General features: G+C 45.1%; 5 protein-coding genes and 1 long non-coding RNA gene across 16 annotated transcripts in view; 2 read left to right on the plus strand and 4 right to left on the minus strand.

Annotated features, from left to right (window-relative positions):
• Positions 1-10887, minus strand: part of NCMAP (non-compact myelin associated protein) — a 37331-nt gene extending 26444 nt beyond the window's left edge. The window contains exon 1 of the mRNA XM_031464368.2: positions 10843-10887. The gene's annotated coding sequence lies outside the window, so the exon portion shown is untranslated. The remainder of the gene's footprint in view (positions 1-10842) is intronic.
• A 22082-nt stretch (positions 10888-32969) lies between these two features.
• Positions 32970-65804, minus strand: RCAN3 (RCAN family member 3). 7 transcript variants are annotated; one of them, XM_064493914.1, is made up of 6 exons: positions 65586-65804; positions 58381-58635; positions 41805-41978; positions 40461-40632; positions 39317-39497; positions 32970-33666 (listed from the first exon to the last, which is right to left on the minus strand). In XM_064493914.1, exons 2-6 carry the CDS (start codon positions 58573-58575, stop codon positions 33528-33530), a joined length of 861 nt encoding a protein of 286 aa, XP_064349984.1. In that variant the 5' UTR covers positions 58576-58635; positions 65586-65804; the 3' UTR covers positions 32970-33527. The 7 variants fall into 7 exon arrangements, with proteins under 7 accessions (XP_064349984.1, XP_064349989.1, XP_064349986.1 ...); XM_064493919.1 differs by having other exon boundaries at positions 58381-58632; positions 65586-65800; XM_064493916.1 differs by lacking the exon at positions 65586-65804 and adding an exon at positions 63190-63342.
• A 214-nt stretch (positions 65805-66018) lies between these two features.
• LOC116156791 (uncharacterized) lies at positions 66019-87359 on the plus strand. 2 transcript variants are annotated; one of them, XR_010383929.1, is made up of 6 exons: positions 66019-66137; positions 68033-68315; positions 70038-70183; positions 75364-75477; positions 76500-76544; positions 80617-87359. It is a non-coding gene; the product is annotated as an uncharacterized LOC116156791 (long non-coding RNA). The 2 variants fall into 2 exon arrangements; XR_010383930.1 differs by lacking the exons at positions 75364-75477; positions 76500-76544.
• NIPAL3 (NIPA like domain containing 3) lies at positions 82169-126178 on the minus strand. Of its 4 annotated transcripts, XM_064493921.1 has the most exons (13): positions 126046-126178; positions 122169-122499; positions 105051-105119; positions 103354-103525; positions 101097-101156; positions 98713-98858; positions 95016-95112; positions 92095-92230; positions 90021-90109; positions 88495-88558; positions 86480-86574; positions 85258-85289; positions 82409-82488 (listed from the first exon to the last, which is right to left on the minus strand). In XM_064493921.1, the coding sequence occupies exons 2-12, from the start codon at positions 122259-122261 to the stop codon at positions 85273-85275; spliced, it is 1038 nt and encodes a 345-aa protein (XP_064349991.1). In that variant the 5' UTR covers positions 122262-122499; positions 126046-126178; the 3' UTR covers positions 82409-82488; positions 85258-85272. The 4 variants fall into 4 exon arrangements, with proteins under 4 accessions (XP_031320219.1, XP_010988099.2, XP_031320220.1 ...); XM_031464359.2 differs by lacking the exon at positions 85258-85289 and having other exon boundaries at positions 82169-82488; positions 126071-126178; XM_010989797.3 differs by lacking the exon at positions 85258-85289 and having other exon boundaries at positions 82169-82488.
• Positions 126179-126327: 149 nt separating this feature from the next.
• On the plus strand, positions 126328-170669 carry STPG1 (sperm tail PG-rich repeat containing 1). The gene is made up of 11 exons (XM_031464356.2): positions 126328-126451; positions 127052-127279; positions 130264-130382; positions 133043-133183; positions 141855-141973; positions 149108-149209; positions 153425-153595; positions 156419-156527; positions 159820-159985; positions 167449-167639; positions 168392-170669. Exons 4-11 carry the CDS (start codon positions 133111-133113, stop codon positions 168466-168468), a joined length of 1008 nt encoding a protein of 335 aa, XP_031320216.1. The 5' UTR covers positions 126328-126451; positions 127052-127279; positions 130264-130382; positions 133043-133110; the 3' UTR covers positions 168469-170669.
• A 2426-nt stretch (positions 170670-173095) lies between these two features.
• On the minus strand, positions 173096-207213 carry GRHL3 (grainyhead like transcription factor 3). Its single transcript, XM_010989800.3, has 16 exons — positions 206806-207213; positions 195036-195222; positions 192205-192266; positions 190502-190847; positions 190182-190255; positions 189563-189716; positions 189230-189341; positions 187753-187847; positions 185384-185542; positions 184829-184907; positions 184568-184701; positions 182836-182870; positions 181534-181622; positions 180606-180691; positions 178097-178161; positions 173096-173968 (listed from the first exon to the last, which is right to left on the minus strand). Exons 1-16 carry the CDS (start codon positions 206820-206822, stop codon positions 173854-173856), a joined length of 1809 nt encoding a protein of 602 aa, XP_010988102.2. The 5' UTR covers positions 206823-207213; the 3' UTR covers positions 173096-173853.
• Between the last annotated feature and the right edge of the window lie 81145 nt (positions 207214-288358).

Below are 288358 nucleotides of genomic sequence, written 5' to 3' on the forward strand. Positions count from 1 at the left end.
GGAGATTAGATGTGAGAGATGTTTGGGGATTCAGCTATGGAGAAACTTCTTCTCCAGGGAGATGCTAGCACGCCTTGCTCTCTCCAGAATTCCTATGTCATGAATTTCACATGAGATGTCTGAAAACTAGGAGCGTCAGAGCTCCTGACCTGGCTCTGCTGTGTGCACTTTGGGAAGTTACTTAACCTCTCTGTGCCTTCACTCTTTGTAGAATGGAGGTAATAAAAGGGACCTCCTTCATAGGGTTGCTGTTTGGGTAAAATGAGGTTGTGAATATAAAGCCTCTGGGAGGGTGTTTGGCATAAAGCAGCTCTTTGAGATTATTCTTTTCTCCCCATTCCCTGGCCTCTAGGAAGAACTCCCCAAACCCTCAGCCTCACCAGACTCAAGGCTAAAATCAACGACTGACCTATAACCACCAAGATCCCTGGAGACCCCAGGTCGATAAAATGAGGAAGAAGAGAGGCAAATGTCAAGCTACACAGTTTCAAAGTGTGTCCAAGACTGAGGAAAAAAGAATAATTATCAGGGGGAGGGTATAGCTCAGTGGTAGAGTGTGTGCTTAGCATGCATGAGGTCCTTAGTTCAATCCCCAGTACCTCCATTAAAAATAAATTTAAAAATAAACCTAATTACCCCCCCAAACAATACAAACAAAAACAAAACAAAACAAAACATTTCTCCTTCTGGCCCTGTCAGCTTGGGGTTATATAACTGAACTTCTTGGTGAGGTATCCCTGGGGGGCCTTCAGCAGTCAGGGTTGGCAGTGACATAAATAAATATTCCTGTGCTCTCTGCCCAGGCTCAGGTTCTGAGTCAACAGTACCGCCCGAAAGGAGGAAGCTGGGTGAGGAGTGAGCTCCAGGCTGGGAGTCAGGAGACCCGTGTCTCAGGCCCAGCCCTGACTTGAAGGATATGGACAGCAAGTGACAAGTTTTCACCACAGTGACCTGGGAGGTGAGATTACAGTGTGAGCTGGGGCATCGGGGAACCCTGGGTCAGTTCTCCCAGCGGATAGAACAAAGCGTGCTCCCTGTATCCTGGCCTGGCATTCAAAGCCCTTCACACCTCTCTCCTCCCTCCTCTCCAGCCCATCTTGGCATCCACACACTCTGAACCTTGGCTCTATGGGCCTACTGAGTCCACCCCCTTTCTTGACAGGGTTTGTCCCTCTCCTGGAATGTCCCTGCCTTCCCATGGAATGGCAGTGTGGTAGAGCAGAGAGGGGTGTGCGTTTTAGAGTTAGACATGGACTTGAATTCTGGCTTGAGTGTCCTTGGACTTGTGACTTAACCTCTCTGAGCCTGTTTCCTCATCTGTAAACTGGGCTTTGGGATTCCTGTCTCTCTCTTTCCTGGCTGCAACAATCAAATGGGATACTAACTGTTAATAAGAAGCGGTAATTACTTAGCCTTACTGTATAAACCAGGCACTTGTAGGGGTTTTGCATGCATAAGTCACTTGGCAATGCAGGTCAGATCCCTAGTGGAGTGAGTGCCTGATGCATACTGGGCACTATTTAATAAGTGCTGGTTTCCTTCTCCGAGACCTGCCCAAAGCTCCCCCACCCACCCATCTCAAGTAGGCCAGTCTCTTCTGAGACTTCACAGCATTTCCTAGGTACTCTGGTTACAGCACTCATCACATGAGAGTGTTGTAATTAGTAGACAGCTCTGTCTTCCCTTCTATTCTCGGAGCTCCTTGGGGAATGAACCCATGCTCACATACAGGCTGCATGGAACAGATGGGCTTCAGCAGATGCCCTGGGATGGGCTGGCTTTGAACATGCACTTCAGTCCCTGGGCTCTGGCTCCCTGAACTCTGCTGATGGCCATCAGAGCCCCTTGCTCAGCTCCACGCAGACTCCAGGGGCAAGCCACCCCTCCTCTGGGCTCTTCTGTTGCTTGCACTTGGACCTGCACCATAATTTTTTGGTCAAAAACCAGGACACTTGTCCTAGCAAAGAATTTTGGATCCATGAGGAGATCTAGACGCTATAGAATGAATGCAGAAATACTGGAATTTCCAGGATAGTCCAGTGGCTTATAAATCGTAGACTTCCTTTCACAGTGCCTGGCCTGGCCATGCACCAGCCATACAATAATTGTCTAACAAATGCTTGTGGATTTGGGTCAGTGTTTTTCTGTTTTGTTTTGTTTTCTCACTCTATCATGGTGCTGGGATATACTACTGAAAAGGAATAGAAGCTACCAGTCTTCTTCCTGGGGGACCCTCTTGTTGAAGCAGGAATTAGAATTACAGAGTTGCTGAGACCTTTCTGCACGGTGTCTCTCCATGATTCCAATACCATCAATCGCTTCTGGCTGGCTACAGAAGAAAGCTCTGTTCTCTGTCTCATCAACCAAGGTCTGCCATGAACCTTTTCCAGTTTTGTCTACCAGCACTTCTCTCCTCCCTTTCTCCCTCACCCTAGGCGGGGAATGAGTGACTTCCTGTCTCCTAAACCCCGCACAATATCTCCCATTCCACGAGCTCTTCTGCAAAGCGATCTGGATGCTCCCCTCTCAAGAGGTAGAGTCTGTTTCTCTAGTCGCTTGAATGGAGGCGGACCCTGTGACTACTGGGGCCACTAGAACACGGTGGAAGTGACACTGGCAGGTCTGGATATAGCCCTTAAGTGGCAGCTTCTGCTTCTTGCCTCTCAGAATGCTTGCTCCTGGGAACCTCCCTCTTGGAACCCAGCTGACACACAGTGAGAAGCCCAAGGCACGTGCAGAGGCCACAATTAGATGTGCTGGTTGACAGCCCCAGGCAGCCACATGAGGGAGTCACTGTGGACACCCAGGCCAATGGAGCCTTCAGATGTGAATATCCGACAGAAACCACATGAGAGGCCCCAAGTGAGGACCTCCCCACTGAGTCCAGTCAAACTATAGAGCCACAAGAGAAAACAGTAAATTGTTGCAGCCACTAAGCCTTGGAGCCACTGGTTACACAGGGACCAATAATCAGCAGATTGGGTCCAGTGCTCTCTTCTCAACTCTACACCAATCTAAACCTTCCTCTGTCATGAGATGCAACTGCACCTCTTCCCCAGGTCACCTCTACCACCTTGGACTACTTATCATAATTGTTGGCACCAATCACAATGGCTTTGCAGGACCTAATTTTCCTTTAAGACATTTAAAAGTGTATTCTAAACAGAAATGTTCTATCATGTCTGAAAAGAGGAAGCCAATGTCACTTGCCATCAATAGAAGGTAACAAAATGAATTCAACAAAACAGATCAAAGTCATTACAGTCTAGCTAGACAGCGTTACCTCCCAAAGTGTCTGGGCCCAAGGCTGGTCTTCTGTTAGAAAGATGAGCAAGTGTTGTAGCCAGATTTGTAGCCAGACTGAGTTCCAGAATCTGGGTAGTTACAGCGTACTAGCTTCTGGATCCCTGGATCACATGGCCATGGTCATGTGCCCTTAAATTCAACAGTTCTGGGCAGCTCTGTGGTTTCTTCCCTTTCCTGATTATGGCAGGTGCCATAGCCCTCCAGTCTGGCCAGTTGTGCAGTGTCTTATGAGTCTCCAGCCTTTCCAATGTTTTAAAGGAATTAGGTGCATAAAATCCCTTCCTGCCTAAAATGCCGAGTTCCGCTTCTGTTTCTTGCACTGACCCCTGACTTAAACACCCTGACTTCCCATAGCTCTTGCAGCATCTCCTGCATTTGTTTCTTTTATTATTTAAGTATTTCCTCCACAAGTATTTTCAATGTGGATCTTTGTGTATTCCATCTTCTGAGGCTTTATTTGCCCAAGAATATTTTCAGTATGACCTCACATTTGAATGACAGTTTGGCTGGCTTTAAAATTCTGGATGGAAAGGATTCTTTCCTTTCAATTCTTAATAACATTACTCTTTGACTTCCTTTATGAAGGATTGTTGTGGGGAGGGCATAGCTCAAGTGGTAGAGCGCATGCTTAGCATGCATGAGGTCCTGGGTTCAATCCCCAGTACCTCCTCTAAGAATAAATAAATAAATAAACAAACCTAATTACCTCCCCCCACCAGAAAAAAGGAGGGGTTGTTATCAAGATGTATAATGTCAGTTTGATTCTTGCCCCTTTGTAAGGGACGTTATTTCTCTCTGCTCTTCCTCTTTGTCTTCCATATTCTCAATTTTACCACAATATCTGTGTATGGATTTTTCTTCAGTTCTACTGTTGGCTACTCCATGAGTCCTTTCGATCTGAATTCATTCATTTTCCTTTAACCTGGAACATTTAATCTCCATTACTTCTTCACTGTTTCCCAATTCTCTTTCCTTTTTCTCTCCTTTCGGCACACTGACTTCGACTCTCCATCTCTCTTAGCCTTCATTGTCGTTTGTTATCTCTTTATCTTTTCCTGCTTCCTCTCGGGACAGTTCTCAGTTTGATTTTCCTCTTCACTGCTTAGTTGTTCATTCAACTGTATCCATCCTGATATTTATGCCATCTACCACGTGTCCTCCTTTATTTTAAATATTTTATCTTTCATAGCTAATCTTCTGACTTGGTTCTCTCCTATGACTTCCTGTTCTTGAATTATTTTATGAATTTCTTCCCTTATCTTTTTCAGTATAATTATCATGCTTTACTTTAGAATCTTGGTCCACCTGCTTCAATCGTAAATAAGGTGTATGCAGTTTGATTTATTGTCTTTCTTTTAGAGTAATTGTGCTTCTCAGGTGTCTAATTATTTTGGTGGGTGAATTCAAGTTCCCCTGGAAGTACTTACTCTCAGTCCCGTAAAATGCCCTGGGAAAGGCCGCAAGGCATTAGGAGAGGAAAAGATGAGCCCTGGGGCTGAGAGCCACACAGACTCCCTTGGCCACCCCTTTCTGGCCGGCACTCTGCCTGCGTGTCTGTCATGCTTCCCCTTTGAGTTCTGGGGAGGGGCAGCCTGGGCAGGAGGTAGACTCCTCCAGGGGGATGCCACAGGCCAGGTTGGGGGACTGGGGTTGGAGGGGCATTGATGGGCGAGTGAATGCCAGTTTTGATTGATTCCTCACTCTCGAGGGGCTTTGAGCTGCCCCAGGCTCCCTGGGCGGCAGCTGCCAATTTCTGCACTACAGAAGCAGGAGTCAGTAACACTCCCCAGACAAGGAGCAGGGACCCAAAGCAAGTTAGTGTCTCTAGAGAGCAGACAGTGAAGAAGTCAGTCCAGCATTCATTCATTCCACACCCAAAGTGTGTCTGTACCAAGGCCTTGTGCTGGGCACCAGGGAGTCAGTGGGAAACAGTCCTTGGCCTCACGGAGGTCATGCTCTGACAACACACTAACAGACTCAGGTTAGTTCCCTACTGAGGTCCCTATCCTGGCACCGCCTCTCAGGCAGCTCAGTCTTTCTAAGCCTCAGTTTCTCCATCTGCAAAATGGGGATGATAAAAGTATCTATCCATAGGGTTACTGAGGCTTTCAGGAGACAGTGCATGTCAAGTGATTAGCAAATGCCCAGCACACTAAGAGCTCTCAGAAATACTAATTACTGTTGTTATTATTACTATGACCAACGACATTGTCACTGGGGATGAGATAGGGACTTGGAGCTGCTTCTAGAAGATGAATGAATCCCCCTTAGTTCTCAGGGCAAACCAGTTACCCTTAAGACCTGAGACTGGAGAGAAGGCCAAGGTGGGACATCTAGAATTTTCACAAAAGGGAATAGAGTGGGCTTGGCTCTTAGAAAAAATCTGGTCAAAAAGTAGCAAGGCACGGAGTGGGAGTTGTCGGGGAGGTGGATAAACAAACCAAGTTACATTTTCCACACAGAACTATTAATACCACCACAGGCGTCAAGTTTTCAGGTAACTAGTCCCTTTCCTGCAGTTTCTTGCTTGCTTTTTGTTTGTTTGTTTGTTTGTTTATGACTGAACAGCAGCACAGGAAGGAGGCTAGGACTTCCATGTGGGCTGGAATCTCAGCCTGTTTCTCCTCAGCTGCAGGGCCTCTGTCTCCTCCGGGCCCAGGAGACAGGGTGCTCATGGCCCACAGTACTTCCAGGGGCTCACAAAACTGTCCTCATTTCTTTCAAAATCAGAAGAAAACAGGAACTTTTAGGTTGAGGAACATGTTCTAATATGCCAATGTCATCATTAACATAACCATTAACATTTTTGTGGAGGAAGGGGCCTGGGAAGGCAAAATTGCCCAGGGCCAGGAAGTCCGAACCTCTGTGACAGCCAGGAAGTGGTCTCTGAACCTTAGCAGGGAACAAGGGAACATCACTACTCACTTCCTGGGCTGCCGTGGGTGTTCAGGGACTGAGGCATGTGGAGCATTTAGCGCTGTGTGGGCACTAGCAAGCTCTCAGCAAACAGGAGTTAACCGTTTGGTTTCCTCTGAGAGCTGCAGGCTAAATAAACCTTTAGCAGACCTGGAGGAGGGTTATGGGATTAGGGACAGCAGTGGGGGAACAAGTTACACAATTGCTTTTTATTGCACAACAGACTGAAAGAGATAACCCCAGGTGGAGGAACAGATGGAAGCTTCAAGCCAGGCCACGTGTGCAGGGGGTTTGCAAGAAACCACACCAACAGCAGTAGAAAGAGCTGTCTCTGAATCTCCACTGCAGGCCGGTGTCAGCCTTGAAAGTGTGGAATGAGTGAGTGAATGAATGAATGATGAGTGAATTTTAAAATCCTGAAGCTTCTTTTTCACAAAAGTTAGCTCAGCAGGTCCCAAGAGACAAGTTTCTCCGTCGAGGAAGGGAAACTAATATTTATGAAGTGAGTGCTGTGGATAGTGTCCTCTTAAATAAATGAGGAAACTGAGGCTCAGAGAGGTGAGGTGGCTTGAACTAGATCTCACAGCTCAAAAGCAGAGGACTGGGTCCCCGCCCTTGGCCCCATGCTCACTGCTGGCACTCCTGCCCAAGGCTGCCCTGGGCTGAGCAAGGCGTGCTGGCTGTCCAGGGTCTGCACGGAACCCTGAGATGCCAGGTGCTTCCCACACCACCCCCTCCACCTCCTCAAGCCACCCAGCAGATCCCAGAGGATCTGGCAGCCCCACTGAGGGCCCCAACAGCTCAGGAGTGCCGGCCAGGGCAGGAGGCCCCTCTCAACAGGCCCCTCTGTCTTAGAGATTGGCACACCCTCCTTTCCTTCCTTAGGCCAAACTGCAGCCACCACCCCTGGGAGTTTCAAACCACATGAGAGGTTCCAGTCCCGCTCCACACTCTGGCCCTACCCGCTCAGCTTTACCTACACTCAGCCCAGCTCAGGAATCCGCAGAGACTCGCTGGCAGGCTCTTGCCTTGGCTCAGACCCCTTCCTCTCTTCCTGCCTCCTCCTGCCCACCTAGGATCTATGGTTCTGATAAGGAATTCGTTTGAGAGAAGACCAAGAGGGATCCACCCCACCAGATCCCAAAGCAAAGAGTGGGATGCCAGCCGCCCAGATGCCAACGACTGCATCAGGAGGCAGGACGGATGGAGATGGGGAAGCTGATAGGGGCAGCATGCTTGGCACCTGGAAGCTGTCCAGGAGAAACGAATGCGCCGCTGCTTCTGAGCTGCTTTCTGAGCCCTCGTCCAGCAGTGCGCAGGGTGCATCTTAGCACAGGCACTGCTGGCCAGGTTAGAGAGATCCCAGTTTCAGATTCTTTTTTCTCCAATATCAAACATATATCTTTTAAAAAGTAAATTGAATACTTATATAATTTGGGATCTTTATTTTCTTTTTAAAAAAAAATCTTGGAGGGTAATTAGGTTTGTTTGTTTGTTTGTTTTAACGGAAGTACTGGGAATTGAACCCAGAACCTCGTGCATGCTAGGCATGCCCTCCACCACTGAGCTGTACTCCCCCTCCCCAACCGGTTCTTTATTTTCATCCCGCATGAAGGATTTTTTTTTTTAATTAAAAAGGTTTATTGGGCAACTTAAAATCCACTTTCCCTTTCTTTTTTTTTAACCTTCCATTCCATTTAATCAGAAGATTGGAAGTAAAGGAAAGTGTTGCAGCATTTACAATTCCCAGAGAATTTCACAGCCCTCTGCAGTGACAAAGCACTTGGATTAGGAGACTTTAGGTCCCCCCTAACTCTCCACTGACTGAGTGTATTGCATCCTCTCTGGACCCCAGTCTCCTCACCTTTAAATGGAGGGAGCCCTCTATTACCTTTAAGGGTCCCTGTAGCTCCTACACTCTGTGACCCTGCATCCCAGGAGCAACTGGATGGGGATCAGCTTGGACATTGCTTTCTTCTTCTCGGAGCCCCAGGGATCCCCTGGGGTCTGATTATCAAGGGCAGCACAGCAAATGTCTACTAGAAGTGGATTTTTTTTCCCAAGAAAAGACATTGATGGTGGTGGGAGAGAGGGCAGAGGCACATACATGTGATGGGGGAGAAGGGTCACACCCTTCAAGTTGTGGGGTGGGGACAGGACAGGGGAAAAGAACCCATGGTGCTTACATCAGTTCTGTCAGGAGATGCTCTCCAAGGGGCACCAAAGCTCTCCTCTCTCAAAGCCAAGAGCCCCAGTCCTCAGCCTGGGTTCGTGCATTCCACAGACATTCACTGAACACCCACTACATGCCAGACACTGTCATGGGTGGGGATACAGCTAGGAAGGAGGCAGGCTTGCTCCCTTTTCTCATAAAGTTTACAGTCCATGGAAAACACAGATATTAAATAATTATGAGCAATTATGGAAAGTGTTACCAGGGGAAGCTTTGAACTTGGCTCTTTTGAGGGGTACAGTGCCTCCCATCTCCTCTTGATGTGTTCCTCTAAATCTCTCACCTCCCCTTCTGTTCTTTGCTTCTCACATAGTCCTTGTCACCTCAGGGAGATGGGAATCCCATGAAACTGCCTGCCAGGAGGTGAGACAAGCTGGAGGCCCCTAACTTTGCTAAGAGCGACTCCACCTCAAGGAGCAGCTCCCTCCCCACCTGAGGCAGGAGGGGCCACAGTGCACTGGGCTATAAGAGGTGCGGGAACCCACCATGAAAGTAAGCTGTTGATTTGAAATGATGACAGCAGATTCCCCCAGAGACCCAGCACATGCACTATGTGCCTGGCTCACCACACTCCCAGGAGCTGGTCCACCTGGCACTGCCCTGCCTCCTTCAGCTACCTCACCAGCAGCCAGGGGACAGCAGGACAAGGTGAAGAATGTCCTTCCCAGACAAAGGGACCATGGGAACCCCTTTCCCTTTTCATCTTCCATTCCCATCAGGCACCCACAGTCCTTTGCTGTCTCTTGGCCCCCCAGCCCTCCCCTCCCCTCACCCCTGTAACTTGGGGTGGACACTTGGGAAAGCTACTTGACCTACCTAGAGTTCCAGCTCCTTCATCTACTCCCACGTGGCTGCTGAGACTATGGACTCTAGAATTTTGTGTGCCCTCCCCCACCTCTGTGCTCTGCCTGAGTTTATCACATTACTCCCCTCCCTCCATAAGAGGGGGTACCCTGAATCTGCTACTCTGGGCTTATGGGTTTTTTTTTTTCTTTTAGCGGAGGTACTAGGGATTGAACCCAAGACCTCATGCACGCTAAGCATTAGCTAAGTACTGTTGAGCTATACCCTCCCCACTGGGCTCATGTTTATACCGCTCCAGCCACTCAGACCACTGTCTTCTATGTGCATATCCATCTGTTAGCATCTGGCCATCTCTAAATTCACTATTTGTTGACTACTTACCACATGCCAAGTGTTATACTACATACTCATTCAACATTCATTCATTCAATAAATACATAGTGAGACCTGCTATTTGCCAGGCATCCTATGGTGGTGAACCATATAGACATGGCCCCTGTCTCCAAGAAGCTTCAGTCTGGTGGAAATTACCAGCTTATATTTATCGAGTGCCTATTATATACAGACCTTGTACTAAGCACTTTACATGGACTATCTGACACACTGTCAAAAGAAATGGCTTCGTTTAAGGAGCACATCAAATGGAACAGTAGAGAAATGCAGGATCCTGCCCAAGATCAAGTTATCAGCTGCCTAAGGAGCAAGGCAGGGATTCCAATGACCAGGTTAATTCCAAAGCACCAGCTCTTAAGCACTATGCTTTCTTTCCCAGCCCCACTCAGTCCCATCTCCTCTAAGGAACATTCTGGCTCCTTCTCCCAAACTACAGGGCTTCCTTGGTCCCTCTAAGGCAGCGCTAGTATTTGACACACCCTTGTCCTTCCCCTGCCAGGGTACCCAGACCACAGAACTGGAGAGTCCCTGCTTCTTTCCTCTGGAGCAGCTAGTCCAGTGAGTCACCTGGGAGCAGCTGAGTTTGCTGATCTGAGCTAGAAACCTGGGTTCCTCCTCCTGCTGTGGGTTTCCATCTCTTTAAAGGGCAGATCTTCCTCCAGAAGGGGCCTCCGAACTAGCCGACCCAACAAGACACCCATTTCACAGATGAAGACAACAGAAGTTCTGAACGATTCACAATCCTTTCTACCACCTAGCTGGCTTTCGGGAAGTCTTGGCCCCCCTGCCGAAGGCTTGATGACGGTGGGAGGAGGAAGCGACCTGCCAGCTGGATGCCTGTAATATCAACCCCGAAATGCAGGCTGGCGCTCAGGGCGCTTCTGCGCACTGGGTCGAGCTTGCTTTGCCCTCCGGCCACCAGTACGCATGCCCCCATCCCCATCTCCTGAGTCCGCGGGAGATGGTCGATCTCCCTCCCACTACCCTCGACCGCTGCCCACCGCCCTCGCGCTCAGACCCCAGGCACTTCCTCCAGCGGAGGTGAGGACGTGACTGGCACCCCCTACCCCCGCTCCCTGGGCTCGCCTCTTCCGAGCGCGGCCGGCAGGTGGACAGCGAGCCGCCGCGCCTGAGCCGGGCCTCCCGTGGTCCCCGCAGACCCGGCATCCCCGGTGTCCCGAGCCTCCTACCTGCTCTGAGAAGCCCCGCGCGCCGGCCGCCCCCTGCTCGGCCTCCCGCCGGCGCCACCGCGGACGCCCAGGCTCAACCCGCCGGGGATCCCGCCCTCGACCTCGCCCCGCCCCGCGCAGGTGATCCCGGGGAGGGGCCGAGTTGCCCCCTCGGTCCCCGGGCTCTGGGGCCGCCTTGGGGGCGCCAGGCTCGGGACACTGGCGTGGCGGCGCCTCACTGTGGTGGCTTCGCGCCTCTCCCGGGCCTGGGTCCTTCTTGGGATTCCAGTTTTGGCCGCCGACCCCGGGTGCTCGGTCCACCAGGCCACGTCTCCCAGAGCAGAAGGGGAGAAGGGGCCTTACAAATACACCAGGCTAGGTGTGAGCTGCAGCGGGTGTGTGTGTGTGTGTCTTTAAAGAGTGACTGGAGGGAGGAGGTTGGGGTCTAGACAATCACAGAAACGTTAACCCAGGCGGTTTGAGGGCTGGCAAGTGTCAGAAACTCCGCCCAGTAAAATCCGACCATCTCTTGCACCAGACTGGTTTAAGGCCAGATGCCTGCAGCCCAGCACTCTCTCCCTGATACACAGTGGGCCCTCAGTCAATAGTTAGAGAAAGAGGGAAGAGATCTTATGGGAATCCCAACCCATCTCTGTTCACAAACAGGGAAACCGAGGCCCCAGAAGAAGAGATGAGTTGCCCAAAGTCACACAGCAGGTGAGTGACAGACCGGGTTTCCTCATTCTGTTTCAAATTACTTCTAGAAAGTGTTTGGTGTGGGGCTGTTGCTTTGCCCAAACTGGGTGCCTATGAGATGCTGTCAAAGCCTTGATAACTTCCTCCCAAGTTGGCTGAGGATGAGTCCGCAGTGTTTTCCAAGGAAACTCAGGTGGTGTTTATTGGCAAGAATTGTTTAAGAAGTGAAATTCTGTGAAACACTATATTGTACACCTGTAACATAATATTATACATCAGTTATACTCCAACAGTAATAATAATACAAACAAGTGTAATTCTGTAATTCTATTTCTTTACCAAAAACTTGAGACACAATCCTTGACTTCTGGTGGGAGAGGCAAATATGTCCACCAAACAGGGGCTGTGAAGGAAGGCAGCAGGCAGAGGGAGCCAGGGGAGAGATTGCTCTGGTCCTGAGACCTGAGATCTACGAGACCACTTCGAGACGCTTCCAGAAGCTCTTGCTGGGTTGTGTGTGGGGTCAAGGGCTCTGCAGTCAGATGGTCTCGAGTTCCAATCCTGACTCCGTTGCTTACTGATTGCAAGATAGGGACATTTTTTTTAACTTCTCTGAGACTCAGTTTCTTTCGATTGGATGAAGATAATATACTTATCTCAATAGAGTTGTGGTGAGAATTAAAAATGAGATAATGCTTATAAAATGCTAGATAAGTGGAAGAATTATTATTTATAATAATAAATACTATGTATTTATTAAATATGCTTAATATTGAAATATATTAAAATATATACTTTATATATATTAAAATATATGGGGGCTGGGGATGGTGGTGGACATGCTGACACAAAGGGGACCTTGGCATCCCTGGGTAGGTCCCCCTCTGAGGGATTCAGCGGTCTTCAGCCTTCTGTCAACCTTCTGCTTTCTCCCAGACCAATCAAGCCAAGCCACAGGACTCTAGCCATGTCAGAATGACTTTGCATACACCTACCATGATGGATTTGGGAATGAAACTCTGAAACCCAGCAGGACCCTGCAGGGCCTTCCTAGGCACAAGCCCCTCCATGTACCATCCCCCGCTTCTTGTTGGGCCTCTCCTGAGTTCTAAAGAACAGACTCAAGTAGTTAATGATTAGAAAATAGGGTCACAGGACTCCTAGTTCTTCCTGAAAGGATATAGATAACAAGCAGACACTTGTCCTTGAGTTGTTCTGCAGAAACTAGACCACCCCCCAACCTGGAGGAGCATGGTGATTACATGCCGACCACAAGCATGTAGAGCCCACACTGGTTGGAAAAGGAGGCTGATGACTGAGATTTGAAAAACAACTCTCAGTCACCTCACCACCAGACAATCAGAAGAATGTCCCTGAGCTGATCAGTACCCTGCGACCCTATTGCTAATGTTACTTTAAAAAGTAACTCCTTGCCCGAAGGCCAAGGAAGTTCAGGCCTTTTGAGTCCTAGCTGCCATTCTCCTTGCCTGATGCCCTGCAATAAACAGTGTACTTTCTGGTGTCAGTAGATTGGCTTTGCTAGTGTCAGGTAAGCAAGCCTGCCTTCATTTTGGTAACAATTCTTCCTCTCACCAGCCTCCCCCAAAGGAGTTGACCAGGGTCAGACACACAAGCCAAGCCCAGCAAGGCAGAAGCATAAAAAGGCTCTAGGTAACCTTCATGTGTCAGTTTATTTATTCATTAAGTCCTCCTGAACGTTCACCATAGGCCAGGCACTCTGCAGGGTAGGGCAGAGTCAGTGGGGGCCCTGCCCCACCCTGTAGAACTCACCTTCCCATGGGCCCATGGGGACAGCTGATACATAAGCACAAAAAATGCTAACAGAGAGAAAGACAGTCTGTGAAAAGTTTTCTGAAGGAAATAACATCTGTCTTTGATCATTATCAGTGGGAGGACTGGGGCTTCTTCAGAAAGGGAGGGGAGAGTAAGGACCGTCTGCTGGGAGAAGGCAAGTGACCTGATATCTGAAGGACAAACAGGCAGGTGCAGGAGGGACTGGGGCTGGGGAGCATTCCAGATGGAGGGAAAGCCCATAAAGCCAGTGTGGTTGACTGGAGTTGGGGTGGATGGCAGAGCGGACAGGATGAGGTCAGAGGCAGGCAGAGGTCAGATCCTATGAGACCTTACATGTCAAAGTGAGGAGATTTCATTCCAGGAACTCTGGAAAGCCACAGGAGAGTTTAAGGAAGAAAGTGGCCTGACCTATGTTTTCAGTAGACCATCTGGCTGGCTGAGAAGAAGGGATCAAGGGAGCCCAAGTAGAAGGGTGGTGTGAGCTGGCCTTGCAATGAGTTAAGGCCGTGGGACCCAAGGCCACAATCAGAGCATGTTTGTAGTATGCAGTAAATAATTGCCGTACACATGTGTCAATTATATAAGATTTAGAACAAAGAAAATAGAAGTACGCATGTGCTAGAGATATTCTGTAAGCCTAATGAACAAAGAAATTCACATTGCACATGTGCTGGCAGAGAAAAGATAAAAAGCAGGACAGGCGCATCATAGGCGCACGCTCCTCCCTGTGGCAATAGAATAAAGTGTTGTTAACCTCATGATGTCTCCTGCTGAAGTCTGTCTGGCAGTATGGCAACTCCTCGTACATTTTTTCTTTTGGGCTGCTCACCTTCTGGAACCCCATGTCAGCCCCCCTCGGCTGACAGGTGGTGTGGAACTGGGGGTGGCTGTGGAAGTGGGCAGATTTGGCATATATTCTGGAGGACAGGCAGAGAGGAATTACTGATGGAGAGGAAAGTTCAATGAAAGCCATGTGGTGGTTTGGTTACTGATGAGTCAATTCATGTCCTGAACAGCAGAAGCTTCCATGACCAGAATCACTGACCCTCCTTCTACTGAGCTGGATACAACTCAGAAACCTTCAGGTCTCCCCTGGATCTTACACCTGCAGTGAGCCCAGGGAAGCGGGGAAACGTGTCCAGGTAAAGGCAGAGGTCCCCTAGCTCCCAGTCCAGAACCTCCCTGACCCACTGGCCTTGAGTTATTCCTTGGGCAAACCAGGGACAGGTCATCTAAGGTGCCACTCCAGGCAAAAGGATTATCAAGTGATGTTCTGCATGTAAAAATGAGAAATGATCACAATTCCAAGTGATAGAGGTTGGCCAAGCCAATCGTGCTTTATAACAGAGGCAGCAGACCTAGGCGTTTCCAACTAGGAGACGTGTGTACATGACATTGTGCTTTATAGTAAGAAATATATATTTTAGTCTTCATCCAAGCTTTCTGGCTCACAGCTCCCTAAACCCTATAATTCCTAAGTGATCAGAGCAATAGGGGCATCTTTCCTTATAATATTTGGTTTTTATTCTCAGTTCCTAAAATAGCTTCAGAGTCATAAAGGTGAAATGAGTATCTGCTGTGATTCACAAGTCCTTTCAACTACACTTGTATGTACATTAATGAGGTGATTTTTGGACAGCCTCTGGATAACCTAAGAATGGGAGACAGTTGCCAGAACAGCCAAGTGATCAGAGGGTTGGAACTTTCATTTCTACTTTCCCCGCCACACATCCAGGGAGGGGACGGGGCTGGAGGTTGAATTAATCACCAATGACCAAGATTTAATCTGTTGTGCCTATATAATGAAGCTTCCATAAAAAAACCGAAAGGACAGACTTCAGAAAGTTTCCCAGTTGGTTAATAAGAATTTGTCCATGCAGCTGGGAGGGTGGCAGATCCCAAAGTCCACAGAGGCAGAAGCTTTTGTGGTCAGGACCCTTCTGGACCTTATCCTATGTATCTCTTCATCTGGCTGTTGATTCATTTCCTTTAATAGCCTTTGTAATAAGCCAGTAATCTAGTAAGTAAACTGTTTTCCCAAGTTCTGTGAGTGGCTTGAGCAGATGCGGGTCATGGGAACCTCTGATTTGTACCAGGTCATTAGAAGCACAGGTGATCACCTGGACCTTTGATTGGCATCTGGAGTGAGGGCCAGTCTTGTAGGACTGAGCCCTTAACCTGCGGGATCTGATGCCAACTCCAGGTAGATAGTGTCAGAATTGAGTCAAATTGTAGGACACCCAGCTGGTGTCTCAGAATTACTTGGTGTGAGAACCTCTTCCCCCAAACACACACATTTGGTGACCAGAAGTGTCAGGAGTAAGCAGGGTATTGAGAGTAGAGGAGACACAAGAGTATGTTGTCGCAAAAGAGTGTATTAATATAAAATGAAACGGCACATGCAGACTCTGACAGTTATATAAAATGTGTGTCCGTATACTGATTAAGATTTGATGCAAATTTGGCGGAATGTAAATAAAGTGTGGTGATTTTCTGTAGAGATAATATTTATGTAAAACAGTTTTATAAGTCAATGAAAATGGCTTATAAAATTACCCAACAAACCACCCCTGTTTCAGATGTACCATATGGATCCGTAGGCACTTGGAGATTTAAAAATAGCCCCCAAACCTGCTCTTTCCACATGGAAAATAACCAAATGCTCTGAGCTAGCTTTCCCTTTCTTGTTAGCAGAGGGTGTTGCTGCGAACCAGCCTTGGAGCCCCTGGATTTTTATCTTCTGCCTGAGACTCTGCAGTCTCTTACTTCTGCCCTCGAAGCCTTAATCTGCTGTTTATGGCTTTTGAGATGGTTGCTGGGGAAACCAGACAAATGTCAGGTAGGACTAGAATGCAATTTCAGGGGGAGACGAAGCACAGGAAATTATGAATCCAGAGACATCCAAGTCAGCACTGATTCATCCAGCACACACAAAAACGAGGAAGCAAACATACCTAGGCCAATTGATTTTGAAATCAATTTCTTGCCTCTCAGCCAAGGGGTGGAGGGAACAGCAAAAGCCAAAAGACATAGAAGCCATGGTTCTTCTTTTTTTTTTTTTTAATTGAAGTGTAGTTAATTTACAATATTAGTTTCAGGTGTATAGCAGAGCAATTCAGTTATACATGTACATACATACATATTTTTTCAGATTCTTTTTCATTATATGTTATTACAAGAAATGGAATATAGTTCCCTGTGCTATAGAGTAGGGCCTTGCTGTTTATCTGTTTTACATATAGCAACGTGTATCTGTGAATCCCAAACACAATTCATCCCTTCCCTGCCCTTTACACTTTGGCAACCATAGTTTGCTTTCTATGTCCGTGAGTCTATTTTTGGTTTGTAAATAAAATTTGTATCATTTTTTTTAAGATTCCACATATAAGTGATATATTTGTCTTTTTTTGTCTGACTTATTTCACTTAATATGATAATCTCTAGGTCCATCCATGTTGCTGTAAATGGCATTATTTCATTCCAGAAGCCATGGTTCTCAATTATCTGCAGAGCACACGGTGCAATTTCTCGTGTGAGTTCCCCAGATAAACGAAGTACCCAGATGTGATCCAGAGGAGGCAGGCACCCCTTCCTCTGAGCTGCTGTCCTGCATTCAGGTTAATTCCCGTTTCAGCTTTGGGCATCTGGGTGATGGAAGGTGAAGAAAGAAGAGAGCAACCAAAGCTGAGTCAGCTTTTGTAACCCCCAGCAAGTCACCTGGTCTCTCTGGACCTCTGTTTTGTCATCTGTAAAATGGCAGATTGAACTGTTTGGTTTCTGAGGCCTTTTCCAGCTCCGTGGTAAGTTTGATTTTCATGACTGACCCTTTAAAAAGCCAGCCCAGGTCATTACCAGGTAGCTTTCTCATTTTTATGCTACATTTTGAGGAACCCCAGGATTCAGTTTCACTGGATAACAAGGGAAAAACGACTGAGAGGCTGTAAATCAAGTTAAGCCCTTTGGCCACCAGCAGAAGCTGCCCTTCCTCACCTTGGCAAGGAGATTGTGCTTTTATCTAGAATTCTGGGACCATTTGCTGGCAACAGGCAGCGCATTTGCAGCTAACTCCGCCACTGGATTCTGTCTGCCCTGATACCTCCTGGGTCCACCCTAGTGTTACAGTCACCCTAGGAAACCCAGAGCAGAGCAGAAAGAACACACATGCACAGAAGCTCCTCTGTTTACTTGCTGTATGACCTCAGATAGATCTCCTAACCTCTCTGGGCTTTACTCTTCCATGATTCATTCATTCAAACAATATTTACTGAGTGCTTGCTGTGTGCTAGCAATGGACAAAAGAGACAACCCCTGTCCTGATGATGCTTACTTTCTGACGTGAGGGGGAATCAATAAAAATAAATATGCCCATGACATGGCATGTCAGAAAGTGATAGGTGCTCTGCAGAAAAATAAAAGGGAGGTGGAACAGTGGTATTTGCCCACTGCCCACCCCAAAGGGTTATGATGAGGATTGAATGAGCTGATGCTCGTAGAATTACTTCCTCAAACAGTAATGGGCTGTCAAAACATAAAGAGTAACTATGATATTGTAAATGAACATTTTGTTAAATGAAAGCATTTACAGAGATCCTAAAGGCTCAGTGAATGTGGTGATCCAGGGATGGAGAACCCAAGTCAGCTTGAATCATGGCCTGGGGCTGGAAGGGAGCTCGGACATCCTCTAGCCCAGGGATCTGGCTGTGCCCCGAAATCGCTCGGGTGCTCTGAAAAACTGCAGAAGTCAAGGTCACACTGGAGAGTCCCTAGAACCAGAGTCTCTGGGGGTGGGGCCAGATATTTACATTGTGTTTTTATAAGCACTCAGGTGATGCTAATGTGTGACCAGGGTAGAAAGCCACATCTGACCATAGAGAGGGGGTGACTTGCCCAGGGGCTGTACCTGGGCCTGAGATCTCTCCTCTCCCAGGCACAGTGTCACCACGTGTGGCTCAGTGCCTCTTTCCCTCCCGGGGGTGACTTGCCCAGGGGCTGTACCTGGGCCTGAGATCTCTCCTCTCCCAGGCACAGTGTCACCACGTGTGGCTCAGTGCCTCTTTCCCTCCCAGGGCTGACATGGCATCTTTAAAGGCCCTATCTCCAAATACAATCATATTCTGATTTACTAGAGGTTAGGACTTACAACATATAAATTTGAGGGACGGGGGAAGATACACAATTCAGTCCATAACAGAAATTGAATTTGGAACGATCAACAGCCTGGCCATCACTGAGAAATCACACAGGTTCTTAGCCCTCACATAAGGGAGATAGTCCAGCCTGCAGGAAGGTGGAAGGAGGGGCCACAAAACGATGTGGCCAAGATGTCATGAAGGCAAGACTTGAAGCACAGCAATTTAACTCTGAATCCCAATGTTTTTCAAAATTTTAAGCACACAAATCCTCCAGCATGCTTCTCCTCCATCCCTTACCTGAACTCCCATTAAATACCCTCAGGCTGAGTTTAAGGGGAGCCAGTCATTCTTCTAGGTGTCTCCTTAGACTGTGTCGTCTAGTCCAGCTCTCCCCACTTCACAGATGAGAAAGGGACATGCTTATGGTCACCTGGGGAGCCAGGAGGAGTCCAGATTAGAACCTGGGCTTTCAACTGCCTCTTTCCTACACAGGTCTCAGGTGTAAAAACCTATGACCAGTGAAACTAGAGCCTGTTCCAGAGAAAAATAATTTCACAAATTGGGGCAGGTAGTGAATGATCATCCAACAGGACAGCTGCTGGGATCCCAGGGAAGCAGCCAGCTTTGAGAAACCGGTGGCAGCACCCCAAATATAACATTGGTCAAACAGGAAGTGTACAAAAATTTGTTTTTAAGACAGTGCCCTTTGCTGTCAGATGTAAAACACAGAAGAGCTTATGATAGTCGAATTCAGAGGCCATGGCACAAGATCAAAGTAATTCCAAAAGCATTTAGCACACTGCTAAAGGAACAACCTTCCAACATCCAGTTCACCACTGCTTTCAGGATCAAGAACAAAGTCATTAGGTCAGCATTCAGGCCTGCCTTAGTTTGGCCTTAGCTCTTCTCTCCAGCATTGTCTCCTGCTATTTACCTATTAATACCCAACCCTTCAAACAACTACTCTTCTTCCCTCAAATGTTGAACACTTTTCCATCTTCAGGCTTTTGTTTCCTCTGTCTTGATAGCCATTCCTTCCAACTCCACTTTGTCAAAATCCTGCTTCTCCGGTAAGCTCTGGTTCATTTTGTTGTTCTTTTTTCCCCCAGCTTCTTGGGTTGAATGTGTTAGTTACACTTAGATCTTTTTGTTTTCTAGTAAATGGACTTAAAGCTACTATGCATTTTCCTCTGAATACTAACATGGCCACATCCCACAGGTCTTACTAGGGAAACTGTTCATTTCCAAAAACAGTTTTGTTTCCCTCTTTAACAAAAGAACTGGGATTAGAAGGGTAGTTTTATATTCCCAAGTAGTTACATGTGTTTTTCTATGTCCTTGTGGCTAATTTCAAATTTTATTACATTATGGTTAATGTGGCATATGGGTGCTACAGACTGAATATTTGTGTCCCCCTCACCCCCACAAATTCATATGTTGAAATCTAATCCCTAAAGTGATAGCATTTGGAGGTGGAGGCTTTGGGAGGTGATTAAGTCATGAGGGTGGAGCCCTCATGAATGGAATTAGTGCCTGTATGAATAAGAGCCCAGAGAGATCCCCTGCCCCTCCCATCATATGAGGACACAGTGAAAAGATAGAAGTCTATGAATCATGAAGTGGCCTCTCACCATACACTGAATCTGCTGGTGACTTGATCTTGGACTTCTCAGCCTCCAGAACTGTGAGAAAAAAATTTCTGTTGTTTACAAGCCATCCAGTCTATCTATTTTGTTACAGCAACCTGAACAAATGAAGATAATGAGTTTTCTGCTTTTTGTAATCTATTGAAAATTTCCTTGTGGCCTCATACTTGATAATTTTTAGTGATGTTCAATACATGCATGAAAAGAATGTGCTTTGGAGGGCACAAAATTATATATAAAGATACACCCATAATCTATTATAGATAATAAATCACATAATTAAGCATCATAATACTATATTCTATGATTATACAATGTATATTTTATATAATGCAATATATGTTATATAATATGTAATTTAAATGCTTTATTTTTATTTAAATTATTATTTTCTGTACTTATTTTTTGTATACCACATCTCTTAAGATACGTATTAAAATCTTCCCTTTCTGCTTATATACCATCTCCTCTGTGAACTTTCTCCAAATGCCCTAGGCAGGCTCTGTTTCAAAGCTGACTGCTGTCTCTGAGATGAGCCCATTAGAAGGGTTGATGTTGCCCCACACATGACTTTGTCTTCCTATGTCCCATTTCCTCCAAGCCTGGAGCCATTCCCTCCTCCTCTTTATCCTGTGTGCTCACCTCTTCTCAAGATCCACATCATTTCCTGCTTTTCCTTCTTGCCTTCCTCAGGCACTTACCTTGAGTTTCTTTTTCTCTCAACAACTGTGTTTTTGTCTATTAAATAGTAATCATACATGCCTAGCTAACCTTCCGGGTTACTGCGAAGCCCAAAGGAGATAATGAATGTGAAAATGCTTTAAAAACTCACAGGTACAAATGTCAAATTAATTATAATCATTAATAATTAAACCCATAATGATTGGAACACAAAATGTTGTGATTATACTATAGCCTAGCATGGGAGCTGTTGTGGGGCAATATTATCAGGAATGAATAACAGCAATTGAGGGATGCCTGTAAATCAAGGATGCAGATTGTTCAGGAAACAAAGCATCCTTTGAGCTCTTTTTACACAACTGATCATGGAATGGCATTTTGAGGTCACTGCTGTTAGAAGTGCCCTTGGGAAGAACATAGTTCTTCAAAGTTTTGCTTCTCTTCTGTAAAACTTGGTGGCTCTTTGGTTAGATTTTGACCAAAGACAATATTTTCCCAGTGGTTATCTTTAGTGCTTTTGTACTGTAAGGAAATATAAAACCTTCAAGGAAAGGTTTTTTTCTTCAGACTTAAGAGGTAGAGAGAGTAATCCTCTGTGTGTAAAGAAGTTGGTCTGAGACAAATTATGGAATGGGAGAAAATATTTGCAAACGATGTGACTAACAGGGCTTAATTTCTAAAATATGCAAACAATGTATACAGCTCAATATCAAAAAAAGGCAAACAACCAATCAAAAAATTGGCAGAAGACTTAAACAGACATTTCTCCAAATAAGACACACAGATGGCCAATAGGCACATGAAAATATGCTCAACATCGCTAATTGTTAGAGAAATGCAAATCAAAACTACAATGAGGTATCACCTCACACTGGTCAGAATGGCCATCATCAAAAAGTCTACAAATGATAAATGCTGGAGAGGGTGTGAAGAAAAGAGAACCTTCCTGCACTGTTGGTGGGAATGTAATTTGGTGCAGCCACTGTGGAGGACAGTAATGGTGGTTCCTTTATATTTTTGTTTTTTGTTTTTGTTTTTTTTTTTGTTTTTTTGGAGGTTCCTTTAGAAACTAAAAACAGAGCTACCATATGATCCAGCAATCCCACTCCTGGGTATATATCTGGAGAAAACTCTAATTTGAAAAGATACATGCACACCAATGTTCACAGCAGCACTATTTACAATAGCCAAGACATGGAAACAACCTAAATGTCCATCAATAGATGCATGGATAAAGAAGATGTGGTATATACATATATATACACAATGGAATATTACTCAGCTATAAAAAAGAATGAAATAATACCATTTGCAGTAATATGGATGAACCTAGAGATTATCACAGTAAGTGAAGTAAGTCAGACAGAGAAAGACAAATATCATATGATGTCACTTATATGTGGCATCTAAAAAAATGATAAAAATGAACTTTTTTACAGAACAAATAAACAGACTCACAGACATAGAAAACAAACTTATGGAAAGGGGAAAGTACGGGAGGGATAAATTGGGAACTTGGGAATAAAAAAAGAAATTGGTCTGATTTTCTTCTCCCACCAGGTCAGCCACCAAATATTCATAATGTTATTATTTATTTATTTATAGCATATTAGATACCAGAACACTGCTAGGTGATTTACAAGTGTCATCACTAACCCTTACTGTATTATTTTTATTATTCCCATTTTATAGATGAAGAAACTGAGGATTATACAGTTTGGGATTAGGAGTTTGCCCTAAATTGCACAGTGGTGAATCAGCATCTGAACCAAGGTCTGTCTGACTCCAAAACCTGGGTCCTGGCATCTCTTGCAGAGATCCTCACTACCTGGACTCCGTCAGAAGTCTCCTTCCTGGGCTTGACTGCTCCTGGCTACAGGTATCCCACCCACTGCTGCCAGACCAACTGTCCTCCCGCCCCACATTACACAATTTTCCTTTACTTCCTCCCTTCCTGAAAACCATATCAACCCTCAGGGAAAAGTTCAAATCCTCCACAAATCCAACTTTGACCCCAGCCTTGTTTCTTTATTGTGCAAAGTCCAGGCCAGACCAATTCAGGGACTCTGCTCTTTACGGCTCCTTTGCTTAGGTCTTCTTCTTTTCTACAGAATCTTTCCTCTTTATCTCTACTTACCTGAGGCTTAATCTTTCCTCACAGCCCAATTCATCCCTTCTCTCTCATGAGGATTTTTTGCTAAGTTCACATCTCAGAAATTGGGCCACCGCCCACTTTTTGACCTTTTATGGTCAGCCTTGGAACTGTCATGGTGCCTATGGGAGTGCCACTTACATATTAATATATTACAATGAGCGTATAATGAAGCTCAGTGTCTGCTGGAAGTCAAATCTCCAGCCATCTTGGGCCTCAAAGTCTACTGGGAATTGAATCTTCCACCATCTTGGTGCTCACTGTTGTGTCATTTGTTGAAGGGCTGTGCCCTGCCCTCTTCTTTCCTGTTGCACATCCATCCATCCATCATTCAGAGCTGACCGATATGAAGCACAGTATAGGCACTGAGTATAGAGACATAGTCCTGACTACAGAATTTTGAGCAGGTAAGTAAAACCCAATTCAACAGCACTTGCTGATTTCAAGTGATGCTGGAGTACCAAGCACCATGGAAATGTGGTGATGAATGAGAGGAACATGATTCCTGTCCCAGTGGAGCTCACAGCCTGGTGGGAGAGGCCTCCAGCACCGTTAAATGGGAGGAGACCTAACCTAGACTTCCAGGGAGAGTCAAGGGAGGCTTTGAGAACCAGACAGCATATCATCTAGCTCTGCCTGGATGGGTCCAGAAAATTTCTCAGAGTCTACAATGTTTAAGCTAGGAACTAAATGTACCCAGAGGGAAAGAAAAACATAGGTGGATGGTTGTGTCAGTCCTTCGATATCATTTAGGTTGCCACCCAATTCTTTGTTTTACAAATCTAGTCTTTTCCGGACCAGAAGTATGACTCCAGTAACAATTCAAAGCCCATCATTTTTTTTTTCCACTCCCCAAATCTTCCCCATTTATCTTAAGAGGCTTGTAGGAGATATTGATGTTGGTGGAAGCAGAGACTCCACCCGTGGAATAGAATGGAGACCCAAACAGATGTGCCCAAAGCCCAGCTGAAATTTGGCAAATGTGCAAAAGCCTCTTCTTCCAGCAGGAGTAGGGCTGAGACAGGATGGAAGGGGGCAGGGCACAGACACTCAAGGAATGACAGCAATTTAGCACCAAAATGGTGGAAGATTCACCTGCTGGTTGGCCTTGAGGATTAAGAGGTTTGACTTCTAGTAGACCTTGAGCTTCATTATATGTTCATTGTAACATCGTGATAAATAACATGCCCTCAGGCACCATGACAGTCCCAGGGCTAACCGCAAAAGGCCAAAGAATGGGCAGTGGCCCAGATCCTGGTAATTTGAGCCCCTTCCCCAGGGCAGTTGGAATGGTCCCACCTGTAGGCCTGTGAAGCTACTGAGACCATAAAAACTGACACCACCATGCCTTGTGGCCTTTTTCACTCCTTCCTCTTTGGAAATGGCCCACACTCTGTCTATGGAGTGTGTACCTACTTTTACTTTTACCTGAGCACCCATTTCCCACACCTCTTTCGTTGCCTTTCTCTTGCCTTACACTCTATGCAGTATGTATCTCTCTAAATAAATCTACCTTTACTCAATTGTGGCTTGCACCTGAATTCCTTCCTGCATGAAGCCAAGGACCCACTCCTGGTGGGGCATGTCCCAGGGGCTCAGCTGAGACCTGGGACATGGCCCTCCTCACGCCCCACATCCGTTTTCCTGCATCAGGGCCACTGGACATCCACAGGCAAAACACCCAAGCAAGCAAGCCAGCCAGCCTGCAAACAACAAACCAAAAAACCCTTAACCTAAACACCTAAACCTGACACCTCTGACAAACAGGAGCCCTCAATGGATCATGCACTTCCATGTCCTCATTCATCACACCATCTAAAAAATAAACTCACCATGGATCAAAGCCTAGGACCTTGCAATTCTCTCCCGGTGCCTTTGAGATGTAAATATTCTACCTGGTCTTCCCCAGGAACTCTTTTCTAGGCCATCTCTTTAAAAATGCAAAATTCAAGAAGGTAACTTATCAAAAGAAAAAAAATCAAAAGGGGGTAAAAGTCATTTGGAACTTGACTTCTCAGGGACGAATGCTAATCTTAACTGTCTTCTCCACAAATATTAGTAGAAAAAGTTTCAGCCGTCTGAACAAATGACCTTGATTTGTTCCGTCTGCCAGAAACCCAATTTGAATCCAACCTCTTTTGTAACTTGTGGGGTTTCTATTATTGTACCTGATTCATGGCTGAAATTTTGGAACAGGAGCTATGGGTTCTCTGTTTGCTCTGTTGATGTGTGTCTTGTAGATGTGATATTTTCAACCTTTGTTGCCAAAATTAATTTGTAAAAAACTTTATTTAATTGGCTTAAAGAAAATTAAGTGCTTATGTAAATTCTCAGAAATATAGTAGAAACTAAGCCGAATGAATTTCAGGTTCATGTGATCTGGGAAAATATTCAGTATTAAAGCTAGTTTAAGTTTGTTTGTTTAATTAATACAGACACGTCTTTACAGTTATATATGACTACAGTGCTAAAAATAAGACCCAGTTTCTGTAGAGTTACCATATGATCCAGCAATCTCACTCCTCGGCATATACCTGGAAAAGATGAAAACTCTCAATTCAAAAACATGCATGCACCCCAATGTTCAGAGCAGCACTACTTACAATAGCCAAGACAATTGTAACCTAAATGTCCCTTGGCAGATGAATGGATAAAGATGTGATATATACATACATACACACACACAAATGTAATACTACTCAGCATACCAGCATGAAAAAGAGTAAAATAATGCCATTTGCAGCAACATGGATGGACCTAGAGATTATCATATTAAGTGAAATAAGTCAGAGGAGGACAAATATCATGTGGTATCACTTATATGTGGAATCTAAAAAAAAAATGATACAAAGGAACTTATTTACAAAACAACAAAACAGAAATAGACTCACAGACATAGAAAAAAAAATTATGATTACCAAAGGGGAAAGGAGAGGGAAGGGATAAATTAGGGATCTGAGATTAACAGATACACACTACTATATATGAAATAGATAAACAAGAAGGACCTATTGTATAGTGCAGGGAACTATGTTCAATGTCTTGTAATGACCTATAATGGGAAAGAATCTGAAAAAGAATATATTTCTATATATGTGTATTTCAGTATATACTTCAAATATATATATATAATTGAATCAATTTGCTGTACCTGAAACATTGTAAATCAACCATATATTAAAAAATAAATAAAATTTTAAAAACACATTTTCTGTAGATAGCTGTCATCTGGGAAACTAGCGTACTGCTTCTAGAAAGTTCCTCCTGATGTACAGAGTTGCCTTTGCTAAACTTTTTTTATGAGTGGAAGTCACTTTTTCTGGGACACACGTTAACTCAGCCATGTGTGAATTCGTTTACGTAAGCACATACTGAGATTGCACAAGGGACAAGGAACTGAATTAGGCACTGTGAGAGACACAAGATTGCTATGTCCTATGTCTTGGAGGAGTTAGTGTCTGGATGTAATATAATAATTCCCTATATATGTGCAGCACTTTGCAATTTATAAAATTTCTGCACATGCACCTCATCACCTCACTTGAGTCTAACAACAGGGCAGATGCTGCCTCTCCATTTTACACATCAGGAAACTGAGACAGGCAAAGGCACATGATCAAGGTCACATGAAAGTTGTTGATACTATGTTTTAAAAATATTAGTATGCTTTTCTTTTATGCTTCTTTATCCAAACTCTCCCTGTTCTGCCAGGTCACATGTGTTTTCTGAATGTTTATCACCCACTGTGATATTTGCACTATATGTGAGGACAGTTTTCCTCTCCTAAACCAGTTACATGAAAGCCACATTTTAAGAGTTCCCTCCAGTGAAAATTCTTTTAGTATGATTGGTTTTTATTTTTACTTCTCAACTACATGTTTTGTTTTATGACCCAAATGTATATAATGGTTAAATAACCTGCTTTCCCTGAAGCAAGACTCAAATTGGCAAGACTTTTAACCTGTGCAGACTCCATAAATCTTTGGTGTTTGGTGAAAACCAGCTTTGTAGTTCATAGACAAGCCATCTTTTTGCTGTACCCTCATATGGTGGAAGAGATTGGGAAGCTCTCTGGGGTCTCTTCTATAAGGGCACTAATCCCATTCATGAGGGGTCCACCCTCATGACCAAATTCCCTCCCAAAGGCCCCACCTCCTAATACTGTAGAGTTGGTGGGTAGAATTTTAACATATGAATCTTGAAGGGACACAAGTGTTCAGTCTACAGCAGTAACTAACTCTGTGAATAACGGTGAAATATCTGTTTATATGTCTGGTTTCCCCCACTGGAATACACACTCAAGGGCAAAAATCGATGCTTTTGTCATCTATTGAGGAGACATAAAATAGATTCTTGTTGTATAAATGAATGAATGGATGAATGAATGAATGGGAGCCAAGAACAGAGGAAGGCATTTACTCAAAGGAGCTCAGCCACATTCAGACTTTCTCTCTTCTCACTCATGTTTCCTTACAAATTGTGTAACTTTTCCCCACAAATAAAAGAACACATGCGTAAAGTCATTGTTAGGATAGAAGGACAAGTGGGAAAAAGATAAACATAAAGAAATACGTACAAATGTAGTCTTTTAAAACCAAAATACAAAAATTTGCTTTTAAAGCTAGTGATATAAATCAGACTCTTGTTAAAAAATATAACTGCAGGGAAAGAATTAAGTCCTATGCAGCATGTTCTGGTTATAAGATGAAGTTGTGAATAAAAAGACAAACAACCCAATTTAAAAATGGGCAAAGGAGCTTGTATTAGTTTCCTAGGGTGGCTGTAACAAATTACCACGAACTGGGTGGCTTAAAACAACAGAACTGCATTCTTTCACATTTCTAGAGGCTTTAGAAGTCTTAAATCAATGTGTCTCCTAGCTTCTGGTGATTGCTGGCAATCCTTGGCATTGCTTGGCTTACAGAACATCATTCCAATCTCTTTTCCTGTCTCCACATGGCATTCTCTTTGTGTGTGTCCAAGTCTAAATTTCCCTCTTGTAAGAACACCAGTCAGATTGGACTCAGGGCCACTCTAATCCAGTATGACCTTACTTTAACTTAATTATGTCTGCAAAGACCCTATTTTCAAATTAGGTTACATACACAAGTTCCAGGTAGACATGAATTTTAGGGGGAAACTATTCAACCAACCCATTACAGAGCTGAATAGACGTTTCTCTAATTAGCTCAGGGTAAGTACAGGAGAAGGTGCTTGACATCATTATTCATGAGGGAAAGGCCAATCAAAACCACAGTGAGGTGGGGAAAGGTATAGCTCAGTGGTAGAGTGCTTGCTTAGCAGGCACGAGGTCCTGGGTTCAATCCCCAGCACCTCCATTAAATTAAATAAGTAAATAAACCTAATTACCTCCCCCAAACACAAAAACAAACCACAATGAGACACCACTAACACTGATAAAATCAAAAAGCTAACAATGCAAATTGGTGAGGATGCAGAGAAACTGGAACGCTCATACACTCCTGGTATGAATGTAGAGTGGTGCAACTGCCTTGGAGAACAGTCTGGCAGTTGCTCACATGTGGTAAACAGAGTTACCACATGACCCAGCAATCCCCTCCGAGATATATGCCCAAGAGAACTAAGAACATATGTCCCCACAGAAACTTGTACGCGATGTTCATGAGAGCGTTAGAGATAACAGCCCAAAAGTGGGAACATCTTAAATCCATCAGTTGGCAAGTGGATACACCAAATGTGCTCTATACTTTCAGTGGAATATTTTCAGCTACAAACAAGAATGAAGAATTCATGCTGTGACACGGATAAACCTTAAAAATATGCTAAATGAAACAAGCCAGATACAAAAGGCCACATATTGTAAGATTCCATTTATAAGAAATGTCCAGACTAGGCAAACCTGTAAGACAGAAAGTAAATTAGAGGTTGCCAAGGGCTCGGGGGAGGAAAGAATGGGTGTGACTCCGGGTAGTGACTATACAGATGCAGGGTTTCTTTAAAGGTGATGAAAATGTTCTGGAAATAGATACTGGTAATAGTTTTGCAAACTTGTGAATAAAAATTTACAGTAAGAAAAAAAGACTGGAAGGATACAGTGTAACACTTTACACAGTCAGAAAATCTAAATAAAAACAAGCTGTGATGTTTCCTTCTCTGGATCTTTAAATATGTCCATAGGGGCAATACATGAAATCGTAATATAAAGTGACTCACTCTCTCAAAAGGTTAGAGCAGGGATAAAATGACGTTCTTTATGGGTTCTGATTGTACGGTACATGTCTCAGTGGAACATGGAAGATTGTGACATTGGTGCTGTCACTTGACGTCAAAATCCCAAGAGATTCTGTGGTAACTTATCATGGAAGGTCTGTGTCAGAAACCTCCATAGCACACGTTATTTTGGGTATGTTTATAAGACTCACTTAAAATTTACTCCTCGTATCTCACCTGGAATCAAAGTTGGATGGTGAAAAATGAAGACCAGATAAAAAACAAACAATGCTTATCTGTTCAATTGCTAAAATCTGACGGATTCACCATTCAGTAAAATGCTCTCACTTTCTAGGCTTTATGAAATTCATCAGTATATTGAAGTGCTTCCATGGTGTTTTCGTCTGCCCCTCTTCTGTTTCCCTTTCTGGGGTAAAGGACTTGGCCACAGGGATGGGCTGATCAGAATCCTCCCCTAGGTTGGAATTCTAGAAAGTTTGTCTTCTGCTTGAGTGGTTGGCTGCTGTGGTCTCTATTCTGAGGGAAAAGTCCTTTTTGCAGTAAGAGGGGATGAAGTGACCAAAGAGACGCAGAGGTACGGAGAGCTGAGAGCTGAAGGGAGAGTTCTAACCCTGTACCTTTTCGACTCCTCCTCTTGGCGTGCAGAGCTATACGTTCCCCTCTCAGGACTGCACGAGCACCTCTCTCTCCTCCCACACCTTACCAGTGTTGGTCTGCGTGACCAGCAGCATATGGCAGAAGTGATGGCATGTCACTTCTGAGATTAGGTTATAAAAAGTCTCCACCTTGGGCTCTCTCTCTGAGCATTCACTCTGGGAAAAGCCAGCCCTAAGCCCTGTGAGCAGACTTATGGGGAGACCCTGTGGTGAGGAACTGAAGCCTCCTGCCAACAGCCATGTGAGTGAGCTCAGAGGCGGGTCCCCTAGTCCCTTCAGGTGACTGCAGCCATGCTGACTCCTTGATGTAACCTTCTGAGAGACCCTGAGCCGTCACCTTAAGATACCCCCAGACTCCTGACTCTCAGAAACTGTGAGATAGTAAATGTTTTGTTGTTTTAAGCTGTTAAATTTTATGCTGATTTATTATGCAGTAATAGATAACTAATATACTCTGTAATGGAGCTTTATTAAACCTGCAGTTTAATTTTCTCCAGCATGAACAATTAGTAAACCTCTCTTCAGGGAAACACATTTTTAAGGTACTCCATTCCTGTGTGGATAGTTAAGGGAAGTTGGAGACTGGAACTGAGTTGGAGGACAGCTGTGTCTTTCACAATGGAACTCACTAATTCATCTAGAATTTGCAGGGGCGCTGGTAAATCAGTGCCCAAGGGCTGCTTCTCATTTGCAAAAGAGATAACTCTCTATTCTAGACTTTCCAACAGCTGTTAGAAATTTCTAATAAATAGTCTCAGAGATGATTAAAGTTATAAAGGAAATAAGTAATAGAAGACTTGTAAATTTGGCCCATAAAAGACCTTTTATTCACAGGACTCATGCAGGCAACCTCTGAGAAATCAGTTTTGGTCTAATAACTCTCCTGGGGCCAAGAGGCCTGGTAAGATCTCTCAGGACAGAAGATTGTATAATTCTCCATTCAAAATCTCAATTATTCAAAACACACTGAAGAAAGACAGCACCAGGCCAAGAAATAATTTGATTACTTCTTTGAAGCAAGAGGAAATGGTAAGTCTAGAGTCAAACCACGTGCCATTGCTTATTTGTAGCTCAGAGAACCATGAATGGTGGGTATATTTTTTCTATCCATATGAGAGTATGGGTTAGTAAAGAATCTATGTCACTTACTTGGGGGAAGCATTTATATACACACATCCAACGAGAGAACAGGCAGTACCTGATACTTTTTTGAAATATTTATCCTACAAGGCACAAGTATCTCCAATAAAATCTCTATTTCACCTAAACAAAATCACAGCAAACTATTTTCTTCTAGAGCAATAATAAAGAAAAATACCATAACTAAACTTAATGTAGAATCAAGGGAGGAAAGAGACTGAGGTGTGTATTAGTAGCTTCTTAAAGTCTATATAAAGGTTATGTAAAGTCTACTAGTAAATCAGACTTCTCAGTTCACGGCACATCATCATCATTAACCCATTCAAGGTGCCTCTTACATATGTACCTATGTGTTTAATGTGTATCTTTTATTTGTATATATTCTTGCGCAGTGATCACCATCTTTGCATTTTAATTCACGTCATGCAACTATTCTATACACCTTACTGATTCTCACTTTTTGTCTTTCAGCTCTGTTTTTAAGACCCATCCCTGCTGTTGTGTATATGGTTACCCTCTTGCGCTATAGTTCTCCACAGTGCCAACTTCCCAGCTGGGGACACCAGCTTGCCTCCACAAATAATGGCACAATGAACATTCTCAAGATGCCTCCTTATGGACCTGTATGAGAATGTCTTTGGGATGCTCTTGGGAAATAGTTCTTCAGAATAACTCAACCAGTCTACATTCCCACCAGTGTTCTATCAGATTTCTTACATCCCCACCCTCTGGCTAGACTTAGCTTTATTTGCTTGTTACATTTTTGAGACTCCAACAGTGTAAAGTGGCATCTTGTTTTAATCTACGCTTACCTGATTACCGGACTAGAGTGTCTCTTCACAGGCTCACTTTTTCCTTTTCTGTCAATTGCTGCTTGTATCCTTTAGCCCGTTCTCCTATTGGGCTGCTTTTCTTTTTGATTTCCAAAATTTCCTTGCGTATTATAGTTATCCCATGTTAGGACTGCAAATCTGTTCCCTACGGTCAACACTGTCGATGGCAGTCTTCATGGAACCCAAATCATTCATTTCAATGTGATCAAATTATACTTACACGACAGCTATGCTTTTAAAGTTTCATGAAGTCTTGCCCCGTCTCTGGGTCGCAATGACATTCTCCTACGATTTGTTCTGTTACATTTATAGTTTTACATTCTATAGTTAGGTCTTAAATTCCTCTGGAGTCCACCTGTGTATGTGGTGTTGGATGGGGAACCAATCTTTATTTGCCTACACATGCTAAGCCAGCTTCCCCAACTATCTACTAGACAATCTAAGCCTTTCTCCATTTATTTATGAGGGCACTTTATTGTATATTAAATTCTTACATAGACATGGGTTGTCTCTATTATTTTTCTTTAGTTTATTTGCCTTTTCTTGCTCTGATGTCATTTGACTTTGTAGGTTGTCTTCATACTTGGTAGGGCATGTCTTCAACTTTTTTCTTTTTAAGGTCATCTTAACTATTTGTTTCTTTATTCTCCCAAAAAAGTTTTAGAATAAGTTTAATGAGTTTATCATAAAAAATATGGCTGGCATTTTGACAGAGATTTCATTAAATTTATAGATTAATGGGCAGAAAATCTGACATTCTTAAAATATTGTTACCCCATTTAAGAGCATATACTTATGATAATTACCCATATTCTTATTAGAGTTTGAAGGTTTGCTTCCACAGATGTTTTGTTGCAATTATGAATGGTACCTTATTGCTTACAGTTTGGCCATTGATAGTGGAAGGAAACACTACCTATTTTTCTAAGTAATTACTATATTTGGCAACTTTGCTGTACCTTCTTAGAGATTCCAATAGTTTCATTAACTTGGTTTTCCCATTCATTAAACCAGGCAGGCTCTTTCTGATGCCCCAATCTAAAAATACTCTTGCTTAGAAAAATTAATAAAGACATTTTAATTTGCAAACCTATCCTTTAACTGATTACGGCTAAAGTCAGGATTTTAGTAGAATGTTTCTCTAAATATTCTTCGAGTACCAGTGCAATGAAACATTTCTGGGTAAAAAGGGTTCCATAGTTTATTAAACTTGATAAATACAGCATATCCTCTTGGAGATTCAGAATGTGCAAATTTAAAAGTTCCTAGAAGCATTGCAACATAGAAACTGTTTAACTTTTCCAAATATTTCAGACTACAAACATTTCCCAAATAACAAATTTTGAGACACTCGATTTAAATGCCTAATCTACAAATTACTCATATTTATACCTTCTGTGCCTCAAGACAAGGGGAAGTTTGGCAAGATTTGTGATCTTTCCTATAAGCTTAAGAATTTAAATCTTTTTTCCTTCTAGATTAGAAGTATATTTTGATGCGTTCAATGAAGGCAGAGTGGGTTACTTCTCACTCCTCAGATCTATTCTAGCATGTTTCTTGGTGATGATACATTTATTGTTGAATTTAACTTTTAAGTCAGTCTATTTTTATGAGGTAAATTACTTAAACCTTTATTATTGTACTTTCTCTTCTGTATTAAAACAATGCTTTATCTTTAGGTTATTTGCAGCAGTTTTTCAACTTGCCGTTTTAGCCAAGGACTCCTTAGCACCAGTGAAATCCTATTCTAAGACCGTTGTGCACAACAGATAGAAGCAGAGTGAAGGCAACTGGAGGCTCAGCTCCACCTGGAGGCCGCCCCCCAGAACACAGCTTGAAGCACATCTGTGAAAACTGCAATGTCCACAGCGACTCTGAGTTCTATTAAAACAAAGAAATAAACAAAAACACAATTTTAAGAATCTTTGAATCCTAACATGTTTTTTCCTGAAAAATCAATGATTTTAGTTTAACAGAGTAGGAGGGTGTGGCAAAAAGGACCTGGGAACAGAGGCAAGAAACTTAAGATTTTAGTCCCAGGTGGGCTACCAGCCAGATGTGGGAATCTGGCAAGGCCTCTTGGGCCGTTTACTTGTAGGGATGTGAGTAGGGGCTGTGAGGGCGGGGCGTGGAGGCCACTGAACTAGATCTGTGTGTTCTGGACTGTTTTGGGAGCTCTCACAGGGGCCGGAGGGGCCTTTGGGTCTCTCCCCACCCTCTGTCTCCTTCAAAAGGAGCAGCTCTGTTTGTCTTTTTTTTTGAGGGGGGGTAATCTGTTTTACACTGGGCTTTACATATGATTTTATTTGAACAAAGAGCAGAGTTCAGTGGGTGTATGTATATATATATATATATATATATATATATATATAAAGTCAGTGCAGCACTAGATAACTTCCACAGTCATTTCTAGCTTCAAAACTTTGATTGGGTTTTTTTTTTAAACCAAGACAGAAAATAAACCTTTAATAAGAATAATTCATTTTTAACTGAGGAGCAAACGGCGGCAAACAGTTTTCTTGGTGAGGAACACAAACCAGAGTGGTTATTTCCACAGCTGGCAATGAGTCACCACCTTTAACTCTGGTACAAACAGCACTGATGTTCAACTGGGAACAAACAGTATTTCACTTGTCTGCCTTTTTTGTGTTATTACCTACACATAAGTGATACTTATTGAAAATACTACACACAAAGAACTCAATTCAAAGGACTGATTAAAAAAAAAACCAAAACACTAAACTTTATTAGCTTTAAAAACAAAACTTGTTACAATTAATCACAGATTCCCCCCAAAATGACATTCTGCTTTTGTCACCACGATAGGACAAGGATTGTTTAAATGTCCCCAAAATATGGAAGAGCCAAAGCTGACAAATAACCAAGGGCTACAAACTATGAATCACCACTTGAAGCACAGTGAAACGTGGAATTCACAGACGGGAAGCACTGACGAGCTTTCTGAAGTACAATAATACCCACTACAGTTTATAGTACCAGGAAAGTAATGTGCCCCCAGAATGCAGCATAAGATCACAAACATGTTCAGATAAAACAGTAAGTTCAACCCCTGGGTTCAATAAGACAGAAGTGAAATGATGGAGAAACTTTCCTTAAACTTGGAGAATACGCACAGTGCAGCAGACACGAAAGCACTGGGGCCCCCTGGGCGGAGAAGCAGTGGGACGAACAGCACACCGACGAGATCAGCCACCTTTGCCCCTCCCTCCTCAGTCCCCAACGTGAAGGAGAGGGATTGGGGACTAAATAGACAACAATACAGAAAAACACACATTCGCTGCATAGATATAAGTCTTCCCTCACAACAAGGATGGACTTTCAGCCTCTCTCCAAGGGAGTTCCAAGAGCCTGAAGAACATGGTTTTGTTTCAAGAGGAAATGTAGGTTTACAAGATAGACCGCATGGCTAGTCAAGTGAAAAGTCTTTAAACTTTCATTTAAATGGACAGAGACACTGACTCAACCTAAGGTTAGTTAGTTCTTCTTAGCCATGGCCAGAAACTACTATTTTATACTTGACCATTTTCATAATTTTTTTAGTTAGTGAACCTAGGATTTGTTGCAAATTTCAGTTGCTCTGTTGACTGTATATTTGGTAATAACAACACTCTCCAAATTATTACCATTCTCCCAATTCATGATTTAAAAAATAACAGCATTTAAATGAAGAGGTTCTGTGTGACTCCACTCCAACAAAAGTTTAAAAAACATGTATTTATCAAATTGTTGGACAAGGTTCATAAATCTTATTCTTTAAATTTATTTAACTTTTTAAAAGGTGAGGTTCTACAATGTGGACTTACCTCCTCAGCTAGGAGGCAACAATTTTGCCAAGTCTTTCGTTTCTTTTTATTGTCACACTTATTGTAAGTAATTTATTTCCTTTCACACTGGAATATATAACTGCAAATGTGCAAAGAAGGGAAAGACTGAGCACGCTCACCTGCAGGACAGGGATGAAGTACACAACTGTGTAGAAAAGAAAGGGTGCCAGCAGACAGTGAACCTGACGCACCAAAGAATTTTGGACATTTTCCATTGCTTAATTATGCTTGAAATTTTCCCTTTAAAAAATAAAGCCACGGTCTGTAAAAGAGTCTATGCAAAAATATGAAGCACGGTCAGGCTTCAATATTTAACAGGACTCCAGTTTACAAGCAGTGAGTGAGAGTGTCACTCCACTCCAAACTCACATTGGATTAAATGTCAGCGCAGCTGCTGCCTATCAACATAACATTATTTAAAAGGATTCCAAACCCAATGGTACAGTGACAACAAAAACACAAAACATGGAACATCAAATTCATTCATTAAAACTGCTAAGTCACTGACTTCATCAGATAAGATTTATCTTATTCATTGTATCCCAACAGGAGAAAAATAACTTTCTCCTTTTTTGTTTTTGTCTTCTTGTGGCTGGGGTTCACTGTCTCTGAGTGTCTTTAAGAGGCTAATGCAAGAAAAAGTAGAGAAAGCCCTAGCCTGCGAGTTGGGAATGAATGCCAATTCTAGAACCGGGGCTGCCTTTCCATGGACTTTGCAGCAAGTCTCATCTCCTGTTTTCTAGTCCGAGTAACACAACTATACGGTTTCCAAAGTCACCTGCAGCTTTGTAGCTGAGATTCTGAGAAATCAAGTCTTCCCACTTTAGATCACAACATTCTTAAAAGATGGAATTTTAATGTGAATGGGAAACACAAACAACTGTAAGAACGAAGGTGCTGAGCCCGACTCTAACTCCTGCAGCTCTTTAATTCAAACACCCCATCAACCACAAAGCATATTTAAACCTTTGCGTTGAACTTGAAAGTTCCCAGGAGCTTTTACTTGGTTCTTCGTTACTGACAGGTTTTAGTGTACACCATTTTGAAGGAGCAGAATGTGAAACGACTCGTTTGCTTTCCACCTGATTTTCAGCGCTCTCAGGTAAGAGAACTGCTCTTACCGTTTCTGCCTCTTAGCATCTTAAACTAGCAGATGCTCCCACAAGTACTAAATGGATTAACTTCTGGTTTCGTCAGGTGAGTGAGTTGAAAGAAGCAAGAACATGAGAGCCAATGCGCCACAGGTTCCATCAACTATCCTTATTAAGTGCTTTGGTTTTCTTACCCTTCACAAATGTTTTTTCCTAACCAAAAACATCATCTTCTTTCCTCATAACTGTCTCAATAAATTGATTCCTGAGAGGATGTTATGATTTCTATAGAAAACATGGCTACTGTAGTATCAGTTAAATCTAAGCAATGACTTGATTTCAAAGAAGAAAAAAATGCAGATAAAATTATTAAAAGGAACTTGAAAAAAAAGATGGATGAGACTCACCTCTCACAAGATGGATATGTGAACTGGATACAAAATAACCAAAAAAGGACAGAGACCATAACATGTGGTTGATTTCACAATGTTAAAAAGTTAATGGGCATTTAGTTGTTTTTTACAGAGTTTACCTTATGGAAGTACTATACTAGAAAAAATGAAAATATTAATGTTCTCCACTCAGAAAAGTTTAATATATATTAAATAATTACATATTACATAAAATATATATTATTTAATATATATTTAATTTTGGTTTAAATCTTTCTTCAATTTACTCAACACTCAAAAAAAAAAAAAAGAAAAATTCAGGTAATTGGCATTACTTGACTTTAGAAGAAAGTTTTAGTTAGGGATAGAGTATTCTTTAACTGGAAGGTAGAGCATGAAAGCCAAGCCAAATAATAAAATATCATGACTTTTGATCACTTAGAAAATGACAATGAATAAATTACTTCAAAGGTAAAATATGACCTAAAAGGCGATTCAAACCCTTCCAAATGTTGAAAATACACACATTTCCTGACTTACAGGGTCCATTCTGCAGTGATAAGGTAGTGCACCCAGATAAGATTAAAAATTGGCAAAAGGCTGAATTTAGAACTGCAAAGTAAATTTAGTAAGTGACTGCCAGTTAAACTGTCAAATGATGAATTTAATAAACTGCTTTTGGAATCACAAATTTCAACTGAATTTACATTGAGGCTTAGCAGTGGTGGGTATCTACAAATAGAAGAGTTGATCATCTCAGAGTACTTGAGGGGAAGGAAAATATAGATTTTTTTTTTTGCAATAAAGTTAAGACATCAGAAATAAATTCTACCACAATAAGAACATCTAAATCACAGAAACATGTTACCAAAAACATACAGACAGCACATGGCCTGAATTTCTGCATTTTCCTTCCTTTGTAGTGGCAGCCACATTGGTGTGTTAGTCCAAACTCACATGTCCCTTCACGAATACCCCAGGGAGCTCCAGACTCTTGCCACACAAAGAAAACCTCAGAGTGTGCAGAGAATCAACAGAGCCACCTAACCCAAAGCAAAGCATTCTTAGTTACAACACTTTTCTACGAAAGGGACTTTGAAGTCTGAATGGATCACAAAGAGTTAATAAGATGCCTGCTTCTACTTCAGCAGGTTCAAGGATACACCAAACACCAGCAGGAAACAATTCTGTTTTAACGGAAAATGACAATGGGAGGCCAGGGTAAAAAAGTTACACCAGAAAGAAAAGTCTGACTAACGAAACCATCTTCTTCTGCCCCATCTCTCCCTAATTCATAGAAAAAAAAGGTGTGTGGCTTTTCTTTCAAAGCCAACTGAAAAAGATTTAAGTGGACAATTTAAAAATGGTCTTCAGAAAATCTTACTATTACCTTGTCTAATGTATAGTCTGTGAATGACAACACACAAATAGGTATAACAGAAAAAACCTCAACTGGTGGTTGGAGACAGTCGAACGCTACCGGCCAGGACATGGTCACAAATGGCAGGGCGTGGTGGCCGCCAGAGGTCATAGTCAGTCAAGCTTCCAAAGCTGCAGCTCGAGGAGGGACGGCGCATCCCTTTCCTCTGCCAGTGACAGTACAGGGACGAGAGGAGTGTGCACACGTTGGGGCCACTCGGTTCTGACAGTCAAAGTGAATCTGGCATTTCTTTCCCAAAGCTAAAGAAAAAAAACCACTTGAGAAAAATGATCTTCTGTAAATTATTCTACACTTCAGGTTTCTTTTCGTGCAAAACCCTCCATGTGTACTGAACAGCAATTAACCTTTGGCCAGTAGGTTAAGTGGAAGCCAATATACTATAACAAAAACACCCACGCTAGATCACTCAAATGAAAATGGTACTGCACTCCAGGAATATGGTTTTCATTTTGGGTACGATGCTATACCGAGTCAGGGAAACGAACTGCGGGTAGCCATTTCCCTAATTTGCTACTGTTTAAAAATGATCAACATGTTGCCAGTGTTGGGGGCTAATCCCTTAATTTAAAGTGCTGTTCAGAACAGTCAGTTATAATTTTGAACAGGCAAAATCGGCTGCTTCTCTGTACTACCCCGTCCACAGTGTGGACATCCTGCTCCCTCCTCGCCTTGCCGAGATGGTGAGCGGTTGGCAGGGGTCCCCCATCCAAGCCCACCCCGTGCTGGCACTGGCAGCTCCTCGCCCCACAATCAAGGCCTCACAGTGCACAGTCGAAGGTCTGGGGCTCGCTCAGCGTGGTGGCTGGAGGTTCGGGGCGCCGTGTCTGCGTGATTTTCTGTTTGGGGTTTTTTGTTTCTTCTTCCTCTTCAGTTTCACTTTCACAGACATGAACCACCACGCTCGGTGTGGACTCAGTGCCTGCGTGAAGTTCGTATTTCTCTCCTGTGGAGATAAACAGAGAAGGAAGAGTTTTGTCCCTTGAAACTTCTGGTTCTACACACATTTTAATAGCTGATCATTGGTTTTTCAATCCTTAAATCCTATGTCAGGGTACTTTATCTTGTTTTGGCATTAGAGATTTGACGCTTTAAGGTTCCTATAAAGTTTTGGCATTTCAAGAAATTATCTAGTGAAGTGTTGAGGTCTTGGAAGTTAAAGTATAAATGCTAATTGCTGTTCTATGAACAACACAAGCGTATCTGCTTAACTTCATAATGGGTTCCAGTTTTCCCGTGGGAGACACCTGTAAAGTTCCAAGGACCTCAGAGATCCAAGATACAGCTCTGATATCTAAAAAACCACTGGCCACTTCCCTTCAAAATGCCTTTCGTACCCCCTATAAAAAACATAACATTATTTTAGGTGGACAACTAGTGTGAACGAACAATGCACTGATTTCTTGTATTAGTTTAAAGGGATGAGGGAGTTAGAGAAATTAAAGGGAAGGAACAGAAGAAATAAAAAATAAATACAAGAGAAGAATCTGGAAGGGATGATGTGGTATCACTACCAATTCCTTGCAATACTATTCAACGTACAAGTTGTCTGTCTACAATTTTGACGGCAACTAATATTCACTAATGATCTGTTATGTACTAGAATTTGTAGCAGTAAAAACTGCACTCTGATTATTACATATATCATTTCATCCTTATAACCATGTGGAAAAGTAGCTATTATGGTCCCTATTTCAGATGAGAAAACAGAGGCTCAGAAAACTGAAGCTAAGTAACTTGCTCAAGATCACAAAGTTAGCAAATGCTAGAATTTGAACTCAGGTTTGCCTGACTTTGTCCTCCAAGCCACTCATGTTATCACCTGTTGGCTAGAACACAAACTGCTGAATGAGGTCTTTACTACAAAAGTTTCTTGGAAAAAAAAACAGGAAGGACAGAAGTTTGTTACCTGGTCCCAATTTGGAAACAGCACAGAGTAAATCGTAATTTATAACAGGCATCGCGTCTTCCCCCTGCTTCCATCCCACGGGAGGAGATGCTGGGGGGGAGATGAGGAACTGTTTGACAGGCTGGGGTGGCAGTAGATATGACTTGTCCCGTGTTTCACTGGACATCTGTACCTGCAGGGAAGGAGGCACTTCAAATTTATGACTGGGCTATTTTTTCATTTTTATCTTTACATTAACTATAACATCTCTTTGGAGAAAATTAAAAATTTAAAAATTTCTCTTTAATAGTCTACATCTCCCCTGAAAAAGAACAGATATAAATGTATACCTCATCACTATGCTATATATCAGAAACTCACACAACACTGTAAACCAACTATATTTCAATTTAAAAAAAGTCTGTATCTCCCAGTGACTGGGTCTGGTTCTGTCTGATTCATCTTTGAACACTCAGTGGCCAGCACAGAGCATTAGGTGCTAAATAAATATTAGCTGAATAGAAAAACAACCTGATGACTAGATGAATGACCAAAAGTGGTAATAAGCACTGAATCCCAATTTTGGAAGAGATTAGGTTATACTGTCTCCATCATCTCCATCAAGAAATGTCCAAACATAGGTTTTCATTTGGAGTGAGACAACAAACCCCTTAAAATTGTTTTTTTTTTTTTTTCCACTTTGAAAGCTAAGACCAAGGGAAAAAGTGCTTTGTTGAAAATAAAACAGTGCACTTAACACATGGTCTATTTATTTCACTAATTCTTCCAAGAAGAAATTGGTTTCTCAGAGTCCTATCAGTGTAGGATTAGAACAGTTAAGTATGGCCAATTCTTGGTAACCTGCAGGATGCTCTGCAATTCCAAAGTCTAAGATGCACAGGGCTATGCCGAATCCCTGCTCACCCCTTGGGCTGGGAGCCATTTTCAGTGGGTGCCTCGTGTGAGTCACAGAGCATGGAAATGACTGCAGAGACTACTTTTTCACTTCTCCCAAGGATGTCATGTCACAAGTGTCATTCTAGATGTGCAGAAAAGTTAACTCACTGACCCTAAAGTGTTAGGGCTTAACCCTCTCAACCCCAGTTGAGAAAAGCTGCCAGAAAAGAGAATTCCTTCAACTGTTAGTCTAAGCAAAACAAGTTAAGAGAGTAAATATGCTTAATAAACAAATAAATAAAAGTATATATCTGTAAAATAAAGAAAAAAATATTGTTACATGACCTGCTGATTTGGATTGCTCATTTCAAAAACCTCGGATATAATAACAGAGAAAATGGTGAACTGACAGTATTTCTGGATGGAGAAAAACAAGTCTGGAGAACACTGTCCTTTGCAATGAAGTACCTGTGCAAAATACAGCTTAAGCTTCCTCCCGTTGAAGTCTGTTTCATGGAGTTCTATTCGAGCACGTGCTGCTGCCTCAGGTTTGCTGAAATTTATTCTGACTCTTCTGAAGCTTTTAAACAACTGAAATGTAACTTGGTCATCATAGATGGTGAAAAGTGCTTCAAATCTCTCCTATAAATTGAGGGGCAGCAGGGCAGAGAAAATGGGGTGGGAGGGTGGAGAAAAACTTTAACCAAGAGGAAATTTAAATCATCAAACCTAAGTGATGGGGTAGAACTCATTATGATTTGATTCCCACCTCCTCCCCAAAAATCACTCTTTTCTTGCAGGTATATGAGAGCAGGTATGCTATTAGTCATATGCTAACTTCTACAATTTACACTTATTTTAACTTTAGTAACTATTGTATAGACTCCAGTTGTAAAATCAATAAATATAAAATATAAAAACGATACAAACACGCCCAATTATACAACAAGAACAAGACTATGGTTTTGAAGTCCTCAGTGAGCCAGAGTTTTTATCTCCATCCTACTTCTTCACTGCTTCAAAGTAACCATTTTCTGGAATTATCTTTCCCCTGCTTTTCTTTATAGTTTTACAACATTTTATATGTATACTTAAAGAGTTAACCATGTTGTATGTATTCTTCTATAACTTGCATTTTGTTCCTAATATTTTCCCTTACATTTTGTCCTTAAGAGTCTTCCTTGCTGCTGTAACTTGAGTCATCTTTTGCACGACTGTATAGCATTCCCTTGGAGAGCCATACCACAATTCCTCTACTGCTGCTGGAATCTGGACTGCCTCCAGGTTTTTGCTACTACAGTGCTGCTATGAACATTCTTGGTACCCACATGCATGAGTTTCTCTGGTGTACAAACTACAAGTGGAATTCCTGGGACTCAGCACGGGCACATCTTTAACATTAGTAGATGACGACAAACAGATTCCCAAATGTTTGTACCAATTTACTTTCTAAGAGTGAATATGTGTTCTGGTTGCTTCATATCTATGCCAACATTTGATAGAGACCTTTAAATTTTTATCAGTATGAAGTAGGGAATGTGAAGTGGGCTCTAATATTGATTATAATTCACATTTGTCTCAATTAGGAGGTTAAACCTCTTTTCATGTTTATTGGCCATTTGGGACTCCTCTTGATATGATACACCTGCTCGGATCTTTTGCCCATTTATCTATTGGGTTACCTTTTTTCAGTCATGGGAGTTCTACAGAGATACTAATGCTTTGTCAATTATTGTGCCATAAGTATTTATCTCCCCCGTTCTTTTCACAGTGGTGGGTTTTTTTTTTTTTTTTGGAGAAATTTAAGTTATAAATTTGAACATTACTAAATGTATCCACTTTTTCCTCTTGTTTTCTGTCTTAAATCCTTCTCCACTCTGAGATCACGATGTTCTCCCAGACTACCTTCTCAAAGTTTTATGGGGTTTTTTCATGTTCAAGTCTTTCCTTTTTTTTTTTTGTTTTTTTTTTTTAAAACACCAAGTCTTTATTCAACATAGAACAGATGTGTATGAGGTGCCCCACACCCTTGTCAGTAACCGCTATCTTTTTTTCTATCACTCTAGATTAGACTGTATTTTTTTAGCATTTTATATAAATTTACTTTTGGTGGGGGGTGGGGAGGGGTCCAGGCTCTTTCACTGAGCACAATCACTTTGAGGTCCATATCATTGTTTTCTTTCTTGGTCCAGTAGAATTCTACTGTAAGGATGTTTGCCCATTTACCTGTTGACGGACATCTGGGTTGTTTCTAGTTTTGAACCATTACAAATAAGGCTGCCAGGAACATTCAAGTACAGGTTTTGGGTGGATACATGATTTTGGGGAAATACCTAAGAGTGGAACGGCTGAACTGTATGACAGGTATATGATCAACTTTTCAGCAACTACTAAGCTGTTTTTCAAAGTGGTTGTACCATTTTACATTTATGCCAACAGTGTACGAGAGTTCCAGAGCTCTGCCCCTCTGCCCTCTCACTAACACTTGGTATGGCCAGTCTTTTTAACTTCAGCCATTCTAGTGGGTGTACAGTATTATCTCACTGAAGTTTTAATTTACATTTCCCTAGCGACTACTGATACTGAGCATCTTTTCATAAGTTTATTTGCTATGTCTATAACTTCTTGGGTAGAGTGTCTATTCAAGTCTTTTCCCACTTTTAACTTGGGTTATCTTCTTAAGTTGTGTAAGAGTTCTTTTATGTATTCTAGATATGTCCTTTGCCAAACCTGTGTCTTTCAAATGTTGCCTTTGCTTTTTTATTTTGGAAGTGTCTTTTAAAAAGCAAGTTTAAAAAAATATGATGAAATCCAATTTGTTGACTTAAAAAAACACTTTGTTCTTTCTGTATCACATCTAGGAAATCTCTGCCATCACCAAGGTCACTAAGATTTTCTCCTATGTTTCTTGTAGATGTTTTATAGCTTAGTTATTAAACTGAGGTCTATGATCCACTTCAAGTTAACTTTTGTATGTGAGACAAGTGTCGGAGTTCATTTTCCCCCGACATGGCTATCCCTTTGTTCCAGCACCCATTGTTGAAATGACTGTCCTTTCCCCCGTGTGCTGAAAACTATAAAACATAGTTGAAAGAAATTAAAGATCCAAATAAGTGGAGAGAACCCTTTACCCTCAGGAAATCACCTTTCTGACACCGTTGGCTCGCTCTCTCTGTATTTACTCCCTATTTCATTAATTTCGGCTCTTTCTTCTTGAGTTTTTCTTTTTCTTTCACCTTAAGATGGATGCTTAGTCTATTCATTTTTCAACTTTTCTCCTTTTTATTATAAGCATATAAAGAATATACATTTCTAAGTATTATTTTAGCCATCTCCACAAATTTTAATAGACATTATTTTCATTGCCATTCGATTCTAGATACTTTAGTCTAAATTCCATTATGATTTCTTGTCTCATGAATTGTTTAGATGTTTCCTAAATTCCAAATAGATGGGAGTTTTTGTTATCTTTTTAACATCTAATTTATTTTCAGTATGATCAGAGGAGGTCATCCATTGTGATAATATTCCTTCAATATTTCTGAGACCCGCTTTTGATTTAATATGTCATCAATTTTCAGAAATCTTCTATGTGTGCTAGAAATGTATTTCTGGAGCTGTTGGGTACAGTATTGTAAAGATGTCCAGTATATTAACTCGTGTTATTTAGAAATCCTATATACTGATTTTTTTGGTAGGGGGTCTGTTTGAACTACTGATTACCAAGAGAGGTCTGTAAAAATTTCCCACTATTAGGTGGATTTATTTTTCCTTCTAATTTGCTCATTTTTGCTTCATCAGTTTTAAGGTTATGTCATGCTATTGTCTGCATACAAGTTTAGAATTATTTTCCCTTCCTTGTGAACTGAATTTTTAATCATTAGGTAGCAAGTAGCCCTCTTTATCTCTCTGGGGATGTCTTTTGCCTTAAAGTGTTTTGTCTGATATTAGTACAGCTGGTCTAGCTTTCTTTTGGCTATACAGTTAAACAACATGGGAGACGGGGGCACCAACCCTTACCAGCCCAAAATCCACACATAACCTTACAGGGGCCCTTCCTATCCACGGTTCCACACGCAGAGTCAACCAACCACGGGGATCGGGTAGCACCTTAGTAAGTGTGTCCTGGAGAAGATCCATGCCTAAGTGGACCTGTGCAGTTCAAACCTGTGTTGTTCAAGGGTCAACTACCTATTACACAGAACTCAATTCTCATCATTTACTTCAGCCTTTATGTCCTTATGTTTTAAACATACCTCCTTAAAGGATGTGCATGTAAATAAATCCAGTTTGACAATCATTGTCTTTTAAGTGGAGGAATTGGTTCAGTTATTATTACTGATATTTTTGGACATTTAACATCGTAATTTATCTACTATCTCTGGTTTTCTATGTTCATTTTATCTCATTTTTTTGCCATCTTTTCATTGATTTTTTTTTTCTTTTTCTGAGTGGAATTTCTACAAAAGACACTAATATGCATTTAGCACCTTCTTCCAAGAAGCATAGTATCTTACAGCCACAGTTTCTCTCTTATGAAGACAAAACAGTAACATCTTTTTCTCAAGGTTTATTTGAAAGTGTGTGATTCCACAAAAATAGCATTTTTTGGCAAAAAGCAAAATTAGATATACACATTCCCTAAGTATTTGAGATGGAATAGAGCAGGAAAGAGGCAGAACAATATTTGAGTGATTCTAAGTGGCTGAGAAAAAAAAATGGTTCTTTTCTCATTTGCTAATAAATTGGGATAGTGAAAAAACTTCAATTATCAGGAGAATAGCAACATTAAATATTCTTTACCAGTCACTTTATGCAGTAGTTTCATAAGTGAAGTCTAACAAAACATACCTAAGAAAATTCTCAGTACCCTTAGAAATACTCCCTAGGCTTGCCAATGGTGATGCAGTAAAAGGAACCTATACATCAGCTTTTTGGTCTATGTGAAGATCTTTCAATTACCTGTTGAAAGTGAAGTGAAAATCATACATTCTTTCATTTATTATCTTCTCTTGACATTACCTACCACTTTGCAATATTTCTCCAATTTGATAAAATATAAAATGACATGTGCATTAATATTTATTCTCCTAGTGTTCAAATATCTCTTATTATTCAGGAGGTGTAAATCCTAAAAATTATATTAGTATTTTTGTTCATTCATTTAAAAAATATATTAAACAATCAACGGCATACCAGACCACGTCCTAAGTGCTGGATTTCAAATGTTAAAAAGAGAGGTGAACTTTAAGCTCAGTCCTATTATTTTCTATATTATTTCCACATATTAAAGAAATATGGACAAATAAAATATCATATATAAAGATTTTTAAATAGCACATCAGTTCCTAAAAAGAAATATGAACATCTAAGTATATTAAATACTAATAATTATTAATACTCCTGGGAGCATTTCATAGTTTTCTCAGCATCTATTTCAAAGAATGGCTAGCTTTGTCACTTTTTAAAAAGTCAGAATTGAGATTCTGTCAAATCACATTTCATTTAATTCTTAGTAGACGCTTACTTTAAACACATTTTGTATACTAAGTAAATATTAAAATTCCCACATGAGCTAGTTAAAAACATCAACACTGAATACAATGGAAATGGAAACTAAGGAAAAACTAGTTAAGTATGGTTTATGAAATATTAGTATTTTGTAATTCTGTACATTAAACAGTTTCCTGTCCAAGGTAAAAGGACCGTGTATTTATTCCTAATTCCTCACAACAATGAATTTTTCATAGTAACAGTAACACAAGCTATCTTGCAAACTACATAGCTACTTGATAATCACATCCTTCTTCCTATTTTGTTTCAAAACATTTTTTAAATCACTCTAGAATAGTGTAAATGAATATAACACGCAGATGATCGCCTTGAGTTATATGGGTCTCTCTCTCTAAATCCCAACATCTGTGAAATGATTAAGAATTATTTAAGAAATGAAGCCATGCAAGAGTTGATGAGACTTTTTCTAAGTTTTGTTAGCTCCTTCCCATGCAGTCTCCCCTTGATGTGGCATAAACATGGTTTATGAAATATGTGACTTCGAGCCATGAGGTAGGTAGAAAACATGAAAAATTAATGTGGGGGCAAAATCACAGCTGTTTCCTATTTGAAGAAAACGATAGAAGCCTTAGCTAGCAGCTCTGCCCTTCATACATCCACAGATACCAACACATGGATTCCTGAGGCTGCTCCTGCCAACCTTGCATTAGCACAAAAGGGATTTAGAAGACTGCACACAGGAGGAAAGGACTTAATCCATGAACATGGGCTGAAAATGACTTGCGACAAATGACTTGTGACAAATATTAACTCATTCAGAAACCAAATCATCATTTTTTCTCCTTAAATTGTTCTACAAATAATTCACGTTGGTAAGTTTCTGAATTCTCTGATGATATAAAAGTGACATCACCCTGTTAAAAGGGTGACAGCTGCACATGTGGACCTCATAAAACCAAAGTCATCAATGACCACTCTACTTTTCCGGTGGTCACCTGGTAGTCCCCTCTGGCAGTATAATATCTACAGGAATAACATAACTAATTTGGCCTAAAAGCCAAGGCTTTTCCTGTTATGTAAGTGTTCCACACGATGTAGACCTGAGCTGCCTTCGCAAGCTGAAATCACCCATGCAAATAACTTAGCAGTAAAAATGACTACGAATGCCTGGCACCTAGAGTATGAAAGGATAACAGTTCACAACTGCCTTGAGAACTCAAGAAGAGTAATTTGTAGCTGGGCAACAGGCATACGAAAATCACTGAGGGATAAAAGTGGAGGTCTGATGGGAAGGTAGGGTTCCAGGATGAGGATGGCAACCAAGTGCATATTTCCTGACCTTTCCAGAACTACGGCTGCTCCACTCTCTGATCCGCAGCCCGAAGCAGAGAAGGGGAGGTTTACCAATTTCACCCAGGAACAAACTACGAAAATGATTTTGCTGCATCCTTTGCCTGGGACCCCAGAGTCCTGAGGCACCCATCATTTCTGTACATTAAGCTGGAGAAGGAACAATTTCACTGATGAGAGAAGTGATGTTTCTGTCCGTTCAGCAGTCAAATTATCTTTGGAGCCCTAAGGCAAGAGATCTTCACCTTCTATGTTTCTTAAATCTGAGATAGAACATCCCATCTCTCCAGAGTCCAGTGGCTACAATTTCACCGATATCAGAGGCAAGGCCGTTGGTTCTCCCTTTTCCCCCATGGCTACACTGGAAAAGACTCTGATTGTGTTCGCATAGAAGCTGTGCACACAATGCAGACATCATTTTTCAAGCAGTTTAGTGCCTAATTGCTCACCTCAAAAGCCCTAGAAAACACAGCCTGGCCCTTCAGGAGGGGAATGAGCGCCATAACCACAGCTCCCACCAATCACATTAACAGTTAAGCTGATTAGGCAGGACTCAGGGTCTCTACGGGAAGTCTTTACACACACCTCCCCGCCACACTCACATACACTATTTTCAAGTGACAAAGGTACTTACTGCACTCAATCAATGATACTCAAGCCCCACAGCCCATCAATGAACAAAGCACTTTTCAGGGGACTTTTCTGGGTGACATCTACTAAAGAGGCACAATCTTCAAAACCATAACTATGAGAACTTCTAATGAGGTCCCAGCTGTTGGCCATCCCTCTGCAGCAGCAATGGCTTGTGTCTTTTTTCTTTTTAGCCTAAAGGTTGTTTAGTTGTTTACTAAAAAAGCAGAGAAGACAGAGCAGCAGATTACAAGGCCCCCTGGAGGAAAGAGCAGATGGAACAGAAGCAGGGAGACAGGACAAATGGTGAAGCAGAGAATTCCGTCTCCTGCCCAGCGTGTCCTCTCGCCACCCCACTGAGCTACTTTCTTGTTGATGGGCATCTTGAAAAGGCAGTCAGATTACAGGGCAATTATCTCATCAAAGGCTCAAAACAGCCCATGAAACACTTCAAACCCATCCAAGCACCTGGGCGCAAACATACAGTTTTGATCTAAAACATCACTGGTAAGGAAAAACACAAGTCAATTCTTTCCCTAAAAAACCATGTGAATTTCTCCAGGAACAAGGAAAACAGGTTCAGCTGCCAGACTGTTATTCCAAGTACTCAGGCTTCAGTTGTCAAAGTGGGTCAGATACCTACACCAGCTGCGTGAGGACTCCTCTCTCCAGGACATCCACCTGAATCTTCACTTCCTCTTTCTTGTTCTCCCTGCCCATGAAAGAGCAGGAAAGAGCAGGGAAGTCCAGGTTCAGGTTGAATTTCACATCTAGCCTCAGGCTTCTGTTGGAGTGGGGAGAACAGCATGTGTCAGCCTGCAGATGCTCCGATGGCCCAGACTCAACATCATCAACATGGTGGTATCTCTCCTGGGACTTCGGTGACCGAGCACTGGCTTTGATGACCAAGTACCAAACCCACCTCTGTATCTGAGAGGGGGACATAAGTACACGCTATCCATTCCTGAGGACCAGAAGCTCTCTGCTTATTGGCCTTAGGATGGATAAAATGCGCCTTTCTGCCTCCAGTAACAGACGGCTCACTTCTTCAAACGTGGACCACAAAAGGAAGGCCTGAGGAGGAATCCACAACCTGCATGGATAACTTCAGCCAGGTCTTATGGTTTTTACCAGCCACTTATCAAGTGCAGAACTCTGGAGCTCGACTGCCTGGGTTTGACTCCTGGCAATCTATTATACAGCTGTGTGACCTTGGGCAAGTTACTCACTACCATTGTGCCTATAGTTTCCTTATCCATCAAATGAGGATAATGATAGAACTCACCTTATTGGGTTATTGCTGATAGAAAGAAGGAACACTTAAAGCTCTTAAGACTAGATGTTGGGAGTATTACTATTGTTATCAGAAATAGGTAGAGCTTTTGCAACAGTCCACTTGCCATTCTGTGGTCACAAAAGCAGCTGCTCTGCTGCATGATGTGGACTCCCCTGGAAGGAGGTAAATGTGCCGTGATGATGCAGCGTGAAGCAGACAGCAGGGACTATGGAGGTCACCAGGGGAAAATCAGAACCTGCCTTTCCCAACAGTCCTTTAGTTTAATTCAGATGCATCAAGCCCATGGAGGAGTCACCTAGGAGACATGCCCTCCCAGGAGATGCAGGAGCAATGGGTGATACCGGGCACCACTAATTCACAGAATCAGTGTCCACCTTCCCAGGATTCTTCAGAACTTGATCTTTGACCCTGAGCCTTTGAAGCAGAGGACAGACACTGCTCTGTTATGACACAGTATTGTGTTACTCTGCTACAACCTTGGACTTGAATTGAGGGAGAGGATAGCAGGCATTTTTTTTTTTTTAATTGTAGCCATAGTGGAATTGTACATACTTAAAAAATACACTGTTTTCATGTCAGTGGCTTTTATTCTTGCCTATTAACTTTATCGTTTTGTTTTCCATTTCTTAAAAATCAACTGTTTGGTGATGGCTCTGAAGTTGCTTACTATGCACGTATTCATGCAAGAATGAAAAGCCACTTAAAACAAATGGTAACAGCTGATGTGAAGTTATCACAACCCGTGTGAAAACAGAGGAGCAAGACATGATCCTTCTTCACTATGGTCAGTTACACACAAAGACCAAAAAGATGTGTCGTTCTCGGCTTGTCCATGTGCTCAGAGACTAGCAGTTGGAGTTGTGTTTCATTTCTTTGGTTTCCATCTAGATCTTAATGTGAACGTGTTGGGGTAAATTCTTTCTCACTGTTCACCTACTCACTCACTCATTCAGTAAGGCCAGGTGCTATCTTAGATGCTGAGGCTAAAACAAGGAACAAATGCTCATTGTGTGATTTATTCCAGGGTGAATGTTCATTTCTTTCCGTGGTGTTTTCTTCACGGAGATTAGAGGATGAAGGTGATTTTTCAAGTTAGGGATCCATCTTGTTAATGCCATGTAAACTTGAAACAAGTCTGGGAAGGAAGTGTATGATTTGTTCCTTTAAAAGAAGAAGGCATCGTTCCTCTTCCTGAACATTCAGTCCAGAAGCCTCTAGGTGAGGCCAAGTAAGGCAGGTGTGTCCTCACTGATGGGCGGCAGGGAGCTGCAGTGGCCTGGAGTAGGGTGTCAGAGCCCAGGTGGGTTAAAAGAGGCAGACACCAGGAAGGGAGGCTGGCCCGGCATGGGATGCAAGAGCCTGACATGGATGAGGACACTGTGCCCACGCAGAGACAGCCCAGCACAGGGTGCTGAAGCTCAGTGGGGCAAGCAGGGTGGCAGTGTGGGAAGACTGCCCAGAGCAGGGCAGGATGGGGGTACCCCAGCAGACGGGCAGGCTGATGGTATGAGAAGGCTGAGGAGGGGATCTATGCAGGAAGGCAGTCCAGCCTGGGGTACTAGAGCCCCAGGGATGCATCCGTAGGAGGGCGGCCCAGCACAGGACACTGGGTCCTGAAGCAGGTAAGAAAGGCGCCCGTGTGGGTATCAGAACCCAGGTGGGGTGAAGAGGACTTTAGTCGGGGGGGGGGATCTGAGTGCAGGGTGGGACCGGACACAGGATGCTGGAGCACACAGGAGGGTAAGGAGGGTGTCCACAGGGGAAAGGGGGTGCGTCGTGATTCAATTTAAGTTGATACAGAGGGAGGGATTGAACAAGTACATATGGAAGCTAGTTTTCTCACTGTGAGAGAAGTTACAAATTTGACAAGGGAGAAAACTAGAAACAATTCTTTAGTGTTGGACTGGAGTTGGAAGTGTAAGTCTAAACACAGGTATGTATGCAAACATATGTACATATCTACATAGTTCCTGGCTCCATGCGAGAAGCCTGGGCACCGTGAGACTCCAAGAGCACTGGGCACAGACAGCAAACTCCTCTCCCGGTTCCTAAATATTACTGTTCCCCACTGAAAGGCATCGGGGCTCCCTGGAGGAATGGCTGATTCCAGAGCTGGGGCAGGGAGAGTACAAGATAATTCTGGAATATTCTACTGTGCTAGAAAGTTTAAAGAGATACTCAAAGTGTGATGGGCACCCGTCAAAAAGACACAGAGGCCACCTTGAAGGGGCAACCAATGGCCAAACCTGGGATAGAAGTGAGCACAGAATCATGACCGCAATAGATTATAACCACTGGGTAACATAGGAAACCACATATCTTACTGATAGGAGTAAATGTTTAAAACTTGATGGGGAAACAGGATATTTAGAGCTCCAAAGTACCTCCCACAAAGCACATACTCATTATAAGGAGAAAACACCTTGACAGTGGAGAAACCTGGGGGACACCACCTTAAGAGCTCAAGGTGAGTTTCCTCAGTAATGGGACAAATTAAAAATGGATGTGAGAAGAGAACGGCATCACATCTGTGATGTTCCTGCCAGAGATGCACAAACTGAACCTGATCCTGAGGAAACACCAGACAAACCCAAACCCAGAGACATGCTTCAAAATAACCAGCCTGCAGTCCTCAAGAGTGTGAGCACTCTGAAAGGCGGGGAGGACTGTGAACTGTTTCTGACTGAAAGAGACTAAAGAGACCTGACATCTGAAGGCACCATGTGATAAGGGGATGGACTTTCTCTCTCCCTCTCTCTCTCTTTTTTTTTTCCGCTATAAAGGACATTATTGGAACCACTGGCAAACTTGAATGGGGCCGGAGGATTAGAAGGATGTAATGTGTCAGTGTTAGTTTCCTGAATTTTGCCTTTTCTCCTGGAAGATGCCCTGTTTGTAGAAAATATATATTAAAATATTGGAGGGGGGTTAACCACCATTGCTGGCAACTTAGTCTTTTTAAAAAATATTTTTTTATTTCTCTTTAAATATTTTATTTTATTTTATTTTTTTATGGAGGTACTGGGGATTGAACTCAGGACCTCCTGCATGCTAAGCACACACTCTACCACTGAGCTATACCCACTCCGTGGCAACTTACTCTTCAAATGGTTTAGGAAAAAAAGTTCTTTGTACACCCAAACCAGTAAAAGTATTTCGATATGCATTGCCAATATATTTTATTTATTCACTTACTTTTAAATTTATACACACACACATACGCACACACACACATATGTTATGTTGTGCTATCCCAATATAATATGATCTATAAAACTTACAAGAACTGAAATGTAATCAGATTAGGAAAAAAGAAATAGGAAAGACATGGTTATTAAAATTAATTTATGAGGGTTCAACATAAACGTTGGGTAGCATTGGTACCCTGACCCTGCAAATAATCTTCCCAGTTTTTTATTCATCACATATTTAATGAACAGCAAGGCTCATAAGCATTTCATGGTGCTACTGTAAATGGTTCTGTTTTTAAATTTCAATTTCCAAATGTTTACTGCTAGTGTATAGACATACAGCTGACACTGTATACTGACACTATACCCTACAGCCTTCCTAACTCACTTGTTAGTTCTAACAGTTTTTATGTAGATTCCTCTTTAAAATAGACAATCATGTTAACTGCAAATAGAGAGAAATTCTGAAATAGTACATATAAAAACACAAAGTATTAGGTTGAAACAGAAGAAATGCCAATACAGGCATCTCCCACTTTTTGAAAGTTTGCTTTATGCCACTTTGTACTTTATGCCACTTTCTTTTAAAAAAAGACCTGCATTACTACCTGTTTTCGCTATTTGTTGTTGTTGTTGAGTTTTAAGGCTTCATTATATATTCTGGATATTAATTCCTTACCAGATATATGATTTGAAAATATTTTCCCCCATTCTGTAGGTTGCCTTTGCACTTCTATGGATACATTCCGATGACATACGTTTCTAACTTGTGAAGTCCAATTTATCTATTTTTTTCTATTGTTGCCTGTGCTTTTAGTGTCATATCCAAGAAATTAAGCTCTTACATTTAGGACTTTGTTCCATTTTGAATAATTTTTGTATATGGCATTAAGTAAGGGTCCAAATTCATGCTTTTTAATGTGGATATCCAGTTTTCCCAACATTATTTGTTGAAAAGACTGTCCTTTCCCCATTGAATGGTCTTGGAACTCTTGTTGAATATCATTTGACCACACATATGCAAGAATTCATTTCTGGACTCTGCTCTGTTCTACTGGCAAACAGGTCTATCTTTATGCCAGTACCACCCTGTTTTTTTAAATTGTGATACAATAGACATATAAGTACCACACTGCTTTGATTACTATAGCTTTGTACTAAGTTTTGAAATCAAAGTATGAGTCCTCTAACTTTGTTCTTTTTCAAGACTATTTTGGCTATTTGGGGTCTCCTGAGATTCCATGAATTTTAGGATGGCTTTTCTATTTCTGCAGGAAACATCACAGGATTGTGATAGGGACCGCACTGAATCTGTAGATCACTTTTGGCAGTATTGGTATCTTAACATTAAGTCTTCCAGTCCATGGATATGAATGTCTTTCCATTTATTTGTGCCTTCTGTAGTTTCTTTCAGCAATGTTTTGTAGTTTTCAACGTAGAAGTGAAAAACGGGTTCTAGAGCAAGCTCACTTGCTCTGAGCCTACTGTACAAAAGAGACTTGACTAGGATTTTTCTAGCTCTAAATTTCTGTGATTCTCCAGTATTTAATCTAGCCTTGAAGGTAACCAAATATTTACTAATTCTTGTCCAGAATGGCATTACAGAGTCAATCAAACAAATATTTACTGAAACCTTACTATGTTCCAGGCATTATTAAAAATGCAGTTCACTATAACAGAAATTTCTTCCTTTGAATTCCTCTTTCACTTCCCAAATTTAAAAAAAAATTACTTTCCTTAAAGGATTTATTTCTGGACTGAAGACTGTATCAGAACACCTGACAATTGATTTAAGTCTGAAGACCAGATAATCAGTTTATTTCAGTTAACCTCCAACTATCATTTACTTTTCTTAAGCAACATTTTCTGTTCTTTAAATGGAGGGCATAGAAACCAAATGCCTGATAGAAAGATGTACATCATGCATATAATTTTACAGACCACTGAAGAATCTGGGCCAGTGCATCTAAAATCGTAATTTCAGATTAAATCTCCTATGTACTACTTAACCTCACTCAGTTCTTAAGTTTGTTTCTTCACCACAGCTCTGTATCACTAATTCTCTATAACTACTTTATAGAATCCATTCATTCAACAAACATTTAACAGATGTTATACTGCTCTGGGAACTGTATCAGATGCCAAGTGTCACTGATCAAAGAGCAGGACCAGGAGAGCAAGTAGAGATGTCTTAATATACCTCAAACATTGTCATTAGAAAAACAAATCAAATGTCACATGGTGAGTAAGTCAGCAGAAATAGCTTTACATACAAAGGGTAGTAGTGCTTTGTGAAGAGACTATGACCCCAAAGCCGTATTCTTTATAAAGTCAGTCCTGTCTGGAACACTGCTTTCAATCATTGAGTCTCCTTAGGCACACAGACCTAAAGCACAAAGAAGAAAACAGCCCAATTTCTCCCATCATAAAAACCTAAACTGTATTTTGAAAACCTCTCCTGTTCAAATCAGAAGCCCTGTCTAATTTTTCCTTATTTTACGAAAGGGAAAACTTGGTTAAAAATGACAGGTCAATAAAAATCACACTGGGACAAATCCCAATCTGTTACAGAAAAATCAGGCAGTGCACCTGCAGCGCTCTGGATGGAGCCTCTGATTAGCTGAGCACAGGCACAAAACCAACAGCCACGCTGCTGCAGAAACAGAAACTACAAGATAAGCCTTTTCTTCAGTTTATTTTTCTTACAGTTTATCATATTCTTTATTTTCCTCCCCCACCTCGCACAATTTTCAGGAAACACTGATGGAAATGTAGAGCCAAAATCCAGCAATCAGAAATGAAGATTCACCTTTACCTTAAAGTGGCACCTGTGTGATCCAATCTCCCTTTCAGGAGAGGGAAAAGGCTCATGCCAGCAATCAGAAAGTTATGAAGGCAAAAACCTTATCAAGTCAGGAAAAAAACTGAAATTCTTCTGAAAATAAAGCATTTAACTGCAGTCAGGATTATTTTGTCCATAATCCATCAGAAAAGTTTATGTGTTGCTTTGTTTTTTGCATATATGTAGATGACCTGCACTAAGAGGTTACTCCAGGAGAAATTAAAGCAAAATAAGACACGGATAGTGAGAAGAAAAATGTAAAGAAAACATTTGATTCTCCTTACACTTTATACCCAATTAATGATCCACATACAATCTTATTACATAAACATTTCATACGCTGCAGCTTCAGATATTACCAAGGCCTTCATACGGTGTAATTTACTATGACTAAGAACTGTATGGGATGTGAAGTCCACTGAGCTCCTACCAGAATTTCTGCTGATAATGACTTCCAATATAAATCCCAGTTAGATATAAACTCAAATAGTTTTAAAAATGAAAACCGACAAGAATTCCCCACTTTGGGAAGTTAAAAAAAAAAAACCCAAGGCTATAGTTAAAAAAGAAAAAGTTGGAGTAGCTAAGATTGTGAGGTTTCTTAGGAATTTTAAGATAACCTAGGGATACATGTGGTTTCTCCCAACAACAAACAACAAAGTTAACGTAATTAAATTATGTGAAAATACGGAGCTCATAAAACATGAGAAAACTAGGAAGAAAGCTTTCAACATTTCTGCATTGTGACTGAACTTGGGAAAGAAAATAGCCATTTGAAAATGAAAACAAACCCTAAAGGTACAAAACTGGCAGCCACCATCCCTCTCCGTGCTCCCCTTCCAGGTCTCCTGTGACTCTAGGCTGGTTTCCTGCGAGAGCCCCAACGGGCCCTCCTTCTGGCTCTCCTGTCACCCCTCTGCCCTCAGATGTCGGCTGATCTTCCTAATATGTAATTCTGACTGTCACTCCTTCACTGAGACTACTGGCCACAGAAGGACAAGCTCCTTGAGGTCGCAGGATGCCCCGTACTCATCTATCCAGACTGACTTCTCTTGAGTGGCTACACCTTACCTCTGTGCCAGCCACATAGAACCACCTGCTACTCCCTGATTCAGCTCTTTTGCTCATACTGTTCCCTCTGGCGGGAGTTCCTTTCCCTTCCCTGCTAAACTCCTACCCAACTCACACAGCTCTTCCGCAATGCCATCTCCCCGTGAGGTCTTTTTTCCTAGCTGGCTGTGATCCTCTCTCCTCTGCTACCTTGGTACTTTTGAACGTTTCTAATGGCACTAGTATTCCATCTTACATCAAATTATGTATCATCTCCACTGCAGGACTGTATATTCTCGGAGGCAGAAGCTGTTTAAATTTCTGCTTTATCCCCTGAAGAAACTGCTACAGTGCCTTACACACTAGAGGCGCTCAAACCTGTACTGAGTCAAACTATAGTGAATTCTGCCCCAAGAGACTCATGGATGGAAAATACTTTGAGGGCACCGGTAGCAAATTCAAAGGGATGGTGATAGGATTTTGAGAAAAGTCTTAGAACATGGAAAACTCATGCTGATGGCAGAAATATTTTACTTTTGTAGGACTGAGACCCATAGGCTTTTGTGAGGTCACGATGGGAGTTAAAAAAAGAAACCCGCTGGACTCTCTTTCTCCAGGTAAATAATGAATGAACTAAAGAGTAATCTTTAAAAAAATAAACTCAATCATTTTGCCCCAGTCAGGTTGTAGAAAATAAAACAAGAAATACTAACAATTCTGTCAAAATGAAATCATAGATAGTTCTAGTTATGTGATTAGCCCCAGAAAAAGGCTTAAAATAATTCCTTGTTTTGTGAATTTACTTCCAAGTAATAGGAAGCCGGGCTAAAAATCACTTAGCTTTTCTTTAACCACAGGCTCCAAAAATGAATGACTGAGTGAATAAATGGATGAATTAATAAGACTTGATCCAGAGGTCACTATAAACCAGTGCCTTGCAAAATATTTGTGGGAAGGACTGGATTTTAATTATTTCCTATCTGTTCCAGACTGGCAGTCTCATAAAATACAATAAAAATGATGCAGCAATGCCTAAAGTGTGAGGCACACTTCTTCACTTCTCAGGGACCAGTAACACACTTCACACATGGGCAGCCATCTGCTGTTTCCCCAAATCCACACACATTCAACACACTACCAAAGGCAGGGAAAGCTAGGATGCGTGCCTACCTTCTGCTCTTGCACCTCAAACACTGCTTCATGGACACTGCAAGCAAATAGTGAGGTAGGCAGATCACTTAAATCCATCATCTCTTCCAAATCATCTTCATTTTCACCAAAAATCATCTCTTCTTCCTCTTCTTGGTCACTGTTACAGAGATCTGACTGGCTATTATTCCAAGATTTCATAGTGTCCCTTAGCATTATCCCCTAAAAGCAGGTCTTTTCCGTTTTTAAAGTTCTAAGGTGTCTACCAGGCATCTACTGTTAAAAAAAGAAAACAACAGAGATTAGACTTTGAAGGCCCAATAATGTTCCAATCAATTCATCAAATGAAGCAATTTTATTCAGGACAATAAATCAACGTTTAATTTAACTCTTAACAGTCCTTATAAATGAATTCTATATATTCTAATTTGATTTGCTTAGCATATTTTACATAATATATTTCACTGGCAAAGACATATTATGAAAAAAAGGCCAAAAGTTTCCTAGTGAAATGGGGTGTATAACACAAACTGAGATACTATCAATATGTACACCAGTTTACAAGCAGCAGGAAGGAAAATGTGAACCAGCACTGCCTTCACATATTTGTTTGGGTTTTAGGTCTACAACACTGAAACTGGCACAGCAGAATAAAACCCACACTGATTGACTCACCATCTGCATCCTGAAATATGGTCTGCAATGAGCTGACTTTATCTTTTTAAAACCAATGTGTTCTTTTTGAATATACTCTCAAAGAACTAAGTTATGCAGAACCGAAAATTCTGCATAAAGTTGGTCCCTGCTAATATCAGAAATATTTACAATAAGCAAAATCTGACAGAAGACAATGAAAAAGACGTCCTTTTTCTGAACATTTAAAAAATCACTCATTTTAACCCCAAGGCATGGAGCTGATGGTGTTCAATAATGGAACAGAGTCTGTCTACAGGACTATTTGTGTGCACTTTTGTCTCTTCGGATGAACTGCACTCCACACCTCCTAACAGAGTGCCTTGAACAAAACACATTTCAAGACACTGAAATGGAACTTCAGTAATACCATCAGGCACAGAAAAACCAGGTGAGCATGACTGCTACTACCTCAGTATTACCTAATTTGTGATTTTCTCTTTTATTTCAAAGAACTTAAAGCCACAAACACATCGCTCATGCAGAGTACAGTACAGAGTCGTAACTACAGGATAAAAACGGTGATCCTCCCTCCCACCCTGTTATTTCACTGTATTGATCAGGACAGACTAATCATAAAAAGTAAAATCTTTACCTGTTTTTATAAACATTTCCCGAATGTCTATTGTGTGCCAGGTATGGGGAGTTGGGAGACCAACAAGACACAGCTTCTATCCTCAAGGAGCTCCCACGAAGCAAGAATTGCTTCTCAACAGCACTAACCACTCCAAAAGGACCCTGTTCCAGTAACTGGCTCCTGTACTTGGCATCTGTCCACAAGTTTCTTTTCCTCAGCAAACATACCTATTTGAGATTCCCGGCCCCAACCCCACCCCCAAGCTTGAAAAAAGAAAACCTTCCATTTGGATTCTGTCTTCCCCTCATCTACCTCCCTGTCTTGGCCTCACCTGTCCTGCTAGCTTCCTGGAAAAAGGAACCTGTATTTGCTGTGTTCGCGTCCTCAACTCCAGTCACTCCTGAGTTCAGTGCAGCTGGACTTGGGCCACCACCTTCTGGCGGAAACTGGCCTCGTGGTTTAGCAGCACCTTCTCCAGGGTGGCACCCGCCTCCGCGCCTCAGCCCACCCCTGCAGCTCAGGTCCCACCACCCATTGTTCACCCTGGGACCTCTCTGTGTCGGGCCTCCCTCCCTCTCGGGCTCTATCCTTCCCCGCTGTCTCTTTCACTGGCTCCTCTTTCTCCACTCACCCTTTACAACTTGGTCTCTTTGAGGTTTCAACCCCAGCCTCTTCCTCATCTTCCTCTTCCTGGGTGGTTTGATCCACACCCAAGCCTTTAACTACTTCACCACCAGTGTTTCTCAGCTTGGTTTCCTGCCTCCCTGTGGTTCACACACACAAGACGTGTCTATCAATACTGTCTCTCATTTCATACAATTATTCTTACGCCAGGAAGGATGCCACCAGAGCTGAGGGGGAAGCAAGAGCAGTCTTGGACACTGAAGGGGATGGTGGTTTAAAGAACTACGTGATCCCAAGAGATTCCGAACTCGCCCAGGTCTTTCCTGCCCATGCATGCTGAAAATCACTAATCTATATGATTAATGCACCCAGACTCCAACTCTCTCCTCGGTTCTAGAATTGTATTTTTAGCTTTCCATTGAATATATTGGGAAGCTCACAGGTACTACAACTGTTTTCAACATATTCCTTTAAGTAGATTATTGTGCTGGAAATCTCTAATCTGGAAAGGTGCCCAGTGAGGGAAAAATGGTATCTCACTGTAAATTTCAATGTAATCTTTTCTTCAAGACTGAGTGGTCAGGTAGAGACCCTGGCTCTCACAGCACTTGGTTCATTTCTCTGTTACATACTTATGATTATTTGTTTACAAATCACTCCTAGCTACCAGAGCGTGAGTGCCTCTGAATCCCAGGTCCCTGGCACAGTTTCCAGCTACAGTATGTGCTTCATAAGGGCTGCTGAGTGAAAGCAGATAGCATTGTGTTTACCCATCGATATGGCAGCACAGACAAAAGAAAATCTAATTCTGCATGAGATTAGAGACAGCTTCCCAAAGGCGGCCATGGTTAGCCTTAAAGGATGAACAGAATTTCAGCAGAAGAATGGGGTGTGTTACAGTTTCTGGACAAGGACAGGGAGACAAAAGATCAGCATGCACAAGAGCATGAGATCTGGCGTGGCCAGAGTGCACCCTGTTTGGTGGGGGAGGCCTGAGTCAAGGTGAGAAATGTACATATGGGCCAGGTTGCCTTGCAAGTAGGGTTCCAAACATAACAATCAGTCAATATCAGCATGGCATTGAAGGTTTTAGGCAGGGAAATGATATAACCATCCCAGTTTAACTTTCGGTATCACTAAAAGTGGGCTGGCTTTACCTCTTATTTCTTCGAGGCACTAATGTTTTTATCCTCCCCTTTCCCCATTACAAAGAGGTGAGGAAAATACTGGGCTTGGTTGGAGAGCTGGGGACCGCTGAACCGCTAGATTTTGAAATTTGAGAAAGTCAAGCTATTTTTGGTAAGATTTTCTGTTTGTTTCAAGTTCCTTCCTCCAACCCCTAAAAAGGGGGAAAAATTCAGAGCACAGGAAACAATCCTTCAGCTGACTTTAAAAAAAATTCTTAGAATGTTACACCTTCATTTCCTGTTTTGTACCTTCATTTTTGGGTAACTCTGTCTTTTGATAGAATATCAAACAGAAAAGTTGTAAGAACAGCACAAGAATTTCTGTACACACTTTTCCTAGAGTTATCAATTCCTTACATTTTTGTGCATTAAAAAAAATCATTCTCTCACTTTTATACATATAAATTTTTTGGAACCATTGAGACTAAGATAGGGTATGCTCCCTTTACTCTCAAATAACTCAGTGCATAAGAACAAGATCACTTTCTTATATAACCCACAGTTCAATTATCAAAATTAAATAATTTAATATTGATATAACACTATTATCTAAATCAGAGCCTACTTTCAAATTGTCAGTTATCCCCTATAATGTCTTTAGAGGTATTTTCCCTTCAACTTTTTTAGATTATTGTTAAATTATTTGCCTTTTGTCCCAAGATATCTCAATAATCTTTACAGTATTGTCACATTTTCTTCACTTATACATTACTGTATATTTGATATGTTTTAAAAGGATGGATTGATGAAACATCACAGTAACTGCAAACAACTTTGAACAGTCTTTAAGTATATCTCAGGAAGATTCAGGCTCCATAGCCAGACTTTTCTAGATTTAAACTCTGTCCCCTGCCCCTGACTACTCCATGCTAGGTAAATTACTCTACCTTCCTTTCTATTTCCTGAACTATAAAGTGGCGGTGATGATAATCCTTATCTAAGAAGGATGTTAGAAGTATTAAATAGCAGAATACGTGCTAAGTGCTGAGGATAATGCTTTGCATACAGTTGGTGCTCAGTAACTGTTTTTTATAGGCACAATGCATCGTTGGGCTGAAAGGATCCCAATAATATCAGAACCTTCAGTGGAACTGATATTTAAATAATAAAATGAGAAAAATACATACACAAATGATCTAATCTCAAGCAACAAAAAGGATCCAAAAATAAAACTAACACTTTGTATCATTTCAAGAAAATTGTTCCACTGCAGACCTATCAATAAAACCAGCTCCAAAGCAGCCCCTGGCAGTAGAGTCAGGGCTCCAGCACAAAACCATGTAAAGATTTAAAACCAAAGCTAGCTGAAAAAACGCTATGGTGTACTTTTTAAGGGCTTCACAGAATTTTAACGTCGTAATTCAGCACACACAGTATTAGAGACGTTATCTTTCGGATGATGGTTCTCTTGCTAGAGGCTTGCCATGAAATTTGGAGGGGGGAGGCAAGGTATAGCTTAAGTCAACATCGTCGACCGTTTCCTAATTTTCTGACATCACAAATACAGCTAGATTTGAATAGAGAAATATGATCAGATCCGCCAGTGGAAAGGACAATCCCAGCACATCTGTAAAGAAATCATCTTATAAGGTAACTCAGCTGGTACTTAAAAAGTAGTATGGTTTTATTAATGCAAAGAACAGAATGGCAAAGTACAGTGCTTCTATGCTGGCATTACTGGAGCTGTTGCTAACTCTGCCCCACTCCAGCTCCTACAAGACGAAGCTCTCCCTCAGTTTACTTACTAACCCAGGGAAATATCGATTGGTTCAACAGAAAGGATTGAACCAATATCCACCAGCTTCTGTAAGCAACGGTCTGTGCTAACCAGGGTTTAGCATCCTCTCCAGCACAACTGTAGCCGTGGCTGGCTTCTGGCAAATTGTTTCTTCATGGAAACATCAAATGAGTGGAAAACTCCAAGTAGCATGACCATCTGCTCTGCTACAACAAGCCCTGTGACAAAAGTAACCAATCAAGGCAAAATGTCAAGCACATGGATTTAACCTTGCATTTTAAATTCTCATCAAGAAAAGGTAAATTTCTCCTCCTGGAGGATTTTTTTTAAAACTAATTTTTCAAATAGTATGCCTCTCAACTTGGTGAATATTTAAAATACCTTAGTTAGATACACTTTATTATTTCTGATGTGCTCAGAATGTTACTGATCAATACTGGAAGCAAACAAGTACCCCATCTCCAGCTCTACAAGTGCCCTGCTGCGTAAACTTGGAAAAGCCACTTGGCTTTTTGTAGTACATTTGTTCTCTCATATATAAAATGAGGAAAATACGGATGCTGCTGAACTACTAAATTATTTTTTAAAACTTCTAAATTATAAATTTGGACTAAATTTCTTAAAAAAAAAAAAACCCTCAGGATTGTCAATATGGGGGTTCCAAAAAGCTGTCATGCAAGCCTCTATCTTCTACTTCCTCCTCATTCACCACTTATAGGAAGAATCTTACTATTTCAGTAGCTGTGGTAAAAGAAAAAATGGGGCAACAGTCAAGTAAAATACGTGAAATTTAGATTTTTGAATTTTGTATGTTTCAATGACTAGTTTCTTTTCCCAGGTAATCTAGAATTGGTCCTGTTGTAATTATTGAGGCTCAGTGAAGTACTTGTTAGCGTGAGAGAAATAACAACAACAAAATCCAACTGTCAGAACATATGAAAATAACAGATTTTAAAGAATAACTGAAGTAGGGATACAAAGACTGAGGCTACTTGTTTCACTGTATATAATTCATTTCCCCTCCTGTATCCTCTACATTCTAGGAGAAAAGTGGAGATTCACTGTCTGACCTCCACTTTCTGCGGCCCTTTGGGTCTAAATAACAAATGATACTGAACTTTTTTAGAGCTTCCATTATTTCACAGGCTTCAGACTGTTGGATTTCCAAACCACGCTATTTTTCATGATTTTTTGCTTAAGTCTTTCAACTAATATACCCTCTAGCACCATACAAAATCTGTACTCCTTTGTAACCCTTAACATGCACATGTTTAAAAGCTTTACAAATGTTAAAATTCAACAGTGGGAAAAACCGTGTTTTCCCGAAAAGCACTGAAATCTCTTCCCACGCTAAAAAAGAAAAGGTTTGCCAACCCCGTAAAACATAAAGCTGACAGCGTGGCTAAAGGAAGGGCTCTCCGTTTTCAGGCCTTTCACTGTCTTCCTGCATCAGAAATCCATTTCTACAAAACCAATATAAATCCCCACCAAAACCCACGAACTTGTGTGATACACGAACATCTACATTCTGAGTCTCAATATTGTGTTTTTATAATTTAATATTTTGAAACTGAGCTACTGAAAGTCTTAAAACTAATCCTTTTAAATCATATGTAATCACAACGACAAATAAGTCAATTGCTTCTCTTATTAAACTGTACATCAAAGACTTCTAATGAATGCAGAGACTTCTATGAAAAGTTCAGATAAATGTGGTGTGCTAGGTAACTTTCAATAAGAGGGAGCCAATACTTTTGGCTTTGAGCACTACACTAAAACGTCACTTTAAATAATCCTAGTTTGTATCTGCAACACGGATCTGAAAAGCTCTCTGCACTGGACTCCTAATCCCTGAAGGAGATGATCAGATTTTGCACGGAAGCTAGAACGAAGCAATCAGAAAACAGACCACTATTGGTCTACCGGTCCAGGTAGCAGATGGAAGCAGATAGACAAGTTTCAAGAAGTTACGGAATAAATAATGAGATGGTTACCCGCGCATCACGGAGGAGGGAGAACAAATGAAAAGGAGGGACTTCCAATTTGTGGTCGTCCCTGTTTTACCCACAGCACCCTTCTGCCTTCAGGAGCCGGTTGGGCCTGTCAGCTTTTCGGAGTCAAGCAATCGTTGGGAGAGGAGAGGACAATTTTCTTGGTTTTGTTTTGCAAGACACCACCCGAGAGCTCCCAAAAAAGACCCTGGACTCGAGAGGGGCTGGACCCGGGAGGCAAAGGCGCAGCATCTCCAGGGTCTTGTGCACCTGCAGATTGTTTCCTTTCTTTTCTTTCTTTAAAAAAATTTTTTAATTTACCTTTCCGCACCCTGTGCCCCCCCACCCTGCCCAGTGCCGGGTGCCGAGCCAGTTCGGAGAAGCTGGGCTCCGGCCCACCCTTCGGAGAGACTCACCTGCGCGCGTAGCCGCCGCAGGCAGGCAGGGAGCGGCCGGGGCGGCAGCACGGGCTACGTGGGAAACCCGGCGCCGCGAGGGACCAGGCCTGGGGAGACGCGGCGGCCGGCGGGCGGCGGCCGGGGCAAAGTCAGTGAGGCGCCGGCCGCCCGCAGCCTCGCCGCCACGCCCTCGACGCCGGCGGGAGCGGCCGCCTCGGCTGCGGCGCCAGCGGCGTCTGGGCGAACGAGGCTGCCGGCGTCGCGCGCGCGAGCCCGGCCCCGCGCGGCCCCCTACTCCGGCGAGCGCGCGCGGCGCAGGCGCCCCAGGTTGGCCGCCGGGCCGGGACGCGCCGGGCCCCGACGCCGGCAGGAAGCGGCCCCGCCCCTCGCGTACAGCCATGGGGCGGGGGCGGGGTGGGTCCGGGCCGCGCGCGCGCGCACTTGGCCTGCACGCTGGGGTTTTCTGGTACCCCACAGGTGGGGGGCTTGGGCGGTCGCCTTGGGGCGGGGCCTTTAGGTATCCCGGACGACAGGACCTTTGGCGATCTTCTCGTCTTGCACTGTGACCAGGTATATCTTATCTCCTTTTCCTTCTGGCCCCATCATGTCGGTCGCAAGGATAGTTTGTAGGAATATTATGAACATTTACTGAGGGCCAGTTACTATGTACACTGCACCGCGCGCGTGCTTTGCAAGATTTACCTCATTTAACCTCCCAGTAACCAACGAACCGAACGTTATTATCCTTTTATAGATGAGGAGGACTTCCATGTGCTTAATTGCCCGAGTAGAGGCCCCTAGTTAGGTAGCTAAGCTACAGGTTGCATCCGGATGCTACTCCGTATCCTGGGCTCTGAACCACGGTGGGATTCTTCTGCCTCCTCCCCCCTCCTCTTTCTTCTCTCCCTCCCTCCTCTCCCCATCCTCCGCTTCCCCTCCCTCCTCTTTACTCTCTCCCTCCTCTTCTTCATCACACGTACATTAATAATATTTATATTTCTAATGCTTTAGTTTACGTTTGCAAAACACTTTTCACGGCACAGTCCTGCATGATTCTCTCAGAACCCTAGAGAGACAGTGGGCCATAATTATGCCTATTTTACAAATAGAAAAAGCAAGGGCATAAACCTTTCAATGAGTTGTCCACAGTTATAGTGGTAGGACTGGGGCTTCCTTTGGCAGATGATGATGATGATGATGATGATGATGGTGAAGAAGAAGATTTTACAAGGCATCTGAGCCAAACTTGGAAGGGAGCCTGTGTCTCTTCCCTTAGTTCACAGAGAGGAAAACAGAAGCACAGAACAGGAAAGGACTCTGTCTTAACGGTGTGCAGTTAGAAGAAAATCAGCTCTGATCTCTCACACATAGCCCCCTCAGAGGCAAAGTGAAGCAAAATGAAGGTCAAAATCAAGGCAGTCATGCTGTCAGGCACCCAGCCCCTGGATCATGCGGCAGGAAGAAGGATTAAAGTGTGTAGAATACATCTAGTCTTTGTTAGATTTAAACTAAGGAAATGGGGTTGCATTATGGTCCCAGTCATTCTTTAATACTTGACCTCACACCATCACAGAGATATGTCCAATGGCTCATCCTTCTGTCTTCCTGTTCATTGCTCCTGCTGCCCCCTACTTCCCACCAAATTCTCCCCTTCATTTGCTTCATGAATATGTATTGAGAGCCACTTCTTGCATTAAGGTCATCCTAAGAACCACAGTAATTTTTCTTCTCTAAATTTCTTGAACACAGCAACTTCAGCAAAAATTGAGTTTTTGGGTCAAACAGGTTTGGAAACTGCTGCATTCTGTACCCCTGCTTGAGGATCCATTAATGCACTTTAACACAGAAATGGCTCTGAGAGGTCCTCAAGTTAAGATTGTAGCCTTGTTTAACTCGCAGTTTCCCTGAAGTATTAGGCTTTGTGCTGGATGCTGGGCTTGCAAGGATAAGAGCTACACAAATCTACCCCTTCAGGGGCTCACAGATAGTGGAGACAGACAAGTAAACTAATTGTGATACAATTTTATCTATGCACTAGTAGAGACATTTGCAAAGTGCTGACAAAGCAGAGGAAGAAGAGGAATTCTACCTGGAAAACTGAGGGAAGGCTTTGCATTAATAGGATATTTGAGTAGGAGTCTTCTAGGTGGAGAATATGGGAAAAGGCATTCTATAGACACAAAAGCATATTTAGAGATTTATAGGTATGCTCTTGTGTTGGCCTCTGGAATAAGTATTATTAAACAAGAGTTTATTTTTGTTTTTATTTTTGTTTTTTGTTTTGCATGTAATACTCTATTCATACCAGGTTAAGCAACAAATGGAATTCATTGACTCATGTAACTCAGAAAAGTTGTGGGCTTCAGGCATGGCTGGATCTAGGGGCTTAAAATTATGACATTAGGATTCAGTCTTTGTTCTCCATTCCTTAACTCTATTTTTCTTTGTGCCGAATTCCTTCTCAGGCTGCCTTTCCACATGAGATGGCAGAATGACTGCTTACAAGTTCAAATCATATCCTTACCAGCAGAGAGTTTCTTTTCCACAACGCTACCAACAAAAGTCTCAGGACTGCATCTTGTTGGTCTAACTTGGGTTATTTGTGTATCATTAAGCCACTCTCTTCAGAAGGGGCATGGAATATTCTGACAGCGCAGACCTGGGTCACATGCTAACTTCTGGAGCTAAGGTGTGGTCAGCAGCTCTTAAATCTCATGGACTGAGAATTGGAGAAAGATGCCTTCCTTGGTGAGGTTTTTTTCTTTTGCTCCCTTTAGATTTACTCTCTAACCTTTTCCTTCCCGATTTGTGCCTCAGGAGGCTAACCTGTATGGACTACTTCAATGGGTCTCTTATTCTTTGGCTTATAGTTTTTTTTGGGGGGGTGCTTTGGGGGGGTCTTTATTAAGTGATACTTTAGTCTCAGTCTCTGCCAGGGACTGGAAGTGGGAGCGACCTCACTTCCCTCAGGTTGTCCCAGATTTGCTGTCTTAGAGGAAGGAGGCAGGAAGCCTGCTTTCCTGAGAACAGCCTGGGAAGCTAGGCTAGTGCCAGGGTAGGGGACAGCAGAGCTGAGGTCCCCCACCCACAACCCCCAGCCTGAGCTATACGTGCAGCCTCTGGGTTACAGTTGAATTTATCCAATAGAAGACATCAGAAGGAGTTCAGAGGATTGGAGGAGGATGAAGTTAGGGTATGATCGCATTGGCCCTTTCTCTTCTAGGTCACTGCAGTTTGGCTACACACATATACTGAGTCTTCTATCTGGTGCCCCTCTTCATACAGTTCCCTCTCCTAGTTCTAGTAAAGTCTCTCTTCTCTTGGCCTAGAGATGGTAATAGCTCCCTTCTGTTGGCAGCCTCAGGGTATCATACCATCATTCCCTCTTGTTTCTCTCAACTCTGTCCACACATTTATATATAACCCTTACCAAACTCACCTCAAACTAACCTTCTGCTGGAACCCTGATGGTTACATTCACCAGAGGTAATTTAAGTTTCTATTACAGAGTGGAAGGGAAATGAATAAAGAGCAGGCAACAGTGATAAGATAGAGATTCTGGTTTCGTAGAGCTATTGCAATGATGCAGACCAGAGATGACAGTAGTTTGGACAAGGGTCATAGGGAGGGAGGTGGTGAAAAATAGTATGTTCCTGGTGATATTTTAAGGTAACGTTAACAAAATTTACTGATGAATTATATGTAAGTTATGAACATTAGAAAGGACTTGGGATGGAAGCAGTTGGAAAACATAGGTTTGGAGCCTGGGAGTAAGCTCAGACCAAGCGTGGGGATTTGGGACAGAGGTGTGGTGGGTAGTTGAAATCATTGGCTCAGGTGAGATGACCCAGGAGGAGCATGTAGGGGAAAAAAAAAAAACACAAAAAGGGCAAAGGGCAGAATTCAGAGCAACATCAGTCTTTACATGGTGGGCAGAGGAAGAGTTGCCATCTTGTATCCATCAACTAGGTTGTGAGCAACTCAAGAACAAGCATGAAATCTTCCACGTCTTCCCTCTTACCATTGTATCCACAGTGTGTAATAAGGGCTTGCATGAATGAACTTTATGTAGTCTCACGTTTCTAACACTCCCTGCCTCTCCTCCTCATCATTGTGAGGTTCGAGTTACAGGCAGAGAAGAAAGGAGAGAAATTGATCCCTTGTGACTCAATCCATTGGAACCTGTGCCAAGGTAGATAGGCATTTTGCTGTCCTGAAAAACTCATGTAGAACCTGTCAGATTATGCTGTAGATCCTGAGTAGCTCATTTCTTGCCTTGCAGGAGAATTTCCAGGCAGGCTATTTCATTTCAGATTTTGTTTTTCTTATTTGAATAGATTTAAAAGTCAATACTTTGGGGGTCTGTGTATAGCTCAGTGGTAGAATGCATGCTTAGCACACATTAGGTCCTGGGTTCAACCCCAATACCTCCATTAAAAAATAAATTTAAAAATTTTTTTTGTTTTTTAGAAGTCAGTACTTTAAAAAGTCCTTATTATGTTTGTGCCATGGAATTAATTGAAGTGGTAAAAGAGCTCCGTGTCACACTCAAGTGTTGCTGGTGGAATGTAAAAGGAGACAGCTGACTGTGGGAAACTATTTGCCAGTTTTTCAAGGTAAATATACACCTACCCTGTGATTCGGAAATTCCACTCCTAGATAGATATTCCAGAGAAATGTGAGCACATGTTCAAAAAGCGGGGGTAGTTGTACAAGAATGCTCTTAACATCTTTATTTGTAATACCCCCAAACTGGATATATTCTAAATGTTCATCAAAAAAGGAATGGATACACAAACTATAGTATATTCAAACAATGGAATACTACACAGCCATAAAAAGGATGAACTGCTGATACACATCACATAAATAAATCTCAAAAAAAAAAAAACAAAAAACAAACTCGTTGAGCAAAAGAAGGCAGACACCAAAGGTTATAGATGTATGATTCCATTTATATAAAGTTCAAGAAAAGGCCAAATTAATCTATGGTGATCAGCATCAGAATAGTGGTTGCATCTGAAGGATGTGTATTATTAATTGGAAAGGGGCACAGAAGAGCATTCAGGGAGCATTCACTTTGTTAGATTTCTGCTATTTGCCAGGCTCTGTTCTAGGCATTGAGAAGGTAACAGTGAACAAAGCAGACCAGGTCTTTGTTTTCATGCAAATCCACCTCAGCTCTTTTCTTTGGCTACATAGCATTAATGCATTTTAAATAGAAAAAAAGTAGCCTTTTAAAAAAATTGTCTCTAGATAATTTTTAATTTCTTCTTTGATATCTTCAGTGACCTGTTGGTTGTTTAGCCTCCAGGTGTTGTGTGTTTTTTGCAATTTTTTTTTCTTGTAGTTGATTTTAGATTCATAGCATTGTGATCGGAAAGGATGCTTGATATTATTTCAGTTTTCTTAAATGATGGATACAGAAGATTTGAGTCCTTTTGTCTTTTAACCTCTCTACTAGCTTTGTGTGTGGATGATTGCTTACCCTTACTGTATGTTTGCCTTTACTAGTGAGCTTTTCCATTTCTTAATTTTCTTTTTTTTTTTTTAACATTTTTTATTGATTTATGATCATTTTACAATGTTGTGTCAAATTCCAGTGTTCAGCACAATTTTTCAGTCATTCATGGACATATACACACTCATTGTCACATTTTTTTCTCTGTGAGTTATATTTCTTAATTTTCTTGTTACTAGTTGTAGCCTTTTCTTTTCCACTTAGAGAATTTCCTTTAGGATTTGTGATAAAGCTGGTTTGGTGGTGCTGAATTCTTTTAGCTTTTGTTTGTCTGTAAAGCTTTTGTTTTTTTATTTATATATTTTTATTGAAGTATAGTCAGTTTACAGCGTTGTGTCAATTTCTGGTGTACATCATATGTTTCAGTCATACATATATATACATATATTCCTTTTCATACTCTTTTTCATTATAGGTTACTATAAGATATGTAAAGCTTTTGATTTCTCAGTCAAATCTGAGCAAGAGCCTTGCTGGGTAGAGTATTCTTGGTTGTAGTTTTTTTCTTTCATCACTTTTTTTTTTAATGGAGGTACTGGGGACTGAACCTAGGACCTCATGTACGCTAAGCACACGCTCTACCATTGACCCACTGACTCATGCCTCTCTCATTACTTTAAATATATTGTGCTTCTTACCAGCACCACATTCAACATTGATTGGAAGATGAGCGATGCTGATTTTTGATATTTAAAATTTTCCCATTGTAAAAACTAGACTTGGTTTTTATGGATAGTTTGAAAACAAAAGGATAAATAAGAAAATTAAAATCACTCACACCCTCATGTTCTGGAGATAGCCACTATTCTATATTTTGGTGTATTTCCTGTCAGTCTTTTTTGTAAGATTAAGTATATCATTGGAATTATTCCATTTTGGGGGAAAAAAAAAAGAGTTTCTTTTAGCATTTACATGTTTGAATCTGGCAGTTCCAAAGCAGAAGTGGTTAGGGGCCTCCCTGGAATCATTTAATATGGATGTCCTATTTATTTTGCTTGACATTGTATTGCAAGCATTTCAGTATGTTTAAAATCTATTTTAAAATGTATTTTCTAACAGCTGCATAATATTGCATTGTATTTCATTATTTATCTTATCATTCATTGTTGGAAACAATATTTGTTTAGAATTTTTTCTTATATAGTTAACTGTGCAATGAATATCTTTATATATAAATATATTGATGCATTTATGATTATTTCCTTAGACTAGATTCCCAGAAGAGGTTACTAGGCAAAGAGGCATGAACATTTTAAAAACTCTTTGGAAATTTACAAAATGCATTTCAGAAAGGTTGTACCAACTCTCATATTGTCAATATATGCCTTGTCACATCCTAAATAATATTGAGTATTGTACTTAATTTTAAAAGTCCTTCCTATTTGATAAGCAGACAAAACCAAAAAACAAAAACCCAAAACCAACCAAACAAGAGAATGAACATTTTTTATGTGCACTTCATTTGAAAACCGCCGAAGTTCTTTGTCCATTCTTCTGTTGAGCTATTAACATTGTTTGATTGACTGTAATGATATCTTGTATATTATAGATAGTGAAAATTTTCTCAGTTTCTAGTTTCCTTTTTGGATTTTTTCTTTTTTTGGTACACAAATGTGTTAAAATTTTTGTTTGTATGTAAAAGTATCAATCTTTTACATTGTCATTTCTTCACTTGCTTTCCCCCCGCTGACATTTAATTTACAGTAACCTTCATTTTTGATGATTTCTGTTTTTTCATTTACCACTTTAGTTCAGTTGAAACTTATGTTAGTATAAAAATATGAAGTAAGACTAACTTAAATTCTTCTTCCAATGAATCTACTATTAATTATTAAAGAATCTATTTAACCCACTATTTTGTATATATACAATTTAGTATATATAAAAGCAGTACATATACACTTCTGGGTTATTTAGCTGTTAATAGAAACTGTTAGGGTACATGAATTCTACTATCTGTAAGGGAATGGGTACACATATTTCCAAATATTTTTCAGGAAAGATTTACTAGTTTATACTGCCTCCTTCCTGCACCCCTTTCTCACAACCTTCAAACTTCAGCAGCGTGTGAGAGAGCTAGTCTCAGGGCTGCAGGCACTTTATTTAAAAGTCTTTAAAAAATGTAGGATCACAACCTGGTTATGCTGCTGACTAGTTGTTTAATCTTGAGCTAATCTCACATGCTTTATGCCAGGTTCCCCTTCAGCCAAATGGAAATATCAGTGGTACCTCCCTCATAAGATGGTATTGAGGCGCAAATGAACTGTTTTTTTTTTTTTTTAATTGAAGTATAGTCAGTTACAATTTGTCAATTTCTGGTATACAGAATAATCAAATGCACTGTTTTGGGGTTTTTTTTTTTGAGGGGGAGAAGGTAATTAGATTTATTTATTTATTTTAATGGAGGTACTGGGGATTGAACCTAGGACCTTGTTCGTGCTAGGCATACACTCTACCACTGAGCCATACCCTCCCCCTCTTCAAATGAACTGTTGTTTTAAAGTCTCCTGACAAATTATAAAATCCTAATAGTGCAATTAATAATTATTACGTGTTTATAAAGAGAAATATGTCTTTAAAAACCCACTCCTGCATAATTTTGAGGGTTGAGTATGGAAGTACGTCTTTTCAGTGGCTTCTGAAGCCTGGATGCTGTTTGAGATTTCATCCCGCTATGTTCCTCTGAATTACAAAGAATCAGTTCTATTTGCCTGCAGAATTTGAGGCTGCAGAATTAACTGCAGGTGGGTTGGAGAACAACAGTGTTACTGCACGCTGGAAGGAGCAGCTCTTTAAATGTTGCAGTCCTTGAATTTGTTCTGAGGAAATATTATTTCCTGATTAATTTGAGCTACAGTTGGATGGAGGATAGTAAAAGTTGGATAAGCATAATCAGGAAAGGGTAGGGTGTGGCACAGACAGCCAAGGAGGAAGTGGAACATTAAAAATAGGCAGCTGCATAAATAGCCCAGGAATTCAAATTCTTTTGAATTTTTTTTTGACTATCAGTGAGGGTTTGATCAGGAGACAGAAATCACACCAGTGATTTAAATAGAAAAAATTGAATATAAAGAGTTGATACCTAGATACAAAGTTACTAACTAGTAACTAAACAGGTAAAAAGAATGCTAAAGGATCATGGAGGTAGTGACTGCAGGAAGCAGCTTCCATTCTGAAGATGAAAGGAACCAAAGGAAGAGGTTTAATTATTAAAACTTAGAGGATAAGGGGATATTCAGCCATAAAAAGGAACAAAGTACAGATACATGCTACGACTTCAATGAACTGTGAAAACATTATGCTAAGTGAAAGTCTGTCGCACTAGTCTACATATTGTATAATTCTATTTGTATGAAAGTCCAGAACAGGGAAATCTACAGAGACAGAAGACAGATCAGTGGTTGCCAGTGGCGGAGGGTGGGGATGGGGGTATACGAAGGATGAGGAGGTGATACCTAAGGGTACAGGGTGGTTTCTTTTTAAATTGTGATAAAATATACATAACATAAAATTTATCATTTTTATCTTTTTGTGTGTGTGTGGGGGGAGGGAGATAATTAGGTTTTGTTGTGCTTTTTAATGGCGATATGGGAATAGAAGCCAGGACCTTCTGCATGCTAAGCACACACTCTACCCCTGAGCTTTACCCCTCCCCCTTTACCATTTTAACAATTTTTAAGTATACAGTTTAGTAACATTAAGTACATATACTCAGATGTACAACCATCACCAGCATCCATCTCCAGAACATTTTTAGTCTCCCCAAATTGAAACTCTGTACCCAGTAAACAATAACTCCTCATTACCACCATTCTTTCTGTTTCTATGAATGTGACCACTTTTCAGTACCTTATATAAGGGGAATCATACAGTATTTGTCCTCTTGTGTCTGCCTTATTTCACTTGGCATAATGTTCTCAAGTTTCACCCATGTTGTGGCATATCTCAGAATTTACTTCTTTTTAGGACTGAATGATATTCCGTTGTATGTATGTACACACCACATTTTGTTTATCCATCTGTTGATGGACACTTGAGTTGATTCCACCTTTTGGCTATTATGAATAATGCTGCTGTGAACATGGATATTCAAATATCTGTTTGCTTTCAATTCTTTTTTGTATATACCCAGAAGTGGCATTTCTGGATCATATGCTAACTGTATTTTTAAAGTTTTGTTTTCCATAGGGGCTGCATCATTTTACATTCCCAATAGTGATGCACAGGGTTCCAGTCTCTCCACATCCTCACCAACACCTGTTATTTTCTTTTCAGGGTTTCTTTTTGAGGTGGTGAAAATATTCTAAAATTGGTGGTGGTGATGGTTGCAATATCCATGGATATACTAAAAACCACTGAATCGCACAATCTAGATGAGCAACCTGTGCGGTATGTGAATTATGTCAATGAAGCTGTTTAAAAAGTATATGTAGGAGGAGGGCACGGTAGACCTGGGCCCCACACCTCTGAGAAGAGGGTACTGATGTTGCTGAGGGGTTGCCATGAGGCTGGTTGTGCAAGAGTTGGAAAGAACTACAAAACCTGATGCAACTCATGCTGTCTTAGAGTGAAGCAGTGTTGCTGGGCGGTGTGCACAGGATCCGGAAGTAGACAGGAAGGTGCAAGCCCCATCTTCCCCCTGCAGCTACATAGGGCCCTCACAGGGAGCAGCTGGCAAAGCAGAAAGGTGGTTTCAGTCCCAGCATCCCAAAGCCATCCCCTAGAAGGGCTGGCTTAGAGCTCAGAGAAAAGAGCTTAATGACATGCTGTCTTTTTTTTTAAGCTTTTATTTATTTATTAACTGAAGTATAGTCTGTTTACAATATTGTGTGGTTTCTGGTGTACAGCATAGTGATTCAGTTATACATACATATATATATTCCTTTTCATATTCTTTTTCATTATTGGCTACTACAAGGTATTGAATATAGTTTCTTGTGCTGTACAGTAGGGCCTTGCTGTTTATCTGTTTTATATATAGTAGTTAATATCTTCAAACCCTGAACTCCCAATTTATTCCTCCACCCCGCTTTCTCCCCTGGTAACCATGGTTTGTTTTCTATGTCTGTGAGTCTGTTTCTGTTTTGTAAATAAGTTCCTTTGTGTCATTTTTTTAAGATTCTACATGTAAATGATATCATATGGTATTTTTTTCTCTTTCTGGCTTACTTCACCTAGTATGACCATCTCCAGGTCCATCCATGTTGCTGCAAATGGCATTCTTTCTTTCTATTTTATGGCAGAGTAGTATTCCATTGCGTGCACGCACAGCGCACACACACACACACGCACCCCCGACATCTTCTTTATCCAATCATCTGTTGATGGACATTTAGGTTGTTTCCACGTCCTGGCTATTGTAAATAGTGCTGTTATGAACATTGGGCTGCATGTGTCTTTTCAAATTACAGTTTCCTCTGGATATATGCCCAGGAGTGGAATTGCTGGATCACAGGGTAAGTTTATTTTTAGTTTTTTAAGGAATCTCCATATTGTTTTCCATAATGGCTGCACCAAATGACATTCCCACCAACAGTGTAGGAGGGTTCCCTTTTCTCCGCACCCTCTCCAGCATTTATTGTTTGTGGACTTTTTAATGATAGCCATTCTGACTGGTGTGAGGTGATACTTCATTGTAGTTCTGATTTGCATTTCTCTGACAATTAGTGATACTGAGAATTTTTTCATGTGCCTATTGGCCATTTGTATGTCTTCACTGGATAAATGTTTGTTTAGGTCTTCTGCCCATTTTTTTGGTTGGGTTGTTTTGTTTTTTTGGTACTGAGTTGTATGAGCTGTTTGTATATTAAGCCCTTGTCAGTCACATCATTTGCAAATATTTTCTCCTATTCTGTAGGTTGTTTTTGTTTGTTTTTAGTTTCCTTTGGTGTGCAAAAGCTTATAAGTTTAATTATGTCCAATTTTTAAATTTTTGCTTTTATTTCTATTGCCTGGGTAGACTGCCCTAGGAGAATATTGCTAAGATTTGTCAGAGAATATTTTGCCTTATATTTTCTTCTAGGAGGTTTATAGTGTCTTGTCTTATGTTTAAGTCTTTAAGCCATTTTGAGTTTATTTTTGTGTATGGTATGAGGGAGTGTTCTAACTCCATTGATTTACATGCAGCTGTCCAACTTTCCCAACACCATTTGTCCAGCTTTCCCAATACCACTTACCGAAGAGGCTGTCTCTTCTCTACTGTATATTCTTGCCTCCTTTATAGAAGATTAATTGACCGTTAAGTGTGTGGGTTTAATGACATACTGTCTTAATCAGCTTGGGCTGCTACAACAAAACACCATAAACTGGGTATCTTATCAGCAACAGACATTTCTTTTGTTCCAGAGGCTGGAAGTCTGAGATCAGGGTGCCAGATCATAATCAGGTTCTGGGGAGTGCCCTCCACCTGGTGTAACAGATGTCTTCTTGTGTATCCTCACGAGATGGAGAGAGAGCAAGCCAGCTCTCTGGTCTCTTCTTATAAGGGCACTAATCCCATTCATGAAGGCTCCACCCTCGTGATCTAATTACCTCTCAAAGACCCCACCTCCAGATACCATCACATTGGGATTAGGAGTACAACACAGGAATTTGGGGGCCACATGAACGTTCAGTCTATAGCACTTGCACACTTTGGTTTTGGAGTTAGGCAGTTCTGAGCTTAAATCCTGGTTTTGCTACTTACCAGCTATAGGACCTGAGACTTGGGTTCTTCATCTGTAAAATGGGGGTAATATTAAAACTTACCTCATGGGATTGTTATTAAGGAGACTTGAGATGTTCATGAGGTCTTTGTATAGTGTGTGGCATATAATAAGTGCTTATTAAACATGTGAGTATATAGACATTATCCTGTGTGTAGGTATAAATAAATATTTAGGCACTATTCCACACTTGCCTTTGTAGATTGGAACTTATAATGAAGAGAGACATGTGTGCTTAGAATTACTTAAGAAAAATCATTAAACATTCATTATATATAATTTAATGTCCTTATGGGATGCTGGACATAGTTCTAAGATTTTATTAACTCATCTGACCCTCATAATAACCCTTAGGTAGATACTGTTACTATTCTGGTTTTATAGATGAGGCACAGAGAGTTTAAGCAACTTGTCCAATGCCACACAGCTACTAAGTAGTGGAGCTAGGAGTCAAACCTAAGCGGAGTGGCCATAGAGTCTGTGCTCTTCACTACTGCAGGGGGAAAAAAAGTGCTTTATTCAGCCTTAACTGTAATCAAAGGGCATCTCGAGATCTGCACTGTTACTACAGCAGCCACTAGATATATGTGGATATTTAAGTTTAAGATAACTGAATTTAAATAAAACTAAAAATCCAGTTCCTAGGTCACATTTACCACATTTAAAGTGCTCAATAGCCACACGTGGATAGTGGCTGCCGTGTGGGCAGCATAGACATAGAACATTTCCATCATTGCAGAAAGTTCTATTGGACAGCACTGTTCTAGATAACTCTAGAAAGTATTAACCAAACATAAGACTCAAACTCAACAGGTGTCACATGGATTTTTTTTAATTAAATACCACTTCAGAATGTTATTTGCACCTAGCACACACATTTTTTTTGAAAAATAAGACATGCCATATATTAGTCACTAAATTAACAAAATGTAAGCATCCACATAGAATATATTCTAAGGTGACTTCACTTACACAGCTTCTCAGAGAAACACACATTAAGATGTTTTGCTTATGAGCCAGCCTTGGACCAGATTTGGAATTCACCAGGCTGCAGGTTGGAGGTTCCCCAACACTACCCTGATGGACATCTTGGACCCACACTGTACCATCAAGCTGCCTGGTTTCCACCAGAAAAGCAAGGGAGATGTCAGTCCTGCCTTCCTACCCAATGTTCAGTTCCATCCTGCAAAAACCTCCCATGACCTTAAGCTTAATGTGATGACATCATCAGACCTGCAGCTTCCTAGGAGGGTGGGGAGGCGGGTGGAGCCGGGCTAAGCTCTCTTTAAAACCTTCAGGCATCAGTCTGTGAAGAACTGGTCCTAATGTCTGATTAGGGAACCCAGAATCCCAGCCTTTAGAAGAGAGGGACAGAATTGAGTAGGGAAAGGAAGCCAGAGAACAAATGGAACATTTAAACCCAAGTTTGGTAACCTGGCCTTAGATACTGGCTGCGAGGAAGGAGATAGAAGCGTGATGTGTCATGTTGCTTGTAGCAATCAAGAGGGCTTGAGGGGGTGGGGGGGGCAGTGAGAACCATAAAAAAAAATAAAATGAAATGGGCAGTGAATGGAAAGTTGATGTCCTCCCTATCCTGTCCTAACAGCAAGTGCTGCTTATCTGTCACTAGCAAACAGTGCATTTACACTCCGGGACAAAGACGGGGAAATGCTCGCTGGAGACAGAGAGTCAGAATTCTGGAGACCATGGCTCCACTTCAGCTGTTCTTGCCTGACGACATGACCTAACTTGGCTTCCACTCGGGAAACCACCACAACACTGCGCAGCCTTCCAGTACTCAGCTTCCGGTACTCAGCTTCCAGTACTCGGAGGATGCTGCTAGTGCCCTAAAGCTGAAGGCAGGGAAGCTGCCCAGGCCCCCGCAGCAGCTCCCAGGCAGCACTGAACCCACGATCGTCAGCCGACCTGAGATTATGATGCACTTTTATCCACTCATCTTTCTTGCCTGGCTGGAGGTTAAGAGACCTGTAATGGAACAATGGGAAGGGGGCAGAGGAAGGCTGGGAGGATGTAGTATGCCGAGTGATCACCTGGGTTTGACCCATGTGAACGGCCTCCCTGCTCACCTTCCCTTTATCCACTTGGCCTTCACACCCCCTCTTTGCCCACTTTAGAACCATTGCCTGGAAAATCTGAATAGCAGCAAAATTGGATTTTAATTCCCCTTAAGTGTTTTGTTCTTGCAGCGTACAGCCTGATCTTGAAAAGTGGCTTTTATCACCCCTTTAGACTTTTCCTCCACACTGCACAAGGCCTACTTTCCAATCAGTGCTCATCCTGCCATTCTCTTCCTCATGAACCATCAATGGCTCCCATGCCCTGTAGGCATTCAGGTCTCTCCAAGATTCCACCTCCACTGCTTATTTTTCCAGGCTCCTCTCCCGCCACCTATCCTGGCTCACTCTTTGATACCTCCCAACCCATCTCTGTGCCTTTACAAATGCTGGCCCTTCTGCCCAGGGGTGATCACTTTACTTTCTCTGCTTTGCTCAAATCTTAGCTAGATTTTAGTTGCCACCCACCAATGAGTGGAGCCAAAATCATCTCCAATTTTGAATACCCAGTTCTGGGCTCGGGGCCTGTGACCTTTAGCAGGGCCTCCATAACTCTCACTTTCTGTGGTCTGCTGCTGCACTGGGGTGTTTGTGTCTCCCACTGCTGGCCTGGAGGCAGAAACCATGTCTTTTTCTTGTAACCCTTACCATCCAAATGTTTAACACAGAGTAAGTGTCTCATGAATATTGTTTAATTAAGTTGACACCTATCCTAAAGGAAAAAAAGTCACTGTCTGTTACCTTCTTAGGCATGTAAGACACAATACAGAAGTGGTTAAGACGCAATAGAGAAGTGGTTATCACAGGAAACAGACGTCGGTTTTGAAGTCAAGGTACTAAATCAGTATTAAGCACAATCCATAAAGGTTAATGATCTATCAACACTGGTCTATTAACACTGTTATCTTGCCTCTTGGTTCCAGGTTGCCTAAGAAAGCTGTTAAGTGTAGTTCTAGTGAGTAATCACTGGATGGAGAAATGCCATAAACCCTATGGGGATTATTCGGCCTGCCAAATGAACCCCCAAGAGGAACCAGGAACGGTAATTTCGACTTCCCAGCAGGGGTGTGTCGGGCTTTTAGCAAACCATTCCTCTCAGTTATCAGGCTTTCAAGGTGTGTGATATTTGGATTACCTGCCCCAGAATCACATGTGCTGTCAGTTAAGAATGCAGACTCTTGGGCCTGGTCCCAGTCCCACTTAATCAGTGTGTCTGTGGTTGGGGTGTAGGAATCTGCATTTTAAATAAACTCTCTAAGGGAGCTTTATTTTCATGAGAGTTTGCAAAGCTTTATCTGCCATTCTCAATAGTACACAGTCAGTCTAGGGGAAGACGTTTGTGTATGCAGCCGGCCAGACACAGCAGCCCCATTTCTGAGAAGGCTTACTTCTCCCAGATATATGTGCTCAGGAATGAGGACCCAAAGAGTCTACCGACACCAAGGAAGTTAATCAATGACTCAGGTTTGGTTTGTCGATGTAGAAAGGAGAGGACGGAGGAGAGTGAGCGAGGCTGTCTCTGAAATGAGCACCCCTGGTTCTCCCAGAGGGAACCAGATGTGCAGGAAAATACACAGGAAACAGCCAGGTTGCCTGTCTGTCCTTTTATAAGTGATGCAATCACCTTTTGCAAAATGAAAAGGGATTTTTCTTCCTTTATGGGCGGAAGTCTCATCACCCCTGCTCCTGTCTTTCTTCTTCTTCCGCTTCTCTTAGGTCTCAGTTTCTTTGGTTGGGGGATTGGGGAGGAAAGCAATCATGTAGTTCACAGAACCAAAACCAAATTAGTTTTCAGGGTAGATCCAGTACAAAGACATCAAGCACATGTTCGCTGGAAATGCACAATCAGAAAGCGGATGTGCACGTCTAACAGGCGAGTGACAGAATGTTACACCCAGGGCTGGCTCACCATGCCATGTGAAGGTGACACAAGTGTTATCACAGGTACAGAATCAGTGAGCCGGGTAGAGATCAGGTCTGCACAGGAGGTGGGGGAAGACTGGACTTAGAGGTCTCCAGCCTTTCAGTGGATTTGGAAAGTAAGAGCAGAATCTCGGCCTTGTTTCAGTTCTGAAGAATGTGGCCACCTTTGGTCACTGACTGGGGGAAGCTTCAGTCACCATCCTCAAAGATGACAAAGACTTTGCAAAACTGGTTGGGCTGAACTCCATACCCCTCACCTAGAATACTGCTTTCAACCCCCACCCCCATCCTCATCATTTGAAATTTCCAGGACCAGGATAATCTACCCTTTGCCAGAGTCAAAGGCTTTTCAAGATCCTTGTCCATAGAGTTCTTGGATTAAAAAAAAAAAAAAAAAAAAGGCTTGAAAGCCAAGTTTCAGAATTAAGGGTTGAACCACTGTCAGCACGGCTTGAGCAGCTATAAATGGAGGGCAGGTGAGTCTCCTTCGAGGCAGGCTCATTCCTTCTTGGTGTGTTCCAGGACTCGGTAGGGAACCCCGGAGGCGCTTCTGGAGCCGTGTTCTTCCTGCATGACGGGCAGTGTGGCAGGAGCGTAGATCTCAGAAATGTTGTCATTGTTTTCCAGGGCCCCGTAGGAGAAAGAAGCTTTGAGGTCGGGCTGCACTGTCATCCCCTTGTCATGCATGGTTTGCATACCTGAAATGAAATCCATTCCCCTCCTCAGTCATGATGTGGTCAGGGGGCCAAAGGAGACCGTAGCTTCCTCTATCCCGCCACAGACTAATTACCGTGCTCAGGAGCTAATCATGGTCATTGTCAATTTCCTGAATGCTTTAGATTGAAAAAAGAGCCCCATAAATATACATTAGAAATATAATGGTTGCTAAGCAACAAAGGATGAACCTTCAGGAAATATGCACACAGACCAGCCACTGTCAAGAGAAAACACCCGTTGGCTCAGAACAAGGTGGGAATGTCTGGGCCATAGGGGGAGCGGAACCAGCACTGTGGCTGAACGTGGTAGATGCCAGTGCTTTTCTGCTGAATGAAATCAGGATCCAGAAAACTTCATTATACTGTTGAGAAGAGAGAGTAACTATTGTGTCACGAATATGTGATGGTGACACCGTGTATTTGTAAAATGCTCAGAGGGAGAGTTCTGACCTTTAACCCTAACATCCCTGATCCACATACGGCGTAGGGTGCGGTTTTGCTTATTCTGTGCATACTCATGTTGGATTTCTACCTACATTTGAGGGCAAAGACTTTAGTCAGTTATTTCTGTAAACGTATTCTACAATTCCCCTAACCAGGTGGGATGTGGTCTCCTCTGAGGCCAATTCTTTTCCTGGTAGGGAATTAAGATCCTTCAAATTCTCTTAGCCCTTGGCTGAGTCATAAGAAATTGAATGCAAAGTATCTTCCATGAAACTATGGTGATAGTAACAGCTGACATCTGACTGCTTCATATGCCCTAGGCACTGGGCTGAGTGCTTTAAACAGTAATAGTAACAACAGTAGCAGTAATGATGATGGCTGATGAGCACTGAATGTTTAGTTGGTGGCAGACACTAGTCTAAATCGTTATAAAGTTTTATCTCATGTGATTCTCACAACTACTAATTAGGAAAATGAGGCAGCTGGTGGTTAAGGAACTTGCTTGAGGTCACCAAGCTAAGTGGCAGTGCCAGGGTTCAAACTCAGGTGGTTTAAATTCTGAAGCCCACACTCTTAACCAGAATGCTGTGTGTACTCTCTATACACCTGCACTTAATCCTCAAAAATCCTATGACAGAAGTATGCTACTATCCTCCTTTTCTGGATAAGAACACAGAGATTCAGAGAGGTAAAGTAAACTTGTCACACAGCTAATGAGAGACAGAGCTGGGATTTGATAGCAAAGCCTGTGCTCTCATTCCACTCTGCAAGCGGCTTGGGGAGACCCAGTCTGTGGAAGGCCCTTTGCTTCCACTTTGCACAGGTGGGAATTTGAAGGGTACAGTTTAAGAGTTTGTCGTTTGGATTGTGGGGGAGGCAGATTGGGAGAAGATGAGGGGTTGCCTATATCTCAGGGAAGAGAGTTGGCTTACCAGGCACAGTTTAATTTTATCAGTGGTCTCTAGCCAAAACTCACCAGGAATACACCCACAGTCTAACAAATTTGGGTTTCTTGACGCATTGCGATGAAGGAGATGTTCACCATAAGCACTGTGGAGTGTTTCAGTACGCGGGTATCAGAAAGGACTTACTGCAAGATTTGGCTTGTGTTAGGTGATTCAGGGAGGGTTGAAGGAAGCAGGGCTTTGCTTTGGATGGCTGCTGTCAGGAAGTGGGGATAGTCCTATAACGGGATCCTAATGATTCTTACCTAGAAGGAAAGAAGACTAGCTGGACACTAACGCTGCGATTGGTCAGGAAGCAGCAGTCACTCATGTTAGGGGGATGGCTGCTCTTTTTTTGTGGTTTGGACAATGTTCATGTTCTGCCTGTGTTTGGACATGATAACGGAGTGGTCCTGTTTGCGTCTTGATCCATCACAGTCACACGGTGACTTTGTCTGATGATGTTTTGTGAAGTGCTCTGTGGTCAGCCACGAACACCAAGGCCCAGCTGTGGGAGCCAGGCCAGCTCCCAGCCTTCAGGGACTGCTTTTCTCCTTCTCATTTTCTAGAAGTCTTTTGGATGCTAAAAGGCTTATTTAAAGCTTCTCCCAATTGTGACACAGAGTGGATTTTTGGAATTTGTTGCTTCTTGAACCATGGCTACTGGTCAGTTGTGAAGATACTATTCTAGGTAGACCAAGAGCAAGGTCCTGATGCCAAACAGGGAAACCAGCTGAAAAGCAACTCTGTGTAAGCAGTTTTCTTCATATGTTCTACCTGCCATCAGGTCAAACAAGTGCTTGAAATCGTCAAAGTTTTTTTTTTAAAGCAAAAGGCAAATGAAACCAAATGCAACCAGGCATCTACCAGGTCCCAGACACTGTGCGAGGGGGTCTTTAACCTATCATCCCACAACCCTGGGAAAAGGAACCCCAATTTACAAGTGAGGGCAGAGGCCTTGGGGGGTCCAGGTGCCCAAGGTCGCTCAGCAGGTAGGTGGTGGAGCCGGGATTTGAATCCAGGTCATCTGAACTCCAAGCCCATGCTCCTCTTCATAGTACGAACCCATGTCTACTCAGAAATCCTGATACGCCACAGCAAGAGGGCAGGGTCTCCTTTCTCCAAAGTCCGACTTCCCACCAATCACAAGGCACAAAGAAGAAGCGAGAGCCACATCCACAAACAGACCACGGAACACTGATGTGTAAGATTACCTTAGGTTACCTTCTACCTTCTACCAGAAAATACATCTCTATATATGCATATGCAAATATTCATATAGACGTATGCACATACACAGTTGATAAACACACAAACACACGTGTACATACACATACTTGCCCACACAGAGTTGACACCTCACCTATCTGGAATTCAGCTATCCAGCGCCCTCATCTATCCGGAACACAGCCGAGAAACAAGGAAGTAAGCAAAAAAGGCATCTGAGCAGCCAGATTAGATGTTTACAAAGTCCATGCACTAAATAAAGCTCATGCACTTAACTCCTGGGAGAAACCTTAAGGCCCCAATTCGGAGCTTATTTATATTAATTTTCTACACGATTCGAACAACTTGGGTCAAATGAGAAGATTGACACGGAGCCGCTATACGCAGGTCACAGCACGAATGACAGACAACAAACAGCTTAATAGCAAGAGATGAGGAAATAATATAAAAAGTGGACACACAAACCCTGGGGCCACTTAGAGCAGGGGCACCTCAGTCAGCCCTGAGAACACGCCTGCCTCCCAGAGTACTTTATTAAGCAGTGTTAAGTATTAAGCAGTACTTTGCACCAGCACTGTGACTGCTGTCTTAGTGAAGGCTGGGAGATGATGTTTTGGAGAGAGTTCCATCTTGTGTAGCTAAAATAAAAATTAATTTTGAGTTGAAGAATGAAAGCTAGTGGTCGCTAGCACCCTATAATAGAATTTAGGTCGGCAACCCTAGATGGGGCTGGCCCAGGGTCTTAACTTTTCTAATCTGAATCCCTTGAGGCTGGGCAGGGAGCCTCCAGTTCTCCACAAGCCCCACCACTCCCTCTGGTGCAGTCCTCGGCTGATTGGCACATTTATGTTCCTGCCGTTTGAACCTGTGCTTCTCAGGGTGAACCCTTAGCTCCCTGGGGAATTATTTCCAGAACAATCCACTCCCTTGTGGAATCTAAGGGGTGAGGTTACAGTATTTGAACTTCACTCATCCTGCCTTCCTTCCCCTCTCTGATCATTCCATTCCGCTTAGATGAATGGGTTTTTTTCCCTTTGCAGGCAGGAAGCCTGGTGCTGCAGATCATAATTATATGCAGTGTGATTTCGGACTGTCTTTAAAAGATCCCCAAACAGACATGAGAACTGGCAAGATGTGCTCAAAACCAACTGAGGTGCCTCAGCCATTGCCTCCTCTTCTCCAAACTGAGATTAAACAAAAAACCAAAAAAAATTAGAGAGAGAGAGAGAGTCACACCATAACGGCACAGCATGCCATCCCTGTACCAAACCCAGAGGCTGCTTGCCTCCTGAAGCAGGAAGCAGCAGTCATTCTATAGGGATGGGCTGGCCAGTTGGAGACGTGGGGTTTGACGTTACCTGGCATGGCATCCATGGAGATATAGGGCTCGAAGGGAATGGCCCGCTTCCTGTTACGTGTGATTAAGAAGACGCCCAAGAATGCGATGAGGCACCTGAGGGGCACAAGCAAGGGAGGAAGAGAGGGAAGGCCAGAGTGAGGTTGGGAGGGATACTTTCAAACCTGGGTAATGGGGAAAAAAGGGAAAAGAGGGTTGCAGGCTGTAGAGGAGGCTTGCTGCTGGGCGGCCCTGAGATCAGCAGGGAGCAGACACCAGATGAATGTCAGCCAATGCGGCCCACACGAGCCTCAGTCAGGACAAATTAGGCTCTCTTGGGCAAAACCCTCACTGTTCTTCTTCCCCACTTACCCTGTATCTCAACCTTACCTTTCAAAAAAAAATGTTTTTAATTTAAAAAGTTTTTTATGGCCTAAATTCAATCAATACAGGAGCAGAGAAAGCAAAAATTGGAAAGCCCCTGTACTCCCCTAGTCCCTTCCGCCACCCCCAATAGATGTGTATTCTTCCAGAGTCTGTTTTGTTTTTTTCTTTTCCCTAGAGCTTGGATAAACAAGCGCACTTTCTAAACATTGGGGTATAATTTACATGCAAGAAAATGCGCAGTCCCTAGACATGGAGCTCAATGAATTTCACTTGTGTACACACTCGTGTGATCACCACCCAGGCCAAGAGGGAAGACATTTCCATCCCCTCCACCCCAGAAAGTTTCCTTGTGCCCCCTCCCAATTGATGCTAACCCTTCCCCAGAGGAAACCAGTGTTCCAACTTCCACAGATTGGATTTGCCTGTTCTTGAACTGCTTGTAAGTTCAGTCTTACAGTGTGTACTCTTTTATGTCTGGTTTCTTTCACCCAATAAATGTTTTCAAGATTCATCTACTTCATTGTGTGTACTAGTTGTTCGTTTTTTTTTAAAAAATATTTTTCTTTTTTCTTGGAACAGACCTGAGAGTCCGACTAATTGATTGATTGATTGATTGTTAGGGAGGAAGGTAAGTAGGTTTACTTATTTATTTACTTTTAATGGAGGTACTGGGGATTGAACCCAGGACCTTGTGCGTGCTAAGCATGCGCTCTGCCACTTGAGCTATGCCCTTCCTCCTCAGTATCTTTAACTGTTGTGTTGAACCCACTGTCTGAACACACTGTAATTTGTTTCCTACTCTCCTATTGAGGACATTTAGGTTGTATCTAACTCGGGCATATTATGAATAAAGCTACTGTAAGTATTCATGTACAAATCACTTTGTCAATATATGTACTCATTTCTTTTGGGTCTATATCTAGAAGTGGATTTGCTGGATCATAGGGTACACTGTACATTAAAAAAATGTAACTTTAATGCATCTTAGACATTGTTCTATGTCAGGACCTACAGACTGGCCTCAATTTTTCAAAGTGGCAGTAATTACATGGACATAATATAATGTATTTAACCCATATTTTACTGATGGGCACTGAGGTTGCTTCCAATTATTTGCTTACACAATTGATTTTAAAATTAATAAACACCCTCATATATGGATCTTTATGTCCCATTTCCATTACTTTTCCAAGATAAATGATTAGAAATGGATCCTCATTTAAAAATTTTACTGGTATTGCCACATTGTCCTCCCACATTAGAGAACTTCTCACACTGGCAGACAGCCGGTCTCCTCACCCTTTTGCCAACATGGGACGTCACCCATCCTATTGGCTTTTGCAAAATGATGACGTTTAGTGTAGCTTCAATATGCGTTTCTTTGATCTGAGGTGAGATTGTGAGTCTTCATGTGTCAAAATATGATGTTTTCAAAGTGATAAGGCGGTTAAAGCCCAAAAGAAGAAAGGAAAAGGAGAAAAGGCCCTTTGGGGAGTAACACGCTCGCCTCTGGGGACAGAGCTCCCAATGCCAACTGCGCCTCTGGCTCTAAAGGATTGCCTGGGAGGCTGAAGCCGGAGTGGGGAGACGGGCAACCCGCCTGGAATTTACGCGCCGCGACCTGGGGCCCGGGAGTGGGCTGGGACTCACCCCAGTGCAAACATGCAGACGTGCAGCACGTCCTCCCCGATGAAATCCAAGTAAAAGATCGCGCCTGCAGCAGCAAACGATAGAAAACACGGGTGAGCTGTTTTCAGATCAACTACACTCGCCAGTCTGTCTAGGATTTGGCCAAGCTCTCTTCCCTGCAGGAAACCAAAGTGATCAAAAAATACTATGACTGCACCTAGTAAGATATTACAAGAATGGAGTAAAAGCCATTTGGGGAAACATTGTTTTTTCTTTCTCCCCCTCCTAAGCCCCTCTTACTGCCATCTTTTTTTCCCCCTTAACTTTTTATTTTGAGATATTAGACTCACAAAAATAGCATGGAGTTTCCATGTACTCTTCACCCAGCATTTCCCAATAAAATGACACTATGATCTTATCTACTGACCTTACTTACCAGTTTTTACACTCTCCTTTCCCCCATCCTTCTTAAGATGGAAAACCAAGGCTTTGTGCTTAAGCCATCGAAACTCTTTAACCTCACACGGCCAGCAGACATCAAGCCCTGCAGCACGGGAGTGCACGGGCCTGCACCCTCACCCGGCAGCCAGCATCCGTCTGGACTCATTCTGCCTCCATGCACCTCCTGCAGTATTCCGGAGCTCCGGATTCCCCACCCAACTTCTGGCTCAATCATGGTGTTTGCTATTCCTTTCAACCCTGCCTGGACCAAAGTTGTTGACCACAACTTACATCTCTGCATTAGGTTAGCTTTCTGGCTGCTCTGGGGCAATGCTCCACCCCAACCCTGGTACCACTCACAGCGCTGGCCCTGGCAGGGTCGGTGCCCTCTCGATTCCTCCCTCCGTGAGCAGGATTTGGGCACCACTTGTCTAAAGTGAGGGGCAAAGCATGCAGCTTTATGGCCAGGCCTTCCTCAAAGGGAGGCACACTGGTTCTTACTGGTCTTTCTACTCTAAAACTTTAGCCACCATTGCCAACTAAAAACAAACAAACACTGATGCTTACAGCCTGTGAAGCCACCTAAGAAAAAGAAAAAATCCAAGGGTGAAGTAGAAGAAAAGGGGAATGTAATAATGATGATCGCTTACTGAGCCCCTGTTATGTATACATTCATCTCTAAAAATTACATAGCAGAAATGTGTGGTCACTTGGCCAGTGGACGCTGTGGAGCTAGCAGATGATGGTACACATTGTAAACGAAACCTCACACAGGCAGTACAAAGTTGGCGACATTTGGATTGTACATATTTCAATTCTAGGAGGTAAATGTTAGCACTCCCATTTTATGAATGTGGATCTGAGGCTCAGAGAGGTGAAGTGATTTTCCCACAGTCACACAGCTCTGTGTCAGTGCAGGGGTGCAAACCCAGGACTCCCTGCCTCTAAATTCTGCACTTTTCCCACGAAACCATCTACAACTGTGGTGGTAGAACAAGTCAGCGGAGTTGGCCTTCAGACAGAGGCAGCGTCCCCTCCCTCCACACTAGGGTAGTATACCTGCTGTCAAGGTAGAAGACAGAAATCTAGCCACCAGCCAGGCTTACCTGCTGTGATGGCGACGGTCGTGGACAGGATGTAGCCCACACTGGCAATCAAAGAGGAGTCGTACATCTGGGAGGCTTGACCTAAAAACCTTCAACACAGGAGCACTCGGGTCAGTGGGTGGTGGGGATGTCAGAAAGGCGGAGGTGAAAGCCGATGACAGCAGGCTTGGTTTGAAATACAAAGATGACGCACAAAGGACACTCCTTGGGTTACAAAGATGCCAGCCTTGGGTCTCCCCCAGGCTGGGGTCCACGCTTTGCTGCCATTTTCCTCTGGACACTCAGCCCGAGGCCCAGCCCCATCCCCTGCGCAGGCCATGCCTTCCCCGTCTCACACCCCTGTCCCCGTGGTTCCTATCGTTCGAAATGCCCTTTTCCTCACCTCTGTGTCCCCTGTGTCCCCAACCCACCAAAAAGCCATTCTTGGTCTCTTAAACACTCCAAGGAACTCTTACAGTACTGGTCACATTCTGCCTTATGTTGTAATTTTTTTAAATAAATTTTCTTCTTAATTCAACAATCACGTTCTCACTACAATCTCCATCCAGGGTAACCCTCCATCTTTTGGGGATATATTCTTTGTCCATTCTCTTCACAGCATTTTGGTTATTATCGCATAGCTGCTTACTCCACAACACACTTCCCACCCGACTGTAATTGCCTGTTTCCTGGGCTGTCCCCCGACGAGGGTTGTGAGCTCCTCCGCTCTGTGAACCATATAAACACAATTCTCGGATGATTATATCAGAGGAACAAGAATGTTTCTGAATGCTGGTAATCTGTATTTTGATTAAGGATCCTACAGTGTCGTTCGATAGGCTTCATTTAGACTATGTGTGAACTTAACATATGTTAATTAATGAAACTGAATGGTTTTACTGTGTTTAAAAAAATAGTTAAGTGACTGCAGTTCATCTCTCTGCGTGCGGAAGGCCCATCACGGCCGGCACACAGCAGGCCCTCGGTACATGCATGCTGACTGCGTGAGTGAGACACTTCCGAGGTGGGCAGGGCACCGATCCCCTCTGGAACCCCTGGAGGGCACAGCACAGAGCCTGGCACCGAAATCGCTGCAGCAGGACTAAGCATAGAGACAACTGACAAAGTGACAGGAGTGATTGTCACGAAAGGAGCTGCTGTTTATTGGATGTTATCCTGGGGGCCGTACTAAGAGTCTCTGTGATTCTCCTCTTATTTCTGGATGAGGAATCTGTGTCTTAGAGAAGAGGAGGAGGAGGCGTAGGGCAGAGGGGTGAGGGGTGCGGGATGGGCAGGGAGCCAGATGCCTGGGTTCCAGTCTCAGCTCTGCCACTTCCTGGCCCCTTAACTTCACTTTGCTGTAGTTCCTTATATGCAAAATGAGGATAACATCACAATTGCGGGAATCAAATGAATTCAAGTTCACGTGAAGGCAGTGAGAGCAGTGCTTACACTGGGCACCGGGCAGTGACCCCCACGATCCCCGGAGGTGCTGCTGGTGGACAGTGAGCCTTGGTGCTGGAGTCCAGGGCCTGAGCTGCCCGGGGTTGACCAGCCCCACCCACCACACTGAAACCTGCACCGTCCCCACTCCTGGCCCCACGCAGGACTCATGTGCCTTCTCCTAGGCGCCGGAGCTCAGGCGTGAACAAGGTCCAGGCCCACCCTCAGAACTGCTGCTTCTGAGGGAGAAATGGTCACCTTGCTCTTCCACTTGGAAAGGTTTCTTGAGGACAAGAAACAACAACTTTCTGTCTGCCACCTGGCAGATGAACAGGGGCCTCTTGGGGACAGCACAGCTTCCCTGAGGTCCCTGAAATGGACGCCTGCCGTAGAGCAGATGAGAAGTGAGGTCGCTCCATTCATGGTTCTCACACTTTGAGGCAGAGTGAAAAATACACCACTTTACAAGCCACAGGGGCCCCTCCAGGTGATAACTCAGCATATTAGCAGCCCCTCTCTCCACAGTGGGTGCCACACCCTGGCCTTTGAACATTCTGCCTTCCCTATGGCTTCAAAAACAAATATAACCAGGCCCAGAAGATGGAAGAGACCCCCATGGAGAGGCCCAGCAGGAGAAGGACTTGCAACTCACGTGGCTTGATAGACAGCGGTCGCCACCATGCACACGAACATCACGTAGAAGATGGGGTAGTCAAGCTGCAGGTTCCCCTGTATGGACAAGATGAGCATCCCAGCCACGGCCTTTACCGTCACCACAGTCATCGAGCCTGCAGAGGGTTGAACGGGAATGTGTGGGAGCCTTGGAGACACGGAGGGAGTCAGACCCTGAAAGTCAGCGTCTGACCCCAAGGACTGGATGCGGTAAAAAAGACGGAGGGAATGCTGGTGGAGCCAAGCCAATAATTGACTCAGTGAGATGATGCCCTCCCTTTGCAGTGGATCTTTGTGCATCTCCCGTGAGAGAGGAAGGCAAGAACCCAACAGGTATTCCCAAACGTCCCTTCGAAGCTCTACCAAGAAAGGGCAGTGAGTTCAGGTCTCTGAACCCCAGAGTGGCAGCACCGTGCCTGGAACACAATGTGCGGGAAGTCAAAACAAATCTTTTTGGGAATTTTTTTTTTAACTGAAGTACCATCAGTTACAATGTGTCAATTTCTGGTGTACAGCACAATGTCCCAGTCATGCATACACATACATATATTCCTTTTCATATTTTTTTCATTAAAGGTTACTACAAGATACTGAACATAGTTCCCTGTGCTATACAGCAGAAACTTTTTTAAAATCTATTTTTCTATATAGTGGCTAACATCTGTAAATCTCAAACTCCCAAATTTATTCCTTTCCACCCCTTTTCCCTAGTAACAGCAAGATGCAAAACAATCTTTGAACGTAACAGTGAGCTTCTTTTGAGTATCATTTTCACAGCAATCACAGGAAAAACGTGTGCTGTGGAAAGAGCTCAGGAGGGTTTTTTGCTCTTGGGGGTCTTTTAAAATGCTTACTCACTTGTATTTTTAAAAACACTTCTTTAGACCAGAGATCTCCACGTTTTAGAAGGCATACCCCTGTGCATATGTGCATACTCTTCAAATACATGTTTACTTATTTTATGATTACAGCCACGTAATACTGTGCTTACGGGGTATGTATGTTACAAAACACGTGCAGGAAATATATTTAAAAGGTAGAGATAGAAATAAATCTCAGTTCTAGTATCTGTTCTTCCTGTACATCCAGTGGACCAACTTGCTCACATCACCATGGAGACCACTGCTCTACCCAGTGGGGCAGACACGACTTCTGACTCTTGGACCCCCTGCCAAAGCAGGAGCTACAAGAAACTCCCAGGTACGGCACAAATGAAGCCCCTTGCTCTGCCTTCCTGTTCTTTTCAGCTTCTGCTTGTTTTGCCTTCTCCTGCCAACAGCCCATCATACACAGCGGCTCGGGGCCCCTCCACCACTTAGACTAGTTTTCAAACATCGGCAGCCAGTTAAGACAGGCACTTTCATCAAGTTGTCCTTGTCAGTGAGGAGGGGACGGGAGGGGGTCGGCCGACGTGCCTCAGAACCTTCTGGCCTTGCTGCTCACCGGGAGAGGACGTTCTGGGACCGTGATCTTCCGACCCACTGTGAAAATGAAATCATCAAGGAACGGACTACTGATTCATGCTACGACATGAGTGAACCTCTGAAACGTTATGCTCAGTGGCAAATGGCCACGTAATGTATGATTCTGTGTGTATACTGTGTCCAGAAAGGCAAATCCACAGAGACAGAAAGTAGATTAGTAGTTGGCCAGGGCCTGGGAGGATGGAAAACGGGGAGTGACTGCTAAGGGGCACAGTGACAAAAATGTCCTAACATTTGATTGTGATGATGGTTGCATCCTCTGGGAATATACTAAAAAAATCACTGAATTGTATACTTTAAACAAGTGAACTTTACGGTATATAAATTATATTTCAGTGAAGCTATTTAAAAAAAATAAATAATGGAACCCTGTCCTATGATGCCGCGCATCTGTGTGGTTTATGGCCTGTAGCTGGAGTGGGGGCCTGCTGTGGGAGGGGCACAGGGAAGTGACACACACTGGGCACCTGTGCTCATCTCGGGGCATCTCCTCTCCCCGCTGAGATCTGGGTGTTCTCACTGCCCATTTGTAGAGGACAGCAAGGCTTCAACAGGGAGAGGCACTAAGAGGCAGCAGCAGGGCTGCACCTCCTCCCCTCCCTCCCCAGAACAGGTACTTCTCACAGCTCTGTTTAGTAAATCACACCTATGTGGGGTTAGAGTCTTGCCCCAATCTGATTTAGGAGCCACTTCCCCCAAATCACCCATGCCTCTAAAAGGAAAAAAAAAAAGAGAGAGAAAGAGTAAAATCAAAATCAATTCTTGGGGGCGGTGGAGCTCAGTGATAAAGTGTGTACTTAGCATGTATGAGGTCCTGGCTTCAATCCCCAGTACCTACATTTAAATAAATACATACATAAACATAATTACCACCCCCATGCTCCCCCTAAAATCAATTTTTGCCTTTGAATCTAGAATTAATTCCTAACCTCTGATAGGTTTTACATGAACCCTTAGAGACTCAGTTATTGGGACTTGCTCCACCTCTGACGTCTCTGAAATAACCCTATCCCCGCCTCCCTTACCCTGCTTTCTTCTTCTTCATTGAAATTGTCACTGCCCAAACTTACACTTTCGATGTATTTGTCAACTCATTTACTGTCATTTCCTCCCTTAAGAGTGGGCGGCACCCTGTCTGGTTCACTGCTCTAGCCAGTTTGCAGCCCACTTCCCGGCACTTAGGAGACTAGGAATTGAGCGAGGACACTGAACATAGCCAGCGGCACCAGGGAACCGCCAAGAGCTGCGTCCACTCAGCAGGGACCCAGCCCCTGCAGCTGCTGATGCAGACGGACCAGCCTGAGCCGGCCTCCAGCAGCTCCTGGGTCCAGAGGCCACGGCTCGGTAAACAAAGCCCACATTTCCTTTTGGTGCTACTTGGCGGCGACAAAACTCAATCACCCAGACCCTCACTTACCAAGTAATGCCACCAAGAGGAGAATCACAACGATGTTGTTGGCGTTCCTCTCCTTGTAGAAGTACAGCAGCAAGCAAAACAGGATGATCTCCACGAGCTATGGACAGCAGCAAGGGGGGAGGTCAGGGGGCCCAGGCAAGACTGGGAGACCCGAGTGAGTGGGGCTGGAGTTCAGGCTGCTGATTTCACAGTCACAGGCCCTCAGAGCTGAAAGGGAATTGAAACCCCCGGCATTTCCCAAACCGCTGATGGATACCCTGGGGAAATGGAAGGAATGCTGAGGAACTCTCTCTAATCCCTGGACAACACTGAGCAGGAGTTCACCTCATGGGAGGGCTCTGCAGGCCAGGTTCTGGCCTCACGTCCACCCTGTCCTGGACGGTCCACATTCATCAGGCTGAGTTGGTTTCTTCCCACTTCACTGTTCCATGGGTAACCCCATTAAGACTGGGAGTTGGTCAAAGAGGGAGACACTTGTTCGTCGAGGAGAAGAGCTCTTTGTTTAAAAGTATGCATGCCACCTGCCCCCTAACCAAGCCTCCGATGTGTGCGGCTTGCTAGAGTTGAAAGAAGGGGACATGTAGGATGAGGGAGGCCCAGTTCTGAACTTGGATCTCCTTCTGAACTAGTTGTGTGGCCTTGGGCAAGTCATCTAACTTCTCTAAACCTCAGTTACCTCCTCTGTGAAATAGGGATAATAGTTCTTGCAGGGCCATAATCACAGCTTATACTTTTAATGAACTCATAAATATGCCAGGTTCTATTCTAAGCATTTTATCTTTACCCAGCTCATGAAGTCAGCACAGTAATTCTACAAACTAGGTACTAGTGCAATCCCAACTAAATGGCAGACCCAGGATTTGAACCTGGACAGTCTGGCTCCAGGGCCCGTGGGCTTTCCCACTAGGCTACACTGCCTAAAGGCTGGAGGCCCAGTGTCTGGTGTTTAGCAGGTGCTCAGTCAGAAGAATCTTAACTGCGAGACAATGATAAGTTTGTGAACTCTGAAGTCTGGAAGTCCCCTGGCCTTGCATCCACAGTCTGTCCTTTCTGTTCCTTAAAGGTCCAGAAATTTGGCCACACTTTCCCAAGAGGCGAAGCCCGTTCCCAGCACCCAGCAAAACCTAAGCAGAAACATTGGACAATGGCTCAGCTCCGCCTGCCCACCCCAACCTCCTACCAAAGTTTATCTATCATTAAAAACCAATGCAGAAACATTCGTGGGCATTTTGAGAAGAAAAACAAATTTTTTTAATTCCTCATAATTAGACACCATAAAACACAGCTGTTTTCATTTTCCTGTTTCTTCCTGTCTTTGTCACAGTGAATACATATTTTACCTACTTGTCATCATAGTCAAAGCACAATTTTGTACTGGGCTGGTTTTCGTTGCTGTAAACAATTTTCATGTTTTATGAAGTTGTCATAATTATCTTTAATGGTTGCAGAATGCTCCATCAAGCAGATGTACAGTTAGTTACCCATCAACATTCCCAGCCTTCATGTGTGCGTTCGGGGCAGAGGGGAGCCCAGTTTTCCAGCCATTCTTCATGACGCTTAAATGCACGCAGGAAACGCACGTGGCATCCTATGGCGGGATGGCTGGGTATGGTTGTTGCCTCCTGACAGACCACAAGCTCTGTGAGCAGTCTCATTTATTTATTTATTTTTTAACATTTTATTTATTTATTATAGTATTAATTATTTTATTTTGGTGGGGTGGTAGTTAGGTTTTTTTTTTTTTTAGAGGAGGTCCTAGGGATTGAACCCAGAACCTCGTGCATGCTAAGCATGTGCTCTACCACTTGAGCTATATCCTCCACCTTCATTTATTTTTTAAATCCACAGTGTCTGGCACATAGCAGACACTCAGAAAATATTTATTGAACTTGATTTGGCCACATCTCTCTAGCTAGCAGCACTACCTCACAGTTACAATGGAGGAAGACAAACTGAATTGGCCACTGAGCATCGGCCAGGTGCTGGGTTGTTCCCACCTGTCTCCCACCTGTCACCTGTCTCTGGTCCAGTGACCCCCACCAATTTACAGAGAAGGAGGCAGAGCATCTGGCTAAGTGACTGGGCTAAAGCTACATGGTACGTAACAGACTCGAGTCCTGGACTCCCTGGAAGAAAAGTCTGTGTTTTGAGGTCAAACTTTTCCTGAAGAGATGGGTCTGCCCGGCAGACACCTCTCTATGGCCACCAGGTAAATGCTGGGGCTGGCTGGGGGTAAGGAGATAACCAGGCCCCAAACTTGGGGAGACCCATCCTCCACCCTGTGGGCAATCTGAGGAAAAAGGACATTCTGGGGTTCCTGAAGCAGCCCCAGGCTGCTTGAGTCAAGGGAAAACAGAGAACCCCTTTGTCAGCAGGCGTGGAAGGAAGGTGGCCCGTGAGGCCAGGCAGGCAGGTGTCAAGTCCATTTCTGCTCTCACAGGACTCTGAGCAAGTTCACCAACCCCGAGATCCAGTTTTCTCATCCATAAAATGGGGAGAAAAATGCCTACATTATAGGACTGTTGAGAGAGTCTGAAATGTGATGAAATAAACTTTCACATATTAAGGTACAGGGAAGTCATTCTGGCTTATCAATGATTTAACTCCAATTTTATGCTAACTCAAACAGCCTGTTTGAGTCCTATCAAACATATATGGTATATGTGCTTTAATTATTAAAGAATAGGGCATACTGACCAGAGGTAAAGAATGTCCATGTTAAAAATAAAGATTAAATGCCTTCCTTTCCGGGATGCCAGTGCTGGTCCTCCTTTGATGATCAGACTCCCTTCCCAGGTACCAAGGCCATACTGACTCGCTGTGTATGTGCTGATTTTTTTTTTAAACCTTGAAGGACTGTATTCCTGACTTACTTGATGTTCTTTGTTCTGACAGGATAGAAAACTGTGCTGAAAACCGTGCTTCTCTGGAGCAGTTCCTCAGAGCTATCTGAGAGGCTGTCTCCCCGGCTATAGTTCTTAGGGTGGCTCAAATAAAATTCTTCTCTATTCCCATTACTGATTATTTTCATTGACAGGCAATACATTAAAGTGTTCAGCGTGGTGCCGGGCATGGAGCAGGAATATACCAGTAGTTCATCAAATACCTTAGATGTTTGCCTTCATTAGCCTATTTGTAGACCTAACTGGGGTGTAACTGGGACAGAGGACTGAGCTCTGGCTGGGGGTTTGGGAGACAAAGTTTCCAGTATCTCTCATGCTTCCGTCAGCTGTGTGATACTGGACAAAAAGAAGAAAATAACATCCTATAACTGTTAAATCTTTAACTTTTTTTTTTCTTACCATAAAAGTTTTAAATGCTTACTATACGAATTATGGATGCTATGTGAAGACGAATATGAAATAAAAACAATCATAACTCCATCTCCCAGAGACAACCACTGATGGAATTTCTGTCTTTCTATTCAGTCCTTTAGGGATAATGTACAAACCTACAAATACCTCTAAAAAATAGCTATCACACTACACATGCAGCTTTAGACATTACTCAGGACGCAAGTGAAAAGAAGCACTTCCCCAGGAACTACACGCTCTCCACAAGCACGGTGCTCAGTGCTGTGAAACACAGCAGCACGACTCCCGTGAGCCCCCTCTTGCTGGGAATTCAGGTTTCCGGTTTTCGGGGCTCACTCCCCACTCCCGCCATCTCAGGTGGAAGGACCAGATGCTTGTCTTACCATGTACAGGAGAAAAGGCCAGCTCACGAGGTGCTTGGTGATGTTCTCGCCTGTCATCTTCTCATGACTGTTGGGTGCGAATGTCACCAGCAAGTAGGTGCCCACGATGGCCAGACCGCAGCCAACAAAGGATAAGACGTAGCGCCCTACAGGGAGGGGGAGGCTGTCACAGGGCTCACTGCAGGCGCAGGCCCCAGGACAGCGCGTGCTTCCGGGGCAGCACATGATAACCTGCTATGGTTTGTATTTTGGGGGGTTTTCTTTACTTGAAAAAATGTTTTAAAAATCACATTTAATATTTAAAAAAATTTTAATGTAGTGTAGCATGCATACAAAAAAGTGCTTGATGAATTCTCACACGGTGAACTCACCATGTAACCAGCACCCAGGCTGAGAAATGGAACATTAGCAGGACCCCCAAATCCCCACTCGTGTCCCCTTCCAATCACCAGACACCCCCCAGGGTAACACTTTGACTTCTGCCAGCACTGAGTTTGCCTGGGTTTGTACTTTACGCAAATGGATTCATACAGTATGTCTTCTTATGTCTGTGGTCACACAAGACTATATTTGTGAGGTTCATCTGGATTGTGGTGTGTGGAGGTAGTTCCTTCATTCTCAAGGCTGTAGGGTGGTCCATGTGTGCATATGATACTGTTGATGGGCATTTAAGTAGCCTCCAGTCTTGGATTAAAATAAATAATGTTGCTAGAAACATTCTTGTGCATGTCATTTGGAAAATACATATGTAATTCTGTTGGGTACAGAACTAGGAGTGGGATTCCTGGGTCACAGGTATGTGGCTGTTCAGTTTAGTAGTCCACTGGTTTTCCAAAGAGGCTGTACCAGTTTACACCCCCACCAGTAGAGTATGAGAGTAAAACTGCACCATTTTTTCATCTTCATTTCAGTCATTTTGGTATTACACTGTGGTTTGAACATGCATTTTACAAGGAACATTCTAAAGCTTGTCCAGCAAAATGAACAAAAATAAAACAAAAACCTCAAAAGTAAACCTTCAGAGCCTACCACGCACCTTTTAAAATTGTCTCATCCTCTCCCAATTGGCCATCTAACCTATTCCCAAGGGAACTATTTAAATACTATCAATACCCACGGGCCTGTCAGAGACCATTGGTGGCCCAGGAGGCCTGTTCCTGGGTGAAAGACAAGAGTCTCCTGACTCTTTCCCAGGACCCTGTCACATTCCAGTTGAACCCCGTGGAGTGGTGAAAAGCCTCTGGAGGTGAGTCCAGTCCCGGGCAAGCTGAAAAGGGCTGTGATTTCTCAGATGCACATATGGTGACCATAGGCCTCTGGATTTTTCTGTGATAGAACCAACTATACCTGTTTCATTCTACTATCTCCAGGAAATGTGATACCACATTAAATATCTTTTATTTTCATTCTAGGCCTTATAAAGTGCTCAAAAACCGGTTGTTCAATTGCTCAATGAATGAACGAACCATGGCTAAACACAACATGGTAAGTTCTGTGCAAGTCTATTGTCTTAAGTTTTCCGCAGACTGGGAGGGACAAGTCTTACTCATCAACATGCCTGCATTGTCTAGCACAGGTCTAGCGCTGGATGAATGTGTGCTGAATTTAATGGAACTTTAAGCAGGACAGCTACGTACAGTTGTGCAGGTTGCTCACTGAACAAGGGCACCTAGCTGAAGGGATGAGGGGGGCTAAAATCTAGACCATGCTTTTCTCACCAAGGCATGTGCCCATAGAACTACAGATGCCCAGAGGGGTATCTTTTTTCAGTTCACATAGGGCACTGCCTGGACTGGCATGTCTTGAATTCCAGGACTACCTAGAGTGACTCCAGGAGGGACATAAACCTTTACACTAGTCTCAGAACCAGCCCAGCCCCTCTCTTCTCCCAAGGAGGATTACTGCAAATCACTCTGAGTCTTTTAGTCTTTGTGGCATCATTTACTGAGCAGTAGTTCTGCTTTTTCAGTGTAAGATGCTTTTCTTTTTCAGCCTCCTGGTCCCATCTTGCTCTTATTCCACACCAATGATTCAGAACAGTGGTTCCCAAACCTGGCTGCGTGTCTGCAACATCTCAGGACCTTCTTCTCCCTGACATTTTGTACTTAAAAACTTTCAGACACACAGAAAAGTTGAAAGAGTTGTATAGCAAGCCCCCAAAGTCCGACTGCCTAGACTCTTAAGTGGACATTTTATTATACTTGCTTTCTCACATATCTACCCATTTTCTTCATCTCTCCACTCATTCACCAAACCAGTGTATTTTCGGATACACATCGGGGAGCAGGAGACAGATGATCCCTAAACTGGGGTGAGCTGGTTTTATAATGAAAAAAAAGCACAAGCATGAAATTAAGAACAGAGGCTCAAATCCATGAACTTACTCAGAAAGTCTTTAGGTTTCCATTTTTCTTTGATGAATATGATTCCTATGATGGCACTGGCTATAAAAAAAAAAAAAAAAAGCAGAGGGAGAAGAGAATTGAGGCTGCCATCAGTCAGATGGAGTCCCTTCGCCCACACCCTCCGGGTTGGCTCATCTGCATTGGGGCTTGATACTTCCTAAGCTCTCACTCATGCCCCCAAGGGCTCGGGCTCTTGTTACTCCATCTCTTAGAAACAGAAACTCCTCTCTGAGCCTCCCTGAGGGTTTCCTACAAGGCCAGGAGCACCGGGTGTTGAATGTTCGCTGTGTGATAGGCAACTTACTCCAGTTATTTCTGGCATAGTCACTCTTTGAGGTGGGCGCTGTCATGATTCCATTTGAAAAATGGGGATCTTGAAGCTTAGGAGAGATAAAGGATCTACTAAAGATCATGCAGCTGGCCAGGAAGGGCTAAGCTCGAACCCAGGACTATCGGAGGCCAGAGCTCTTGCCCCTTCCACTACAAGGCCTACCTGTGATATCCGCCCCCCGCCACCCCCACCACCCCCCCCGGTTCTTTTCTCTCCTTGACTCTTTCGCAATTAAATGAGATAATATATGCAAGTCATTTGTCACACAGTAAACGTTTGCTCAGTAACTAAGCTATTGTCATCATTACTATTAAAGTACCTGGAACAATGACTAATAAGTAATGGGTGCCTGATTAGAGGTGGTTATTATTTTAATATTCACATACTTTTAATATTATTTTAAGAAACTTAAGAAACTCTCAGAGCCTCTTAATTTCCAGTGGCCATAATCTGAAGTCACAGAAGAATCATTACAAAAAGCCTACTTTTAAGAATTTGGTTATTTGATCCTTATTAAAATTCGAAGACTAATACTTAAAGCACTTAGTCACCAGCTACTTACTCCTCATTGTGCATAAAGATTCTGAAAGCCCTTTGCATAGATCAGTAATGGGTAGGGAACAAATCTAAATACCTATTGGGGCTGGGCAACAACACAGATGTGGAAAGTGGGTCAGATGAAAAACAAGAGGCAAAAGTGGAGACTATGGCAGACTACTTGTCTCAACCGAAGGCACTCAAATTATATTTTGAAACAATACTGTGTGGGGAAGAACACAGCATGCCTGAGGACCTCGGTCATTACATGGGCTGCTAACCCTGGTCAAGAAAAAGAGGAGCTTTTAATAAACAGGATCAGGGAAAGCAAATTGATTTTTCCTCCTTTGCTAACTCCTGGTAACTGGTAACGACTGCCTGAGGCTCTGAGAACTCGGACGGCCCGTCCGGGCTCACTAGGAAGGAATGCTATGATTGATTAGTGATGTCTGCCTTGGGTACAGGAGGGGCACATAATTACCACACATATGCCATCCCTGGTGTAGAAGAGGCCCTCTTAATTCCAGGAGGATTAAGACTCAAAACATGACTTTCTCCTGTAAGAGGAGGGACGAGCTTCTAGGCATTGTAATGCTTGCCATTGAGATGGAAGGAAAGATTTCAAAGCACGTTCACTGTCCCTGCTCCTATGTACAAAAAGCTATTATTGGCCACTAATCTACTAACATCTTTTATTCAGGAAGAGAAGAATTTTTTTTTTTTCAAATTGTATTTTATTTGTGACCTCGTGGACATTAAAACTCCTTTGTCTTTTAGTTGGTTCAAATGTTCTGAAACCCTGGTTCAGGATTACAGAAATCATAGAAAAATGGCAGATGAGAAAGTTAATGATGTTTTAAAGATGGTATCAGTTGATATAAAAAGATCAGAGAATAAGCTGAATGTGCATTTCTTAGAGGCATAAGATATCTGAACTCTGTGAAAGCTTAGTGCTAGGATGAATGGGTAAGGTTTATCTTCCTTCTGTAGCAGAAATAAAAAGCAATTCTGATAAACCTTCTAAATTTTAGAATCTAGAGGCAGACAGCCTGGTTCGTAGCCCAGGCCTGCTCCTCACTAGCTGTGTGATCTGGGGAAAGGAACTTTACCGCTCTGTGCCTTGGTTTCTTCATCTGTAAAATGGGGATAATAACAGAATCTCCCTCAAAGGGCTGCCAGGAGACTAGACGACCAGTATCTGTACAGAGCTCAGAGCAGGGCCCGCTGTGTATGAAGCCCTTTGTAAGTGTTAGGTATTAACATCAAAGCGGAAACTGATTTGTTTAATGAGTGTCTTTGATCCTGGCAGTGACACTGCCCACACAGGTGGGTGGGTCCCAGGGGAGGGGTGGGGGGGACCGGTCTTACCTATGACGGAGACTGCGCTGAGGGGCACGATCAGGGAGAGCGGAGCGAAAGCGTAGGAGGCAAACACGCCGAGCTCGCCCAGCAGCATCAGGAACAGGCCCAGCCACCATGTCTTGGTCTTGAAATAGGCCCGAGGGTCCTTGGAGCCTGCTAGGCGGATGTGGCAGTACTTCTAGAAATCCGAGAAAAAAATGTGATTCATCCAGATGTCTGGGGGAAAGATGCTGTGATGCACGCATCCTAAATCCACCCCTGGCTTTTAAAAATAGTTTGGGGAGCTCTGTGGGATTTTTCTGGTGTCCTTACTCAGAGAAGAGCAGAGCAGTGCTTAGATGGCTATTCTATGACAGCAGTTCTCTAACCGGCTGGGAAGCTCTGAAAATATCCGTGTCTGGGCCTCCCTCAGAGGGGAGGTGTGGGTGAGGCCCGGGAATGTGCATTTCTGATGCTTATCACAGGCAATGAGCAACTTGGGGTGGGAGCCATGATGTAAGGACCCCCACGTTGGCCCGGCCCTCAGGTTGACCGTCTCCCTCTAACAGCAATGCCCAGGAGTCCCCTAGTTCAGAGTGCCCACTCGGATACACACCTTTCTGTAAAAGTGCTTGCAGCTTCCCTGTGGTTATTAGGGGACCCTGCCCTCCCTCGGGTGGATACCTGCCCAAGCATGGACAATGTTCTTTATTCTGGAAATGTGAACTTGGGACACAGACACTGAGGCAGTGACTAAGGAAACCTAGAAAGTCACACTGACTTATAGGGCCACATCTGCCACGTGGGGAGGATCACGATGGGGGCTGCAGAGGCGCAGATGTGTAAGCAGAAGTGCTGGTCTGCAGAGAGAGGAGAGTGAACCAGACAAGTTGCTAAGAGACCACATAGCCTCAGAAACACACACGCGTGTGTGCATGGGAGCAGAGAGGTACCAGGTACACAGGTACCAGGTCCTGGTCTGGTCGTGTGTCCTCTCCAGAGAGGGAGGGCGGTTCCCTGAAGCCGGGAGCTGGGTAGCGCTGTGGGATTTTTCCTGTTGGTAGGTGTCAAGTCTTAGTCTGAGTTTCCCAGAAGTCGTCCCTGAAACAAGGGCTTGGGAGTAAGTAGCTGATTTGGGAGGTGATTCCAGGAAGCACAAGTCAGGGAGTGGGCAAGTGAGACAGGGAAGAGAAGAGGACCAATGGAGAGAGCATTCATGGGTGAGTTAGTGCCTCGGGCAACTGGGGCTCAGTTCCACTGGGGACCCTTAGAGAAACCCTGTGAACTCCCCTCAGAATCATCCTACCCAATGATGGGGAGCCTGGGGCATTGATCCATTGACTTCCAGCCCCACTAGTGGAAGGCCACCCCCAGGGGCTTTAACAACCTTCACCCCGAACACACAGCTGGCTTCCTGGCTCTCCAGCTGCACCTGTACACTAGTGGAGCCAGTTCCCATGGTGCTATGAGCTCAGCTGGGCCGAGGGGTTGTGGGGCAGGGCACCCCCAGAGACTTTTAAGTAATGAAGAGCACTGTCTTCATAGTTGAGGAGTAATGGGGGGGGGGTGAGGTAAGGGTAACAACTAAAGAGATTCTGGAACAACCCACAGGGTATTGTCCCAGCCCAGGGATGGAGTGGGAAACATCCCAGAGAAGAGGCAGCTAGGCCTGCACCAGACATCTTGGCTATCAGCCCCAGGTAGTGCTGGTGGTGGAAACTTACCTGGAGGTTAAGTGCAATGCTGACCACAAGGTGCCCGAAAATCGCCAAGAGGGCACCAATCAAGTTTTCCTGTAAGGAAAGTTCACAGGAGCAGACATGAGCAGGGCCTAAGCCAAGGGGCCCCAGGACATATTGAACCCATCTGTTTGCTGTTTCCTAGAAAAACCAGAAAAGCAACACCCATCACAAAGCCACACCCCACCCCCACCCCAGACCCTCTATTGGAATTTTACTATGCAAGCTTGACCTGGCTGCCTTGCTGGTTTACAGAACACCACCCAGAATGGGATGCTACCAGATGGCACCATCCTTCATCCACTGGTCACAATGACCTGCTAAGGCCTAAATCTGCTCTACCAGTCCTCTTAATGTATGGACTTGCCATGGTTTGCGCAGACTACCTTCAGAAATTAGAATTTATACGAGAAACACAGGCAGGGATGCTATCTGCCGTCTTATTAATGGAGCCTCATCTTCCCAGGGGGTTCTCATTGGACAGTCTTATTGGGACTGTCATTTAAAGAGCTTCATTCTCTTCCCCTAAACAAGGATGGGCCTGTGACCCGAACCACACTTGATCCAAGCCAGGCAGGTCAGAAACTCTCTTCCTGGGACCAAAATTCTGGACTAAGAAACACAAAGGCTGAAAAAGGCTGGTTCATCCCTGCCCAAGATGAGGCTTAGACAAGTCAGACCCCTGGAGCCTTCCTGGTTCCTGTCCTTCCTGAAGCTGGCTTCCCCAGCTCTTCCTTCTATTCTGGGAGCAGTCCCCAAATCTTTTTTGCTAGTTTCTGTTACTTGCAGCCAAAGAGCCTAAAAGAGTCAAGACTTGATGGAACACAGTTTGGGAATATGCTTATTTTTATTAGTCCAACTCCTAGTAAACATGTTTTCCCTCCCTTTCTTAGAGGGGCAGCTTTTGTAGACAAAAAAGGCTATGGCATTTACTTTGGTTTTCAAAAAAATTGTATTATTAAAATAACAGATCTCAAATCTAGTTTTTTGGAAACAAAGCCTTAACAAGGAACTAAATCATTCTTATAAGTCTAATAAACTGCACTTAATGAATATAAGGAATCTTAAATATTCCTTAACATTTCAATGCTCTTCATATACAATAAAATTCTCCTATAACTTTCAATTTTAAAAGACTTCTGCTTCCAACAAAGATGGAATAGACATTCTATTTCCTAAGCTTCCTGTTATACACAACTAAAACCCCTGGACATTATATATAAAACAAACATTAAGAAGACCGAGAGGTAGAGAGAAGAAGGCAGACAGGCTAGGGACCTTGGGACCTGAGGAACCACATGGTGGGGAGTTCCTTGAGTTTTCTTCTTGCCTCGTATACCTCAGACTTGGAGCTGAAGAAACTGGCAACCTGGAAACACCAACAGGTGTGACCAAAAGCAGCCCCAAGAAAAGCCTGCTGTCTACTTGCAGAACCAGGAGATGAGCAGCCAAGCCAGACAGAAAAATTTCAGACAATAACTGCTGCACTCTGAACACTGCAGGGAAAAAAATGGCCCACCTCGTCCACCTTCTTGAAGCTGTAACAAAGGCCCCACACTCTCCTGCTGGGACTACCAGAGAAGGCCAAGTAGGGAGCCAGTGGCCAGTGATGAAGTGGCACTCCTCCTCACCCCACAGTGTCAGTAGAGACCACGAGAGCCTGGACTTCTGCTCCCCACCCAGCCTCTGCCTTGGCAGTAACGAAGCCTGACCCCCAGCCCCACCCGCCAGCTGGGGTGGTAGGTATCAGAGGAGGCAGGACAATTACCACTATCCTTTCACAATTATACTGTCCCAAAGTGGGGGTTACCATTTGTAGTAAACTGCAATGATGGGTGCAAAAATTCCTCCCATCCCTGCATACACGTGCTACAACCCCTTCTCAAGAGATAGGGGCTCTTTCCCTCACCACTTGAATCTGGGTTGGACTGTGACTTGCTTTGATCAACAGAATGAGCAAGGAGTGAAGTTCTGCGATTTCCGAGCTCAGGCCTTATACATTCTGCTTTTGCTCAGAGGGGAACCCAGCCACATGTAATTAAGTCCAGCCTATCCATAAAAAGAGAGGGAGGCCATGTGGAGGACCAAACAGATATATGAGTGGGCCCAGTCAACACCAAGAGAGGACAGAGGCACAGCCACCCTGGCCAAGTGCCAGCTGATTCAGCCACCCCAGCTGAGGCTCCGGATGTGAGGGAGGCCATCCTGGATGCCCCAGCCCCTTCCCCAGCCCCAGCCGGGCACCACAGATGATACCACGTGGAGGAAAGACACAAAGGCAAGCCATCACTGCCGAGCCCTGCCCAAATTCTTTCTTTTTAAAAAAATTTTATTGCGGTAAAAACACTTAACATAAGATACTCCCTCTTAACAAATTTTTAGTATCCAATTCTAACTATATAGGGACAATGTTACACAGCGGATCTGTAGAACTGATTCATCCGGCATAAATGTGACTTTATGCCCACTGATTAGCAACTCCCTACTGCCACTATCCCCGCCTCCCCCAGCCGCTGGCAACTACCATTCTACTCTCTGATTCTAGAGTTTGACTGCTTAAGATACCTCATATAAGTGGCGTCATGCAGTATCTGTCCTTTGGTGACTGGCTTATTGTCTTTGTCAATTTGGGCTCCTCTAACAAATATGATAGACTGGGTGGCTCCACAGACATTTATTTCTCACAGCTCTGGAGGCTGGGAAGTCCAAGATTAAGGTGCTGGCTAATTCTGTTCACCGTAAGAACCCTTCTCCCGGTTTGCAGATGGACACCTTCTTGCTGTGTCTTCACATGGTAGAGAAAGAGAGCTCTGTCCTGGGTCTCTTGTAAGGGCACTAATCCCATTTATGATGACTCCACCCTCATGACCTAATTGCCTCCCAAACACCGCATCTCCAAATGCCATCACACTGGGAATTATGGCTTCAACATATGAATTTTGAGGGGGACACATTCAGTCTTATTTCACATAGCATAATGTCCTCAGAGTTCACCCACGTGGTGGCACATTACAGGATTTCCTTCTTTTTTAAGGTTGGGTAATATTCCATTGTACGCATGTACCACATTTTTCTTTCTTCATTTATCAATGGACATTTAGGTTGTTTCCACATCCTGATGACTGCAGTCAACAGAGAACTAATACCTCTTTGAGATCCTGACTTCAATTCTTTTGGATCTTGTTCACATTCTTGACCCCCTGAACTGTGTAAGCACTAAAATGGTTGTTGTTTTTAGCTCCTTAGGTTTCCAGGTGGTTTGCTGTTACACAGCAATAGCTAAACGATGTGCTTCCTTAGTGGACCAAGGTTGCTTAACAATCCAGCAGTTTCAAGATGTGACTTTATTCCAGATATTTACCAGTGGTGGCTTTGACTATCCATCTGATCTGAGTATGCATCACTCTACTGCTTGGTTGGCCTCCATTCCATTTTTTGCTCAGTAAACGTATTTTAATGTCTTCCCATTTTAATGCCTGGCTCTAAATGCTTTTTAAGGCCATTCTATGAACCCAGAATATCTTTATTTAACGTCATTACCTTTTTTATTGAGACAAAATTCACAAATCATAAAAGTCAGCATTTTGACCTTTTAAAAGTGTACCATTCAGTGGTTTTTAGTATATTCACAATGTTGTAAGTGATGCCATTTAAAATGGTAGAATAGAGAGCTCCAGGGATCCATTCCTCCAGAAAACAACGAATGAACTGGCAAACACTGAATCAACTTTTATAGAACCCTGGAGTCTAGTTAAAGACTTATAACAACCAGGGGAAGCTTGGTGAGGAAAGAAGAAGTTGCTTTTACGCTAAGAGAGCACTGTGGCATTTTAAATTGCCTGCCAACCATCCTTTACAGTCCAGGCCTGTGGCAGTCATGATGACAGAGGGAGCAATATGGAACTTATTAAAATTGTGGTTGTGGATTCTGGCCTGTCTGGTGGCTCCCTGAAGGAATGGCACAAGGGCTTGCGTTTGTTTTGCCTGACTTGGAGCAACACCAGGGCTGGGGGGACAGCTTCTGGGATGCTTTTGCCAAAGCATTTAAGGCACAAATATTGGCTGCAGCAGCCTCGGGCAAGGGGCACGCTAAAGAAGAGCAATAGACAGAAAAAGCCTGGGCAGGAAGAGACTGGGAAAGAAGACATGTGGAGGGAGGGCTTTTGAAAGCTCCCATGGATCCTGGGGAATCACGAAGGCCATGCAAATACCCAGGGCTGGATGCATGCTCCAAAGATGCTTGAGAAGATGCTAAGCCTTCACCTCTGGCAGCCTTCAGGCTGGGCAGAAGCAGGAAGTAAAGGCCAAGGCAGAACTGCATATAGACTGGTAAGTGTGGGAGTAGTGCCCCAGTCTGCAAAGACTGTCAGAGGTTTTTCATTCCATTATATGGATATAAAATATATCTATTCCTCCTCCCACCCCTCCCTCCCTCCTTTCTTTCCTTCTTTCTTTCTTCCTTCCTTTCTTTCTCTTTCCTTCCTTCCTTCCTTCCTTCTTCCCTTCCTTCCTTCCTTCCTTCCTTCCTTCCCTTTCTCTCTCTCTCTCTGTCTCTCTCTGTCTCTCTCTCTCTCTCTGTCTCTTTTTGGCTCTAGGCATTTCAGGAAACTATTAAAACCCAAGCTGATGCCAAGCTAACAGACACACAAACACACACTTCAGTGGGCCACATACAACAGAAAACACAGACTTCACCAAAAGAGTTAAGAATAAATCAATAAATAAGCAAACAATAACAAACCACAACAAGCAGCAGCAACAAGTAGGCGGTGGGGGGGGTGTGGATCTGATTTCCAGAGTTGCCACATAATATTCAAAATGTTCAGTTTTCATCAAGCTGTGCCATGCCACTATCTAAATCCAGGACATTTCCATCATCCCCCGAAGAAACCCCAAACCCATTAGCATTCCCCCTCATTTCCTGACAACCACTAACCTAATTTCTTATCTATGGATTTGCCTATTCTGGACATTTCATATAAATGGAGTCTTATAATATGCAGTCCTTTGTGACTGGCTTTTTCATTTAGCCTAATGTTTTTAAGGTTCATATGTTATAGCATAAACCTGTACTTCATTCATTTTTATGGTCAAATAATATTCCATTATATGGATATAAAATATATCTGTTCCTCAGTAACATCTGAATCGTTTCCACATTTTGTCTATCATAAGTAATGTTGTTATGAACATCCTCGTACACGTTGCTGTATGAAAATATGTCTTCAATTCTCAGGTATATTCCACTAGGAGTGTGGAAATGCTCTGTCATTTAGTAACTCTATGTTTAACTTTTTGAGGAGCTGCCTTGTCTTTAGAAGCTGCATCAATTTACATTCCCACCAATCAAGGGTTCTAATTTCTCCACATCATTGCCAATACTTGTTATTTTCCTTTTAAAAAAATTTGATAGCCTTTCTAATGAGTGTGAAGTAGTATCTAACAGTGGTTTCAATTTGGCATTTCCCTAATGACTAACGATGTAGAGCATCTTTTTATGTATTTGTTCGTTATCTGTATGTCTTCTTTGGAGAAATGTTTATTCAAATCCTCTGCCTATTAAAAAATTCACATATAAAACCGACTATTAACCATCATAAAGCATACAATTCAGAGGCATTTAGTACATTTACAATGTTGTGCAACTCTTTGCACATTTTAAAATTGATGTTTTTGTCTTTTTGAGTTGTAAGATTTCTTTACATATTTGGAAACTAAACCCTTGTCAGATATATGATTTGCAAATATTATCTCCTGTTCTGTGGATTATTAAATTTTTACTTTCTTGACAGAGTGCTTTGATGAACAAAGGTTTTTAATTTTGATGAAGTTTAATTTATCTATTATTTTCTTTTGTTGCTTGTGTTTTTGGTGTCATATTGAAAAAAAAAACACTTGTCTAATCCAAGGTCACAAAAATTTATACTTATGTTTCCTTCCAAGAGTTTTATAGTTTCAGCTCTTATATTCAGGTATTTGGCCCTTTTTGAATTAATTTTTTTACATGAAATGAGGAAGGAGTACAACTTCATCCTTTTACATGTAGAGATCCAGTTGTCTCAGCAGCATCTGTTGCAAAGACTTGATATTCTTTCCTTAGTGGTCTTAGCACCCTTGTCAACAATCAATTGACCACAGATGTACTGGTTTATCTTTGGTCTCTGTATTATATTCCACTGATTTGTATGCCTACCCCTGTGCCAGTACCACATTGTTTTGATTACTGTGGCTTTGTAACAATTTTTGAAATCAAGACGGGAAGAGTCCTCCAACATTGTTCTTCTTTTCCCAAGATCATTTTGGCTAGTTGGAGTCCCTTCATTTCCATAGAATTTTAGGATCAGCTTGTCTCAAGTATTTTCTAATTTCATTTCTGATTTTTCCATTGACCCACAGGTTAATAATTTTCACATATCTGTGAATTTCCCTCTTTGCTGCTGTGAATTTCCTTCTGTTATTGATTTCTCATTTCATTCTATTGTAATCACGTGATATGCTTTGTATGATTTCAATCTTTTATTTGACGTTTGTTTTGTAGCCTAACATCTGCACTTTCCCAGAGACTGTTTCACGTGCATTTGAGAAGAATGTGTATTTTATAATTGTTGGGTAGAGTGTCTTATAGATGTCTGTTAGGGCTAATTGGTTTATGGTGTTCAAGTCTTCTATTCCCTTGCTGATCTTCTATCCATTATTGAAAGTGGGGTATTAAAGTGTCCAACTATTACTTTTGAACTATTTCTTCCTTTAGTTCTGTCAGTTTTTGCTTCATATATTTTGGGGCTCTGTTAGGTTGCATATATTTTACAATTATTAATATCTTCTTGATGAATTGACCCCTTTATCATTATATAATGTCCTACTTTGTCTCTCATAACAATTTCTGTCTTAAAGGCTATTTTGTCAAATGTTGGTATAGGTATTCCAGCTCTCTTTTGGTTACTGTACATGGATATCTTTTCCCATCTTTTCACTGTCAACCCATTTGTGTCTTTGAATCTAAAGTGAGTCCCTTGTAGGTAGAATATACCCAGATCATGTTTTTAAAAAATCCTTTCTACCAATCTCTGCCTTTTAATTGGAAATATTTAACCCATTCACATTTAATACAATTACTGCCAAAAAAGAACTTCTGCCATTTTGTTGTTTTTCCTTATGTATCTTATTATGCCTCTTTTTGTTCCTCAATTCCTCCATTACTGCCTTCTCTTGCATTAAACAGATATATTTTAGTGCACCATTTAAATTCCCTTGTCATTTCTTTTACCGTACTTTTAAAGGTATTTTCTCAGTGATTATATTGAGGATTTCAATTACCATCTTAATTTCAGTAGTATACAAAATTTTGCTCCTATATAGTTTCATCTCTCCCTCTTCCCCTTATGACATTATTGTTACAAATTTCTTCATTACTTTTTGCATTCCTTTCATTTAAAAATATTCTTTTGGGTTCTCCATGTCTCATTTATCTTTGCTGATCAATAGAAGGTATTCAAGTTATGTTTCCTGAATAAATGGCTTAATCTGAGCACAAATAAATGGGGGGAAAAAAAAGGAAGAATGGGATACATGTTGTAAGAGAGAAGTTCTGATAAAGTGATGGAATTTCAAAAGAAGAATTCATCCTGGACACAAGGAACTATGTGGCTCAATGTCATATGGCAAAGGCAGTGGTAGGGTCATAACTAAAATCCAGGCTCTCAGACTTCCAGCCTGAGTTCTTTTTACATGCCTGGCCTGCTCTTCCACCATCCACATGACACTCAGCATGAGGCTGAGCATAACCAACACCCTCAACCAACATGGGTGGACTGTAGAGGACTACAGAATTTCTTGGAAACTTTGGGAGGACACCATACTCCTAAAGAACTGCTCAACACAACAAGTGTGTGTGGGGGGGGTTGTTCAGGCAGGCTCTGGAGTCAGGTAGACCTCAGCTTAAATTTCGCCTCCATCACTCATAAACACATGATTTGGGCTTATCTCTAAGCATCTGTTTCTTCAACTATAAAATAGAGATATTAAGAGTGCTTATGGCAGGGGGAGGGTTTAGCTTAAGTGGTAAAGCTTATGCTTAGCATGCACAAGGTCCTGGATTCAATCTCCAGTACCTCCTCTAAAAATAAATAAATATACCTAATTACCTCCCCCCACTCTCCACACACACACAAAAAGAGTGCTTACTCTTAGGGTGGTTATGAGAATGAAATGAGATAATCTCATGGAAACAATGAAGCACAGTTCCTGGAACAACTTGGAGGGTTTGGGGAAACAGATTTATTTGTGAGAGACTTCTCAGAGTCTTCAATTAATGTTAGCTATCGTAGTTAGAAACATCCATCAGCCAACAATAGTATATTATGAGAACCTCCTATGTGCCAGGCATGTGCTAGAGGGAGGTAGTCATGCCTACCAGAGAGAGCTCAGCCTTTGGAAACTGACAGACCAGGCTTGCTGTAAACATAAGAAATGATGATGACAACAAAAATGACAAACAACAACATTTATTGAACACCATGTGCCAAGTGCTATTCTAAGTACTTCATACATATTAATTCATTTAATCCTCACAACAACCCTGTAAGATAGGTATTATTACCCAATTTTACAGTGAGGAAACTGAGGTAAAGAAGATATGAGGTAAGCGGCTGAAGCAGGACTGGAACCCAGTTAGTCTGACATTAGAGCCCATGCTCTTAACTATTATGTCAATCTATGTAATATATAAAGCTCTAGGAACAATGCTTTACACAGGAAAGGTATTCAATAAATAACAGTTATCAAGGGTTGGGGAACTGGTTCTTGTCTCAAAGGCTCCAAGGCTAGTGCAGAATACAGACATTTAAAATATTACAATATATTAGTGATGCGTCTAAGAGCAATGAAAATACAGAGGAAGGGAGAATGGCATGACAGACACTTATTCATTCATTCAGTGCCTAGCGTGTGCCATGCACAATCTGTAAACGTGCACACTGAGCTGTCCTTGTCCTCATGGAGTATATACTAAACACCTGATTATTTAATCACACTGCACTTTGAGCTACTTAAGAGAAGCACAGGGGCCTGACCTAGTGCGTAGGGAGATCCAGGATTGAGAGAGGTTAGAAATGCATCTCTGAGGAATGGTTTCAGAGGGAGATCTGAAGACCTAGAGAGGTGGGGTGGGGTGGAGAAAGCCATTCTGCATCCCATGGGAAGCCCCCAAAGTAGGAACGAACATGGTGCCTTTGAAGAATGGGAAGAAGGTGATGCGGAGGGATAAAACCCTGGGGAAAATGGGCTCTAAGGCACTGAGAGGTAAAAGGTGATGTGTGTTTGAGAGCCTGAGGAACAACAAGGGCTTCTATGTAGCTGGGGCAGGGGTCCAGGGAAGACGGAGGGAAACCAGAGTGTAGCGGGATAAGGCTTAAGGGGTGGGCTGGCCAGATTGCGAGGGGGCTTCTTTGTCTCAAAAGATTTGGATTTGGGCTTGGAGACAACAGGGAGGCTCTGAGTGACATTATCAGAATCATTTCTAAAAGAGAAATCAGGGTGGCAAGGTCTAGAGGGCCATACCCTTCAGACGGGAGGCCCCAGAGACGTTCTTCTATGAAGGATTTGCTGATACTGACAGCTTAAGGGATTCAGTCGCCATATCCTCATTTCCCTCTGGGCTCTTTGCCAGCTTCCTATAGTCCCCTTTCTCATTTTTCTCAATAACTTCCTCCCACTTTATCAAAGAAAGGCTTATCCTGTAGAATCTTACCTTGGTGTGTTGCCCCATGTTGTAAAACCACTAAGAAACCAAGGGGAATTTTGAAATTTTATTCTGTAGGAGATTTCTTTAGTGATAAATGCCCATCCTAGGAATTATTTTCTCTCCCTCTCTCATACATCTTCCTGTTAAGGCATGACATAAGAGTGGGACACTCTGGCCCTTCTTAGGATATTCTGAAAGCAGAGGGTCTGATTTAACTGATGTTTGGACAATAAGGACTAGCTTTGTTAAGTAGGTTATACCTACAGTTTTAAGTTTCGACAAAAATATATTCAAGCATGGGATAAAGCATTTATAATTATTAATAGTAAATATTTGCATTATATTCTATAATTAAAATATATGTCAAATATATATATTATAATACTAAGGGCAAAGGTGTAGTAAAATTAATAATATTTCAATTTTCCCAGTCCTCTGGATATATCAAGGTAACCCAATGTGCCTCTAAGTGCAAAAAGTTACAAAGATAATTGATAATGCTTTTTTGGTAAACTTCACAGAAATTGTAAAAGCAAAAACAAATCTAAAAACAAAGTGTGTCTATTTCATTGCTCTGAAAAAAAATAGAGGCCATAATCATATTTTCAGCTGATAGGTCAATAAAAATAGTTTATCACTACATGATTTTTAGCACATAACTTGGAAGGAGTTGAAAGAATTCAGCTATACTGCTATAACAACACTCCTTCCATTCCGGGTACTTCTGTGAAGAAGCTCAGTACTTCTGAACCATAAAAACCAAAGCTTGCAACAGAACTGATGCTAAACTCTATCTCATTCTACCAATTAGTAATATTTATCTTGAATAATGAAAATAAAGTCTCATTCTTCTCATTCAGATATTCATTTCTAATACAATGTTATTTTTTGCTTAATAATTGTGATGAAGCCTTATATTGCATAATTGCTTTTATTCAGTTATATAAAAAATTTCTGTATTGCATCAATACCTCTGAACCTTGTATTAAAGGAAATTTTTTTAAATGACAATTGGTTACATTCTCCACATTCTTTCTTGTAAGGAAGTATGATAGGTGTCCATAAAAATGTTGTGTTAAAAGACAGACACATGTAAACAAAGAACAAAGAGTGTTTTTGCTCAACCCAATTCTGCAAGGATTGAGTTTAACCTGCTGCCATCACTGACTGACAGTGCACTCTGAGAAGAAATTAGAACAGTAACAGGATGCTCTGTGCTTGGACAAGCAGTCCCCTCAGATAGTTAGGTGTGCATCTCAGGAAGGATTTCAATGAACCCAGATTCTTGCATCTTCCCGTACATAGGAAAGCACTAAAATCAGTAACTTGAGATATCTGTTCCTTGTGATTAGCAGTAACCTTCTACCAAGATATACAGTTGACTGCATATATTTCCTAGTCAGAAATCCCACATAAACTGGCTTCTCCTCCTGCCTCTTCTGAACAGCTTCTCAGAGCTACTGAGCGGCTATCTCCTGGGCTATAATCTTCAGTAAGTTCTGGGAATAAAACTTAAACTTACAACTCTTAGTTTGTGCATTTTTGTTTAAGTTGACACACAATTTGGGGATAAAATTCTGTGGGGGGAATGGAAGGAGAATGCAAATTCAAGGAGGAAAAGGAATGACGTAAGATTCCCAACTGTTCAAGAGGCTTTTCAGAAGGCTGATGGTAGATATGACATGGTCTTTATATTCCGGGGGCTTTAGTTAAGTGTGTGAGAAAGTTTAAAAAAAAACAAAAACGGTATTTTAAACATGCCAGGAATTATATTCTTTGAGAATATTTAAACTTGTAATGAAAAGTCTTAAGTTTTAGATGTCAAATAAAAGAAAGTGTGAGGAAACACAGAATTTCCTTACAGGTTCAAGTTTGAGGACCTCAAAGGAAGCCCTTCAAAGGAGCTCTTAAGGATTGAAAGCAAGGACCTCAACCTCATGGGAGGCAAAGACCTCGGGCCCAGGAAGGTGCTCTGGCTAATAATTCAGTTACCTATCCTAATGGGTAAACTGTTAAAGAGTTAACTGGCAGTGATTTTGCAGGAACTGCCTTGGGCAGGCAGGAGACAAAAGGATTCTGGTTCCCGCTCCAACAACACCTCAAACTGCCTTATCACCTTAGTGGGAGACAGAGGAGAGCTAGAAAGAGGCTCCAGAAGTTGTGCAGAAATTGAGACCTGGGCAGAGGCTGTTCAGAGGACACATGGGGGTCACACAGCTGCAGGTTCAAGGGTGGGTGGGCCGCTGAGACCTGCTTCACCAAGGCTCGGTTCCTTTCTCCTCTGCTAGTTGGGATGACAGCTCCCATCTGTCAGACCTGGTGCATGAACTTCCTGAGATCATTCAGGAGAAACACTGAGCTCAATAACTTAGAAATGGGGTGAACCATAGGAAACTGCCAACATCCAACCAGTTTTGACCTACAAAAGTGCTGGTTTCATATGGTTCGACCTATAACTGGTAGCTGCTATATTATCTTTACCCAGAGAGATCAAGCTGTCCTCGGATGGGACTAAATCCACGAGGCTGCTGGAGAATGCGTTGCAAAATGTGACATTAAGATGTAGTCACGTAAGTCAAGGGGTTTTAAAATGGAGCTGGGAGGCCATTAAGGACGTCGACCTTATATATACCCTCCTCAGAAGGAACCATGAACTTCTGAATTGAGCAAAACCATGAATATTCCAAGGACTCTACAAGACCACTGGCAGCTTGTCACAGTAAAGGACACCCCCTCCCCCGCAGTGATGGCCTTAGCACTCAATCACATTTAGCCAAGACTAGCTTCTGCCTCCAACGCCAATTAAAATTCCTTGTAACGCAAGCCTCCCTTCTTCACCTTTAAGAGCCCCAGACTTTTACTCCCTAACAGGATGCTGATTGGGTTGACACCCGAGACTCTATGTGCCCCAGAACTGCATGCAATTCTTTGATCCCAAATGAACTCTTCTGGCTTGTTTATTGCCTCCTAGGTTTATTTAGGTTGACAGTGTTGTTAATAGCTCACCAAGAGGAGGTAAAGAGATGAAGAGGAGAAACAAACAGCTGTAACTACAGACAAGTCAATACTGTTTCAGGGAGGAGGCTGTGGAGGGGTGGAACCTGGAAATGAAAATTGTGCAACGCACAAGGATAAGCCAGTCTGAGCATCAAAAACAAGGTTAAAAGGTTACTATAGTAATAAAGTCTGATGTTTACGGAGCATTTATATAATTTGTACTATATATATATATATGTCAGGCATATAACCCTTTGCACAAAGCCCTTTCTGTGCATCACCTTTGGGCCACAAACAGCCCCATAAAGTGGGTAATACTATGAGCCCTATTTAGCACAGAAGCTGGAAGTAGTTTAGAGATGAACAAAGGAAGGCTCAGAGAAGTGAAATAACCTGCCCGAGGTGAGAACTGGAGAATCTGGAGCTAGAGTTCCGACTTCCAGTCTCCTGATGAGAATCACTCCTCCACACTGTCTCCTGTTGAGCTCTCTGAGGTGTCCTTCAAAGGCAGCAAAATAAAATTAGGAAAAAAAGACCCCCACCTTCTAAATGCTACATTCCCACTAATGACACAGGCAGCCGCGGTTTTTTTTAAAAAGCCATTTCCACAAGCACATTAATCTCCACACATAATAACTGGCTACACAGACACGGTTAGTAACAGTGCAATATAACTTAATGCCCTTTCATCCAAGGGTTTCAAATGGCTTTGTCAATGCTAATTATGCCCCACACAGTTGTGAAATTGTGACTGGTTCAATTTTGTGAGCATTTAAAGTCAAGCAAAGAAGTGGTCAGTGGCCCAGGGGTTACATGGTGTGAACACACACCTAGTAACCACCCTCAAGGGCAATTCAGAGCTGAGTTGACAACCAGCCGGGCCCCTGACATTAAGTTCCTCCTCCAGACCTCAGCATTGGAAACTGTAAAATCATGGCGTCCAGGTCTGCTGGCAGGGAGGAAAGAGAAAGGCAGTTCGAGGTGCCTCCACTGCGGGCCACCACTGGGAGCCTTCTTAACCCGGTCCTGCCACTGCCACTTACTGCTGTGTGACTTCAGGGGAATTACTTTCACTCTCTGAGCCTCAGTTTCCTCTCTGAAAGATGAAGCTGACCTGTAAACCCTCGCAGGACTGTCATGTTTTAGGAAGTAAGGGACGTGTTGAAACATCACCTGACATATAATAAATATTAAAATAATTCTAGCTGCTACTATTACTTTTATAATTTTCATTTTTATCATCATCATTATTATCAGCAACCCTGATAAGGACCTTCCTGGCTCTGATATTCTCTGATCCAAGAATTGATCTTTCACCAGTTACAACTCTGAAAGAAAAGAAACTATTCCCAGAAAAGCAGCCAAAGGTCACAGAGGCAGGAAACCTTGCTTGGACATGGGTACCCAAGTAAAACCTCAGCAGGTCTCCTGATCCAATGTCTGCTTTACATCTGCCGACAACAGCCTCTACTGAAATACTACGGTGACAAGACTGTCATCACTTGCTACTGAAACTGACCTCCCACAGTCCCTTGGGCTTAAAACTGCTAACAGTTAAGTATACGCTGCGTTCTGGCTCGCGCTGAGGGTTACTCACATTTAAAAACAAGGGATACAGCAGGCTGGCTAACAGGCTCTGCTACACCTGTAACCTGGCTTCAGGCCAGCTCTCTGACGTTTACCTTCTCCACAATTGCCATTTCAACACTTAATAACCGGTGTCAGGGAGAGAAGGGGCCTCACAGAGTGCCTGGCACAGCACAGGCAGGAGGAAGTGGTGGGTAAGACCGAGGGCTTTAGCAGTGCGCAGACTTGATTCAAATCCCAGCTTTACTACTTACTGACTGTGTGGCCTTGGGCAAGTTAACTAACCTCTCTGTTTCAGTTTCCTCATATGTGAAATGGGGATACAATAGTACCTACCTTATGAGACTTTCCTGAGAATTAACACAGTACCTGTCATAGTAAACACAGCAAATGTTAGCTGCCACTGTGATGAGGATGATTCCTACAGTAATTGTGAACTGGCTATGGAACTGGGGATAAAGGACCTCTATTTTCCTGCCAGGAAGGCTGACAAAGGCTTCATGGAAAAGGTGATATTTGAGCTGGAGCTGGAAGGGTGGGTAGGATTTCCACAGGCAGAAAACAGGTGCTGGCGCAGGCAGCTCGTTTCCTTATTTGCAATGTAAATTCAGGTCATCCTCGTAACCACCCTGTAGGATGGATTTAATACTGACCTGTGAAGGAATTACATGGCTTTCCCCAAGTTATAATGTTATGAAGTGACAGAGCTGGGGCTGGAAGCCAGTCTCCCCAGTTCCAAAGGCCGTACTCTTAACACCCTGCTTATCTCTCTTTTTGTGCCAGATTCTGTCTTGGGGGGCAGATACTTGTGGACATGGCTTCCCCACCTCCCTCCTAGACTCCTTCAAGGAGGAGATATCTCAATTATCTTTATAGCTCCCGCCCCACCCAGCACAGGCATGGAACAGCAGGTGCTCAGCTGAAATGCTTATTGCCAAGTAGAAGAAACTGACGCCTGACTCTTGCAGGCTGAGGCAAAGCCTCCAGTCAGGGACCCGCGAGGATGCTGCCTCCTGGGCAGCTCAGGCTGTTGTCTGTCTTTCACAGACCACCCACCCCCAACAACCAGGATCCACTCCATCCCGGGTAGGGCAGAGGGCAGCGCTGCAACTCACCACAGACTTCTTGTTTTCTAACTTCAACCCTCCCTGATGAAGCTGGACTTGGGGGCCTCTTAATGTTCTCCCCAGAGGTAAGAGATGACTTTGCAGCAGCCTGCCCAGCCCACGGGATCACCTTTCTGAGAGAGGCCCACAGCGTGACGGCGGAGGAACCAGGTTTGCTGGAGGACTCTGCCCCCAGCCACCATGATTGGATCAATGTAGACACCTGACCCAAGCTGGGCCAATCAGATCCTTCTCCTTTTGAAGGTGGGGTAAGAGTTCTAGCACCTTTGGCGCCCCACTGCCTTTCCTGCCCCTGGTTCTATGAGCTACCCTGTAGCCTTTTCATAGTTTTTCTCTATGCTTCAGTTTCTCTGAAATGGATTTTTATTCCTTGCAGCCAAAATAGCCTTAACAAAATCAAGAAGGAAGGAGATAGCTTCCCTTTAGAAACTCCTTCCCCTATCCCCAGGTAAAATTAACTCCTCTTTCCTCTGCTCTGTGCACCTTCATCTGCTCCTGCTTGTAACCACGAGACCCTTCAGAGGTCAAGCCTGAGTCAAGCCCCTCCCGCACGCCTAGCACGGGGCTAGGTGCTTTTTCACTGATCCATGCAGCCATGGATGCATGAAGGATGGAGGGAGGTATTACTACCACCGTTCTACCCGTAACAGAAGCTCCGAGGATTAGCTAAACCATGTGGCCAAGGTCACTTAGCTAGGGAGGAGCAGAGTAGGGATTTCCCTTTATCCCGCCTGGTACTTAGGTCAGCTCGTCTGCCTCTGTTCACATGCCTGTCTGCCACCTCAATTCTTAGGCTCTTTGGTAGAGTCTCTGTGACTTATTTATCTTTGTTCTGGCACGAAGATATTTCTGTAATAAGTAACTGAGTTAAATTTGTGATTAAAATGGAAACTTATTAGAAACCTCATCAGAGAGAGTGTTCTGAGTTTTCCTAGATTCCGTCTTTGTTTATTTGGCATTCGTTCACCTCAGGGACAACTCTATTAACTATATTTTCCTATTCTCTGTATTCTCGATGCTCTGGCATTAGTGACCTTGCTGGTTGGGGAGAGACTGCCTCTCCCAGGGATGCCCAATTCTTAAAGATAGCAAAGGGGCATGCACTCTGAGATGTTCACTGCAGCATTGTTTAGTCACCCCAGATTGGAAACAACCTAAACTGTTCAGCAAATTTTGATACAGAAGCTCAACAGATTATTGGGCAATCATTCAGAAAGCACGCTTTCCTACACTACTCAGTGGCATGGGGTAATATTCCTCAAACAAGGTTAAGTGAAACAACCAAGATACAAAACTTTCTGTCTAATCTGATCCCAGATTTGTAATAACAGAAGAGACAGGAAGGGAATGTACTGAAATATGAACAAAGGCTGTCTTTGAGTAATGGGGCAGATAATTTAAAAAAAAAAATCAAATCTTCTAAGTGGGAATGAATTTCTTTGAAAATATTTCTCTGCTTTCCTATTTTTACATATTTTAATGACAATTTTTCTTCTGATTACACAGTTTCTCCTCTGTGTGGAGGGTCTGCCGGTTTCTGCCATTGATAGGCATGTGGACCCTGGACATATCTGTTAGCCAGTGCTGCACCATGTTACTTTCTTGTTAGAAAAATGCAAAATTCCCAAACCTCCAAATAAAAGGTCTTGCCTTGTAGGAGAAGGAAGCCTCGCTCGCGGAGTTGGCACTGCTAGTGGGCGGGAGCTGCTGCAGCTGCAGCGCTGAGCTGTGGGCTCCGTCCATGGTGGTCTTGGTGCATCCCACCTGGCCTGGCTCGGTCTCTGGAGCTGCTGCTAAGGCATCTTTCCTTGTGCTGGTCACCCCCTTCCACCAGCCATCGCCTTCTCACGCCGAAAGAGCACTTCAGGGCTCTTTTGGTCGATTTACAGCCTCTTCCTCATCTTCACCCAGCGACGTGCCAATTTCTACATCTCTTCCCAGGCAGACAGCCGGGGATGTGTCTCCTGATTCATGCGGTGCTCTAGTGGGAGGGGAAGAACATTAAAAACGCATGAACAGTGAAACACTAAGCGCAGCTCTGTCACCCGAGAAGAGGATACTGTTAGGACAAAACACAAGCTGCTATGGGAAGTGAGCCCATTTGAAAAACTGTATCATGCCTTTGGCCACTTCATAAAGATAAGGCTCATCTACCTCAAAACCTTTTCCCTGGCCCTTAAAAAATCCCCTTTTGATAAAATGCCATTTGCAGCAACATGGATGGACCTGGAGATTGTCATTCTATGTGAAGTCAGCCAGAAAGAGAAAGAAAAATACCATATGATATCACTTATATGTGGAATCTAAAAAAAAAAAGGACACAAACTTATCTACAAAACAGAAACAGACTCACAGACATAGAGAACAAACTTAGAGTCACCAGCAGGTAAAGGGGGTGGGAAGGGATAAACTGGAAATTTGAAAATTGCACCTCTTGGAGAGTGATGGAAATGTTAGCTGTCTTGATTGTGGTAGTGGTTTCATTGGTATATACATCTATCAAAAGTCATCAAAGTGTACATCTGAAATATGTGTACTGTACAGGAACTGTACAGGAACCATACCAAAATAAAGGTGTTAAAAATAAATAAAAAGTTTCTAAAAATCCCCTTTCCTCTCCACCTTTGCTTCCTTCCTCCCATCATATCCTAATTTAAATCTTACCTTTCCATAGGCTCCCCTACATAAGAAGTATAACACTGCCTACATCTACTTCTCCAGGACTCCCCCCACCAAAAAAAAAAAATTCCGCTACCGTAAAAATAGAACCATCTGCTTTCCAACTTAGGAAAGAAAGAGAAGAAAAGTTATGTCCATGGAAGATGGAAGGATTAGCCTGCTCCTGAGGTCAGCCCAGCACAGGGGATGTAACACTGGACCGGGATGGGGAAGACCTAAGTGGCCAGATCATTTTGCCTCTGGGAGTCTTAGCTGCCTCATCTGCAGAGTACAGATAATAATGTGGCCTCAAGTAAAATCAGCAATGATGGTAATTCCTGTTAACTTCATTGGACTGATATTTTCAGGGCATCTCAAGCTTTTCCACCAAATAGAGAAGAAAGAGGAAGTATGCCCTTACTGTTCTGGGAGGCATGGCCACAACACCTTACTGCAGTGCTAAGGGTTTCTTTGAGGTCTTGTTATTTTTTTTTTAAATCATATAAATGTGGATTTTCCTGCAAAGCCTATGTTCATTTGAATATAAAAATATTTAAAATTGCTTTTGACCTGCTACCTGTTTGACCTTGGCCAAGTTGTTAAACTTTTCAGCCAGTTTGCTCTAAAATATGGATATTCTGCTCCCATGTGTTTGAGAATTTGGTGAAATAATGCATGGAAAATGCACGTACAGCAAATGGTCAATGAATTTCAGTTATTATTAGTATTAATTTTATTCTTATCAGTTTAATTCTTTAATATACCCATGAATATTCCTTTCTTTTTCTCATGCATTCAAGCAACAAATATCTGAGGGCGTATTACGTGCCAAAGTTTCTGCCAGGCTTCAGAAAGCTGCCTTCTGTCTTTCCTGTAGCTTCCAGTTCCTTGTGTTATCTAGCCCTAGGCCCAGGAATTCTGAGTCCTGGTGTGAATAGCACAGTCATATGCTATAGGGTTAATACCATGTCCAGCATCTAAGAGACATCAGAAGCAGGGTTTAGTGCAGGGGCAGCACGAAGACCATTAAGCCCAGGTCTCACATTGTCATAAGGACCTCAAAATTAAATTACTACTGCTGCCTCCAGATGAGGTTATACATTCTGTATATATACATGAGGTACACTCATCAGACAACATTATAACTCACATTCCATAACCAGACCTCCCTGACTGTAAAGCCCTATGAATATTTGTTTGTAATATTTTGAAAAGCATAATTATTCTTCACTATACTTTTATGCATGTGTGAAAAGCATTATTGTATTAAATTTGGGTATCCCTATTTCAATGTTATTAATATAATAGCCTTAGAAAGAAAGAGTGACTCAGGGCTCTCTCTATCTCTCAGAGACTCTTAGAGGCTTTCAACCTAGAGGTGAAGAGACACTACAGCACAAACTCTGGGAAGCTGCTTGCTGAATTCCCTGTTCAGTTGCTCCCTCCTGAGATCTAGCCCAGAGCCTGGCATGGTGACCTCCATACATACCTAATGACCAGCTAAAAGACAGGCCTGTGAAGCACCCGGTGCACTGCGCTGCTCCACAGTCAAGAATAAAATGCAGGGGTGGGGTGGGGAAGGGTTAGAGCTCAGTGGTAGAGTGCGTGCTTAGCATGCATGAGGTCCTGGGTTCAATCCCCATTACCTTCATTTAAAAAAAGAATAGAATGGCTTACTCAGGTCAAATCAACCCCAACTCCAGAAATACCACCGACATAGCCAGCCCTACCCACAGCACATCAGAAAAAGCTCAGGGATTGGCCAAGAAGGTGATGGGAACCCAGGCCCCCTAACCTCCTTTGGATCAGTTGGTTTCTCTAGGTGGGTTTCTGCTTTTGCTTTCCTTTGTGGTGGTTGTGTTTGCTTTCATTTAATTGGCTTTTGAAAAGCAAGCTTCCCTCTCTGCCTCAGGAACCCCCAGACCTCTCAGGCATCATCACCTGCAAAGACAGAAAGTTCTCCCTCAGCTGGGTAGGAGTTTGGACTAAAAGCCTTGGAAAAACTCTTTGCAAGTTATCCTCCCTTATAAGGCACACATTCTTCGCCTACCGACTCTTTTCCTGACTTCAGAACACTTTTCCAGGATTAACATATGCCCTACAGGCAAGTAGCCAACTTTAGGTTGCAAGACATCCTTTAATTTTGATACCCTCACAGCCACTAGTGAGCACAGGGTCACTGACCAAAAACGAAAAATAATTCACTAGGTGATGGCTTCCACTCCACTCTCCACCCCTCATCTCAATGAATTACTTCACCAACCTACAGAGCCGACTCATCATGGCTGCGAAGAGTCGGGTCTGTGTTAGAATTTGGCTGTATCTGAAAAAATAAGTAAAACACGCCCATTCTCACTACCTGACGATTCAGTTTCTGGCTTGTGAGCGCCAGCTATGTACCAAGCGCTTTCCCTTTCCTGGGCTTTGTCTCACTAAAGGGTTACACTCTTTGTCCCCACCCAATGCGCTGGAAACTACAACCTCCAGCGGCCAGCGTAGATCAAGGATGCCTCCAGTCATCCCACCTGCTAACTCCACCATCTGCCATCGCCGCCAGAAGCCCGGGCCGAAGTGTAGAGGAACAATCTTGGCGAAGTTACTCCATTTCACTTCCTGATTTGGTGAAGCCTACCTAGCATCGCCATTATTAAGGGAAACCCATGACCCCCTCCGCGATGCGAACATGGAAAAAGCATTCTGAGGCAACGAGACCCAAACTGACAAGCCTGTTGAGAGCGAGAAGGAAGATATTTATACTAGGGAACGATAGATTATTACAAATGCATTCGGTTTTCCTGAAACGAAGGCTGAATTCAAGCCACCCCTCAGTCCCCCTCAACCGCGCCCATCAGTCTCAATCACTACTCACCGGCGGCGTTTCCGCTAAGACCCACCTATCAGAGGTTTCTGAGAAATGACCTGGACTCTTCGTGCAACCCGGAGGCACAGCCTCCTTAATTCCTTCCCGAGCTCAGAGCTGCCGGACTGCTGCAGTGTGTAGCTTTCAAAGGCCTCGAGTTGACTTGCCAGATTGCATGCCAGTCAAAAGCTGGCTGGCAGTTTGCGCAGCCTAGTGGCTGCGAGGAGATGGGTGGGCGGGACATTCCCTCAGGCGTTGGCTGGGCGGCGAAGCTTGCTTGAAGCGTACTGGGAGAGCCTTGGGGAGGCGGCGCCCAGCAGGAGCTATGCGCGCACCTGTAGAGTGTCCCCTCTAGCGGCCACAAGCAGGACGTCGGAACAAAACCCTGCTCCCCGACTCGGTCTGGAGAGCTCAGGTGACTGCTCATTCCACCCGACCTACAAGTGGGCAGCCTGCCAGGTGTCCTCCCTCCTTATCCTCAGAGCCACCGCCGGGCCTTTGCTTTGCTCCTGCTGTTCCCTCACCCCACGCTCTCTCACCAGATACCCTACACTTCTTCCTTCAAGGCCCAGTTCCCCCCTAAAGCCGCGGGGACATACAAATCCTTGCCCGCCCTCCTGTAACACTTGTTAGCAGCACTATATACCAGCCCTCCCAGTACGCCCGCAGTTCAGCGATACTTAAGGTCCTCCAATAAGCCTAGCACTTGGTGACTGCTTCCATAATGTGCAACTGTAATAATTATAATTGCTACAAGGATATACTTACTGTACAATAATGGGAATATAGTCAATATTTTATAATAACTATAAATAAACTATAAAAACTATAAATAACTATAAATGGAGTATAACCTTCAAAAATTGTGAATCACTATACTGTACCACGTAACATATAATGTACAGCAATTATACTTCAATTTAAAAATTAAATTAAAAAATTTTAAATGGGTTGTATCAAAAAATAATACGTGCATGGGGCTTCTGCCTCTTCATTCACGTGCATTTTATTTCAGATCCTCTCAACCATCCTCTCAGTGAGACACTGGGCTTACGCCCATTTTACAGATGAAGACATGACATTTGGACAGAGACCTCGATGATGAGAAAAAGCTAGTTGTGGTTCAGACCCTGACGCCAAGCGAGCTCAGAGGGAGCATCTGAGAGCAAAACGAGGTTGTCATGTTGTAGGAACTACCCAAAGGACAGCGCAGCTGGTACGAGATTTTTCTGTGGAGTGGGAGGTAGGAACTGCGATCGGAGGGACGGGCCAGGGACAGCTTATATGTAGATGTTTGGATTTCATCCTAAGTTTAAAGGGGAGCCCTTAGAGGATTCTAAGCATGGGAGTGACAAGATCACTGTGATTACTCTGACGTGTATAAAGAGGGGCTCAAGGAACACTGTATGGCTGCCCTTATCAGCCTTTTTTTTCTTTGGCGGTTAAAAACAGGGCTTGGATGAATGTTAGTTCTTTTAGGTTTATTCCTTGAAGTAGGATTTCTGAGTGAGCAAAATTCTAAGGCTTTTGGACTATCACAAGGTTTTTGAGGGGTTGCCTGGACAGACCCCTATTAAGTTTCCGCACCGGTCCTGACGTGGGTAAACTGAACACTAAAATTCTGGCAGCTTCCCTGCGGTTATTGAAATGCTTCTGATCATTGGCCAGTAACTTTTCACGCGAAAGAAACAGAGGACACCATTGGCTAGGATTCATCAGGAGGTGGGCAGAAAGGGGACTCCAGAATGTTAGGCCTGTGGTTGCCATAGCGATAAGGAGGCTAGCTGGCCAGATTCAACCCAGGGGACCCGACGAGGTAGGAAGCAGGCCCGGTTTGGGGACGGATCCCGGAGTTGTGAGGAGGAGGACCTGGCGCACCGCATGGGACGCCCAATGAGACCTCGGCTTGCCAGGTGGGTGCAGAATTTCGGTGCCATGAGTTCGGTGATGCCCCGAGGGCCAGAAGAGCCGCCGTTGGAGGTGCTCCTCCTGGAGGTGTACCCTCAGAGTACCCACCTGAAGAATGGTGATAATAACCAGGACGTTCCTTACCCACAGAGCTCTGGTGAGGGGCGTGTGCATCTGACTCTCCTGCCCCAGGCGGTGCGAGTGCACAAACGTTTGGGAGCTCTGGTGCTGGGCAGTGGATGGCTAATAGAGAGCTAAATTCTAATCCTAGGTCCACTCGGTCTCCTTGAGTGTCCCTCTGCAAACGTCTTCCCTGCCCGGAGCCTCAGTTTATCCATCTGTAAAAGGAAAGTGTGTGATTGGAATCTGGAAGTCACTAGTTGGCTGCTAAAGTTTCTTACAGCCCTCTGACAGGCTTTCTCAGCTTAAGAAAAATACCAAGTGGATTATTTACCTGAGAATGATTTGAAAACTGTATAATACTTCCAAGATGCACCATATAACTGAATCCAGCCTTATAACTTAATCAATCAAGTTCTCATAAAGTCAAAACTACTCATGCAGATCCCATAAAATTTCACATAAAGGTAACAGTATACATGGTGAGGAATATATTGATATATTCTGTACAGTAATACACATGTATGAATGTGTGAAATATGTGATAATACTATAAGGTAAATAATAAAGGGTTTTAGAAAACATAGAGATGGTAGAATTAAAACATGCCTATAGTTATAATCATGTGAGTCAAATCTTTACAGAATGTAGCTCCTGATGGGAAGAGTTGTATTATGAGTACATCTATACACATTATTGATAAGATAGGTCTACTTCTAGTAGTCATCCATTCATTCAATCCACAAATATTTATTGAGCAACTCCTATGGGCCAGGAAACTGACTGGACATTCAGTGATGAACATTTTATTGGGGAACATCATAAGCAAATTAATATGTATAAAATATGATGTTGGGTAGTGAAAAGTGCTTTGAGAAAAATAAGGCAGGGTCAGGGGCTAGTGGCAGATGGGTGGTGCTTCTGAAGAGAGAGTGGTCAAGAAAGTTGTCCCAAAGATGGTTTGAGGAGAGACCCAGAAGAATTTGGTGACAGGGCCAGAGAATGCTGCCCAGTGTAGTGAGGGGAGGAATCCCATATTTCAAGTGTATTGTGGAAGCTGAAGAGGTCCCTTGTGAAGAAGAGGATGAGTCTCTAGGTTGTGGGATATGACAGCTACCTTCATATACTTCACAAAGTCATAGTAGCTTTCAAACTTTTCAAATATGACGCGTGGTAAGAAATGCATTTTTTATTGTGACCCAGCACACACACACACACACACACACACACACATGCACATAACACAAAAACTTCACAAAAGACTACCAGCTATGACCTGCATTTCGAAACTCACTAATGTGGAAGAGAAGACATTCTGAGCAGATTTAAAGGGTTAAAATTAGGAAAGGTTAAAAAAAAAAAGAGAGAGAGAGAGATCAGCTTTGATATAGGCAGGAATTTTCTAACAATTAGAACTATGCAAAAGTGAACTGCCTCAGGAATTTTCAAACTGCGTTCTGGGGAACCCCAGAATTCTGTGAAAATTCAAGACAGCCTCAAATATTTGCTTTACACTTGAAAAGTCTATGCAATATCCTAACTTTTAAGATACCAACCACACACACTCAGGGGTGGTAAATGTCAAATTTTAACATGTTAACATATAGCGTATGCTGCCTTAGAGGTTATTATAGTGGTTAAGAGCAAGCAGAAGGCAGACTTCCTGGGTTCAAAGCCTGATTCCACCTCTTCTTGTGTGACCTTGAGTAAGTCACTTAACCCTTCTGAACTTCAGTTTTCTCATCTGCAAAATGAAAATCCATTTTACCTCACTGCATTATTGTAAGGATTGTGTGAAGTAGTCTACACAAGGCTTTAGGAGTGTTAAGGGCTCAAGAAATGATAGCTATAATTTTAAGCTGTTAATATTATTATCCCAGCATATATATTATTACCTAATATTGGTAAAAGCCTACTGTAGGCCAGGCAACATTAACTACTTGTGGATCATTGTATTTAATCCTCACAAGTATCTTGGGAGGAAGGTACAGTTATCAATCTCAGTTTATGGAGGAGGAAATGGGTTCAAAAGGTCAAATGACTCATCCACAATCAGAACTATTAAGTGGCAGAACCCAGGACTATTAACCTTGAACACAAGACTGGATACTACTGAGCACTGCATGGCCCTCACCTGGGAATTGCTTAAACATATGCTGTTGATTAGGAAGGTGATGTGTTTTCATTGCTCTTTCTTAGATTCCAGACCCATGATATCCTGCCATGAACAGTTGCACAAGCACATGCAACAGTGAGGAACATCTGGGCAGTGCTCCATTCACACCTGGGCTGCACTTCCTCTCATCCTGGCTTCACAGGTATGCAGTAACAAGGCTGGAAAGCATTATTAACAGTGTTGTCCTTAGGTGGTAGAAATATGGATTGTTTTTACAAAATCTTTTTGATTTTTTTATATTTTTCAAAAATGTGACAATATGCACATACTACCATCATAATAGGAAGCTTACATTTTTTTCTAATCATGCATAATTCTAGCACACTAATGCATTTAAAAAGTAACAGCTTTGTTGCAGCTAGGGAAATTGATCATTCTTACAACAATACAGCACTGAAAGGTGATAAGTGAACAGTGGCTGCTTTTATAGACCTTAAAGGATGTTAGTAAACTAGACTAGTGATTGTGCTGTGATCATTATTGACCAGTTTCTGTTGTTTTTAATTTCTTAATTTCTTTGAGTGTATTGCCAATAATTATATTAAATATTAAAGTTTTAGTATGGCTTGTGAACCAAAAATGATTGAGAATTGATGCTGTGAGGGTAATAGAATAAAGTGAAGGATAAATACTGAAGGAGCAAAGGTTGGTGAAGCTTAACATCATTTATTCAATCCTTCATTTATTACTGTTTATAAATGGTATAAGTTCCTTACGAAAAAAAGGTGAGCAAAATAAAACTCAAGTTTGTTCATGAAAGATTAACTTATAAAAATTAAATCAATGCTGCTGCTGTTAACAACTAAAAAATATGCAAATATATGAAACAACTGTTTCCAGACATTGAACAACAGGGAGCCTAGTACTGTAAATCTTTGAAAGAGGAAAAACACAAGGTGGGCCCCATAATTACTCCAGTTTAGTGCTGGGGGAAGTTTCTGGGCCACAGTTCAGGGAGAGGGAAACCCACATGAAGTCCAGCTTTCTGAGATGGGGAGATAGAAATCAGAGCTCAGGGAGCCCAAAGAGGCTGGAACTTACAGGGTGGAACATCAGAGAGGAGGGACCTACACAGAAAAATTTCAGAAATAGGAAGAGAGTTCTCCTCAAGCCTTTGGCTGAGTAGTGATCTGCCCATGCATGAGAAGAAACTAAGACTGGGGAAGGAACTGCCAGAAAGCGGGAGGCTGAACCATCTCTGGGACGGACTTACACAGAACTGAGAATATTTTGCCTGCCCATAAACCAGAGTAGAGAGACACTGTATTAGATGGGGGTTGATTTGGTAGAGTCCACGAAAACATCACTTCTTAGTAGTGGAGATAGATTATCCCCAGAATAAAAGCTGTTCTGACTTTACTATAACAAAGCTTAAAAAGCTTGAAAGCTGAAATGGGTCTGTAAGTTGCCGAGAATTGTGCCAGGAAAAAAAAAAAAAAAAAGCAACACTCTGCAGAAATACTTCAAAATCCAGTTCCCAACTGTGTAAAACTCCCAATGTTCAGTGTCCAATATAAAATTACTGGACCTGAAAAGATACAGGAAAATATAACATATGTGCAAGAGAAAAATCAATAAGAAAAATTCAGTCAGTAAGAACAGTCCCAGAAATAACAGAGATCATAGAATTTGTAGAAAAGGACCTTAAAGCAGGTATTATGAATCTTACAAATATGCTCAAATATGTAAAGGAAAATATGAACAAGATGGAGATAGAAATAGAAAATATGATTTTAAAAGAACCCCAGTGTAACTTCTAGAGATGAGAAGTGCATATTTGAAATAAAAAATACAATAGATGGGATTAACAGCAGATTAGACACTACGGAAGATCAGTGAGCTTGAAGATAATATACAGTATCCAAATGAAGCACAGAGAGAAAAACAGCAAGAAAAGAATTGATAAATTCTACCTGATCAAAGTTAAAACTTTTGCTTTTCAAAAGACACTGTTAAGAAAATGAAAAGGCAAGCCTCAGACTGGGAGCATATATTTCCAAAACACCTACGATAAAGGGCTTGTAACCAGAATATATTAAGAACTTTTACAACTCAAAAATAAGATAACCCAATTGTTTAAAAAAAAAATGGTCTGCCAAAGGAGGTAGACAAAAGGCAAACAAGCACATGAAAATATACAAATTAAAATGACAATGAGACACCACCATACAACCACTGGAATGTCTAAAATTAGTAAGACTCACCAAATGTGTTGGTGAGGACGTGTAGCAACCGGAACAAATTATTGATACATGCTACCGCATGGAAGAATCTCAAAAGCATTGTGCTAAGTGAAAAAGACACAAAACGGTACATACTGTATAATTACACGTGTGACATTCTAGAAAAGGCGGCTATTGTAACAGAAAGCAAAGCAGTGGTTACGAGATGCCAGGGTTGGGAGGGCATTGACAGCAAGGGGACACAGGGAATGTTTTCTGGGGGGATGGATATATTTATATCTTAATTGTGGTGTTATCTAACACAATTGTAAACATTTGCCAAAACTTAGAATTATATACTTTGAACTGATGAACTATGTTTTATGTCAGTTATCTCAATAAAGATAAATTTAAAAAATTCGAGCCTTAAGGAGCTCTGTAAACAACATCAACGTGAACACTTACAGAGTTCCCACTGAGGGTAGTGCAATGTTTGGGATTTGGGGTCATAGAACTTGGTAAAAATCAGCCTCTACCCACAAGATTTCTTGGTTTATCCTGCAGATACAGCAGAACTCAATCAACATAATTAATAGGCATGTGAAATGATCTCTACAAATGCTGTATTTTGCTATTTCAGGTGCTTAGAAGAACATGTAGTCAAGTTTTTCATCAAGCAAATGGAATATATCATAGAACTTTGCTAAGATGGACAACTCCACACAAAAAGACCAACATCCTGGCAAAAAATATTCCCGAAAGGCTAACAAAGTACACAAAGGTTTAGTGAATTTTATAACAGAGGTCTTTGGTGGGGAGGAGAGAGCTCCTGATATATGTCCCTTTTGGTACAGAAGAGCAAAATTTAGGGGACTACAGTAAATCCTGGGTTATGCCCACAAGACCAGCCTTAAGGATATCAAATAGATTGCTTTGGTCGTTCCCCCACTCCCTCTTGGGTGATGATTAGGAAGAAACTATGGGAAGCAAGGATGAGGAGAGGGAAAAGGAGAAAGCGATCTTTCTTTATTTCCTAAAACTGAACCCAAGCCCCCATTCTGCTGGGTTGTTGGGACGTATAACTCCAGCCATTTTGGGCACAAATCCTATGCCCTCCTTGTTTCAAGGTTTTGATCTTTCTCAGTAGAAAGAGGTGTTGTGATGATGGGGGGCTGGGTGAGGGAGGAGAGAGGCACCCAGATCATAGGTCACCCACCCAGACTGGTGAGAGAGCGCCACTGTCTCAGCCCATGTACTCCCTTTGGTTTTATTAGTGTGCGCTAATCCCAGACTACCCCCGGGGCTTAGGAATCATTGCTGAGGCTGGAAACTTCAGCCCAAAGCCTCACTCAGTCCACTGCTTTTTCTCTTGGGGGTATTACTGCCTCTCTGGTGGGCTTCTAGCATCCCTGCTGCTCTCAGACCAACAGCCGGACCTCTATTTCTTCCTCCCGTTTTTGATTTAGTGCTCTCTCTTTTTCTTTAACACTTTTAACTAGGAGCTTTTTATATATATATTCAGAAACAAATCATAACTATACAGCTTAATGACTGGTCACAAAGAAACCACCACCTATGGAATCACTTCTCAGACCCAGAGATGGACTACCAGCAGCATCCCGGAAGTCCTTGTCTTGTCCCTTCCCGGAAGCGCTTGTCTTGTCCCTTCCCAGGCATTATCCCCCTTCTCTGCAAATGTAAACACTACAGCTCTCCTGACCGCTAATCTCATTCCTTACCCTAGTCTGTTTCTGAACTTTGTATTAATTGGAATCATACAGTATGAACTCTTTTCTCTCAGGCTTTTTTTCTCATGTTTTAGAGACTTAACTTCATATTTCATGTATCAGTCATTAGTTTGTTTTCATCGCTATGAAGTTTTTCTTTGAATATACCACAATTTTTTTTTAGCCATTATGCTACTGAAGGACATTTGGATTATTTCTAGTTTTGAACTACTATGACTAAAAGCTTTTATAGCTATACTTGTTCATTTCTTTTGGGACATAATATGTTTATATTCCTTGGGTCTATACCTAGGAGTAGAATTGCTGGGTCATAGGGTATGTTTAGGATCAGCTTAGCTGATTGCTGAACTGTCTTCCAAAGTGGTTATGCCAGTTTTATGTCCTCAAGCAGTGTGTAAGAATTCCAGTTTCTCCACATCCTCACTGACATTTTAATGGTTTTAATTTGCATTGTCCTTTGAATAAGATTGAGCACCATTTCATATATAGGCTGACTTTCAGGATATTCTCTTTGAAGAAGTGACTGTTCAAGTTTTTTGCCCATTTTTTTCTATTGGGTTTTTCTTTTCTTAGGGGTTCTTGATAACATTCTAAAAATGTGTCTATTTGTTGGCTGTCAGTAAAGTAAATTTCTTCCTTCAGTTTGTGACTTTCCTTTCCACTCTCTTAATGGTGTGCTAATAAATAGAAGCTCTTAATTTTAACATAGTCCATTTAATCAATATTTTCCTTTATAGTTAGTGTGTAAGTCTGTCTGTCCTATTTAAGAAATCTTTGCCTATCCCCAAATAATTTCTTCTAGTAACTGTATTATTTTACCTTTCACATCGAGACCTACAACTCACTTGGAATTGTTTGTGTGTATGGTGTAAAGTAGATGTCCACATCCTCGTTTTCAGTATGTATATCCAGTTGACCCAGAACCATTTATTGAAAGAGCATTCTTTTTCTGCTGCTCTGCAGTGCTGTCACTGCTGTAAATCAAGTGTCTGTGTATATGCAGGTCCTTATTCTTTTCAAATACCACCCTGTCTTAATTACTGTAACTTTATAACAAATTTTTAATCTAATAGTGTAAGTCCTTTAACTATGTACTATGTTTATCTTGGCCCCATTTCATCTCTATATAAATTTTAGAATCAGCACATTAATGTTATAAAAAAAAATCCCTTGTGTCATTTTGATTTGGATTGCATTGATTCTAGAAATCAGTTTAGGGGCTGATTTACATTTTTACAATATTGAGTTCTCCTACCGTGTGTATCCTTTCTTTTATGTAAGTCTTCTTAAATTTTGCTCAATAATGTTTTTTTTTTTTTTTAGTTTGCTACGTAGAGTCCTTGCATATTTTCTTTATATCTATTCTAGATATTTGATTTTTATGCTATTATAAATGGTACAATTTAAATTTCATATTCTGATTGTTTGCTGCTGGTATAGAAACAAAATTAATTGATTTTTCTATATTGACCTTGCTAAATTCAGTCATAACCTCTAATAGGTTGTCTATAGGCTGTTTTGAAATTTCTCCATATACAGTCTTGGCATCTATGAATAATGACAGCTTTATTTCCTTCCTTTCTGATCTATATATTTTTATTTATTTTTCTTGACCTTTATGCTGGTTAGAGGCCTTCAGTACAGTGTTGAATAGAAGTATGATAGCAGTCAACCTAGTTTCATTCTCTATCTCAAGAGAAAGCTTTTGGTATTATGTTTGTTGTAGGCTTTGTCATAGATACCTTTTATCAGATTAAGGAAATTGGCTTCTATTCCTAGTTTGCTAGCATTTTTTTGATAATAAGAGACTATTGAATTGTACAGAATGCTTTCTCCACTTACTAAATAGACACTTCACCCCCCCCCCAAAAAAAAGATAAACAGCAAATGGCATATGAAGAAATGCTCAACATCAGTCATTAGGGATATGCAAATTAAAGCCACAATGCGATACCACTACACATCTAATGAGATGGCTGAAATTAAAAAGACTGCCCATTGTTGATGAGGATGTGAAGTAACAGTAACTTTCATACACTAATGGTGGAGACATACAAAGATACAACAACTTTGGAAAAGAATTTGGCAGTATCTTAAAAAGTTAAACATGAGATCTAGCCATTCCACTCCTAGGTATTTACCCAAGAGAAATGAAAACTTTGGTCCATTCAAAGACTTGTTGTTGAATGTTGGTAATAGCTTTCTTTGAAATACTTCCAATCTAGCAACAATTCAAATTTCTGTCAAAATGGATAAAAAATTGTCACATTTCTCTACCATGGAATACTACTCAGCCATACAAAGTAATTAAGGATTGATACTTCAACATGGATGAATCTCAAAATAATTGTGCTCAGTGAAAGAAGCCAGAGAAAAAGAGAGTGCATATTATATGAGTCCATTCTGCATCTCTTGAGATGATCATACAATCTTTCCTTTTTAGTTTGTCAATATGGTGAATTACGTTGTTTTGCAAATGTTAACCTATCTTTGGATTACTGGGATAAACCTCACTTGATCATGGTGTCTTATCTTTTTTACATATTGTCAGGTTTAATTTGCTAACACTTTAATGAAAATTTCTGCCTGTACATTTATGAAGGTTAATGATCTGTAGTGATTCCCCTCACCTCCTGTAACGACTCTGTCTGGTTTTAGAATCAGGGTAATGCTGGCCTCATTGAATCATTTGGGAAATGTCTTTTTCTCTTCAGTTTTCTAGAATACGTTGTATAGAGCTGATCGGTGGATTGTTCTGTAAATGTCAGGTCAAGTTGGGTAATAGTATTGTTCAAATCTTGTATATCTTTATTGATCTTCTAGCTACTTCTTTAAATTATTGAGGGAGGGACTTTGAAATCTCTGATAATAATTGTGGAATGTTCTATTTCTTCATGTGATTCTATCAGTTTGTATTTCCTTTATTTTGAATTTCTTGTTATTGAGCGTATCAGCATTTAGAATTGTTATATCCTCTTGAGGAACTGACACCTTAGCCGTTATGAAGTTACCTCCTTCATTGCAGGTAATATTTTTTGCTCTGAAATCTGCTTTGTCTGCTGTTAACATCTAGCTTTCTTTTGACAGCAGAGTCTATCTTTTCCAATACTTTTACTTTTAACCTATTCCTGGGTTTATATTTAAAGTGTATTTCTTGTAGGCAGCATATAGTTAGGTGTTTCTTATCCAATCTGACCATCTCTTTTAATTGGGATATTTAGACCATTTAAATTTAGTATGACTATTAGAATGTGAGTTTAAGCCTGCCACCTATAGATTTGCCACCTATAGATTTGCTTTCTATTTGTCCCATATGTTCTTTATTTACTTTTACTGGCTTCTTTTGTACTGAGTATTTATTGTTGTTGTTTCATTTTCTCTCCTTTGTTGGCTTCTCAGGAATAACTTTTTGCAGTGTTTTGCTAGTGGTTACTTTAGAGCAAAGGTTGACAAGCTTTGGCCCTTGAGCTTGGTCTGACCCTTGCTGTCTCTTTCTTTTCTTTCTCTCTCTCTTTCTTTCTTTCTTGGTGAGGGGAGGTAATTAGGTTTATTTATTTATTCTTGGAGGAGGTACTGGAGATTGAACCCAGGACCTCATGCATGCTAAGCATGCGCTCTACCACTTGAGCTATACACTCCCCTCTGCTGCCTGTTTCTGTAAATGAAATGTTGCTGGGACACGGTTCTCTCTGGCCATCTGTCGTCGGTGCTGCTTCCTCTCCGTAACGGCAGAGCTGAGCAGCTGCGACAGTGACTGTATGGCCTGTGGTGCCTTAGCTGTTTACTGTCTGGCCCTTTATAGAACAAGCCTGCTGATCTGCGCCACAGAGTGTGTAATACATACCTTCAGCTTTATCACATCCTACCATTAAGTGATATTATTACACTTCACATAGAGCAGAAGAACCTTACCACAGTTTATTTTTATTTTTCCCTTCCTTGCCTTTCTGCTATTGTCAAACATTTTACCTCCACATATAGGTCCTACAATACAGGGTTATTATTCTGCTTTAAATAGTCAATTACTTTTAAAACGATTTACACTTTATACTTATATCTAAATGTATCAATTTATATTCACATTATTTACATTTCCGGAGCTCTTCGTTCCTTCATGTAGACCCAGATTTCCAACTAGGATCATTTTTCTTCTGCCTGAAGGACTCCCTTTAAACATTTCTTGTAGTTCCAGCTTGCTGGTGATTAATTCTCTCAGCTTTTAATATCTTCAAAAGTCTTTATTTTGCTTTCAAATGTGAGAGATATTTTTACCGGGTACAGGATTCTGGGCTGACAATTCTTTTCCTTCCAGTACCTTACAGATGCTGTTTCTAACAATCATCTGCTATCATCCTTATGTTTGTTTCTTTGTATGTAATGTGTCTTTTTTCTCTGCCTGATTTTAATATTTTTCTCTTTATCGCAGTGATTATGTGCCTTGGTTTGGTTTTATTTCTGTTTCATGTGCTTGAGGCTCACTGACTTTCTGGGATCTGTGGGTTTATGGTTTTTTATCAAATTTGGAAAATTTCAGCCATTTTTTTCTTGAAATCTCTTTTCTATTTCCTCTCTCCCACATCTCTTCCTTGGAGAGCCTGATCACACGTGGATTAGGCTCCTTGAAGTTTTCACGAAGCTCACTGATACTCTGCACTTTTTAGTCCTTTTTCTCTGTGTTTTACTTTGGATAGTTTCTATTTCAGTGTCTTCAAGTTCACTAGTCTTTTTCTCTTGTGCTATTTAGTCTGCTGTTAATCTCATCTAGTATATTTTTAATCTCAGACACTTTAGTTTTCACCTGTAGAGGTTAGATTTGGATCTTTTTTATATCTTCCATGTCCCTATTAATATGTTCTATCTTTTCTCCAGCTTCCTGAACATATCAAATACAATCATTATTATAGTAATGTAATGTTCTTATATTCTATCGTCTGTATCATTTCTGAGTTGGTTTTAATCAGTTGTCTATTTTCTCCTCATTATGAATTGTATTTTCTTCCTTCTTCACACGTCCATTAGTTTTTTATTGAATGTGAGATATTTTTACCTGTTGGGTGCTGTATATTTCAGTAGTCCTATAAATTCTTGTGCTTTATTCTGGGATGCAGTTAAATTACTTGGAAACAGTCTGATCTTTTCAAGTCTTGCTTCTAAGCTTTGTGAGCTGGACCCAGAGCAGCGTTTAGTCCAGGGGTAATTTTACCCTGTTTCTGAGGCAAAACCCCTCTGCGTATTCTCCTTGTATTCCATGAATTACGGTTTTCCACTCTGACCTTTTCCTGTTCCCAGTGTTCAGGCATCATTTACTCTCATTCTTTCAGGGCATTCTTTCCCCAGGCTTGGGTAGTTTTCTCACATTCATGTGCTGATCAGTACCCAGGAAACTGGTTGAAGGGAACCCAGTGCAGGTCTCCAGAACTCCTTCTCTGCGCAGCCCTCTCTTCTCCAGTTCTCTGCACCGTCTTGCCTTTCTGGACTCCCAGGTTTATCTCTTCAACTCAAGAAGACCCCCAGGCCCCACCTGGGCTCCTCCTTTCCGTGCTGTGCCTGCAGACTTTCTCAAGGCAGTAATCTGGGTGCAATCTTCTTGCTTCCTCATTTGTTTCCCATCTCCAAGGACCCCTATCCTTTGTTGCCTGGTGTCTAATGTCTTGAAAACCATTGTTTCATGTATTTTGTCCATTTTTAACTTTTTTTTCCAGCTAGGAGGGCAAATCTGGTTCCATTTTATTTGGAAATGGAAGTTCAGTTACATGGAGTGTTTTTTAAAATCCTGTTTTTCTGTTGTTCTCATCAAGAAGGTAGCTGTGATACATGCCATTGTGCTGTGGGCAGAAGCCAAAGTGTTCGATCTCCTTTTCAGTCAGAGAGGAAGCTTCCCTTCCCCCAGGGGAATGTCCCTCCTTTTACCTTTTTAAAATAAACCCCCTTCCTTTTCTGTCTCCTCTGTAATCTCTCTCAGTTGTTCTGTGGGCTTAGACTTTTAGAATCCAGAGCTAGGAAGCCTTGTATCTACTGCTTTCTAGTAGGCTCTCTAGCTTCCTTCGAGAAAAAATACAGAGCCAGCCACCCACTTGAATTGGGAAAGGGGGGGGGGTAGGAGGGAGGGAGAAGAGAGGAAAGGAATAAATATACCATCTATTGATATCTCCAGATGTTTTCTAACCAAACATATATCCTGCTTCTTTTACTTGCTTCATCCTCAACCCAGGCAAAGAAAGCTAGATCATGCTGTCCCCATGTTTTCACTGCTTCTTTTATTGAGTCCTTCCTGTGGGCCAGACCCTGGAAGAGGAAGGACGGCTTAGAGTTGAAGAGCCTGGGCTCATTAGAACCCCAGCTACTCTACTGAATGGCTCTGTGATTCCCATGAGTAACTTCATCCCTCTAAGCCTCAGTTTCCACATCGGTTCCAAGCTGGTTCATATAAACACCTCCTGAGGTCCCTGATGGTGTGGGGCTTTCCTCTTTGAAAAGCAGTTTTGTTTTTCCAAAAACTCAGAAACTGAGAAATGGCCTTAAAGACAATTTCCAAGCAGCCTCACTCCCACCCTGAAACACCCCTTGTTCTTTGTCTTGGTTATTTTTTTCCAGTTCTGCACACATATTTTCTCTGAGGGTTAGGATTCTCATGCTGAGATCATTTGGCCAACGGTTGTGGATGTCTTGCCAAGTCAGCATGGACCCCCCCTCCCCCAAATTTGGCTTAAAGTCAAGACTGCTGGTGCCACACACACATCGAGGAGATATGAGAAGGTTTATTACTCACACAAGGAGGCTTTCTGGGGACAGCAGGGCAGACTTCCTAATCTGGTTCAAGCATGGCTAGAGAGAGCAGGGAAAGCAGTCTGGCTCGGGGGTTTTATTGTGGTTAGGACATGAGGCTGGAGTGAGGGCAGGGGTTTGCCGTGGTCTGAACTTCCTACTGGTACTAAAAGAGGGAGATTTCAGGCCTTCTCATCACTTTGCCCAGATGTGGAGCAAAAGGGGGAAGAGGCAGAGTGCCAGCAGCCAAATGTGGAAAAGTGGAATCAGATCCTATTACACTCACAGGTTAGAGTTTGTAGTCAGCCTGCCATGCAGACAGATGCTCCCCACGGAGTCTTAACAACCGTGGACGTTCCTCCACGTGTGGGGAGCTGGTGGAGGGGGAGTTTATACATCATTTATATGTCACTACCCCGACGTATATAAATTTCACTTGGTGTTCTATAAATGATCCCATTCTGCTTTTTCACCCAATGTCTGCTCAAAGCAGAAACCTAAACTTACCCAGGTTTTTCCCAGGGCCCTGCCCTGGGATTTCCTGACTTCTCTGAATCCTTCTGGTGCTTTGCTGATCTGTGCCTCTGGGCCGGGCGAGTCAGGACTCTTGCTGTGTCCTCCTACCTGGCTCCTCTTCCAAGGCTGCTCCAGGTGGTTTTGTGTCCCCCCTCCTTGGCTAGAGCAGATCCATCCTCTTCCCTGGAACAATATGCTTCAGCTATGGAACCAAGCCTCACCAGTTTAAGAGCTGGAGCGGGGAAAACCCAAAAATTACCAAGGGGGTCTTTTTAAAAAAAAAATACCCAGTTTCATGTTTATCTCTTGTCAAAAGGCAACTTTCTCTTCTATTCCACTTAAAATAAAACAATATATAGCCCTGGGTTTTATACATTTGTCAATTCTTTGTTTTGTGCTAATTTTTATCTTATTTTTGTTTAGGTTTTACTGCTGCATATCCAACACAGTCCTCCATTCCTGTTAAATATCAGCCTTCGGTAATTCCAGAATCAGAAAAAAAAGGATTTAATAGTCAAGCCAGGAGATTTTATCATAAAGAGGTAATGGCATTGTCTTAGAGAGTCTTTACTCAGTCTGGATGTTAGCCGGCTGGGACACAGGCAGGTGAGTCTGGCTGGTGCGTCTGTCCCTGTGACCAGTAGAGGGCAGTGTCCTCCAAGGAGCTGCAGCACCCTCTCCAAATTGTGTGCTCTGGATTGTAAGAATGAGCTGCCAAGATACTAAATCCAGGGAAAAACAGTATGTCCAGATGTCTGGGGCCACCCTGAAACCAAACTTTTTTTTTAAAAGAAGAAATATATTTTAAAAATTAAAAATTAAAATACCCCAGGTGTAAAAAGTAAGAGGTAAAAATCCTCCTCTCCCCCACCCCCACTCAAAACAGGGGAGGAAATAACAAGACTCTTTCAATTACATAAAGAGGAAAAATAAATGAGTCTAACACATGTAAAGTTACCTTTGTGACGATAGCCCCGCCTATTCCTTTAACAATGGCTTATAACTGTTCCTGCATTTCCCCCACCCTCTCCCTCTTCCCAAATATCTGTGTCTCTTTTCCTCTTTGATCTGGAAAGTTCTGCTTGGATCCTGATGGGTCCTCACCTATTTTGGAATTTCACTGGCTATAGGCCCAGTTCGGACGCACTTTTCTGTCACCAGCAGGGGATGCCACTCGCAGGCATCAGAGGTTTTTAAATCTTCATTCTTTTATCTGTTGAACTAAGTAAGACCTTTTGAATAACATTCTTTTGGCAGAGTCATGATCTGGGTTACCTTTTGCTGCATTCTAAAAATGCTTTTCATCTTACCACCTTGCCAAGATGGTGAGAGGGAGCGGTGGGGGGGAATCTGGGTCCTGAATGCAGGTGAGTCAGGAAGGAGCTGAGTGGCCTCCCCAGTCCCCGTGCCCCTTGGCCTGTTTCCTCCTTTGTAAACAGGAACACTGAGCTGGGGAATGTTTAAGTTCCTTCCACTTCTGATAGGTTAGGATGCCAAGAAAGCAAATAATAAAGAATATGGTGTGTGTGTATACACACACACACACACATTTTTAGTTATTTGTAGGTTTTCACCAAAGGTGATAAATAAGATATTTGCTCAGTTTTTCTCTTTTTTCTTTGGATTCTCTGTCTATGTTTTAACTGTATATTTGTCTCTCTGTCTCTTTTTTGCCTGGTTTTCTATTTGTCAATTTAACTGTAATATACTGTCCATCTCTAGGATATTTGCGGCCCAGCCTCAAACTGAAATAATAACAGCCACCATTTACCAGTCCCTACTGTGTGTGAAATCATTTTTAGACCGTATTTCTAATCCTCAGAACAATGCTAAAAGGAAGGGTTTAGTACCTTAATTTAACAGAAGAGGAAACCAAAGCTTAGGGAAGTTAAACGACCCGCCCGAGGTCGCACCACACAGGGCTTGGCACATAAGAGGCGCAGCGTAAATATCTGCTGAATCAATGCTGAAAGAATTAGCCCTCAAACCCAGGCCGAGCTCACTCCAAAGCCTCATGCTCTTTCCACACACCGCACCACACCTCCCTTTGTGGTTTACAGAGCCATGCAATTGATCTGTGAAAGTCAGAGAGCGTGTATCTGAAAAGTCCTCAGAAGACGTCAGGTCAGCTGTGCAGGCCCGATTCTACATGATCTCCTGAAGACTCACATCCAGAAACCAAATAATTTGGATTTTACAGTTGACATTTTAAAGTACTATAGCTTTTCAGAAATGTTTCTGCTGAAGGAGCCAAGGTGTCAGCCAGCCAAAGCTATAGGCAGCATCAGATACAGAGGGAAGGAGCTCAGAAATTAGATTCTAATGTGGTCACATTGGTTTCACAACATAAACACTTTCATCTAAGTATTTGAAAGAGTTTTGTAGATAAGTATGGAACTCTGTGGAAAGGGCATGGAGTCCATAAACTAGGTCCCCTGTGTTCTGCTCTGTTACTAGCCGTGTGCCTTTAGTCACTTGACTTTTCTGGGCTTCAGTTTCCTCATCTGAAATGTACAATTTGGATGATTATGATTTTTTAGTTTCTTCGAGCTATGAAAACAGGACAAAAAAGGTCTTATTCCATGCTCATTATTCTCATTTTTCCTGAGGGAAATGAACATTGAGAAGTTAAGAATCCTGCCTAACATCACCCAATAATTTAGTGAGGCAATACAATTCAAAGCAGATTTTAAACCTCTGGTATCTCACCACCCTTAGAACATTAATCGTACACACCCTGTGCCTGGTCTCATAACTCGGTTGTGTCCTCACGTTGGCCCTGTGACCCATTTAGCACATCTTTAACACAGTGAATCGGTGCCCTCTGAAATGCGTTCTTACCTTATCGGTCCGACTGCGTAGAGAAACATCAGGGCCTTGCTGTCCACCTCACACTCCCCACGAGACTCCGACCGCTGGGTACAAGGAATCCTTCACTGAGCTCAGTGTCTGGACTGGCAATTTTGGCTGCTAGAATTGAAGTCTGCTTCCCTGAACATTTTACAATTATTTACAGATGTGCTGCCGACTCTGCGTACATGAAGAGACATGCCTAATCTGGGCCAGAGCATAGCCCGGCCACCCGATTCTGTCCCCATGTCACTCTGGATTGTGGTCACTGTCTCCCAAGCTGTGTAACACTGAGGACACCCACTTAAAGTCTTTTCATCTCTGTCTCCTCATCTTAAAAATAAGGATGTTATCATAGGTAGGACCTTGCTAGGGGTGACTGTTCCATGATTCTAAATGAATTCTGATGGAGCCCTTCTAGGCGCAAATGAATGAATACTGGTTGGATACAGACACCTCATCCTCTTGCTGTGAAATTTAAAAATACATGTTAATTTCAGCCACAGGCTGACAGTTAATCAACCCTCCCTGGTGCTGAGCAGGCCAGTGTTTAATTTGTGATGAAACTGTACAAAGTTAGTACTGGTCACATATTACCTTGATAAGGTACTGGACCAGGGATATTTCATACATCAGAGGCTTTTAAATGAAAGGAAGTTCAGTTTGCAGAGACCACCATGTTCAAGGGGATGGTTTCCCCACACGTGCACTCAGCTGCATGTTTGAACCACAGTGGGGTCTCCCCGACCTTCCTGCTCTGGAACTCTGGACTCTCCACATCGTCCATATCAGTCAGCAGCACCACTTCCTCAGGGGTCTGCAGGACACGCATGCGGAAATACCAAACACTGACAGCGTGCCAGGCTCCCCCGGAAGACATCGCGTTTACTAACTCCTTTAATCCCCATAATGACCCTGTGAGCTCAGTCCTGTCATTATCCCCACTTTCCAGATAATGACCCTGAGACACAAAGGGGGTTAAGCAGCTCTCACAGCCAGGGTCAGGCAGGGCGAGGACGACCCAGGCAGCTGCTCCCAGACTGTTTCCTGGCATCTCTGCCTGGGGCGGAAGCAAGCACATCCCCCTCTGAACGCCCACAGCCCGTTGTCTGCCCCGACCACCTTCCGCTTGGCGTGGTGGTGACGGGTGCGCACGCCTGGTCTCCACCCGCCCGCAACTGCTAGGGCAGCAGTCATTGTCCTTTCCAGACTCCAGAGCCCCTCAAAAGTGGATCGAATGAATGACCCCAATTCAAGTCTCTGCCTTTTTCATCGAGTCACGGGAACACGTCCCATCCATCCTGCACTGTTGTGTTGCATTTCCTCCATCCCTCTCCTGGACCGTGATAGCTGCCAATGGGCTGTGCCTGTATCCTTGCGCCTTAGTGCCAGCCCTGGTGCACAGCAGGCTTCAGTACATGTTCATTGAATTGAGTCTTTGCCCACATGCCATTCCGAGGATTTCGAGGGGCTGCTAATGGGCTGATACCAGATTTAAGGAAGAGCAGGGCTCTGCACAAGAGGAGCATGGATGCTCTCAGAGACGATACCATTGTCGAGAGACGCTTTGAAGATGCGAGTTTATCTTCTCTTGTCTGAGTGTGTTCCCAGTCCAGCCAGGCCAGCGATGGGCTGAGACCTGGTCCCCACTTCCACCTGCTCAAGTGGCCAGTGTGCTAGCTGCTCCTGCTTCCCCCACACCTACTCTTCACCCAGGCCACTAAGAAACAATCTCCTCAAGAGAATTGATCCTCGTTTTCCTGGTTGCTCCCTTAGGGCTCCAAGGGACCTTTCGTTTCTGACCTCCTCCCTGATTCTGAACAAAAACATGTTCATTTTCTTGCTTGAAGTACACTCCGCACCTCTCTCTCCTTCTCTGTGATCAGAGACATGGAAACTCTGATGCCAGACATAAGTGTATGGAGTTGGAGGGGCAGGTTGGACGGAAGGGAGAGGACAGAAAGGGAGGGTGTCTTACAAGGGGCACATCTCAGAGTTGTAGATAGTTGGAACCAGAAGGGTTTCAGTGACCCCTAAGTCCCTGGGCTCAGCAGAGGGGCCCCTTCTGTGACAGCATCTCATGCTGAGGCCTGTTGGTGGAGCAGGTGAAGGGGAATTGCTTCCTGAAGCCGCTGCCAACTCTGGCCCCCTTTCCCTGGGTTCCTCGTGGAGGCCTGGAGTGCGATTGAAAACCACAGGGCTTGGTGCCCCCAGTTGCCTCTTTGCAGGTTCACAGGTGAGGGGACATGGCCTGGGGGCAGATGCCAACTCTTCTGCTTCTGGTCCATTCTCTTCTCACCACTTTGGCCCCAACAGCCTGAGAAAAGGCTTTGTAACCTTCAATAAAGTCAGCAGGGTGGACGGGCACATTGTCTTGAGGCCCTAAGACCAGAGGCACTTGTAAAAGGAAATTGTTCCCTCAGGAGCCCCAGATTCCTGTGTGGTTTTGCCAGTGAGTTAACCACGGGGCAGGGCTCTGCTTCTGCCTCAGGCGTGTCCTCCTCTGTCATATACCTCTAGCCCTTCAGCAAACTCCTAGTTTTCGTTCATCTTGTGCACTCCGAAAGAACACTAGCTAACCACCCCCAAAATAGACCAAAGCAAGGCGGAATATCCCTGCAGTCAAAAGGCAGCTTGAGTTTGGGCTTTAGCCAATGACCCAGCAGAGAATTCATTTTCCAACCTGCAAATGGTTTAACAAACCTGAAAGTATTAATTGAACAAAATCTATGGAATCAGGACTAGCAAATCCAGGCTGTGTGCAGATGTGACTGGCTCCAGGCTGTGGGACGTTAGGGCCTCCCATTACCTAAGGAGATGTCTGGGGTGAGGAGGTAAATGCCCTGCTCTGCCTCTTCCCCTCCTCTTCGTTACCTCTCTAAACCTATCCCAGGGTCAAGTGAATGTTGATCTGTGACCCATCCTTGGCACATGCAGAGGCCGCCTGTTTGGGACTTTGATCCTTCAGAAGAGCTCTCAAAGTGCATTTCAGCCAAATGTTGCCCAGATGTGTGTTGGGTGGGGGATGTGAACAGAGCAGCCAATCAGCTCTTGCTCGATCCCACTCTTAAGGACTTTAACCCCCAAGGGGGGGTCCTGGCTCCATTGAGGCTGTTGTGACAACTCGAAGGCAAGTCATGATGAGGCTGGTGGGACAAGTACTGATTTATTTGATCCTCACTCTGTGAGGCAGGCACAGGGGACAACAGGGTTAGCCCCAGCCCAGAGCATACTCAGCAGGCAGTCAGCAGAGCTCAAATAAACAGTTCTCTTCCCTTCTCCCTCCCCACAGCACCCCCCAACCTTGTTTTTGTTTTTGTTTTTGTTTTTTGGTTTGTTTATTTGGTTTTTGCCTTCTGCGGTGGTCTTGGCCAAGAAGCCGAGGGCTGGCTGAGTTCACAGCAGCTGTGACCTGGATTCTTGCTCCCTGGGATAGGCTGAGAGGCTGAACTCATCAACGTCGGGAAACATTAGTCACATGAACTGTTATCCCAAAGGTGAAAGGTTGGGTGTTTATTGCCTTCCTGGAGAGCCATCCACCTCCTCTAGCAGTTTCAGGTGAAAGCTTGAATTCTCCACAGCTGGACATCTCCCTCCAGTGGCTCAGAAAACTGAGTTGGGTGTCGAGTGCAGGTGGTGATCTGCTGGGTGAATCAGCTCTCCCCTCCACAAAGGAAAGTTCTGCTTGGGCCAGACTGGAAAGTCCTTGAAGGCCCTGATGGTGCTTTAAGCTTTCTTTCTGCTTTGAGGGTGGTAGTAGGGATGGTGGAGATGGGACCCCGGATGGCAGATGTTGGAGTTAACAAGCTCATGAGTCAGGCAGCCTGGGTTCAAATCTGCTCTCCTCCACTAGCTGTGGACCCACTTCCCTTAAAGTGGACCTGGTAATACTCCCACTTACTGCAAGGCTTGTGTACATCATCATGTGCCACTGAATTCAGGTGCTGCCACTTACAGCAGCTGGGCCTTGGGAAAATTCATCTCCATGTGCCTCAGTGTCTCCATCTGTAAAATGGGGGCATCCCTTCCTTACAGGGGGAATAGCATGAGACAACCTTTTAAAAGCTCCTGGCACCAACCAGGCACCCAGTAAACTCTGGAGACAGTGGAGCATCCTTATCATTTCACACCACTTGCTTGGCCAACCTCTGTCAACATTTACCTCCCCCTGGTGACTAGCATGGGAAGTGAGATGCAAGCCCAATTACCTGCAACAGCAGAAATGAGCTTAGAAACCAAGCTTTTGTTTGTTCCTCCCAAACATACCTGCATCACTTAGCACTTGAGCCCCATGAGCCTGCCTCTCTTTGTCTGAGAGTTAGAAATGGTCTTGTTTGGGATGAAGGTTGTTTTTGTTTCATTTTGCTTTATAAACAGAAACACTCCCTGGTTTCTCTTCTGAAAGGCTGAAGAGGAAGCTGAGTCAGGTGGGGTGTGGTTAGCGTGAAGTCGGTCACCCTTCCCTTGCCGTGGGTTTGGCGTACCCAGTCAGCACACGCTGACCCGCACATCCGCCATGCTCAGGACCCCATTTTGTGCTCATTTCTTTAAGCAGCGTTCTTCTAGAATGCAGTACACCATGGTGGAAAGAGCAAGGGCTTTGGGGGTCCCAAACTCGGGTTGGAATCCCAGCCCCAGCACTTGTTAACCGAAATGGTGTCTGGGCAGGTCAGGAAATGGTGGAGCCAGCTGTCAGCCGGGAAGTGGCAGTGGTGCCTGTCTCAGAGGATGACAGTAAGGCTTAGCGTTAATGGATGTAAAGCTTGCAGAAAAGCACCACGGAATTGAAAGTATCCCGATGACATCATGTTTCTCTTCCCTTTCAGGATGACATCCCAGGTCCTGGATCCTACAACGTCACTCACCAATCCCCAGTGTTCGACAGTGTCTCGTTGTCTAAGAAAGGGACGTGCACTTTCCCCTCCATGGTAAGAACCCCTTCTCCCAATGAGGGCATTAACTGCCCAGTACTTTCCTTCATTCGTTGCATAATCATATGTTGGACATCCAGTCCCTTCTCCCCAAAGGCCCGTGGTTCCAACTAGGAGAGTAACTGCTTCCTCAGATTTCATGCAGGTAAATTGGAGCCTATTTCTTTAAGTAATGTTTTCCACTGCAACGCATTGCCAGAGTGGGAAGAGAAGTGAGAAAAATATTCAGGACCTGATCATCCAAAACCAGTTTTGTCCTCATGGAATGAACTAGCACATGCTTTCCTCAGAGTTTCAGGCATAGGAAAATGTTATTATTATACATCTTGCCCTAATATGAGTTTTTTCCTTCCATAGTCTAACTGGATTATTCATCATGGAGAAATCTGATGGGACCAAAAAGAAAGCAGGCAGCAGGCTGGACATTTAGTAATATCCCTCTCCTCCTCATTTCTCTCCTTTGTAAAGTATGGAGCTTTGTCTCTGTGGAAGGCTCTAACCATCAAGTAGCTAAACCAAGTGCCAACGTCCCTGACCAGACCCGGGCAAGGATAGTCTCTATTTGAACATTTATCAATGGGCGAGAAAAATAGATACAACAAGGGAAAAGGGTCAAAGTAGGGTAAGACTAGCTGAGACGGGAGAGTGAAAAGGAAAGCAAACCCAAGCTCCGGCGTCAGCAAAACACGTGCTGCCTGTCCCTTTAAAAGTTATAATAATCTCTTGTAAAAATGTATTATGATGCCTGACCCTGGAGTTGATTTTTTTTTTAAACCACACAAAGAGACCATTTAAGACACACTGAAGGCAGCCACTTATTGGAATTTGAGCTTGGCAGAGTTGAATACTCGAGGAGCAAACCGACTTTGGAGTTAACTCCCCATTAGCGAAGACGCTGGGGCCGCGCATGCCCCCTGTGAGTCCACAGAACCACCACGCCTCTACCTCTGCTTCTGCTCCAAGCCCTACAAGTACAGAGACTCAGAAACATGGGGCAAAAGAAGTGCCGTCTCACCACGGCCTGGCACAGGAGCCAAGACTTAAGACCCGATCCTGACTCAGCTGTGGGTTCTTGATGTGACCTCAAGCACGTCACCCTCTGTGTCCTAGTTGCCTCATATGGTGGAGACTCCCTGGAGGCGCTGGGCAAATTAACGTTGCAATGAGGGAAATACTCTTTGAAACTGCAGAGCATTATAAACATGTTAAAAGTTATGATTGTTACCACCTGAGTCACAAACAATACTTCCTGCAACACCTTGGTTTTCTCTTCTAGAACATCTTTGCCAAATAGTGGCACCGCCCATTCCTGCCTGGTGCCAAAGGAGGCACTGAATCAGAGCACACCATCAATTCCTTGCTAGGTTTTAGGTGCAGTAACTTTCCAAATGGATCAGGCCGAGCTGTCTGGAGGGGAAGGAGCCCAAGGGAAGATGTGTATGTGGCAAGATCTAATCAGCCTTTAGGTCTTTGTAAACTTCAGACCAAGCCCCAGAGAAGGCAGACACTGAGTTGTTCAGGCTTCCTCTCCCCGATGTGACAGATACGGGGATTTGTATTTACGCTTATAAACACTTAATTTTTTATTTTATTTTATTTTATTATTTTTTAAGTTGAAGTACAGTCAGTTATAACGTGTCCATTTCTGGTGTACAGCCCAATTTCCCAGTCATGCATCTACATACATATATTCGTTTTTATATTCTTTTTCATTAAAGGTTATTACAAGATACTGAACATAGTTCCCTGAGATATTGAACATTGTTCCCTGTATGAACACTTAAGTTCCTGTATCTTTGAGCAGGGCCCTCCGCGGTTGGTGGAGATCCGTCCAGAGACCCCTGGCCCCACTTGCCTTGTTCCTTTCTGAGCTAGATTGGAGTTTAATTCCTCCACCCCTTCTTTTGGTGACTTTCATGTTTCTGGATCCCAGGACTCCGAGGGAATTAAAAATAGCCCTGCTTACTGACACTGGAGGCCAGGAGGACTGTGACTCTGGGTGAGGCTGACCAGAAAACTCTGTGGGTTGATATATTTTAGAAACTTCCTGAAGACTGTTGGAACAAATGTACCCAAGCTTTTGAGAGGACTTGTCATCTGTCTAAGTCCAAATAAACTGAAGAGCTTCTGTATTCCAAAGCTTTGCTCCAGAATTATTCAGAGGGCTGACTTGGAAATTAAATGAGGCAGGTCGGGGGAGACTTTTATGGCATCTCTATATTTGCACGGTGGCAGGAGTGGTTCGAGAAGAGTTAGGATGTGCTGGAGAGAGGTTCATAAATGCCAGCATGTGGCCAGACTGGGGACCATAGTCCTGGTAATTAAAAGAAAGGGGCTGGAGGGTTGGTGGGTGAGGCTCACTTTAGCTAGACGCTGAGACCAATTCTATTATGATGCTTTTTGAATCTTTGCCTCAAATGGGAATTTTTTAGAACCATTTTTCCCAAAGAGTATGTTAATTCTAAACCAAAAAAGATTCTATGATGGAGGAAGGTTGGGAAAGTCTGTTTAAACACAAATAGACAGGTTTCTTTAATTCAGACCTTCTTAGAGTATTTACTACACTAACGTGTATTGTGAATCTTCCAAGTGAGAACATGGTGTGAGATGTCTCAAATGTATTTGGCCCTGGAACTCTGCCTGCTGCCGCTACCACCAACACACCCTATCTCATAGGACTGGAATGCCAAGAACATGCTTTAGGAAATAGCCCTTTGGAAAAACACGCTTACCCACTCTGTCGGGTGGCTCAGGATAGACACGCTCCAAACAGCAGCACCAAGGAAGGGCTGACCTCGCCACCCTGCTTCATGGAAGTTAAAAGGAGGGAGTAGAGTTGTGCCTACACCGTCAGGCATCGGGGCTTTCGGGCAGTGATTCTCCCTGAGCTAAAACCTCCCCCAGCCGTTTATCGGCAGCTCATCTTGTAAATGAAAGCAAGCTGCCCGTGACTCCCCTGGGCCCATTCCTTTTTCTCATGGGATGTCTGACCCGAGGCATATCGGGGACGCCGACTGCCTGGTGAGAATGTTGGAAGCTAGCTGAAGAAATTCAGTGTCTTCATCTGTAAAGGGGGGATGATCACAGTATCCACTCCCCGCGAGTTGTCATGATGATTCAGTGCAACAACCCGTGGAGAGTACTTGGTTAACTGTTGGCCCAAATGAATAGGTAAAGTGAGTCCAAGGCTCAGGTGATGTCACCTCTGGGAACATCGATGAGTCCTTACAATTAGGAGGAAGAGGCAGAGCTGGGACTCGAACCTGGGTGAGAATCTGAACAGCTGAGATTCTGGACAAGAATATACCTGCTTCTGGTGGCACATCCACCCACGTACCCCTGGTGGCCCGTAAACCAGGCGTGGGCACCAGTGCCTTCCCCCAGCCTCCCCCACCTCCGGTGCTTATGTTGTTACTGACCCCTGCCCAGCGGAGGAAACCCAAGGCAATGTTCTCAACCATAAAATAATGAAAAAAAAAATTTGTTTTATCAGACCTCAATACTTGCCATACTATCCCAGGGTAAGGTGATGTTATCACCAGTGTTTATGGCTTTTGTCCTTTCTCATCTGGCAAACATTGATTCTGTGTGTGTGTGTATGTGTGTGGGTTTAACTGAAAATAGTTTATCATGGCTTATCGGAAAGAGTAGGATTGGTTCCGTTGAAACAGCAAAAATATTGTGGGGTTTTCTGAAATCAGTGATTAGGTGGGGGATGGGAGGCGTGGGTGGGTGGCAAGCCTAGGAGCCTTTTACCTTTAAGACGTTAGAAGCAAACTTGTTACTTAGGAAATTCAGATTATTTAACCTTAGAAACAAAAAGTGAGGTTTCACTCAAAAGAAAATCAAGGTTGGAAGAAGAAAGTCTACGGCTTCCCATCATATAAATCACCCAACAGCTGATGAGTCAAGTGTAAGTGGACTGAAACAGGATTGGGTGGAAATGCTTTTATGGCAAAATTATTTTTGCCAAGTCCCAAACATAGGATGAATAATTTGAGTTAGTTTACAGAAGTCAACACAGGTCTGAGCTTGCATTTTCTAAGAGCAAATCCTCAAAGCCCAAGGTCACTTTATCATTGTTAGCTGCCAGAGTTTCCCCTTTTATAAAATGTTTTTAGACCTGGTGCTGGGCACTGTCTTTTTGACATGTGTCCTTTGGAGCCACCAGATTATGTGACAATGCCGATTCCTTTGACTCTCTTCTCACAGCGAGCCCGAATGGACACCATCGTTTCTAAATACCCTGCAGCTAATGCATACACTATCCCCTCACGTTTCGCTTCGAAGAAAGACTTCAGTAATTCCTGTTCCAGCATGTTCCAGTTGCCAAGCTTCGAGAAAGTTCTCAAATTTGAAACTCCCGCACCAAACCATTACAATGTAAGAACACTGCATATACTTGCTAGATATATATTAAATGGATGGTTTACTAAAATAGAAAAGAAGTGGGGAGCTCTGGGAAATAGCATTTTAATGCAATGGGGGAACCAGTTAGCATTTGCTGAGTACCCAGTGGCTACCTGAGGCTGTGCAGGAGTCTCTTAGGGAATTTGCAGAACCCAGAGGGAAATGTGTGCAACCGGGAAGTCAGCATGGAGCAGTGGGAAGACCACTGCCCCGGTCAGTGCTTATTGTAATCACTCCTATCACATAACCTTTCCAGGACAGTGTTCTTATCTGTAACAATGAGTGTATTATTTAGTACTTTATCTGCAGACACTATTCATTTACTTTTTAGATTCTTACAGGATAAATCATATCAGAGAATTTTTTTTTTAAGTGTAGCCCTTCGCCAGTTCCCATCGCTTTGTGGTCACTGAGGCAGAACAGTATGGTTAATGCTTAAGGGATGGGCTCAGGTTCAGATCTCAGCTCTGCCACTTTCTAAGTGTGTGGCTTTGGGCATGTCTCTTAACCTTTCAGGACTCAGTTTATTGATCTGTAAGATGGGGCTATATATCTACTCCATGGTGTTAATGTAGATAATAAATGAGGTAGCCAGCTCCATATCTCCAATGCCTGGCTCAAGGCTGGTGTGCAGTAAGCATGCAGTAAATGTTTATGACTTTGGAGGGAGAACTTTCTTTGTTAATCTAGCAATGACCATTTCCCGAGTCAGAACTCTGTCCTTCTGCCAACAGATCAATTTTTTTTCCCTCCCTCTCTTCCTTCCTTCCTCCCTCTCTTCCTTCCTTCCTCCCTTCCTTCTTTCCTTCCTTCCTTCCTCTTTCTTTTCTTTCTTTCTTTCTTTCTTTCTTTCTTTCTTTCTTTCTTTCGTTCTTTCTTTCTTTCTTTCTTTCTTTCTTTCTTTCTTTCTTTCTTTCTTTCTTTCATTTTATTGGCATTTAGTTGGTTTACAATGCTGTGTTAGTTTCTGGTGTACAACATAGTAATTCAGTTATAAACGTATATATTCTTCTTCATGCTCTTTTTCATTATAGGTTGTTACAAGATGTTGAATGAAGTTCCCCAACAGATCAATTTTAGTTTGCGTTTTTTTTTGTTCATTATTGTCCTAATGTGGCTCTGAAAATAATACATGCTCATCATAAAATAAAAACAAGCATTGTAGAAATTCATGAACCAGAAACTAATAATTCTGCTCCCCAAAGCAAACCACCATCAAAAACCAGGGGCAGTTTTGTTCATACTCTCTTCCCGCCTTGGTCCTTCCCTCAGTATTGGGGTCATGCTGTCCACAGTACAGGTGTGTTTGCTACTTAATTGTATCTGGGAATTTATTTTTTCTCCTGACTATACAATAAATGTGTTTCCATTCTTTTTCAATCTGCCAGTGGAGCTATTTTCTTAGTCTAATGGTGAGATCACCCAGTGACACACACTCAGTGTATACAAAAATGTCCCCCTTTTCAGTTGCTTTTCTGTCTGGGTGAGGAATAAAGCTGAAGTAGTGTTTTGTCTACAGGAGGCTTTTTTCAGACCTGGAGAACAAAGGTTGAGTCAACTGGCAAGGAGAAGAAATGCGGTAATCCTGTTAGCCACACTGCTTTGAGGGCTGTCAGGGCCTCTGTGCCTTTGCTTACCGTGATTCCCCCACTGCTCTGTTCGAGGCCCTTCCCTTGCTACCGTGTTATTACCTCCTCTCCGGCATCCTGGCTCCTCTCCCTGTGTCCAGTAATTAGCCCGTTCCATCTGATCTTTTTGTTTGCCCTCTCTGCATGCAGTCTGGCCATTAGGACCCTGGGAAAAGTTAAATTCCTCTGCCTTTGTCAACACAAAATCAAAATGCCATCTGCATTTCTCGAGAAACTTTTTTTTTTGACAAAGGAGTATCACAGAAAATCAAACCATCCTGGCCCCAGCAAATAGTTTCACTCATTCAGTAAATATCCCCAGCCATTGCAGGCACGATTTTTATTGCATCTTTTATCTAATGAATACAGGAGACTGACTGCAAATTGGCATTTAAAATATTTATGATTTGTGTGTAACATAAGGATGATCTCAGAGTTCTTTTTTTTCCCCAAAAAATTATTTTTAGAGCTCTGAACACACTGGACACTCTCAAATGTATATTGCCTGGGTCAACCAGAAAAGTCGAGACAAGATAGTGCTTACAGACCCGATCATAATCTTAAATTACACAATTTCTTTGTATAGCTCAGATCCTGCGTGGGTAGGACTGTTTGAGCAGTGAGGAATTAGGGTGGGAATATGGAGGACTAAGTGTTCTGAAAAGAATAAAAATTGTAAAAAAAAAAAAAAAAAAAAAAAAGAAAAGAAAAACTAATTCTCATATGTAGCATGACACACATTTTAAAAAAACCGCTTTCCCACAGATGATTTGTGTCAACCCCCTGTCCCCCGACCCCCACCCCAACAACACTCCACAGCAACTACAGCAGGGCATATCCGAGCCATTTTACAGATGAGAAAACTCAATTTCAGAGAAATTAAACCATTTGAGTAAGAGCCCCAGCTGGGTCTACCAGCTGTCAGGGCAGCATCCTCTGTGCTCTCTGGGTCCCCAGACCCTTGGTGGTGGTGACAAACTCACTGCCCTCTACTCCTGGGGTGGTGGTGAAGGCACAGCCGGTGTGACCTGTTCTGCTCATATCTGCTTATTTTCTGAGGATGGGTTTAAATTTGATTTTTACCCCCAGGTGCCCCTCATCCAGGCACAACGACAAGGTCAAAGAAAGGGAAGGCTTCACACACACTGTGCTTATTTTCTCCCCGCAGGCCTCTGTCTCTTGCTGCAAGCAGACAAACAATGTCTGTGCCCGAGCCGGGTTCATGTCCAAAACCCAGAGAGGACTTTTCACCATTACTGAAAAAGGGCCTGCCCCAGGTAAGCAGCCGCCCTGCACTGGCCTTGACCTAAGGGTTCATGTACCAGATCTGATCTGCGGGGCCCCCATTCCTTCACAGGGAGTCTCTTTGAAAGGAGTTAGGCTTTGGGGGAAGAGGAGATGCAGGCAGGAGTTGTATGCCTAACATGTTGACCTCCCTTTCAGACTGGGCACACCTGCTTTGGGCAGCCAGGTGGGGAGGTGGCTTCTCACGCTAGAGGTGCACACAAGTGCATACCCCATCACAGACTCCGGGGGAGGCGGGGGAGGCGATCTGTCCTGATCCTTAGACAATATTTCAAAGATTATTGCACACCTTGTAATATTCCTTTGTGCAATATTCCTCTCCTCCCATGCCTAAAGGCAACTTCATCATACGTCATCAAACGATGGGAAATAGCTCTGTTTACTGAGCGCCTACTCGGAGCTAAGTTTTTCCATGCAGTCCTCACACATCTGTCTTCATAGGGCCATACTCTCAGTTCTGTGTTTCAGGTAGGGAAATGGAGACTCAGAGAGTTGAAATGACTTGCTGAACATCACACAGCTAATAAATGGCAGGCCTAAGGTCAGAGGTGTCTGACTGAGGAGCTCTTACCCCCATAATCCCAGCGTGAATTCCGAAGCCTCTAGGATTTGGGAACACCCAAGGGCTTGCCTGCAAATGTTTTCCCTGCTGGGCTGGGGAGCGGTGGTGTACTGTCCTGTGCCCTCACACCTCCTGTCCGCACCAGCCTTAGTGACGAGTTTCCAGAGAGATCTGGTCATGCAGCAGCCCACACTCCAGGAGCACTGGGCAGATGAGACCTTCCCAGATGGGTCCTGAAGACCCCGGAGGAGCTTTGGACCCCAGACCCCAGAGGAGGAGCTGGGAAGTTTTGCCTCTGCAGTCACACTTCTTGGAGGGGGGGTGTGGATAAAATTGCAGCGCATGTCAGATTTCAGCAAATCCAGATTAAAGTTGAGAAGATCAGTCTGAAGCTGAATAAGAAAACCATCCCTGATTAGGAGGCTAAGCCTGTCCAAAACTCCCTGCCTTGCATCACCATGGGCAAAACCCCACCTTGTTTGTTTATACAGAACAAAGCCTGCATCTCTGGGGTTGGGCCAGAGGTCCTGCCAGTGAGCCCTGGATGGGCAGCTGCTCCCTCCTGGGTCCTGAGGGGCCCCAAGCCCCTTGTAACAGAACAGGAAGGGGAGAAGTGGGCACCAGAGTCTGCTGAGCTCCTACTGTGGGCCAGGGCTGTCCACTCACTGAACACTCTCAAAGTCCCGTGGAGCATTGCATGGCACGGATGTGCTCGGAGAGTGTGGGCTATTATTATCATTATTATTTCCCCACTTTACAGGCAAAAATCATATATAGAAAGCAGGTCACTAGCCCAGGGTCCCATAGCTCCTCTGCCCCCACCCCCGCCTCCAGCTCGATGCCTGGTGCCTTCAGGACTCCCCCAGGTCCCTTAAACTTGCCAGGAGCCAGAGCCTGGGGAATCTGCCCCTCTGTGAGAAACGATCTGCATTGACCTCTAGGTCTGCCTGTGGGGAAAAAAACAGATGTTGAGCAATAATTGGCATCCTCGCTGTGCCTCCTCTGATCCGGGTGCCAGGCCTCAGGGGCTGAGGGCCGGCTCTGGTCCGCCTTCAGTTCTGAGCAAAATGCCCACCTTTACACTCTGGCTGGTTGGATTTTCTAAAGTTTGGATGTGCCAAGCACAAGTCCCCGATCCTCCCCAGTGTCCTCCTCTCTATTTCTCCTTAAAGAAAAAGGTTGTTACGGGGAAATGCCTGTGTTAAAGCGTCAGCTGAAAACGTGGGTTACAGAGGTGAATTTTCACTGTGAGAGCGCGTCCAGGGCGTGCAGGAAAGACGAGGAGCAGACACAGCGGAGAGCACACCCCGGCTCTCTCTGGGCCGCAGGAGCGTGAATGCTTTTTCCCCCTTGCTTCTGCTTTTTAGCTTTTTTATAATCAAGTATTGCTTTAAAAGAAATTTTTTTTGGTAAAGGGAATAAAAATATATGTGAAAAAGAAACAAAGATAATTTGAGAGCTATATATCAATATTATAAATGTTGCTAAAGGGCCATCTGTTGTTTCCTTTTTTAACATTTTTTTGTAATTTTTAGCTGTTTTTTGTTGTTGTTTTAGTTGCTTTTTTTTTTGGAGCAGGGATGCAATTTGGTTTGTTTATTTATTTTAATTGAGGTACTGGGTGAACCCAGGACTTCAAGGATGCTAAGCACACCCTCTACCACTGTGCTGTACCCTCTGCCTATTTTCTTTTTTTTTTTTAACTTAAGCATATAATTGGGAACACTTTTTTAATGACATTAAAAATCCTCCTAGAACACCTTTTTTAATGGATGCATAGTATACCATTGTCCAGTGATACCATGAGTTAAGGAACAAATGCCCTCTAGTTGGAAATTTAGGTTGTTTAAACTGATGACTCATGTAAATAGAGTGGCAGCAAACATCCTTGTAGCTCACAGCTTGTGTACAATCAAGATTATTTCCTTATGTGAAATGGCCAAGTCAAAAGGTATGTAAAATATTTAAGGTTTTTGATATTTGTGACCAAATTGCCCTTCAGCACAGAGTTCATTTATCCTCCTGCTTCTGTGAGACATCTGTTTTCCTCATCTTTGCCACCACGGGTTGTCACCACTTCAATAAAATCTTGCTAAAATGTCCCATGCTGTTGTTTTCAGTTCTTTTGTCATGGAAGAGTCCATTTTCTTTAACATAAAATCAACTTTACAATGTTCAGAAAATTTGAAATATTTTCCCCACTCACAAAGCCACCCCTAATATAGTTTTTTACCACTGTTCTGGGTCCCCACCTATTTTTACCCATTTGTACATCAATGTCATAGTATATACAGTATAGACTTTTAGGCTTTAATTTACTTTTTTCACTCACCTTTATTCTCAAAAACACTGCCATGTGGCTCTGTGGTCTTTGTACTTGTCACCCTCGGGCTGACGTTCCACCAGATTGGGCTGTTTTCCCATACCTGTGCCCTCGTGCTTGGACTTCTAGGCTATCCATCCTTTCTCACACTGTAGCTGCTGGGGTTGTGCACATCTTTAGGCTCAGAGCTTTTCCACCGCGTTGAATGATTTCCTTAATTTCTGAGTACTTGGAAGCCGGGGTCAAAATGCGCAGGCAAAGTGTGGGCCCCAGAGTGATACTGCCTTGTAGTCATTGAATGTATTCTCAGGCGCAGGCACTGCTTTTCACTTATTTGAGAAGCGTTCTTTATTCTGTATTAACATTTCTTTCTCCTCAGGGCATTATAATGTCAACGAATCTCTTGTGAAGCAGTCACCAAAGATATTGATGTCTTGTTTCAAATCGAAAACTGGCCGTGGATTAAACCTGACGTCGACAGGCCCAGGACCCGGTTATTACAACCCGAACGATCACACCAAAGTTCAAAAAAAGACTCTCATCCCGTGAGTCCTGATCATTCTAATCTTTCTTCTGAAAGGTGGTTCTGCGGAGGGACCCTAACCTGGGGAGAAAAGGAAGGGTATCTCAGCTTGGCAGACACGAGCCAAGTTGCTCTCCTGGGTCCCTTGCTGACACACAGCAGGTGCTCAATAAATGCTTGTTGACATAATATTTATTGAGCAACTACTATATGCCAGAAGCCTGACCTCTTATTCAATGATCATGACAACTCTGTCGGGGGAATGATTATTCTTACTTCATGGAGGAGGAGGCCAGGCTTCGGTGAGGCCGAGAGGTTTGCTTAAGTCCTCACAGCTAACTTGAGGTACCACTGGGAACCAGGCTCAGAACATCCCCCAGGATGCTGTACCCTCCTGGGGCTGACATTATTCTATTTTTATAATATAAAATCTCCATGGCGGTGGCAGGCTATATGGAAGCAGTAAGCTCTCATAGTTTTGTACTGATAGGCTAAAATCCTAGTCTTTTGTCTTGGTCAGACCTGCCAGATGTGCACCTCAGCTCTGCTGTTTTCGTGCTATGTGACCATCAGTGCTGTACTAACCCCCCTGTAATTGTAAAGTGGGGATAATACATCTCAAAGTTCCTTTCAAGTTTGAAAATATATATTTGACATAGTAGGTACAAATGGTGACTCAACACAAATTTTAACAGTGAAGACAGGGATCTGCATTACCATTTTTTAGGTCCTGTACGTTTAATGTTACTTTCCCCTCAGGGGCTCAAACACTCATGGGCTTAATGTTTCTCAAATGGGTCTAGAACTTCGAGAACTAAGTGCCATCAAGGTCGGTTGTCCTGCCACTTTCTAAGACCTCAGCTCTGTATTGTCCTCTCCAGGCAGGGTTGGCTGTTGAGAGGGCCGGCCAGCAGGGCTGGGACTAGGGGTATAGCCACCCAGGACCCTCCAGAGGTCAGGCAGGTGGCTGGGCCCATAGTCACAGTGGGTCAGAAGGCTGGGCAGCCCAGGCAGGCTGGCATCACTGGGTCCACTCTGACCATCAGCCCAGGGAGAGGGGCAAGACATGGGCCTGCTGAGTTCAACTTGGGACCTGGAGACAGGATTTAGGCCTCAGATGAACTCCACCAGCTAAGTCCCTTCTGCCCTTTGGTTCTTGGGTCCTGCAGGTTGACCCTTCACAGGCTGCAGGGCTGGGGACTAGTGCGGAAAAGTCTCCAGGAACAAGCTCTCTCCAAACGTTCAGGGGCTTCGTGCCTCCAGGCTGGCTTCAGGCACGACCGCACACCACCTTTCCCCTGCAGTGCCCGCAAGTGGAGTGGGTGAGAGGAGTCAGCAGACCCGAGTGTGAATCACAGCTCTGTGTCTTGCAGAGCCTTCCCCTCCCTGAGCTTCCGTTTCCATGTTACTACGTGGAGATAAGAACCTTAGCTCACAGGGGTTCTGTGAGGATTAAATGAGAAAGTGCTTGAAAATAGCCATTACTCTTGTTATTTCAGCTGCTCTTATTCTATACCCTAGAGAGGATACATGAGGATACAGAATACAGCCGTTCTGTAGTTTGGTGGCTCAAGCCCCTACCCTAAATCTGGAAGCTTCTTCCAGGAAATGGTGCCAGGGGAGTGGGGAGCACTTGGTGTTTAAATGCCTTCCCCAGAGTAGTGTCACTCGGCCTTTGTTCACGTTTGGACGAGTGGTTTGAACTATTCTCATCTTCTGGCATTTGCACCTGTCAGTTGTCAGGCCCTGGATGCTGGATCTGTGCTGAGGGCTGAGGGGTGCTCAGGCAAACAGAACACCAGACACACTGTTAGCCAGGCTCACCCAAGCACGATTCCAGAGCAAGTCAGAGCAACTTGCAACAGAGTGCTGGATCAAACATGCTGGATTGTGTGGGCCCCAAGGATGTGTGGCCACACACATCCTCCAGGGCTATCTTTTTGGCAGGGGCCATGCAGCAGTGCAGGCACTTCTGGGAGTGTCTGGGGTGTCCTGGCTCTCTGTGATGCTTCGTGAAAGGCAGATCCTTGGTTAATAAACCTAGGAAGCACTGCATACAAGCCCTCTGTCCCTGGGAGCATCGCAGTGTACACGAGCTTATTAAAGGCTCTGAGAAGGCCCGCAGTAAAGAGACCTGGCCAATCCAGTGTCTCTTAAACTTGGGTTCACCCTGGTGAGTTGATGGGACCCCAGGCTCCACGGCAGGACATTTGTGTTGACTGGGTCTGTGGCCTGGGGCTGCTCTCAGCGCCTCTCTGGGCCTTTGTTCCTCCATGTGTGGAAAGAGGGGAGGTCTTTCCATTTCTGACACTCTGTGACCCCAGCTCTGCTCAGGCAGAGAGAGCACACAGGGGCAGTGAACATGGAGCCAGCCTGGACCCACAGAGGAAGTCCCAAAATCTGTATTTTTGAGTTGACATGGAAAGGCTGAAGTTGGGAATTCTGTAATTTCGTTTAAAAACACGGTGATTAAACTGAAGCATGCTGTTGGTTATTCTAAATATTTTAGTCCCTCTGTTTCTGTGGAATGATGAAGAAAGGGATGTAATATAAGGATCAGACACAGCCGAACATGGTAGGAGCATCCAGACCCCAGTCTCTCAAATTCAAATTCTGTTTCCTTTCCTGTGACCCTGGAGAGAGGTAGGAGTCCCTGGGGGCCTCCCTGGGGTCCTCAGGCCCCAGGGAAGTTCTGTGTGGTTTCCTCCCCCTCTATACGTTGAGACTTTGTCCACATCAAGTCTAATCATATTCAGATCTCTGGGGCTGCTTGGAGCAGTGGTGGAGAACCTGAGAATCATCCCTGGGTTTCTTTTTCGGAAGCACAGCCAGCCGGGGTTTCACAGGCTTGGTTGAAAGTGCTTAGCTCCCCACTCTCGGGTAGGGTTGCGGTTTGCAAGAATGCTATTTTGGCTCTGTTTTCTTCAGGCTGCAGGAAGAACCAGGGGAGACATTAATTCCCAATGGAGTTGCTGGTCCCATGTTACTGACCTCTGCTGGCCTCCTGAGCTGGGGTCGGCGCTGGGCTGCAGAGGCCGGGTGGTGCAGGGGTATAAGCTCACGCAGGAAGTAATGCTGCCCGAAATTCCGCCTCCCCCAGTCACCAGCCTGGGAGCCTGGGAGCAGAAGTGGGGGTCACTTAACTCCCCGGGAATTCAAATCCATCCTCTGAAGACTGGGGCAAGACCACTTTATAATGGGCTTGCAAGGATAGAATAACCCACATCACTCATCAGGTCTGGCAAATGGTAAGCTTTCGATGTGTGTGACTTTATTTTTATCGACATGTGTGAACGAGTCCTCAACACTCACCTGATGTTTCTGGAGTGGCCCTGCAGGACAGATGCTGTGCTGGGGGTCGGAGGGGCACAGGCCTGGCCAACTCTGGGCTCCAGGACATGTCACAGAGTAGCTCTTTGCTATGGCCGCGTTGCTGACTCAAAAGCTAAGAGGATTTATCAGCTTGCAGGGGGGTCTTCAGAGGAGAAGTATCAGCCAAGGTTTCACTTTAGGCTTTCAGTATCCGTCACAGCAATGACTCAGTGGATCAGGGTGCATGAGGGTAAGGGCTTTTAGAGATCAAAATAGTTCCTCCTAGGTGCTGCCTTCCAACTCACGCCAGCAAGGAGGTGAACCACCCACTGACATCCTTCTAACCCTTGATCTGCTTCCTGGAGTTTTCAAGCCACTGTTTTGCACAGGCACGCTGTCCTGTCACAGCCAGAGCTGAAGATGCAAGCCCTGTTGGCCCCACTCCAATTTGGGTAATTACGCTGGACCCACCTAAAGTTCCCCTGGGATTTTCAATTAGATATGGGATGCTTCTTCCTAAGCGGCTGTAATCTGTCTCCCACTACCCTGTTAAACAGATACTGCATTCCACCCCAGAGGCAATCGGCTGCCCTTTAATGACGAGAAAAAATTGCCCCTCTACCCCTCCCAACCCTGGGAATCCCCGAGGCAGAGTGAATCTGTGCCTGGGAGTGTCCCGAGGGTCTTGGGTGCCCTCCCCAGGTGACCTGCTGAGTCCTTTGAGACATTCATTATTCTCGGGCGATTTGCAAACAGCTCACATTGGAAGCAGCAAACACCCTTAATCCAGTTGTGGCCAACTCAGAGCTTTTGAGAGATGTTTTCTTTCCACGGGGCAGGACCAGGTTGGCTTTTATAACTGGACGATGAGGCTCATAAAAGCCCCGGCCACAATGCACTGTGGCTGCCCTGGGTTTGATGCGGCCTGCCCTTTGTGACTGGCCCAGCCCCACCGTGACATGGAAGGACCAGCCCTAGATGCTGAGAAAACTGTCAGGTGGAGTTCAGAGGCCTGGGCTCCCTTACTCGCTTCTACCCCTCTGCTTTTCTCTGCAGTTAGGCAAATGTCTCAGGAATAGGGACCAGGGCCTCAGAGATGGAGGAGACACTATCCTTTCCCTTAAAGAGCCAGGCAAGAAGCAGCCTAGAAAATCTAGTGGGTTTTGTGCAAAGGAGAATGGCTACAAAGTACCGAGGGGCCAGCTACCCTGAGCTCAGAGCTCTCATAAAAATTGTCTAGTGTCTTCTTGCAACTCTCCCACAGGTCAGGACCGCAGAGTTTACAGATGACGGTAGACTCACCAGGGCGATGGAGCAGAGAGGGGAAGGCAGGGAAGGGGAAGTGGAGAGTGAATCTGAGTTTGCCGGGAAAGTAGGTGCTCCTGGTGGGAGGAACAGCATGACAAAGGCATGGAGTTGCTGGACAGTGTCGTGCTGGGTGTTTCTGGGAGCAGGGGCTCGGAGGTTGGGCTGGATGGGGAGGCTATGGTAGGAGCTTTTCTGTAGCTCCTCCTCAGGGCCTGTGACGGTGGGGGATGGTCAGAAACACGAGAGAGCCACCTAGAAATTGGGGGTGGACGGAGAGTTGCAGGCAGCCCAGGAGGCTCAGCCTCTGGCTCCTGGGCCCCGATTCCTGCAATGTGGAGCCGCAGCTTGTCCCTCCCCCCAGCTTGTGCCCCTGCTGTTTCCTCCAGGGAAATGCCCCCTTCTCCACCTTTTCTACCTGAAGAATTCCTGCTTACCTTTCAGGGCAAATGTTACCTCTTCTAGGGTTGATTTCTGGATTCTCCCCGTCAGAATTAGTCTCTCTCACTTCTATTCTAACATTTCACGTTTTTAAAAACTTTTGATACGCTTAAAGCACTCATTAGTCATTATAACGCCCCTGGGCAGCAGGTATTATTATCCACCGTTTTAAAGAAGAAGAAAATAAGGCTTAGGGAGGCTGCGAGACTTGTCTGAGGAGACACCGCTAGTGAGTGAGTGGGGAGGCGGAGAGTCAAACTCAGGTCTGCCTGAGGGCGAGGCCTGTGCTGTTTAAAGTTGTCACTAGCAGGCGACTGTCGAGGGCTCGGGAGCACCAGGCTCTGTCTCAGCACAGAATAGTCGGGACTCCCCAGAGTGCCCGGCATGTGGCTGACACTCTCCAAAGCTCCAGTCCCATGGGGCGACCTCGTACACCGGTTGGCTTATTCCAGCTCTAACTTCCAGGAGTCAAGCCTGTCTCTCAATGATGCCAGTCACACACTCATCAAACTTCTGTTGATGGATGCTTTGAACGGGTGACACAAGCCAGACCAAGGAGAAGCCAGCTTTATTTACAAGGGGAGAGTGGTGGATCTCACACTATAATGGGTTCTTCATGCTGCCTGGAGGGGAAGAAAGGAGGCAGCTTCCCCTCCTTTTCCTGTGGGCACCTCTATTCCAAATATGAGCATCCAAGCCAGCCGTTCCTCCATCCCAAGATGTGAACCTCAAGCAGATTCACGATAGTGCCCTCCCCTGGCAGTGGGGGTGTCCACCCTGCCTCAAGGTAACTCTGGTGAGGCGCCCCCTAGTCTCCCTTTACTGAGGCACCATTGCTCCTCTGAGACCAGGCAGCAGGTAGCAGTGCTGCAAGGATCGTAGTAATAGCAACGACTACTTTTACTGAGCACTTACCGTGTGCTGCTGGGGCCCTGCTAGGCGTCTTGCATACCTTTAGCCGGGTCATCAACTCCCTCACAAGGAGTGAATGTTACTGCTCCTTGCTGCAGGAACAGAGAGGTCGAGGGACTTGGCCGAGTGGCATTCAGACTCAGGTCTGTGTGGTTCTAAAACTCCACATTTCCCCTCTGCCGTGATGCCCTCCCCACGCAGCTGGGCACCGAGGCTGGAGTCCTGGTGCCGGCACTGCCACTGACCCACTCTGCGGCACTGGGGGACTTACTTTCTCTCTCGGGGCACTACCTTCTTTAGCAAAATAAGGAGATTAGATAAGACATTTCTAGGTCCCCTCTAGCTCTCCTGGTTTAAGAACCTCTACTTCAGAAGGTGTTGGCCAAAGGGCAGCAGAGTTCCAGCGGCCACGAGTCCTAGTCCCCTCCTCTGTTGAGATGGGTCGGCTTCAAGTTGGGGTGAGTCTCTTGTGGCCGTTCAGTGCGCTGAGGGGTTTATCTTCTTGTTTGGTGAGAGACCTTGGAAGGAGCTTCAGGTGTGAAGCGGAAGCAGGCAGCCCTTCTAGAGTATGGCAGGAGAGCAGGTGATCCCCGCAACAACCCCAGGGCTCCTGGCAACCCAGTGGATTGAATCAAGTCCTGATGGGACGTCTCAGCTGAAGGGATCTCAGAGATCATCATGTCCACCCCCTCATCTTACAGATGGGGAGACTGAGCCCCTGAGTGAACTAGTGACAGAGCCGCAGCTGCAGTACAGGTTCCATTTCCCTTTCATTTATTCTCTTAATACCAGGCATGAAAGACTCCCTTCCCTGAAGGAGGGGGAGACAGACCTGAAAACAGTTGCTGTCGAAGCGGTGACCATTATTCAGAGGTCTGTTGATTTCCATCCAATCCAGTATTTTTCCACTCCTGCACCCTGCTTTGCCAGAAGGATATTTAATAAGTTTCTGGAACGTCAATGCTTGAGCGGCCTCCAGAGATCTACTAGTTTTGGGATGGCAAATCCTTGGAATTTGGGATGCCTCTTCCCATTTCCTGGCCACAGCAGACATCCCAAGCAGATCACCAATGCTCTCCCTGCAGAGCCCAAGTGAGGCCTCAGTTCTTTACATGGAGCTCCAGCCAGGCACTACCAATTGATCAGAGTTGGCACATGGCATAAATGCCGCCTGGCATTCCTGATTAGCTCACCGACATTGTCTACAACAGCGAGTACTAAGCTCCCTCTTTGTGCTGGGCCCTGTCCTGGCTTCTGTGTTTTAGGTGTATTATCTCATTTAACCCTGACAACAAGCCTACGAGGTAGTACTATTATGACTGCCATTGTGCTGGGGAGGAGACTGAGGTCCAGGGGCCCCCCGGCTCACTAGCAGTGGTGCTGGAAGAGGAAACAGGTCTTCTGGAGCCATGTCCAGTCCTTGCAGATGGCTGGGTTCTGGGCAGGTCTTGGCAATGTCTAAAAACTGCTGTTTCCCCACTACACTGATATCTTCCCATTTTGTCTTTTCTGAAGGAGAAACCCTGTCCTGAACTTCTCTGCCCAGCCTTTGCCTTTGCCCCCGAAGCCGCCTCTTCCGGGCCCTGGTCAGTATGAGATCGTGGACTATGTGGGGCCCCCCAAGCATTTCGTCAAGAGTGCGTCCTTTGTGTCCAACACCAGCCGGTGGACAGCGGCGCCGTCCCAGCCAGGCCTGCCTGGCCCAGGTCAGAGGATTGTTTTAAATGATTGTAAAAACCAAATCTGGAATTGTTTGTCATTCCTGGACCATCAGATGCCCCTGATTTATAGGCTGTTTGCCAAACAGTTTACGGGGGTTAGAGTAGATCTAGAAGACTTCTCAGCTTAGACTATCAGAATATGAAAGTTTTGTTGCATTTTTTTTTTAAGGTGAAAGGGCTCTTAGAGATGCTCTAGGCCAGGGACTTATAACGAGGACTGTGACTGTTTAAGAGGCTCAGAGATGGGCTCCAGGGGGTCTGTGACCCTGAAATTGTCTGCAGGCTTGGAGCACGCAGACGTTATTTTCCGGGGAAAGGAGCCATAGCTTTTGTCAAAAAAGTTCATATTCTTCAAAATGTTTAGGTCGTGGCCCTAGTCTGGCCAGGTCACCTTACAGAGGGGGAAGGCCCAGAGAGCGAGGAGCACACAGACCCGCAGTGGGCGAGTGGCAGGGGAGAGGCCGGGCTCTCTCCCCTTTATGCTTTGTCCGTCATGAAATAAACCAGGGCTCCCCCAGAGCAGCTCTTTCAAGACATCTAGCTCCACCCCCTTGTACAGGTGAGCTTGAGCGGTGGGCCCCCAGGACCCCTGGGCCAGTCTCTTCCTCTCTGTCTCCCCGCATGGAAGACGCAGTGGGTGCAGACAGGGCCCCACAGGCCTGCTGGCTCTGACACAGAACGCCAGGGCCTTGAGAACTGGCCTTTTTCCTCTCAGTGCCATCTCTCTCTCCCTACAGCCACGTACAAGCCGGAATTCCCTGGAAAGCTGTCCTTTCTCTACAATGAGGACAACAAATGGATCCCAGTGTTGTAGTCACCTCACGCGAGCTCAAGGGGAGCCTGGCCCCCAGCTGCCCACCTGGGTGCCCCAGAAGTTTCAGTCAGAGACTACACATTTCCTGTGTGTCGGCTGATGACTTGGGGCAAGCTCTGCCACCAAGCCTGGTGTTACAACTGGGCTGCTGCATTTGTCCTTGTCGTGAACTGCCCCCTGGAGATTGGACCCCACCCCACCAACTCCAGTAGTTTCCTGAGCAGAATGAAAAGTGGGCCGAGCCCCTCTGTTACTTCCATGCACCGGTCGGGGCTGCTTCTGCGTGCCTGTCCCCAGACCTCAGGGGTTCCCAAAGCCCAGACTCCAGGAGAAGGCAGCCATGGCAGATGCCCTGTCTAGAAGCCTTCTGCTGGGCCAGGGCTCAGGGGCCCAGAGAGCACCGCAGGACAGACAGCACAGGGCTGTGGCCCCAGCACACTCCCATACTTCTGGCCTTGACTTCCAGACTCCTCCTGGAGTTCCAGGAGCCAGGAAGGCCCAGAGGCACTTGTGACAGGGACACGAAGGGTTGGCCTGGCCCCTGCCCCCAGCTCGGCTTTTGTCTCTCATCTCAAGAAGAGCAGCAGCCAGTCACCATGGTCACAGGAGCATATTACCCCACTTCTGGAGAGGCCACCACATCTGTTTATTGGCTCTGTGTTCCGGGGGCAGATGCAGGCAGGACCCTGGTGGAGCCAGAGCCCTGGACACAGCGGTCCTCAAGAGCACCTGCAGGTTCGTACTTTCACCCGGCCTGTCCCCTTCCCTGGCCCGGTCTCCGTCCCCTCTCACCTTCTGCTCAAGTTTGACATGATTGTTAATGGATCTTTTCTGTCCTGCCAAGTCATTCCCCCTCAGCAAGAGGTAAAGATTCTCAAAGAACCAGAGGAACTGGAGTTAACCACACATCCCTCTTTCCCAGCTGTTGACAGTCCTGCGTCCTCGGGCCTCACTCCCCCTTGGTCTCTCCTGTGACTTTCCTCCCGGAAGGTTAGTCCAGAGCTGGTCACTGATTGGCCTTTGGTGGGGGCAGAGGGGGAAGAGGGAGAGAGAAGGATGGAATAACGTGTCCAATTAAACTGAGTTCTCACTTCTCACAAAAGCTGGCCTTTTTGTGAACCTCAGATTCCCGCAAGTGCCCCACCGCTTTGGGACGACTGACTGGGAGGTGGCCTGGAGCCCGGTGCCAAGTGCGTCCAAGGTCTGGATTACAGGTGACACCTGGTGCTGCCGTCCACTCAGCTTGGGTCCTCAGCTTCTCCCTGAGGTGAAGAGTTGGATCAGAATTTGGAGGCTCAAGGTCAAGCACTTCCCGGGCTGGAAGGGCAAGGCAGGGGACAAAACACGAGAGGCAGGAGGGGGTCCGGGAACTGAGGCCGCTGCCCACCTAAAGGGGCGTCTAGCACAGGGCCAGCTCCCGGCTGCCACATCTGCAAAGTTTTCAGCAGCGTCTGGGAAATCTCAAAATGTGAAACCTCTGGACTGGAGATCTTGGCAACCATAGTTAAACTGAAATTTTTTTGTTCAGGCTAAAGGAAATTCTTCTGATGGCCATCAGTTGTCCACTTGGGTGCTGGAAGGTCTAGAAGACTCCTTCAAGGCTGACACTTGAAGCTGTACCTTTCTTTGACTTTGGACTCTTGACAATGGGGCCAGACCCCAAGTTCTTGGTTTTGAGGTCCCTCTGACCCTAGGGGTTCTTAGCAGACCACTGGGCTGGAAGCAGCCAGGCCTGGAGTCCCTGTGGGCAGGGCTGGTGGGAACGCATGGAGAACAAGACAGGACTCTCCTCCAGCGGCGGGGCTGAGCACAGAGGTGAGAGCTTCTTTCTAGAAGCTGCTCAAATGGGGTCAGGGAAGAGGAGACCCTGGAAAGAGAGTGACAGGGCTGCTCTCGGCCAGTTGGAATCCAAGTGCCATAGAAGACACAGCTGGAGCTGAGGTCCTCTGCTCAGAGGGTCTGTCTTGATTGTATCTACCCTCTCTGAAGATGTCATCGGCAGCTCACAGCTCTGTCCAGCCCAGTGGTTCTCAAGCCCCAACTGTAAGTAGAGTCACTTCAGGAGCTGTTACAGACACAGACTGCCCAGGCCTGATGCTCACAGCTCTGACTGAGGTTGGGTCTGGGCATTGGTATCTTTACTAAAGTTCTTGGTATGATTACAAAGTGTCTAGTCAGGGTTAGGATACACTGATAGTTTAATAAAGTGTTTTCCAAATTTTATTGTGCATGCAAATCACTTGGAGACTTCACTAAAAGATTCTCTAGGTCTGGGTGGGGTCTGAGAGTCTACATATCTTTTGCTTTTTTTTTAAATTGAGATATAATTGACATAGAATTGACATAACGTTGTATTAGTTTTAGGTGAATTTCTGACAAGCTCCGAGGTGCCAACACTGCTGGTCCACGGACCACACTTAGCGCAGCATGGGTCTAGTAAATACACGGAATTGTCGAACTGTTCATCTGGCCCTCCCCGTTCATCCATCTGCCTGTCCACCTGTTTATGCTTCCTTCCCGCCCTCCCTCCTTCCCGTCCTTCTCCTCATTATCTCATTATTCGTTCATTCCCTCACTCCTACGCTCCTCATCCATCGCTTTCTCCCCTCACTACTCACTGTCTGTCTACCATGCAAAGCCAACTGCAGGCAGAGGATGGCGTGTCCACCAGCCACCAGCTGCCTGTCTAAAGTGACCCCTGTTTGGAAAGGACTTACTTTCACTCCTTGCACCTTTTCACTCTTTGGAAGACAATCCTGGAGTGGCTACTGTTGGGCTCAGGAGCTGCCCTTTATCCCTGACCTTCTCTGAGGGCAGGGCAGAATTTCCTCAAGCCTCGCAGGGCTCTGTCTGATGTCCGATGGGCTTCCTGGGCACTGGCAACCTCTTCTCTTTGCATGGAGGGGAGAGCAGTGGGCCCAGTGGCTTTGCTGGAGGCTGCTGGCCCCCATCCTGAGCTCTGCACTGACACCGATAGCTCCCTGTGCGTGTTTGTCCAGGCAGACACTGGCGGGTTACAAAGACATCAAGGCTTGTGTAAGGACGGCCTCTTTGGAGCAGTGGTTCTTGGCCTTGAGTGCGCACTGCAGTCACCTGGGGGGCTTTAAAAGTACTGTGGCCTGGGCCCCAACTCCAGAAATTCTGATTTAATTGCTCTAGGTTACAGTCTGGGCAGCAGGAATAAAAGCTGCCTAGGTGATCCCAGGGCAGTGGAAGTTGAACAACACCGTCTTCCTGCTTCCAGGGGCTCTGGAAGGAAACGAGCAGCTGCTGGCAGCCCGGCGTGCCTCGCGGCGCTGCCGCTATGCACACCCAGCGCCATTTCACCCTCACACGCAGCCACCTGCTCTGACGTTCAGGATGATGTCACGGCGGCAAGGCCCGGAGTGGGCAGGGCAACTCCGGGGGCTCCACGGGTCCCTGCAGCCGTGCCAGCCACGCCAAGTTGGAGCCTGAGGCCAAACACCAGTAATACTGATCCTGGCTTCAAAGGTCTGGTATTTCATGGTTTTTGTTTTGTTTTTTGGCCTTAATTAAAAAACAAAACAAACAAACAAAAGTTGCATTAGGGTGACTGGGTTCTTGGCTCCTCCTAATTTTTGCACCTGAGGCTTAGGGCTCCCCTTGCCTGACCCAAGTCCTGGCCCCAGGGCTTGGGAATTAGGACTCTAGACTGGTTGTCACTGGAAGGCCCTTGGAGACATCCATGGTTTTCAAACTATTTTTGAAAGTTTAGTTCAGACAAAAGTTTATGAGAAATCTTAGTACGAAAATGAAGGAAAGCAGAACTGCCATAACTGAAGTCTGGGGAAGATGTCCAAGGGCTGCTCACCTGCCTGCCTTTCCCCCACATCATGGGGGCCCTTGAGACCCACCAGTGAACCCCAGGGCTCTAAAGATGAGCGCTACCCCATGACTCAGGTAGGCCACACCCCTCATTTTATAGCCAAAGCAGCGGAGGACTAGAGACGGTGGCGTGCCGGTAAGCCGGAGGAGGACAGACAGAAGGATGCTCTGACTTGTCACTTGTCCTCTAGGGGAAATAACCACTGATTTGTAGCATTTGTCAATTCCTGTGGTGTAAACACTCCCTCTGACATAGCGACATGACATCACTGGTTGCAGAGTTGGGGAGAACTGGGCACGATGGCTCCCATGAGCTGCTGGGAGCCAGCTCCAGGAGGAGTGAGCCGGTGGAGAGCAATGGGACAGGACTGGCACTTGAGCTCAGGTGATACCACCCCCGCCCCAGGCTCTGCGCACTGGCCCCCACCATGAGGCCTCGTTAGGGCATCCGAGGACTTCTTCATCTCCACAATCGCTGATTCCGAGGTCATGACATTCAGCCTGTGGGCCACACAGGACAGGCCACCAAGACCACGCCAGGCGTCAGGACTCGCTGCCTTCCGGGGGGGGCCCCTCTGCTTCACCAGGTCTAGCACTGCCCACCATCCTTCAAGTCCTAGGCAAACCGCTCACAGGACAGAGAAGAGAAGCCTTACTTTCACCTTCTCTTTCTGGAAGGCTTTCACAAGAGGAACAAGTGTAGCATTTGAAGCAATCCATAAGTAGAATTTATTACTAAATACCATATGAGTATACAAAATGTATAACTGAATAACAGCTAAAAAATGTCCAAGAAATGTGAAATACACATTTTTTGAAATGATAAAAATGTATCCATGAAAAATATAAAATGTTGCATATATATATACAATATATACTTATATATATATAACATAAATGAAAATTGTAAATAAGAAATGTATATAACAGTGAGCAGGCGTGGTGGTCTTTTCACACAGAGGCCACTTTGTTCCCGTCGATCGCTCTGATTCCCATCCTGCACTGGGGAAGTCTGTGAGGAGAGTGTCTCCATGACAGTGTCTTTTAAAAGTCATTTGCACTGAAAATCAAGAGTTTTCAAGTTAACTAACTGACCAAAGGGTGAGAAATCCTTGGTCTGAAGTGGATGGAAGCATCAAGAATGGGATGAAGAGTCAAGTCCACCTGGGGACACAGGTCCACTTCCCCCTCCTGGACTGGCTGCCTGCAGGAGATCAGCTGCAGAGAAGGGTCACTTGAGGCGGAAATGGTCTGTTGGGCATGTTAACCAAGATGGCACTGTCTCTGGATGGGCAGGCTCTGGCAGGAAGTTCAGAGAGTAGATTCAAGCATAATGGGGGTTCAGATCAGGACACCTCCCAGGCCCCTTCCTGGCCTTGATGTCAGAGTTTGTGACTCGAGGGCCTCTTCCTTCAGGGAAGGCATTCAAGTAACAGCACTGAGGCATGAGGAGAGGTTGTGTGTGGCGTGGGGCCCCTTCCCAGCTGGCTCCTGGCTGGTGCCTACTTCAAGAGGGCTGAGGGAGTCAGTGCTCAGGCTCTACAGCTCCTGGAGGATGATCTGAACCTTGCCGTCCAGCTCCCCTACGTCCAGCAGGAAGGCGACGTGGTTGCTGTAATGCTGGATGATGTTGTTGTCCATGTTGACCAAGATTCTGGAAGAGAAGAGACATGGTTAGAATGTGACAGGCCCTTTGTTTACACGGCCTGAGTAAAGGGTGACGGTAATGTTCACTACCAATTAGGCGCCCCTAGCTCTTGAGGCACCGCTCAGATTTTCTCTCAGACCCTCGTAACAACCTGCAAGGTGGGCATTCACTGCCCCACTTTACAGGGGAGGACACAATTCCCCAGTGGCTGAGCTCAAACCAAACCCAAGCCTGCTGGCGACCACACCCACCTACCTCCCAGATGGAGGTACGCACATGGATGCCTTTAAGGAACAAACACGTAGATATGGGGAAGATGCTGTGCTCCCCGGTCACCAGGCCAGACTGAGCACTCAGACACAAAGCATGAGTTCAAGTGTGGGAGGAATGGTGGGTGGACCAGTGAGGTTTGGGTTCAACAAGAGGCTGTGATATGTCACTCAGGTGTGACTGCCTGAGCCACAGGCAGGAGCCACACAAGCCCCCCTCAGTTTCACCCCAGGGAGCTGAAATCTCAAGGATGGCACCATGGACTTGAGGGGCCTGACCTTCTCTCCACCCCAGCCCACCCCTCAACCGCCTTCAGGCAAGGACCTGGGCCAACCTGAGAGGGACAGAGCCTCTGTGACTGTGGCCCTCTGCTGGGGGTCAAAGCCATGCTGTAGCCAAGGGTACCCCAATAGGAGCTGCCTCTCTCGTGAAGGACCCACTGGGGGGGACCCGACTTGAGCACAGCAGCTTTCCCTTTGGGATGGTGGTGGATGTCTCCCTCCCTCCACCTCACCAGCATCTGCTGAGGCCTTTCCACGTGCAGGGCCTCGCTCCAAACACAAACAAGGGCCACACAGAGATCGGAGGTCCTGCCCTCCAGGTGTTCAGAATCTAGGAGGTCCGGGGAGAGTGAATCCTTATAACTGTACTGCCCAGTTTGTAGATGGGGAAGCTGAGGTTTGAAGAAGCAAAGTCATTTGCCTCAGGTCACAGTTAAGGGTCAGCAGAGCTGGAATCGGAATCCAGACTTTTATCTCTTTCCACTGCATCATTTTTTAAAGAAAACAACAACAAAAACAAAAACCCTATAAATACAAGTTAGGAATTAGCACACGGCAAATCCAGGGCTGAAGGAGAGTTCAGATGAGGCAAGATTATTTAAGTGGGGCAGGAGTCGGGGTGTGAGAATCCCAGACTACTACTACTGGCAGGAAGCAGGAGGCTGCTTTTCTGGGGACCCCGGGGTTGGGGGGAGGGTGGTGGCCTTGTGCCCCTGAATCCCTCACATCAGGAGGGACAACAGAGACAGCGGTGAGCCGAAGCCTATGGCCTACATCCAGCTGTCCCTGCAGCATCATCAAGCAGCTGCTGCTTCCTGGAAGGAGGTCTGGGCTCAGGCTCCAAGGCCGGGGTGCTGACTGCCAGCGTTTAATGACCAGATTCCACTCTCCTGGGTCCTGTTAGCAGTTCATTTCACAGAGAGATCTTTGTCTGGGGGCTGCAGGCTCGGAACAGACCAGAGGGGACCAGGGCTGGGCGCTTTGTGACCATTGGGTTTTTTGTCTGTCTCATACTGTGGCATTTACAGTGCTTCTAGGTGCCGGGCACTGTGTAAATGCCCTACATGCACGAACTTGAAGGCCGCCTCCCTCCCACTCCCAAGCAGGGCCTCTCAGCCGGCCCAGAGTGCGCACCCGCATACAAGGGATCTCAGACAGGCCCACGGACCCCTTCCTCTCAGAGGTCAATGACAGCTGGGCCCTAGAGGCAGGGGCTTGTCAGGAACTGATATCCCAGAATGCGGGCCTCTTGTCACTTGCCAGCTTCTGGCTGTCTCCTATCCCGGTTTGCATGGAACCCCTGGCCAGCTGCCAGCAAAAACAATGTATTTGTTAATCTTTCAAGCACTCAGCAGTGCTTGTAAAGCTGATTGTATCTACCTTTGTCCAGAGGACTTTCTGGAGGGTTCTGTGAAAATAAACTAGGCCAGCGATTACAATTTCCTGTTCCTCAGATGAAGAGAGACTGTCTCTGAGGGAGATAGCAAATGAGCCTGGCCTCTCCAGTCCCAAGAGGCTCTTTGGGGACTCTTCCCACTTAGGCATCTCAGACGATCCGAGGCCTGAGGTTTTCATGGTTGGTGGTGTAAGGGGTGTGAGTGCTTCTGAAAGGCCGCTGGTGATGCCCTGGGCTATGGGGCTGGGCGAATAAATTGGCCAGCCTGGCCACAGTCTTTATTTGTACACTGCTTAGTGGTTAGAGGAACAAGCAGGAGGCAAGATAAAATAGTGGGTGTGTGTATGGGCTTTAGACAGGCCAGCGTTCCTTTTGCAGGTTACTAACTCTGCGACCCTGGGACTACTTTGAACCTCAGTTTTCCTCATCTGTAGAAATAGAGATAATCATACCAAATTCAAAGGGTCAGTGAAATGATGCTCAGGAGTTATTTAACCCAGTGCTTGGCATGTACAAAGTGCTCCACAAATGGAAGTTATTATAATTATGGTTGAAATAGCTGGCTGGAGCTTAAGGGAAAGACTTGCCACTCAGGCCGTGGGGCTGAGGGGTGGGGCATCCTTGTATGCACACCCCGGACCCCTAGATCGTACACAAAGGCATTTCCCAACCCCTCAACACAGCCTGTGGTGGGATCTGTAAGAGAAGCCGGCGGTGACAGGTGGGGTGGCAGCCAGGAGGTGTGGGCACTGGCACTGAAGGGGAAGTGGGGCTAGGCTTGTCTGGGCAAAGCAGAGCCTGCTCTCTGCTATGAGGTGGATTCCACTCTAGAGAGCGTGTGAGCCCCAGTTTGAAACCGAAACTTGGAAGAAAAAAAACACACAAAGAACTCAAGACACTCATACAACCAAAACCAAACGTATCCTTTCCCAGGGGCTACGGGGCTGCACACCTTCCCCCACCCTTCTATGGGAGCCAAAGGGGAGGGAGAGGAGGAGGGAGGCTAGCCTTTGAGGAAGGAGGCGGACCCTGGGCCTGGATGGGGGGGCCTCAGCCCCAGTACAAAACATGCCTCACTTTGCAGTCTTCTGAAAGGAGAGCCCACAGACAACAGCCACAGGGCAAAGTCAGAGCACCTTCCAGGAACAGCTCGTAAGAGGAGCTGGAGGATCAGGCCCGAGCTGTGGGCAGGGGGCCTGAGGCTGTTTCCCAGGACCCCGGTCTTAGGTCTTCTAGGCAGCGAATGGCAGTGACAATTCCTTACTGCCCAGGGGCCCCCACGCTGGGCTGGTGAAGTGACCTAGACAGCAAGGGCTGCAGAGGTCCAGTTCACTGGCTCTGACCAAGGGTGGATGCCTGGTAGGGTGGTCAGCACGTGGCCCTCTGCCCAACCCGCCCCAACCCTGGGCCGACAGCAGAGGCACCGCGGTCCTTAGCACTAATCCCCTGGCACCCATGGCAGGTGGCAGGCACTGCCTGGCCCCCTGGAAGATAAAGCTTTACTCCCTCCTGCCTCATCCAGACCCAAAGGTGGAGGTCTGTGGAGCATCCCTGTCTGGGCTCCAACTCCCCTTCCAGACTCATCGCCAGCCATTTCCTTCTTGGAACCACTGATTCAGCCAGTAGCAACTTTGTTGTGCCCTTCTGCCTCTGTGCCTTTATTCCACTGCTCCTCCCCTCTGAACATTGCTTAGCACCTCTGAGCCTCAGTTTCCCTGTCTGTAAAATGGATAATGTATCTACCTCATGGTGTGGCTGTGAGGGTTAAACAAGATAAACTTAGCCCAGTACCTGGCACATAATAGGTGGTCAAGAAAATGACTGTCACTATCATCAGTACCATTACAATCAAATGACTTGGTTATCCAGTGCCCTTGGGATTAGAACCTGGGTCTTCTGACATGTGGCCCTGTGCTTCCCTCTCCACCTGGGTAGATGGTATATGAAGACCCTTCCATCTGTCTCCCTCTCCTTTCCTTTCCAACAGTGATCACTGTCTGCAGGTGACTGTGGCCTGACTGGGCACTCTCCACCCCAATTTCACATCGCCTCTACCTCTCCACAAAGCCGGGTACAAACACAGCTTTGCCCAGCAGGGAAAAACTGCTGGGAGCTCCCTGAGCCAATATTTTAGAGGGAAAGTGGCAGGGTGGGGAGTGGGGAGGGAGAGCTGTACTGGGCACTTACCCCCGCTTGCATTTCTTATAGACTTTGTAAATGTTCTCTTCCGGGAACCCATACTTCTCAGAGATCTGGAAAAGAATGGCAGTGGATTCATTGTCTGCTGCTAAAACTGGATTTATACCAGTCTTTTGATACCATGACTTTTAATTTCCTGATTCTAAAAGTAGTATTTATCCATACTGTAGAAAAATACAATGAAGAAGATTACAATCATCCACAATTCTGCTTCTCAGGGATAAATACTAATAATATTTAGGGGTATTCCTTCCTATCTTTTGGTACATGGATATTTACGTATCCCCCCTAGATAGTTTTACCTACTGTTGTATATTATAAGCCTCCCCACATCACAATGAACTCTTGACAAACAGCATGTTTAGTGGTTGTAAAATATCCCAAAGGGCATTTTCCTCAACCCTTGCCTATAGTCAGACATTTGGATTATTCCAGTGCCGAAGGCTCCCCACTCACCAGCTGGCTGACCAGCTGGGCAAACCACCCGGGGAGATGGAAATAGTGCCTAGCTCATAGGTTGCTGGAAGAATTAAATGAATTGGTCCATATAAAACACTTAGGACAGTTCCTGGCATGTACTAAATAAATGTCAATACTCAATAAATGGTCGTTGTTATTATTTTAGAAGTGGAATAGCAGGAATGCTCTTGCCCTCTTGTGAGTGGAGGATAACCCAAACATTTACCCAATCTAGCAGGAATTACTAACCCCATTTGATGGGCGAGGATGCTGAGCTTGAATAAGATAAAGAATGCACCCAAGGCCTGGCCTAGAATCCAGGCTTTCTGCCCCCATCACATCCCAGAACGTTGGAACTTAGTCTACGGGTGAGGAAACTGCAGCTCAGAGGCCTGTGAGCGACCTATCTGAGCTCACACAGCCAGTCATCCCATTTCTCCCCAGGCCTCCTGAGGTTTTCTCTGGTGCAGACAGAACCAGTCTGGCCTCAGCTCTACCACCTGGGGTTGCAGAACTCTGAACAAGTCACCTTACTTCTCTGAGCCTCAGTTTCCTCATTTGTAAAATGGGTGTCATAATGGGATGTACAAACAGGTGGTTCTGCACAGGAATTAAGACGATTACATCAAAGTCCTGGCGCAGCACCATCCAGGTTTGGTCAAACTCTGCTGGTTAGTGTTACTAGCTGCCTTGAAGCCACAGCGAACCTCAGGCCACAGGCTGCAGGTAGAGGTCATCCTATCTACTTCTTTCAGGAAGAGGAGCCAGTTCAGCTCCTTAGCTGGTCTCTGCCTTGACAGAGATCTCTCTAGGCAAGAAAAGTTCTTAGACTACTGAACTTAATGGGGATGTGGCTGGAAGCTACCAGGAAGATCTCAAGTCAGTCTAAGCAAGAATTTAGGAACTTTCTAACTATACGCCATACAAAGACAACTACCTTGTATGGCTGCCCCACAAGGCAACGAGCTCGCCATCCTTGAAGTATACAAGTCAAGAGTGGGCACCCACTTGGAAGGGCTACTGGGGAGCAAGCTTGAGCAGCAGATGGGGAGCTGACCCTTTAAGGTACTGTCCAGCTCAAAGATTCTGAGTCTATATTCTAGTGACATTAATGGCCTTTTGTGAGCCAAGCAGAGCTGATGCTATGTGGAGAGAACAGGATAACATAGCAGAGTGGAGAGAGCCTGGGCTAGAATCCCAGCTCTGTCACTTCTAGTAACCCTGGCAGGTCACCTGACCCCCAGGAGGCTGTTTCCTTATAGAAGTGAGGAGATCATGATAGCATCCACTTTTCAGGGTTGTTAAGAGAACACGGTGAGGAAGCAAATGCAGCATGCCTGACAAGGTGCCTGGCACATAGTGAGTCTTCAATAAAAGGGAGCTGTTATTATTTGGTTCATTTTCCCTTCCCCAAGCTGACATCTTGGAACCACCTGGCTTTTCTGAGTGGTGGCCCTAGTGGAGGCTGTGTTTGTTTCGTTTTTAGCTGAACCACAAAGCAGTTGTGGGTTTTGTTCAGGGCAGTTTTACCTGCTCTCTGGCAGTTTCGGGGGTTGGGGAAGGTCTCCTGGCCCAGACACCACCTTTAGCTGCCTGGGCCAGCAGCCCCCGCACCAGCCAACCACAAGCTGGAGGAATGAGGCCTTCTGGGAAAGAAAAAAGAGTATCTCTGGGGCCTGGCCTTTTTGGGTTTCATTCCCATTAAAACAGAAACAGGTTTGCAAAGCCAACAAAAAGCTCTGGCCTGTCAGACAGCAGCTATCAGATTAAGGAGGATTTATGGTGTGTGCGACTCCCAGGGTGGAGCCAGGGTTCTGGCTGGGAGATAACATCTCAGAGGCACACCCCCAGCAGCTGGGCCCCACAGGTGCCCTCAGATGGGGTGGGACAGGTGGGCTACCAGAAAGCCAACGTTCCAGCATATTCCTTCCCAGGGTCTTCCCGTGGGAAATCAGAACTTCATGGTGAAGAGTCAGGAAAGACGGGAGTGCAGAGTGGGGTCCGGTCAGGGCAGGGCGGAATCCACGAGGTCTCTTACCGCATTCCTCAGCCCCTTCAGGTCTGGGGTCTTCAACATGAGGGCGTCAAACACCTCCTCAGTCTCCCGCCGCACATACAACAAAACTGAGAAGCAAATGGGTGGCTTTTAGTGGTACAAGGGAATATCTTCTACGAGGGTAGAAGAAACTTAAAAAACATTATTTGTAACATAAGACTGATTTTTATAAAAAGAGCAAATCCTTGCTGAGGTCTGTGCCCAGGTGGGAAACTTCTCACCTGGTTCTGCAGGTCCCACACACTTACACAGACTCTGCTGATTTTGGTGGGTTTGAATCCCTGCTCTGCCAGCTGCCTGCTATGTGACCCTGAAGAAGTTCTTTTAACATCACTGAGCCTCATTTTATCCAGATGGAAAATGGAGGCGGTTCCACCCCCTATTTCATAAGGTTGTTGTGGGCAGTATGGACGTGACTTTTGGAAACACCAAGTAGGGTGCAAGGCTCAGTTCAAGGTTGCTAGAAGCTTTTGATCTCAGTAGCTAGTTGGTTTCCTCTTGATGGTCACCTACAGTCCCCCTATCCCAGGAAGTTACAGATTTACAGTGTCAAAGGCAGAAAGCCAGGTATTCCCTATGAGCAAAAGTGAGAAGGACGTGCCCAACATCACGAGGCTGCTGCCTTACCAGCTGCCCCAGGACACCCACGTCCGACAAGGTGAGAGGACGCAGAAGCCCACCAACTCCATGGCTGTGTCTCCAAGCACCCTGGATGCCCTCCTGACCCCCCTACACCACCGTCAAGCCCTGGCCCAGCCCCAGCTCCAGGGAGGAAAGCAGCCCCTCCCTGCTGGGGTGGGTTTGCCTGGGCTGCCCAGACCAGGGTCAGTCTGAGGCTTTGCGGAAGGCCTCACGGGGAGCTGGGGGCTGGGGAAGGCTCGGAGAACAAACGGGGCGAGAGTGAGGCTACCTCTCTGCAGATCGTCTTCCTTGGCCTGTTTGGAGGGCAGAGGCTCAAACTCCTCCGTGAAGGGCGAGCAGGTGCGCTTCAGAGGCAGCCTGTGGGGATGGCAGGGAGAGGCTGATGAGGAACCCGGGGTGAGGGGTGGGGATTCCAGAGTCTGCAGGGGCCCCAGACGTGAGGAAGACCCCATGAGGGTGGGAACAAAGCAGTGGGACAGAGGTTAAAGTAGCAGGGTCTGGAGTTGGGCTACACGGGTTCAACTCTCAGCCCTGCTCCTCACTAGCTGGGTGACAGCTTCTCAGTGTCCCCATGTGCAGCGGGGTCATAATGGTAATAATAATGATACTTTGTAAAGTTGTGAGGCTGAAGGAGACACTGCACGCTGCTTTTAGAACAGTGTGTGACACGCAGTAGGGCTTCAATAAATACAGCCTATTGGTTCATCATCAACATTATTCTTTTTTGAAAGAATCAAGTTAGGCGTGAGTGGGAGAGGAAGGGCCGTGAGTTGTGGAGCAAGGCAGACAGGTTCAGGCCTGCCTCTGCGTCACAACAGCTGTGTGACCTTGGGCAGGCCACTTCACTTCTCTGGGCATCATGTTCCTCTTCTACAAGGCAGAGCAGTAACTCCTGCTTGCCTAACTCACTGGGGCTGTTGTGAGGTGATAAGTGACATAATGCAGTGTGAAAGCACCTTATGAAAAGTATTTCTTGTTTATAAGGAAGAGCCTGATATCAACAACAAATGATCTTCATAAATGCTTTCCCCTTTACAAAGATTCTATTTCCACGCCACCTCTCATACCTGCCTCATCTTCACGAGGCCATTTTCCTCCTCTGGTAGATCTCTAGCTGAGGCTGAAAGAGGTGAGGGGTGTGGAGGCCCTTCCTGAGCTGAAGGGCCCAGGGGCCCAGCCCCTCCCTTGGCCTCTTGGGGTCTGGTGGGTGTGTGCTTGGGGGAGGGCATGTGGGGGTGGATTCCCCTAAGTCCTCAGGCACAGCGTCCCCTCCTTACTCTCGAATCTGCTCCACCATCTCAGAGGCTTTTTCTTTCCTAGTTTACAAGCAGATGTCTCGCCAGAGATTCGCCAACTTCTTACATTAAACAAACCCATAAAAACTCAGGCAGTTTCAGTGGGAAAGGAACATGAATCTGGCTTGGGGGTTGGGGATAGAGTCTCCTGGCTGCTTCCTCTTGGCCCGGCCTCTGGCTTGGGGGGCAGCAAAGGGAAGGGCAGGCTAGGAGCATATGAGCAGTAAAAGGGGGACCAGCAGGGAGGTAAGGCCCTTGGCTGCTTCTCCCCGTACCTGTTGGAGCTGCCGTGTCCTGCTGAGAGCACCGCCTGCAATGAAGAGAATAGACATTTTCCATCACACGCAGGAAGATGCAAGGAACCCTCAGCTGTTGGAGGCCTTCTGAGATGAAGAATCTTTGTGGGGGGAAGGTGGGGGATGCAGCTTTAATGCTTTTTCAGCTCACTCTGCTCAGATAAGCCTTCTTAAGTGCACTGAGATTTTGAGTTGAAAGGAAGCACCAAGCCCAAGTTGGATGAGTCAGGGACTCAGTGAACATATGAGGTGCTAAGGAAATGGTGGCAGAATCAACGAGTCCCATCTGAGCCCCAGGATAACCAGAAGGGCTGGGACTGCAGACCCTCCTACAGGTGATAACTAGGTAATTGGAGCTGAGGCAAAAGGAGGGGAAGGGGCATTCTTTTTGAACCCTCATGTGTGTGGGGCACTGTGCTATCTGGTACAGCCATCGTAAGTCCTACGAGGTAAGATGCCCAGGCCCCAGGAGGGCAGAGCCTCCCGGGGCATCACACCACAGAAGGCAGAACTGGGATCCAGACTTGGGCTTTCTGCTCTTTCCACTCCCCTGGTCCTCTCTCTCGGGCTCACAGGTACAAAGACTGGTCCCCCACTTCTTCCTCTCACAGAAGAGCTGTCAACCTGGCCAAGGGGGTGCCTTAATCCCAAGTGGTCATCTCCCTACTTGAGGCCTCTGGCTGGGGAGAGAGAGTGGGTTAATGCAGCCTCCTGTGTTATGGGGACCACAGAACTACGCCAGGGCAGTGAAGGGGGTGTGGCAGACACAGAGGGCTTTAACTGTGTGCCAAGGCCACAATCAGTACTGGCTGCTCTTTTAGCTCCATAATCTATCTTACTGTTGAAGTCAATGTACTGAACACATCTGTACACCAAGGGCCATTTCTGCAAACATTCCCACTAAATGGTGGGGAGCTCAATGGGAGGAAATAGTCAATTATTTAACATGGAAGCAAACTAGCAGACAGGCTCTGGGATCTTGATTCTGCCACTGACTTGTTGTGTGATGTCTGGAAAATGGAGATCATAGTCTCTACTTCAAAGGACGGTGGTTAGGGGAGATGGGGCAATGCAGCAAAGGGCTGTGCCCGCACAGCTGGCATGGTCAAGGTGTTTGCTGGCTCCCCGTCTTGAGAGGTGGTGTAACTGGTGGTAACGGGCACTGCTTCTGAAGCCAGGTTGCCTGGGTCCCAATCCTGGTTTTGCCATGTACTGTGTAATTTTGGTCTCGATGCTTCAATTTCCACCTCACAACTCCAGGGAGAATTATACGATCAACTTCATAGGACGCAGTGAGTTAAAGGAGATAATGCATAGGTAATGCACGGAAAGCAGTCAGAGCAGCACCTGGTGTAGAGTGAGCGGTGTGACCACTATTATCAGCCCAGCTTTGATGTGGCTACAGTCTATCCTGGGGCTCAGTTATTAGGAACCTCCTCTGTGTGTGCTCTAAGCATGAAGATTTCAAGGGGTATGAAGTCCATTTCTTCATTAACATTCTTCTCTTCAGTAGAAAAGGTCACTAAAGTTATATGACCACATATACATGTTTTTAGTCTCTTAGAATTTTCATTTTGATATAAAAAATATCAGGACCTATCAACATCTAAATTGGCCTGTACCAGCTGAGTGGCAGGTTGCTTCCCCACTGGTCTGCGCTAAGACAGCACCTCCTAAGGGCCAAGACCCCCTCTCTGCCCCAGATCCTCACCCCTCCAGGGCGCTGCAGGCCGGAGAAGTGCACATTGGGGATGAACAGCACCGGTGGGGTCTCCAGGTCTGTCTCAGGCCGCAGGTAGGTGGTCTCATTGCCCCTAAAGCCGGATAGCAGGGAGCCCTTGACGCCTGATGGGGAAAAGAAGACACTGTGCCTTGAGGTCCCTCCACTCATGCCCCCGACCTCTGCCCTCTAGGCTCCTATCCCTTCCACCCCAGCCCAGCCCAGCCCAGTCCCTGACCCAGCCCCACTGACCACTGGTGCTGGAGTCGGGGCACTTGACCTTCCTGCGAAACTGCTTCCGCTCGTCATCCCGCATCTTCCTTTCTGCTCCCTGCAGGGCAGAAGGGGAAAGGGGTCACCAAGGGTCTTGGGCCAGCCTTCCGATGCTGCTTTCTTCCCAGAGTGAGACCAGGAAATGGGGAGTTGCCAGCACTCAGTGCAGCTCAGCCCAGCCCTGTCTGAGGTCAGTGTAGCCATGAGAGAGAGAAACAGAAAAGAGAAATGGAGTCAGAGAGAGATAAGAAGAAAGAAAAACATGAAAAAGACAGACACAGAGAGAAAAACATAGAGAGCTATTTATGGAGATTAAGAAAGAGATCTTCAGAAAGAGAGAGCTGAAAGACAGAAATGCAGAGGCAGAGGAAAATATACAGAGACCACGACAGACAAATGACAAGCACACACAGAGAGACATTCAGAGAGCAAGAAACAGAGAGACAGACACTCCCAGAATGCTGGGGAGGTTGCACGGGTGGGGGCTGACCCCCCTCCCTCCCAGAGCCCAGCAGGAGGTCCACACCCAAGCACCTTGTCACAAAAGATCTTGATCTGGCAGACAGCGCGGTGTACCAGGCGCTCAGTGCCTGAGCCACAGTCATAGGTGTCAATCTGCAGGTTCAGGGGGACACCCTTCACCCCCTTCTGCGAGGAGAAATCTGTACTGAGGCAGTTGATGCCGATGAACACCTGGGGACAGATGGGGGAGCTAGATAAACAGCCGCCCCAGGTCACCAGCCCTGGTGTTCCATACCACCCTGTGTAACAGCAACTGTGTGCCTGGTGGGCACTCTTTACCTCCCAACGCCCTGGAAGGCAAGCATCACCACCACCTCTCTTTTACAGATGGGGAAACTGATGCTCAGAGAGGCATGGCAGCTGTCCCAAGGCAATGCAGGGAGCGGGTAAGAGAGCCAGAGTTTGAGCCCAGGTCTTGACCAGTGGACAATGCAGTTCCCACTAGATTCCCAATGGCAGCCCAAATGATCAAGGCCCCAGGAGGGAGCTTAAGGGTCCTTTAGGAGCTTGTTTTTCTGTAACTCAGAGCAAGGAGGTAGAGAAGGGCCAAATTCCCTTCCCCCCGGCTTCAGAAGATCATTTTCCTGCTGGCCCCAGGACACAGAGGGTAAGACATTGCACCTTTGCTCCCCAACCACCAGCTCTAGCTGTCGCTGAACGAGTCACTCCCATTTTACAGCCAAGGAAACGGCAGCTCTCAGCAGGGATGTGACTTGCTAATGTCCACAGGGAGTCGGGCAGGGTGGCAGAGCAGAATGAGCCTGGACGGGGGGCCACCCAGACCTGGGGCGGGAAGCTGGGCTCTGCTAGTCAAGCCATGTGGCTTTGGACAAGTCCTTTAACCTCACAGAGCCTCAGTTTCCTTCTCTGCAAAATGGAGACAATGAAACCCACCCCCTGTGGCTGTGAGGGTAACTGAGCACAGAGTGAGTGGCTTTGGATACTCTGTAGCTGTTGCTGAGCAGGACAGCTGGAGCCCAATCTGAAGCCTATGTCTGACTGACAGCAGCCTTTGGCCAGCTCACTGAGTGGCTGCCTACCTGCTGACTCCTCTATGGGGCACCAGGGCCAGACCCAACTCTGGGCTAGCCCTTGTTTGCTGGGACATTTCCCTTGGAAATGACCCTGACCTGAACAGGTAGGGGTGGGGTGTGGTACCTGAGCAGACCCTCTTCCTTCCCTGGCTTTGGGGGCCAGGCTTCCAGGTGCATGCCAGACATACCTCCCCCTCAGCCAGCTCAGCCCTAATGCAGCCCCCGCCCAGCTCACACCTGAGAAAGACCCGGGCCTGGGGGCTTAAGAGGCTGTGAGAAAATCCCCACCGAAACCCACCTCTCCCTTCCCACGAAACTCTTTTCCCTCCTCCCTGAACTGGAAGCCCCAGCTCCTCCTCCAACTCCTGGTGTCCATTTGAATAATAATAATCCCTCGCCTTTGTGTCTCTCTCTGTTGTTTTCAGAGCGCCTTTACCTCCATTTCTACAGGCAGCCTGGACGGCCCCATGAGGCAAGGCATGGACAGGGATTAGCTCCCCAGCTTGTCCAGGCCAGAAATGCCCTTGCCAAGAGGCAGTCCCAACCTTGGTCTGATGGGGTAAGCCTGGCCCAGGCAGGTGAAGGTACAGGCCCAAGGTCACCCAGCTCCCAACTCTCAGACTCATGCCCTTTCCATGAAGCCACTTGTCCAAACAGAAAACCAAGACACAGAGGGACCCTGAAGCACAGGAGAGTTCAAGACTGGTCTCAAGCACTAAATGGTTTAATCACTGGTACAGAAAAGAAAAAAATCACCAGAGGCTCCATTTCTCAGGCCTCTCCAACGGGCCTGGCACAGTGCCCGTCTCTGCCATGCGTGAGCTCGTGGAATTTTCACCATAACCCTAGGAGGCAGATTATTCATCCCTTCCTATGGGCTCAAGAAGAGAGGTAACGGATTTCAGCCCTCATCTACCAGACTCCAAAGCACCTCTCCTGCAACACTCTGCATGGGCTTGCAAGTCAGGGAATCTGGCTTGCTGTGCGGCCTTGCACAAGGCTTAGTTTTCCTATCTGGTAAAAGGGTGGACTGGGTTAAACACAACTACCACTTATGTGCCAGGCTGTGCTCTACCTTTTATTTATCTCATCTGATCCTCATGCCAACCTGTCAGTGGTGCTATGGTTACACCCCATTTCCAGCCAAGGCGCTGGTCCAGGGTCACAGAGCTGGGGTGCGGGCCCAGCCTCTCTGGCTTCACATCCTGTGCTTCTCTGTACCCTGCCTCCTCCACTGAGGCCCTTACTGGAGCAGCTACCACAATCCTAGGTTCAGGCAAGCCCTTTTCCCAGGATGGGGACTTCCAGGTGGCCCAGTCCCATCCCGGCCATGCCCCCAGCACTGACCTTGGCCTCCTCATTGACATTCCACACAAAGGACAATGCATTATAGGCCACCTCTTCAATGTGTTGCACAGTGTTGAAGTTTTCTTTGCAGTCAGCTGAAACCACAGGAGATCAGAAGGGAGTCAGGAAGGAAGGGATTTGGGGGCACCATGCGGAGGGATTATTTAGAGGCTGGGCCTCATTCTTGGCAGAGATTTATATCCTCTCCCTTAAGAACCCTGCTTCAGTCCAGGGAGGAAACTGGTTATTGTGCCCCAGGCTACAGATGGAAAAACTGAGGTCCAGCCTGAGAGGCAGATTTGCCCAAACCCCAGAGGGATTCCTTCATCGTTTTTGGATGGAGCTTTTATTTTTCACTGGGATTGTGATTTAAGAGATTTCCCAGATAAAGAAGTAGTAGAAGTAATCATCATAGTAACAGTGGTAGCAATAGCCGCAGTAAAAGTAGCAGCACCAGGACTACTAATGCTGCATAATATTAAGTAAGTGGTAGTGCTACTGTCGTTTATTGAACACGTACAATATGGCAAGCCTGCAGTTAATCCTCACAACAACGCTGTGAGTATTCAGTTTACACATGAGGAAAATAAAGCTCCAAGAAGTTTGGTCACTTGCCCAGAGTCACAGAGCTAGTAAAACGTAGAGCAAGGACTAGAGCTCAGCTTTGTCTGGCTCCTGAGCCCAGGCTTCCAACCACTTTGCTACCTGGCCTGTCAGATAAGTCACTGAGTCGTCTCTATCTGTATCATGTTCTCCAGGACACTGTCTCCAAGGCAGAAACAGCACTGTAGGCAGGCAGGGCAGCTGGTGATTTCCAATTGACACTTGAAGAAACTGAGGCTAGGGAAAGGGAGCTGACACAGGTCACAAGGCTAGGAAGAGAGTGATGAACCTGGAGACCTGAAGATGGGCTGTGCCTCCCACCCATCTCAGGGCCTGGGACAAGGACCTGGCCTTACCCCATCCCTTACCTGCTGACAAAGCCCAAAGGTCCCAGCTCCCAAAGCAGAACTGCCCCTGCACTGTTTCAAGCCTTCCAAATCACCCGCTGCCTGCACTGTTATCTTATGCATTTGTGTCTCAATTGGCCAAGCCCCCTGATGGGAACAAGCACGCCAGCATCCCAGGGATCTATTTATCTGACACTGCTAGGGTCCCCAGGGCCCTGTTTATCCCAAAGCAACACAGAAAAGAGGTCACTGCTTCCAGCCAACAGATGCAAATCCCTGCAAACCCCACAGTGGTATGACCTGGAGACAGGGAGACAGGGACCAGGCAGGTGGCTGGAGTCAAAAATAAGTCCTACAGAGGCCAGAGGAGGCTGGGGAAAAGGGGCACAGCAAGAAAGGCCTGACTGGGGTGTGTGTGTGTGTGTCTGTGTGTGCGTGTGCGTATGCATGTGTGTGTGTGTGAGAGAGAGAGAAGGAGAGAGAAAGAGAAAGAGAAACTGGGATGGAGGGCTTGGGCAGGCTCTCACCCACGTCGATCACCCGTTGCTTGGCAGTGGGTTGCCGGGAATGCCAGTGCTTCCAGAACCGCAGCTGCTCCACTGGGACCTTCTCATTGTCGAAGACAACCATCACCACACTCTGCAAACACAGCAGTCACTGTGACCCCCAGCCTCAGGAGAGGCCCAGGCAGCCCCATCCCTTGCCAGAGCCTGGGTCAAGTGGCCCCAGCCTTCTGCTTAGTTTCCACCACTCCACGGCAATGCACAGTTATCTAACAGCACTCTCTCCCCGGGTCCCCAGCCAGCAGGGCTGACCTGACCACCCCACCTACTTCCCAAGTGGTTCCAGGGCCAACGTACCTTGACTTTGTTGGAGGACAAGGCAAGGCCTTTGCCACCTGCTGGGGTCCGCAGGGTGACAGGGTAGAACTGGCCCTTGTTGAGGTAGGCCATGGGCGACTCGCCCGATTTGATGTGGATGGCTTTGGGGGAGCCCAGGGTGTACTCAAAGTCACTGTGGGGTGAAGGGACAGGATAGTGAGGCTGGGCTCCCAGGCAGGAGTATCCCAGAAAGCAGTGCAGCAGGAAGCCTGGGCTCTGCAATGGACTTGCTGTGTGACCTCAGTAAATCACTCCACTTCCCTGGGCCTCAGTTTCCACATCATTAGGGTTTCTATTTAATGGCCTTGTTGAGACACAATCCTGCTGAATAATGAAAAATGGAAACCAGAGACCCCAAGAGGTGACAAACTTATAGGGAAGACTAAGGACAACAGAACCTTGGTTTTCTAACTGGGTGCTGAACTCTGAGCTCCCCGTCACAGCCCAGGAAAGGGATGGATGTGAAAATTGTTCTCCCTCCTTTTGTGTGCCTTCACTCCCCTCTTTTCATTCACTGATGATGCTTGTTCTGGGGACAGTGTGAGGCTCTGTCTTGGCCACTGCCCAGGTGGCCAAGGGTACAGAGTGGCTGAGTTACCTTTTGGGGCTCAGATAGTCCTCTGGACACGTGGGTTCTGGGGACGTTTTCAGGATATCTGGGAAGAGCAGCGACTGCAGAGAAACACAATCCAGAGAAAATAAATGACCAAACTCAGGCTGCTGGAGGCTCAGCCCAGGGCCACTGCATACAATGGTGATGGTTGTACAGTATACATCCTAGACAACAGTACATGGCAGCCCTGCCTCAGCTCAAGGACTCTTTCTCCAAAGCTCTGACCTCCTTACTGTCTTCTCTCTTTCTGTTCACATATGCACATATCCAGGGATGCTGTGAGGGGTACGTGGGTGGGCCCTCACCTCCTGTGGGTCATCTTTGAAGGTGCTGTCAGGCTGCCAGCGCTGTGTGGGAGGCACTGCATGAATGCTCTCAAACAAGGAGTTGAGGGAGCCGTTATCATACACATCATTGGTGGGCAGCAGGTAGCTGTCCACAGAGCCAGCTTCCAGCTTGCTGGGGCCTGGCGGGAGGAGGGCTGCCTTGCCTGGGGTGGGCACAACCCCCTCCAAGCTCATTAGGTTATTCTTCCTGAGCACATCTGGGTACTCTGGGGTTCCAGACACGTTCTCTGTCAAGAATTTCATGAGGTGTGTGGGACTTTCAAGGGGGGCGAGGTCCATCTCATATTCCATGCCATGGTAGTACCTGGGGAGAGAGAAGAGAATCAGTGGGTGCATCTCTTCTCTCTGAGGGGCGGGAGAGGGAGCTTGGCTGGACTGGGGAATGACTATCATGCTGACACACTGACCTTTTTTAATCCAATGGAATGTCAGGTCTTCCTAACATGCATGAAGCAAGATACTGCAGCAGGCCAATTTGTCACAGGATGAGCAGGGAGGAGGGTGTCAAGAATGGAACCAAGTAAAGGCTCAGGGTTTGGGGTGAAATGTCTCCTTTAACCATTACAGTACTTGGTAATTTAAAAAACTGAAAGTTTAATTATTTATTTCTTATCCAGAGTCAAATGTACCCACTTTAAAACAACTGTATTGAGTCATCCACGGTGGGAGGAAGAGTAGGTATTCGTGAGTTAAGCTAATAGATGTTGAGAAAAAGGTCTGGAAGAATATACCCCAAACTATTAAGGGGAACAGGGGAGTAGGTTTATAAGAAACTCTTTACTTTATACATTTTGATAGAGTTTGAGTATTTTATAAACAGGTATTACTTTATAATTGGAAAAACTGAAAACATTTTTTAAAGTTAGTTTTGAGAAAAGTCCTATACACCAAAACCCACTGTTTCTAGCAGTGGAGGGGCACCGAGCCGCCAGAAGAACCACAGTGCCTGCCCTAGCAGTTTGGATTTTCTGGAAGGCAGAGAGGAGTACAAAAGGTTTCCCAGCAGAGGCCCTGCACGGGGAGGTGGGGGCGGGGGGAGTGGAGAAAGGCGGGCAGGGTTTTTCCAGTGCCCATCTGGCCATGAGCATGGCCTGGGCTGCTTTCTACAAGAAAAGGAACATCAGTGCCCTGAGGCACTAATGCCAGGCAGAGACCCAAAAGAGTTGGGGAAAGCAGCACAGGAACCCAAAAGTCCCCTCCCTTTAAGGCTGCAGGGAGGAGGTTTGTGAAGCTGGGATAGAAAAGCTTCCTTCAGGGCTTTTCCACCAGTATGGCTTTGAAGTTTGTTTTCAGTAAACTCCAGCCCACATGGCCTGCAGGCATCTAAGGTGTGTGTGTTTGTGTGTGTGTGTGTGTGTGTGTGTGTGTGTGTGTGTGTGTGTGTGTGTGTGTGTGTGTGTGTGTGTGTGTGTTCTATTTTGCCTTGATAGGCCCTTTCTCCATAAAAAAGTATTTTTAAAAACCTTTTACAATTGCATTGATATAAATATAAATATAACCCAGGCTGGATTATATTAACTATTTTCTTCTCATTTTAAAATAGATTAAAATACTTTAATGGGCCTCTAAGAGTACTGTGGGCCCAGTGGGTAGGAGGCCCGAGGTGGCGGTGGGGGTGGGGAAGGGCAAAGGGCAGAGATGGTGGTGTGGGCGAGCCTTACCTCTTTCCTTGCTCGTTCCGGCCCCCAGTGCTAGAGGATAGTATCCGCTTCTCCTTGGGGCCCTGGGAGGAGAGGAAGGAAGGATTTCTGCATGGCTCTCAGGTAAGATCTGGCTATTAGGAGCCTCAACCACTCCAGAGGGCTTAGCCAGGCAGAGGAGTTACCTTGGTCACTGGGAGAAAACCCACCAGTCCTTTGATTTGGCAGGCCATCATTTAGTCTGAGTCCCAAGTTAGAGACTGGGAAGAAGTACCCCAAGATTAGCAGTTAGGAATCATAGAATTTGGAGTCAGGTTAAGCCTGGCTTAAGTTCTAGCTTTACCACTTAAAAGTGCTGTGGGACTCAGGATAAATGACTGCACTTCTCTCAGATTTCAGTTTCTGCATATGCCAAGCAGGGGCTTACAACAGCTACTTCAAGGGGATTGTGCAAATTTATTAATAAAAATAATGCTCACTGTTTTTTAATAGAGTAATTCCTAGGCACTAGGCCCTGTGCTAGGTGCCTTCTACGTGTCCTCTAATTCAGTCCCTACAACCACTCTGTGATGTCTACTACTGTTATCCCCATTATGTGGATGAGGAAAATGAAGCCCACAGAGGCTCTGTCATCCTAGTGATTAGGAGCATGGGCTCTGAATCCAGGTTTCAGTTCCTAGATCTGCCACATACTGGCTGTGTGACCTTGGGCAAACCCCTTAACCTTTCTGTAACTCACTGTTCTCATCTGTAAAACAGGAATAATGATAGTAATGCCAACCCCGGGGACTATTGTGAGTGCCTAGACCAGCACCTGGCACATGGAGAGCACCATATAAGAGTTATCTTTCAAGACTATAATTATAATAGTGCTTTGTTTTAGAGCATCCAGGTCACTTCTTCCTAAGGCTAATAAAGCCAGAACAAGGTCTCCGACACAGCCTTATAACTCTAATGCCTGGGTTCTTAATCACACCCCTTGAGAGAGCATGAGGAAAGGCGCCTGATACAGTGCCCAGCATTCAGTAAGAAATGGGAAGTGGTCACCTTTAGAACTATATTGCCCAAAGCCACTATATTGCCCACTGCCAGTTTGTGGTACAAATAGGTCTTAAACTCCCAACTTGGTGCTCTTCCCATACCACTAGACCATGTCCTTACTCTCCATGGGGCCGCTCTGAATCCAGAGTGCTCTGGGATGGGGAGAGTGGCGCAGGTGTTATCTCAGAGGTACACTGCATTTCAATAAACCATTACAGGTGTCACCTTCAGAGCCTGTCCCCACCATTCTGGCCCTGGGAATGGCCTCTTGCCATAGTGCTGGATTCTATTTTATAGTCCAACTTCAAGCTGTAAATCCCAGGCTGGAGTTTAAGCCCAGAATTAAACCTAGAATTCTGGTTCCTATCATGTTCCCAAACTGAGGCAGCCAATTCAAATTTCTTTTCCATCAGCCTGGGCCAAATGCTGTGAGGACATTATCAACCTGCTGGGGAAAAAGTAAGGTAGGTAACCATACCACTCCAAGATGAGAACCAAAGTCAGAGAGATAATTTGGGGCTTTCTTGTATCTGAGACCACTTACCCTCTTGGCCTCTGAATTTACAGAGTTTACCTTCCTTCTTGCAGTAATTAGATAAACTACTTCTTGAGTCAGTGAATTTGAGGGCTTATTTACAACATGGCTTTAAATCTTCAAGTTCAGATTCAGTTATCAAAACAATTAGCTATTCACGTCCTCCACCCTCAAATCTAGGAAAGTCTCTTAGAGGAATCACCTAGTGCAGTGGTAGCAAGAAAGTTTGCTGTCATATGACAATTCAGGCAGATGAGTAGGGGCTGCCTGTAGTTCCAGGTTGAAAAAGATTCTGTGGCCTCATAAACCCTCAGTGAGAATACACGTTGTAACCCATTAGCAGTGTCTGGCACAGGCACTGGAAGAGGGATGATGTCATCTGTGTTATGTACTTGTGGTTGCTGACTGGTTTAAGCCCACTTATCATACACGAGAGGGCCTAATTCCCGTTCTCGGGAACTTACAGTCTCCCAAAATCAAGGCCGGCGCCCTGGAAACAATTAGAGAACAATAAAAGATGGTCTGTCCCAGGTGCTACATTGCATATAAAGGCAGCAAGGGTATGAATAACAGTGAGACACTCAGGAGAGGGAGAGATGATGTGGCAGAAAGGCTTCCAAGAGCAGGTGGGCCTTGGGAAGGTCCCTGAAGGCAAGGAATGGATTCAAGAGCAGAAGGTATATTCTAGGTGGTGGGGCTGGAACAGGCAGGTGGGGATGACAGGGCATCTGGGATGACCTAAGGGACAGGGGCAGAAAGAAGATGGTAGGTTGGGGGTATTGCTGTGATGGGAGTGTGTGTGGCCAAGGCACTGATCCATTCAATACGTATTGGGTGCTGTGTGGCAGGCAGTACTGGGTGCTAGGGACTCAGTGATGATCATGACATGGTTCCTGTCCTCCAGGAGCTCATGGGGGAAATGGAGGAATAAATGCACAAATAGCAAGTTTCTAAAGAGCATCAAGGATAATGATGGCTGCTAAGGGTGCCCAGAGGAGGCACAGAATGGAAGACCCCAGAAAGCCTCCTCCGCCTCCAGCGAATGAATGAAGTGACATTGAAGCTAAGACCCAAAGCTGAGAGTAGGGTTTATCCAGGGGAAAAGCAAGGGTGGGGGTGTGCCAGGCAGAGGGAACTGCATGTTCAAAGACCCAGAGGTGAGAAAGAACACAGTGAGGGGCTAGGGGTGGTCATGGTGGGCTGGTGAGCCATGAGGCCTGAAAACAAAGACTCACATTCAGTCAGAGCAGGGCATGCCCAGAGATGGCAAACATACCATGTAGTAATCGTAGAGGAAGCTCAGGGCCGCAACGCTGTCATCATCTCCGTTGACTCTCATCATGGCCTTCGTGGCAGCTGTCAAGGGGTTTTCCAGGTAGGTCTTCCAGGCTTCATCCTCATTAGTGTAGGGGAACTTCTGGAAGTTAACTGGGTCGTTCTTTAGTAGCCGCACAGATCTGAAACTGAAATTAAGGAAGGTCAAATTTAGGCTATTTCAGCGGAAGGGCCATGAATGGTAGCCTCAGGCAACGCCCAGGAATTCAGAGTTTACAGCTTTGAAAACCTGAAACTGCTTCTGTCACCAATGGGCAGTCTTGGGTAGTAGAATGAACTCTGGAGCTAGATGCTTTGGGTCACTACCAAATGTTACCACGTAGAGGCTGTAGACCTGGGGCCTCAGTTCCCTCACCTACAGCATGCAGACTGTAATCCCAACCCTGCAAGGCTTCAGAGAAGATTCAACAAAATGCTTCCATGGTAGATACTTATTCAAGGGGAATTATGTAACAAGGATGGGAAATAACAATGACAAGCTGCAAAAAATAAAATTTCCAGATAACTCCGCATGAGTTCTTCTGATCATATTCTCCTCAAGACCATGAAAGACACAGAAGGCTGGAGAGCATTTCAGTTTAGACAGAGTGTGGCGAGGGACAGCGAGAACCAGAGGAAGGAAGCCCGTAGGCGGAAACTGGTCTTGGGAAATGGCATTTCAGACCCACATTTATTGTAGAGTGCCCAAGTAGCTCCTCAGATGTCAGGAACTGGAGTACAGTGCTGCAGGGCACACACAGGCAGGCAGAACCTGGGCACTGCACTGAGAATTTGGACAGATACAAGCCACATGGGCTCAAAGGAAAGAGACCAGGAAAGACTTTTCAGAGGAGGCAGACATTTTAGTTGGGGACACTCAGCACGGGGGATTATATCACTCAGGAATGTAGGAGGAGGGGACCAGGAATAGGGACATAATACAGAATAATGACAAGATGATAAAAATATCTAATCTTTATTGACCACAGTTTAGGTACTAAGCTAAGCACTTTTAATGGATTATCTCATTTAATTCTTACAGCAACCCTGCGAGGCAGGTACTATTATTGTTCCTATTTTACACACAAGGAAGCTGAAGCTCAGAGAAGTAAGGGAGTTGTCCAAGGTCCCAGTTAGTGGATTAGTGAGTGGCCCAGAGGGGATTCAAGTTAGAGCAGGATGGTTTAGTAATACAGAATAGTGTTCTCAAACTTTGCTGTATCAGAATGACATGGAAGGCCTATTAAAACACAGATTTCTGGGTCATACCCCTAGAGTTTCTGATTCAGTAGCTCTGGGATGGCTGAGAATTTGCATTTCTAAGTTCCCCAGTAACGCTGATGCTGGTAGTCTGGGGACCACACTTTGGGAATCACTGGTGTAGAACATGCTCTTAACTGTGAGCAGGGGTATAGAGGTGGGAAAGTTCTTGTTATGTTCATTTTAGAACAAAAAATGTGTGAAGGATAGTGGTGGTGAGAAGATGGGGGGAGGGGGGACAGCCAGGCTTGGGGAAAGCGTGCCCCAGAGATGATGTGGCACTGATTGGTCTCCTGGGGTCCCAATGTCCCTTTTCTAGGTTAAGTCTCATAAGTTCACGTTAGAGACACAGGAACGATGCCAGCTGCCATTTACTACACTATATATGAACACCCTCCACGCAACAGCTCTGCTCCTTACAAGAACGCTATGAGGTAAGGATCATTTGCTTCATTTTACAGATGGAGAAACCTGAGTTTGGAGAAGATAAGAAAATGCCCCAAATCACCCAGCAAGTCCATGACACAACCAGGAATTTAAACCCAGGCTTGTCTATACCAAAACCACATTCTTTCCACTAAGCCATACTGCTTAACCATAATGCAAGAGGGCAATCCTTACCTAAACTGAAAAATGCTTTAGTTATGGAATTGCAGGCACTGTGGCAGCAGGTGGGTGCACAAGGACCTTCACAAATCACGCCACAAGAAATGCCCTTCTGCTGCCCTGCAGCTCAAGCCTACATTCTCAGACACAGAGTGGGAACAGCAGCCAGGCTGCACCCGCAGGCCGAGGGCGGCACTCTAGCAGGGGCTTCCTCCAGGGCAGTGTCTCCCATCCCACTGAGCCCCAGGGTGTGGGGTATTGGGCTCTGAGAGGGAGGGAGAGGGATCTGTCACACAGGAAAGAGAAATGACAGAAACCTTCCTGCTCTAGAAATACGGAGAGGGAGGCACACCCCAAGTTTCTGCCGCTATAAATCAAGGGCCTTAAGATGGAGAGGTGAGAAGAGGCCCCTCCCAGCTGCCTCTTGGGCCTGGGGTTAGAGGAACTTTAAAAGCAAGCTTAGGTGGCTGCCCCACCTCTTACCCCCAGTCCTGGCCTAAATGGAACTCCCAAACTAAGGGGTCATGAGAGAAACAAGGAAAGGCCTGGTGGACCCCACCCTCTGAGTCAATTGGAAACCCCAGTGCTTAGCACTGATGCTTGTTTGTAAAAGAAGTCCAATAAAAGCAGCCACCACACAGGATTATGAGGATTGAGTATATCGTCACATGAAAAACACTTAGAGCTGGCTCTGGCACATAACAAGCACTTGCTTAATACAATAAAAGAAGAATGATGTTGCCATGCCACAGAAAGGATATACTTTACTATTTCCCAAATGTCCAAAATCTCGAGCCTATGGAATCTTATGTTATAGTTTGGTCTTCAGGTATTGAAATAATTTCTCATTTATAATTTCTAATAAAAGAGTAATATGCAAAAAAAAAAAAAAAAAGTGCTCTCAGCCCAGCTTGGAGCTAGACATTCAGGGGTTGCAAAATGGTGTAAGACATGGTCATCCTGCAAGTCACTGGCAGATCTGGGCCCCAGCCCCAATATGCTGACTCAGGTGGAATCGGTTATCTTACTCTACTCAAACATTAAAATTTAGAAGACAATGATAAAGTCGTGTTAGAAGTGAAACAACAGACAGTGCTTTTTGCTCACTTGGGAGACTTTTTCAGCCTACAAGGGTCTCCAATCCATCCTACTGGGATCCCAAAGTCTGATTCCTTGAAACACAGCAGCTACCACACCTCAAGCATTTACCACAGGCAGACACCATTTCAGCTGTTTTTCTGCATCATCTCATCTACTCCACACAAAAGCCCTGATGGATAGGCACTGGGGAAGCTGAGCCTACCTGCTCAGGCTCACTCAGCTAGTAAGTGGCAGAGGCTCAACTTGAACCTGGACTTGTTGGACTACAAGATACAGGTCTTTACCTCATGCTAGTCTCCTTTCAAATGCCTTTTTAATTCTGGAAATTCCCTTCCTCTGGAATACAATGAACCAATCCTCCACTGCAAGACAGAAAAAGTATTTATCCCAACCATACAAGGTAGGGGGCACTAAGCGAGGAAGTGAGATGGCTGGAAGAGTTTCTGGCCAGGAGCTGGGAGCTCTAGTGTCCTGGTTTCCATGCCTGTTCATGCTGCCAATCAACATCATGTTCTAAGACTAAGCATTTGGCTTCCAGAAAGTCTTGGCTATGGATAAGTTTAGTTAGCATTGACCTTTGTGCCAAATCCTGAAATCCAAAAACTTTTGGCTCCCTGTTGTCTTAAAGATTAGAATTGAGGACTGAAGGCCAAATGGGTGAGGGATGTGAAAAGGGTTCCAAGAAGGAGTAAGCTATTAATGGGAGACAGAGCCAGAACAAAGAAGGGAGACCAGGTGACTTGAATCTATGCAGTCACCTTCCCAGGGGTCTCCACAAACTCTCTGTTGGTGTCCCTGTCCAAAGCAGAACTAGTCAGCTATCAAAGGTGAAAGGGGAATGGAGGAAGAGGGCATGGGGAGAGGACTTGGCCCTGGGCAGCCTTCTTGTCATCAAATCTCCACCAGGGCACAGCACAGAAGAATCTGTAGCACCATGGGAGGAAGTAGCATCAGTATGACCAGCATCTGTCATAGCCTGGCAGACCCGAGTAACTGTGTGTCCTTGGGTAAGGCATGTAGCCCCTCTGAGCCTTTTTCCTCATCTGTTAAATTGGTCTGTTGAATGTCTTCTGTGTGCCAGTCAGGGACTCTTCTAGGCATCTGTCAGCCAAGAATAAGATGGATAAGGCTCTGCTCCCATGGAACTTACAGTTTAATTGGGGAAGACAGACCATAAACAGGTAGGTAAATGAGTTAATTTTAGTTAGTGATAAGTGCTGTGAAGAAAATTAGAACACACTCATGTGATGGAGTCACCAAGGCTGGCTACTTTGAGTGGGTATAATCTCATGGGTTGTTAGGAGAATTAAGTGCATTAACATAAGAAATGTGCTTAGCCTAGAGCTTGCCAGAGAATAATCACTCAGTAAATAATAGCCATCATTGCCATCATCACCCTGACCATCATCATCTCAGAATCCCCAAATGAGAGTAAAGAGGAGACTCTGCCTGAGGTTCTTAAATTAACATCCTACCCAAGCCTCCTGTCTGTGAACCAGGTTCCATGTCAAAAACAAAAGAGACAGTGTAATAACCCCTTGCCTTGACTTTCACATTCATTATCTCGTGGAGCTTCCCAATATACATGATGTGTTATTATCTCTACTTTACAGACCAGGAAAAAGACAACAGAGATGTTAGGTGACCTGTTCCAGCGGACTGGCCGAGTGAGTTACAAAGCCAGGCTCCTGGGATTTAACTCTGTGACAAGTCACTTTTCTGTCAGCCACTAGTTTCCAAGAGGGGATGTAGAAGACAGGGGGGAAAAACAATAAATCTGGGCGGCATCCATCCAGCTAACCATCTATCCCTCATTTTAATAGATATTTATCAACATTTATTAAACTAGGTGCCAGGCCTTGCCCTAGGCCAAGACAAGATCATCTCTATGATCACAGAGGTTGCATTTTAGTGGCAGGCAAGACAGACATGACCACAAAAACAAATGAACAGCTTCTATCAGCTAAAGAAAGCTATGAAGGAAAACAAGCAGGAGGACTTCTTACCTGCCTAAACTTTGGGGAGTGACTAGATGCTGGTTGAGAAGAGGGGTGGAAGAGAAGAGGGAGCATGAAGATGGGTAGGGAGGATCTTGGACCTTCTAGGAAGGCAAGATCAAAGGCATAAACTTGGGATAGCTCCTAGAGCTTGTCCGCCTACTGTGTGAGCCAGGCTTTTTGCATATATTGCCTTGTTTCAAGGAAGGCCAGCCCACTGAGGAGGAAACTCAAGGCTGAGATTTGATAATCTCTCACATTTGCATAGTGTGTTGTATTTTTCAACATGCTTCTCACACATTTGTCATCACCTCCGAGCCTGCAACGCCCCTGTAAGGTAGGGAGAGAAGGTATGACTATCCCCATTTGATAGCAGGAAAAAAATGAGCCACAGAGGCCACTGGCTTGCCTAAGGCCACACAGCTGGTATCTCTTGGCACCAGGCCTAGAACAGAGGTCTCTGGTTTCCAGCATCAAGAACCTTCACAGAGCTGCTTCCTCAGAGCCTCCTTGGTCTGGCTTCTCCTCCATTTGGGAGAGAGTTGGATACAAGATCAGGAGACAGGAGCTCTGGCATTTGCCTGATAGGCCTCACTTCCAGAAGCCTCCTTCCTAGCCTGTGGGGATTTGCAAATCACCCAGCTGGGGGTTCGAGTGTGGGTGGGGCCTTTCCCCAGAAGTTCACTCTGGGTCCACAGCATGGAGGGGTATGGTAGCAGCTGCTCCATGCTCAGTCAGACTCAGCCTCCTAACCCCAACAACCGTCATTCGGGCCACCAGGATGGAGGAAGACTGAAATGGTGACATAGGGTTTCATCCCAAATCATTTCAGCCTCAAATGCCTAGTGCTTTCTGGCTGAGCCACTTAAAACTTCCAATGAGACTAAGTAAATGTGTCTCAGCCACTAGTTAGGGCTTTCTGGGTTCCAGTTAGGGTACAAAGAGACTTATAAGTCTAGTCTCTGAGAGCAGGTGTGACTTGCCTAGGGACACACAGCACATATCAGGATTGGGATTCAAGTCTCTCAGCTTCCTGTCCAGTACTCAGCTCAATCACTGCCTATCTCAAAGGCATTTCAATAATTTAGAGATGGAAAAGGCCTCTGATTCAATTTTACTGGAGGGGGAAGAAAACTTACCACCAAGGGGGTAGCCTCAAGCTCCCCCAGAGGAGGTGTCTGGCACAGGACAGATCCAGTGATCTGGGCCCCATTTCCCTCCAGCCTGAGGAGGAAGAGTTCCAGGGGCTGCCTGAGCTGGGTGTTGACACTCAGATACACCCAGTGACATGTCAAACCCTGTTGTGAGCCACCCAGCTTCATCAGCAGTGATCAATCACACTCACTAATTACCCACAGGGAGGCCCTGCCACAACTGCTCACAGAGGAATCATCTTTCAGTCAGCTCCATGCAAGGTGTTCCCTGGGCATGACAGGAGTGCTCCAGGGCTGTCGTGCTTGCAAGTGGCCCATCTGGTTTCTGGGCGCACAGGTTGTGAAATGTGCCTTGTCACATGCTGGGGGCTCATTTGGGGGCCTCAATGGGGGAAATGACAGAGCCTAGGGCATGGCTCTATAATGACTCGTTTGAATGAGGCAGTGTGAACTGGGTAGGCCCCAGAGCTATGCAGACCTGGGTTCCGGTTTCAGCTCTGCTAGTTACTAGCTGTGTGACTTTATGCAACTTGACCTCTCTGTGCCTCACTTTTCTTACCTGTAAAAAATGAGGGAAGATGAGCGCACTCACCTTACAGAATTATTATGATAGATACTGTTCACTGTGGGCCTCCCAGGTGCCAGGTGCTGGTCCAACAATTTCTAGTCATTGTTTTGTTTAATCTTTACAACGTGGTGACGCATTACTGTTGGAAAATGCAATGAGATAACGGAGGCAAAGTGATGAGCACAGTGCCAGCATGTAACACCACGAACTATTATTACTAATACCCACTTTGTGGGGTAGACACCGGAAAACTGCCTGACAACTCACAGCCTAGCTTTCTCCTTCTCCTAGTGGCAGAGAATACCTGATGCTTGGAGATTCCCAGATAAAGAGGGGCAAGCACTGCCAGTATCATCATCTGGCTCCAGGTGGGCAAGCTGAGGGCGGTCAGGCTCCAGCCAACACTTCTAGTTCCAGGTAAATTAATTATGTGCCATTTTCTAATTATACCAGAAACTTATTTTCTCTCTTTGAAAATTCTCCCCTCAATGGGAATTTTCCTTTCATGCTATATTCTCCTCTTGGTTTCCTGCCCAACTGTCCTAAATTTTTTTTTTCTGTACTGTTCGATTGACAGGTGAAAGAAATTGCAATCCACCTCTAGGCCCAGGGTGCCACATCCTTCCATTCATTAATTCACTGATTCTTTCAACAAACGTTCACTGAGGGTTACCTTATAATAGGTCCTATGCTGGGTACTGGGACAGAAAGGTAAATAACATGTTGTCCCTGCCCTCAAAAGTTCCCAGTTCTTACTGACCTTCTAGGAAGGTCCAGTGAAATAACACTGAATACTGGTGAGAGAACTTCCCTTCAGGACCTTCACTACATCAGTTCCTCTGACCTTTTGAAAGAAGTAAAAGAAATAGAAGGAGGGGGCCATCCAGCCAGGATTATCTGGTCCATTTTACAAATGGAAAAGGTGAGTTCCAGAGATGGGAGGGAACACAAGGGAAGCAAAAGGATCTAACTTAATAGGTGCCTTTTCATTCTCACACATGCCCTGTGAGATGGCTGTTATCACCATTTTACACATGCAGAAACCGACCCTTACAGAGGTTAAGGAGCTCATCCAAAAGTCACCCAGTCCATAGGTGGCAGAGCTGGGCTCAAACATAGATGTGACCCCAGAGCAAAGCTCTCAGCCTGCTGACTCTGTAACTCTACTGCAGGCCAGCAATGGATGTGGGAACCTCCTGCCTTTCAATCCTCTGCCAGGTCTTCTAGGCCAATGGTTCTTAAACTCAAACGTGCATCATTTTCACCTGGAGGGCCTGTTAAAACACATTGCTGAACCCCACCCCCAGAGTTTCCGATTCAGTAGGTCTAGGGTGGGGCTGAAAATTTGCATTTCTAAGGAGTTCCCAGGTGATGATGCTGATGAAGCTGGTCCAGGGACCAACCACACTTAGAGAACAGTTTTTTGTTTTTTTTGTTTTTTCCCCCATGAACCAATACCTCTCTTTTAAAAATGACACTCCTCTCCCTCATTTCAAAAGCAATATAGACTTGTGAAATAATATATAAAATGTGGAACATACAGAAAAACTGAAAGCAGAGACTAGAATTCACCTGCATTCCTCTGCTCAGACATAAGCACCGAAAACAGTCTGGCATATCTTCCCTTTTTTCAACATCTGTGCTGGTAGAAAGCAGGGTGGCACATTGGTGTGGGGCATCCTTCCGCCCCCTCAGTTAAGATGAGATCTTGGGAAGCCTGGGGCAAGCTGAAGTCTCCTCTTACGCAAAATTCTGTTTATACTCCCATCCCTCATTGGATTGCCGGGAGGCGTAAAGGGGTGATGTATTTATCAAGCGGTGAACACTGTGTCCGCTGTGAAGTCAACGCTCAATAAAGACTTGGCTGTTGTTTTTGCTTTCACCGAAGACAACTTCGAGTATGCTATTTGTGTTTCAGCCCTGCGGCCCTTCCTTCCCCTCTTCCTCCGTGTGGACCCCTGAAGACCCTCCTGGCTCCAGGAACCCACAGGGCCATCCCAGGGCGAGGGCAGCTGGCCGAGCAGCAGGGGCTGCGCCGTTAGGGTGTTAGGGTCGTCTTGGCCTCTCGGCCTGTTTTACAGCCTAGCCTTAATGAGGGTTTTTAACTTTTCATTCACCAGCAGCGTAGCTCCGACTTTTAATAACACACCGTGCACGACAAAAATTTGCTCCTGGCAATCATGGTTTCGACCACAAAACCACAGCAGGAGGCGTTCCTGGTTAACTCTTTCAGCACTGCAGGCAGTCTGGAGCCCAGAGCTCCGGGAGCTCGGATGGAGGTCCCCTCCCACCCTCAGTAGCAGCTCTCCAAGGCTTTGGAGAAGATTCCAGACTGCAGCCCAGGGAGGCTGCAGAGGGGAATCCTGGCGATTCCCGATCACTTTCCTCTCTCTGCTCCATTCGACAGACTTCCTGCGAGCTGACCACTTTATCTCTCGCCCCTCATTTCCTCGACGGGCGGGATGAGACAGCACAGGCCGGACGGACACCCAGTAGGCCCTCGCGCACCGCTACACTTAACGACTGCGAAGATGGCGACCTGCCTTTGACCCGCCGCCCCCTCGGGAGCTCTTTTCCCGCGAGAAGAGGGCGTCGTCGGGCAGTGACTTCCGGTGCCCTCCGCCACCCCAGGATCCCTTGCGACTGGCTCTAGCCCTCGGGGTGTCGGAGCCGGTGGTGAAGGCGCCCAGCGGCTCACGAAGGCCCCGGAGGCTGGCGGACGCTGGCAGCCCTACCACATGAAAGTCCCAGTGCGCTCCACCCGCCAGCTGCCTCGAGCTGGCTTTTAACTCCACTGCCTTGGCCTCCGTGCTCCTCAAGAGCCGGCCTCCTAGTAATAGGGCTCACGTTTGTGGAGCTCTTCCTCCGGGCCAGGTGGCCCACATACAGGAGCTCACTGTTTCCCCGGCCAGGTAGGTGTTTATAGCCATTAACGGACAGAGGAGGAAGCTGAGGGTCAGAGAGGAGAAGCAAATTTACAGGGTCCTAAAGTTGCTAAGTGGCACAATTTAGTCATACGCAAGCCAGGCTTTTCCTGCTACGCCAAGGCCTAGCAAGAGTTGTTCATTCTGTCAGGGCTCGAGATGGACTCTAAGACCAGTCCTCTTAACTCAACACTTTTGGGGATACTGTGGTCACTGCAGCAGCAGCAGCAGCTCAAAACTTGCAAGCCAAGCGTTTGAGTCCACCACCCACCCGCCTTATCAGTAAAGGCAGTTGAGCCCCCAGGCACTGAGACTCTGTCATTGTAATCTCTAGTGGTGACTTCAGAGTCTGCCTGCAATTACTCAGCAGGCACTGATTCCCCTCACCCCACCCCAAGCGGAGAAGTCTAAACTGTCAGGGGATCTGACTTCAAACTCAAACCATCAAGAAGGAGAAAAGGAGGAAACCTTTCTGTTCAAGTAACCCAGCTTCAGGACACTGACCCCCTAAGGGTCACCAGTGAATACAGTTATGTCCGCAGCCTCTGCTGTTTTAACCAGCAGATGGAAGTGGGATGGAAATACATCACAAGAGGTTTTGTTTTCTAAGTATGGAAAAATAGAAAGCAAAAAGTTCAGAAATACTCACTGATTGATTATTTCTGTATGAAATAACCAGGGAATTTTAGATTGTTCCTTTCGAGGCTTTAAATGAATTGTTTTTCTGAAGTTACTGGATACCCCAACAACTCCATTAGGTGAGTATCAATATGGCCATAATTTACAGGTGAGGAAACTGACACAGATAGATAAAGTGACTTGGCCAATGTCACACAGCTAATTAGTGACAGAGCTGGGAACTTGAACCCAAGTGTTGGCTCCACTGGCCTTATTCTTATTCCAGCTGTTAACACATTGTCAACCCCTGGGAACTCATTCAAGAGAAATCTTATGCCCAGTGACTGTACCATGAACATAGTTGGCTAACCCAAGAGCATCCAAGAGTACCATGGAATTGAGATCCACCAACTGCTCTGCCATCAAGCCTTCAAGTCTTTAAAACAATCTATTAAGGAGCAGCTAGAGAAAAAGATTGTTCAATCCGTCTCTGCTCACTCACCTCTGAGAGTGCGGGAAGAAGATAGTCTATGTTTTAGAAGCCTGGCTTCTGCCAGCTCCCCGAACCCAGGCTATAGCAGCCCAGAATCCCAGCCTCATCCCACCTTCTCTGAGGTCTGAAAGCCAAGTTGGGGACCCATGATGAAAGGAAGCATCAGCCAGCCGGGAGTCCAAATCCCAGATGTGGGCAGGAAGACACCTGCAATCATCAGGCAATAGAGATGACCTCACTGAAAACCACATCTCAGCTTCCTCAGCCTTAGAACTGCCTCTGAGTAAAATCAACCACGTTTTACTGAGTGCATCTTTAGACCTCAGCTCTGTGCTCAGCATTTTACAACCTCCATCACACTTAACTCTCTCAAGAATCCTATAGAACAGTCTTGTACCCATTTTCTAGATGAGAATAGTGAAGCTCAGATCACTTGAATGATTTGTCCAAATCAAGATCATACAACCCCTGAGGAGCAGAGCCTGGATTTGAATGTAGGTCCAGCTGACTAAAAAGTGCCTATGTTGAAGCAGCACACTGTAACCTTCCCACTTGGGACTGTTCCAGCCCAACAAACAAGTCCCTTTAGAGAAACCCAACTCTCTGCCTAAGACAGTTCTTAGAACCACCTCAGAGAAGTTCCTTTTGGCAAGAAGATAGAAAGCCTGGGTGGGATTGGGGCTGTCTGATTTCCAAGGCCCCTTCATAGTATCAGAGAGTGGTACCGAAAGCCTTCACAGTTTCAGTCCTGTGTTTCCTTGCCTGGCTCGAAACTGCTCAGCAGAGAGAGAAAGGGGAGGGGGGGGACCTATTTTCCCAGGGAAACACTCAGCTCTTAGCTTGAGATGGGGCTTGCCTCGACACGTCAAAGTGAGATCGTCAGCCCATTCATTTACCCTTACAAATTGCTCTGTGAATCTTGGCGCCGGCCTCCCTGCTCTTTCCCCTTCTAGAAACCCCATCCAGCTTCCATGCTCGGAGAGCGCCAGGCATCCACTGATGTTTACTCACTCAAGTTCATTCGACATCTTCCTGCTCCCAGGCTCCCAGGCTCCCAGGCTTGAACAATCGGCACGGGGCACCGAGGCTCTGCTGACCGCTCTTCTCTAATTCTCGCCTGACACAGACATTCCCTGCCCAGGGAAGTGTTTGATTTATGTTGAGATTTCAGCGTCGGGATTCTGCTGACAGGTAGGTTCCTGGCAGCGCTGGTGCTGATTGGCTACAGGTACAGGTGCCCGCGACAGCAGGTATACCTCAACAGGTGCAGCTGTTAACTCTTGGCCTGCCAACTTGGGGGTGGAGCTATGGGGGGGGCGGCTGGGTGGAGCTGGCCAATTCCTTCCTTGGTGAGGGGGTGGGGGGTGGAGATGAGGGAGGAGGGAGGAGAGAAAAATGTTGGAAAGAAGATAGCTAGAGGAAAAGTACAGGGACAAACAGATACTTGGCTGAAGGAAATCTTGATCCCTGTTTCTTGTTAGTATCCTGGATACCCAGGAACACCCCCCTACACACAAATTCCTCTGGCCCCTCCTCTGCCCAGCATCAAATACTTCACAGCCACGGGGGAATTCTCAAAGGAGAGAGCAGATCTTCCCCTGTGGTTCTCTGTATAAGTTCCCTTTCTTTTTTCCAGAGCTTTCCCTTTAAGATAGTGGTATCTTATTTCTGAATAGTCTTTTACAGTTATTCAAGTGATTTCTTTTGACTGTCACAGTAACCCACTGTGATAGATCTTACTATCACCACACTCCCTTCCTCCCCAACACACACACTTTACAGGTGAGGAAATGGAAGCCGGAGAGGTAATGTGACTTGCCCAAGGGCATAAGCTAGTGAGTGTCAGAGCCGAGATTGGAATCTTCAGTCATCTCACTCCAAATTTGGCTGTCCCTTTGTGCTAAAATCAGTGACCTCATTTCAACAGACATTTATTGAGCACCTATTGTGTGCCAGGCCCTACTCTGGGTTCTAGAGAGACAGAGGCCAAAAAGACAGGGTCACTACTCTCGGAGGAGTTTACAGTCTGGTGTGTGTGTGTGTGTGTGTTGGTGGGGAAGTAGGGTGGGAGGCACCCTTTATATTTGTGTGATACAGATCTGAATGAGATGTGAGCAAACCACATACCTCTGGCTAGCATTGAAGGGACGGGAAGGTTGAAATCAGTCACCTCTAAAGCCTTAGGTAGCCAGTAGTCATTTCACAGAGTCTAGTAAGTACTACACTCTGCATTGGAAACACAGGAGAAATCAAATGCCTGTTAGACTAAGTAATTGTAGAATAATTGCCATGAGCTGTCTTCCATAAAGAGCAAGGTTGGTAAACCCAGAAAATCCACAAACACAAACAGGAGGATGCTAGAGCTTTTTTTAGAACTTCCACTGGGATTAATCTGAAATTAAATCTAAGCCAAAGATCTTGGTATCTTTTGTTTTTCCTCTCTCTCTCTCTATTCTCCCTGCACCCCCTTCCCTTCCCTTTTGGCAAATTATCTCTTTGTTCTGTCTTCCTGGGAGCCTCACCTTGGCCCACTCCTTTCTCTCTCAGGGGAAGGCGGGGTGTCAGCTACTCCTGCCAATTTGATGAGGTTTTTAAGGTAAAGTTGGAATCCAAAGGAGCCCTCTTGGGGTTTGTTCAGAACTATGGAGAGGGGGTACAGGGTTTGAGAACTGTCAGAAATTGATTTCTCACTGGAGGCTGTGTTGGGGACAGCTGAGGAGTCCTGACAAATAATAATACTAATTACTAATAAAGCCACCCTCTCAGAACAGGCCTCTCGAGCCAACCTTGTTGAAGTAGACAATCACTGTATCACACCACTGAATTTCAATTCTCTGCAAAGCCCTTACGCCTTTTGGGTATCTTTCTAATTGTTTACTGTCTGTCTCCCCTCCTTCTAGAATGTGAACTCCACAAGAGCAGAGACCTTGTGTGTGTCTTGTTCCCTGTGGAGTCTCCAGTGCCTACCACAGTGTCTGGCACGTGCTGGGCGCTCAGTGCACCGCAAGTGTCTGGCATTGTGCTAAGTCTCTGCATACATCATCTCATCTAATCCTGACAGCAGCCCGGCGAGACAGGCACTTTTATCATCCTTGTTTTAGAGATGAGGAAACTGAGGTACGAAGTGATTAAATAAGGCACTCAAGATGCAGGTCCTGGAAGTGGTAGAGCTGGAGCTGGGATCTGACCTGAGAGCGGAGCCTGGGTACCCAGCCACGTCACAGAGGGGACTGGTGGCAGGAGGGCCATTTGGTGCCAGTTGTAACTGCAAAGCTCACTACAGCCCAAAGGATGGCACACTTGTCTGTGTAGCTGTGTGCCCACCTCCTGGAAGGCTGCGGAGTTTCTGTCAGCTGTGTTGCAACCCACAGGTAAAGGGCTGTGGGGGTGATTCATGCTGGCTGGGCTCAGGTGGAGGCTGGGATTCCAGGCAGCGTGTCTGTGCTCGCTGGGCTTTTTAAAATGGGTCCTCTCCCTCTGGATCTTGCATCTTTAATTGCCCGCACCCATCTGCAGAGATCAGCAGAGGCCCAAATCATGGGGCAGAGGATTTCTATGTCTTCACACACGGAAGGCTCCAGAAGGTGCCCTATGGGATGGAGGGACTAGTGTCCTGGATAGGTAGGCAGGATATAAGTTTACAAGGTCACCAGACCCCGCCAGCAGGAGCTAAGCCTCCCAAGCTGGAGGCACATTTGCTCCTGCCCCTTTCCTACTCCTGTGTAGTGTGGGCAAGCCCTCGGGCTGGGCCGGGCTGTTCTCGTCCCCTTCTTGGATTGGCCCAGTTCTTGGTTTCTTGGCAAAGGATATTGAAAACAGACCAGCCAATCATATGTGACATACTAATTATATTCACAGTAATAACAGTAAATAATGATGGCTGCTATTTGTTTCATGTCTATATGTTGCAGACACAGTGCTAAGAATTACCTATGTTATCTGATAGCATTGCTCTGAGACTGACAGACGTGGGTTCAAATCCCAGCCCAGCCACTTACTGGCCATGTGATGTTGGGCAAATGCCTTAAGGTCTTTGAGCCTCAGTTTCCTCACCTATAAATGGCTATAAAAATAGTATCCTCCTCATAGGGTTATTGTGAGGATTAAATGAGATGATGTATGTGAAGTGCATTGTACTGTGCCTGGCACATAACACTCAATAATTGTTAGGAAATTATTTTTATCCCCCCTCATTTATTTTTTATTTAAACCCAGTGAGGAAGCTGTTACCTCATTTTACAGATGAAGAAAGTGAGACTCAGGGGGTTAAGTGATTTGTCAACCAAAAGCTAGTAAGTGAAAGAGTTGAGATTTGAACCCTTATCTTTCTGCAGCTATTCTTGTAGAACTAGACTAAATTAGGGCTTGTCTTAGGTTCAAGTTCTGCCTGACCACTGGCCAGTTGCTAGCTGTGTGACTGGGTAAATCTATTCCCAGAGCCTCAGTTTCCCTCTCTATGAGACAAGATTAGTGAGTCACTGTAAGGGTGGAGTTGCATATTAAGTCACTTAGGTGATTTGCTAGATTTTTCTAAATTACTTCTGGAAAAGAAACATGCTTCCTCCAGACATTATGATCTGCGCCCCTGGAGGATGGCACAATTTTTCATTCCTCCCTCTGCTTTTCAGGGTCACAGCTGCCCATGAGTCACTGTCCAAAAGAGTGTTGCATTCTTGGTATGTTGGGGAGGAGTAAAGGTTGGGACCACTGAGTTAAGGAAGCACTGGGAGCCAGGGCTGCTTTGTATGTCTGTGAAGGTTACGCCCTGCACAATCACAGTGCTGCTTACAGTAGGGACTGGCACTGTTGGACATGATGGCCCTGCTAACAGCTCTTCCTTTTCCCGGCACATTAAGACTTCATGGTTACCCCGAACTTAATGAAAATCTGTCGATCTATATAAAAATATTGAAAGGACAAGTACCCAAATGTCAACAGTGCTTCTCTGTGGGTGCCTAAATGACAGGATATTTTTTTAAGGTGTCCAAAACATTTACCAAGCAAACTCTTACCCTCCCCCCAAGCTATGAAGGAGGGAAACACTCCAGTCCCACACCGAGGATCTGGTGCCCATAAGCCTCAGGTGAAATGACAGGATTTTAATTGTTTCCCTCCCCTCTCCTCCCCAACCAAATTTTCTGCATTGATTGTGCTTTTGTAATTAGAAGTTCTATACACAACCCCAGTTTAAATGTCACTAAACCAAAATAAATGCCCATTGTCTAAATGATCATTGTGTCCCCATCCTTTCTGGAGTCAAGGTGGAGATAAAGATAGTAAAAATTCAGAATCTTTGCTCAGAGCTTCCCAATGAGGTGCATGAATGGAGAATGGGGGCTGTCTAAGTTTCAGGCTCTAGGCAGTGAGCTTAGGCATCAGATCTGATCTTAATTAGAATTGTTATCATTTATTGAGCACTTACTCTATGATACTTTCTTTAGATGCTTTATCACATTCCTCCCTGTAAAATGGGATCACATAATCCATCCCAGACAGCCTTGACTCCTGGAGTGTTGGCCAGGTTACTAAAGAAGTAACTCTGGAGTCAACTGCCTAAGACTTTGGACAAGCAACTTCACTCCCTCATTGCCTAAGTTTCCTCCTCAGTGAAATGATCACTATGAGGATTAAAGGAGATAACACAGTGTCCTTAGTACATGCCAGGCACAGTTCTAGGTGCTTTATATGCATATCATGTAATTCTCTTGAGTCCTGTAAAGTAGTTATTATAATTATCCCCATTTTACAGAAAAGGAGCAGGCTCAGAAAGGTGAGGTAACCCATCTAAGGTCACTTGGCTATCTACTTAGTGACAGAGATAGGATCAAATCAAGGTCTGCCTGACCCTAAGCCATGGAAACAGTCCTTTCAGCCTCCTGAGCACCTTTTGGGAACAAAGCCTGGAATGGATGGATGGATGGATGGATGGATGGATGGATGGGTAGGTAGGTAGAAGGTGAGAGGGCAGGAAGGAAGAAAAGTAGATAGGTTGATTGATAACACTTACAAGGTAGGAATGATTTATTAGCTTCTGGACTGCAGAAACTATACAAGGAAAAATAAATTTCACACATGGTACCTGTCCCAGGTAAATATGTGTTGAATAAATGAAAAATGAATTAATACACATAATTTACACAAGACATTCTGGGCAAATCAGCTGTTGCCTTCTTCCCCCATGCCCTAGGGAAGACCTCCAAAGTTTGAATCCCTGCCCTCCTTATTAGCATATTCTTTTGGGCCAGTGACTTTGTTCTGTAAATTTCAGTTTCCTTTCATCCCTCAGTGGGGTTAGCCAGAGTATTAAAGAAGATCTCAGTGTAAAGCCAGTGGCAAGGAAGAGGTAGTAGTATCAGTGAGCACCAGCCTAGAAGAGGGTCCCCCAGCACCTGTTTCCAGCCTCAATACACAGCTTGTCACAGCACTCAGCCTTGCTTAAAAACGGCCCCTTCTATGCGTAAAGGACTTTTCAGTTTACAAAGTGTCCTCCTATACTTTATCTCTTCTGTTTAAAGCCACAGAGAGGTGGGGGCAGAATGTATTATTGGCCCCATGTGATAAATAAACTGAAATTTAGAGAAAGCACCCCTCCTTAAGCAAAGGAGTTTGGATTGGAACCTCGGATTTGGGATAAAGCATCACTGTAGGTACCCATTATGGGTCCTGTGGGTCCCATAATTACTATTCTGGGTATGCACCTAAAGTGCTAAGTATTTCATCAGAATATTCTTCTCTGCCCCATCACTGGACTTAACGTGCAGGAAAGGCCACACACCCTACGTAGAGAATATGGTCCTGATTTGAAGGCATGAAAGGACCTGGAAGTTGTGCTCGTGAAGAGGCAGGTTAAGGAGTGGGCAGGCTCCAGGCCCTTTTACACTCTGTACTTTAGATTTTTATCACAGTTCTGCCAATAACACCACCTACATTCCTTCTTAGAGGTTCCTTGAACACGAGGAGTCATGGGGTCTAAAGTCATCCTGAAAGCTCCCCTTAAAAAAACCAAGAGAAAGTCTCTGAAAACCCTGGAAACAAACATGCAGTTTTTTCTTTTCATTTATCAAGTTGATAAAGATAAAAGAAAATGCTAAACCCTGGTGTTGGCAAGGGTGAGGGGAAACGGGCTCTCTCCTTGCTGGAGGGAGTGTGAATCAGTCAAAACTTTGGCTGTAGATTTTAGCTCATCCTTTGATCTAGCAATTTCACTCATAGGAATTTAGCCTAAGCAAAAAATCTGTGTGCAAAGAGTTACCTGCAAGGATATGCATCAGAGCATTGTTTATAATCTTGAAAAATTAGAAATAATATAAATACCCTTCAGCAGAGGCACAGTGAAGTAAATTAAGATATCTGGATATAGTTAGATACTGAATCACAGTTCAAAAGGATGCTACCGAAGGCCCCTTGGCATCATGGAAGTTACTTCCTACGCTTACAGTGCAATTATTAGTGTTTAATGAGTCCTTACTGTATGTGGGACTCACTGGGCTCAGTGTTTAATCTCATTTAATCCTCACAATGACCCTGTGAAGTAAGTACTATTATCCTTACTTTACAAATGAGGAAAGTGAGGCCTAGAAGTGAAATGATTTACCCAAGGTTGTTTCCAGGGGGTCTCTGAGCTGGTCTTGAACCTAGGTCTGATTCTCTACTTTTAAATCTTTCACTTACTCTACCTTTAGTAAATTAGTCTATTCCTATTTTTAAAACTCACTTGTACAAATAGAGAAGGAACAGGAAAGATAACCCCAGAGAGTGTCATGGGTAGTGGGATCAGGGGTGATTTGTAGTTTATTCTTTTTGCTTCTCTTGTCGACATTATTTCTTCTGTTAATAGGGGGGAAAAAGAAACTATTTATAGTTATTAAACAGTAACAGTTCAGAGAAGACTTACCCTGGGCTGAGAAGGAAGAAGCGTCCAGAGTGCTGTCTGGAGATTCTTTCTCTGTTACCAGGAACCAGCCAGAACAGGAGGTGACTGGAGAGAGGAGTGCCAGGAAGAATGTAGCCTCCATCCTGGAAGGAGAGGACCCACTGGAAAGAACAGAACTCAGCTGGCTCAGCCGCAGAGGCCCACTCTTTCCAGGGACCTGAGGCCCTAGCGGCCCACCTGCTATTGTGGGCCATCACCAGCCTGCATTGTAAAGGGGCCATTAAACGAGATACTGCCCACTTCCAGATAAAAGAGAGCCTCACCGAGAAACACTTGCTAATCCCTACCACTACTGTGGTGAACAGACTGGAAATACACTTCCCCTCTCCTTCGTCTACCTGCAGGGTTTAAACAGGGGACTTGGGGGCTCAGGTGAGGGTTTCCTTGAGGAACTTCAGAGGAAAAATGTCCCAGGCCTGGCTTGGACAGAGAGAGTTCTGGTACCCCAGTGCTGAACAGGAGTGTCTGGGCTCAGGGCTGCCCTCCCAGGTTAGAGTGAGGTGGGGTAGGGTGAGGCCGATGGGACGGGTGGGGTCTGCTCCAGGCTCACAGAGGTTCAAGAAGGCACAATTAACCTATAAGATTCTTTCCTATTCCTTAAGGGTTTTCCTTCTAAGGCTGCCTCTGGTGTTTGTTTAGATCTGATCTCGCTGGAGGGAGGGGTGTGGTGAAGGGGAACGGATTTGCTAGGGCTTTCTGGGCTCCGTACCTTCTGGGAGGGCAGAGGCCTTGTGGTCAGAGGTAAGGTGCTTGACCTTGGACCTTGGACCTTCAGGTGAGTGTTTTTCTGAATCCATGGCTGTCCTGCCCAGAAGACTTTTAAGGCCCTCTATTTGGGGTTAGGTGGTCAATCCTTGGGGAAGGGAAAAGGGAATGATTTAGAAACTGTGGCCTGAAGGGGTCTAAGAACCACGTCTTGCACCAAGATCAGGCTTCTCCGGTTCTTCCCTCAGGAAGGTAGCCACTCAGAGGTCACCATCAGTTCAGCCCTCCTCACTGGCCCCTGCTCACCTTTCAGTCTGCGCTCTGGACAGGCTGCCTGTGCTGCCTGGGCATGTGCTATTCTGTGGCCGGCTTTCCTTCCCAGACTAGGCTCATTTATTTGGCTCTATCACCCCCACCATCCAATCTCCAATTGCTCTGGAGTCTCTTCCTCTTCACAACCTAGCTATCTGTGTTCATGCATTATTCGTTTATTCATCAATGAATATGGAGATTTACTTAATCATTAAAAATTACAATTGTAGCTCTCATTTTCTGAGCACTTAACCATATGCCAGACTGTACTAAGCACTTTACCTGCCCTGTCCTTAAAACTGCCCAAAAGTTTAGGTACAGTCGTCACCTCTATTTTGTAGACGTGGAAACAGGCTTAGAGAGGGGAAGGACCTTCATCAGGTCACACAGACCCAGGGTGTTTGGTTCAAAAGCTCAACCCCTGAGCTTTCTGTTGCCAGATGATGCAGGACTCTGTACTGCAGAGCACTTGCCTCAGCACACGCACACACACGCATGCACACATACACGCGCACACACGCGCGTGCGCACAGGCGCACATCGTCAAGCACATCTAGCTGAGAGCTTACATGCTGGAGATGAACTACTTGAGTTCGAATCTTGACTCTGCCATTTACTACTTGTGTGACCTTGGGAAGTCCTTTGATCTCTGTAAGCCTCAGTTTCTTCATCTTTAACTCCTACCTTGTAGGGTTTTAAGTGAGTTAACACATGCAAAGCACTTAACACTACTCTTGTACCCTAAGCCTTGATAATGGGAGCAGTTGTTGTTATCATTAGGGATAGGCCTATCTTGCCTTCCCAGGGAAACAGTGAATTCCTGTCTTGTCAGTTCCTTTGCTTCTGCCACCCAGGACACCCAGCCCAGTGCTTGGTAATGGAAGTTAGTCACTGGGTTCCTCAGCCTCACAGGGAACATAAGCGTGAGTGTTCCTCTCTGCCCAGGCCCCTTTGAAATCTGAGTCACGCCTCGACAGCTCTCCCTACAGAGATACTTCCTTCAGCCTCAACCCCTTCCCCTTTCACAATAAACTCAGTCATTTGTACCCTCCTAGGTCATGTGCAGATAACCACAGTATTACCCATTGATGGTTTCTGGGGAAACCCCCAAGGAGATTAAGAGTCTTGATAGGCAGATGACAGTGACTTGACTCTCTAGCCAGTGGCTTTGGCTTTTTGGCCTTATTTCAACACTCCTGGTGCCTCTGAATTGACTGATGACCCAGAATAGGGCCACAATTATTTCACTTGGCTGCCCTTGGACTAAGGGACAACTCAGACAGCCCCATCTGGATAGGACAAGCTTGGGAGCTTATGTTTCACTCTCTCCCACTCACCAGTCCCTGGGGGTTCCCCGAAGCCCGTGAGGTGGTTTGGGGGTATTGAAAGTTAAGGCTCTCAACTTAAAAAACTTATATTACCTTAGACAGTTTAGTGTTAATGATGACAAGCTTCAGGTCTCTAGACCCCCTAGACCCAGGTTTGAAACCTGGCTCAGCTTTTTGCTGGCTATTACCCTGAGCTTCATAACTTGTTCCCTGAGTCTCTTTCCTCATCTGTAAAATGGGAATAATAGCATTTACTTCATAGGGTGGTGGTTATGAGGAGAAGCTGCATTTGAAGCACTTACTGTAGTGCCCGGCACAGTTTTTACCAGTGCTGTTGTCATGCAGTGGGAGAGCATACTAGACCCAGAGTCAAGAGATCCAGGGATCTGAGTTCCAGGTCTGCTACTTATTGGCTGTATCAACCTTAAGCAAGTTAACTCCCTTCTCTGAGCTACAGTTTCTTCAACTGTGAAATGAAAGGTTTGGGTTTGAAGTTCACTTAGGTTCCTTCTAGCTATTTAAGAACTGTGACTTTGAAGGTATCCCAGAAGGAAAGAAGAATTGGTACCAGCTGCTTTTATCTGCCAGGATGACATTTCACAAATCCCAGGACCTTGACACCGCCTTCAAAAACCACCCCATCCAGCAGCCTCTAGGCTGAACCTTCTCAACCCAAGGAACTGTTTGAAAGACCCCAAGATGTTTCTGGAGCCACAGCCAGGCCTCTGGGAAGAAAACAAAGCCCATATCACAATGAACTGCATCGCAAGGAACCAGCCAGCCCCCCGATATCCTACCCCAGGATTTTACCCTTTGGTGCCTTGGGCAAGAGTCACCCTTCACTCCACCAGAATGGATTAGTTTATGGCAAGGGAGGGATGTTTCCTTTGGAGCCTGGGAATGTTCTGATCTGTTGTAAAATAGGCCCCACCAGGGAGATAGAAGGGTTTCTGTCTTTCTTTCCTTTTTTTTTTTTTTTTTTTTTTTGGTCTGGTGACCTCTGACACTGCCCCCCTTCCTGGCCCACCAGTCTGAGTCACCCCAGCAGGAGACAAATGCTAGAAATAGAGGAGGTGTTCAGCATCCCTAAGAACAAGAGTTCTTCCCCAGTGAGTCCCACTGAGTTATTCTTATGCCCGGCCCTGTTTGAACCCCGAGGGAGATGAGATGGGTGGGATTTGCAGAAAATGAAAAGCAATTGACTTCAACTAGTTCTACCAGTTTTTACCCTCTACAGTAAAACATCACTTAACCATTTTAACGTAACAAATTTCCCTTTACAGAGACATTGGGCTTCATTGGGCTTTAGAGGAATTTATCGGTGGTAACTAACAAACAGAGATACCTTTTATGAAGTGTTTTTTGCCCAACATTGTGCCAAACATCTTATACACATTATCTTACTTTTAAAAAAGCATTGCATTCACTGTGGGGGAAAATATGATTTTAAATTTTCAGGTGGGAAAATGGAGGCCCAGAGAAGTAAAGTGATTCGCTCAGAGTAAGTGGTGGGGCTGGGACATGACCCCAGGGCCAGTGTTACTTTGGAACAAAGCTGCCGCCGTGATTTCATGTGCAAATTTTAGTGAAGCCTTGTTGGTGAAGCTCTGCCCACCTTTCATGAACACTCAGACTCTGTTTTCTGGAAAACCCACCTGGTCATCTTTTATGGCTAGAAGAGCTGGAGCCCACTGAGGGGAGGTGACTTGTCTGAGCCAAACATGAAGGAGGCAGAGCTCGGGGCTCCTCTCTCCTCTGTCTGTGGGAAAGAGGCTGGTTCTAGGGATAGATGTTGTGATGGGCAGTGTTTCCCAATCACTGGCATGTCCAGTGGCCAGTAATCATGGACTTTTTCCTCCTGTCCAGCAAATGCAAGGTCCAGACGCAGCCAGTTTTTTTTTTTTTCCAATGGAGGTGCTGGGGACAGAACCCAGGACCTCTTGCATGCTAAGCATGCACTGTACCACTGAGCTATATCGTCCCCCGCAGCCAGTTTTGAAGATAAAGTTTCCGTAAGAATTCTGCAATGTGAATATCCTTTCCAGGCTCCAAAATAGCCCTGAGCCAGTTCCTTTTCTAGCTGGGAAGTTTCTTTCCTTTTCCTATTTCTGTGTAACTGCTAAGCCCAGCTCAAGTCCACTTCCTTCCCTCCTTTCCCTGTACCTTCCTGAGGAAGTAGCTCCCTCTTCTTCACAGCTGCAGGCTTTACCCTGCTCTGGCTCTACCTTCTTGTGCAGTCCATAACTCTCCTGGACACAACCTGCTTCTGAATTCTCTCAAGTCATGTCAGAGGATTCGTTAGCGGTTACCCTGAGCCTCAAAAGCTCTCCCTACAGAGAGATTTCCTTCAGCCTCAACCCCCTATTTTGTTTTTTCAACCCAGGGTTTCCCAAACTGAGATGACCAAAAACCATCTCCCCTCATCTCTACCATATACCCATCACAACCTGTAGAACCAGTGATCCACTGTGCAACACAGAGAAATGCTACCCTCCAGCCCTCCACCAAAGTATAAAACTGACCTTCCTATTTCTCTGGGCTAATTTCACATTCACAATAAGGCACTCTCTGCTCAGTAGGGGCTTCAGGAAATAACATAATCAATGGGGATGAAGATTTTCTTAACAGGATTTGATGAGGATGGTACTTCCAAGAAAAAGTCAAGGATTTTCCAGAATTGGGGATGAGGAGGAGTAGAATTTGAAACAACCAACAAATAGGGTTTACCAAACTTTTATTTACTTCCTATCCCAGGGACCAAAGCCAGGGATAGAATGTAATGGGGAATAATCAAAGTCCAAAGCCCAATACCAGATAAATACTTTTTGGGTGAATGAATGAATGAATGAACAGGCTGTTTGGTTAAAAAGTTGGGAGACTGTGAATGAATGAATGCTTGCATGAATGAGTGAGTGATCAAATCACTGGTCTCCTGGCCACCAGACTCTTCCTACTTCATTTTATGCTACCTGCTGTATATATATGATCTCAAAATTCAGACCTCATTAGTCCACCTTTCTGTCCAGGAATCCTAGGTGACTCCCTGCTTCCTTCAGGATAAAGTCCATGTGCCTTGACCTGGCATTTAAAACCCTGGAAAACAAAACTTCAACCTACCTTTTCATCCTTCTTACTCATGATTCGCCATTGAGTACCCCTTATTCTAGTCACACCACCTCCCCAAATACACTTGATGTGTGTCTCCCTTCCTGCCTTTTCAAAGCTATTCTTTTTTGCGTCAGCTTTCTTCTCCTGCCCCCACTGTTACCTATTCACTCCCATCAATGCTTTGAGGCTCAGTTCGGAACCTACCACCTATATTAAATGAAAGAAGCCAGACACAAAAAGAGGACATTATGAACGATTCCATTTATACGAAGATCAAAAATAGACAAAACTAATCTGTTATGAAAAAACAGTCAGAGTGATGGTTGCCTTTGGAGAGTAGGGACTGATTGGAAGGGACACAAACGGGCTCTTTGGGGTGTGAAAATATTCTATATCTTGATTCCAGCGGTGGTTATATGAGTGTATACATTTGTCAAAATTAATTGAATTATGCATTTAAGATCTGTGCATTTCCTTGTATTGTAAATTTAATCTAAAAACAAAATTCTTACAAGTGCACTTAGATCTCCCTGGCCAGAATCCACTCCTTTGTCCATTATTCTCTCAAAGCACTTTGTCTGTCCTGGCACACACCGCTTAGCACAGACAGCCTTCCGTGAGAATTAGTCACGTACGTGTCTGTTTGCTTCCCACAGCAAGTACTCAGCAAACGTTCGAGAGATTGAGTTGAGTCCAGATTCATAAAAATAAAGAGCAACAACAGTTATTGTGTATTAAGCACCTACTGTGTATGCTAAATTCCTTACACATATTTAATTATATATATGCATGTGCTTACACATGTATATGTATGCACACACACACACATAACCCCATGAGATAAATACAGAGTAGCTATTAAGTCTGAAAACAGAAAAACATGAGAAACAAATGTAACTGGTTTAGTTATCTTACAACTATATTATATTATAATACAAATTAATAGTGCAAATTAATAGTGTCTTTGTTTCCAAACTTCGTGGTCACTGTGTGATTGTGTGCCTGTGTGTATGTCTTAGTATTATCAGTCTCCATTTTACACTGAGAATACTGAAGCCTAAAGTCACAGAAACCTGGAGTGCTGGAAACAGAATGCAAACCCAGGACTGCCCGATCTCGATGCCATTAGGCTGGACTGCCCCCAAAGTGGCATCCATGAATCCAGGAGAAATGTGAGATCTTTCTGGCCAAGAGACTTGAAAACATCAGATTCCCTGAAATTGATAAGTGTATGTGAAGTGTGTGTGTGTGTGTGTGTGTGTGTGTGTGTGTGTGTTTCCTGGGAAATGTAAAGGCTTTGAGGGGCTCCCACAGCTCCAGGAAGGGGGCCCTTAGCAAGAGGAAGACTTGGGTTTTCACCATTCACCGACTTCACCATTTGTCAGCTACTTGGCATGACCTTGGGCAAGTTATTTAATATCACCCAGCATGGGTTCTCCCACCTTCAAGATTAGTGTAATACTAGTGCCTACCTCTTGGCTTTTAAAAGAGGATTCATGCAATGCGATAATGCAGCATGTGTAAGTTCTCAGTAAATGTTTGTTGTTTTTATTATTTTCATCATTTTGCTGTTTTTACTATGATTATAAATCCCTGCCGCCTCCTCCTCCTCCTCCCGCCCACCCCCTATCAGTTTGTTGGCCTGCTCCCCACCCCTCTCTTTTTTTGGAAGGTGGAAACGCAGGATATAGTCCTCTGCGAGCAGTTGTGACAGATAATTTCATTAAGAACACTTATCACAGCAGCCAGTCAGCCCAAGGAGTGAAAAAAGAGTCAGCTAACTCCCCTGAGGGTGGTAACCCTAGGGAATCCCTAGCTGATTTGAGACAAAAAAGAATCTCTCCTTTGTTTTTTAAGAAACTTTGCCACCTGCTTTGGTCTTCTTGCCTAACTCTTTCTGAAATGGATTGGGGCCTGATGAGTGGGGCCACTGTGACCTGTGTGCCCACCTTTGAATTGCAGGTGAAGTCCAGGCCTTGGAATTCAGGGGCTGATAGGAAGACTAAAACCCGCCAGCTGGAACCTTGTGCTTTGGGATCCTGCCTGAGGGGACTGGCTGTGGATAAGGTCCCCCCATGGGAGTTCTAATGATCAGACCTTAGGGTTTTCTGCCCTTAGCTTGAAATAGCCCTTTGGCAGGTGGAGGACTTGCCAGGGAAACACCCTCTCTCCAGGTCAAGCTTTTGGTCCTTTCGATCTGTAGAATTCAACAGGCCAGTGTTATTTGAAATAAAATAATGATTTTTCTTTTCTCAAAAGCAACCCATGGTCATTGAGAGGGGGGAATAATGAAAATACAGATAAATATAGTGAAGAAAATAATTAAATACTGATAATTTTCCACACAAAGAGAATCACTGTTGTTCTTCCCTACCCTGTACTCTGCTTAGAGGAAGGCCATTGCCCTGTGATTAAATGTGCAGCCTCTCCAACTGGACTCCAATCCTAGCTATATATATGTGGGCCAGTCTCTTTAACTCTCTGGGCCTCATTTCCTCAATTGTAAAATGATAATAAAAAAGAGCACCTATGATACTAAAACAATTATTTTAATAATTTTTTCAAAGAGAACATCTATGTCATTAGGGTTGAAATAATGCCTAAAAGTGACTCAACAAATGTTAGCTCTTATAATGTGTGCTCTTACCCCAAAATGCCATCACACCATAGATGCTGTTTGTAACCTTCTTTTTTCTTTCCATTAGCCAACAATGGGACTCTCTTTCCAACCTCACATATCCCATGATGACCTTTGTATGGAAGACCCGGCCTTATTTATCAGTCCCCCATTGACGGACAGTCAGGTTATATCCAGCATTTCATTATTATAAACAGTGCTGTATGAGTGTAACTATGACTAAATCTTTGTGCCCAGCCATAATTATTTCCTTGTGGCCAATTTCAAGAAGTGGAAATGCAGGGGCTTTTAGGGTAGGCACAATTTTATGATTTTTTGATTCCGGTTACCAAACAGCCCTCCAGAAAGTTGTACCGAGTTCCTTTCCTACCAGCAAGGAATGAGAGTGGCTGTTTTCCTGTACCATCACCAACACTGGATTTTATCATTTTTGTCCATGTATAAGCCATTATTCTTGAGCAAGAGGATTTCTCCTGTCTGTCTGATTCAACCGGGAACTCCCGGAGGGGAGAGCAGGGAGGTAGTTCCTTCTTCTCCGTGTAGCTCCCATGCCTAGTACATGTTCTGCTCACAATAAACAAGCAGGAAGTGTCTGAACTGAGTCTCAGAAGACAGAATGACTTCAAGTACCCCGAACAGCCAATTATTATTAAATGCAAAACCTAACAACTAAGAATTGTACCCGGATGAAATTCAGAGACTAGGCACAGAGGAAGGCAAAGGACTTCCGGAAGCACTGCCCTGATATCCCTATATTAATCAGCCCGGTGATAAGTTCTGAGATCAGCCTGGGCTGGGGCTACTTACCTGCCAGCAGATTTGTATGCGTAACTTGAGATCTACTCCAGTTTCAAATACCTAGGGGAGCTCTGAGCCAGGATACTCGGGTTTCACGCTGTCACCATTTCGGTGGTGGCCCAGGAAGCATCACCTCATCCTTCTGGGCTTGGTGTCCCTATCTCCGCAGCTGTTTAGTGGGGAGCTTTCTAGTGTTTCCACCAGAGGTATTTTTAATAGTCTTGGAATTCTGCCTCCCTCTCCCTTCCAACCTTTATTGAGGATTTATTATGCCTCCTTATCCATGCTGGTGCGTATATAAGGAAACAAGACTTTTGAGCTGGGCACTCTGGGTTCAAAACCCTTGCTCTGAATTTGGGCAGTGGAACTAATAAGGCCTGCCTTAGAGAGTTTGGTGGGAAGATTAAGTAAACTCCTCTGTGCAAAGCACTTAAGACATTGTTTGATACATAGTGAGCATTAAGTGTCTGCAGTGACTGTCTGATTTAAACCTTTAAAGATGGGGAGGTGAGGAAAGCAGAGAAGTTACACAGCCGGTAAGGATAAAGCCAGGATTAAGCACATGTCTGTCTAACTCAGGACTCATTTCAGAACCCTAAAATGCTAAAGCTGGAAAACACCTTCTAGATCATCTAACCCAGTTCCCTCATCTGACAAGGCCCAGAGAGTGGAAGGGACTTGCTCAAGGACACACAAAAAGGTAGTGACAGAGCAGGGCCTGGGCTCCAGCCTCCCAGTGGCTGCTGCACAGGAGCCAGCCTGCTGGTGCCCAGAGGAAAGAAGCCTTGGCCATCGCTGCCCTTGTTCCCAGGCGAGAACAGGAACCCAGGTTCCTGTGGGGACTTGAGCCACTCTGCAACCTGGCCAAGAGAAGCCATTGTTGTCACTGGCCTCTGCAATTAACCCTTTTGTCCCATAATTCCCATGCTAGATCCCCTCCCAGGGGACGATCATCCACCAGCTCCTGCCTGGACTTGTCCTCTCTGCAGCTCCCCTCGGTGCCAAGGCAGAGTGACTCCAAGAGGGCAGCTCCTGGTGTGGGGCTGAACCCCATTCCTCATTTCAGACCCATCACTGGGCAGGGGGCTCTGAAGGGCCAGATCCTGGGGGACAGGCCCCTGCCTCCCCCTCAACAGTTCATACCTCCCCTGCCTTGTTCTGAGGCTCTCTTTTTTAAAAAATGATATATATTACTTAACCCAATATATAAAAAATGTTATTTCAATGTGTTGTCAGTATAAATAAAGTATTCGTAAGTGATCTTATTTCTTTTTTTTGTACAAGTCTTTGAAATCTGGCATATGTTTTACACTTACAACACATCTCAAATTGGATGCTACATTTTCAAGAGCTAGTAGCCAAAAAGTGGAAACAACCTAAATGTCCATCAACTGGTGAACAGATAAACAAAAGTTGGTACATTTATACAGTGGACTATTATTCAGCCATAAAGAGGAATGAAATACAACACAAGGAAACCGTATGAAAACATATGCTAAGGGAAAGAAATCAGACACGAAAAATCATATTTTGTATGATTCCATTTGTATGAAATGTCCAGAATAGGCAAATACATAGATACAGAAGGTAGATTGTGGTTGTCAGGAGCTGGGAGTTGGGGGATGGCGGAATGACTGCTCGTAAGTATGGGATTTCTTTTTGTGGTGATGAAATGTTCTAGAATCAGTGGTGATAGCTGCATAAACTTGTGAATATACAAACAGTCACTGAATTGTATACTTTAAAATGGTGACTCTAATGGTATAGGAATTATATCTCAGTTTTTAAAATTAATGATACAATACATTAAAAATAAAATGAAGTCCTACCGAAACAATAAAATTGTCTTTAACAAGAAAATACTTCACACTGATTCAGTTTCCACGTTTAAATGTAAATTAATGAAAAATAAAGCTTAAAATTCAGTTCCACCATTACAGTAGCCACATTTCAAGTCCCCACAGTTGCACGTGACAGGGCTACCATACTGGACAGTGCAGCTCTGACCACATGAGGCTCTGAGTAGCCATCCTTGGTCATCCTTGCCCTGGTAAATTCTGAAGGAACCAGAGGCAGATTGGTACTAAGACACTGAGGTGACTGAATGAAGCTATGAGAGCACACACATCCTTTTTTTCCCAATGATGATGCAAAATCCTATCAATTTTATCATTCCTTTCCAACAATAGGTCCACCCTACAGGTGAGGAGATGCATAGAATGTCAAAACCAGGAGGAATCTTCGAGATAAAATTTAAAAAATTTTTTTTAAAAATTTACATAAAGTACACTTCACTCTTTGTGGTGTCCATTCTGTAGGGGTTTTGATGAATGCAAAATGTCATGTGTCCTCCATCACAGTCAAGACACAGAGCAGTTCTAACACTCCCCCAGTTCCCTCATGCTGTGCAGTTATTGTTTTAAGCTTCCATTTCTACAGCGTGCAAGAGCTTTCCACTTAATCCCCTCAACAGCCCGACGTGGTGGGCACTTGGATCTCCTGGGCTCAATGCCACTCAGCTGTTAGTGGCAGCACTAGGATGTGACCCAGATCCACCAGCTCCAAAGTTCACGTTCTTAACTACAGTTTTCCAAGATTCACTCGTTTTTATTAGATTTTATTTTTTATTGAAGGTATCTGGTATTTATTTTTATTGATTTTATTTTTTATTTACAGTGTTCGTTTCTGGTGTATAGCAAAGCAATTCAGTTATATATATATATATATATATTTAAAATAAAAAATACGTGTATATATATATATATATATATACACGTATTTTTTATTTTCTTTTCCATTATAGCTTATAATGAGAAATTGAATATAGTTCCCTGTGCTCTACAGTAGGTCCTTGTTGTTTATCTATTTTATATGTAGTAACATTTTATTACTATTTTTATATTACTTATTATCCCTCCCCCTACCTTTCCCCTTTGCTAACCATAGTTTATTTTCTATGTCTGTGAATCTATTTCTGGTTTGTAAATAAAATGTGTATTTTTTTTAGATTCCACATATAAATGATATCATATGATATTTGTCTTTCTCTGACTTACTTCAATTAATAAGACTCACTCATTTTTCTGAGTGCCCACTGTGGACCTGCTATTCATTCGAATACTCTCACCCAGCCCTCCTCCTCACACAAGCCTTCCTTGGGGTGAATATAATTTCCTGGGAGGCTGCCTCCCTCTGAAGCTGTGGGAGCCTCTTATCTGAAACAGGGCAGCAGGCCCATGGGAGCACCGGGCCACTTGGAAGGCCCTCCTCGCAGTCGGTGGTTCTTGGTGCCGGTGGGTGAAAGGGAGGCACAGGAGAACCTCCGAGGAGCAATGCCCTGCAGAGCTGACCCCTGCCTGGGGACCTGGGGACCTGGGGGCCTGGGGGCCCGGGGTATCTCTCCCCATCCCATGGGAACCACCATCTGGGGTTTCAAAGTCAGCTTTCAGGTTTCATCAACCACAAATGTTTTACTCCCAAATGGCCTGTTGTCATCTCCTGAACTTCTAGCTCTTTTTTTTTTTTTTTTTAATAAACTCCTCTCCTTCCTTTAAGTGGGATGATGCCGAGACTTTCCAGGCTTAACCCCTGGTGAGGAGAGAGGCAGGCCATTTTCGAGAAGGCTGAAGAGATCTAGTAACAGAAGCCCCTCTCCGAGGCCTTGCTAGCTCCAGTCTCCTGCAGAGAACACAGCCCCAGAAAGGCGGGGAGAGGGAAGGCTGGCCCCACACTCAAGGTTCCGGTTGCCTCAACCCAGGTTTAAACAGAACATTTTTATAACCCCTCTGAGAACGGTACAGTAGTTCTAATCCCCTGCCTTTCAGGATAAAGCAGAGGCTAGGGGAAACCAAACATTTTAGGGCTGTGGAAAGACAGCCGTTCCCACCCCTGCGTACTTCTGTGACAGCTCTCATTATGGGAAAAAGTCAGGTCTAGGGAAAAAATGTGCTACAGAGTCAAACACAAATGATGAAGAATAATTTCTCATTAGCTTCAACCCCCTGGGCTTGAGGGGCAGGGACCTGAACTGAAGAAGGAAATATAAAAGTGGAAATTAGCTGCTGACATCTAGATTTTTTTGTCTGAATCCCAGAGATAGTTTAAGCTAAGCCTGGGTCTGATTAACCGTAGATATCCTGGGGTTTGTGGGTTTACATTTTTTTTTTTATTTCAAATGTAATATATGTTTGTTGGGGAAATTTTTCAAAATTACCAAAGGTAACAAATAACTAAAAAGTTTAAATACCACATTACACCATCATTCAATTGCCTAATCTTTTAAACCTTCCAAACAACTTTTCTGTCCATAAGTGAATTTTTTTTTCCTACAAAAAAAATGGAATTGCACACCAGATTCTGTGGTTTATAAACTTTCTTCCCTGCCACATCAAAAGAAAAAGTATCAGTGCTTTGTCTTCGTTGTTGTTTTCTTTAAATGACCATATTAATAGTTCTCAGGCACACCAGGTGAGTTATTAATATAACCAGAAGTGATCCCACCAGCATCCTGGGAGATGAATACGGTTAAGCACAAGCAGCTTCAGGGTGGCATATTAAGGAGATAAACTCTTCCATCTCCTCTTGTTGAGCGTGGCTGTTAAACAGTCGAGGCCCAAGATGAAAGGGATGTGGCCCGGCTGAGTCAGCACCTGGGTTCGCCGTGCCTGCCACCTGTTTTATTAAGCGTGCCAGTGTGTCAAACACCACGGAATGAAGAGAAAGGCGTGTTTGTTCACTGGGACTGGGTCTCCTCACCTCCAACCCTCCCCCGCCCACCACAACCAGACAGAAATTGAGGGAAAAGTGGCTCAAAAGTGAAAAGCTGCCCTGCAGACCTCACTCAGAAACCAGGAAGCTCCAAAGAGCAGTGAACCAGATAGGACCCTTTTCTCTTTGGAGATCAAGTTTGAGGCCTCTGAGTTTTAAAAGAAACATATGTACACAATCTCCCCAGTTTCATCCTAGTTGTGTGTGGTGCTTGCCCTCTGGGGACAGGAGGTGGTGGGCTGGTGGTCCTCAGAAGTAAGAGTCCACCAGGGCCTGAGCTGAAGTAGCTCCCTGTCTGTCCGCTGGAAGGAGCTGGACATTTCTGCTCCTCCACCCGCACCTTGTCCTTTTCAGGGGAAAAACTGAGTCGCCTGGTACAATATCAAACTTCGCAAGGCTGTAAATGACCTATAAAAATCCTAAGATAGAATGCTCAGGAAGGAGGAAGCATTAATTAAGGAAGTCCTGAATGTCCTAAGCCCGCTTATTAATAAGAGGAACATAATAACAGGCAAAGTGGAGAAGCTCATAAATTACCGAAGAAGCCCCAGCAGAGCTGGGCTGGGCCCTGGCAGATGGGAACCAGGGTTCAGTTCTCGGATTAATGGAGCCCTGCCTGGGCCATGGGAGTGCCCAATGCCGGGCGCGGTGTTTCCTTACTGCCTCACTGGGCGAGGTGAGTAACTTGGAGGGAGGTGATCATAGCACAGTCACCACCAGCAAGAGTGATACTTGCTCTGGGCCACAGAGGGAAGTGGGTCACAGGTGAGGATTAGACTCCGAGCTTAGTCTTGGAGAGGTGCTCCCAGATCAGTAAATAGCATTCCCCTCCCTTCTGTCCTCCAGTTGCGTATCTTCCCCTCCCGGGCATCTGTCATGGAAACAAGAGACAGGAAAAGGGAAACGAGGAAAAACCACCCAGGACTTCTAAAACCGCTCTCCCTCTGAGAGCTCTAGGCTCTACCCTGTGGTCACTACCTCCTGGCAAAAGATCAACGCAGCCATCTAAATAGAAACTCAGGAACAGAGAGGTTCACTGGATGCCACTGACACAGCAAATCAGGAGATCCCTTGCATTTGCTTTCCATTCAGCATCCTGTTGCTTCCTATACTTCCCACAGCTTGATGGCTTAATATAAGCAAAATGGGAACCCCATGACTCAGTCCACTTTTTCATGACTCAGGATCTGGATGAAATTGGAAATGTCACATGCAGCATGTCCAATACCAAGAGGCTTCCTAAAAGCCCTGATGTCTGTATCTGTCAACAGCTTCATCCACGCAGCCTGACAACAACAGCTGTAGGGAATGAATGGTATCCACTCCTTACGGAACACTTACCTATTTCAGGCACTTACACACACTTACATACACTTTCTCAGCTAGTCCTAACAGCGAACCTGGGAGGAAACCAGGCTCAGACAGGTGATGTGACTGTCCAGAATCACACAGGTCAGAGCCAAGAATCAAACCCAGGGCTCTTGGGCTCCAGAGCCCAGTTTCCTAACTTTCCAGTTACAACTAGACTTTCGTACCATTTGGGATGCAAACTGAGGTAGGGGTTAAGATCGTGGGCCCTAGAGCCAGAAAGACCTTGGAGCCTGTCTTGGCCACCTTCTTTAGGGCAAGTCTCTTTGTCTCCCTGAGCCTCGGTTTCCTCATCTGTAAAATGGGGAAAATAATGCCCTTTGTGAGTATTAAATGAGATACTTCACACAAAGCACTTAGCACACATAGTAAGTAGGCAGTTGCTGGCCTGGGAGTGCCGGCTTCTGGGGCCACTTGGGCGGGAGGAGCGGGGGAGGGGCCCGACAGAGCCCTTAGAGGAGCCGCAGAAAGCAGTACCCATCATATCCACAATTTCAATGAAACCCATAATTATAACTCCTCCTGCCACCCCCCGCCCTGGGGCAGTGATAGGATCTTTGCTGCTCTCCAGGGTCAAGTCTGATCACCGCATGGACGGGCAGAAACAGGGTGCCGGGGGAGACGGGTGGGGAACAGGTGGGAGGGGGCGCCTTTCTCTGAGTCAGGCAGCAGGACACACCCAGAACCACATGGTGGGGCAGCCATCCAGGCCCCTTTCACAGGAGATTGCAGAGTGAGATCGAAAGCCATGGAGTTTCTGCCCAGATTTGGTTTTTTTCCCCAAGCGCTCATGTAATATGCTGAATCTGAGCTAAATTCATATTAAATAAAAGCCTCTGTCAATTGACCTCGTACCATATACCAGGCTCTGGGCTGGGCACATTTTCAGTGTGATCTGATATAATCCTCATTACAGCCCCACGGGCTGGTATAGTTGCTTGTATGTCTGTAGCAGTTACTATTTTCAGGCACCTCATGTGAATGAATGTATCCAATCCTATGAGGTGAGTTCTATTATTACCCCCTTTTTACAAATGAGAAACAGGCTCAAAGATATTAAGTAACCTAACCTGCTTAAAGGCACAGGGCTGGAATGTGAGGGAGCCAGGCCTCAAAGCAGGATAGTCTGGGCCTAACCACATATTTGCCCCCTACATTATAAGGCTTCTCTACCCTATGAACTACTGTTTATCCCTATTTGGCAGATGAGCAAACTGAGTCTCAGAGACAGTCCACAGCCAATCAATGTCAACTGTAAAACTATAGGTGGACACAAATGATGTGATCATAGGGAAGAGAGGGGCATACGGTCCCCCCCCCCCCCACCACCACCAGGAATATTATAGCCCTGTCCTGGCGAGGTAGTATTCTCCTCATTTTATGGATGAGAAAAATGAGGTCCAGAGAGGTGGGGTCCCTGCCCAGCCAGAGAGTGACAGGGCTGTCTTGAACCCCTGATTCCTGACCTGAAGCCCCACTATGTCCCCCATTCCAGTCAAGGTATCTGAAATTCCACTCTAAGGAATTTGTTCTTTTGGGGATCCTTAAGGTATTTGATCTTCAAATCATTTAAAAAGTATCTGTTGGCAAGGGGAGAGAATGGCTCAGTGGTAGAGTGTGTGCTTAGCATGCACAAGGTCCTGGGTTCAATCCCCAGTACTGCCATTAAAAAATAACTAACTAAATAAATAAACCTAATTACCTCCCCCCACCAAAAAAAAAAAAAAAGTATTTGTTGAGCCAGCAACCTTGCTCCTGGCATTGTGCTGAGTCAGTAGTTTTCAAGCTTCTGTAGAAGCCCAGGTGCTCCAGGGAGGGCTTCAGGCAGGGTCTGAGATGACTACATGGGCAGGGCCCGGCCCCCTCCCTGGACTCTGGCAGGAACTATTTCTCTTGTATCTGTTTTACACTGAAACACACATAGCTTTTCTTTTTGGAGAAAGATGTCTTTCCCTAAATATGCTTGAAAATAATCATGTTTGATCCTGGGGCTGTAGAGATGATATGACATGTCCGTGGCCTCAAAGAGCTGTCAGGGGACAGACACACAGACAAATCCACTGCAGTACAGCAGTAAGCTTAGTAACCACCCAGAGAGGTGTGAAGCGCAGAGACAACTCGAGAGAAGAAGTGGCTAGCTCCGGGGCGAAGGAGGGCGCTGAGTGGTCAGGGAAGGATTCTGTGAGAAGGGGACATTGAACCAAATTTGCAGAGATTGGATTCTTGGAGCAACTGAGATGGGAAAGAGCGCTCCAAATAGTAGAACAGCATGGCAAAGGCACAGATGTGTGATGAAAAGTGGTGCATATTGAGGGAACTTTAAGGAGTCCTGAAATTTAAAGACTTTGGGACATCAGCAGGCTATTATCTGCTAGTGGCTGAATATGGACTTATGAAACAGTTGACTTTTAAACTGTCACTGACTTTTACTGTCAATATACTCAGTATCCAAGGGGCCAGAAGAACGTTTGTCTACTATGCTAGGTGCTGTGCCAGGCTGTGGGGACAAGGGCATAAGCCGGACAAAGCTCCCTGCTCTCCAGCCTCCTAAGGTCTGGGATGGGGAGGGTAGGGAGGGGTGTGAAGATGCAACCCAGTCTGCTGGTTAAGGAGAATTTCTTAGGGTGGGAATGTCGGGGGGAGGGGGAGAGGGCAGGGGTTGGGGAGGATCTAGAGATAGCTATTGATGCCCAGAGGCAGGCAGGGTGTGATGCATTCCAGCAGGGACAACCAGGGAAGGCAAGGTGGCATTGAAGCTTAGCTTGGAGACATGGGGCGGATCACGATAGACAGGGGCAGGAGAAATTCTGAGCCACGGCAGGAACAGCAGTGGGAAAGACGTAGAGTCAGGAACGCACAGCGCACAGGTGTGACCAGGGAGCAGCTGGGCAGGGGTGCAGCATTCGGTGCAGGAAAGGAGGTGGAAGGAGATAAGACTGGAAAGGTCTGCTGGAACCAGACTGTGGAGAAATTGGAAAGTGGCAGCAAAGGAGTCCAGATCCAGTGATTTGGGCAGCGGGATCTGGGCACCATCCTGAGCAGGGCACAGCCCCACCCTCACACCACCCTGCAGGGTGTCGCCTCCTGGGAGTGCCTCTGAGGGACAAGAGCAATCACAGCCCAGAGGGACAGTGTCTCACAGTGGCTGGAGGGCAGCTTCCAGAGCCAGCTGTGTGGGGTCAAGTCCAGCTGCCCTGCTAACGAGCCCTGTGATGTTGGGAAAGTTGCTCTGCTTCTCTGGGGCCTCAGTTTGCTCATCGTAAGATGGGGGCAGTACTGCTCATCTCCTAGGATTGCTGTGAGGATTCGGTTAGTTAACACACTCAAAAGGCACAGCACAGAGCCAGCCACATAGCAGGTACACCTGCTCTGCGAAGCCAGCTCGTTTCATTTTGCTCCCTTTCCAGCGGTGGTCAGAGATGCGGGAGCCGCCGTGGTTCCATTTCACTCATGTGTCGGTTCACCTGATAGTGTGTTTGGTCGTCCCGTTGTCCGGTGTTCCTCCCTTTCCCTGCCCCTGCACAAATAAATTTTAAGTGCTAACTCTGCTCATGGTTTCTTTCTTTTTTGATTTGATTTATTCTCTCCAGTATTAAAAGTCTCTTAAAATTAAAAATTCAAGTTCCCATTATTTTCCCAGGCTATTCGTGGTTTTATTACAGTGAAAACATTTGTTTAGGGCCATTTAGGAAGTTTAGCTCCACTAGACTAAGATGACAGTGTTAGTAACATGAGATACTTACTGAGCTCATAACTGTAACACTGTACTCCTGTATCTACTCTTCCACGTTCATTGCCTTCTACATGGCATTGGAGGAGATTTAGGGTGGGAAGTTCAGTTCACTCTTGGTCCCTATTTTTCCAGCTGATCACCTTTCACAGGGCACAGATCTGTGCCAGGCCCTGTGCTGAGCACAGGGAATGTTGATGAGTAAGTGGCAGCCCAGCCCTGGTGAGTTGCCATCCTGGTCCCGAGCCTGAGGCTTTTTTTGACTGTTAACTATAAGCCAGAGGGATCGTTGCTGAGCAGTCTCATGGGAATCCCAAGGAGAGAGCTGAGAACACGGAGCCCCAGGGCCGTACCTGAAGTGATGAGAGAGGAGACGGCCTTCATTTCAAAGGGGGAAAAGCTCCCCTTCGGCCTGGTGTCATGAAGCAATTTTACTGGCTTCAATTTTCCAGTATGCGGATTGTTGTCTGCTTTTGTAGGCGCAGCCTGAGAAGAGAAGGATGGGACAAAGAGTATGTGAAAAAGATGCCAGCCTGGAGCTCTGGTGCAAACAGCCCTTCTCCAAACCTCAGTGGAACCCCCAGTGCCCAGAGGCAAGATCATGGGCAGTGATGGTGATAGTAACAGGGGCCATTTTGGGAGCACTTGCTACCTGTCAGGCACCGGGTTCTTTTTGTGCTCGATTTAGTGAAAAGCTTTTCACATTTTTTTGGTGTGCTTTTTCTTGCTGATTTCACTGTTTGAATTGGCCCCCAAGCATAGGGCTGAAGTGCTGTCCAGTTTCCCAAAGCAGAAAGGTGGTGACCCAGCTTACAGAGAACACATGTGCTCTCAGCCACCAGTTACAGGCTCAGAGCTGGGGAGTCAAGGTTAGGGAGTCCACAATTTGTATTAAATAAGATGCATTTAAACAGAAACACATCAAAATAAGATCATATGTTGATCAGCGGATGAAAATGTGATCAGAAGCTCGTGGGAACTTTCCCCTGTATTTCCTGTAGGAGCAGCAGTTCAGAATTGGCTCATTCTGGCAATTTGATAGGACATAACTAATCATGATTAATGAGGATTGGTTGTGTATTCCAAAATGGGAATTCTTCATTAAAAGTATTTCTCTCTCACACACACATGTTACATTCATACATAAATACATGTCTATACACATATATTCCCACTATTTTAAAAATTTCCAAAATAATTCAGAAGAAAACACAACGAAACATTGAAAGCCACCCTTCATGTCTCCATCCCCACCCCCAGCCAATTGCTCTTTCCCCGTTAACCTGTTTGATGTTCGTTTCAGGCTCCATGTTTAAGTATTTATAACATATTTTTATTATTTTTTCTGACCAAAGTGGAATGATTTTAAAATCTTCTTAATCAGACTCAGAGGTGTTTGCAATCACATCAAAGGTCAGAGGCACCTGCTTGGGGCTGTGTTTTAGAAGTCCAATGTGCTATCCATTGAGCCACAGAGCCTTGGGGCTGTTTTTTAATTAACCTATATAAGACCTTACTCTATATATATTATTTTGCAGTTTTCTCTCTTCCTGGTGCAGCAGGGAGGAGGGCACTTTCTGTGTTTCTGTACCCGCAGCACTGCTCCACTCTTGTTACTATCTGTGCAGTGTCTGTGTCCTCTCATTTATTTAACCGTTTTGCCTTTTGAAGGGCATTTAGGTTTTTTCCATTTTTCATTATTACGTTTTTGGATTTTGGGTTCACGACAGTGGTTCATAACTGAGTCAGGGTCCAATGGGCTCTTTTGTAAATAGAGTTTCTGTTCCTCCCCAGAGGGCTTCCACGGGAAAGCCGCCGGGGCAGAGGCTTATTCGGATGGGGGTGCAGAAGACTGGGAATCTCAGCCGAGAGAAACAGGTGCCTGGGAGGGCAGGGCGGTGGCGGGCAGGGAGCCTGCTCCCTGGCAGTGCGTGTGGTCCCATTCCTCAGGCCCTTGTGCAAACACCCGGCTTTGTCACTGGCTGAATAGGAAAGTCAGCCCCAAATTAGCACTAATGTGAGGGCGTTTAACCCTCTTGTGAGGCCCTTTGAGAAAGCACAAAAGACCTTTTTCAGGGGCCGGCTGTCCAGCCCAAACAGGTCTGACTTGGAGGCACATGCCGGGCAGGAATGCCAGGCCCTCTTCAGGTAACCCAGCAGATGGAGTTTTGAACACAGCTCCGGGTCCTGCAGGCTTGCACTCCGAGGGGCAGTGCAGGCTGGGACTGGGGAGGCAGGATCTCAGGGCAGGTTAGGGCTCTGACATCAGGGAGGCCTGGGTTCAAATCCCGGTTCTGCCCTCACAGGCAGACAGTCCCTGAGCAAGTCCATTTCTCCACTAAGCCTCAGTTCCTTCACCCCTAAAATGGGGACGATAATAGTAATAACTTCAAGAGCTTGTTAAGAAGGTTGCATGAGATGATGCAGGGTCACCTTCTCGGGGAGGCGTTTCCTGATCACACTGTTTAGAATCTCAGAGTCCCCTGCCCAGCTCCGCGTTTTTTCCTGTTTTATTTTCCTTCACAGCACTTGTCACCTTCTAACCTGCTCTAGATATTACCTCTCTATTGCTTTTATCAGCTGTCTTCTCCAACCACGAGCTGCATAAGGGCAGAGCTTCTTACCTCCTTGGTTCATTGCTGTATCCCCGGAGACATACATAGTGCCTGGCACAGAGTGAGGCTTTGATGAAAGGCAGCTTTGGAGGAGCCTGCTGCTTTAGGCATTTTTCTTATTCTCAGTGTCACTCCCCAGGGCACACAGACCACCAGGTCCCTGTGGCACTTGGGCATGCTTATCAGGACACCCACCCGCCTCAGCTCATAACCCAAGAAGGAGAAATATTTGGGCTGGTGAAAAACCACACCAGAGGGCTAGACCTTGCTCCAGAGTTTCTTCTGAGTGGAGTGTGTGTGAGTGTACGTGCTTATTATTAGCCTGTGTGTCTGTGTGTTTGCCCTTCGGTGCAGGAGGCTGATGGAACTACTCTCTCTGCCAAATGCTTCCCTTTCTCTCAAAATGGACATGAGGTGTAACTGCTGGGGGGAGGCAGCCTTCTGAGTTTCGCCAGGCATGTAGCAGCCTGTGTGTGCGCTGGGGACAGGGCGGCGTGGGTGAGGCCCAGGGTTGGCCCGCCCCAGCGGCCTATGCTTCAGAACTGGCTTGTCTGGGCCTGCCCACCCCTAATCTGGCCACAGAATCAGGGAACCAACTGAACCCCAAGTTCTAGGGGAGCTCAGCCTGGGTCCCAGAGCCACGAGGCACCCCAGCCTGAACCCCAAGGCCTCTGCCACAGTCTTCTTGGCCTCAGCCCAAACTTGATCCCACAAGATGCTAAGCCTAAGGGCTTCCAGGTTGGTGTTAGAGGTTTCAGATCCACAGGCCGTGGTTCCAAAAGGGACGCTGGTGTCTCCTCAGAGCCAACAGAGGCTCAGACCTGTGCAGGGACTGGGGACAGAGGCATGAGCCACGCAGTCCCAGCCCTCCTCTGCGGGGCTCCCAGTCTGGGCCAAGGAGGTGGGCGTCACTTAAACAGCAGAGTTACTGAAATCACAGCTGTGATGAGGCTGCAGAGGAAAAGTAGGAGGAATTGTGGGTGCTCTTCACTGGGCACCTGACTAGGCTGTGGGTGTTCTCCGAAGAAATAACATTTAACTCAGGTGGAAGGACTGTTGGTGTCAATCAAGTGGAGGGGTAGGGGCTGCGGTGGGTAGAGGGGAACTGTGTCTCAGGGAGAGGGAGCAGCATGTGCAAAGGCCTGGAGGGAAGCCCAATGCACAGAGTCATTTCACTGAACCTCTGCAACACTCCAAGGGGAAACTTATTTTGCAGGTGAGGATACTGAGGCTTGAGGAGGTTATATCACTTGCGCTGGGTTCCAAGCTACATCCTAAGCCTGTGGGGTTTTCCTGGAGACTTGACCTGTCACCCATCCCTCCAAAAGACCAGTCCTATTTGCCTTTGGAAAATGTTCAGAAAGTCTCAGGGTTAATGAGGTTTCTGGGGAGGAAACTCATCATAAAGGAGAGGGTGTATGAATGGGAAACAGGAGAAGCCTGCTTCCGAGGTTACCGGGAAGGTGATTCCAGGATTCTTACATCCGTTCCCGGCCTCGTTCCTCCTTGGATGCTGTCCCATCTGATCTCTCACTCCCGAAATGAATCACAGTGCGACGTAGTGGGCCAGATGTGTGTAGGTAAGTAAATAAACCAAACAAGTGGCCCAGGTCCCTCCTCCTGGAGGAGGCAGCTTTGTAGAATCTCCAGACAAAACAGAGCATGTCCTGTGATTTTAGTTTAAATAATCACACCATTGATTTTCCCTGTGTTTCTGGATAAGGTCCACTCTGAGAGGTAATAAAAACACCGATGAGACTGGGCTCCCGGAGGAGTAAGTTGAAGGTGGTATTTGGCAATTCTTGGTGAAGACCTAAGTGAGGTGAGGGTCACTCACTGTGACTTATTCCACATTTATTTAAAAGTCCAGTGAGCTGTCACCCCCTCCCATCGTGAAAACTACAGCTTGACCCCCTGGGCTGCAGAAGGTGATGCTGTTTTGAGGGAAGCACTAAGTGGCATTTCCCGGGGTGACTATGATTGGGGTCTCCAAGTGGTACGTGAGGCCCAGACACCCACCTGTCCCCAGGTAACCACACCCACCTGGGTGAGGATTGGGTAACTCGGCATGAGCCACCCATGTACCTAAGCGATTTGTACAGTTCCCCCGTTTGCCCAGGTGAATTTACCTGCTGCGATCCTCAGGGGCTCCAACCTTGCCCGTGGTGCAGGGATTTGGAGGAAGCAGTTCAGCAGGGAAGTCTGGTCCAAGGGGCTCAGGCAACTCTCAAATGTCAGGAGTGGGCTTTCCTCCACGCTCCTTATTCTATCCCGGGTTGAGGAGGTTGAGGGCCCTGGAGAGGTTTGAAAATCCCTGCAGAAACAAATGCCTGGGACTTTTTAAAACAGGGTCCAGAGAGGCTAGTTAACTTGCCCAAGGTCACACAGTGACACATGGCAGAGCCAGGACTGGAACGGGGCTTGGGCAGGCTCCAAAGCCCCCCACCCTTGGGCCAGAACACTAATGTCTATGGTTGTATACATCCTGGGGAAAAGGTCTGGAAGCATGCACATCAAAGTGATTGCCCTTTACTAGTAGGATTATAAGGGGAGGGAGGAGGAGCTTTGATTTTTTATTTTTTCACGTTCATATATTGTCTCTTTTCACAACTTTTTTTTTTTCCATTTTTTATTACCTTATGCTTGTATGTTCAGGGAAAAGTGAAAAGATAGGTTTTTAACATGGTGCTCCGATTTGGCAATGTTTATCAATGGTTTCAAAAACTTCCTAAGCAAACATTCCATGTGGTCAAGGCTGTATCTAGAGTCACTGATCCCAAACCTACTGCTTTATCACCTTATACATGAAGGACACATTCCAAATGTGGTACGTCTGTTGCTGGAACATTACACAGTCTTTAAGAGTAGAGCATTTAAAGAACATGCAATGGCGTGGGAAGACATTAATGATGCAGAGTTAACTATAGTAAAGAAAATGTGAAACTGCATCTACATTATGTTGCTGGTTGTATTTTTTTAAAATTTTATATAAGAAATACTAAAAAAAAAAAATGGTGGTTGTAGGGTTTAATTTAAATTATGTATTGAAGTACTCAGATACTTAGCCTAGTGCCTGGCAAAGATTTGTCTCAATAAATTTTAGTATATTCAAACTCAAAAAAAAAAAAAATCTAAAAGAAATGCACCAAGTGCTAATACCAGTTATCTTTGAGTGGTGGGTTTAGGGTGACTTTAATTTCTACTTTTATTTATTTTCTAGATTTTCTGCAATAATCATATCTAAGTTTTCCAGTCAGACACAACGATAACAAAGCAACTAAGATTTACTAGTGTTTACTGGGTGTCAGGCACTGTGCTGGGCATATTGCGTGTATTACCTCACTAATCTTCACAACCAAACTATGAGTAGATTTGAGGGAATGAATTAGAAATGTTAAGGGATTTGCCCATCACGCCCCAGCTGGTACGTGGTGAGGCTGACATGCGAGCCCATTCCGGGCAATCTGACTGAAGAGGCCATTCTCTACTACTATAAATGTTATTTGTCTTTAAAATAAAGACAGTACTTCAATGGCTGGCTCTTTTTCACTTTGCCCGTAAGATAGGAAAACCTGAAGCAGGGATGCCATGTACCGTTGGGCAGGATGTAATCTGTCCAAGAGAGCAGGTTCTCTGCTTGCTAAGCTGTGAGCCTTGGCAAGCAGCTGTATCCGCCTTTTCATGGAAATACAAATTAAAACCACCACGAGATGCTAACATACACCTATCGGAAACATTAAAGACACTGACAACACCAAATGTTGACAAGACTGTGGAGCAATTGGAACACTCATTCCTTGTTGATTGCAGTATAAAGTGATACCACCACTTTGGAAAAGGATGTCAATTTTTTTTATAAAAACAAAACACACACCTACCCTGTGACCCATTTCTTAAGACTTACACTCCCAAGTATTTACTCAAGAGAAATAAAAGCATAGGTTTCCAAACAAGCTTGTCTGAGAGTATTCATAGCATTTTTTTCACAATAGTTCCAAGCTGGGAGCAGCCTAGGGGTCCATCAACAGGACACCCTGTTAGGTAAACAAAGTGTAGTGCAATCCTACCGATAGAATAAGACCCAAAGAAAAGGAACAAGTTACTGGTATGTATGACAGCGTGGATGAATCTCAAAAACACTGCTCTGAGTGAAAGCAGCCTTACATAAAAGAGTGCATACTGTGTGATTCCATTTAGATAAACTGAAATAGGCAAAACTAATCTCTCACGGGAGAGGAAGGTATAGCTCAGTGGTAGAGTGCGTGCTCAGCATGCACAAAGTCCTGGGTTCCTACATTTTTAAAAGTATATAAATAAACGTAATTACCTCTCCCCACCAAGAAAAAGAAAAATATCAGAACAGTGTTTGCCGAGGGGCATGGGGTTGTTGGGGGTGAGAGGTAGTGAACATGAGTATCAACTTGGATGGGGCAGGAGGGAACTTTCTGGGGTAATGGGAATGTTCTATGTCTTCACAGGGTTTGGGGTTCCACATGGGTTTGCATTTATCAGATCTCAATAACTATGCACTCAAGATTTGTGCATTTCCTTGTATATACATTTTACATCAAAAGAATAAACACTGTGAACCAATATTAAACTCCTTAATGACATGCATGCAGAAGTATTTAGGGAAAGTGTACTGAATTCTGCAATTTTGTTTGACATGCATAATAAAATAGCCATATTAATGAATGGCTAGAGGGATACCTTTTTAGGAAGGAAAAGCAAAGGCAGTGAAGTGTTGATAGCAGAGGACAGATGGTAGATTTGTGGGAGTCACTGTAAAATTCTTTCAACTTTGCTGGATGTTTGAAAATGTTTAAAATAAAATGTTGAAGGACACACTTGCTGTACAGAAACATAAAATTGTATGAAAAGAAGCCAGATAGCAAAGAATACCTGACATATGATTCCATTTAGGTAAAGAACAAAACAGACATGATTAGTTGATGAGGTTAGATGTGATCAGGACAGGAGCACGAGGGGTCTGGGTCACCAGAAATATTCTGATTCTTCTTCGAGATGCTAATGGGAGTGTTTAGTCTGTGAAAATTCATGATTGGTACATGTTTCTGTAATGTACTCTTTTCTGTTTGTAAATATATTATACTTTAATAAAATGGGTTTTAAAAAGACTTGCGATGGTATCAACCTGCTTCAATCAACATACGGTCATAATTCATCATTTAGCCTGCTTCCTCTGGCCCTTATTCCTTATCACCCTCCCCGGGCACCCCGACCCCACCCCATCCTCAACCAGTGCACCCACCACCCCGACTGTGAAGTACATTCTCCCAGGTTCTATGGCACGTGGAAGAGTTTAAAACGGATAGAAAGGATCCCGGCATTGGGGTCAGAGGAATTTGGGTCCAAATTCTGATTCTGATTTAGTAACTGTGTGCCCCAGGATGAGAACCCTCCACGGGGCTCAGTGTTCTCATCTGTTAGAGGCACAGTATACCCACCTCGAGAGGGGCATGCTGGAATTGAATGAGACAATGTGCATACGAAGCTCGGCCCAGCACGTGTCATGGAGTAAATGCTCACGAAATGTTCAGTGGGATGAAACAGTGGCTTCATCACTCTTACTCTTTCCCTTCTGTCAACACCAGCAGGAGCTCCCAGCTGGGTAGCAAGAAGGGCTTCGGGGTCGGTGGGTACCCTTGGACCACTCAGCCTCCACCTCTCTGAGCTCAGCTCCTCATCGTCTAGGGGAAGATAATGATTCCTGCCTGGAGAATTATGGTGAGGACTAGATACACTTGCGACTTGCTCACTTGAGGACCTGAGGGGATTTCTGAGGACCCTCCCTTCCTCCAAGTTTCCAAACCCCACTGTAGGGATAATGGCTGTGATCTGACCCCATACTGCTTCTGGCTTATCCCTCCTCAGGCTCTGTGTGAGGGCCAGGCATCTTGAGGCAGAGGGGTCCGAGCTGTGAGGCCCTGGGGTCCCCCACTTGGTGCAGTAACACTCCCTGAGGTGCCTGTGCCTGGAGACCAGCCCTGCAGCCCAGCTGGCTCGGCCTGGAGATACTCCATTTACTAAGTCAATGGCTGCCCTTCAGTGAGTAACTCGCCACCCAGGAGTAGCCATCTGCTGCCGTCTTCTTACAAAGGGAACTCTGTCCCGGCAAAAAGCCGGTGCATGCTCGGGGCGCCGGCAAGACCAAGGGCTTCCTCTGGGCCTTGGGCCAGGGCCCTGCCCTGAAGGTGGGCCTCAGCTTTCCAACACTGTCTGCCAAGCACAGAATCATCAGGATGTGCTCATTCCCAAGCTTCAAGCCAGATTCTCCTCCCCCTCCCTCTCAGCCAGAGCCTAGGCTAGCTTTCCTGGGGACAGCCCGTCATTCTATTGTGGAGTGTGTGGCAGCCATGGGCCAGGTGGTCTACAAGCCAAGGACCCTCACGTGGAGACTCAGTCCAACTCCTGCCCCAAAAGAACGGGTGCGTAGGACCAAGCAGGGACTGGGTATGCATACATTAGAGAGTGTAGTATTTAAGGGCTTGATCGCAGGCAGGGCAGTGTGCCAAAGCATGACACATATTGTCACGTTTAGTTCTATTACCATCCCATTTTTCAGATGAGGAAACCGAGGCTTAGAAGGTGAAGTAATTCGCCCCAGCATCCAGGTGGGGTGACTCTGGAGAGCCCCTATTCTTACCCACCTTGTTACGCCAGCACCACAATGATGACGGTGATGGTACCTAACGTTTGTTAAGTACTGAGGATGTACCAGGTACTGTGCTAAGCTCTGTATGTACATTATTGTATTAAATCTCTAGAACCACCCTATGATGTAGGCATTCTGATTATTCCCCATGGAGGACGAAGCCGAATGAATGGATGGCTGCTGGACTTGCTCCCAGAGAAGAACTCGTCTTTATCCCATGCCTCCTCAGTATTAGAACAGGCACATTCATGTGATGACTTCGTTTAATCTCCACAACCTCAATTAGAGGTAGGTATGAGTTCTCCCATTTTCTAGGTGGGAGAACTGAGGCGCAGAGCAGTTAAGTCAACTGTTACACCGTGAAAGGTGCTAGAACTGGGGTTCAAACCCTAGGCAGCCTGTCCCCCAAACCCACATTGCCACCCTACCCTGCTGTACCAGGTGTCTTCAGCCATGCTTCAATAAAGAACAGTACCATACGGGACTTAGCCATCTAGAATGATTAAAGTGGTTGAGCATCAAAATATCTGGGTGGACAGGGAGAGGAGGAACCACTGGGAGTGTAACTGCTCCAGAAGCCCCTACTTTTTGGGGTGCTATTGCTTAGCGGTAGAGATAGCAGGATGCCAGAGCCAGCCCACCTGGGTTTGGACCCCATCTTTACTATCTGCTATCTGTGCAAGCTTAGGCACGTTGCTGAACTTTCCAGCAAAATGAGGATGAGGATAACCATATAACAGGATCTCTCTCATGGGGTTACTATGAGGATTAAAGCAGTTAATGTGTATAAAGTGTTTAGAACGCAGCGTAACCCGCTGCTGCTGTGAGCATTACAGGAGTGCCTGAGAGCGCCATGTGTTAAGCAACGTACCCAAGTTACTTTAGCTTTGCTATTTGCACACATATCTTTGCTAAGCTGTGATATAATGTTCTACCTCGGTTTTTATAGAGGGTGGGTGTGATGAACAGCCACTAAAGAATGTGCCGGTGTCCCTGGTGAAGCTGAGGATGCTATTCACCAACTTGCATAACGCCCCTTATCGTGAGATTTCTATGCTTTATTCCTCTTCGAGCTGAATGCCAGGACAGACGCTGCCTTGGGGCAGCTCAACATCCCCTTGGCGGGGAGAAATTTGGAAATGAAATGAAATGTGATATTTATAGAGGATAAGCCCAGGTCCTAGGTACAGTAAGCTTTCTTTTCCTGTTGATGGCTCTCTTTGTTAAAAAAGTTTTTTAACATGTTTTTCGGAAATAGAAATTTTTTATAGATTATTTCTGATTTTAAAGTAAGTGCATCTTGACTGTAAACAGGAAAATTCAACTTTTTGGTGTATCCCCTTGTAGACTTTTACATATACATTTGGGTATGGATAATTGTGCTTGGGTGTGTATGCTTTTAGAAATGAAATTGTAGAAAAAGGAGAATCTCGGCTTACTGTTTGAAACTAGGCTTTTACTCTTAGTCTACCACAGACATTTTAATATATTAACAATAACAACACTAATTATAACTTCATTCATTCAGCAAGATATTTATGATATATATAAATATTTTCCAGGCATTTTCTCTAGGCACTGAGAATATAGAAATGAACAAAATAGACAAAGTCTCTTCCTCACTGGAATGATCAGGCTATAAACTGATGAAAATTAAAGTAAATGAAAATGTTCATTTCAGACAGTGCTATGAAGAAAACAATGCAATATGTTGGGGGCAATGTTTGAAAGGGTGGTCATTAAAGCCTTCTTTGAGGAGGTGACATTTGAACTGAGGCTTGAGTAATGAGAATGGGCCAGGCTTAGACTAGATCTAGCAGAGGAAACAGCAAGTGTAAAGGTCCTGAGGTGAGAACAAGTTTGGTCTGTTTGAGAAACAGCAAGAAGGCTGGTGTGGCTGGAACTGAGTGAGAGATCAAGTTAGAGGTGGAAAGACAGGTAAAGATCTTGCAAGTCATGGGGAGGGGTTTGGATTTTGTTTTAAGGGTCCAGATCCGACTGTAGCCATTTGAAAAACAAGACTGCTGTGGCTGCTTGGTGGGGACTAGACTTTGGGGGGGACTAAGTGTGGAAGTGAGGAAACCAAGTGCAGGAGTCCAGGCGGCATATAGTAGACATGGAGAGCACTGGATGGATTTAGACTTAATTATAAAGTCAGTCAACAGATAATAGGAATAACAGAGGCTGTTGGTAACAGCAATAGTTCTTACATACTGAGCACTCACTCATGCCAAGAGCTGGGCTGAACTCATTTACAAACCTCAACTCCACGGTTCCCCAAAGCAGGGCTGCCATCCACTGCATTAGATTTGCCTGAGGGCTTGCTGGAAATACAGGGATTTATATTTGTATCATTATTCCTGAGATTCTCAGTCAATGCCAGGCTTGGGGACGCCAGCACTCACCGAATCATTCAACAAGTCAACAGGGAGGACTTTGACAGAGATGGAAACTGAGGCTCTGGAAGTATAAGAGACTCACAGAAGCTTGCAGGTTCTCTTGACTTCACATCTGAAAACTCAAGCGTGGCAGTCAAGATAATAGCAATAAATACAGCAACTTGCATGGCTTCAGTAGCTGCTCAGAAATCCATAGACTGCCTGGCACAAGACCCAGTCTTTCCTTTTTATCTTTATTTTCACCTCTCTAGGGTGTGACATGGACTCGGATTCAAAACCATGGACTTCAAATCCTTTCTAGATGTAACCAGAGTGAAGTGCCACCTCAGGAGCAGTTAATCATCTTTAGAGACAATTGATAGCACAGATAATTGCAGCCCCCATCTGTTGAGCACTTACTATGGGTCAGGTTCTGAGCTAAGTATTTGAATGAACCATCTCCTTGATTCCTCCAAGTGAGTGTGGGCTGGAGAGAGATGTTCACATCGCCCTCAGTTTCCTCCCTTCCTCCCGGGGTATCTATCATGGGGAGGCAGAGATGCTATCAGCTCAGCGTGGTGATTAAGCATCTCAGGACTTTGCTACTGTTTCGGTAATGAGGCAGTGGCTTTTGACCCACTTCTTGGGCCAAAGCCAGTTTCAGAGCCTCACCCTCTCTGGGGGTTTGGTGGCTCTGATGGCAAAATCCAGCCCATGGCCTCTTTCCTTATACTCAAGAATTGGGGTAGGGCAGTGGGTGCTGGTGGAGGGAAAGGAGGAGGAAAGAGCTAAAGTATGAATTAAACTCTGGCCTCGTGCTTGATGGGCACCTGGGAAGTCTGCTTCACCATGGTGGCACCCAAGAGGCTGGCATGACTGTTGTGGCTGGACTCTAACCACTGTTGCATCCATCTTGACGACACTTTTTGAGAGAAGCTTGGTGGTCACATGGGGTGTGTTTTCTTCTCCATTTGTCTCCCATAGTTTTTTCCACTCTGAGCCTGGCCTTAAGGCTGTCTCTGGGAAAGGGAGCAGAGAGCTATTAAAAAGGAATGCTTGGCATGTGAGCATTTCATCTGGGGGCTCTTGTGACCTTCCACTCATTGTTTTATCTCCCTGTCCATCCATCCATCCACCCACCCACCCATCCATTGACTCAACCACCCATCCACCCACCCATCCATCCATCGATCCGTCCATCCATCCATACACCTAGCTACTCATCCATCCATCCATTTATTCTTTCATCCATCCATGTCCATGCCCAAGGCACACCTGTAGATACTTGGGTGTATCAGGGATATGAAGAGAAGTAAGACACAGACCCTGTGCTCAAGGAAACATGAGGGAAACATAATTAAACTGACAACTGCCATACACTTTGAGAGTAGTTTCTAAGGGACCTGCTAAGCTGTGCTGAACAACTGTGGTTGAATTACTTAGTCACTTTGGCCTGTGAAGGCACACAGTCTGGGCTCAGACCCCAGCTCTGCCAAATATTATCTGCATGGCCTTGGTAAGTCACTTTACTTCTCTGAGCCTCACTTCCCTCATTTGTAAGATGGAGATAATTATAATACCCACTTTATGCAGTTGTTGTGAGGATTAAAGGAACAATGTGAATACAGCACAATGCTGGCATGTAGTAAGTGTGCAATCACTGGTTATTTCACTTCCTTATTTTCTCTGAGTTCTCTGGGAGATACAGGGATGGATAAGATGTTGTTCCTGTCATAAAGGGACTTAGAGGGAAACAGGGGAAAATGTCCATGTGTGTAGCCTTTTCAGTTTGCTAGCCACTGGGAAATGCTTTCTGTTTATTTTCACATTTAGTTTGTTCAACACTGTTGGTAGGAGGTTATGACCCCATTTCACAGATGAGGAAACTGAGGCTCAGGGAGTTAAGAGACTTTCCAAGTTTTCACAGCTAGTAGGTGGCAAAGCTGGGATTATGATCCTTGGTTTATCTTATTTCAGAGCCCACACTCCAACACTAGGCTGTAGTGTCAACACACAGCTACACATGGTGGAATGTAATAAGTACCCTTATAAAGGTCCAAGCACATTATTCTAAAAACATAGAAAATGAATTTCTTCACACCAGTCAGAATAGCCATCATCAAAAGTCTACAAATAATACACACTGGAGAGGATGTGGAGAAAAGGAAACCCTCTTACACTGTTGGCGGGAATGTAAATTGGTGCAGCCACTATGGAAAACAGTATGGAGGTTCCTCAAAAAACTCAAAATAGACTTACCATATGATCCAGCAATCCCATTTCTGGGCATATATCCAGAAAATATGAAAACTCTAGTTTGAAAAGATACATGCACCCCAATATTCATAGCAGCATATTTACAATAGCCAAGACATGGAAGAAAACTAAGTGTTCATCGACAGATGAAAGGATAAAGAAGAAGTGGCATATATATATATACACACACACACAATGTAATATTACTCAGCCATAAAAAGAATGAAATATTGCCATTTGCAGTAACATGGATGGACCTAGAGATTATCATACTAAGTGAAGTAAGTTGGACAGAGAAATATAAATATTATATGATATCACTTATATGTGGAATCTAAAAAATAAGACAAATGAACTTATTTACAAAACAGAAACAGACTCGCAGACACGGAAAACAAGCTTACAAGTTACCAAAGGGGAAAAGGGGGGAAGGGGTAAATTAGGAGTTTGGGGTTAACAGATACACACTACTATATATAAAATAGATAAACAATAAGGATTTACTGTATAGCACAGGTAATTATATCCAGTATCTTGGAATAACCTATAATGGAAAAGAATCTGAAAAAGAACATATATATATATTTCTGAATCAGTTTGCTGTACACCTGAAACACAATATTGTAAATCAACTATAGTTCAATAAAAAGTAAATAAATATTCAAAAACCTGAAGTCCAGGAAAAAAAGAAAGGAAATGAATTTCTTTGGATTTCTTAGAGAGAGTGGTATTTGAGCCCCTTCTTAAAGGAAACAAGTCTAGAATATCATCAAATAAACACACAGGTGGTAACTGAGGACACTCCAGACAGCACAGCTTGGGCAAAAGTATGAGGTAGGAAAGAGAAGAATGTGTTTGGAAAATAATCTCAGAATTATACTATTTTATATTATAAAACTTAAAGATCATCTTAGTCCAAACCAATCATCTCACAGATGACAGAGCAGAGGCCTGAGCCACACGGTAGAGAGTGGCAGTGCTGGGGTCAGCCCAGCATCGTTGGAATACGGATGTGGGACAGATGAGGCTGACCAGAAGAACTGGGGTCAGATCACAGAAGACCTTTGGTTTAAGGAGTTTGGATGCTGTCTTGTAAGAAGCAGAGAACTGTTGAAGGTGTTTGGACAGGGGTGAGACTTGGCCTTTTGATAGTGGAGCTGGAGGGGCCGCAGCCCCAAGAGAAAGGAATCCTTGGTGGGGTCTGGGAGACCACTGGCCTCCTGGGATTTGAGTTGCTTCAACTGATCTGCAGCTCTTGGCCATAAAGACCTCTATTTGCTTGACCATCCAATAGGCAAATTTGAGGATTGACAGTTCTAATAAGGGGATAGGATACTTTAAATTTAGAAGACTCTGGTTTTTTTTCCTTCAGAGCATTTACCACAACTGTTTCTTTAATATTAATTGTGTAAAATTAGTGGATGTCTGCCTGCATGGTGGCATGTAAGCTCCAGGGTGGCAGGGACTGTCATCTGTTTTGTCCAATACCATATACCTGGCATCCAGCAAGGACCTAGCATAGAAGGGCTGAATCTATATTTTTTGAATGAATGAATGGGTCAGTCACTAAGTTCAGCCCCATCACTTTCCAGATAAGAAAACCAAACCCAGAGTGAAGCAATCCATTCATTCCATTTGACAAACTTTTCTTGACCATATACTAGGTACCAGGCAATACAGTGAACATGGGAACAAGACAGAGGAGGCCCTGGTCTTTATAGAGATGATAAGTGAATAAATGATAAATGAGTAAACAGATAAATAAAGAAGACAATTCTGTCAGACGGGGTCCCTGTCTGCAGAAAAAGGTTTCCCTTGGAAATGGGCAGGATTGGCTAGAGATGACTTCATTTCCTACCACACACTTCATGCCTCTACATACTCCATACTTTTTGAAGGTACTGGTTTCCATGAATATGCAATAGCAACTCTCAGGCATTTTCTGAGATCATCTGGGGATGATGGATTTGAGGTTGACAACAGTTTGTGGAACACACATCTGGTTCAGGATAGGTAGGGCTGATCAAGAGATAAAAGCCCGAAGCCATGTCATCCCAAAGGTCAGACTCTACTTGGTGAAGCAAAGAGATCTGTGGAGGTTCTCATTGTTGGTCTAATTTGCATGTCCTTGATTAGTAATTGAGGTGAAGCCTCTTTCCATGACCTTTCTTAGCCACTTGGGTTTCCTCCTCTTCGAAGTGCTTGCTCATGGCTTTCATTTTGTCTATGGCCTCCTCCTCGGGAGGAAATGAAAGTTGGAAAAGTCAAGTAAGGTCAAGGTCAGATGACAAATTTTACACAAATTACAGGAAACCTTCTTGTCTATTGTATGCTGTCTTGCCCAAGACGGGCGCTCAAGACTGGCTTGTTGAACTGAGTTTAAATGAATATAGAACAACCTCAAACAAGAGGAAACTTGTCGGGAGGTGAAGGGAGCCAGGTGGTGCCCCAGAGCCAGGCAGCCCTGGTGGGCTCTAACTCTGGCACTATCTGGTGTTTGCTGTGTGATCCTGGGCAAACACTGAGCCTCTCTGAGCCTTGATTTCCTTGTGTAAGTATGAGAATCTCTATGCCCAGGTGAATCAGAGCAGCTACCACAGGGCTCATTCAGTGATCATTCATTTTTCCTTCTAGTCTTTTCTTGGCCGGAAGCAAAACAGCCAAGTACACAAGGTGTGGGAGGACAAATCAAGCAGGTTTGTGCTGTGAGGGCGGTATAGTGAGCTGAATAATGGTCCCCTCCCCAAATGTCCAGTTTTAATCCCCAGAATTTGTGAATATGCTACCCTACAAGGTAAGAGAGACTTTATAGATGTGATTAAGGACCTTGAGATGGAAGGATTATCTGGGTGGGCCCAGTGTAATCACATGCATTCTTATAAGAGAGGCAAGATAGTCAAAGACATGAGAGACGAGATAGGAGGACAGAGGGAGAGGTTGCAGTGGTACCCTCTGAGGTGGAGAAGAGGCCCTGAGACGGGGCGCACAGACAGCCTCCAGAAGCCAGAATGCGGAAAGGAACATATACTCCCCTAGAGGCCCTGGGGGCGTGGCCCTGCTGACATCTTGCTTAAGGCCAGTGAAACTGATTTTGGACTTCTGACTTCCAGAACTGCAAGAGAATACACTTGTGTTTTAAGACACTGAGTGTGTGGTAACTTGTCACAGCAGCAGTAGGAAACTAGTAAGGATGGCATCTCAGAGAGACCAAGTTTCCCGAAGGAGGAGAGAGACATGCATTAGTGGTGAAGAAATAATAGTAATTCCTTTGTGTGTGTGTGTTTATTTTATACCAAGCGGTGTTCAAAACCCTGTTTCAAATTATTGTTATTTAATCCTTATATCACCAAGTAAGGTAGAAACCATCATCCCATTTGCCAGTGGAGGGAACAGGAACCCACCAAGTACAAGTAATTTAGTTACATTAAGCCAGTGGAGGAGCTGGAATTCGAACCCAAGCCCACTTGTCACCAAACCACTGTGCTTTTCCTGAAGTGGAAGCATGGGCCTGCTGTGTCATGGGCAGAGGATGCAGGAAATTTGAGAGCTTTAGAGCTGGCAGGTCTCTGCCAAGCCCATCCAACGTGCATTTATTTGCACATCTTCAATGTGCCAAGCATTGGCTAGTGCAGGGGAGACTCACACTCCCTGGGGAGGGAAGACACCGAGAAACACTAGAGACCTATGCAAATGATTTTGACAACATGACCACATTGTGAAAACCTGATGGTGATAAATGAAGTGGAAAGGAAAAGAAAAACAGAGATTGGAGCCAGCAGGGTGGGCTTATGAGAGAAAGTGGAGCCTTAGCTGAGCTCCAGTAAGAAGAGGGTGCAGGAGTTGGGAGAGGCACACTGAGGCACCAAAGACTGGAGGAAAGATGGCGCATGTACTATCCCAGGCTGGAAGCAGGGCTGTGGAATGTATCAAAAACTCAGTCCTGGGAGGACTATCTTATGCAACTCCATAAGAAAAACCCTGAAGACTCCAAAAACTAAAGGTATGAAAGAAAGAAATGGTTAGGAGACAGGAATGAACAATCCACCAACACCTGGAAAGATGGTCCTTCTCATTAATTATCAAAGGAATGAAAATTAAGACAAGGTGCAAATATTTGCCTACCAAATCAGCCCAGATTTGAGAAAAGGATAACCCCCGGTGTTGCCGAAGGTGTGGTGAAATGCCATTCTCATTCATGGCTAGTCAGAGTGGAAATTAGTACAACTCTTTTGGAAAACAATGTGGCAATGCCTATCAAGGGCCATGGGTATGTTCACATCCTTTGATTCTGTCTTCTCTTTAGGGAGACTATCCCAAGGAATCTTAAGAGAGAAAAACCTTTATAGATGAGATAGATGCTCAGTGCATCTGTGTTTATTCACTAAAGAAACAACCTAAATATCCAAAAGGAGACTATTAAGTAAATTACAGAATTGCTACCTAGTAAATATTATGTGGCCATTAAAAAAATTGGTCATAAAGAATTTGGATTTACTTGAATATTTTACATTAAGTGAATAAGGCAGGATAAAAAACAGCATGTATAGAACCATCATGTAAGAACAAAGTATTTTTTTATTGTGAAAAATATATATAACATAAATGTACTCTCAACAATTTTTAAGGGTATAGTACAATATTGTTAGCTATAGTCACCTTGCTGTATAATAGATTTCTAGAACGTTCCATGTTGCACAACTGAAACTCCATAATGCACTGAACAACAACTCCCCATTCCCCTTTTCTCCAGTCCCTGGCACCCACTGGTCTTCTTTCTACGTCCTTCTGAGTTTGATTACTTTAGATACCACATATAGGTGGAATCGTGCAGTATTTGTTACTTTGTAATTGGCTCATTTCACTTAGCATAACGTCAAAGTATTTTTTTTATTGTAGCATAGTCAGTTTACAATGTTGTGTCAATTTCTGGTATACAGCATAATGTTTCAGTCACACATATGCATACGTATATTCCTTTTCATATTCTTTTGCATTATAGGTTACCAAAAATACTGAATATAGTTCCCTGTGCTATACAGAAAAAACTTGTTGTTTATCTGTTTTATATATATTTAGTGAGTATCTGCAAAAGTATTTTGAAATGATACCGTAAAAAGGACTCAAGTAAAATATACCAGTATTGTGGTTGACTTTGGGTGGTGGGTCTAAATATGGTTTTTAAAAATTCTTTTTACATGTCCCCTTTTTCAAATTGTTTAGAAGTGTATTACTTGTTTAATAATAAAATGACTCATTTCTTTTTAAGGGAGAGAAGAAAAACAATACAGGCCCAAGAGGCCTTGAAAGTAGCACATTCTCAAATCTGTCACATCCTATGGAGGTGATGACTTAGAACAAAGAAGACCAAAGGCTCAAGAAGAGTCCAGTATGAAGCCAAAAGCATCCTAGCCTTCTGCCTGATGTCTTGCCCTCCCAGAACTCCAGCTGCTTTCTGGGTCGGGCCTGAGAGCCAGGGGCGTGGAGGTGGCCCTGTTCTCTTCTCTGAGTCTACCACTCCCAGGTATTAATATGACACAGAGCCAGTTGGCACTCACTGCCCGGGACAACCCATGATCATTCCTCTCTCTCCCAGGGAATGTTAAATAGCTGTCTGTTCTTGACTGTCTCTAAACCCACCCAGCCAGATAGCCCCTGGGGACTGAAAGAAGCCAAACTGTGTGCAGAGTTAAGTGGAGGGACTGACAGTGATTTTAAAAGAACCATAGTGTGTGTGAACCAGGAAGTCGGAGGAGGGGACAGAAATACATCCACCCAGTACTGCCTCCTGGGCCCACTGCTATATTGGAAGATACTTGCGGGCCCAGATCTTTTTTTGTCCAGCACCACCAGCCTCCAGCCCTGATTATAGGGTTGTCTGCCCTGTAGAGACTTCATAAATATTCATTCATTGGATGAACCAAGAGCATCCTATCATTTAGGCAAACAGCTTATTTGAGGTGTGGTGCATTCATCTTGGGAAATCACTCAGAGCCTGGAAAGTTACAGGAAGCGGCAGAAGACTGGCAGGGAGGAGACCTTAGGCAGGCATGGGGGCTGGAAAGGATGCAAGTACATCAGAGGGGGTCCCTGCTACCTTCCACCCGCCCAGATCCCACACTGCTGCTCTGTGTGCTGGACCACTCCCCAGCTTGAAGCCCTCTTCTGTCCCTGAGAAGCATGATAAAAGTGCAGGACAGCCTGATTCCCTTCTCCAATTCTATTCAGACCAAGTGGAATATATAATAAGCACCTCCTGGTACTCTCCCTGAACCAGGACCAGGAGAACCGAGTGTGAGCCCCAGCTCTGCCACCTATGAGCTGAGTGACTTTGGGTAAGTCATATACCCAATGGGCAACAGACTAGATAATCTTTATGTAAGGCATTCCTAATTTTTTAATATTCTTTTTTTTCATTTTTAGTTCTTCCAAAGGTAAAAACCATCATCCAATTCCCACCACACTATGATGGAGGGACCATTCTTATCCCCATTTTACAGATTAAGGAAGCCCAGATCCAGGGAGGTTTAGTAAATTTCCCAAAGTCATAAGGTTAATAAGTGGCGGAGCTGGGATCTGAAGCTGCCTCCCATCCACACCTCCCTGCAAAGTATCGCTGTGAGGTTTGAGAACAGGCTCACGTTATGTGAGAGCGTGCTGTGAACTCTAGTGTATAGTGTGACTGGTAGCTGGCTGTGGAGACGGTCACAGGGCTAGAAGGGAAGGGACTGGAAAATTCTGTGACCACCTACCACACCTACATTTGTCCCTACAGCCTCCTCAACCCTCAGGCAGCCCATCCCTCCCAAGGTGGGCAGGAAGGAATTTTCCCTGCTCTGGAACCACGAGCCGTTTCACAACAAGGGCTGTGTCCTGTGGGCTCTCTGTGTCACCCAATCGCTCTATCCATCAGCTGACAAGGTGACTGAAGTGCCTTGTGCTCAGCACTGTGCCAGGCCCTCTGCTCCCACTGGGGAGCCAGGTCAGGCTAGGGGAGGTGGATCTTGACCTCACAAAAGCAGCCTGACTCCAGGGTCCTTGAGAAAGAGTCTGACCAGAGAAAGGCCTGTTTTAGAAGCCATTGGAGATGAGAAAGCACACGTGACAAACCATATGCCACACTGGCTGCTGACTGATTCAACTGCACAAGTCATCATGCACTCATCACGGTTACTGAGGAACTTCTCAGAGAGACTGGGCGGCACAGTGGTCAAACACGTGGGCTCCAGAATCAGACAGACCTGGCTTGGAACCTGTTGCTGCTTCTTCCTCGTCAGGTCACTTTAATTGAATCACTTCAACTTTCTGATTCTCAGTTGCCACATCTGTAAAATGGGGCTAATGTGACCCACTCACAGGATTTCTGTGAGAAGTGGAGGTGTGATGTATTTGGCGGCTTCAGCACACTGCCTGGCACCATAGCTGGTGCTCACCAAATGTACCTGTGTGTGGTCAGTGCTATGGCGGGGAGTTGGGGGAGGTGGTAAACAGGATGAAAAACAAAAAGTTTTGCCTTTGAGGATCATACATTTAGTAGCAGAAGCAGAAAAGCACAGATCTACACTGTAATGATAACTGCACTTAACATAAAGTTATTTCATTAACCTTTGCCCAAGGTCAGGCAACAAAAATGTTGCAGAGCCAGGATTTGAGCCCAGGTCTGGATTACTAAAAGAGAGAGGTGGGTGGGGGAGATATGAGAAATGGAGAAATTGATCTATTTGGAGAAAAAGGATTGGATCCAGAGTCAGGAGACCTAGGACTGAGTCTCTCTTTTGGATCAATTATGTATTAACAAACAAACAAACAGCATTCTGAAACTAATGTGTTGATACCTTATGCACTTGTCATGTTGATTATTACATACAGTAGAAGAAATTGATCCCTGACATGGTCCTATAGATAGTAAATCACAGAGCCAAGATTTGAAACTGAGTTTGACATTTTGGTCTTATTTTATTCTTAAAATAAGAATTGTATATATATAAGGCACACATGCGTATGTGTTTGTATATACATACAGTAGTGAAATGACTACTACAGTCAAGCTAATTACATATCGATCTTCTCACATAGTTGCTATTTGCGTGTGTGTGTGTGTGTATAGTGAGAGCACCTGAGATCTACTCTCAGCAAATTCCCAGTACACAATCCAATGTTATATAGTCACCATGCAGTACATTAGATTTCTAGAATTTATTTGACTCATCTAATTGCAATTTTGTACCTTTGACCAACATCTCCTCATTTTACCCCATCTCCTCAACCTTGGTAATCACTGTTCAACTCTCCATTTCTATATATTTGACTTTTTAAAATTCTATATATAAGTGAGCTCATGCAGTATTTTTCTTTATGTGTCTAGCTTACTTCACTTAGCATAATGTTCTCCAGTTTCATCCATGTTGTCATGAATGGCAGGAATTCCTTTTTTTTTTTTAAGGCTGGTTTATATTCACACACACACACACTCAATTTCTTTATTCATTCTTCTGTCTACCCACACCTAGGTTGTTTCTGTATCTTGGCTATTGTAAATAATGCTACAATGAACATGGGAGTGCAAATAACACCTTCAAGGTAATGATTTTATTTCCTTTGAGTATATAATGAGAAGAGGGATTGCTGCATCACATGGTAGTTTTATTTTTAATTTTTTAGGAACCACCATACTATCTTCCATATGGCTACACCAACTTACGTTCCCATCAACAGTATATAAGGGTCTCCTTTTCTCCACATCCTCACCGAAAGCTGTTGTCTTTTGTCTTTTTGACAAAAGACAACAGGTGTGAGATGATACTCACTGTGCTTTTAACTTGCATTTCCTTGATGATTAGTGAGGTTGAGCACCTCTTCATATACCTGTTGGCCATTTGTATGTTCTTTGTGTAAATGTCTATTCAGATCCTTTGTTCATTTTTAAATTAGTTTATTTGTTGTATTTTTTTCTTTTTGCTATTGAATTGTATGAATTCCTTACATATTTTTTCATAGTAGCCCCTTATCAGAGATACAGTTTGCAAATATTTTCTCCCAACCCTTTGCCTTTTCATTTTGTTGATTGTTTTATCTGATGGGCAGAAGCATTTTAGTTTGATGTAGTCACACGTGTTATCTTTGCTTTAGTTGCCTGTGCTCTCTCCCATGTGCTGGGCCACTCTGCCAGCCTTGAAGGGTTGGCAATTCACCACAGCTCTGCCAGTGAAGCAATAGGCTGACCAATCATTCATTTTTCCTCCCTCAATCACCTGTTTTGAATTGATGGAGTTGTACACAGGTCGAGGTGTCTCCTGGATGACTTAACCAGGACACTCTGTTGTGAAGCAGAGTCAAGAGAACATGCTTTCACCATGCTAAACGCTCAGCATGTAGATATCAAGCTCTTCTTTGCTTCCAGATTTGTTAGGAGCCAAGGCAAACATCTACGACATCCAGCAACACGAGGCTCTAATCAAAAGCTACGTTTACTTTGAAGTCTAAATATTATGATCTTGGACTCATACAGACCCGCTTCAAAAGTCCTGATACTCCATGTGTGTTGTACTTTTGAGCAAATCACTTCATCCCGCTGAGCCTGTGAATTGGAATTAAGAGGAATCTACTCGGTAGCATAGCTTATACTGTTGCTAGTTGTGCAAAACTGGATGGGTTTCAGGACCACTTTGGGGAGACACTACAGGCACCTGGTTAAGGGAGGCTATGGTGACATACCAAGGACTGAAGGCTAACTGTGCCATCCTAGCTGTGTGCCTCTGTGCAGATCACTCAGCTTCTCAGAGGACTCTTTCTTATAATGAGAGAAATTGGTGATAGGAAGATTCCCCAGCAGGTAGGGCTTGTGTAAAAGCACAGGAAAGAAGACCATGTCAGGCAAGAGGAAGAGCAAGCCTTCATGACAAGGGGCACACCCCTGATCTCCGGGCAGACTAAAGAACAGAGTCTGGCGGATGCCACTAGATTCAGAACAACCTTGTAGGGGCCCCACATGGAAGCACAAGGAGGAAGACTTCCCTTTCCTCCAAAGACAAGATGGGGGTCCGGAAGAACTGCCTTTTGGGTCCCCTGAATGTGAATTTCTGGTCCCAGGATGCACTACATGGTCCTACTCATGGCAGGTGGCTCCGATTGGGTCCACTCGCCACTGTCCAACACTGAGCTCTCTTATTGGGCAGAGCCTTGCATCGACCCGCCTCTCCATGCTCCCTTCACCCAATCAGCTGAGGCAGGGCTGCAGGTCGCCCCAGGGACAGGTCTGGCTCCAGGCACAGACCGGAAGAAGCCATTTCCAGAACTTTATGGCCTCTTGGAGTTCACAGGTTGACCTGGCTCACTCCCCTGACTTAAATGCTTCTTTCTCAGGGTCATTTGCCCTGCAGATGGACTGAGATTCATCCTTTATGCCCACGTTTCTGAGGCACTGGCCAGAGTTGTGTCCTCTGTGGCCCTGGAACAGAATTTGTGTGCCCAGCAGCACGACCCCCACCACCACCAACCCACAAAAATAGAGTGTGTAAGGTGAGAGTACCATACACAGATGTGCAGGTTTTTCACTGCACAAAGACACTAGGCTGAGGGGCATGTGGGGCTGGGCATCAGCTTACACTTCACTTGCTAAGCTTAGTGTCTTGTTATAGGCCCATGTCTACCTGAAGGAGCTTTTGCTAATTTGCACAAAGGTATTCTGTGGTCTAAGCACAGCTCAGTGAAAGACATATCAGATTGATTATTGCAACACTGAAACTTCCACTGTCACAAATCTGAAACAACCTGAATATCTATCTACAGGGGAAGGGGTGAAGAAAGTCCTGCCCAGGAAGACAACTAAAAGGTATAAAGTTACTAACACGTTTGAAGTCAACATGAGTTGACCTAGAGAGAGATCAGAAAGAATGTTCAATGTAAGAAACAAATTGTGGACCACTGATCTCTGAGCCACCATGTCTCCACCCACACCCCCTGGAAGTTGCCCAGTAATTCCCTTGATTCTTTGCTTAAATTTTCATTTTCCCTCATGTTTCCATGAACATCTTCCCTGCTGACGGTGGGAAGTCATTATATCAGGCCTAGATAACTGTATCTGGGCCTTCAGTGAACAAAAACATAAATCTCAGACATAGAGACTACTCTGTATATATAAACTAAGAGCCTTTTTTTTTAAGGCAAAAGGGAGACATTCATGTAAATACTTGTGCATGTATGTATGTTCACAGGGGCTGTGAGAAAGTTTACATTCTATGTGTTGGAAGGAGAAATGGAAGCTTTTTAACTTTTTCTTCACACACTTTGGCCTCATTTGACACGTTAACTTCTGGCATATATTGTTGTTGTTGTTGTTGTTATTTTGCAATTAACAAGAGTGTATAAAAATTCCTGATACTATTTGTGCTACTTGTCTGTAAGTCTGAAATTACATCAAAATTTAAAACTTAAGTATTTAAAAACAAAATAAGAACAAGAGAGGATTTTTTTTTCAAGAAATAAAATATTAAACCAGTGGAAATCCTGTCCTAAACTGTCAACTAAACTGAAACACCCCCCATGAAAATATTCGAGTGAAAAAGAGGAGGGTAAGGGCAGCGGAGGTGTTGGGTGTGACTTTCCTCTCAGCCTGAAGGAGTCAAAGCCCCTCTCCGCTTGATAACCTGTCAAGGACTGGGGACCACGTGCCCAGGCAGGGTCTCCAGAGAGTCTGCGGACCCCCTGGCATTTTAGGAAGACTTTCTTCATGCCATTTTGTGTGTCCATAGGACTTATCAGATTCTCAAGAGGCTCTGTGACCTAAAAGAGGTTAAAATCCATAACTTTGTTTTATCTTTAAATTGTTTGTTTGGAGAAATGATTTCAATCAGCCTGCCTTCCGGCTGAAAAACCTTCACGGGCGAAAGTAGGATGATGATTTTTATTAATATATTCATCATAACACAATCACTAGAAAAATGAGAAAAACCCAGAAAGTCACACTAGCTGATATGATCATTTTTTACTTTCTTCTTTTTTTCATTTCTACAGTCTAAATATTCTCCAGTGAACATGTATTATTTTGGCAATAATAAGATGTTATTATGGATACATTTTTATTACAACTATAAATATGTATATAGATAGGTGCACAGACAAAAGACTGGAAGAAACCACAGCCAAGAGGCTGACAGTGTTTATGCACGAGTGATGGGACTGTGGATTTTTACACTTTACTTCTTTGGGCTCATCAAGAGTTTCTAAGATTTCTTTATTACTTTTGGAAAAGGGAGAAGTTATTTTGAAGCAATAAGAAATTACTTCACTGCTATTGATCTGTTTTAAGATCTTCTTTTTCTACCCCAACAGCCCCCTTACAGCCCCTCTCACCTGTGTGGCCCCATATTCAAAGCCTCATTTGGAGAAAGTTGGGGACCGAGACAGGGGAACTTGTCCTGGCATGCTGGGCTGACTTCCTTTTGGGGCCCAGCCCCTGAGTCACTTGGGAAAATTTCAGACACACACTCTGGACACTTTGCTCCTTCTGCCACTGTTGCTCTCTTGGAGGAAAGCAAGATCTGAAAATTGATCCAAGAGTTAAGCCACGCGGGGCTCAGGCTGGCTGAAGGAGGGGGCCATTGCCAGATTCAGGGATGTTTCTGGCACAAGAGAAGCAGGGTAAAGATGGAGAGGTTGGGTATCAGGCTGCCTGAGCTCTAATTTCAGCTCCGCTATTTACCCCAGGCGAGTTCCTTGTCCTCTCAAAGCCTGTTTCCTCATGGGCAAAATGGTGTTAGTGATTGAACAGAGAAGGAGGTTACGCCGTTGAAGGACATTAAAAGAAACATCACACAAAATATAAAAGTATACACTCCCTTCCCAGATGAAAAGCGTATCAACACCCACATAATTTCACAGCAGGCTGAGCAGGCAAATTGTGACCTCGTCACACCACAGCCACATGGTTGTGCGCTTTGATTGGTAAAAAAAAAAACACGAGAGGCCTTTGTCAGGACTGATCTTGTACCACGTGAGTTTGGAATTATGTAAGGTCTTCAGTGAAAAGATTCTCACATAAAACAAATTCATCCTGAATCACACAGGGTTGTAAAATTCCAATAGAGACTTTATGTCCAACGCCTAGGTCAACACCTAGCTTGAAAAGAGGTTTGATGTGCAAAAATCTATTTCTTAGAACAGCTTGGCCTCCCACCCCCTGGGGCCCAGAAGCCATCCTGAGACCCCGTCTGTTACTGCTGGCCCCAGCTTCCATAAAGACGAAGGGGCTGTTGTTATTCACCCATTGGATTCTCACCCCAGAAATAGAATGTGAACGGGGGAGAGCTTGCAGTAGAAATCCTGAAACTCCTCCTGGGCTAGGAAAGCAGGGTCCCAGTAATGAGTGGAACGTGGAGGGTAGTGGGGCAGGGTCACCCAGCTGTGTGCCCCTAAGATGCTATTCCTCCATGGGATACTCCTCCTACTCCTCACCTGGGGGTCCCCAACTTGTCTTTAGTTTACATGCCTCCTCCTCCAGGAAGCCGTCCTTGCCCACCGCCTCCCCATTCTGAGTCAAGACCTCCTCCAGCTCCCTCACACCCTGCTCGCCCCATCGCAGCACTTGGCACAACCAATTACCATCACCTGTTTGCTTGAGTCCTACGCTCACCCACACCTCCTCACCAAGTAGACCCCGAGCTGGGAGGAGGACAGGGGGCATGTTTGATTCTTCTCTGTCTCAGACACCTCGCACAGGGCTCAGAGCAGGCCCTCAGTAATTGGGTCTGTTAGTAAATACCTGACTCTTACCACAACGATTTATAGAGGAGAGGTTACCAGAGACTGGTATTCTGGGCTGTGGATCTGGAGAAACTCAATCCAACCCTGGCTCCAGTCCCTGGCTTGGAATATGGACAAGTTATTTCCTCCCTGGTCCTGGTTGTCCTTACAGATAAAAGAGGAAAGATAACAATTCCCATAGTACAGGGTTCAATGCAACAGGCACTGGAAGGAATTAGCTCCTAGCCCAGTGCATACAGCAGGCACTCCATAAACGCCCTTATGCATAGACTGGCAACTAGAACCCTCCACCCTCTCAGGGGCACGAGGACAACAAAGGCTGCGGCCCAGAGGGGGACCCAGGGGCAGGCTTCCTGACCCGGATTCCTGGCTCCTCCTGAGACAAGGAGTGAGACTCGCCTCAGCCCATCTGGGCCCTCCTGGGCCTCAGAGGCTGGGGCTCCCTCTCTCCTTGCCAAAAATTAGCCTATCGCATCCTGTGAAACTCAGGTGGGTGACTCAGAGGCAAGGCGAGCCACCTTGACAGCTGCTCCCAGGGCCGGGCTCCCGGGCAAGACCAAGGCGGGCGCCCTCCACACACATCCACGCCCAGAGGGGACCCCAGAGCCACCGAGAGCACCCCTTCCTGCCTCGCAGAATTGCCAGGGAAGCCCACCTCCCCCACCCTCTCTCCTCTTTGCTTTTATTCCCACTTGTCTGGCCTGTTGTTTTCTCACCCGAGGTGAAACGTGAGATCTGTCATTAGAAATTACCGCGACTGTCTAGCAGCTGACAGCGGTGATGGGAGGGGAGAAGGGGGCTGAGCTCGGGAACCGACACACCTTGAGCTTTTCACCGATCTCCTCCCCCGCTGCCCTCCCACTGGGACAGCGGGCCAGATGTGGGCACACCCAAATCCCACTTGTTGTTTCTGGAAATAGTCTGGGAGAGTCTTCCTATGACAATTCTCAGAAGGTGGTCCGTGGACTCCTTGGGATCCCAGAGACCCTCTGAGGAGGTCTACAAGGTCAAAACTAATTTCATGATAGTTTTGAGACGTTATTTGTTTTATTCACTTTCACTCTCTGACAACACTCATTCTCTGGAGTTTTCCAGAAGCTACATGACATAGGACATTGCAACAGACTGAATGCAGTAGTGGCTGCAAGAATCCAGCCGTCCCCTTTTAAGCCAGATGATGAGGACATCTACAAAAATCTAAAACCATGGATTCCAAACTTGACTTCATCTTGAAATAGCTGCATGACTTAGGGGAAGTTACTCAACTTCTCTGAGCCTCAGTTGCTTCATCTGCAAAATGGGAGGGATAATAATACTGATCTTATAGAACTGTTGTGAGGACTCAGTGATGTAAAGCATGTTAAACCCTTAGCACTGAGCCTGGCCACTAGTAAATGTTCAATAAAAGAAAAGAAAAAAAATCCTTGACCTGATCACACCAAACCTTGCGGGTTCCCAAACACCCTGAGTGCCTTAAAGCCACTCTGCCTTCGTATGCACTGTTCCCTCCACTTGGAATGCCCTCTGCTCTTTCACTTTCAACTCCTATTCATCCTTCAAGACCTGATTAAGGCTCCATCTCTTCTTCAAAGTCATTCTTACCTTCTCTTCCTCACCCTTTACCTGGCTAAGCACTCCTTCCTCTGACACCTGCAACTATGATCCCAAACCTGGCTGCTCTCAGAACCCCAGGCCTCATGTTAAATCTATGTATGTTCAGGCCCCACCTCCTACTGGCTGAATCAGAACTTCCAGGGTGGGGCCCAGAACCTGTAGTGTGATGGGCTTCTCTGTGGATGAAGACGTGCAGCCATGTACACCCTCTATGCCTGCAGCACATCATCCTATAATTATTTCTTTCCGGGACACCAAACAAGGTCTCCCACAGAGGGTGGAGAGGGCCTTGAGGGCCAGAAGAGGCCTCCTTGTTTTGCAGTCTCCAGCCTGCTCCTTGCATTTGCTGAGCACTGACTCTGTGGAACATACTGTTCTAAATGCTTTACTTCTGTTTTCTCATTTAACCCTCAAGTCACCCCAGGAAAGGTATTGTTATCAGGGTGGGCTCTGTGGGTTGCCCTCCTAAACTTCCATTCCACCTTCCGGGGCAGCCATGAGAACATGCCTAGGACACTTCCTACTACAGGGACTATAACTGCTTAAAGGCCCCAGCAGTGATGTTTTGAAAGCCATCCTCACTTGGTTCCACTCATGACTTGACTGACTGTAATGGGGATACTAAGATAGACTCCTTCCTTGGAGACATGGACTACTTTGTGACCAACTTTGGGTCAGGGATTCTCAGACTGCTTTGCTGAAACTTCCTTAGATGCTTCTGCCCACCTTTTCTCCATCTCCCCTTGGAGTCAACTTGCTTTGCGATCTGACAACTCTCCCATCCTCACCTGGCTCTTTACCTATTTACTCAGGCATTTCCCCTAATAACCCCCTTGCATGTTTAATTCTGCCTTGGTCTCTGCTTCTCAGAGGACCTGGACTATTTCACCTTTCATAAAAAGGTTAGAAAGCTAAAACTACATTTCCCAGACTCCCTTGCACCTAGGGTTCTCACTGTGGATGAGATTCAGCCAATCAGTTGCTCTAGTGAGATATTTGTAGGTGGAAGAGAGGTAGGGCCCCCTTTTCCTCTTCTTTAAGCTGTTTCTGCTGGTCAGCAAAGTTTAAGAAAATATGAGACTTTTCTGCAAGATTCCTGTGCCCCTTCAGCACAGATGCCAAGAGGTGGCTTCAAAATCTGCCTTCCTGTCCCATGATTGGCAGTTAGGGGTATGTGTCTTGAACACAGCCTCAGAGGCTATAGCTCCCCTGGTGGGTCAATTCTGGACACGGTTCCCAGAGGCCCAGCCTAGAGTTTTCTCCTTCAGCTCTTCCAGCAAGTCTGAAAGCCCCTAGTTCACTGTGTTAAATCCCTCTTGTTTAATATACCTTGAATGGCTTCTGCCCCTGCACTAACACTGGTGTAATTATTATTCTCTTTTTATAGGTGAGAAAACTGAGCCTCAGGTGGTTAAGAAATCTACCATGGTGACAGAGTGGGGATGGGCACTAGAACCTGGCAGTCAGCTTCCCAGCAGTGTCCTTAGCCACTGCACCAGGCTCTCTCCTGCACCCTGCAACCCTGTTTGGCATTTCTTACACTCTGGAAACACCCTCAATAATTAGATTGGAGGAAAATGTATGTCGCACCTTATAAATGTATTCTACTTTGTATTTTAATACCATTATTTTTATCCCCACTTCATTCTATAAAAGACTTCAGGTGGTTTTTACTTACATGAAAAATCTATCAAAATGCAAGTCGAATTTTGGGATGTGTTGAAGAATTGCTTTAAAATACAGGGAGAAGATGCAAAACTCAGCAAAAAAAATTTTTTTTAACAAAAAACAAAACTATTTGGCTTCTTTTCTTATTTTAAAAGCAATATGTATTCATTGTATTAACAGGCAAACACACAAAGTAAAGACAAATTACTCAAAATTCTGCTCCCTGGTTTGGGGTGGGTACCACTAGTAACATTGTGTGTCATGGCCTCTGCACTGAGAAGGAAATTCAAATTCCTTACCATGCCCTGTGGACCCAACCCAGCCTGGGCCTGTCACCTCTGCACCCCCACCTCCCACTCTCCCCCTCACTCTGCTCAGGTGCCCAAATGGTCCTTGGATGAGGCAGGCACACGCCCACCTCAGGGCCTTTGCACTTGCTGTCTCCTCTGCCTGGGATGCTCTTTCCCTCGTATCCCTTGGCTGGTACCCTCGTGTCCTTCAGGATTTTACTCAACAATAGCCTTCTCATTGTCAGCTCCCTCATTTGAAATATTACTTTTCCCCTCATCTACTCTTCTCCACCTCATTTTTTCCCCTTAACAATATTCCTGTGTATCATGTCCTCCATTCTCCTTTATTGCTTAGTACTGTCTCTCTCCCCACGAGAGTGTCACGTCACCTACAGGAGGGCAGGGATTTTGTCTGTCCTGTTCACCACTGTGCTGATACTGTACCAGCCACACTGATGTGCTCAATAAACATTAATTGAATGAATTAATCCACATCAAGAAAAGGTTCCTGCTTACCACTGTTTTAAAACCTTTATCATTTGACAGTTTGGAATAAAACATCTGACTATTTAAAAGCAGCTGCCCTGAAAATCTGTGGCCACCATACCCAGTGAACTGTTGGAAGCGTTCACCAGTGCTGTGATGTGTGCATAGGGCTATGCGGTGAGTTGTTTCAGATGCTTCCCGAGTCCCTGCAGCTCAAGAGCTGAACCAGCCCCTAATCTGGAAGAAGGCGGTGATTTGTAAGGAGTCTGCCGGCCAAAGCGCACAGCATCCGAGGCTGGCCACAGAGCAGGGCAGCTCCGGGACCTGCGGTTCTCCATTCACACTCCCAGGGCTCCCTGCTGTCTTGGGGAGGGAAGCATAATGCTCCCTTTGATGGTCTGCTTAAAGCGTGGCCTTAGAGTTCACGCCTTCATTCCCCACAGCACAGCTGGCGCCCTTTAAACAAGATGCTACTAAGCCCCAGGGATAAGAAGGAAATCAGCACAAACGGTGTCACCCGGCTAAGTTCTCTGTGTCACTTGCCGTGAACCCTCAGCTCTGGGTCCAGTGACCTCAGCAAATGCCCAGCTCCCTGTCAACTTCCATGTGCAAGAGGCCCCCACTCCGCCCCCCCAAGAGAACCCTCCACCTGGACTCCTCCAGGTCCAGATCACACAGAGCGAGGCCCAGAGGGATGCAGATGCCATCAAGGAAAGGCAGAAGAGGAAAGGGCCAGGGAGGCCACGGAGGATGCAGCTCAGGGGAATCCGTCCCCAGGTACCAAGGTCATCCACAAGGAGCCAGGTCAGTCACTGAGGGCTTAAGAACAGCTAGGTGTTATTACAAGATATTGAACATAGTTCCCTGTGCTTTACAAAAGAAACTTTTAAAAAACCTATTTTTATATATAACAGCTAACATTTGTAATTCCCTAAAAAAAAAAACAAAACAGCTATGTGTGACCTTTAATCCAGCGTGTGACCCCATTTGAGTCTCACGAATCTCTGTTGGATAAGTTGGCAACATTGTCAGGGGCTCAGAGCTTAGGGTGCCCTATGGACTTGTGTGACCTTGGACAACCCTCTCTCTCTGAGCCTAGTTCCTAAATCCCTGACAGAGGTTCTCCAGGGGGTGATTCTGCCCCAGGGACGTTTGGCAATGTCTGGAGACACTTTCAGTTGTCACAACGCAGGGGCGGGGAGGTGTTCTTAGCACCGAGTGGGAAGGGGCCAGGGACGCTGCTAAACATTCCACAATGCACAGGTCAGCCCCCAACAGGGAATCATCCATCCCCCCAAATCAACAGTGCCAGGGTTCAGAAACCCTGCTGTATAATAAGGGGACACTAATACACATCCCATGGGCTGGTTGTGGGGACTGAATGAGGAAGTGCACCCAAAACACCTGCAACAGGAAGTCCTCAGTGAGTGAGAGCTACTGCCACTGTAAAACCCCCATGACATCAGAAGTGGGGCCCAAGGACTTCAGTCCTGTAAAAGGCAAGACTCTGTACTGCAAAGTCAGAGCAGTGCGCCGAGCTAGCTGGTAGTAACCTCTAGGGGACCAGGACCAACTGCCAGTTGCAGTTTTCCAGAATTTGAGTTATCATAGGGTTTGTATTGAATTTTGGTATCACCTCTATTTTATGGTTATGAAGCCCAATTTCCCTCCGGAATCATTTCTGCCTGTGTAGTTCTGAGGTGGACTTCTTAACCACCATATGACGGAGGCTGTTGGGTATATTTGTAAACCAAGAGTAACTAGGTTAAAAATGAGGACCAGAGGGTACTTCTAGGAGAAAAGTCATCGGTATCGGTGCGTGAACTTTATGCTGTCTATTTCGTGTGCTCAGAGATCTTTTTTTTTGGCTTGTTTCCTGGTTCACAGATGAGGCCGCCTGATAGGGAGTCTGAAGAGTGTAGGTATTACCGTCACCTGAATAAATTCTGTCTGCTTTGGAATGTACTGTATCGAATGGTTTTTTTTTTCTTAATTGCTGTGCCCGGAAACAACTTCCTAAGGTTGGACTTAGGGGAATTATTTTGGCAAATATAGATTAGGTGTCTGCGCTGTGCCAGGCACAAGGGAGGTACAGGGAGCCAGCCAGCCAGCATGGGATCCAGAACTGAGTACACACCTCGGCCCAGCAAAGTGTTATCCAACCATTCACTCATCCATCAAGAAATATTTAATAAGCACCCATGTGTGCCAAGCATTGCTCTAGGAATTGACTTACATTAAATCCTTTTATCTTCAAAATTACTGTGCAGATTATAGGTCCAATAATCCCCACTTGACAGATGAAAAAACTGAGAGTCAGAAAGGGGGAGTCACTTGTTCAAAATCACGCCTCCAGGAAGGGGTGGAGCTGGGCTGAGCTCACAGCCCATCCAGGGCGCCCAACTCCCCTAAGGAAGCTTTGTGCAACTGCTCTCTAAGAACCTTGAATGGAGCACTGGGCTTTGCCCGGCTCCGGGAGCTGTGAAACGGGTATTTCCTTAAGCTCTTTTCAAACTTAGATGGTTCCACCCTTGAGAGATACCTAAGCGCCAGCCTCCCATGACAGAGGGGGAAACCCAGCAGTTCTGGGGCCCCGGTGATGCTGGCCTCCTGCCAGCTGTCCCAGCCCCAGAGTAAAGCCAGGCCTGGGATGACAGAGGGCTAGCGAACAGCGGGTAGGGTGAAGGGTCAGCCATCAGTCAGGAGAGGAAGTTTGAACACCTGTGCTGGAAGAGAGCTCTGACTCTGGGGAAACTCATGTGTTCTTGCCTCATTTAGTGTAAAAAGTGTGAACTTTGGAGCCCCAGAATATACTTGGCCTCTATTAGCTGAGTAACCTAACAGGCAAGCTGTATAATCTCTCCGTCCCTCAGTTTCCTTATTTATAAAATGGGGATGATAAGCCCTACCTGTGTGGATTAAATGAAGTCACGTCCTACTGGATTCAACATGCAATTTGGCAGGAAGATGAAAAGTGCAGTACAGGTAACTCCCAATCTTCCTTCCTGTGCCCGTGGCAGACATCACTAATAGATCACAGACCCCTTCCCCACCCAGCCCAGTCACAGCTCCAGACTCCCGCTCATGGCAGTGTCCTAGGCGGCTGCCTCCAGCAGAGTTGACATGTGTCCTCATAACCTATTACAAAGTTAGCGCTTTAAAACAAGCACCTTATTATATCTCATGATTTGATGGGTTAGGAATTCAGGCAGGGGCCAGCAGGGCAATAATTTGGCTCCACGTGGCATTACTGAGGCTGCTTGATTCAGCAGCCAGCTGCGCTCATCTGAAGGGTCCCTCAGGCCCACCCACGTTCCCGGCAGCTTGGTGGGGACTGCAGTAAGGCTGGCTGCTCTCCCTCGCTACACGGTCTTGGGGCCTCTGCAGGTCCACATGGACGCTCCGAACTTCACGTGACAGCAAGGAGAAGCTGCAGTCTCACAAGGCCTGCGCCAGGGAAGAAGGGCATGGCTTCTGCTGTATTCTGTTGGTCAAAGCTGCCACAGGCCCACCCAGGTTTGAGGAAAGGGGACCTAGATCCCACCTCTCCGTGGGAGGACTGTTAAAGAATTTGCAGCCGACTTTAACCTGCTGCAGGAGGGCAGATGAAGCTTCTTGTCTGCCAAGCTCCTGAAATAATCAGCAAATGATAGGACCCTTCTTACCACCCCCAGGCCCCCACTGTCCACATCTGCATTCAGAATCTTCTTTGTGCCAGGTTCTGCAGGGGATACAGAAATAAGCCCGTCCTGGTCCCTGCCCTCCAGCAGCTCTCTGTGGGCCTGGGAAAATGCACCTGTTCCATAAAGAAGTAACGGCCGAGTGACTCAGCCAAGGCAGAGGGATACGGATCCTTCCGAGGCTCGGAGGAGGAAAATATGACTTCCATTTGGGGACAGGATGAGGGTAGGTGGCATCTGAGCTGCATTGTAAAGATGGCAACACCTTCCAGATGGATTCACACATTCACTGAGCATTTATTGGATGCCTGCTGTGTGCCGGGTACTGTCTTTGGCCCTGAGGATGCAGCAGTGGACAGGACAGGGCCCCTCTCCCATGGAGGTAATCATTCTGGTTCGGGAAGACTATTCGTAGGCAAGATTGTAAATAAATAAAGAGCATAGTTTCGGATCATGATAAAGGCTGTGAAGAGAATAAAGTGGGATAAAGGGACCAAGTGTAACTGGGGGTGGGAGCGGGGATGTGATGGGTGAAGGTACCAGCCAGGTGAGCACCGAGGCCCATGCGCCAGGCAGGGTGTCCACCGGTGTCCAGGCCGTGGTGGGACAGTGGTGATCACAGCTCTATCTGAGGGACGGGAAAAGGCCCATGAGGATGGGCAAGGGGAGGGATGCAGGGCCGGGGCAGCGAGGCTGTATATGCCCTCGCATGGAGTCTAAGGTTGCCTAGGGTTTGACTTGAGTTTGCTGTAGGAATAAGCCCTCTGGCTTAGATGGCATGGGATCGGGAGGCCAGTGAGGAGGCTGTTGTGATGCCCACAGGGGAGACTTGGGGTGAGAGGAGTGGAAGTAGGGAGAAGGGCTTGATTGGGGCTGTTTTGGGAGGTGCCAAAAGCATTTGCAGATGGACAGATAAGGGGTGTTGAAATCAAAGAAGACTCCAGATTTTGAGTGAAAGGAAGGGGTGCGTTTCCTAAAATGAGGAAACTGGAAGAAGGAACTTAGTCTGAGCAGATGGCATTGCTGTCATTTGAATTTTAGCTTCATTTTTTCTCTCATGGTCACCTTGTAAGAGTTTTAAAATGTCTGTGAGACAGGCCTTTGGAGCCAAGCAAACTGAGGCCAGGGTGGTTCCTGCCCAGACCCCCAGTTAGCAGGAGGAGAGCAGGGTGTGAACCTGAGGTCTAGCCAACCCCAAACCCCTTGCTACATTGTACACTAGGGGTTGTCAACCTTGCCCCACCCCAGGGGACACTGGGCGATGTCTGGAGGCATTTTGGGCCATCACAACTGGAGACGTCCAAGAGCCTTCTAGTGGGTAGAAGCACATTGTAGGACAGTCTCCACAACAAAGAATGATCCTGTCCCAAATGTCAGGACTGCCGAGGCTCAGAAACCCTGACACAGACCGTCCAGGAGAGGCAAAGAACAGTGTGAGCGGGGATGGAAAGACGAGGATGTGATTTTGGTGGGGACTCGAACGATCAAAGGCACTGGGACCAGAAGGTGCAAGCTGGGGTTAGGAAGAAGTCCAGGTTGGCCAAGGGGTCATGTGGGACATGCTCAGTGAGAGAGGGGTTGGGACCAGATCCTGACGGGGCTCACAGGCCAGGTCGAGGAACCTGGACTCCCCTCAGGGGGCTGAGGGTCAAGCCCAGGGGAGGGGTGTGATGGGAGAGCAAGTTTTTGCTTCCCACATCCCTCTCAGGAAAGCAGCTGATAAATGTCCTCACACTAAGGGATAAATGATGGAAGACTGAACTGATGACCCTTTCCTGGGCTTTCTGTGTTTTAATGATGGCAAGTGTTAAACTAAAGGAGTGAGGCAATAATGGTGGAATTCCAGGCCTCATCAGGCTGGATCTGGAAAGAAAAGCCTGCCAGTGGGTGATTCTCAGCCTAGGTTGAGGAGGTCAGAGACCTGGGCCGGATTTAGGAAACCCTGGTAAGAAGGAAGTACACTGATTTTCCATCAGTCAACATCCACCGAGCACTCAGGCCTCTGTGTCAGGCACTGGTAAGTGCTCCACCTGCATCACCTGCACAACCCCCCATGCCTGTGAGAGCATTTCTGCTCCAGACAAAACCTGAGGCACTCAGGGGTGAAGTGGTAAGTTGTGGAGCTGGGACTTGAAGTCAGACAGTGCTCCTCTGGGGCCTGTATTCTTCATCTTGACCTAGCCCAGGGAAATCATAATCATCACATGCCGAGCTTTACATATATTAACTCATCACTCCTCATGACAAACCTGTCAGGTAGTACTATCATCATCCCCATTTTACAGACTAGGAGACTGAGGCACAGAGAGGGCAATAACTTGCTGAAGGTCACACAGCTGCCATGCCAGGACTTAGATCCAGGCAGTCCCGCTCCAGAATCCACAATCTTTCCCACCACTCCACTGCAATCTCAGGGCTTTGTGGGAGGGAAGAGGAGGGCCCAGGCCAGCTGTGTACCTCCGGGCCATTTCTGAGATTTCCCACTCTTCCGAAGGGAGATTAACACTCTGGGAATTGCAGACACCAGGGATGGGGTGGGCGGTGGGGAGGGACCAAGGAAGAAAATACAGGACACATTCTTGGCTTGAGGCCAGTTGAGAAAGTTAAAGAAAAGACCAAGAAAACTCTCCTTTGGGGGGCCTGGTTCTATTTTGCAAGGTGTTGCCTTTCTCCTCAGCAGTATTTGCTTTGCCAAACTGGAACGCTTTTCTGAAATGTAGCAGCCTAGGAGGCCCAGGGCTGTTTGCCAAGGGACCAGGGCCAGGGCGGGCGGGGAAGACGGAGGGCAGGGCTCTGCGTCGCCCCAGAGGCCCTCAACTGCCTGCTCCTGGGAGGATCTGCCAGAGAGCCAAGAAAGCAAGAAAGGGCTGGACAGAGAGAGACAGAGAGAGACAGTGGAAAGTACTGGGCTGGGAGGCAGGAGTCAGGTGATCTCCCTGTTCCCATTTCGAAGCTGATGATTCTCAAATGTATTCCTCCCCAGACCCCCTGCCCCAGGCTGCATTCATACATCCACCAGCCCACTCTACTGGGCCACTTGGATGTCTCGTTAACTCTCCAACTTCACATGTCCCCAAACCAAACTCTGATCATCACCCCATCCCTGCTCTTTCCCCAGGCTGTGCAGCCCAATAGAAGATGCTCAGGGCAGAATCCAGGAGTTATCCTCTGCTTTCCCTGATGCCCTGCATCAGCATCTCCTGTGGGTCTGCTGCCAAAATATACCCTGTGTCTGACCACTCCTTGCCACCCCCACGAGCCGTGTCTGTATCACCGATCATTTCTAATCTGTCCTGTCCACCCTTGCCCTCCCACGGTCTCTCTGCATATGGTAGCCAGAGCGGTACTTTAAGACTATAAATCAGGTTGTATGACTCTGCTGCTCAGAGCTTCCCACTGATTTGCCATCACACTAGGAATAAAAGCCACTCTTTTTCACCATGAGCTCAAGATCCTGTCTGATTGGGTCCCTGCCCACCTCTCCTTCCGCATCAGCTCCCCTGCTGTCACCCTTGCTCACTGTGCACTAGCATGTGGGCCTGCTGTCTGCACCTTCTACACTGTCTCCTCTCCCTGGAATGCTATCCCCCTAGAACTTCCCATGGCTCCCTCCTTCCCATCATTCATATCTTGGTTCAAATATCTCCTCAGAGAGACCCCCTACGACCACCATGAACAATTGCTCCCTGTCCCTTTTTTCTTTAAAAAAATTTTTATGAAACATATCATATTCTGAGATGATCAGGTTTATTTATTGTCTTTCCTCTGTAGAATATCAGCAACTTGAGGTCAAGAACTGAGGCTCTCCTGTTCCCTGCTGTGTCCTTAGCACTGAGGCACAGCAGGTGCTCAGTCTTATGTTTGTTCACCAGGGGAACGAATAGGCTTTGCAGGGGTCACTGCAAACCTGTCGCAGGCACCTTCTGCACCCAGATTCTGTTGAGAGTAAAATGAGGCCCATGAGCCTCACCTGCAAGACCACTTTACCTCTCACATTGTATTTGACTCTCTTATTGTTCAGAACCCTGAGAAGCCAAATGGAAGATTTAGCAATAAATACAAAAGAAAAGATGATAAAGATGTAATTTTCTGCAGATAGTAAAGGAAAGATTGGGAGTCCCGGGAGAGTGAAGGTGTGAGACGTGTTGGTGGTAGAGCTGGGTTCTCAAATCCCAGGCCCCGGCCCTTTATCTATCAGAGAGATCTTAGACAAAGCAGTTTGCGCTTCAAAGCCTCAGTTTCCTCCTTCGTAAACTGGCTACAATACTCCAAACCCTGCTTACTTTGCAAGGTCACCAGGAGGATCACACAAGAACACATCACATGGGTTAGGGCTTTATGAACAAGTATATGATAAAAAAAAAAATCCAACAAATCTTTACCGCATATCTGGGAGCCAGATATTGTGCTGGGGCCTTGGAGTGCCGTGGGGAGCTGCCCTGGCCTTCAAGGAAGATGATAATCACACAGACAAATATGTGCTCACCAGTAGGGAGGAATGCACCAAAGCGGTGGTGGGGTGTCCTCTGAGACCCTAGTCTGGGGATGCATCAGGGAAGGCTTCCCTGAAGAAGTGCCATTGGACTGGGAGATGAAGGACAAGCGGGAGTTAAATAGGTGTAGGGGTGGAATGAGGGCTGGAAAGGGTGTTCCTGGCAGAGGATACAGCTCGTGCAAAGTCCCTGGGGTAGGAAAGAACACAGAGAATGCAGCGCACTCAAAGAGAACTGGGGTGGCTGCAGAGACTGAGGGGAATGTGCATCAGAAGGAGCTGGTGGGGTGGGCAGGGGCAGGGCCAGATCCTGCAGGGCCTTGTAGGGCATGGGAAGGATTCTGTCTTTAATTTAAGGGCAGTGTGATTTCAAAGGGGCTTGAGGTGGGGAGGAGGTGGCAGGTATTGACAGGATCAGATTTGTATTTTGAAAAGGCAGCTCTAGCTATTGTGAGGGGTAAAACTGGGGGGCAACTGTGGGAAGACAGGGGAGAAGCTGGTGCACACATCCCAGCAAGAGCTGATGACACTGAGATGGGGGTGGGCACTTGCATATACTGTGTTCTAGGAGGTAATTTCTGAGGGGCCAGTTGGCAATCTGAGGCAAAACAGTAAACGTGTTTACTTCAATCAAGGAACTCTGTTTTAACAAATCAATCCTACAGCAACGTCAGCACATATGTTCAAAGACAGACTGAGTGTACAAGATATTCATTGCATCACTGCTTAAAATAATAAAACTTAGAAACAGCTCCAGTGGACACTAACAGTGGGCGTGTTAAGTAACTTGGACAGAACTGTGCAGTGTATGTAACTGGCAAAAGATTAAGTTAAATCCATCTTTACTGATGGAGAAAAAATGCACATAATACATTGCTAGGTGAGAAAAAAGAAAAGGTTACAGAACAGCATATGCATGACCAAACCATCTATTTTTAAAGTTTATATCCTCCTCGTGTTTCTGTTCACAGAAAGGCTGGAAGATTACACCCCATCAAACCATTGGCAATCTCTGGAATAAAAGAACAGAAGGAAATTTTCATTTTCTCTGTTTTGTTTGAATTATTTTTTACAACAGATATGTATTTTTCAGAAAAAATGATGTTTCATTTAAAATGTTAGATGGTATAAATGAGACGGCTTCATCCATCACCATCCCACTGTCACCTCCATCCCACTGTCACCTCCATCCCACTGTCATTACCTCCTCCACTACCATCAACATTACCACCACCGCCACCATCACCACCACCACCACTCCCGTCACTGTCCTCCCTCCTTCACCCAAGAAGCAGGCAGTTCAACAGAGTGCTTATGAGCACAGATTCGAGAACAGCACTGTCCAGGTGAAATATAATACGAGCCATAAAAATAATTTTAACTTTTCTAGTAGTCACATCAAGAAGTAAAGAGAAAAAGTGAAATTTTTTTAAAAAGTGAAATTAATTTTAATAATATATTTTATTTAACTCAATATGTCTAAAATATCATTTCACCATGTAATCAATACAAAAAATTTTGTGTGTGTGATACTTCACATCCTTTTTGTCATACCAAGTCCTCAAAACCTGCAGTGCATTATATATTTATAAGACATCTCAGTTAAGACTAAACGTATTTCCAGGGCTCAGTAGCCACATGTGGCTGGAGGCTCCCCAATCAGACAGCACAGCCCAACAGCCTCACTGCCTGGGTTTGTAACCCAGCTTCAACACATACTGGCTGGGTGTCTGTGGGCAGGTTACTTAACCACTCTGAACTCACTTTCTCCATCTGTAGATTAGGAAGAAGAGCAAAGGAGTTGTGAGGATTCAATGAGTTAACACTGAACAAAGTCTACCCCAGTGCCTGGCACATAGGCAGTGCTATACAGAATTGCTGTCCTTAATCTTCCAGAAACCTGGAAGAAGTTCAGAGGCTGTGCCTCCATCTGTGGGAACCACTGGAGAGAGCGAGACGCCGCGTTAGGGCTGGTGCAGCCAGAGGGACTTTAGACTTCATGGAGGAGAAAGGAGTTTAGTCCGATCTTGTAGCTCTGGTACATTTGTCTGGGAGAAGGAAAGTGGAGAGGACTTTATGGAGAGGAGAAGGGACCAAGGTCCGGGTAGAAGCAGGCCAGAATCTGGTTAAGAGAGAGGGTATTGGTGGAGGGGCAGAGGGAGGAGCTCGGCAGTACCTGGCAATGGGGGCAGGGCCAAAAATCAAGCTGAGGGACCCCGGCAATCACATCTCCAGCATCCTCATGGGACAGATGGGAACGCTGAGGCCAGACAGGGAAAGTGGCTTATCCAAGAGCCTTGCAGGCCCAGCCGTGGCTCAGCCACACTCGCTGCCATCGTGCACTTCCCTGAGCACACAGGCCATCCACACCTCTGCCTCTGAAGCTGGATCACACCTTAAGCCAATTGAGGCGGGTGGGTGCTGCTTCTTTTCTCAACCATGTAGGAAAAACCCTTGTCTCCTGAAGGATCCCATCTGAAGGTCTGCACACCCAGAGAATTGAGCCAACTCTCTCTAGCTGTAGTTAATGGCAAATGCACCTCTTTGCAGAGTGGGCAAAGAAACTGGCCTCCAGGCTGCAAAGAACCCCAGAGTGTCTAGAGGCAGGAGTTTATGGATTCAGTCATCTCTGTTCTCTGGTCGGAAATTAACCAAGCCTCAGCTGGGCACTGATAAGCAAGCTGGCTCCATTAGCCGGGAGCACACTGTGCACACCATTCCTCTGGGGATCACCTCCAACTGTTTGCTCCAGGAAGTGGGTGGCAAGTCTAGACAGCCCAGCCCCCATCTCCAGGCAGCTGGTCTTGAGGCTCTAGACAGGGGACCCAGGCCTCCCCTGGGCTGACAGGTGGGCAGTGGGCAGCCAGCTCAACCACCGGTGGCCAAGGCCATTCCCATCAAGAAGGTACTCAAGGCCACCTGGGAGCAAAGGCGGTTCCTGGTTGGTGTGGCTCTTTGCAAAAGTCCTTCGTGAAGAGTGTTGCCTGCTTTTGTCATTTGAAATAAAGTGTTTCCAATTTTCTATTCTGTGTATATCCTTCCCAGAGACCTTCTCACAATGGGCATAGCCATTTAAAAAATAGCTTTTGTTAGTGAAATAATAAAACAAGTGTTTGTTGTAAACAGCACAGGTAATTTTATTATTCATTTTAATTTATTTTTAATTTGATTATTATTTACTCTTTCAGATGGTCTATGAATCTTTAAAGAGCTCTCTTAATTCAATAACAACTCAGCTGTCACAGAGATCAAACCAACAGCTCTATATGTATGACTGACCAGCTTGAAATATCCAAGTTCTTATTGGGCAGCCTGCAGAGAATCAGGACATTGCTGGGTTCTAATAGGATAAACAGCTGGAGATCTGAATACTGACAAGTTCGGACTGGGCAATAGCTAAAGATTAGGTAATTGTTGAGTTCTGATTGGTTAAGCAGAGATCATCAGGACATGGCTGATTTTAATTGGATGTCCTGGACAGGGACAATCCATTGCTAAATTCTGATTGGCTGAATGTACTTCTGACCAAAGATACCCCACTTTGAGTTGATGAGACACTTGCACAGGGTGGCATATTGCAGAAACCAATCTGACAGCAACTTGAAGCTGCTCATGTCTGACAATGTCTAAAACAATGGATTTTGCAGACACAAAGTCCGAAACCTGTATTGTCCTTCTCAAAGAAAGGCTGAAAATAGCCCACAATTTTGTTGATAATACCACTGCCCTTATTGATAAGGGCTCCCATTTGTGGGGCACTTACTGTAGGCCAGGGGCTGTGCTTGACACACACTATCTCATTTAATCCTCATAAGAACCCTATGAGTGAGCAATGTGGTCATCCTCATTTTACAGATGAGGGAACTGCGATTCAGAGTGGGTGAGAGGTTTACCCAAAGACATATGGCGAGTAAGAGTCAGAGTTGAGATTTATACTCAGATCTGCCTGATTCAAAGTCCATGTTCTGATCTTTACCCTAGGCTGTATCTCAGTTTGCAAATGAAGCCAAAATGTGATCCTGGGCAGTGATCAGTGTTCTCCTTTCTCCCAGTGGGTAGGCAGGATGTTTGTTGTGGTCACACTCAGCATGAGTGAATCCACAAAGTTGTCCAAATACTGAAACACTTCCAATATGCTTGGTCAACAGCTGCTGTCCCAAGTCCCCTCACACTCTCCTCTACACCCTCAGAGAGCATAGTTTCTACCCTTGAATCTTCCAGGTCTCCCCACAATCCAATGAGTAAATGGCTAATGTTCAGTCCACCCAGGGATCTCAATAAGTCTTGACCTCCAATATATTGGTCAGTACCATGTTAATAAATATTTTGAATATCATTTCGGGTAATGCAGGATCCATGGCTTGGAAGATCAGCAGAAATTAAGCCCACCGAATGACCGAGATAGCCTTCCTTCCTTCCAGAATAATACTCATTTCACCAATTGGTTTGAGAATTTGTTGAGCTCTATCAGGTAAAGGCTTAGCACAGAGCCTGACACTGAGTGAGCCCTCAGTCCATGAGAGTATGTTGTGTTGTTGATATAAGTTATTGCTTAGTTGGATCTGCCCTTTCTAGAATATTCTATATCCCAGCATTTCATTTCTAGAATATTCTATCACCCAGCATTCCCAAAAGGTGCTCAGTAGCACTCTAGACCCATGAGATGCTCCCCCATAAAACAAAAAATTCTGAGGTCAAGTAGATTTGGGCAACTGAAGATGCTTGGAGATTCCCAAAGTGCACTAACAAAGAATCTGAGAAGGCCTGCAGTACAGAAATTGGATGAGCATTGTTTAATCCCTAAATCTCAGGGTTTCAAATCTATCTGACCACAGGAGTCCCTTGTTTTGGTGGGAGAGTCAGATGGGTGGGTTAACATCGATGGGCATTCTCCAGAATTTACTTTGGAAACATCTACTGTTCCTGGCCAAAAACAAGATAGGATAATCAAGTAATGATAGAAGACAGATGTGTGTGTGTGTGTGTGTGTGTGTTTTGTCTGCAAACTGGTTCTGAGGACCATTTTCAAAGAGGAACCCAACATTTGTGCATGAGATGGAAGTTGGGCCAAGCCTCCTGAGATGTGTAAGCCCCTGACTGGACTGAGTTTATATTATGATTGGACTTAATCTCACCCCTTTCCCTCACAGAGGATGCAAAGTGATGCCAGGCAGAGTGAGGTGGGGTCAACCCAGGAAGGCTTCCTGGAGGAAGGGAGTGTTCAGCCAGCTCTTTAGGAGGGGTGGGGCCCAGATGGGCAGGGAGGAGGGTGGAGGTGAAAACGCCACTCCCCTCGAACACTTGGCACCTTGCACACCATGCAGTGCCCTGTCAAAAGCCCAGCTGCTGGCACTCTGCTCTCCTTCCTTCCCCTCCTTCCCTCCCAGATTTAGAACAACCTCCTGAGTCAGCTCTGGGCTTCCTGCTAGGGGGGTGGGGTCAGACCCCTTCCTGCTCTGGGAAGGGAGGGCTCATTTTAGGACTCCAGGTTCCTCTCCTCCCTTCCTCCGGGGCAGGGACATTGCACAGCCTGAAAAGAACAGAGAGTGCAAGGCTCTCTGTTTCTCTCCTCTGAAGAAAATGTGACTTCAGCCTGGGGTTAAACCTGAGGCTTAACCCTCTCACCCCAACCACTTCCCCAAAGGAAAGGTGGGGGAGCAGAGGGAGGGAGCCACGGGAGTGGGGACCTGACTCAGGTCAGAGGTAGGACCAGAGTTCTTGGGCCCCACGGGAGGCCCCAGAGCTGGGCCTGGGAGTGAGAGGTGAGCCGGGAGCGGCAGGGCTGGGAGAGGCCGGTGAGCACAGGCGCCAGCGGGGCTCCTCCACCCCAAGCCCGGGGAGCGGTCTGGATCCCTCCCTCCCTCCCTCTCAGCTGACAGGGCAGGGCCAGGGAGCGAGCGTGCAGGGACCTGGAACCGAAACTCAGCCGAGAGTAGTCACCCTGGGGACCCTCGCCCAGGTGGAACCCCACAAGCCCCAAACTACCCTGGAGCCTGGCCTGCCCAGGGCCATGCTTCCCAGAAAGGGGGCTAATGTGCACATCACAGAGCACTGGCAGAGGGAGAGGGCTCTGGGGTCAGCCAGAAGGACATGCTCTCTGAGTGCCTGTTAGGTTCCAGGCCCTAAGCTTGGTTCCAGGAACACAGAGAGGACCTAAACCAGGCTTGGCTTTTTACAGGCTGTGTGGCCTTGGCTGAGTCACTCAACCTCTCTGAGCCTCAGCTGCCTCATCTGTAACAAGGGGCTCCTAACCTCCCCCTCCAACCCACTACCCAGCTGCCTGGATTGTTGAGAAGATTAACTGGTGTAAACCTGGCACTGTAAAGTGTGTGACACCCAGTAAAGAGCAGGTGCCCAATAAAGGCGCTGGGTCGGCTGCCCTCGACCTGTCTCTGGATGGGAATCCCAGTGGTCTCTAGGCGCCCCCGGCAGGCCCTACCCTACCCGTCTCTGGTCCTCAGTTCCCTCCACTCTAAAATGGAGTCTCAGTGCCTGTGCTGGCTACTTCCTATGATCAAATGTGAAAGACTTTAAACCCATTAAAAAGGCCTCCCCTGGGACAGAGAAGGACCAGCATAAGCAATGATTTTCAAACTACAGATCATGACCCATCATGGGCCTTGAAAGCAATGCAGGGGCGGCAACCAGGATTTTAACTTAATGAACTAGCAGAAACAACATTGAGAGCATCTTGTGTAGTCCAGGGAGGCTTTTAGCTCGTGACGTTTGTATTCCAGTTAAGTACTGGTACACGTGTGTTTACTGAGTCGCGATGTAAAACGTCTGTCTCACGGTGGGTGAAGGAGCATCGGAGAGCTACCGAGAACAATGAAGAACGCAGGCTCTGGGACTGAATCTTTACTCTGCCCTTTACTAACGGAATGACACGGGGCAAGTTACTCAAGGTCTCCATGCCTCAATTTCCTCACCTTTAAAGTGGGAACAGAAACAACCCGGGCTTTGTTAGGACTTTGGGGAGGATTAAACGAAGAATTACAAAGTGCTTAGAATGGCCTGGCACGTGGCTCACTGAACATTAGCTATTACCCTCAGCCTCAGAACAAGGATGAAAGAAGGTCTAGGAAGAGGTGGCCTCTGTAAGTGGGGAAGGGGTCTGCAGCCCCCTCCCCAGTGGAGAAGGTCATTCCGGCCCTGCTCCCTGATTTGTCATATGAAAAGACTGAGGCCCTGAACCAGGAGATGAGCTGGAGCCTGGCCTGCCGCCTGCCAGGCCAGGCCTCTGCCTGTCTCTTCACTGCCTCTTAGGGTCGAAAGCACCCTGACTTTTTCTCAACCGTCAAATGGAGACAGTAAATAATCTGCTTCACATGGTCGACTCGATAAGACTCTGCACGCAGAGCACTTCCACTGTGCCTGACAGAGTCAGTCTCGGTAAGTGTTAGCTATTCATCTCACGACATATTGCCCCAATTTTTTCTTTTAAGGCAGGTTCTTAAACAATACATACAGTAAGAGTTCATCCTGTAAAAGAAAGGGTCCATCTCGGGTCCATCTTTCCCCACACTCAATGGCTCAAGAAATGTGTGTGGTCTGTGTGTAGTTCCCAGGGATTGAACATTCTAGGTGGTGGGGTAAACACCACACCTTCACTTTTTGTTGTATCTAAAATGTCTAATTCCTAATTTTTCTAACAGCTGATGGCTATCTTTTCTGTGACTATTTTAAATTAACCTGTGTAATAATTACTATCCACCGCAACTGCCTCATGTGATCTCCCTGGCCAGTGTGTGGGCTCACCCCACGCCACTTTCTGCCAAAATCCACTAGGTGTATCATTGTGGTTTGGGGCACCAGGGCCTCGAGAAGCAGCCCGCTTTAAATTTTGTCGTTTGTTCATCATGACCTACTGGTGGCATTCTGTGTAATAAGCACATGTCAGGCTGCAGATTCACATATGGGAGGGAGGCAGGGAGGGAGAGCAGGAGGCAAAGGTGTGCTGTGGTTCATCAGGCCGTGAGTCCTGGCATCTCCTGTGTACAAACCCGGGTTTCCGGTGGAGAGTGATAATGGTGGGGACAGAGACTCTGCAGGCCTTGGAGGCCAAAGCATGGAGGGGACCCACAGAAGGGGTGGTGGGCAGTGAAGCAGAAGAGGCGGGCAAAGAAAGAAGGAGGTTTGAAGGCTGCTTCCCAGATGATGGGCCCTCTTCCAGGGCCTTCCCGTGAGGCTGTCTTCCTCTAAGCAGCAGCAGCAGTGTGTGTGTTTGTGTGTGTGTGTGTGTGTGTGTGTGTGTGTGTGTTGGGGGTGCTGGAGGCAGCAGGGAAGAGGTAATATTCAGTCAAGAAAGGGGTATGGAGGCTGAGGAGGAGTCCACGTTAACCATTGAGTGTGGGGAAAGATGGACCCAAGATGGACCCTTTAAAATAGGCATACATAGGTGGGGTGAGTATAGTTCAATGGTAGAGTGTATTCCAACACCCACGAGGTCCTGGGTTTGATCCCCAGTATCTCCATTTAAAAAATTTAAAACTTAAAATAGGTATGTGCTTCATTGAGGCTCTGGTTTGGAGGGTAACCATAGGCAGCCAGAAACTGCCCCCTGACCAGCACCCTGGCGCCTACCCTTCCATCATAGCGCACTTGCTCTGCACTGTCTTCATCCATTGGAGTGCTCTCTTGCCCCCCTACCCCGGGTTGTGCCCCTCGAGGCCCTGCACAGGGACTTCCTCCATCTCTGTCTGGCCCAGCACTGGGCACAGGGCCTGGTAAATCACAAGTGTTCAACACAGGCCGAATGTAAGCCTGAGTCTGAAGATGAATACGGTCTGGGTGGCAAGTGACTCACTCACTCATGCCTGAGGCTGGTGAGACCCAGGTTCTGGTTTCCCCTTTAGCTCACTGGTGACCCGAGTCTGGGTGTGTCATGGAACACATGCCTGGCTTCTGTTCCGTCTGCACAGTGGACAAACCAACTGCATCTCTTCCCTGCTCAGAAGAGGAGGAATTGGGGAAAGTGTTCCTATAGAGCTGAGAAGAGAGAGGATACGGGACACACATTCCAAATGGCTACAACATGCAAAGGGAAGGCTGCCGGCATGTATCTGGTCACTCTGGGGACATCAGCCGCAGCTGGAAGTCTGGATAGTGCAGAGAGGTTGCCTAGGGTCTGGGATGCCATGATCAGTGGCTTGGCTTGAGTCTGTAAGTAGGAGGAGGCCAGAAACTGTGTCTGAGAAAATAGGACCAGACCCAGTGAAGAAAGCTGAGACACTGTGGTTTGGGAGGAACCAAGAGCTTGGTTTATTGCACCAGGAAAAAAAGGGTCTATGTGGCTGCCAGGACAGTCATTACAGGACACTCCCCCAGAGGAAATTTCTCCCCACTTCCTGCATCTCTGTGGGCAATAAAGATGTAAATGTAAACAGTGCCCCCTGCTGGAAAGCCTTAGCATTACACCATCTCTGTCAGAAACAGCAAGTAAGGGGGATTTGTTCTAGAATGTTCGAGCTGGAATAATACAGTTCAACAACTATTACTGATTCTGCCGCCTTTATAGATTAAGAACTGTGTCCCAGGAGCTGTGCTAAATACTCCTCTTGTATTATCTGTTTTAATCTTCACAACAAACCTAATAAGATAGGAGCTAGTATCAACCTTATTTTTCAAATGAGGAAACAGGCAGAAAGGATAAATTCTTTTTTCTGAGGTCTCAAGTTAGTTTGTAGCAAGGTTATCTTTCCAGCCCAGGTCTTTCTGACTCAAAACCCCATGGTTTTAACTACATTGTTGGGCCTCCCATCAAGTCCGAGGACAATGGAGAGCTTTTGCCTTTGTATCATCTCCACTTGGTTGGGAAAACTCTGGGTTGAGAAGGATTCTGAATGCCATGATGAATGAATGACATCTGCCAGGGGTGCTGGAAGGGATATGGCAGGATGAATGTCAGGTGTTTTCATCTCTGATCTAGTCTAACCTGCTATGCAGTGGGGTGTTTACAGCATCCCCAAGAAAGGGGTCAGGGCTCCATCTTCTGACCTCTATCTTCACTCGTTCACTCAGTGACCCCAAAGGCATCTCAAACTTATCATGTCCAAATCTGAACCCTTGTTGTGCACCTCCAAAGCCAGCCTCCCACCTCAGTACCAGGCACCACTGGTCTCTGTTCAAGCCAAAAGCTTTGATATCACCCTTGACCCTCTTTCCTTCTCACACCCTATAAGCAATATTTCAACAAATCTCACTGGTTCTACCTTTGAAATACATCCAGAATCCAACTACTGTTCATCATCTCCACGCTCCCACCATCATCATCTTCCCTGGACTAGCATGGCAGCCACCCTACCCCGTCTTGCTACATGCACCCTAACCCTCTACACTCTAGTCCACACTGCAGACAGGGTCCATAGGCCTTCTTGGTTTTCAAAGTACTTTTACATAAGTTACACACACATACACAGAGTATAAAAGGGGGGAGGACAGGGGATTGTCACTCCCATTTGACAGATGGGGAAAACTGGGGCTCAGAACAGTGATGGAACTGGCCTGAACACAGAACGGGAAAGCTGCAGACCAGGGCTCTTACCAGGATCTTGTACACTGCCTTGGCGCTCCCAGACATGCCCCTCCAACTCCCAGAGCTTCCTATGGGTACCTCTGAGGGTAACACTCCCCAGAGGCTGCAGGAGGTCCAGTAAGGAGGTTGTCAAGGAAGTCAGGAAGCCTTCTCTCTGCCTCGGAGTGTCCTCAGAAATCTTAGTCTAGTACAACAGCTCATAGTCAGTCACTTTCCTTAGGTGTGTGGTGCCCCCTGGTGCTCACTGCTATGAAATGTAGTTGATTTTTCTAAGAAAGCTTCTGAGGGAGGTAGCGCACTTCAAGGCGGTCTCCCTGGGGCTTCTCTGACCACCTTCTCAGAGGAAGGAGCTCCCTCCCAGAAGGGGTCTTCATTAGAGACCAGTGGGTGTCCAGGTGCGTGAGGGCCATGCTGCTCCTTTCAAAGCTTGCCCATCCACACCTTCTTGTGGGAACCCAGATTGGTACAACTTATCTAAAAGCAGTCATTAAAAAAAAAAAAAGCAAGATTCCAAAAAAGGTTTTAAATGACAGGCTCATCCTATAATACTAAGTGAAAAATTAGTACCAAAATATTTATAAAAATACTATGTATGTACATATCAATCAATGATAGACACAAATGACATCAGTGAATCTCTTTGGGGAGTGGGGTTATGTTTTTCAATTTTTCTTTATAATTTTCTACACTGAGCTTATTTTACTTTTCTAAAGTTTTGTAAAGGAAAAAATAATAATAAAGCACTTTCCATCTGGTGTCCCATCCCTGTTGCCTGCTGCGAGGTGGTCGGGGTTCAGTGAGCAATGGCGAGTTAAAGATTTGTCCACTGAAACGAACATGTGTGCATTCTAGTGGGAGCTTCTGGACACCGTACCTTACCCATGCATTTCAGAGTCCTGTCAGGGAGGGGATGGGGGGAGAAGGGGCTCCTGAGGACCAAGAAACCTTAGATCCCAGAGACAAAGAAATGGGGAACCCAAAAGAAAGCTCGTGACCAAGATTCTCAGGTATCAAGAGAAATACAGGTTGCAGAGAGATCGTGTACATGAACATGCCCTGGACTAGATGCCCAGGGTCACACAGCAGATGGTGACAGAGTGGGTCTAACCCCCATTCCTGAGTTCTTCCCCCACACTAGCAACCTGGAACTTTAAGAAAACTCCCGTGGAAATGCAAATTAGCACAATGGTAAGAAAGCACTATTGGCAAAAAAATTTTTTTTAATTTGATGAGATCAAAGGCTGACAAGGATGTTGGGGAAAGGATTATCTCATGTGTACAACCGGTAGAAATTAGATTGGTTCAGCCACTTTGGAAAGCAATTTGCAATATTTGTTAAATTTTAAAATGCACACACCCTGTGACCCAGCAGATCTACAGCTCTGTTATGCACCCCAGAGAACGCCTGCCTAAGTGTGCATGGTGTACGAAGGTAATCATCCAGGCGTTTTATCAACATGAAAAATTAAAAACATTCTAAATACCCATCAACTGGAGAATGGTCAAATAAAATAGGGCACATCCGAACCGCGGAATACTTTGACCAGTGAAAAAAATTGTCTCTATATACTGATGCAGAAAGTTCTCCACGAAGTTTTGTTGAGTGAAAAATGCCAGAAGCTATTTACAAAATGCTAGAGCATGACAAATTATATAAAACAATTTATATACAAATCACACACAGAGACACACAATATCATACACTATGGGTTCATGAAAAATCACCCCCAGACTGATAATAGCAGTTACTTTGGGGGTGTGGGGGGATGGGGAGGAGAAAGGACAGAGGATTCCGTGTTAAAAGGAAAATATATTCATCTATCGCATGTATAATTAAAAATTCATTATTGTAAAGAAAGAGATACGAGAAATAATAAAAAGACAGGAGGGAGGGAGGAATTAACGAAGTGGCGGGGGAGAGCCCTGGGAGGTTGTAGCACACAGTAGGCCCGAAGGACAGGCGGACAGGAAAGGAGGCCCCACTGAGTTGGAAGAACCCGGGTGGGAGCAGAGGCTCCCACGCGGAGATGCGCGGATCCCCGGTTGCAGGTGCCCTCCTGGCCGCCGCCTCTTTCCCAGAAGGAGCAGGCAAGCCGCCGTCGGGTCTCAGCGCACGCAGCCTAGGTCCCCGCATGCCCGGCGGCCAGCACATCTGGGAGCTGCAGTCTCTTCGAAGGAGAAGATAAAGGCAGGTTTGGAAGGAGCCTGGCTGTTCTTACAGGAAAGGGAGAGGGGGTTCTCGGAGGAGAGCGGCCCTGCCTCTCTTCCCCCACCCCCTCTGCACCCACCCCCTCCGCCTCGTTCCCGGGCCCATCCAGTAGGACAGTGCCACACTTGGGGTCCTCTCACCTCAGGGCCGGAAGGGTCCCACCCCTCACCCTACAGCAGGGGAGGTGGCGGCCAGCAGGGAAGAAGGAGGGGGCTTGCCCAGGATTAAGTGTTGAGCCCAGATGGGTAACCATGGGCTCTTTCCCAGGCTGCCACATGCTGCTGCGTTCAAATCCCAGCTCCACCTCTGTGTACCCTTAAGAATCCTACCCACCTCTTTATTTGAGATAAAATTCATCTACCATAAAATTCACCCTTTTAAAGTGTACAATATTTAATATAGTCACAAAGTCATTGCAACCATCACGACTAATTCCAGAAAATTTTCATCACCTGAAAAAGAAACCCCGTACCCACTAGCAGTCTCCCCCATTCTCCTGCCTGCCCCTAGCTCCTGGCCACCACTAATATACTTAACATCTCTATAGATTTGCCGAGTGTGGACGTTTCATATATATAAACGGACTAAACATGTGAATACAACATGTGGCTCTTTGTGTCTAGCTTCTTCAGCTTAGCATAATGTGTTCATAGTCCACCCCTGTGGTAGGATGTATCAGTACGTAATTCCTTTTATTACTGAATAGTATTCCATTGTATGGCTACACCACATTTTTTTAAATCTGTTCATCAGTTGATGGGAAGTTGGGCTGTTTACACTTTTTGGCTGTTATGAACGTTCATGCACAGTTGTTGAGTGGAAATGTTTTTGGTTCTCTTGGGTGTATACCTAGAAGTGGAATTTCTGAGTCATATGATATCTCGATATTTAACTTTTTGAAAAACCACCAGAATGTTTTCTTTTTTTTTTTTTTAACATTTTTTATTGATTTATAATCATTTTACAATGTTGTGTCAAATTCCAGTGTTCAGCACAATTTTTCAGGTATTCATGGACATATACACACTCATTGTCACATTTTTTTCTCTGTGAGTTTTCATAACATTTTGTGTATATTTCCCTGTGCTATACAGTGTAGTCTATTCTACAATTTTGAAATCCCAGTCTATCCCTTCCCACCCTCCACCCCCCTGGTAACCACAAGTCTGTCTTCTCTGTCTGTGAGTATATTTCTGTCCTTTATTTACGCTTTGTTTTTGTTTGTTTGTTTGTTTTTGTTTTTGTTTTTTAGATTCCACATATGAGCGATCTCATATGGTATTTTTCTTTCTCTTTCTGGCTTACTTCACTTAGAATGACATTCTCCAGGAGCATCCATGTTGCTGCAAATGGCATTATGTTGTCGGGTTTTATGGCTGAGTAGTATTCCATTGTATAAATATACCACCTCTTCTTTATCCAGTCACCTGTTGATGGACATTTAGGCTGTTTCCATGTTTTGGCTATTGTAAATAGTGCTGCTATGAACATTGGGGTGCAGGTGTCATCCTGAAGTAGATTTCCTTCTGGATACAAGCCCAGGAGTGGGATTCCTGGGTCATATGGTAAGTCTATTCCTAGTCTTTTGAGGAATCTCCACACTGTTTTCCATAGTGGCTGCACCAAACTGCATTCCCACCAGCAGTGTAAGAGGGTTCCCCTTTCTCCACAGCCTCTCCAGCATTTGTCATTTGTGGATTTTTGAATGACGGCCATTCTGACTGGTGTGAGGTGATACCTCATTGTAGTTTTGATTTGCATTTCTCTGATAATTAGTGCTATTGAGCATTTTTTCATGTGCTTTTTTGATCATTTGTATGTCTTCCTTGGAGAATTGCTTGCTTAGGTCTTCTGCCCATTTTTGGATTGGGTTGTTTATTTTTTTCTTATTGAGTCGTATGAGCTGCTTATATATTCTGGAGATCAAGCCTTTGTCGGTTTCGCTTGCAAAAATTTTCTCCCATTCCATAGGTTTTCTTCTTGTTTTATTTGTGGTTTCCTTTGCTGTGCAGAAGCTTATAAGTTTCATTAGGTCCCATTTGTTTATTCTTGCTTTTATTTCTTCTAGGAGAAAATTTTTTAAATGTATGTCAGATAATGTTTTGCCTATGTTTTCCTCTAGGAGGTTTATTGTATCTTGTCTTATGTTTAAGTCTTTAATCCATTTTGAGTTGATTTTTGTATATGGTGTAAGGGAGTGTTCTAGCTTCATTGTTTTACATGCTGCTGTCCAGTTTTCCCAACACCATTTGCTGAAGAGACTGTCTTTATTCCAATGTATATTCTTGCCTCCTTTGTCAAAGATGAGTTGACCAAAAGTTTGTGGGTTCATTTCTGGGCTCTCTATTCTGTTCCATTGGTCTATATGTCTGTTTTGGTACCAATACCATGCTGTCTTGATGACTGTAGCTCTATAGTATTGTCTGAAGTCTGGGAGAGTTATTCGTCCAGCCTCTTTCTTTCTCTTCAGTAATGCTTTGGCAATTCTAGGTCTTTGATGGTTCCATATGAATTTTACTATGATTTTTTCTAGTTCTGTGAAATATGTCCTGGGTAATTGGATAGGGATTGCATTAAATCTGTAGATTGCCTTGGGCAGTGTGATCATTTTAACAATATTGATTCTTCCAATCCAAGAGCATGGAATATCTTTCCATTTTTTAAAGTCTTCTTTAATTTCCTTCATCAATGGTTTATAGTTTTCTGTGTATAATTCTTTCACCTCCTTGGTTAGATTTATTCCCAGATATTTTATTACTTTGGGTGCTATTTTAAAGGGGATTGTTTCTTTACTTTCTTCTTCTGTTGATTTATCGTTAGTGTAAAGAAATGCAACTGATTTTTGAACGTTAATTTTGTAACCTGCTACCTTGCTGAATTCTTCAATCAGCTCTAGTAGCTTTTGTGTGGATCTTTTAGGGTTTTCTATATATAGTAACATGTCATCAGCATATAATGACACTTTTACCTCTTCTTTTCCAATTTGGATCCCTTTTATTTCTTTCTCTTGCCTGACTGCTGTGGCTAGGACTTCCAGGACTATGTTGAATAGGAGTGGTGATAGTGGGCATCCTTGTCTTGTCCCAGGTTTTAGTGGGACGCTTTTGAGTTTTTCACCGTTGAGTACTATGCTGGTTGTAGGTTTGTCATATATAGCTTTTATTATGTTGAGATATGTTCCCTCTATACCCACTTTGGCGAGAGTTTTTATCATAAATGGG

This window comes from Camelus dromedarius, chromosome 14 (genome assembly GCF_036321535.1).
Source record: "Camelus dromedarius isolate mCamDro1 chromosome 14, mCamDro1.pat, whole genome shotgun sequence".
Lineage (NCBI taxonomy): Eukaryota > Metazoa > Chordata > Mammalia > Artiodactyla > Camelidae > Camelus > Camelus dromedarius.

Excerpts from the sequence above, each read along its gene's own strand:
- RCAN3 (XM_064493914.1), bottom strand. The coding sequence starts at position 58,575 with ATGCTAAGGGACACTATGAAATCTTGGAATAATAGCCAGTCAGATCTC. Across the intron at positions 40,633-41,804 it reads TTAAGCTGTATTTTGCACAG|GTACAGATGTCCAGTGAAAC; the intron begins GTACTTCATTGC and ends CCTTCCCTGCAG. Across the intron at positions 33,667-39,316 it reads CAGACCTTCGACTGTGCACT|AACTCAGAGTCGCTGTGGAC; the intron begins GTGAGGCCTTGA and ends TTGTTTTAATAG.
- STPG1 (XM_031464356.2), top strand. The coding sequence starts at position 133,111 with ATGGACAACTCCACACAAAAAGACCAACATCCTGGCAAAAAATATTCC. Across the intron at positions 133,184-141,854 it reads GGCTAACAAAGTACACAAAG|GTTTTACTGCTGCATATCCA; the intron begins GTTTAGTGAATT and ends ATTTTTGTTTAG. Across the intron at positions 153,596-156,418 it reads CCGCACCAAACCATTACAAT|GCCTCTGTCTCTTGCTGCAA; the intron begins GTAAGAACACTG and ends TTCTCCCCGCAG.
- NIPAL3 (XM_031464359.2), bottom strand. The coding sequence starts at position 122,261 with ATGGACGGAGCCCACAGCTCAGCGCTGCAGCTGCAGCAGCTCCCGCCC. Across the intron at positions 105,120-122,168 it reads AGGCTTCCTTCTCCTACAAG|GAAAACTTGATTGGTGCCCT; the intron begins GCAAGACCTTTT and ends CTTTCCTTACAG. Across the intron at positions 101,157-103,353 it reads CAGCGCAGTCTCCGTCATAG|CCAGTGCCATCATAGGAATC; the intron begins GTAAGACCGGTC and ends TTTTTTTTATAG.
- GRHL3 (XM_010989800.3), bottom strand. Across the intron at positions 189,342-189,562 it reads TGTCCTCCAACAAAGTCAAG|AGTGTGGTGATGGTTGTCTT; the intron begins GTACGTTGGCCC and ends CTGTGTTTGCAG. Across the intron at positions 187,848-189,229 it reads GCAACGGGTGATCGACGTGG|CTGACTGCAAAGAAAACTTC; the intron begins GTGAGAGCCTGC and ends CTGTGGTTTCAG.